The sequence below is a fragment of the Macaca thibetana genome, chromosome X, assembly GCF_024542745.1.
Source record: "Macaca thibetana thibetana isolate TM-01 chromosome X, ASM2454274v1, whole genome shotgun sequence".
NCBI lineage: Eukaryota > Metazoa > Chordata > Mammalia > Primates > Cercopithecidae > Macaca > Macaca thibetana.
This window is the reverse complement of record NC_065598.1, coordinates 49,450,276-49,736,805: the sequence shown is the minus strand read 5'-3', so window position 1 is coordinate 49,736,805 and position 286,530 is coordinate 49,450,276. Positions and strand designations below refer to the sequence as shown.

Below are 286,530 nucleotides of genomic sequence, written 5' to 3'. Positions count from 1 at the left end.
ATTGGGATTCTAACCAATAGTCTTTTATACCTACCTCTTTAGAACTGTTATGTACATCAAAAGAGGCAATTATGTTTGAAAATATACCTAAATGTGCCCACTAAAGCTTCAATGTGGTTGGGCACGGTGGCTCAGACCTGTAATCACAGCACTTTGGGAGGCCAAGACAGGTGGATCGCTTGAAATCAGGAGTTCAACACCAGCCTAGGCAACATGGTAAAACCCCATCTATATAAATGCAAAACTTAGTCAGGCACAGTGGCACTCGCCTGTAGTCCCAGCTACTTAGAAGTCTGAGGTGGGAGGATCACCTGAGCCGGGAGGTTCAGGCTGCAGTGAGCCAAGATTGCACCACTGCACTCCAGCCTGGGTGACAAGACCTTTCTCAAAAAAAAAGAGCTTCAATACAAAATAATAATAATAACAATGATAATAATGTCTAACATTTGTTGCACTTTTACTGTGGGTCAGGCATTCTTCTAAGTGCTTTTCAGTATTATATAATCCTCCCAAAAGCCCTATAAGGTAGGTATTACTGTTATCCCTTTTTGCAGATGAGATGATGGAGGCCTGGAAAGGATGAGTAACTTGCCTAAGGTCACAGAGCTAGGAAGTGTTAGAGCTGGGATTAAAAAACACAGATAGGCTCCAAAGCTTCCACTCTATACTACTTCACAGGACACCAGGACCTTGTCCATAACATCATAAGTCAGGATAAATCCTGGCACAGTTCAGGTAACACTGATAGAATGGAGTAGGAACATCTAGGAGGTGACAGGAACCTCTGGAGTAGAGTGGATGGTTGGCTGGAAGGAATCCACACTGGTGGACAGGCACAGGTTTTCAAAGGATATTGCTGCCATAGACCATGGCCCAGAAGAAGGCCGAACGGGGCATCCCTCAAAGCAAGCCGACACAGCTCCTGGGACTCACAGAGCAGGCAATATCCCCAAGGAGAAGCATACGTAATGTTGAAAATGCAGTCTCGCAGAACAAGGTATGGAGTTTGCATTTGCTCAGAGGGCTCAGGGCTGCTGCTTGTTGGGGGTTGAGGGGAAGCAGAGCAAAAGAGCAACAAAAGATAGGCTGGCTCCCTTGCACCCTGGCAGGAGAAAAGGACAGTCCCTGATGGTATCCGACCAATGCACACCAGAATGTGTGAAGTAGAAGGAAAGGAGGGGTTACAGACAGTTGGGGTGCTCAGGGCACTTGCCAATCAGTAGGAAAGGATTTCAACATTTGAATAGCTGTGGGGCTGTGCTGGTGCCTCAAGTTTGAAATGCCTCTCCCAGGGTAGAAGTTTTTTACTTTCTCTTATCTTCCTCAAGTCTCGGGCCTGGCTAAGAATTGAATTCTAGGTAACACCTTGGGCAAGCCCAGCTGAAGAAAAGGTACAAACCCACATAGTTCCAATGCCACTGGATCACACTGTCTTATAATGTCTTGTTTTCATGTCTACCTTTCCACCAGACTACAAATAGTTTGTAATAAATGAACAGATAAGGGCCTCCCACCTACTGGGCACCCAGCCAATCAACGTTTGTTGAGCAACAGCTAATTGTGTGCTGAACCAGGCCCTCCACTAGGCTCTTCTCACAGATTGTCACATCTAATCCTCAAGGTGCCTCTGTTGGTAGCCCCAATTCGCAACTGAGGAAATGAAGGTACAGAGGATCAGAAAGTTGCCCACATCTGGGATGAAGCCCAGGCAAAATGAGACTTGAGTCTGTACTCTTCACCACCACACTTGACTTGAGTGGCTGGTGGGTGCCTATCCATGTGCAAAACATCCGAGGTGAATAAAGGCATGGCTTGCTTAGGAATCCAGGAGACATAGCACAGGAGTAGAGGGTGCATGAAGGGGAAGTGAAGGATGACAAAGCTAGAAAAGTCAGCTGGCATCAGAGTGCTATGTGCATTCACTGCTAAGTTCAAGGAGAAACCATTAGAAGGGTTTGAGCCCCGCAGTTTCAGAGTAAGCTTTGTGTTCTGGAGTGCTCACTCAGTCTGCTATGGGAAGGATACATTGGAGCAAGCCATGTGCTGCTTAACTGTTCTTTACTTCCTTTGCTTATTTCTGCTTTTTTTCCTTCCTTTCATTTTTCCTTTTTTAAAATTCCAGCTTCATTGGACTTCACTAAATGTTAAAAGATTCCAGAGCTGAACCAACACACCTCTTGCGGGGCAGATGGGGAAGGTGAGGGGTGTCCTAGAAACCCCAACTGTGATGGAGACAATTGATGAAGAGGGGAGTGGTAGGTTTTCATTTTCCTTCCCTAAGGTTACACTTGACCTCCAGGCCTTTATTTGCCACTGTCACAACCATCAGATGCCAGAAACAGTAGAAGGCAGACTCCATACTCTCCCACACCTCCAAATACCAAATGCATACATTTTCAATGACCTTGACGTGGTTTAACATTGCACCTCCCAAAAGATGATAAATCACGTCCCAGAACTCAGCAAGAGAGGAAAGCAAAATAAAACACCCTGATCTGCTAACTTTCCTCTAGGGGGTTGACAGCATCTGGCTCCCAAAAACCCTGGTTTTGGAAAAGAAATTTCTCTTGTTGGAGACTTCGATGCCTTTGTCAATGAGTCCTGTGGCACAAACCATCTACTAAAGGGAAGGGAGGATTTGCCAGGAAAATCTCCTCTGGAATCAAATGGTCCACTTCTGAACTGACAGTGGAACTTAGCTCTCCCCATCCTGATGCAAATTCCAAGCAGGCACACCTAGAGTGACTTTTCATATCTCTCCATCCTCCTTTGAGGCGAATCTTGGGGTTTCCTTCTTACTTCCCTGGCCCTTTCTTCCCAGGCTCTTTCAGAGAACCCTCTTTCTCTGCCCATCTGATAACTGGTGACTTACCCAGGATCTATCTTTCTCTTGGTGCTCTTCCCACCAGCCCCACTATCTAGCTGCACCCACTTTACAGAGGGTGGGTGGACAGGCCTCGCTGGGACATTGCCAAAGAGAACTCATGCCAGAGTTTGGATCCTGGAGGACGGCAAGGACCAGAGGAGGTAGAGGAGGGGGTGAGATGAAGTTCTCTCCGTGGTGTTTCTTCGCAGGGATCCTGGCAACTTTTAAAATACAGATTCCCAGCCCATCTGTCCCACCCCAACTCCAGAGAAATTCTCAATTCCTTTGTTTGGGGTTGCAAAACAAGCATGTATATTTTACAAATCTGCAAGTGATGTCATATTACTACGTTCTATTTTTAAGAAATTAAAACTTATGGAAAAGTTGTAACACTAGCATCATGAGTACCCATATACCCTTCATCTAGCTTCATCAATTGTTCATATTTTGCCATCTTGCTTTATCTATCTGTCACACAACTAAAATTGTATGTATATATATAATTATTATATGAAATTATTATTTTGCTGAACCATTTGAAAGTCAGTGAAGACATCATGATATTCAACCCTAAATACACCAGTGTGTATCTCCTAGGAACTAGGACATTCGTCCACATACAATTCATAGTCAATTGTCCTAAAAAATCCTAATACTAGCCTCAATAGCTGTTCCCCTCTGCTCTATCCACTATCCATGCACTGTATTTAGTTATCATGTCCCTTTAGTCTCCTTTAATCTAGAAAGATTCCAGACATTTTTTCCTGGTCTTTAACGACATTGTCACTTTTTTAAGAGTCTAGGCCAGGCCTTTTGCAGAATGTCCAAGAGGTTTTGATGCACAAAGAAGAATGAGAACAGCTTAAAGAACAGCTTGGAGAAGTCATGACCAGTCAGTGAACTGAAGGCCAAATTGGAGACGGCACTATAGGTTAGGAACTACATGAAAACTGGAAAGCAGTCAGGAGTGAAGTGAGGAAGATTGGTGGCTGGGTAGGTTGCATGGCTTAAAAACATAAGGTCATAGCAGCTATTTGTCCTATGGCTCTAAATATGCAAATATACACAGCAGTGACTGGCGCAGTGATTTCTTCCATCCTCTCACCAGTTTCCTGAACCCCAGGCCCTTACATTGAACTGGCTACTGGACATATACAGACATTTCTTAAGCAAACACTATGTCTCAGGCACTGCCTAAGCACATTATGTGTATTATCTCATTTAACCTCCACCATAACAAACTCTCCAGGAGGTAGAAACTTGGATTGTCTCTGTTTGAGGGCGAGGAAACTGAAGCACAGAGGGGTGGAAACTTGTTTGGGGTCAACACAGCTAGTGAGTGGTGTCACCAGAAATTGAACACCAGAGCCTTCACACTTTTACATTTTGTCTTTTAAAGTATTATGCTGTAGAAGTGGCTTTTTACCCTTTTGGTTCACAGTTCTAGAAATTTTAACATATGTATAGATTCATGTAGCTACCACCATAATCAGGATACAGAACAGTTCCATTACACCCAATAAACTCCCTCTGCTGTCCCTTTAAGAGTCATCACCCCACCCCCAACTACAAAGAATGTTATTTCTTTTCTTCTTCTACAGTCTATATTTCCAATGTCAGTTAAGCTTTCAAAAATTTCGCAGTGCTAATCCGTTCTTTCTCGCGTGACCAACCAGTAGGTCAGTTGGTTCCGTTGGGAAGACCGCTTAGCTCAGTTCTCAGTTCTGACAGCCTTCGTTATGCTAGTTAGGATCAGAAAACGGACGCAGAGGTCAAGGATGAACCTTAAAGGTCATAACAGCTCTTTAGGGCCGCTTTCCTGAGCTCCTCACTTTCCGTTATCCTTCCAGTACTTTTCAGTTCCCTGCAGGCTCTCATTGTTGGAGGTTGCCTAGGCCACGTGGGCGGAGATGCCCTGCACGGGGCGGGACGGAGCAGGGGGGCGGGGATACAGGGCGGCGGGGAGGAGGCAATGGGTTTTGGCCCCTCCCTCTTAAAGTTGCAGCTTCATTGAACAGAAAAGTAAGGTTCTTCCTTTTCATTCACTTTTGGCTTCTGCAGTTTCCCATCCCCGGTTACTCTTTGCCTCTGCCACCACCTCAACTGTGGGACTGCCTGCTGACAGGGGTGACAGACCACAGGGGAAAAAGTAAAAACAGCACCCGTGTATTTCCTCCACTCTCTCTGAGCATTTTGGATCTCCCCTTTCCACCCCTCCAACCAGAAGTAGAGGGTTTCTACTGAATCTCTGTCTGCACCAGAGAGCTCACTTCTGAGTTTCAGGTTGTCTTGAGGTCCTGCTGGGGGATGCTGGAGGAACAAAAATAGTAAACTCACTACCAGTTTGGTGGCACTTTTAATTCTAGCCTCCTCTGGTCTGTCTGCTAATATTTACTTTCCAGAATTCTCAAATAGTTTGGCATGCATTCTGTACAGGCTTTGTACTCAAGTTCAGTAGGCAATAAAGGGAGGTGTGTGTTTATTCCATCACGTACGGAATAAAACTCAGCCCTCACTTTTAAACCCATGCCATTGCGCCTCTCCACATGAATGTCCATAGACACTATGAACTCATCATGTGCTAATTGTATTCATCATCTACTCACCTGCCTTATCTCTTCCAGTGTTCCCTATATCAACCAGTCCCACCATCCTCATTTACCCAGTTGTCCAAGCTGGAATCCTGGGCATTGTCGAGGACTCCTCTCTCTGTCTAATGTCTACATCCAATCATACATTCCCTCTCCTTATTTCCACTACTTTAAATTATTCATGCCTTCATTCTTTCTTGCCTGGATTATTGCTTGTTGTCAGTTAATTGGTGTGACTAGGTAATTGTTTTTCTTTTGTTGACTTCCTACTTCGTAAATATTGTATTGGCTATATACAGAAAACTGAACAAAGTTATAAGCTCAACACATTATCAATAAATTACCACAAACTGAGCCCACCCATGGTCAAGAAACAGAACATTTAAAGCACTCAAAAGCCCCTCTTGGTTCTGCCATTTTTTTTTTTTTTTTTTTTTTTTTTTTAGACAGAGTCTGTTGCTCAGGCTGGAAGGCCGTGGTGCAATCACAGCTCACTGCAGCCTCAACCTCCAAGGCTCATGTGAGGTGGGCTCTTTCCACCTCAGCGTCCCAAGTAACTGGAACCACAGGCATGCACCAACACACTGGGTAATTTTTGTTTTGTTTTGTAGAGATGAGGCTTCACTATGTTGGCCAGGCTGAGTTCTGCCTTTTACAACACTTCATAGCTAAATAGAATCACACTGTATGATTTTTTGTGCATTTGCTTTCCTTTGCTCAACATTATGCTTGCGAGATTCAACCGTACTGCTGTTTGTTGTTTTATTCTAATATTGTGTAATATTCCATTATATATCATCCATTGTATAGCTGATGTACATTTATTTAGGTTGTTTCCAGTTTGAGCCTATTAGGAAGAGCGCTGCTATGAATGCGCCTATGCATGACTTCTGTTAGCCACAAGCACTTATTTTATTGGATACATACCTACAAGTGATATTCCTGATATGACTGTATTCAACTTTAATAGATCGTGACAAATCCTGCCACAGTGTTTGTACAAATTTACTCTTCCATCAGTGGTATAGGAGAGTTTCTATTGCTCTATATCTGGATAATATTTTAGGAGATTAATATATTTATTTATTTTTTTTCTTCCTGTACATTCCTCCTTTTCTTTCCTTCCATCAAGTGGATAGCTGGTTCAGGTCCTCTTGGCTACCAGGAGGTTTGTAGCAGGGTAGAAAATATGGCAGAAAAGTGACTTTTCCTACAGCACTTAAAAAAAATAGAGATGAGGTTTCACCATGTCCCCCAGGCTGGTCTGGAACTCCTGGCAATCCACCTGCCTCAACCTCCCGAAGCACTGGGATTACAGGGGTAAGTCACTAGGCCTGGCACCCTACAGCACTTTCTGATTTTGGATCACAACAGTCTTGAGCCTCAGAGAGGGGAAAGTTTGCCAGTAAAGAAACAAAACAAAAACCATCTTGGAGGAGACATGAAGGGAAAAGGATTTTTTTCCACATCAAAAAAGTGATTTCCCTGATAAAAGGGGAGAAGTGAAAGTTCCAGAGCAGCAGAGCCCGGGCTGGCTTCTGGGCAGTGTGCATGGGAAGGCAGCAAGACGCCAGAGAGAAATGATGAGGTGGAATCTAGGAGGGTGGGATGTTAAGCAGAGGACTTTTGCAGAATCATCAGAGTGCTGTTGGGCCTGAAGGGTCCTGCACAGGGGCCAGTAGCTATCTCAGCATTAGCCACTGTGAGTAGACGACTTGATGACCAGAGAGGGCCATACCCCTATGTCCTGGTACATACAAAAGTCAGAACTCAGGCACAACTCTGAGTGAAGAGTCCCAAGAATAATTGAGGTTGAGTTTCCCTCCAGACTGTGGGTGCTAGGAGCTCAAAGTAGAATTCACTCTGATTTGTAAAACGATGTGCCACTTCTTACCTGAGTGGTGGACTAATATGTGTACCTGCTACATGGGCCTAGCTTTTCCCCAAGGCTAGTGCTAGCACATATAGCATCTTCGTGAAAGTTGTGTTTGTTGTTGTTGTTGTTGTTATTGTTGTTGTTGTTTTTCTGAAAGGAACTACCTCTGGGCTGACTCATCAGGAAAAGACTCACTGAGCTGGCAGTGTTGTGCCGGGGTGCTTGGCTTCATATGTAGAATTATTGGGCTGCATTGCAGCCCACATTCACGTCCATTATACCACACACGATCTGCAGAAATACACATAGCAATCTTGAGTGGCTGGCTCCTTTTCTTGCTCTGCTCCGCATTGCCTAGGTCTGCACTGACAAATACACTAGTCCCTAGTTACATGTGGCCCTTGAGTTACATGTGGCCTTTGAGCATTTGAAATGTGGCTAGTTCAGATTAAGACGTGCTGTCACGGTAAAACTACACACCAGATTTCAATGACTTTGTATTCAAAAAAGAGTGCAAAATGTCATTAATCAGTATTCATTTTGATTACATGTTATAATGATAATATATTTGATATAGTAGGTTAAATGAATTACAATATTAATGTTGATTTTACCCATTTTTTTCATGAGGCTGCTAGAATATTCAAAATTGTGTATGTGGATCACATTATGTTCTTAACGGACAATGCTGATGTAGGTGAAGTTCAAACTCCTGACTTTCACAGGAAAGCACATTGTGTGCTGGTCTTTCCTTCTTTGATAGCCTTATCTCCCCTCCAGTTTCCTCTTTTTCCCTCTCGCTCTGAAGCGTGTACATGCACACTAACTCATCTGTTCTTGCAGCCACTCAAAAATCTCTTATAATTCCCTTTCATGACGTTTGCTTTTGCACAAGCTTTTTCATTTTCCTCTAATGCACTTGTTTCCATTGGGTATTGGGTTCCTCATGTGTCAGACTAAGAGAGAGCAACAGATCTGGAACATTCTTTTCACGCCAGTGTTTTTATAATTTGGTCTTAAAGAAGTACACAGTTGCCTGGATGATCCAATGGTCATTTGCATTTGCATGTTCATTCAGTGGGAGGAAATAAGGATAGATACTCTGCACTGGTGGCCTACTGTGTGTTAGGCTCTGTTCCCATGGCTTTCCATACCACTTAATCTCATTAGCATTCCTATGGGATGGGTACTATCATTAACCCTGTCACTGGCTGAACTTCCATGTTTCTAGTCCTGTAAAAGCTCAATATAGAAGCTCGGCCTGCACTCCAGGTGGACGCTTTTGGATGCTTTCTCCCCATTCTTGTTCAGCTGTCCCAAGAATCCAAAGGGTCTGGCAAGAAGGGGAGTGTCAGTGTGCCTCAGACCCCTCTCTTCAAGTTTCAGGATTTCCCTGTGTTCTCTGGAGTTAGGTTTCTCAACAGGAAGAAATACATTCACCTGAGAATCCCACCAAGTCATAGGTAAACATGGGAGAAATATGCACATACAAGAGCAAAAGTCCATCCATGCTAACAAGGCCTCTCCTCAACACACACTCACGTGCTCTCACACACACTCATACTTTCTAAATAACATTCTAAAACCAACGTAATGGCAGCATTAAACAGGAGATGTGGAGAAAATCATCTTGGGTGATATAATAGAAAGGCTGTGGAATCCATCAAACATGGGCTCCACTCCTGGTTTTGCCACACACTAGCTCTGTGACCTTGAGCAAGATGACCGCTCTGTCTGAGCTGCTTTCTAGGGGACACATGTGGCCTTCCTCTAAACTGTGAAGCCCCCATCATCCCTTCAATCTCCCACCATGTCTCCAATCATGTAGCCCCTCCTGTTTTGGATTCTTTCCCAAACCCAGGCCTTCCTTTAGCTTTTTTTTTTTTTTTTTTTTTTTTGAGACAGTCTCACTCTGTCACCCAGTCTGGAGTGCAGTGGCATGATCTTGGCTCCCTGCAACTCTGCCTCCCGGGTTCCAGCGATTCTCCTACCTCAGGTTCCTGAGTAGCTGGCACTAGAGGCAGGTGCCACCACGCCAGGCTAATTTTTTGTATTTTTAGTACAGATGGGGTTTCACTGTGTTAGACAGGATGATCTTGATCTCCTGACCTCGTAAGCCACCCGCCTTGGCCTCCCAAAGTGCTGGGATTACATGCGTGAGCCACCATTTCCGGACTCATTCAGCTTCTTTTTTCTCCTTCAAAGAGTCTCAGGCTTCACCTTTCCCAAGACTGAATGAAGTGTGGGATCCAGGCCTGAAGGTCCCCCCTTCCTTGCTGCCCCCGAACACAAGCAGCTATGGCCTGGCACATGGGAAATTCTGACGAATCCAGTACTTTTCATCATTTTCATTCAAGGATTTGGCTGTTAGCCCCTTCAAGAAAATACAGAGGGATTCACAAAAATCAATAACACTGGAATTTGGACAAAATTTCCAGAATAATAAAAAGTCTCGACATCACATCCTACACCTTAAATATATTCAATACAAATAGACACAGATAATGGATGTTTGGATGCATAGAAAAGGGGAAAATAGACACATGTATTTTTTTAAAAGAAAGCAAGAAAGCTCCCTGAGTTTCTGTCCCTATAGTTTTGTCTGTGCTGCTCCTGCTAGATGCTACCTTGAAGCTCCAGGAGCCTTCTGTTCAATTCTATTTCTCAAAATAGAGTTCGTGAATTATCTCAGTTGTCACTGACTAGCTGCGTAATCTTGAGCAAGTCACTTATCCCATATCTCAGTGGACGTAATATCTCCTACTGCTTATTTCCATTCACGCTTTCTTCTTTTCTCGAAAACGATATTTCTCTATTTCATTGTTCCCCTCATGTGGAACAATCACCCCAACTCGTATTCCCAGTCTTTGCACTTCTAGCAACTTCATCTTTAGGTCTCAATTTAAATATCTACTCCCCAAAGAGGCCTTCTCTGCGTGCCAAGTCTAAAGTGCACCCTCTACCCTGTTACTTTCTCTCTGTGTTTTCTTCCTAGCAATTATCACAATCAAATAGCATCCAAGTTTGTTGTTGTTATTGTTGTTCTTGTTTTACGTAACTGGGCCAGGCATGGTGGCTCACGCATGGAAACCCAACACATTGCGAGGAGAAGGTTTGCGAAGGCTCAAGGTCAGCAGTTCAACACCAGCCTAGGCAAACTAGGGTGATGCTGACTCTATGAAAATTTGTTTTAAAAATTAGTTAGGCATGGTGGTACGCAGCTGTGGTCCCAGATATTCAGGAGACTGAGGTGGCAAGATCGCTTGAGCCTAGGAGGTCAAGGCTGCAGTGAGCAATGATCCTGCCACTGCACTCTAGTGTGCGAGACAGAATGAGGCCCTGACTCAAAATAATAATAATAATAGTAATAATAATTGGTGGTGGGGAGTAGAATTTCTTGAAGATGGAGAGACTGAAGGAAACGTCATACTTTCTCCTCTCTCCCTTACTGTTTCTCTCCTGAGCTATATGCTCTGGCTGCCCCAAGCTCCAAATTCTTCTCTCTCTCTCTCTCATCAGAATTGCCTGACCCCCACCTTTACCTCAGTTTTACAGCTTCTGGAGAGTCTTTTTTATCCTGTAGATAACTATGTTAAAACGAACACAGCCTCATTTGCTTCTTTCCTCTGTCGCATTTTCCCTACCCCACCAGAGGCAAATGTTTTGGGCATCCCACATGTAATATCCCATCATGTAACAAGACTGTGGGCTTCCTGAGGACAAGGACTCAACTCTTTCACCCTCCACATCCCCCACGCCAGGCACAGGGCTCAGTCAGTATTTGATGGATGATGGGAAGAGTGGACTTTCTGTTTTCCCTCGCACACTCTTTGTTGGTTCTCCTCTCACAGGGGCAGGGGAGGGTGGGCTCATTCCTGCGAGGGACACAAGAGCAGTGCCTGCCCTTGAGGTACTTAGGATTAATTGAGGAGAGAAGAGAAATGCACAAGGCAGCATATTCTAAGGGCCACATGAAGGGACCAAGTACTGTTTGAGTTCCGAGGAAAGACTGGGCTAGGCCCAGGAGGCCTCAGAGCTGAGATAGGATCTAAGTTGGGTGTTAAAGGAAGGGAAGATTTTAATTAATTATCAGGTAAGTAGGGAGAGTATTAGAGGACAAAAGCAACCCAAGCAAATATGTGGAGGAAGGAATAGAAATACTTCCTTGGACACAATGGTGTCTGGTAGTTTTCTCTCTGATATATCATCATCTACAATTAACTGCTGATCTATGCCTGGAGTTCCCAAGGGAGCCTGTTATTCAAAAGTAGCTCCTCTGATCACCACTTGGGGATTCTGCAGGCCAGCTCACAGGTCACTAGTTTCATAAGAAGCGCTAAATTGTATTCTGGATCTGTTGTATGCGTCCAGTGGATGTGTACCGAGGTATATGATGGGCTGCTGCACAGGCAGTGCCTATCCAGGAGCGTCTGTAGCAGTATGACTTGATATTTTATTTAACGAACACTTATATATTTATCTATAACATAAACATACAAACACATGGCATTTATTAGTGCTAGACATTGTTCTAAGTACTGTAATAGATTAACTCATTCAAATATCAACCTTAGCCAAGCATAGCAGATCACGCCTGTAATCTCAGCACTTTCAGAGGCTGAGGTGGGAGGATCACTTGAGACCAGGAATTTGAGACCAGCCTGGGCAATATAGTGAGACCTCTTCTCTACAGAAAATACAAAAATTAGCTGGGTGTGGTGGTACACACCTGTATGTCCAGCTACTCGGGAGGCTGAGGTGGTTGGATCACTTGAGGCCAAGAATTAGAGACCATCCTGGACAATATAGTGAGACTTCATGTCTACAAAATTTTTTAAAAAACTATCCGGGCACGGTTGCAGCTGCCTGTGGTCCCAGTTACTCAGGAGGCTGAGGTGGTTAGATCGTTAGAGCCCAGGTGTATAAGGCCACAGTGAGGTGTGATCGCTCCACTGTATTTCAGCCTGGGTGACAGAACAAGATATTGTCTCCAAAAAAAAAAAAAAAAAAAAAAAAATTAGGCTGCTCCAAGTGCAGTGGTGTTTACAACTAATTGACCACAGCCAGTCACAGATTTCTTTGTTGCTTCTTCACTCCCACCGCTTCCGTTGACTAGCCTTAAAAAAATAAACTTTGTAGTGGCCTGTAAGGTAGTTGCTATTATTGTCCTCATTTTAGAGATGAGTAAACTGAGGCACAGGGTGGTTGAGTCACTTGCTTACTCATAGTCACACAGGTAGTAAGCAGTAGAGCTGGGATTCAGTCAGTTCTTAACCGTTACACTGTAGCACCCCTCTCTACAAAAATCTTTGATGAATGGTTGAATTAAGGTCTTTTAAATCCTATTAATGGAATCTTGACACTATTCCTTTTCTTTTTCTTTCTTCTTTGTTTTTGGTCAACTTAATTACCAATATTCCTCTCTTTAACTAAACTTCTTATTTCAGAATAATTTTAGGTCTACATAGAAATTGCAAAGATACCACTGAGAATTCACGTATACCCTTCACCCAGTTTCCACTTTTCATAACCTGTTATATAACCATGATCCTTTCACCAAAATTTAGAGATCAACATTGGTGAATTACTGTTAACTAACTACGGACTTTATTTATATTTTACTTGTTTTGCTACTAATGTCCTTTTTCTGCTCCAGGATTCAATCCAGGATACCACATTTCATTTAGTCATCATGTCTTCTTACTCTCCTCTGGTCTGTTAGTTTATCAGTCTTTCCTTGGTACTCACGACCTCCACAGTTTTAAAATGTATTGGCCAGGTTTTTGTGAAATATCCCTCAATTTGGGTTTGTCTGATGTTTTCCTCATAAGTGGACCAGTGTTACGGGTTTGGGGAAGAATACCAGAGAGGTGAAATGCCCTTCTCATCGAATCATGTCACTGGGTACATAAGATCCACGTGACTTGTCACTGGTGAGTTAACCTTGATCACCTGGCCAAGGTAGTGTTTGTATGGTTTCTCCACCATAAAGTTACTCTGTTTCCATTTCTATATATATATTTCTATTTTATGGATGCATTAGTTTGAAGTGAGTTATTAAGTCCAGCCCACACTCAAGCGGGAGGGTGATAAGCTCCGCCTCCTGGAGGAAGGGATTATCTGCGTATATTATTTAGAATCATTCTATAAAGATTTGTTCTTTCTCCCCCATTTATTTATTTGCTCAATCATTTATTTATATAATCACGGGCTCATGTATTTTATACTTTAGGTTATAATCCAATACTATGTTATTTCTTCCTCTTTGTCCTTTCTGTATCTTTGAAAGGTTATTGACTTAAAATCCATAAGTCCTTATTTTGGGGTTTGTTTAAAACAGAAACTATCTGAATTACATTCTGGTAGACAGTTTGGGGAGGATGCGCATGCATGCACCCATTTTACAGAAAGGAATTGGAAATTGATAATGTTAAATGAGTCAAGCATGCTTACACAGGATGTGATGGAATCTTATACAGGAATCGTCTCTCCAAAACGCCCAATTAGATTTCCATCGTCAGCCTTCGCATTTCTGGTGACATGAAGATCATTAGCTCACAAGGCATCTCTTTTGCTATAGGGTCTGCTCGATTCCTAGTGGGACTGCGGGCATCCAGGTAGTAGGATTGGGAGAGGGAAAGGGAGATGGTGGCCTTGGGGGAGCAGACTGTGATGGAGCAGCTGGCAAGAAAAAGGATTTGACTAGAGAGGAAGCAGCAACTGAATCTAGGGTGCTACAACTGAAAACTGGTGTATTTCGCAGGATTTCAGGGATGCAGTTATCTGCCAGGCTGACAAAATGTATGCAGAGAGAGGACTTGTAGTGACCACCCCCCACCACAGCCCACGCCCATCTAGCTATCCACCGTTCTTCCTCCAAGTATATCCATTCTTAGATATAATCTACATTCATCAAGTCAAAAATTATTTCCTGAGCACCCACCATATATGCTGGGACCATGGGTGAGTGGGAAGTATGGGTGTGTGTGTGGGGGGGGGGGGCCTGTGTGCATGCACATGTATGCTTGTGCGCATGTGTGTGTGTGTGTGTGTGTAGGAGGTGTGTAGGATGGGACAAAAGACATTCTGTTGCTCATATATACTTGGAAAAAATTAAATATTTTTCCATACCTTTATACTTGATTTTTAAATAAAGAACAGCTTTATTAAGATATAGTTAAGACATAAAAAAGAAACAATTTAGCTATCATTTCTCTATCCATCCACCCCCTTCCCCAAGACCTAAGTAATCACTAATGTACTTTCTGTCTCTATACATTTCCCTGTTCGGGGCATTCATATGAATAGAATCGTATAGCATGTGGTCTTTTGTGAGAGGAGTTTTTTCTTAGTATAATGTTTTCAAGGTTCATCCATGTGAAAGCATATGTATCAGTACTTCATTCCTTTGGTAGCTGTATAATATTGCATTGCATGGATATGCCACATTTTGTTTATCCATTCTTCTGTTAATGGTGTTTGCTTTATTTCCACCTTTTCACTATTGTGACTAATGCTGCTATACATATTCATGAACAAATATCTGTGTGAGCTTATGTTTTCATTAATCTTGGTTATATACCTAGGAGTAGAATTCCTGAGTCATATGGTAACCATATATTTAATTTTGGGGGGCAACAACCAGACTGTTTTCTAAAGAATCTGGACCGTTTTGTGTTCCCATCAGAAGGTTATGAGGGCTCCCACTTCTCCACATCTTCACCAATACTTGTTATCTGCCCTGATTCTAGCCATCCTACGCGGTATGCAGTGATACCTTATTGTGACTTTGATTTGCAGCATTCTTGGTGACTCATGATGTCTGAACATCTTTTCATGTGCTTATTCACCATTCTTACATCTCATTTGGAGAATTTTTTATTCAAATTCTTTGCCTGTGTTTGAATTTGGTTATTTGTCTTTTTATTATTGGGTTGTAAGAGCTCCTTATGTATCTAGGCACAAGTCCCTTATTTTTTCCATCACTTGGCTGAGATCCATGTCTCATAGGAAACCTTACAAATCATGCCTTGTTTTCAAGACGATAGTGTAGACAGGAAACAGCCTCAAACACAGAGAGCTGGAGATGTGCAGAAGGGACTTTCAAGAAGACTGGCGGCCCATAAAGGGGTTCCCAGGTCAAGGGGAGGCTTTATCTAACTATCTGGCTAGCAGTGCTACTGTAGGTAGTTGTTAAAATCATTTCACCTTGTCCAGCTAGACTTGTCCGCCTCCTTTGGTTTCTCAGCTCCTTCTGCATTTCAGGATTGCTTTGCATATACAGTCCTTCGACAACACAGGATGTTGGTCTTTTCCTTATTGATTTTTAAATGTTCTTTTCAGCATAGTAAAACATTTAATATGGACAATGAAACATTTTCAACCTTTTACAGGTTCAAAAACTCAAGACAAGTTCTGAAACTGATTAAATGTGGAATTCTCTTCTAAGTCAGGTATGGCGTGTGCATGCACACACAAATATTTCATATAGGCTCACATTTTTGTTTTTCTGAAAGACTTCCTTACAGCCAGGTCCAGAGATCATGAGTACACTAAATTCACATAAGTGATTTACATTATTGAATAAAAATCTTTGAAACATTAAAACAAAACATGAGTTGCCACAATTGGCATTACTTATGCCATCTTCCCAAATATACTTCATATTTCATGTTAATTTGCCCCAATTAAAAAAACTTAACAGTCAATAACTGTTCATACTGCACAACCTCATTGGAGCCTCTCTTTCTATTGGCCCACAAGCTTTTTCTCCCTAATGTCCTATAGTAAAACAGAAAAACAAAACACCAACAAAAAAACAGGGCAAATTAGTTTTTTTTTTTTTTTTTTTCAAACTATCCCTATCCCACATTAACTGGCTTCCCCAAGGGCTAGGCATATGGGTGCTGGTACTAGTGCTATGTCTGTTCTATAAATGCTACCCCAAATGTAAATGGGAAACTGTCTTTGCAAAAATTATAACAGTGAGAAAAGTATGACTGTGACAGAGACTGAACTTAACTCAGTCCATCTTGCGTCTAACCTCCAAGCAGCCCTTGTTCATTCCTGAGCATAGGTTGAAGTAACTTTGGAAGAAACTTAGTTTACAGTTTAACTTCTTGGCTGGTGGTAACACTGGTTTTATAGGACTAATAAATTAGCTACAAGATTTTCAACATCTCCAATTACTCCTGCAGACAACACCACTATTGTAGAACCTAAGATTGGCCTTTTGAGATGTCTTTTCAGGTTTTTGCATTTCTGACTGCAGATGGCTCCACCCTAAACTGCCAACTGGTCCTGTGGCCACACCCAGCAATAGACTTAGTGTGAACTTGAGAACCATTTTGCACATCTTTATGCTTACATCCACAACCAATCAGCAGCACTCATTCCCAAGCTACTCTTCCCTCCCACGGACTACCCTTGAAAAACTCTAGTCTCCAAATTTTCAGAGACTGATTTGAGTAATATAATTCTGGTCTCCTGTTTAACAGGCTCTATGTAATTAAACTCTTTCTCTATTGCAATTCCCCTGTCTTAATAAATTGGCTCTATCTGGGCAGTGGGCAAAGAGAGCCCATTAGGAAGTTACAAATTCTCTGAGAGATATGATTGTTTTGCTGTAAGGGATCCATGTTTAAAGACCAGGGAGTGGCCTGTGACATTGTGATATAATTGTAAATATATAGTTGGTCTTCATCCTTGGTTGTTGGCACAGAGTTTCTAAAACCCTTGGAATTTCCTGAGTGATTGGAGTGAGAGATGTATCCTTTGTAATATCCTTTACAATAAACTGATAAATGTAAGTAAATATTCCCCTAAATTTTGTGAGATATTCTAGCAAAGTATCAAACATGAGTAGCGGCTTGTGGGAACCCCTTATTTATAGGTCAAAAGTACAGGTGACAACCTGGAACTTGTGATTGGCATGTGAAGTGAGGGCAGTCTTGTTGCACTGAGTCCTTAACCTGTGGGGTCTGAGCTAACACCGGGTAGTGTCAGAAATGAATTGTAGGATACCCAGTTGGTGTCCAGAATGTTGGAGAATTAGTTGGTGTGCGGAAAATTCCTACATATTCAGTATCACAAGTGTTGTGAGTAAAAGAAAAACGTTTTCTTTTACACGAGTGGATACGATTGGCATTATTTATATCATTTTCCAAAAATTGCTTTATATTTTATATTAATTTGCATCAATTTTAAAAACTTAACTATTCATTCTTTGTACTACACAACCTCAATGGAGCCTTCCTTTTGAGGCTTCACAGCATTTTCCCCCCTCATGTTCCATGGTAAAAAATTAAAACAAAACATAGCATGCTGCTTGTTTCAACTTCTATACCTCGAAGGCCAAAAGAATGCAGATTTTTTTTTTACCAAACTAAAATCTTGCACTAATAAGAAATTAGTGAAAGGAAGAGTTTCCCTGCCTCTGCTTTCGTAATACCAAAGTTTATTTTCTTTCCCAAATTAATATCCAACTCTGATCTGGGCACCCATTCCCAAAGGATTTATGGTCTAAACTCTTGTAGCATTGTTTCAGGAAGAGAGTGAATAGAAACAGTGACTGCACTAGAAACCAAACTGAGGCAAGCAGCGATCAACTTTGAAGTTAGATATCAGGACTTACATACTCAAATGCCTAACTGCAGTCATGTGGGTCACCTAAATAAATGAAGCTTATAGGGTGGAGCTGGCTTGTGCTGAATTACAGGGCTCAGACCCTGTCTCAACAAGGCAGGGACTTTTCACCTCCAGCCAGTTCTTCCTAGGTGGTAATATGGGCCAATGATGCCATGTCTGCCAGTTTTTTTTAAGAAAGCCAGAAATTTGAATTTGTATGTGAAATCCTCTGACATTTAGATATAGGCAGCTATTTTTTGTTTATTTGTTTTGTTTTGTTTTGTTTTATGGACTGGTTCTCCCTATATTGCCCATACTGGTCTTGAACTCCTAAGCTCATGCAATCCTCCCACCTCGGCCTCCCAAGACAGCTAATTTTTTAAAAAACGTTTTAACATACTTTCCAAGCTAAACAAAAAGTGTCTACTAGGCCTTTGTGGTACATGAACAGCCAATTTCTGAATGGTGATATAGAGCAGAGTAGCTCAGGGTATGAATTAACTACAGGAAAGACCTGAATTCAAGGCTGTATTGTTTTCTATTCTGCATAACAAATGACCACAAACTTAGCAGGTCAAAACAACACCCATTTATTATCTCACAGTTTCTGTGGTCAAGACTCCGGGTACAGGTTAACTGAGTATCTCAGTCAGATCAGGGTGCTGTAACAAATTACCATAGATTTGAGGCCTTAAACAACAGAAATTTACTGCTCACAGTTCTGGAGGCCGGGAAGCCTGACCACAGGGTGCCAGCATGGTCAGCTTCTGGGGAGGACCCCCTTCCGGGTTACAGACTTGCTGCCTTCTCAGTATATTCTCACTTGGCAGAAAGAGGGTAAGACTCTAGTTTTCTGGGGTTTCTTTTATAAGGGCACAAATCCCATTCATGGAGGCTCTACCCCCATGAGCAATTACCTTCCAACAGTCCCACCTTCTTATACCATCACATGGGGATTAGGGTTTCAACATATGAATTTGTGGGGGAACATAAACACAACATCCAGTCCATCAACCTGGGTCTCTGCTCAGGGTCTCACCAGGCTAAAGTCAAAGCATTGACTGGGGCTGTGATCTCAGCTGAGGCTTGAAATCTTCTTCCGTGCTCACCAGTTGTTGGCACAATTTACTTCCTGGCAGTTGTAGGACTGATAGCCCTGTTTTCTTACTAGCTGTCTACCGGGGACTGCCCTCAGCTCTTAGAGGCCATTCCCAACAGGGGCTCCAGTCATGTGGCTCCCTCCATAGGCCCTCTCACAAATGGTAGCTTACTTCCTCAACACGAGACTCTCTTTTCTAAGGACTCACCTGACTGGGCCAGGCCTGCCCAGGATAACCTTCCTTTTTGTTAGCCCAAAGTCAACTGATTAGAAACCTTAATTATAGTGGCAGAATACCTTCACCTTTGCCATTCAGAGTAACCTAATTATGGAAGTAATTTTCCATCATGTTCACAGGTTGTGCCTCCAGTCAAGAGGAGGAAACTGTACAAGAGGTGTATACCCGGGACAGGAATATTGGGGGCCATCTTAGGATTCTGAGAACCACAGCGACCTAGCTCTGTCATTTGATTTCATTAATTTAATGGAATTATTGCTATGGATGAGTTTACTTCTGTAGTTTTGCTATTTGTTTTTAACATACCTCATGTCTGTTTTGTTCCTCTGTTCCTTCATTACTGTCTTCTTGTGTGCAAAACACATATTTTATAGTTTTACATTTTAATTCCTTTGTTGTTGTTTTTCTTACTCTATTTTTGAAGTTGCTTTCCTGAGTTTTTCCCACAGGCATTGCAATATGCATCTTAACTTAAAATGCTCTAGTATGGATTAATTGCATATATATTTTTATATATAAATTTTATATGATATATAATTAAATGTAAATTATATGTTGTGAATATGAACATATTTATACAATTCATATATATGTAATTATATATCATATATAATTTATATATAATTAATCCATAGTAGTGTTTTAAATTATATATATAATTTCCACTTCTTTATAATTGAAATTATATATATTAGATATACAATTTCTACTTCTTTATACTTTATTTGTAAATTACATATATGTATAATTTCTACTTCTTTATTGATGTTCTCTATTTGATGAGACATTGTCATCATACTTTGTTTAAACATAGTTTCTAGTAGTTTTTAAAACATATTTAAATTAGCTGCTTTGAAATCTCTGTTGGCTAAGTCAACATCTGGATCCTCCCAAGGTAGCTTCTATTGCCTGCTTTTGCCCCTGCATATCGTTAGCGATTTCCTATTTCTTTGTAAATCTCATATTGCGTTGAAAATTGGATATTTTAGATAATATATTGTACAAACTCTGGATTCTGGATTCTGATTTCTGCCCCCAGTGGTTGTCATTTCTGTTTGTTCATTTAGTGGCTTGCTTGGACTCATTTTGTAGAGTCTATATTGTCTACAGTATGTAGCTGCTGATGTCCACTCATTTAAAAAATATATATATGCTTAAGCCTGGCTTTCTAGGGATTACCACTGAGTCAGCATAGCTTAATGGTCAGCCTATGATTAATCAGAAGTTGTGCTTAAGCATTTTTAGCGTCTAGGACTTCTACCATTGCTTTGTGCGTGGTTTGGTAAATGTGTTCAAAGTTCAGGCAGTTTACAAAACTGCCCAAGCTTTTGTTTTCTTTATGTGCAAGACCTCATGTTCAGCATGGAATCAGTAGATGCTAGAGCCCTCCCTGTCTCCCCTGAGCAAGTGTGCTACCTTGTGCAAGCACATAGATTTACAGACCACCAGGGATATGTGAAAACCCACTATGCCTGTCTTGTTCCCCAGATCTCCTTGTTAAATTTCTCAATAGTCTGTTAGTCTGTTGCTTTCCCCAGCCTGTAGAGAAACCTCAGATCAGCTGTGATGTTTGCCAGACTCCCACCGTTCAAACCAAGGCTTCATGGTTTTTCTTGAATAAGTGCTTCTCAATTTGTTGTATGCATTAAATCACATCTCTAATGTTGTATTTGATCACGTTCCCTAGTTTTATTGTTGTTTTTTGGAGGGAAAATATTTTCCAAGCTCCTCACTCAGCCATTCTGAAAATCCCCACAATTGTTTATTAATTGTTGTACAATATTCTTTCTTCATGAACACAGATACTGTAATTTTCAAGAAGCCCCAAAATACACAGGCATTGCTGTCTAAAATCTTAAGGCAATATGAGAAATCTCTGTACCTTCCATTCAATTGTTCTGTAAACCTAAAACTGCTCTCAAAAATAAAGTCTATTAAATTATAAGGTAAAGGTTGTTTCTTCATTTCTTAAAAGCACAAAAGAAAACAAAATCTGTCAAAATTTCTCTTTAATATTCAACTCGTTAAAGACAAATATTAGGAGGCTGGGGCAGTGCCCAACGCCCGTAATTGCAGCATTTTGGGAGGCCAAGGTGGACTGTCGCTTGTGCCCATGAGTTCGAGACCAGCCTGGGCAACACGGCAAAACCCCGTCTCTAGAAAAAACAAAATGCAAAAATTCACTGGGCATGGTGGTGCACGCCTGTAGTCCCAGCTACTCTAGAGGCTGAGGTGGGAGGATCTCTTGAGCCCAGGAGGCAGAGGTTGCAGTGAGCTGAGATCGTGCCACAGCACTCCAGCATGGGTGACAGAGTGAAACCCTGTCTGAAAAAAACAAATATTAGGTAATCTGATGGTTTTGGGCCGTTATGAGATACTTCTTTTTTCATGTTTTTATCTTATAGATACCTAGCTTTTTTGATGCAGTCAAAATTATTTACCTGTATCGGTATATTTTATGCCTACCCTATATCAAGGATTAAAACCCTCTCCCTTATTTACTTTTGTACTTATACAATTTCATATTTTATGTCTATCTTTAATCTATCTAAAATTTTAATCTATCTAAAATTTTAGGTAGGCCTTTAATCTATCTAAAATTTACTTTTATGAAAATTGTGAGGTGAAGATCCATCTTTCCTTTTTGAAAATGGATAACCTGTTATCCTCATACAATTTATTGAATACTTCATCCTTTTTCCTTCGTCAAAAACTAGATTCCCATGCATATTTGGATCTATTTTGGACTCCATTCTGATCCATTGATCTATTTGTCGAGTTTGTTCCATTGTCACATCATTGTAATTGCTATACTTCTATGCTAGGTTTTGGTATCTGGTAGGGTGAGTTTCCTCCCACTGTTCTTTTTTCAAAATCATTTCAACTAGTTTGAATATTTTCTCTGCCAGGTGGTTTTTAGTATTACTCTGTTGGGTTCAATTAAAATATTATTAGGATTTTTATTGGGATTAAATCTATAGATCTTCAAATTAGTTGACATTTTTACAATATTGAGTGTTACCATGCTGGATTATAACATAGCTATCACTTCATTCAGATATTCTTTTATGTACTTCAGTAAAGTTTTATATTTTTCTTCATCTAGATTTTGTACTTTCACTGTTATGTTTCTTTCCCTAAACAATTTAGAGTTCTGGAAGTTAATGTGACTGGAATTTTTATCTATTACATTTTCTAGCATATTATTGCTGATTTATAAAACCATTTCTTTGTATGTTGCTCTTGTATTTTGCTGCTTTGCTGAATTATCTTCATTGGTTCTAATAGCTTCTTGGTTAATTATCTTGAATTGTTAATGTAAATACTGATATTTTTAGCAAATAATGATGATCTTATATTTTTCTTTTCAATATTGATATCTCTGTGGACAAAGGTAAGTTATCCATTCAATTGATATTTATTGGGTAGCTGCTATGGCCCAGGCATTGTTCTACACTCTGGGGATACAAAACAGACAAGCTTTCCACCCTCTAGAGCTTACACTCTATTCAGAAGAGACTGACAGTCTAGGAAACACATAAAAAGGTCAATCACCATTGGGAAAATATTCCATAACTCAGTGGCTTAAAATAGCAACAAAAATTTATTATTGGCTGGGAACCATGGTTCACATCTATAATCCCAGCACTTTGGGAGACAGTGGCAGGGGGACTGCTTGAGCCCAGGAGTTCAAGACCAGCCTGGGTAACAAGAGAGACCTCATCTCTAGAAACAAACAAACAAACAAAAACAATAACTTACCTGATCATAAGGGTCCACATCAGCTGAGATGGAAGGATCACTTAAGCCCGGGATTTTGAGGCTACATGAAGCCGTGATCATGCCACTGCACTGCAGCCCAGGCAACAGAGTGAGACTCTGTCTCAAAAAACGTAGATATATTTATTATCATACACAGTTCAAGGTGGTCAGGAATCTGGGGATACTTAACTAGGTGATTCTGATACTTAACTAAGTGATAGCTTAACTAGGTGATGCTGGCTCCGTTTCTTATGGGATTGTAGCGACAATGTCAGAGGGGTTTGTCATCCTCTGAAGGCAGGACTGGAGCTGAAATATACATTACCAAGGTAGCGCCCTCATATGGCTGACAAATTGGTGCTGTATGTTGGCAGGAGGCCTCGGTTCCTCATAACATGAACGTCTCCACAGGGCTGCTTAAGTGTCCTCATCACATGGCAGCAGGCTTTCCACAGAAAGAGTAGTCCGAGAGGGAAAGACAGACAGAAACCATAATGTCTTTTATGACCTAGTTTTAGAAGTCACACTCCATCACTTCCACAATATACTATTGGTTACACAGGTCTACTCTATACAGTATGGAAGAGGGATACACAATAGTATGAATACCGGGAGGCAGAAATTATTGGGGGCCATCTTGGAGGCTAGCGATACAGTTTAGGATTTGTGTCCCCACCCGAATCTCATGTCGAATTGTAATCCCCAGTGTTGAAGGAGGGGACTGGTGGGAGGTGATTGGATCATGAGGGTGGATTTCCTCCTTGCTGTTTTTGTGATAGTGAGTTCTCATGAGATCTGGTTGTTTAGAAGTGTGTAGCACCTCGCGCTTCACTCTCTCTTCCCCTGTCTCATGTGCCTGCTTCTCCTTCACTTTCTATGATTGTAAGTTTCCTGAGGTCTCTCTAGCCGTGCTTCCTGAACAGCCTGCAGAACTGTGAGTCAACTAAATCTCTTTTCTTTATAAGTTACCCAGTCCAAGGTGCTTCTTTATAGCAATGTGAGAACAAACTAATACAACTGGCTACCACAGACTATCCATAAATCTTTAGGGAAACCTAAGCCATAAAATAGAGAGTGTCAGCAGTGAAATGCAGAGAAATAGAGGCCAGGATATAGCCTCATGAAGAAGAAGGGGGGATTGTAAAGGAAAGAAACTCCAAGATAGTGATACTTAAACACCATCCAAACTGTGATGGACAGTGATCCATCAAACTCAATAATGTGTTTTGAAAGTAAATATTTTGTAACACCCGTTTGTTATCCTGAAGTGAAATCTGTGGATAAATAACCTACCTATCCACATAATTTGAAAAGATGAATACTTGAGGTACAGTGAGGAGGCCAGTGTGGCCAGAGAGAACTGCACAGGAAAAGACGAGTAATGGAAAAAGTAAGGCTAACAATGGAAATCAGCAGGTGAGGGAGCAACAGAGCAGTGAGGGTCACCAGATCAGTGAGGGTCTTGGAATCCAGTGTTAGCACTTCAACTTTTCTAATAAATGAAACAGGAAACCATCAGAGGGTTGTGAGTGGAGGAGTGATGTGACTTGTCAACTTACATGACATATGCTTTAAAAGGAACACTCTGGCTGCTCTATGGAGAGACACACTAAAAGGAGTCAAGGGTAGAACAAGGAGACCAGTTGGCAGGCTCTTGCAATCATCCAGTTAAAGGTGATTCATGGAGGCTTGCAGCAGAGCAATGGCCATGGGCATGGTCAAAGTGGGTTGATTCTGGATAAATATTTCGAAGGTAGAACATTAGGACTCGCTGACAGACCAGATATAGAGTGTGAAGGAGAGAGCAAGCACTTACAAATATATGGCCTTTTCTATAAGTTCATGAAATCCCAGGTCTCTGTCCCTTTAGATGCCCTGATAGCACTATGCATGTGACATATTTTAGTGGTAGGATTAAGGCAACCATCATGCAGTAAGCCTCTGAACACTGGACTGCTTGGGAAACTTAAACCACGAGGAATCCATCTAGTAGGCTGGTTAAATTCTTGTAGTCTATGCATATACATGTGGAGTGTCTGTATTATATTTCTAACCAGTCCACATGTCTTGAACATCATCAGTTGAGCATAATTCATTTCACCAAGGAAAAAATCACTTGTGATTTTCCTTATTCTATTTCACAACCTCTGGTGTCCGTGGCAGCCCACTGAAGTATGGGCTTCTTCAAAGAAATAACACATGGAGTGTGTATTCCTAATTAAGATATTTTGGATGTTAACCAGATATCTGGTTAGTGTTAACACCCTAGAAGCCTTGGATAACAAGGCTTAGGTATAACAAGGATATAAATATAACTAGTTAGTGTATATATAATGTATATTATGTATAATATTATATGCTATTATTTATAAAATATTATAGATATCCTATATTATGTAATTAATATATTATAATATGTATGTATTATATATCATAAATAATATAATAAGCTATCATCTTATACTAGACTATATTATTAATATACTATAATATGTTATGACACTTATATATAATTTTCTATTATAATTATATATCACATATAATACATTATATCATATTATAACATTTATACATTACATTATATATTATATAATATATAATATTATCATCTTAATATATTAAATACTATATAATAATATAATCTTTATATATAATGTAAATGTATATTTATATATATATAAGACAGAAAATGTGTGGTGTATGCATCCCATTAAATTCTCTTTCTTGAAGTATTTACAAGCAAGTTTCTGTAAAATATAACTCCACTTGGCTTCACTCTATGGTTCAGAAGCTCTCCATTTCTATAGATCTTGACGCTGTCACAAGTTTGGCTCTGAGAACTTACATTCTTTTTGGGAGGATGGGCTCGTTAACTGAACAAGCTTGCAATCCCTTCCCACTTTGTGCTAGTCTAAAGTCCAAGAGTTCTCAAAAAAAACTTCCCAGTGGTGTTTTCCTGCACCACTATCCCACCTCTGCTCCATGCCCATCTCCATCAGGGCTTGTTTTTCCACTTCCTTTGCAAGAGCCAGGATGAACTCTGCAATGCATCGGAGGGGCAGCTGGCTGCCATTCCTCACTCCTCTCTGCTCACCTCCCTCTGGTGCCCTGCAGCTCCACCTCTCTGGGTGGGAGGGAATGTGAAGGGTGGGATGGATTTGCTTAGGTAAAGAGGAGGGGAAATAGCAATTTAAGCTGGGGAAGAGCACAATCAAAGGCACAGAAGTGGAACCGTGAATGGGCCGGGAGACTAAAGGATCCCACAGGATTGGAGCTGAAAGCCCCCACAAAGAAGTGGGAGATAAGGCTGAAGCAGAGGGAACGGCCATGTAATGGAGGGACCTGAAAGCTTAGCTAAGGTATATGGCCTTCCTTTCAGTAATAATAGTAGTAATCTGCTTGTTGAATGTCTCCAGTGTGCCAATCTCTGTCCTGGGCACTTTTCCTGCCCTTTCTCATGTAATGTCCATATTAAGGTAGAGATTATCTTCCCAGTTTTACATTTTGAGGAGACTCAGGTCCAGAGAAGTTAAAACCCCTTGCTCAAGGTTACCTAGCTAGTGAGCGGTTCAGGCCAGACTTGAACCTAGGCTCTCTGGTTCTTGTCACAATTTAAACAAGTCACTCTCCTGGAATAGAACCTTTGAGACTTTGGAAAGCTGAGGCCAAGACTTGAATTGAATCTGAAGATTCGATGGGATTGTAGGTTGATGATCTCCCTCATCCTTACAGCCACCTGCTTCTCTTCCTTCCCCTCCAGAAACTCTAGTCCATCCTGAGGAGCTACCCAGTCCTAGCATTATTCCTGCACAACTGGGAGCCCTGAGACCTGCTGTCTCACCTGTACAACCTCATCTCACCTACCAGGGAGAGGCATTCCTGCCCAGCCAGGGTGGCAAGTACTATCTGTATTCCTAGGTCCACTTTACTTCAGTAGCAGGGATGAGGACAAGGAGCCCTTTTTGATGAACCAGCAGCTGATACAATGCATCAATCACTGCACTGATTACCTCCATCCCATTCTACCTCTCAAGGGTATGGTCACAAAGTGTTGGTCACTCAAGATTGGCCTACATGCTGTAGTACAGTCGGACATCTTTGAGCTCAGAACTAAGAGGAGTTCTTTGTGTCTTCCTCATCTCCCTCTTTAGAGTTCCTGCACAGGACACCCAATCATTTGGGGGCTTTCCATCTGGCCATGTGATCAAGCTCATGGCCTGGAGGCAGAGAGTAGCCCGACTGGATCACACACCCTTCCTGACTGTGAGCCCCCAGCAGCAGAACTAAAAGATGTCCAGATGCTCACATGCCAGCATCCAGGCCCACCAACTGGGGCTGGCCTGTGGATCCCCTTCTCAAGACCTCTCCCTCAGGAATCCAATGTACGAGATCCTGAAAGCCCAGCATTGTCCTGTCTGCCTATGTAGAGCCTCAAGTCCAGAGGGAACAAGGCTAAGAAGAGAGTTGAGGATGAAGAGAGGCAGGAGGCCTGTCCCAGAGGAAGACAGCAGTTCTCACCTGCATCCCCACTCCTAGGGCAGCAGAGCACAGCTGGGAGCTGAGAGCTACATTCGCTGGGAGTGGCCTATAAGACTGTGACTCCACATGGCACTTCCTGTTGTCCCATGTCAAGACAAATGGACATACCCTATCCTTTTCTCCAGGATATGAAGGGCATGGGGTTGGCAAGGTGAAGGGAAAAACAGCTGTTTAATAGCAGATAGTAGCAGGTAGATTCTGTAGATCAGGTAGATGCTGTTGCTGATGGAAGAGGACAGTTAAGTTCTTCCTGGCTCTCAGCTTGAGACTTGTGCAGCCCGTTGTGTTTGTATCTGTTACTCTTGATTATTTATATGAAATCCATGTGTAAGGCTACTGAAAAGATTTTGTTGGTGGTGATTTTTTTTTTTTTTTTTTTTTTTTTAGGTAAGGTCTGGCTTTGTAACACAGACTGGAGGGCAGTGGCACGATCTCAGCTCACTACAACCTATGCCTCCCGGGCTCAAGCTGTCCTCCCATCTCAGCCTCCTGAGTAGCTGGGACTAAGGGTGCCCACCACCATGGTCAGCTAATTTTCGTATGTCTTGTGAGATGGGGCTTTCCATGTGGCCCAGGCTGCTCTTGAACTTGTGAGCTCAAGCAATCCACCGGCCTCGGCCTCCCGAAGTGCTGAGATTTAAAGCGTGAAATGCCGCACACAGCCTAAAAAGACTTTTTGTCATCCCTTACCTCTTTCTTCTTACTTCAGTCGTTCCTAGTCAAACTGACACTGGCCTCCAGTTGTAACCATTCACATTGGCTTCATTTCTTCCGCAGTTCTCACCAGACCCCAGGTATCAACTTGCTACAAAGACCTAGTCTTTTGCCTTGGTTTTTCCACTCAAGACTCCAGCAGCATGCTGGAACTGGGACCCTCTTGCAACCTTATTCCGGCCTCTGAGTTGATCCCTGATCCTCTGCCTGGCTCTCACCAAATTCTCCCCAAGTGGGAAGAATGCTGCTTCTATTTTTCCAAGGCTCTCCTGTGAGTGGGCCAATCATTAAAAACCCCAAGAATACCACCTACTTACCTTAGAAAGGAGATGGAATGAATATCAGGATAGTTGTTTAATGGAATTTCCATGTAAGAAAACCATGGTAAGCGGCATCTTAGGCAAGAAGAGTGAGAAAATGGTTGATGACTTGGGCTAAAGTCCTAAGGCCATACTCCAGTGATAGAAAGTCCCTCTGACATTCGTCATGGAGGTGAGGATTAAGTTTCCGGAGATTTTTCTTTTTTTTTTTTTTTTTTTTTTTGAGACAGAGTCTCACTCTGTTGCCTAGGCTGGAGTGCAGTGGCATGATCTTGGCTCACTGGAATCTCCGCCTCCCGGTTTCAAACAATTCTCCTGCCTCAGCTTCCCAAGTAGCTGGGACAACAGGCGCCCACCACCATGCCCATCTAATTTTTGTATTTTTAGTAGAGACGGGGTTTCACCATGTTGCCCAGGCTGGTCTCCATCTCCTGACCTCAGGTGATCCACCCGCCTCAGCCTCCCAAAGTGCTGGGATTACAGGCATGAGCCATTGCGTCTGGTCTTCCCTGAGATTTTATGTAAAGTAACTGGCAGTCCCAGGTGCCTAACAAATGCTAGTTTCTTTCCTTCTACCTGCCCTATGCCTTCAGGTCAGGCCCACTATTTCCACCATCTATCCAAGCCTCGGCCTTGCTCTACACAGTACGGCACTGTGTCTCAAAATGCCCAACCAGCCTCCAGCCTGATAACTCTAGACCCAGTCCTGCCCATTCCAAAAGCTCAGTGGTTACCATCCTCAGTCCTCTTTGGCCTAGCTAAATTCAAAGAATCTGAACCTAATTATCATTATCTTCTCCATTTCTATATGCTTTCAGTTTTGCAAAATATTTTGCCATCCAGCATTTCGTCACTTGGTCTGAGGAATCCCGTGAAATACAAGCTGAGGCTTTCCCGTGCTTCAGTGGAATCTAAGAGGCATAGTCACTGGTCTACGCTGCAGTTGTGCTGATAGGCAGTAACAGGTACATTCTTTTTGATAGTCTCAGATGTCCTAATTTAATAAGACCATTCTTGAGTTTCACATGTTTACGTGAGAGTTTAAATGTAGATTTTAAATGAGATATCTTGTGTTACATTCTGGTTGTATGAGCAGTACATGCTCCTTGTAGGACATTTGGAAAATACAGAACAGTATAAGGAAGAAAATTTTTAAATCCTCTGGCATCCACCATTTGGGCACAAGTATTGCTTCCTTCCAGACTTTTCCAGCGGAATGAATAATAGTTACTCCAATAAGTGATGATATTTAGTGAGTACTTACTATATGCAAGCACTATACTAAGGGTTTTGTATTTACTGTCTCATTGCAGTCTTCACAACTCAGTGAGGTAGGTATATAGCATTATTATACTTGCTAACACAGATTAATTAGGCCGGGTGCAGTGGCTCATGCCTGTAATCCCAGCACCTTAGGAGGCCGAGGCGAGAGGATTGCTTGGGCTCAGGAGTTCGAGACCAGGCTGGGTAACATGATGAAACTCTGTCTCTTTAAAAAAAAAAGCCTGCCGTGGCACATATTTGTAGTCCCAGCTATATGGGTATTTGGGGGTGCTGAGGTGAAAGGGTTGCTTGAGCCCAGGAAGTCGATGCTGCAGTGAACCAGGATCTTGACATTGCTTTCTAGCCTGGGTAACAAAGTGAGGCCCTGTCTCAAAACAGACAAACAAACAAACAAACCTGATGAATTGAGGCACAGAGAGTTAAAGTTACTTGTACAAAGTTACTACAACTCTACAACTATTGACACAAGAGTTGGAATGCAAGAGAGCTGCTCCTGGAGTCCTTCTGCTACCCTATGCTACGGGGCCAAGTGTGTCAGACAGATACTACCTAGATCTTCTTGCAATAAGATAGGTAGGTCATGTACAAAGAGACTTGAAAGTAGTCATTTACCCTTTCCTACACCCATTCCTTATAACCAGAGCTGCAGGGTCTCAGACATGTTCTCCTTCTAGGGAATAGGGTAGAAGTCATGAATTCCCCTGAAGCATGCAACAGGAGGAGGACAGAAGAAGGAAATTAGAGGCTGTGTGAGAAGGGCTGCAAGTGGAAGGAAACCGATAGCAGACAGAGTAAACCACAAGTAGCCCATGTCTTCCGAGAGGTCAGTCTGGAAGGGACACTTTTAGCAAGCGTTCTTCTATCTTTTTTTTTTTTTTTTTTTTTGTAAGTAGAGATGGGGTCTCACTATGTGGGCCAGGCTGGTCTTAAATTCCTGGGCTCAAATAATCCTCCCACCTGGGCCTCCCAAAGTGCTGAGATTACAGGCATAAGCCACCACACTGGCCCTATTTCCTTCTCCTATTTTCTTGCTAACAGCAGCCCAACATTGATCAAGTGTTTGACAGAGATCTCTTGATCTCAGGAGGTGAGCCAGCACTAGATGGGCCAAAATCAGTTTACAACAGTTACAGCAATGTTCTTCCCCCTCACAGTGATTGATCCCAGGTCCGGTCAGTGAAGTATAAAGGGAGGTCAGCTATGAAACTTCTGGGAAAGGATTATGTCCCCAGGTGGTGACTCAGAGGCCTCCCAAAAGATTACCCTGTATATCTCATTAGGGATATGTGGCTCAAAATCGGTAAAGAACATAAAATCCTTGCAACTGTGTAGGATCGACTGTAAACATTACTAAACCTGAGGTAAAGCCTAAAAGGGTGGGAGGAGTTCGATGGCCAGATTATGGAGAGGGAGAAGGATTCCAAAATGATTCTAAATGGAACAAGCGTAGTGAGCTTGGCCAGGGTATGAGGTACTATGATGAATCCAGCGTGGATCATGTGTCTACCACTCATAGCCCAAAGAATAAAATCTATTACCAGAAAAAAAGAACAGGTAGCAGGCAGGCAGAAAAAAATAGATGGCCATTATTGGGATCCTCCACTATTTCTTTTGTCATGCAATATTTGCAAAATATTTTGCAAAACCGAAAGCATACATTATCTGCTTTGGGGGGTCTGCCAAGCCCCTAATCCCCCTACTCTAAGAACCGGATCTCTCCCAGCCACCAGCCACAGGGGTGGGTTCCTGGCAGCTGTGTTGCAACCCTGACTCCCGGGTGAAACTGATTGAACCACACAGCATCCCTCATCTAAATTGGAACAAGCAGATTCCATCTTGAAAATTTAGAATTGGATTCAGAGATGCCAGTCAGCCACTTTTGGTCACTTAAACCCAGGACTTATAAATCCAATAGCTGTGGAGAAGCTGTATTTGGTCAAGGTCATGGAAAAGTAGAGAAATCAGGATCGTGAAGAGACTGGAGTGGATATGGATAGATAAAAGAACACACGGACTGAGAGGGTGATTAAAAGAAACAGAAGTGCCTTGATTCCTGGTGAGTTTCCAGTTCATGGCTTTAGTCCCTCCTGAAACATGGCTACACTTACTGACCTTGTGTTCCATGAAACTCCTTATATCCTATAATAAGCCTTCCTATTAACTAAGCTAGCTCAAGTAGGTTTCTGTTGCTAGCAACCAGAAGAGCCTTGATGAAGATATTACATTGTTTGGTCCTCAGATCAAATGAAATCAGAGTAGTCATCATCCTCATTTTACAGATGAAGAAACTGAGGACCCCCAGAAGTCAGCCATACAACAGAATATGGTTTCCAATGAGGTATGCCTCATGGAGGCTGTGCAACATTGGGCAACTTCCAGAACCTCATGGGACCTATGTCTGAAAATGCCTGTGAGTCATCTTTGTATTGCTTAAGCACCTGAAATTAAAGACCCATGTAAAATCCCAGGAATATGCTATTTAGGTTTTTTTTCTGATGGAAAACCTCCCATAACAAGAGTTTGACGCCATTGGATCCTTCTCTGTGTTTCCGTGGCCACGTATGCTTCTCTATTTTAGCACTTCTAACATTGTATTGAAGTTGCCTGTTTACTTGTCCATTTCATCCCCCAGATTGTGATCTCTAGAGATCATTGTGTGGCTGTTCCTAGCACACATCTGTTGCTCAAGAAATTTACGCTGAATGAATAAAGGAACAAATACCAGCTTTTGATTGGTTTCCTTCCTGACTACATCCTGTCTGAATATCGCACATGACACATTTGGACACTTGGGAAACAATGCTTGTTGGTAGAAAGAGCATCGAAGGGGCACATGGCTTCCAGGATCGGCTCTGCCACAATTGAGAGAGCTGTATGACATTAGGAAAGTCAGTCCCCATCTGAAAAACCAGTGGACTGGATTATACAGTCTCTGGAGTGGAAATTTATCATTTTGTGACATCTGTGAGCCCTCTTCCTGTTAGTTTCCTTACCTCAAAAATTGGGATGCTAATCAATAATATTTTATACCTACCTGTTTGAAAGTGTTTTATACACCAAAAGAGGCGATTATCTTTGAAAACACACCTAAAAGTGTCCATTAAAGCTTCAATATGGATGGGTGCATTGGCTCAAGCCTCTAAATCACAGCACTTTGGGAGGTCAAGGTAGGTTGATCGCTTGAGCTCAGGAGTTCAAGATCAGCCTAAGTAACATGGTAAAACCATATATATATAAAGTTTTATATACATATACATATAAATGTATATATATAAAGTTAGCTTGGCATGGTGGTGCATGCCTTGTAGTCCCAGCAACTTAGTAGGCTAATGTGAGAGGATCACCTGGGCCTGAGAGGTTGAGGCTGCAGTGAGCCAAGATTGCACCACTGCACTCCAACCTGGGTGACAAAACCCTGTCTCAAAAAAAAAAAAAAAAAAAAAAAAAAAAAAAAAAAAAAGCTTCGATACAAAATAATAGCAACAGTAATAACAATAACAATGTCTAACAATTGTTGAGCTTTTACTGTGGGCCAGGCATTCTTCTAAGTGCTTTACACTATTATATAATTAAATCCTCCCTATAAGGTACATATTATTGCATATGAGGTGACTGAGGCCTGGAAAGATCACAGAGCTAGGAAGTGGTAGAGCTGGGATTCAAAAACACAGATAGGCCTCAAAGCTTCCACTCTATACTACTTCACACATCACCAGGACCTTGTTCATAACGTCATATGTCAGGATAAATCCTGGCATAGTTCAGGTAACACTGACAGAATGGAGTAGGAACATCTAGGAGGTGACAGGAACCTCTGGAGTAGAGTGGATGGTTGGCTGGAAGGAATCCACACTGGTGGACAGGCACAGATTTTCAAAGAATATTGCTGGCAAAGACCACAGCCCAGAGGAAGGCCAATTGCTACCCTAAGGAATTGGGCATCCTGCAAAGCACGCCCACATAGCTCCTGAGACTCACAGAGCAGGCAATATCCCCAAGGAGAAGCATGGGTAATGTTCAAAATGCAGCCTCGCAGAACAAGTATGGAGTTTGCATTTGCTCAGAGGGCTCAGGGCTGCTCCTTGTTGGGGATTGGGGAGAACCAGAGCAAAAGAGCAACAAAAGACAAGCGAGCACCCTTGCACCCTGGCAAGAGACAAGGATAGTCCCTGATGGTATCCGATCAATGTGTGCCAGAATGTGTGAGGTAGAAGGAAAGGAGGGTTTACAGGCAGTTGCGGTGCTCAGGGCACTTGCCAACCAGTAGGAAAGAATTTCAACATTTGAATAGCTGTGGGGCTGTGGTGGTGCCTCAAGTCTGAAATGCCTCCGCCAGGGTAGAAGTTTTTTACTTTTCTCTTATCTGCCACAAGCCTATTATAGGGTTTCCTTCCTACTTCCCTGGCCCTTTCTTCCCAGGCTCTTTCAGAGAACCCTCTTTCTCTGCCCATCTGATAACTGGTGACCTACCCAGGATCTATCCTTCTCTTGGTGCTCTTCCCACCAGCCCCACTATCTAGCTGCACCCGCTTTACAGAGGGTCGGTGGACAGGCCTCGCTGGGACACTGCCAAAGAGAACTCGTGCTAGAGTTTGGATCCTAGAGATCGGCAAGGACCAGAGGAGGTAAAGGAGGGGGTGAGATGAAGTTCTCTCAGTGGTGTTTCTTCGCTGGGATCCTGCAACTTTTAAAATACGGATTCCCAGCCCATCTGTCCCACCCCAACATGCCAACTCCAGAGAAATCTTCGATTCCTTTGTTTGGGGTTGTAAAACAAGCATGCGTATTTTGCCGATCTCCAAGTGATGTGGTATTACTCCGTTTTATATTGAAAAAATTGAAACTTATGGAAAAGTTGTAACACTAGTATAATGAGTACCCATACACCCTTCATCTAGCTTCATCAATTGTTTATATTTTGCCATCTTGCTTTATCTATCGGGCACAGAACTAAAATTGTGTGCATATAAATAATTATTATTATTACATAAAATTATTATTATTTTGCAGAACCATTTGAAAGTCTCATGATATTCAACCCTAAATACTCCAGTGTGTATCTCCTAGGAACTAGGACATTCTCCACATACAATTCATAGTCAGTTGTCCTTAATTTGCCGACAATAGCCTCAATAGCTGTTCCCCACTGCTCTATCCAATATCCATGCACTGTATTTAGTTATCATGTCCCTTTAGTCTCCTTTAGTCTAGAAAGGTCCCAGACATTTTTTCCTGGTCTTTAATGACATTGTCACTTTTTTAAGAGTCTAGGCCAGGCCTTTTGCAGAATGTCCAAGAGGTTTTGATCCACACAGAAGAATGAGAACAGCTTAAAGAACAGCTTGGAGAGGTCATGACCAGTCAGTGAACTGAAGGCCAAATTGGAGACGGCACTATAGGTTAGGAACTACGTGAAAACTGGAAAGCAGTCAGGAGTGAAGTGAGGAAGATTGGTGGCTGGGTAGGTTGCATGGCTTAAAAACATAAGGTCATAGCAGCTATTTGTCCTATGGCTCTAAATATGCAAATATACACAGCAGTGACTGGCGCAGTGATTTCTTCCATCCTCTCACCAGTTTCCTGAACCCCAGGCCCTTACATTGAACTGGCTACTGGACATATACAGACATTTCTTAAGCAAAACACTATGTCTCAGGCACTGCCTAAGCACATTATGTGTATTATCTCATTTAACCTCCACCATAACAAACTCTCCAGGAGGTAGAAACTTGGATTGTCTCTGTTTGAGGGCGAGGAAACTGAAGCACAGAGGGGTGGAAACTTGTTTGGGGTCAACACAGCTAGTGAGTGGTGTCACCAGAAATTGAACACCAGAGCCTTCACACTTTTACATTTTATCTTTTAAAGTATTATGCTGTAGAAGTGGCTTTTTACCCTTTTGGTTCACAGTTCTAGAAATTTTAACATATGTATAGATTCATGTAGCTACCACCATAATCAGGATACAGAACAGTTCCATTACACCCAATAAACTCCCTCTGCTGTCCCTTTAAGGGTCATCACCCCACCCCCAACTACAAAGAATGTTATTTCTTTTCTTCTTCTACAGTCTATATTTCCAATGTCAGTTAAGCTTTCAAAAATTTCGCAGTGCTAATCCGTTCTTTCTCGCGTGACCAACCAGTAGGTCAGTTGGTTCCGTTGAGAAGACCGCCTAGCTCAGTTCTCAGTTCTGACAGCCTTCGTTATGCTAGTTAGGATCAGAAAACGGACGCAGAGGTCAAGGATGAACCTTAAAGGTCATAACAGCTCTTTAGGGCCGCTTTCCTGAGCTCCTCACTTTCCGTTATCCTTCCAGTACTTTTCAGTTCCCTGCAGGCTCTCATTGTTGGAGGTTGCCTAGGCCACGTGGGCGGAGATGCCTTGCACGGGGCGGGGACGGAGCAGGGGGGCGGGGATACAGGGCGGCGGGGAGGAGGCAATGGGTTTTGGCCCCTCCCTCTTAAAGTTGCAGCTTCATTGAACAGAAAAGTAAGGTTCTTCCTTTTCATTCACTTTTGGCTTCTGCAGTTTCCCATCCCCGGTTACTCTTTGCCTCTGCCACCACCTCAACTGTGGGACTGCCTGCTGACAGGGGTGACAGACCACAGGGGAAAAAGTAAAAACAGCACCCGTGTATTTCCTCCACTCTCTCTGAGCATTTTGGATCTCCCCTTTCCACCCCTCCAACCAGAAGTAGAGAGTTTCTACTGAATCTCTGTCTGCACCAGAGAGCTCACTTCTGAGTTTCAGGTTGTCTTGAGGTCCTGCTGGGGGATGCTGGAGGAACAAAAATAGTAAACTCACTACCAGTTTGGTGGCACTTTTAATTCTAGCCTCCTCTGGTCTGTCTGCTAATATTTGCTTTTCAGAATTCTCAAATAGTTTGGCATGCATTCTGTACAGGCTTTGTACTCAAGTTCAGTAGGCAATAAAGGGAGGTGTGTGTTTATTCCATCACGTACGGAATAAAACTCAGCCCTCACTTTTAAACCCATGCCATTGCGCCTCTCCACATGAATGTCCATAGACACTATGAACTCATCATGTGCTAATTGTATTCATCATCTACTCACCTGCCTTATCTCTTCCAGTGTTCCCTGTATCAACCAGTCCCACCATCCTCATTTACCCAGTTGTCCAAGCTGGAATCCTGGGCATTGTCGAGGACTCCTCTCTCTGTCTAATGTCTACATCCAATCATACATTCACTCCTGGCTTCCCTCTCCTTATTTCCACTACTTTAAATTATTCATGCCTTCATTCTTTCTTGCCTGGATTATTGCTTGTTGTCAGTTAATTGGTGTGAGTAGGAAATTGTTTTTCTTTTGTTGACTTCCTACTTTGTAAACACTGTATTGGCTATACAGAGAAAACTGAACAAAGTTATAAGTTCAACACATTATCAATAAATCACCACAAACTGAGCCCACCCATTGTCAAGAAACAGAACATTCAAAGCACTCAAAAGCCCCTCTTGGTTCTGCCTTATTTTTTTTTAGACAGAGTCTGTTGCTCAGGCTGGAAGGCCGTGGTGCAATCACAGCTCACTGCAGCCTCAACCTCCAAGGCTCATGTGAGGGAGGCTCCTTCCACCTCAGCGTCCCAAGTAACTGGAACCACAGGCATGCACCAACACACTGGGTAATTTTTGTTTTGTTTTGTAGAGATGAGGCTTCACTATGTTGGCCAGGCTGGGTTCTGCCTTTTACAACACTTCATAGCTAAATAGAATCACACTGTATGATTTTTTGTGTGTTTGGTTTTCTTTGCTCAACATTATGCTTGTGAGATTCAACTGTGTTGTTGTATGTTGTTTTATTCTCATATTGTGTAATATTCCATTATACTTATTGTATAGTTGATGGACACTTATTTAGGTTGTTTCCAGTTTGAGCTTATTAGGAAGAGCGCTGCTATGAATGCGCCTATGCATGACTTTTGTTAGCCACAAGCACTTATTTTATTGGATACACACCTACAGGTGATATTCCTGATTATGACTGTATTCAACTTTAATAGATCGTGACAAATCCTGCCACAGTGTTTGTACAAATTTACTCTTCCATCAGTGGTATAGGAGAGTTTCTATTGCTCTATATCTGGATAATATTTTAGGAGATTAATATATATTTTTTTTCTTCCTGTACATTCCTCCTTTTCTTTCCTTCCATCAAGTGGATAGCTGGCTCAGGTCCTCTTGGCTACCAGGAGGTTTGTAGCAGGGCAGAAAATATGGCAGAAAAGTGACTTTTCCTACAGCACTTTAAAAAAATAGAGAAGGGGTTTCACCATGTCCCCCAGACTGGTCTGGAACTCCTGGCAATCCACTTGCCTCAGCCTCCGGAAGCGCTGCGATTACTGGGGTAAGTCACTAGGCCTGGCACCCTACAGCACTTTCTGATTTTGGTTCACAACAGCCTTGAGCCTCAGAGGGGGAAAGTTTGCCAGTAAAGAGACAAAACAAAAACCATCTTGGAGGAGACATGAAGGGAAAAGGATTTTTTTCCACATCAAAAAAGTGATTTCCCTGATAAAAGGGGAGAAGTGAAAGATCCAGAGCAGCAGAGCCCGGGCTGGCTTCTGGGCAGTGTGCACGGGAAGGCAGCAAGACCCCAGAGAGAAATGATGAGGTGGAATCTAGGAGGGTGGGATGTTAAGCAGAGGACTTTTGCAGAATCATCAGAGTGCTGTTGGGCCTGAAGGGTCCTGCACAGGGGCCAGTAGCTATCTCAGCATTAGCCACTGTGAGTAGACGACTTGATGACCAGAGAGGGCCATACCCCTATGTCCTGGTACATACAAAAGTCAGAACTCAGGCACAACTCTGAGTGAAGAGTCCCAAGAATAATTGAGGTTGAGTTTCCCTCCAGACTGTGGGTCCTCAAAGTGGAATTCACTCTGACTTGTAAAAGGATGTGTCACTTCTTACCTGAGTGGTGGACTAATACGTGTACCTGCTACATGGGCCTAGCTTTTCCCCAAGGCTAGTGCTAGCACATATAGCATCTTCGTGAAAGTTGTGTTTGTTGTTGTTGTTATTGTTGTTTTTTCTGAAAAGAACTACCTCTGGGCTGACTCATCAGGAAAGGCTCACATTCCTCTGAGCTGGCAGTGTTGTGCCGGGGTGCTTGGCTTCATATGTAGAATTATTGGGCTGCATTGCAGCCCACATTCACGTCCATTATACCACACACGATCTGCAGAAATACACATAGCAATCTTGAGTGGCTGGATCTTTTTCTTGCTCTGCTCCGCATTGCCTAGGTCTGCACTGACAAATACACTAGTCCCTAGTTACATGTGGCCCTTGAGTTACATGTGGCCTTTGAACATTTGAAATGTGGCTAGTTCAGATTAAGATGTGCTGTCACGGTAAAACTACACACCAGATTTCAATGACTTCGTATTCAAAAAAGAGTGCAAAATGTCATTAATCAGTATTCATTTTGATTACATGTTAAAATGATAATATATTTGATATAGTAGGTTAAATGAATTACAAAATTAATGTTGATTTTACCCATTTTTTTCATGAGGTTGGTAGAATATTCAAAATTGTATATGTGGATCACATTATGTTCTTAACGGACAATGCTGATGTAGGTAAAGTTCAAACTCCTGACTTTCACAGGAAAGCGCATTGTATGCTGGTCTTTCCTTCTTTGATAGCCTTATCTCCCCTCCAGTTTCCTCTTTTTCCCTCTCGCTCTGAAGCGTGTACATGCACACTAACTCATCTGTTCTTGCAGCCACTCAAAAATCTCTTATAATTCCCTTTCATGACGTTTGCTTTTGCACAAGCTTTTTCATTTTCCTCTAATGCACTTGTTTCCATTGGGTATTGGGTTCCTCATGTGTCAGACTAAGAGAGAGCAACAGATCTGGAACATTCTTTTCACCCCAGTGGTTTTATAATTTGGTCTTACAGAAGTATACAGTTGCCTGGATGATCCAATGGTCATTTGCATTTGCATTTGCATTCAATGGGAAGAAATAAGGATAGATACTCTGCACTGGTGGCCTACTGTGTGTTAGGCTCTGTTCCCATGGCTTTCCATACCACTTAATCTCATTAGCATTCCTATGGGATGGGTACTATCATTAACGCTGTTTTACAGATGGGAAAAGCTAGAATCAGAGAGGTTCCCTGATTTGTCAAGGTTAATAGAGACTTCAGAGCTCATACTCTTATCACATATACCGTGTTTGAAAAGCTGGGAGTTGATAGCACTTTCCATTCACACCAGGCATGGGGCTCCAGCCTGTAATTCCAGCACTTTGGGAGGCCAAGACAGGAGGATCCCGTGAGCCCAGGAGTTCAGGACCAGCCTGGACAATATGGAGAAACCACATCTCTACAAAAAATACAAAAATCTGCCAGGTGCAGTGGCACATGCCTGTAATCTGAGCTTCTCTGGAGGCTGAGGTGGGAGGATCAACTGAGCAAGGGAAGTGAAGGCCACACTGAGCTGCTATCATGCTACTGCACTCCAGGCTGGGTGACAGAACGAGATCCTGTCTCAGAAAGAAAAAAAAAAGAAAAGAAAAAATTCACACAGTGAAAGGATAACTCAGGAAAAGATGGTGAGCTACCCAGACCTCTTGTTCTGTCCTTATTCTTTCAACATCCCACTATCTGGTCTCCCTTAGACACTAGCCAACAGGTGTCTCTCTGGCTGTTACTGTCTGAACTTCCTTCCATGTTTCTAGTCCTGTAAAAGCTCAATCTAGAGGCTCGGCCTGCACTCCAGGTGGACGCTTTTGGATGCTTTCTCCCCATTCTTGTTCAGCTGTCCCAAGAATCCAAAGGGTCTGGCAAGAAGGGGAGTGTCAGTTTTCCTCAGACCCCTCTCTTCAGGTTACAGGATTTCCCTGTGTTCTCTGGAGTTAGGTTTCTCAACAGGAAGAAATACATTCACCTGAGAATCCCACCAAGTCATAGGTAAACATGGGAGAAATATGCACATACAAGAGCAAAAGTCCATCCATGCTAACAAGGCCTCTCCTCAACACACACTCACGTGCTCTCACACACACTCATACTTTCTAGATAACATTCTAAAACCAACGTAATGGCAACATTAAACGGGAGTTGTGGGGAAAATCATCTTGGGTGATATAATAGAAAGGCTGTGGAATCCATCAGACATGGGCTCCACTCCTGGTTTTGCACACACTAGCTCTGTGACCTTGAGCAAGATGACCGCTCTGTCTGAGCTGTTTTCTAGGAGACACACATGGACCTCTTCTAAACTGTGAAGCCCCCATCATCCCTTCAATCCGCCACCATGTCTCCAATCATGTAGCCCCTCCTGTTTTGGATTCTTTCCCAAACCCAGGCCTTCCTTTAGCTTTTTTTTCTTTTTTTTTTTTTTTTTTTTTTTTTGAGACAGTCTCACTCTGTCACCCAGTCTGGAGTGTAGTAGCGCGATCCTGGCTCCCTGCAACTCAGCCTCCCGGGTTCCAGCGATTCTCCTACCTCAGGTTCCTGAGTAGCTGGCACTAGAGGCAGGTGCCACCACGCCAGGCTAATTTTTTGTATTTTTAGTACAGATGGGGTTTCACTGTGTTAGACAGGATGATCTTGATCTCCTGACCTCGTAAGGCACCCGCCTTGGCCTCCCAAAGTGCTGGGATTACATGCGTGAGCCACCATTTCCGGACTCATTCAGCTTCTTTTTTCTCCTTCAAAGAGTCTCAGGCTTCACCTTTCCCAAGACTGAATGAAGTGTGGGATCCAGGCCTGAAGGTCCCCCCTTCCTTGCTGCTCCCGAACATAAGCAGCTATGGCCTGGCACATGGGAAATTCTGACGAATCCAGTACTTTTCATCATTTTCATTCAAGGATTTGGCTGTTAGCTCCTTCAAGAAAACACAGAGGGATTCACAAAAATCAGTAACACTGGAATTTGGACAAAATTTCCAGAATAATAAAAAGTCTCGACATCACATCCTACACCTTAAATATATTCAATACAAATAGACACAGATAATGGATGTTTGGATGCATAGAAAAGGGGAAAATAGACACATGTATTTTTTTAAAAGAAAGCAAGAAAGCTCCCTGAGTTTCTGTCCCTATAGTTTTGTCTGTGCTGCTCCTGCTAGATGCTACCTTGAAGCTCCAGGAGCCTTCTGTTCAATTCTATTTCTCAAAATAGAGTTCGTGAATTATCTCACTTGTCACTGACTAGCTGCGTAATCTTGAGCAAGTCACTTAACCCATATCTCAGTGGACGTAATATCTCCTACTGCTTATTTCCACTCATGCTTTCTTCTTTTCTCGAAAACGATATTTCTCTATTTCATTGTTCCCCTCATGTGGAACAATCACCCCAACTCGTATTCCCAGTCTTTGCACTTCTAGCAACTTCAACTTTAGGTCTCAATTTAAATATCTACTCCCCAAAGAGGCCTTCTCTGCGTGCCAAGTCTAAAGTGCACCCTCTACCCTGTTACTTTCTCTCTGTGTTTTCTTCCTAGCAATTATCACAATCAAATAGCATCAAAGTTTGTTGTTGTTATTGTTGTTGTTGTTTTTAAGTAACTGGGCCAGGCACGGTGGCTCACGCATGTAAACCCAGCACATTGCAAGGAGAAGGTGGGCAAAGGCTCAAGGTCAGCAGTTCAACACCAGCCTGGGCAACATAGGGTGACACTGTCTCTACAAAAATTTGTTTTAAAAATTAGTCAGGCATGGTGGTACGCAGCTGTGGTCCCAGATATTCGGGAGGCTGAGGTGGGAAGATCGCTTGAGCCTAGGAGCTCAAGGCTGCAGTGAGCGATGATCCTGCCACTGCACTCTAGTGTGCGAGACAGAATGAGGCCCTGACTCAAAATAATAATAATAATAGTAATAATAATTGATGGGAGGGAGTAGAATTTCTTGAAGATGGAGAGACTGAAGGAAACGTCATACTTTCTCCTCTCTCCCTTACTGTTTCTCTCCTGAGCTATATGCTCTGGCTGCCCCAAGCTCCAAATTCTTCTCTCTCTCTCATCAGAATTGCCCCTGACCCCCACCTTTACCTCAGTTTTACAGCTTCTGGAGAGTCTTTTTTATCCTGTAGATAACTATGTTAAAACGAACACAGCCTCATTTGCTTCTTTCCTCTGTCCCATTTTCCCTACCCCCACCAGAGGCAAATATTATTATGCATGTGGGATGTAATGATTTGATTCAAGACTGTGGGCTTCCTGAGGACAAGGACTCAACTCTTTCATCCTGCACATCCCCCACCCCAGGCACAGGGCTCAGTCAGTATTTGATGGATGATGGGAAGAGTGGACTTTCTGTTTTCCCTCGCACACTCTTTGTTGGTTCTCCTCTCACAGGAGCAGGGGAAGGTGGGCTCATTCCTGCGAGGGACACAAGAGCAGTGCCTGCCCTTGAGGTACTTAGGATTAATTGAGAAGAGAAGAGAAATGCACAAGGCAGTGTATTCTAAGGGCCGCATGAAGGGACCAAGTACTGTTGGAGTTCAGAGGAAAGACTGGACTAGGCCCAGAAGGCCTCAGAGCTGAGATAGGATCTAAGTTGGGTGTTAAAGGAAGGGAAGGTTTTAATTAATTATCAGGTAAGTAGGGAGAGTATTAGAGGACAAAAGCAACCCAAGCAAATATGTGGAAGAAGGAATAGAAATACTTCCTTGGACACAATGGTGTCTGGTAGGTTTCTCTCTGATATATCATCATCTACAATTAACTGCTGATCTATGCCTGGAGTTCCCAAGGGAGCCTGTTATTCAAAAGTAGCTCCTCTGATCACCACTTGGGGATTCTGCAGGCCAGCTCACAGGTCACTAGTTTCATAAGTTGCCGTAAATTGTATTCTGGATTTATTGTATGAGTCCAGTGGATGTGTACTGAGGTATATGATGGGATACTGCACAGGAAATGCCTATCCAGGAGTGTTTATAGCAGTATGACTCGATATTTTATTTAACAAACACTTATATGTTTATCTATAATTTAAAGATACAAACACATGGCATTTACTAGTGCTAGGCATTGTTCTAAGTACTGTATTATGTTAACTCATTAACAAATATCAACCTTGGCCAAGCATAGTGCCTCACGCCTCTAAACCCAGTACTTTCAGAGGTTGAGGTGGGAGGATCACTTGAGGCCAGGAGTTTGAGATCAGCCTGGGCAACATGGTGAGGCCTCTTCTCTGCAGAAAATTTTAAAAATTAGCTAGGTGTGGTGGTGCACACCTGTAGTCCCAGCTACCCGGGAGGCTGAGGTGGTTGGATCACTTGAGGCCAAGACTTTGAGACCAGCTTGGGTAATATTGTGAGACCTCATCTCTACAACAAATAAAACAAATTAGCCCGGCATGGTGGTGGCTCCCTGTGGTCCCATTTACTCAGGAGGCTGAGATGGGAGGATTGCTTGAGCCCAGGAGTTCCAGGATACAGTGAGCTGTGGTCACGCCACTGTACTCCAGCCTGGATGACAAAGCAAGACTTTGCCTAAAAAAAAAAAAAAAAAAAAAAAAAATCAGGCAGCTCCAAGTGCAGTGGCGTTTACAACTAGTGACCACAACCAGTGATAGATTTCTTTGTTGCTTCTTTACTCCCACTGCTTCACTTGACTAGCCAAAAAAAAAAAAAAATTAACCTTGTATTGGGCCATAAAGTAGTTGCTATTGTTATCCTCGTTTTAGAGATGAGTAAACTGAGGCACGAGGGGTTAAGTTACTTACTCATGGACTCATGGTCACACAGGTAGTAAGCTCTCGTAGAGCTGAGATTCAGTCAAGTCTTAACTGTTATACCACAGTGCCTGTCTCCACAAATACCTTTGATGAATGGTTGTATTAAGGTCCTTTAAATCCCGTTAAAGGAATCTTGAGACTACTCCTTTTCTTTTTCTGTCTTCCTTCTTTTTTTTTTTTTTTTGTCAACTTACTAACCAATATTTGTTTCTTTAAACACACTTCTTATTTTGAAATAATTTTAGATTTACATAGAAGTTGCAAAGATAGTACTGAGTATTCACGTATACCCCTCACCCAGTTTCTGCTTTCTTAACCTGTTACATAACCGTGGTCCTTTCATCAAAATTTAGAGATCAACATTGGTGGATTACTGTTAACTAACTACAGACTTTATTCATATTTTACCTGTTTTGCCACTAATGTCTTTTTTCTGCTCCAGGATTCAATCCAGGATACCACATTTTGTTTAGTCACTATGTCTTTTTACTCTCCTCTGGTCTGTTTGTCAGTTTTTCCTTGGTACTAACGACCTTCACAGTTTTTAAACGTATTGGCTAGGTATTTTGGGGAACGTCCCTCAATTTGGGTTTGTCTGATGTTTTCCTCATAATTAGACCAGGGTTATGGGTTTGAGGGCAGAATACCACAGAGGTGAAATACCCTTCTCATCAAATCGTGTCATTGGGTACGTAATATCCACATGACTTATCACTAGTAAGTTATTCTTGATCACCTGGCCAAGGTAGTGTTTGTACAGTTTCTCTACCATAAAGTTACTATGTTTCCATTTCTATATATGTTTCTACTTTATGGATGCATTAGTTTGAAGTGAGTTATTAAGTCCAGCCCACACTCAAGCGGGAGGGTATCAAGCTCCACCTCCCGGAGGAAGGGATTATCTACATATATTATTTGGAATCATTCTGTAAGGAAAATTTGCCCTTTCTCCCCCATTTATTTATTTGTTCATTTATTTATATCATCATGGACTCATGTATTTCATATTTTGGGTTATAATTCAATACTATGCTATTTCTTCCTTTTTGTCCTTTCTGCACTTTTGAAAGGTTATCGACTTGCAAATCCACAATTCCTTATTTGGGGGTTTGTTTAAAGCAGAAACTATCTGAATTACATTCTGGTAGACAGTTTGGGGAGGATGCGCATGCATGTACCCACTTTACAGATAAGGAAGTTGAAATTGGTAATGTTGAATGAGTCAAGCATGCTTATACAGAATGTGATGGGATCTTATACAGGAGTCGTCTCTCCAAAATTCTCAATAAGTAGATTTCCATCGTCAGCCTTCGCATTTCTGGTGACATGAAGATCATTAGCTCACAAAGCATCTCTTTTGCTGTAGGGTCTGCTCGATTCCTAGTGGGACTGCGGGCATCCAGGTAGCAGGATTGGGAGAGGGAAAGGGAGATGGTAGCCTTGGGGGAGCAGATTGTGATGGAGCAGCTGGCAAGAAAAGGGATTTGACTAGAGAGGAAGTAGCAACTGAATCTAGGACAGTACAACTGAAAACTGGTGTGTTTCCCAGGATTTCAGGGAAGTAGTTGTCTGCCAGGCTGACAAAATGTATTTAGGGAGAAGACCTGTACTGACCACCCCCTACCACAGCCCATTCCCATCTAGCTGTCCACTGTTCCCCTCGGCAGACAACTTTCAGTTATTTTATTACTCTGTTGGCCGACCCCCTGTATATCCATTCTTAGATATAAAATATATTCACCAAGGTAACAAATATTTCTTAAGCATCCACTATATATGCCACTGCCATGGGTGAGTTGGAAGGGCAGTGTGTGTGTATGTGTGTGTTTAGGAAGTGTGTAGGTAGGTGTGTAGGAGGTGACAAAAGACTTTCTGTTGCTCATATACACTTGGAATAAATTAATTTAAGTATTTCCCCATCCTTTTATACTTGATTTTAAAATTAAGTATAGCTTTATTGAGACATAATTCACACAGCATACAATTTGCCCATTTAAAGTGTACAGTTCAGTGGTTTTGATATATTCACATATGTGCGTAACAATTGCCACAGTCAATTTTAGAACATTTTCATCACCTCAAAAAGAAACCATTTAGCTATCATTTCCCTATCCATCTACCTGCTTCCCCCATCCCTAAGTAATCACTAATCTACTCTCTGTCTCTATACGTTTCCCTATTCTAGGCTTTCATATGAATAGAATCATATAATGTGGGGTCTTTTGTGACTGGCTTTTTTCACTTAGTATGTGTTCAAGGTTCATCCATTTGAGAACATATGTATCAGTGCTTTATTCCTTCGATAGCTGGATAATATTCCATTGTATAAGTATATCACATTTTGCTTATCCATTCTTCTGTTGATGAACATTTGGTTCATTTCCACCTTTTCACTATTGTGACTAATGCTGCTATATATGTTCATGAAGAAATGTCTGTGTGGGCTTATGTTTTCAATATTCTTGGGTATATATCTAGGAGTAGAATTGCTGAGTCATATGGTAACTGTATATTTAATTTGGGGGGAACCACCAGACTTTTCTAAAGAAGCTGGACCATTTTGTGTTCCCATCAACAGGTTATGAGGGCTTCCACTTCTCCACATCTTCACCAATACTTGTTATCTGCCTTGATTCTAGCCATCCCAGGCGGTATGCAGTGGTACGTCATTGTGATTATGATTTGCAGCATCCTCGGTGACTCATGATGTCTGAGCATGTTTTCATGTGCTTATTCACCTTTCTTACATCTCATTTGGAGAATTGCCCATTCAAATTCTTTGCCTGTTTTTGAATTGGGTTATTTGTTATTTTATTATTGAGTTGTAAGAGCCCCTTGTGTATTCTAGGCACAAGTCCCTTATTCTTTGTTTCATCACTTGGCTGAGATCCTTGTCTGGTAGTAAACTTTACAAAACCTACCTTGCTTTCAAGATGATAGTGTAGAGAGGAAACAGCCTCAAACACAGAGAGCTGGAGATGTGGAGAAAGGACTTTCAAGAAGTCTGGCGGCCCATGAAGGGGTTCCCAGGCCAAGGGGAGTCTATATCTAACTAGCTGGCTAGCAATGCTACTGTACGTAGTTAAAAATCATTTGACCTGCTGGGCACGGTGGCTCACGCCTGTAATCCCAGCACTTTGGGAGGCCGAGGCAGGCAGATCACGAGGTCAGGAGATCGAGACCATCCTGACCAACATGGTGAAACCCCGTCTCTACTAAAAATACAAAAATTAGCTGGGAGTGGTGGCACGTGCCTGTAATCCCAGCTACTCAGGAGGCTGAGGCAGGAGAATTGCTTGAACCAGGCAGTCAGAGGTTGCAGTGAGCCGAGATCACGCTACTGCACTCCAGCCTGGCAACAGAGCGAGACTCCATCTAAAAAAACTAACAAATCATTTAACCATGTCCAGACTTTATTAAGTGGTGCTCTGTATGAGGTAAACCTCACTCTCGCTAGTGCTCAGTAGTCTCAGCTCCTCATCTTGGAACAATAGTGCCAATGCCCTCCCTCCCCCACCCACCAGATTTATCTTCTCCTAGACTAATTTTCCATGCCAACTTCCGTGTGGGTATAAGAGTGTGTAAGCCAAGGGAGAGGACAAACACTCTGCTAAACCAGTGTTCGATTTAAGGGTTTCAAGGAGGGCCCCGGAACTCCGTTCATTCTCTCACCCCTCATTCCTACCCCCACCCCAATCCCCAGCTCAGGCCAAGCTGTCAGTGGTATTACGGGTCCCACAGCAAAGACTTATCTGCCTGCAGGCTGGATACTGGCAAGGGCCAGGAAGAAGCAGCCAGGGAGCCTTGGCGGGGGAGGGAGAGCCAAGTCGAGCAACTCCTCAGAGTTCACCACTTCAACCAAAGCTATTTGGGTGCTGCAGGTCACCTGCACCACCTGTCTCTTTGTCTGTTTCCATGTCCGTTTCCCGCTCAGGAGAGCTGGAACCCTGGAGGATGGACCCCTGGTGCCCCAGGGAGGGTCTGGCACTGACAGGGGTTAATCTTCTCATTCTTGTGGGTCTCATTAGCCCCAGCCATAACCTCATTTCCTCCATACTTTTCTCCAGAAGGATCTGGGTTTCTGAGTTTCCCTCCTTATGGCCCAAATGCAAATTCAGGTAGGCCAGGGTCTCAAAATGGGCTTAACTGTAACCTAGTGGATGGCTTGTAGTGGGAATGGGACTAAGCCTGTTTGGCCCAGAAAGGACCAATGCAGCAAAGTGGGGCCTCTGGGCAGTCTGTATGCTTCCACCCTGCAGGTGGGGACATTACATACTGCCACATCCTGGGATTGAACTCTGCACCTATGGGCAAGAGCTGAGGATGCACTCAGCATCCCAGAGAACAAACACTTCAGCCAGACCACCTGGGTTCACATAACAACTCCATCACTTACTAGCTGTTTGACTGCAGGAAGGTTACTTCAACTCTGTGTCTCAACTTTGATTTCCAAGGAGTGAAAATCTCTCACTCCACTTCTGACTTGTTGAATAAAAATCTGGTGATTCCCAAAGCGGAAGAAATATTATTTGAGGAGGAAGAGATCAAGAGCAAAGGAAAAGTGGCCCCATCTCTATATTCCCAAACATTTCTGAGCCCTTACCACTCTCATAGGGAAGTAGGAATCTGCCTTTGACTAGTACATCAGTGGGGCCCACAAAAGCTCAGAGATAACTCAAATGGAGAATAGCGAAACTCAAGGCTACATGTATAAAAAAAACTAGCTTTTGGTTTTTCCCTCACAATTAAGACATTCCCTAGAGAGAGGAATACACATGCCTCCTGAGATGACAAGCCAGACAAATTTCAGCGTGCATTTCACCCTCCACTCTCACACCCTAAACCAAAGCTAAATTAAACCTATTTATGCCTAGTGTTCCATTATTGGAACACTAAGCATGGGGAGTTATTTATATCCTACTGCTCAATGTCATCGCCAAGGTCAGATTGCAAAAATTAAAAAAAATTGTAACCTAAGGCATAAATGGGTTAAGACTATTTGTTAATATTATAATGGGGGGTAGTTAGTGGTGGTTGTGGTGGTGGTTTGGATGACCAACTTTTTACAAAGAAAACTAGGACACAGTCACACCAGACAAAAGAAAACCGTAATGATATAATATGTAATAAATAATTATACATGTGTTATTACCTTAGCATAAAATATTAAAAATAGGTGTTTATTTAGAATTATACATTATTTATTATTTTCTTTTCTGTGTATCAATTCTGTCATTTAAATGAAATACTAGTAGGACTAGTTAACAGTGGCAATTAGTAGTAATTAATAGCAAGACTAATTAAACCAATAATATGGGGAACAAAAATATAACAATGTTTTTATAATGTTTCTGCCCAATACAGCTATTTAACTCGTTTTTTTAGCTTCTTACTAGATATTTAAATTTTGTAGGCTATAATATTCTGTATTCTTCAGGTACATAAATATAAGACTTATTAAAAAGGAAAATATAAATACAAGAGGACTAATTGAACAGATATTGCCTATATTTGATTTTTCAAAATAGTAATGACATGTTTCTTTTGGTCCATGATATAGTAGGATATATTTATTCTTTCTGGTTTTTTCTGATAATAATTCAGAACTGCCTGTGACCATTAGAGCATTAAAAAAAATTTTATTTCATATAGTAGTAAAATTTCATACAATCAAATAAAAAGTCATTTTGACCTGCAGTTCTGCGCTGATTTTTGGTGTTTGCCAGGCTGCATAGCCTTTCAACAACAACAACAACAACCACCACAAAAATGTGAGCATTGAATACTTAGAATTTTACTTACTAGCAACAGCAGGTTTTTAGATTTTTAGAAATGTCCCACCACTTTCTGTCTACAGGATTGTTTTGGTAGGTCAGCTGTTTGTCAATCAGGCCTCTTACATCTATAAATACATCATATCCATGAGGCTATCCATGTTTTAATATGCTTACCATTTTTAAATGCTCCTGTAGTGTTATGGTATATATTGGTTTGTGTCCACGGTTCCTAGCTCATAACTCCCATAACCCTTGTTCCAGTCTTTTGTTAAAATGTTGGGTGTGTTAGGCTTCAGTAACAGGCCTCTGACCTCCTGTCCTCTTTTTACTCTGATGTTCCCCCACCTTTCTGATTGTGGGTCTTAAGACCTCCCATGAGAACATCCCACCCTATACCTTGGGAGAAGGGAGAAGAAATGCTAATGTCATGAAGTTTCCATAAAAACCCAAGAGGACGGTGTTCAGTGAGCTTCCAGAGAAACGAACACACGGAGGTTCCTGGAGGGTGGCACATCCAGGGAGGGGAGGGAAGCTCCACACCCTTTCCCCCATAGCTCACCCTATACATCTCTTCATCTGTATCCTTTGCAATATCTTTTATAATAAACCGGTAAATGTGTTTCTCTAAGTTCTGTGAGCCACTCCAGCAAATTAATCAAACTGAAAGAGGAGATCATGGGAACCCCAACTTGAAACCGATAGGCCAGAAGTTCCGGAGGTCCAGACTTGCAACTGGTGTGGGGAAGGCAGTCTTGGGGATTGATCCCCCAACTTGTAGGATCTGACACTATCTTCTTGGAGAATTAGAGGATACCCAGCTGGTATCCACTGTTGGTGTGTGGGGAAACCTCCCCCTACATTTGGTCACAGAGGTTTTCTGTGTTGATGATTTTGGTGGTGGTGAGAGTCGAGGAAGAACATGGTTTGTGGAGAGTTTTTCCCTGCACAACTCCCAATAAATAGATGTTACCACAAGCTAAACTTCTCTTTCAAAGGGAGAATGGTCCCAAGGGGCAGAGGTAATTTGAACTTTTTGATTGCTTTAGGAATCCAGTTGGATTCCAAATAAGTTACAGTTTTATTAGAGAAATTGATGAAGTCTTATTTCATGTTGTTGCCTTTTCCTGGTAACTTTTTTGTTGTTGTTGTTCTGAAGCAGTCTTATGATTTCCTTATGAACGAGTCATTTTTTGCCATGTGGTTTTTTGTTGAGGTCTACTCATAAAATGTAACAGCTCAGCTGTAGTGTGTCCATTCTTTCCTAGGCTCCATATAACCTCTTCAATGATCTTCAAACAGTTTTAGAGGAACAGCTGATAAATTTCTGTTTTATTGTCATCCTTTTCTCCATTTTTATTCTCAATGTATTTCCAAGTTACAGAAGGACATTCTTCTCATACCACACTTTGAAATTATGGTTTTATGGCAGGCTGACATTTTAACATTTTTTTTTTCCTATGGCTGGCAACAATGATAGACATTGTAGGCACCTGTTAAGGAGGCTATCTCCTCCCATTTCTATAAAGTAAAAAAAAACTCACTACATACTTCTGCATATTTTGAAGAAATTAAAAAGTCATCAAAAACTTGCATTATAAAACCTTTAATTTTATAGAGAAGCAGAATGTATCTGTTTAGCAGGATCGTGTGCAAGGTGTGCATGACATTTAGCAGGTAAGGTCTTTTCATTTTTTTAAATAAAAAGTTTATAGACTGAATGGAATTTCACACAATTGACATTTATGCTATCTGCTAAATGTGCAGATAAATGAGAAAAGTCTTGTTTGTATTTTTTTCATATTTTCTGTGGTTTTATTAATATCTTCAATGAAATCGAGAAGATAATATGAAGCATCTTTTTTTTTTTTTTTTTTTTTTTTTTTTTGAGACAGGGTCTCGCCCTGTCACCCAGGCTGGGGGTGCAGTGGAGCATTCTCGGCTCACTGCAGCTTCTACCTTCCAGGCTCAATTGATCCTTCCCCTTTCGCCTCTGTAGCTGGGACTACAGGCATGCACCACCACGCCTGGTTAATTTTTCTATTTTTTGTTGAGACAGTGTCTCACTATGTTGCGTACGCTGGTCTCGAACTCGAACTCCCGGTCTCGAACTCCTGGGCTCAAGCAATTCTCCCACCTGTTGTCTGCATTCTTACAAAACATTGTAAGAATGTGTTATGTGTTATGGTTGAATTGTGTCCCCCCAAAAGTCATACACTGAAACCTTAGCCCCCAGTATCTCAGAATGTGACCGTATTTGGAAATAGGGCCTTTAAAGAGGTGATTACATTAAAATGTGGCTATTAGGGTGGGCCCTCATTTAATCTGTCCAGTGTTCTTATACGAAGAGGTAATTTCTACACACAGACACCAGGGATTCACAAGCACAAAGGAAAGACCTGTGAGGACACAGAAGGAAGGTTGCCATCTGCAAGCCAAGGAGAGAAGCCTCGGAAAAAAACAAACCTGATGACACCTTGATCTTGGACTGTCAGCTTCCAGAACTGTGAGAAAATACATTTCTGTTGTTTAAGCCACCTAGTCTGTGGTATTCTGTCATGGTAGCCTTAGCAAACTAATGTACATGGTCACAATACTCGTGATGTCAAAGGTTAAACTATCTTGATACAAATCCCAACAGTTGATCCACAGGCAAATACAAAGGCGAACTTATTAATGCTCACAATGTCAATGCACTTAAGTTGCACGCTAAAGTGGCATCAGTCACTGTGATGCAACAATGGATGATCATTGTTGTGAGCTGCAAATTATGGTTGTCAACATCAGCAGTTGGGAAAAAAAATCGTCACAGCAACTACAGAAGTCAGAGAATCTATGCCATATCCATTTCACACTAAAAACTGTGCTGTTTTCACTGCCTATTTGGGGAGGAGGGCAGGTCACCATATGGGTTTTGTACTTTTCCCCCAATCTTCTGTACTTATCACAGAAAACTGAGACTTTTCACATCCCAGGGAGGAGTTTCCTTGGGATTTGAGCCTTTCTGTGCTAAAAGTGGAACAGTCCAAGGCAAACCAAGACACCTGGCCGTCTGAGGTGGTGCTCCTGGGATGCCACAGACAGTGTTCTATTTCTTGCCTGGGTGATGGTTACATAGTGTTTACTTTATAACAACTTTTACTTGTACATTTATACTTTATGCAATTTTGTGTATGTGTATTGTTTTTCAGAATATGGATACTTTTTAAACATTTTTTTAAAATCTTTTGTAGAAATGGGGTCTCACCATGTTGCCCAGGCTGGTCTTAAACTCCTGGGCTCAAGTGATCCTCCTGCCTCAGTCTCCCAAAGGGCTGGAATTATAGGCGTGAGCCACCAAACCTGGCCAGAATACATATACTTTAGAAAAAGTTATGCCCACCACTTCCTACTCCATATGTAATTCAAAATAAAATGATACTACACCATAAAATAGATGGAACAAAATCTAACCAACTCCTTATTTTCCCTTGCTTTATATATAATATAAAGTTGATTTACATTTTTGTTTTACCCCTGCTTTGCTAATGCCCTAGGCATCTGACTATTTAGGGAACCCAGTACTGCCCTAGGTAAATGACACATCGAGTTACCAGATGCCACATTGGCAGGCCTTCTGGCGCCAGGCCCATGTGTCCTCTTCCTTTTTATGACTCTTCCAGGTAGAGTTAGTGGTTCCTTGCCACCGAACTGTGTTCCTAGTGCTGAACACAATGAATTGGAATTAGATGTTTATTGTGTGTCTCCCAACATCAGACAACTTTTTGTGAGAAAAATTGTACCTTGTTCCTTTCTGCACCATCAGCACTTTGTGGTTGGGACTTGGTAAACATTTGTTGAATGAATGATGGGCTTTTATTGGGGCTATCTATCAAAGTCATCACTCCCTCACAACCTCCTTCTTACAACTGCATTTTAAGCCTGGTTATGTTGGCTAAATCCTGAGAAAATAAATTTCTGTTGTTTAAGTCACCTAGTCTGTGGTATTCTGTTATGGTAGCCCAACAGAATGACCCAACTGACACCATTTGGGGTACAACTGACACCATTTGTTTTCTGAGCTGACCTATTATCCTAGAATGTAGAGCTGGTACAAAATTCATTTCTTTAGGATGTATTTATTGACTGTCCGTTGCATGCCCTGACCTATCCCTAGAGTACAAAGAGGCAAAATCTAAATTGAAAACATAATCAAATGCTGAATTTCTGGCAGGGAAAATTGATCTCGGTGAGTTATTTACTAAACTGTCTGCATTTGATTGTTCCTGAAAATTGTTGTTTGGCATCATCTTTTCTAGTTAAACATAGCTGAAATTTGAGAGTCTGGACAATGCCTGGGAACATTCACATTCCAGAGGCCTCTCACTGGGTCCTCTTACTGCCATAATTCTCTTTGCTGGTAATAATAATGGATGACCTTCCACAGAGAAGCCTGTTATACCATTGAGGGTAGAGGTTGAGGGATAGGTACAAGCAAAAGGAGGGTGACACTAGAACTGTACAGAGGCTATTCTTGGGTCACCAGACCAGCTTAGGACTTGTATAGACAGGACATTTTTTAAAATCCTAGTTTTAAGTGGTGAGGATAGAGATAATTGCAAATGTCTAGAAATGGGTATGCTTTTATTTAGCTCTGGTTTATTTCTGCTACATAGACTGGCTCTTGGCCAAGCACAGTGAGTCACACCTGTAATCCCAGCACACCTGTAATCCCAAGGCAGGAGGATTGCTCGAGCCCAGGAGTTCAAGACCAGCCTGGGCAACACAGTGAAACCCTATCTCTACAAAAAAATACAAAAATAGCCAGGTGTCGTGGTGCATGCCTTTAGTCCTAGCTACTTGAGAGGTTGAGGTAGGAGGATCAATTGAGCCTGGCAGGTCGAGGCTGCAGTGAGCCGTGATCCCACCACTGCACTCCATCCTGGGCAACAGAGTGAGACCCTATCTTTAAAAAGAGAAAAAATTTAGACTGGCTCCCACAGCCCTGAGTGTAGTGTCAAAGGCTCAAAGAATCCTGTGTGATCTGAGTTTATTTTCAAAGAACAGAATCTTTTCTAGGTAATGTCAGCAGAAAGTAATTTATGGTATTTAACTGGCTTACAGAACCATGGGTAGGGATGAAGGAAAAGGATCTAGGTAGAGCTTCCAGGAGTGCTTCCAAATCCATACCACAGAACTGAGCTACCTTAGGTAGCTGCTATTCCTGCTATGATCAGGAAGCTGGAAAGCCACCATCAATAGCAGCTGATTCCCAGACTGCACAATCTTTGCTATGATCTGCACTAGTAAATGTTTGGCCTTGAGTATTGTTTTTCTCCGCTTAACTCACATCCAAATTCAAGTCTTGAGCTAGTTCTGATTAGTAGAACTTAAGTCTCATCCAGAACCCCAGCTGCAAGGAATTGTGAGAAATAGAAGTTTCAGCTTTCCAGACTCTGAAATACAGGAAGGCATGCAATAAGGGGATTGGAAAGGGTATTGAGTGAGTCAGTCCATAGGATCTGTCACAGGCCCTGATAACTGAGATTGGTGAAGGATTATTGTGTTAGTCAACATACTTCCAATTGCAAGTAACAGAAAAACTCAAACTCGTTTAAAGAAAATAGGAACTTGAATGGCTCATGTGACTGACAAGACCAGAGGCGGGACTGGCTTCAGATGAGGCTTGGTAAGTCAGTGTTTCCTTAGTGTTGGCCCCATTCTCAGGCAAGTTATCCCCTCGTGGTCCTAAAATAGTTGTTAGCAGATCCCAAGTACATGTTTCCTTCTTCATGGCCAGAAGAGAGGGTCTGTGTCCCACCCAGCATTTCCAATAGAAGTGCTAAAGTTGGACCAGTTTATGTCATACGTCCACTCCTGAATCAATCACTGTGGTCAAGTGACTTTTAGTTGTTGAATGACTTAGGCCAGGGCTGAGATCTTATTCCTGAACTTATCACTGTGGCCAGAAGGGGTGTTTGGAGGAAGAGAGAAGAATGGGTTCGTTATTTTAAAAATTATTGTTCCCACATGTAATGCATAAACGCATTATTTTATTTTCTTGTGGAATTTGCTCTTTATTTTGGGACCAGGGAAGGACCACACACAACCCTGCAGCCCAGGGGGAGGGGGCACCGAGATGCGGGTGGAGGGCCCCACCCAAATCCTGATGTGGATGGCCAGGAGGGGAATCTGGGTTTCCCCAGTAGGAAGTAGATACGCAAATCAGGTGGGCGTGGTTAGCAGATCCCCAAGGAGGCCTCAGGGGTCCTCACCACATGTCTGCACCGTCCCACCACTGTCTGGTGACCACGTTGAGGTAGTGGCACAGGGAAGCATAATAGTGGCTCAGCTCCTCCAGGGACTCGTCTTCAACAGGATCCTCGGGTTTGATGGGGTAGGCATCGACCAGCGCCCCCAGGCAGACCAGCAGGGCCAGAAGTGCTGTGGCCACAGCAGGCCACGGCCTGCACACTGACACCATAGGGACAGCTAGTGAAGCAGATGAGCAGGAGGTGGAAGGCGAGGGAACTCCCAAGGGCTGGACTGCCAGAGGTCAAGCTGAGGCCTCCTCTGCTTAAATACATTCTTATAAAATTTAATAGTTCCTGCGAAGTTGCCCTTCAGAGTGGCTCAAATGTACATACTCCCCATCAGTGTATGAGAGTATACTTTACCTTCACCAATACTTGATATTAGCAAACTTATTGAAAAATCTAGTTATTTTGATTTGACTTTCACTGATTAGTACTGAGATTCAACAACTTTTCATATTCCTTGTGGTCATTTTTATTTTCTATTTTATGAATTTTCTATTCATATCTTTCATTCATTTTTCAATTAGGATGTGTAGAAGCTAAAGTAACTCCATCTTGTATGCCAATCTGCCATGCTGACTTTTGATTAGCCCCAGTTCCGGGAATGCCTCTGAGATTTCCAGTTTATCTATTGTTCCTTGTGTATGAAAGAGCACATTCTTACCAAAAATCCTGGCTTTAGACCAAATCAACTTTGATAAATTCATACTTACTGTCAATCCTGTCCTTAGATCAAACTCTAACCCATTCCCTCTGAAGCACATGTACCCTTCCCTATGGTATATAATCCCTGGGTCTGGGGAGTAATGGCACAAAGATCTACCTGTCTTCTGGCCACCCAAGACCATGCTTCTGTCACTATATTCTGCAGTAAAATCACCCTGTGATGACGAGCTGGACTTGTCCACCTCCTTTGGTTTCTCAGCTCCTTCTGCATTTGGGGATTGCTTTGCATACACAGCTCTTTCACAAAACAGGTTGTTGGTCTTTTCCTTATTGATTTTTAGATGTTCTTTTTAGCATAGTAAAACATTTAATATGGACAGTGAAACATTTTCAACCTTTTACAAACTCTAAAACTAAAGGCAAGTTCTGAAACTGAATACATACAGAATTCTATTCCAAGTCAGGTATGCCATGTGCATGCACACACAAATATTTCATATAGGCTCACATTTTTGTTTTTCTGGAAGACTTCCTTACAACCAGGTTCAGAGATCATGGGTAAACTAAATTCATACAAGTGATTTCTATTATTGCACAGAAATCTTTGAAAAATAAAAACAAAACATGAGTTGCTACAATTGACATTACTTATACCATATTCCAAAGTATGCTTTATATTTCATGCTAATTTGCCCCAATTTAAAAAACTTAACAGCCATTCACTGTCCATACTGCACAACCTCATTGGAGCCTTCCTTTTTACTGGCCCACAAGGTCTTCCTCCCTCATGTCCCCTAGGAAAAAAAGGAAAACAAAACAACAACAAAAATCAGGGCAAATTAGTTATTTCTTTCTATCTATCTATCCCTACCCCACACTAACTGGCTTCCTCAAGGGCTAGTCATACGGGTGTTCATACTAGTGCTATATCTGTTCTATAAATGCTGCCCCCAATGTAAATGTGAAACTGTCTTTGCAAAAATTATAACAATAGGAAAAGTATGACTGTGACAGAGATCGGCCTTCGACTCCATCCTGCTTCTAAAGCTGCCCTTGTTCAGTCCTGGGCATAGGCTGAACTAACTGTGGGAGAAACTTAGTTTACAGTTTAACTTTGAAACAAAGATGATAACAGTCCTTTGCTGAAACAAACCCATTCTTGCGTGGGGAAACAGACTGCTTTTATAGGACTAATAAATCAACTACAAGATTTTCAACTTCCCCAATTACTGCTGCAGATAACACCACTATTACAGAACCCAAGATTGGCCTTTTGAGATGTCTTTTCAGGTTTTTGCATTTCTGACTGCAGATGGCTCCACCCTGAACTGCCAGCTGGTCCTGTGGCCCCACCCAGCAATAGACTTAGTGTGCACTTGAGAACCATTTTGCACATCTTCATGATTACTTCCACAACCAATCAGCAGCACTCATTCCCAAGCCACTCCTCCTTCCCACAAACTACCCTTGAAAAACCCTAATCCCCAAATTTTCAGAGACTGATTTGAGTAATATATCTCTGGTCTCCTGTTTAACAAGTTCTGTATAAATTAAATTGTTTCTCTGTTGCAATTCCCCCTCTTGATAAATTGGCTCTATCTGGGCAATGGGCAAGGAGAACGTGTTAGGAGGTTACAAATTCTCTGACAGATACAGTTGTTTTCCTGCAAGGGATCCATGTTCAAAGACCAGGGGAGTGGCCTCTGACATTGTGATAAAATTGTGAATATATATTGGTTCTTTATCCTTGGTACAGAGTTTATCCTTTATTCTTGGCACAGAGTTTCTAAAACCCTTGAACTTTCCTGAGTGATTGGAGTGAGAAGAGCAATTTTTTTTTAAATTTACAATAAGCTCATTTCGGCCATACCTGAGTTTATGCTAGTGAGGTGACTCTTGGAGGATGGGGGCTGGATGCCACAGGAACCAGAATATGATTAGAGGGTGGGAAATTTCAGCTCCATCCCCAACCTCTGGGGAAGGAAGAGGGATTGGGGATTGACTTAATTGCCAGTGGCCAATGATTTAATTAATCATAACTACACGGTAATGAAGCCTCCATAAAAACTTTAAACAATGAGGTTCAGACAGCTTCTGAGTTGATGAACACATCCATGTGCCAGGAAAGTGGTGCACTCTAACTGCATGGAGACAGAAGCTTCCGCGCTAAGCATCCTTCTGGACCTTGTCCTCTATGCCTCTTCATCTGGCTATTATCTGTATCCTTTGTAATATCCTAGGATAAACTGATAAATGTAAGTAAATGCTTCCCTGAATTTTGTGAGTCATTCTAGCAAACTATAAACATGAGGAGTGGCTTGTGGGAACCCCTGATTTATAGGTCAAAAGTACAGGTGACAGATAACCTGGAACTTGTAACTGGCACGTGATGTGAGGGCAGTCTTGTGGACTGAGTCCTTAACCTGTGGAGTCTGAGCTAACAGGGGGTAATTAGTGTCAGAAACAAATTGTAGGATACCCAATTGGTGTGTGGAAAGTTGAAGAATTGCTTGGTGTGGGAAAAATTCCTGCGTATTCAGTGTCAGAAGTGTTGTGAGTAAAAGAAAAAGTTTTTCTTTTACATGAGTGGACACAATTGGCATCATTTATATCATTTTCCAAAAATTATTTTATATTTTATGTTAATTTGCATTGATTTAAAAAACTTAACCATTCATTCTTTGTACTACACAACCTCAATGGAGCCTTCCTTTTGAAGGTTCACGGCATTTTCCCCTCATGTTCCATGGTAGAAAAGAAAAAAAAAACAAAACATGCTGCTCGTTTCACCATCTGTTATTCCTCAAAGGACAAAAGAATGCAGGACTTTTGCCAAACTGAAATCCTACACTAATAAGAAATTTAGTGAAAAGATGAGTTTCCCAGACTCAACTTAATTGAATCCATGGTACCAAAGTTCTTTTTCTCTTCTCAAATTAAGATCCAACTCTGATCTGGGCACCCATTCCCAAAGGATTTATGGTCTAAACTCTTGCAGCATTGTTTCAGGAATAGAGCGAATAGAAACAGTGACTGCACTAGAAACCAAACTGAGGCAAGCAGCGATCAACTTTGAAGTTAGATATCAGGACTTACATACTCAAATGCCTAACTGCAGCCATGTGGGTCACCTAAATAAATGAAGCTTATAGGGTGGAGCTGGCTTGTGTTGAACTACAGGGCTCAGACCCTGTCTCAACAAGGCAGGGACTTTTCACCTCCAGCCAGTTCTTCCTAGGTGGTAATATGGGCCAATGATGCCATGTCTGCCAGTTTTTTTTAAGAAAGCCAGAAATTTGAATTTGTATGTGAAATCCTCTGACATTTAGATATAGGCAGCTATTTTTTGTTTAATTTTTTTTGGCTTTTTTTATGGACTGGTTCTCACTATATTGCCCATGCTGGTCTTGAACTCCTAAGCTCATGCAATCCTCCCACCTCGGCCTCCCAAGACAGCTAATTTTTAAAAAAATGCTTTAACATACTTTCCAAGCTAAACAAAAAGTGTCTACTAGGCCTTTGTGGTACATGAACAGCCAATTTCTGAATGGTGGTATAGAGCAGAGTAGCTCAGGGTATGAATTAACTACAGGAAAGACCTGAATTCAAGGCTGTATTGTTTTCTATTCTGCATAACAAATGACCACAAACTTAGCAGGTCAAAACAACACCCATTTATTATCTCACAGTTTCTGTGGTCAAGACTCCGGGTACAGGTTAACTGAGTATCTCAGTCAGATCAGGGTGCTGTAACAAATTACCATAGATTTGAGGCCTTAAACAACAGAAATTTACTGCTCACAGTTCTGGAGGCCGGGAAGCCTGACCACAGGGTGCCAGCATGGTCAGCTTCTGGGGAGGACCCCCTTCCGGGTTACAGACTTGCTGCCTTCTCAGTATATTCTCACTTGGCAGAAAGAGGGTAAGACTCTAGTTTTCTGGGGTTTCTTTTATAAGGGCACAAATCCCATTCATGGAGGCTCTACCCCCATGAGCAATTACCTTCCAACAGTCCCACCTTCTTATACCATCACATGGGGATTAGGGTTTCGACATATGAATTTGTGGGGGAACATAAACACAACATCCAGTCCATCAACCTGGGTCTCTGCTCAGGGTCTCACCAGGCTAAAGTCAAAGCATTGACTGGGGCTGTGATCTCAGCTGAGGCTTGAAATCTTCTTCCATGCTCACCAGTTGTTGGCACAATTTACTTCCTGGCAGTTGTAGGACTGATAGCCCTGTTTTCTTACTAGCTGTCTACCGGGGACTGCCCTCAGCTCTTAGAGGCCATTCCCAACAGGGGCTCCAGTCATGTGGCTCCCTCCATAGGCCCTCTCACAAATGGTATTTTACTTCCTCAACACGAGACTCTCTCTTTTTTTTTTTTTTTTTTTGAGACGGAGTCTTGCTCTGTAGCCCGGGCTGGAGTGCAGTGGCCGGATCTCAGCTCACTGCAAGCTCCGCCTCCCGGGTTTGCGCCATTCTCCTGCCTCAGCCTCCTGAGTAGCTGGGACTACAGGCGCCCGCCACCTCGCCCGGCTAGTTTTTTGTATTTTTAGTAGAGACGGGGTTTCACCGTGTTAGCCAGGATGGTCTCGATCTCCTGACCTCGTGATCCGCCCGTCTCGGCCTCCCAAAGTGCTGGGATTACAGGCTTGAGCCACCGCGCCCGGGCCGAGCCTCTCTTTTTTAAGGACTCACTTGATTGGGCCAGGCCTGCCCAGGATAACCTTCCTTCTTGTTAGCCCAAAGTCAACTGATTAGAAACCTTAATTATAGTGGCAGAATTCCTTCACTTTTGCCATTCAGAGTAACCTAACTATGGGAGTAATTTCCCATCATGTTCACAGGTTCTGTCTAAAGTTAAGAGGAGGGAACTATACAAGAGGTGTATACCAGGGACAGGAATATTGGGGGCCATCTTAGGATTCTGAGAACCACAGACCTAGCTCTGTCATTTGATGTCATCAATTTATGTAATTATTGCTATGGATGCATTTACATCTGCAGTTTTGCTATTCCTCCCAAGTAGCTGGGATTACATGCACCCACCACTGTGTCCAGCAAATTTTTATATTTTTAGTAAAGATGGGGTTTCACCATGTTGGCCAGGCTGGTCTCAAACTCCTGACCTCAGGTGATCCACCCACCTCAGCCTCCCAAAGTGCTAGGATTACAGGTGTGAGCCACCATGCCCGCCCAAGTTGCATACTCTTTAACGATCTATCTTTAAGTTCGCTGATTCTTTCTCCTGCCAGCTCAAATCTGTTGTTGAGCCCCTCTGGTGAAATTTCATTCCAAGTATTATACTTTTCAACACCAGCTGGTTATATATATAATTAAGCACAACTTCCAATTAATCGTAGGCTGACCATTAAGCTATGCTGGCTCAGTGGTAACCCCTAGAAAGCTTAGCTTTAATTTTAAAATGTTTAAATTTCTAGGGTTTAAATGTGTAAAATAGTAGAAACTATGTTTAAAGAATTAAATAAAAGTATTAAGACATATATATAGACTCTACAAAATGAGTCCAAGTAAGCCACTGTATTAGTCAGGGTTCTCTAGAGGACAGAACTAATATATATGTAATATTATACAGATTATTTTATATATATATACACAATATATTGTCTAAAATATCCAATTTTCAACCAAAAGATGAGATTTACAAAGAAATAGGAGACTGCTAAATATACACTATGTCATCATACTTTTCTTTAATTCTTTAATATTGATTTTGGGTAGGAGAATATTTTCCATGCTCCTCACTTGGCCATTCTGAAAATCCCCACAATGTTTATTAAGAAGTAGAAAATATATATATATAACATAATTATACATTATGGAGTAGAAATTTTATACATAAAATACAATTATATATATAAATTATAAAAAACTAGACATTTTATATCTATAAAATTTCTTTTTTAAATATCTTTATAATTATATGTAATTATATTTTCTTAAGAAATTATAAAGAAGGAATTTTATATCTAAATATATTGTATATTTATTTATATATTTATATATAATAATATATATAAAATTTCTATTTCCTTATAATTTCTACTTCTTTATTGATATTCTCTATTTGATGAGACATTGTCATCATACTTTAATTCTTTAAATGTAGTTTCTACTAGTTTTTAAAACACATTTTAAAAATCTGCTTTGAAATCTCTCTCCTAAGTCAACATCTGGGTCCTCTCAATTCTATTACCTGCTTTTTCCTATTTCTTTTCTTTTCCTTTTTTTTTTTTTTTTTTTTTGAGATGGAGTCTTGCTCTTGTCGCCCAGACTGGAGTGCAATGGTGCGATCTCAGCTCACTGCAACCTCTGCCTCCCAGGTTCAAGCGATTCTCCTGTCTCAGCCTCCTGAGTAGCTGCGACTACAGGCACCCACCACCACACTCAGCTAATTTTTGTATTTTTAGTAGAGATGGGGTTTCACCATGTTGGCCAGGTTGGTCTCGAACTCTCGACCCCAGGTGATCCACCTACCTCAGCCTCCCAAAGTGCTGGGATTACAGGTGTGAGCCACCGTGCCTGGCTGCACTTTCCTATTTCTTTGTAAATCTCACATTTGGTTGAAAATTGGATATTTTAGATAACATATTGTACAAACTCTGGATTCTGATTTCTGTCCCCAGTGGTTATCATTTCTGTTTGTTTATTTAGTGGCTTGCTTGGACTCATTTTGTAGAGTCTATATTGTCTACAGTATGTAGCTGCTGATGTCCGCTCATTTTTTTTAAAAAAAGAAATTGTATTCTTAAGCCTGGCTTTCTAGAGGTTACCACTGAGTCAGCATAACTTAATGGTCAGCCGATGATTAATCAGAAGTTGTGCTTAAGCATTTTTAGCCTTTAAGACTTCCACCATTTGCCAATTACTTTGTGTGTGGTTTGGTAAATGTGTTCAAAGTTCAGGCAGTCTGCGCAAAGCTTTTGTTTTCTTTATGTGCAAGACCTCATGTTCAGCATGGAATCAGTAGATGCTAGAGCCCTCCCTGTCTCCCCTGAGCAAGTGTGCTACCTTGTGCAAGCACATAGATTTACAGACCACCAGGGATACATGAAAACCCACTATGCCTGTCTTGTTCCCCAGATCTCCTTGTTAAATTTCTCAATAGTCTGTTAGTCTGTTGCTTTCTCCAGCCTGTAGAGAAACCTCAGATCAGCTGTGATGTTTGCCAGACTCCCACCGTTCAAACCAAGGCTTCATGGTTTTTCTTGAATAACTGCTTCTCACTTTGTTGTATGCATTAAATCTCATCTCTAATGTTGTATTTGATCATGTTCCCTAGTTTTACTGTTGTTTTTTGGAGAGAAAATATTTTCCAAGCTCCTTACTAAGCCATTCTGAAAATCCCCACAATTATTTATTAATTCTTGTTCAAGATTCCGTCTTCATGAACACAGGTATTGTAATTTTCAAGTAGCCCCAAAAAACAGAGTCATTGCTGTCTAAAATCATAAGGCAAGATGAGAAATCTCTGTACCTTCCACTCAATTTTGCTGTGAACCTAAAACTGCTCTAAAAATTAAAGTCTGCTAAAAAAAATGTAAAGTTTGTTTCTTCATTTCTTAAAAGCACAAAACAAAAAAAAACTGTTAAAATCATTCTTTAATATTCAACTCATAAAAGACAAATATTAGGAGGCCAGGCGCTGTGGCTCACGCCTGTAATTGCAGCACTTTGGGAGGCCAAGGTAGGCCGTTGCTTGTGCACAGGAGTTCAACACCAGCCTGGGCAACATGGCAAAACCCCATCTCTACAAAAAAATGCAAAAATTCACTGACTGTGGTGGCGCGTGCCTGTAGTCCCAGCTACCTGGGAGGCTGAGGTGGGAGGATCTCTTGAGCACAGGAGGCAGAGGTTGCAGTGAGCCAAGATTGTGCCACTGCACTCCAGCCAGGTCAACAGAGTGAAACCCTGTCTCAAAAATCAAAAGCAAAAGTAAAAACAAAAACAAGTATTAGGTAATCCGGTGGTTCTTGGCCACTGTGCGATATCTTTGTTTTCATGTTTTTGTATTATAGATGACTTTTGTTGTTGTTGTTTGTTTTTTTGGTTTTTTGAGATGGAGTTTTTCCTCTGTTGCCCAGGCTGGAGTCCAATGGCATGATCTCAGCTCATTGCAACCTCTGCCTCCAGGGTTCAAGTGATTCCCCTACCTCAGCCTCCCGAGTAGCTGGGATTACATGTGCTCGCCACCACACCCGGCTAATTTTTTGTATTTTTAGTAGAGACAAGGTTTCACCATGTTGACCAGGAGGGGCTCGAACTCTTGACCTCAGTTGATCCACCTGCCTTGGCCTCCCAAAGTGCTAGGATTATAGGCGTGAGCCACCGTGTCCAGCCGTCTTGATTTTTTGATGCAGTCAAAATTATTTAGCACTCCACCCTGGACAACAGAGTGAAACCCTGTCTCAAAAAGCAAAAACAAACATTAGGTAATTTGAAGGTTCTTAGCCACCATGAGATACTTTTGTTTTCATGTTTTCGTCTTATAGATGCCTTGTATTTTTGATGCAGTCAATATTATTTACCTGTATCTGTATGTTTTATGCTTAGCCTACCTCACAGCTTACAACCCTCTCCTGTATTTTTTTTTTTTTTTACTTATACAATTTCATATTATATGTTCAGGCCTTTAATCTATCTAAAATTTACTTTTATGAAAATTGTGAGGTGAAGATCTAACTTTACTTTTCCTAAATGGATAACCAGTTTTCCTAATACCATTTATTGAATACTTCATCTTTTTTCGTTTGTCAAAAACTGGATTCCTGTACATATTTGGATCTATTTTGGACTCTATTCTGATCCATTGATTTATTTGTAAAGCTTGTTCCATTATCACATCATTTTAGTTACACTTTTTTTTTTTTTTTTTTTTTTTTTTTGAGATGGCGTTTCAATCTTGTTGCCCAAGCTGGAGTGCAATGGCACGATCTCAGCTCACTGCAACCTCCACCTCCTGGGTTCAAGCGATTCTCTTGCCTCTGCCTCCCGAGTAGCTGGGATTATGGGCGCATGCCACAACACCTGGCTAATTTTTTTTTTTTGGATTTTTAGTAGAGACGGGATTTCACCGTGTTGGTCAGGCTGGTCTCAAATCCCTGACCTCAGCCTCCCAAAGTGCTGGGATTACAGGTGTGAGCCACCACGCTCGGCCTCATTCTAATTACTACTCTTCTATTCCAGGTTTTGAAATCTGATATGGTGAGTTTCCTCCCAATATTCTTTTCTCAAAATCATCTCAGCTATTTTTTAATATTTTCTCTTCCAGGTGGTTTGTAGAATCACTCTGTTGGGTTCTATTTAAAAAATCATTAGAATTTTTACTGGGATTAAATTTACAGATTTTAAGGTAGTTGACATTTTTACAAAAGTGAGTGTTACCGTGTTGAATTATAACATAGCTGTCACTTCATTCAGATATTATTTTTATGACCTTCAGTAAAGTTTTATATTTTTCTTCATCTAGATTTTGTACATTTACTACTAGGTTCTTTCCCTAAGCATTTTAGAGTTCTGGAAGTTATTGTGACTGAGATTTTCATCTATTACACTTTCTGGTATATTATTGCTGATGTATAAAAACATTTCTTTGTATGTTGCTCTTCTATTTTGCCACTTCACTGAATTATATTTATTGGTTCTAATGGCTTCTATGTTAATTGCCTTGACTTTTTAATGTAAATAATGATATTTTTAACAAATAATGATGATTTTATATTTTTCTTTTTAATATTGGTATCTCTTTGGCCAAAGATAATTTACTCATTCATTTGATATTTATTGGGTAGCTGCTATGTGCCAGGCATTGTTCCACACTCTGGTGATACAAAACAGACAAGGTTTCCACTCTCTAGAGCTTATATTCTATTCAGGAGAAACTAACAATCTAGGAAAGGCATAAAAAGGTCAGTCACCACTGGCAAAATATTCCAAAACTTAGTGGCTTAAAATAACAACAAATATTTATTAATGGCCAGCACCATGGCTCACGTCTATAATCCCAATACTTTGGGAGGCGGAGGCAGGAGGATTGCTTGAGACCAGGAGTTCAAGAGCAACCTGGGCAACAAAGCAAGATCTTATCTCTACATAACAAACAAACAAACAAACAAACAAAAACACGAAACTAACCAGTGCGTGGTGGCGCACACCAGCTGAGGTGGGAGGATCACTTAAGCCCGGGAGTTTGAGACTGCAAGAAGCTGTGATCATGCCACTGTACTCCAGCCCAGGCAACAGAGTGAGAACCTGTCACAAAGAAAAACATACATTTATTATCATACACAGTTTATGCTGGTCAGAAATTTGGGGAAAGCTTAACTAGGTGATTCTGGCTCCGTTTCTTATGAGATTGTAGTCAAGATGTCAATGGCACTTGCCACCCTCTGAAGGCATGACTGGAGCTGAAGGATTCATTACCAAGATAGCTCCCTCATATGGCTGGCAAATTGGTGCTGTATGTTGGCAGGAGGCCTCGGTTCCTCATAACATGGACCTCTCCACAGGGTTGCTTAAGTGTCCCCATCACATGGCAGCAGGCTTTCCACAGAAAGAGTAGTCCGAGAGGGAAAGACAGACAGAAGCCATAATGTATTTTATGGTCTAGTCTTACAAGTCACGCTCCATCACTTCCACAATATACTATTGGTTACACAGGCCAACCCTATACACTGTGGAATGGGGTTACACAATAGCATGAATACTGGGAGTCAGGAATTATTGGGGGCCATCCTGGAGGCTAGTGACATAGTTTGGATTTGTGTCCCCACGCGAATCTCATGTAATCCCCAGTGTTGAAGGAGGGGCCTGGTGGGAGGTGATTGGATCATGAGGGTGGATTTCCTCCTTGCTGTTCTTGTGATAGTGAGTTCTCATGAGATCTGGTTGTTTCGAAGTGTGTAGCACCTCCCGCTTCACTCTCTCTTCCCCCGTCTCATGTAAGATGTGCCTGCTTCTCCTTCACTTTCTATGATTGTAAGTTTCCTGAGGCCTCCCTAGCCGTGCTTCCTGAACTCTTGCAGAACTGTGAGCCAACTAAATCTATTTTCTTTATTAGTTACCCGGTCTGAGGTGCTTCTTTATAGCAATGTGAGAACGAACTAATACAGGTGGCTACCACAGACTATCCACAAATTTTTAGGGAAATGTAAGCTATAAAATAGAGTGTCAGCAGTGAAATGCAGAGAAGTAGAGGCCAGGACATAGCCGCATGAAGAAGAAGGGAGGATTGTAAAGGAAAGAAAATCTAAGATAGTGATTCCTAACCACTATCCAACTTTTGATGGATAGTGATCCACCAAACTCAATGTGTTTTTATAGTAAATAGTTTGTAAAACCCTTTCGTTATCCTGAAGTGAAATCTGTGGATAAATAACCTACCTATCCACATAATTTGAAAAGATGAATACTTGAGGGACAGTGAGGAGGCCAGTGTGGCCAGAGAGAAGTGAATGAGGGAAAGAACAGTAATGGAAAAAGCAAGGCTAACAATGGGGATCAGCAGGTGGGGAAGCACCAGATCAGTGAGGGTCACCAGATCAGTGAGGGTCACCAGATCAGTGAGGGTCTTGGAATCCAGTGTTAGCACTTCAACTTTTCTAATAAATGAAACAGGAAACCATCAGAGGGTTGTGAGTGGAGGAGTGATGTGACTTGTCAACTTACATGATATATACTTTAAAAGGAACACTCTGGCTGCTCTATGGAGAGACACACTAAAAGGAGTCAAGGGTGGAACAAGGAGTCCAGTTGGCAGGCTCTTGCAATCATCCAGTTAAAGGTGATTCATGGAGGCTTGCAGCAGAGCAATGGCATGGGCATGGTCAAAGTGGGTTGATTCTGGATAAATATTTCGAAGACAGAACATTAGGACTCGCTGACAGACCAGATATAGAGTGTGAAGGAGAGAGCATGCACTTACAAATACATGGCCTTTTCTATAAGTTCATGAAATCCCAGGTCTCTGTCCCTTTAGATGCCCTGATAGCACTATGCATGTGACATATTTTAGTGGTAGGATTAAGGCAACCATCATGCAGTAAGCCTCTGAACACTGGACTGCTTGGGAATCTTAAACCAAGAGGAATCCGTCCACTAGGCTGGTTAAATTCTTGTAGTCTATGCATATACATGTGGAGTGTCTGTATTATATTTCTAACCAGTCCACATGTCTTGAACATCATCAGTTGAGCATAATTCATTTCACCAAGGAAAAGTCACTTGTGATTTTCCTTATTCTATTTCACAGCCTCTGGTGTTGGTGGCAGCCCACTGAAGTATGGGCTTCTTCAAAGAAATAACATATGGAGTGTGTATTCCTAATTAAGATATTTTGGATGTTAACCAGATATCTGGTTAGTGTTAACACCCTAGAGGCCTTGGATAACAAGGCTTAGGTATAACAAGGATATAAATATAACTGGTTAGTGTATATATAATATATATTATGTATAATATTATATCCTATTATATATATTATAGATATCCTATATTAAGTAAATAATATTATATAGTTAATGTATTATAATATGTATATATTATAAATAATATAATAAGCTATCATACTATACTGGACTACATTATTAATATAATATAATATGTTATAATATTTATATATAATATAATTTTCTATTATAATTATATATCACATATAATACATTATATCATATTATAATATTTATACATTACATTATATATTATCTAATATATAATATTACCATCTTAATATATTAACATATAACAATATAATCTTGATATATATATAAATGTGTGTATATATATATATAAAAGACAGAAAATGTGTGTGTGTGCGCATCCCATTAAATTCTCTTTCTTGAAGTATTTACAAGCAAGTTTCTGTAAAATATAACTCCACTTGGCCTCACCTCCATGGTTCAGAAGCTCTCCATTTCTATAGATCTTGATGCTGTCACAAGTTTGGCTCTGAGAACCTACATTCTTGTTGGGAGGATGGGCTCATTAACTGAACAAGCTTGCAATCCCTTCCCACTTTGTGTTAGTCTAAAGTCCAAGTGTTCTCAGAAAAAACTTCCCAGTGGTGTTTTCCTGCACCACTATCCCACCTCTGCTCCATGCCCATCTCCATCAGGGCTTGTTTTTCCACTTCCTTTGCAAGAGCCAGGATGAACTCTGCAATGCATCGGAGGGGCAGCTGGCTGCCATTCCTCACTCCTCTCTGCTCACCTCCCTCTGGTGCCCTGCAGCTCCACCTGTCTGGGTCGGAGGGAATGTGAAGGATGGGATGGATTTGCTTAGGTAAAGAGGAGGGGAAACAGCAATTTAAGCTGGGGAAGAGCACAATCAAAGGCACAGAAGTGGAACCGTGAATGGGCCGGGAGACTAAAGGATCCCACAGGATTGGAGCCGAAAGCCCCCACAAAGAAGTGGGAGATAAGGCTGAAGCAGAGGGAACGGCCATGTAATGGAGGGACCTGAAAGCTTAGCTAAGGTATATGGCCTTCCTTTCAGTAATAATAGTAGTAATCTGCTTGTTGAATGTCTCCAGTGTGCCAATCTCTGTCCTGAGCACTTTTCCTGCCCTTTCTCATGTAATCTCCATATTAAGGTAGAGATTATCTTCCCAGTTTTACATTTTGAGGAGACTGAGGTCCAGAGAAGTTAAAACCCCTTGCTCAAGGTTACCTAGCTAGTGAGCGGTACAGACCAGACTCGAACCTAGGCTCTCTGGTTCTTGTCACAATTTAAACAAGTCACTCTCCTGGATTAGAACCTTTGAGACTTTGGAAAGCTGAGGCCAAGACTTGAATTGAATCTGAAGATTCGATGGGATTGTAGGTTGATGATCTCCCTCATCCTTAACAGCCACCTGCTTCTCTTCCATCCCCTCCAGAAACTCTGGTCCATCCTGAGGAACTACCCCAGTCCTAGCATTATTCCTGCACAACTGGGAGCCCTGAGACCTGCTGTCTCACCTGCACAACCTCATCTCACCTACCAGGGAGAGGCATTCCTGCCCAGCCAGGGTGGCAAGTACTATCTGTATTCCTAGGTCCACTTTACTTCAGTAGCAGGGATGAGGACAAGGAGCCCTTCCTGATGGACCAGCAGCTGATATAATGCATCAATCACTGCACTGATTACCTCCATCCCATTCTACCTCTCAAGGGTATGGTCACAAAGTGTTGGTCACTCAAGATTGGCCTACATGCTGTAGTACAGTCGGACATCTTTGAGCTCAGGACTAAGAGGAGTTCCTTGTGTCTTTCTCATCTCCCTCTTTAGAGTTCCCACACAGGACACCCAATCATTTGGGGGCTTTCCATCTGGCCATGTGATCAAGCTCATGGCCTAGAGGCAGAGAGTAGCCCGACTGGATCACACACCCTTCCTGCACTGTGAGCCCCCAGCAGCAGAACTAAAAGATGTCCAGATGCTCACATGCCAGCATCCAGGCCCACCAACTGGGGCTGGCTTCTGGATCCCCTTCTCAAGACCTCTCCCTCAGGAATCCAATCTATGAGGTCCTGAAAGCCCAGCGTTGTCTTGTCTGCCTATGTAGAGCCTCAAGTCCAGAGGGAACAAGGCTGAGGAGAGAGATGAGGATGAAGAGAGGCAGGAGGCCTGTCCCAGAGGAAGACAGCAGTTCTCACCTGCATCCCCACTCCTAGGGCAGCAGAGCACAGCTGGGAGCTAAGAGCTACATTCGCTGGGAGTGGCCTATAAGACTGATCCCGCTGGGTACCTCCTGTTGGCCCATGTCGTGACAACCTACATACCCTGTCCTTTTCTCCAGGGTACGAAGGGCATGGAATAGGCAAAGTGAAGGGCAAAACAGTTGTTTCACAGCAGGCAGTAGCACGTAGATTCTGTAGAACAGGTAGATGCTGTTGCTGAGGGAAGAGGACAAGTAGGTTCTTGCTGGCTCTCAGCTTGAGACTTGTGCAGCCCCTTTTGTTTATATCCTCTACTATTGATTATGTATATTAAATCAATATGTAAGGCTACAGAAAAGACTTTTGTTGGTGGTGGTCTTTTTTGTTTGTTTGTTTTTTTAAGACAAGGTCTGGCTCTGTTGCCCAGACTGGAGTGCAGTGGCAGGATCTCAGCTCACTGCAACCTATGCCTCTTGGGCTCAAGCCATCCTTCTGCCTCAGCCTCTCAAGTAGCTGGGATTACAGGTGCACACCACCATGTCCGGCTAATTTTTGTATTTTTTGTAGAGACGGGGTTTTCCATGTTGCCCAGGTTGGTCTCGAACTTGTGAGCTCAAACGATCTGCCCGCCTCGGCCTCCAAAGTACTGGGATTACAGGCGTGAGCCACTGCACCCTGCCTAAAAAGACTGTGGTTCCTTGACTCCTCCTTGTTACTTCAGTCTTTCCTAGTAAAACTGACACTGGCCTCCAGATTGTAAGCATTCCCATTGCCTTCATTTCTTCTGTAATTCTCTTTAGACCCCAGGTATCAACTTACTACAAAGGCCTAGTCTTTTGCCTTGGTTTTTCCACTCAATACTCCAGCAACATGCTGGAACTGGGACGCTCTTGCAACTTTACTCCAGTCCCTGAGTTGATCCCTGATCCTCTGCCTGGCTCTCACCAAATTTTCCCCAAGTGGGAAGAATCCTGCTGCCATTTTTCCAGGGCTCTCCTGTGAGTTGGCCAATCATTAAAAACCCCAAGTCTAGCACCTTCTTACCTTAGAAAGAAGATGGAATGAGGCCGGGCGCGGTGGCTCACGCCTGTAATCCCAGCACTTTGGGAGGCCGAAGCGTGTGGATCACAAGGTCAGGAGATCGAGACCATCCTGGCCAACATGGTGAAACTCTGTCTCTACTAGAAATACAAAAATTAGCTGGGCGTGGTGACGCGTGCCTGTAATCCCAGCTACTCAGAGGCTGAAGCAGGACAATCGCTTGAACCAGGGAGTTGGAGGTTGCAGTGAGCCAAAGTCATGCCACAGCACTCCATCCTGGTGACAGAGCGAGACTCTGTTTCAGAAAAAAAAGAAAGGAGATGGAATGAATATCAGGTTAGTTGTTTAATAGGATTTCCATGCAAGAAAACCACGATAAGAAGCATCTGAGAGAAGAGTGAAAAGATGGTTCATGACTCGGGCACAAAGTCTTAAGGCCATACTCCAGTGATAGAAAGTCCCTCTGACATTTGTCGTGGAGGTGAGGAATAAGTTCCTTGAGATTTTATGTAAAGTAACTGACAGTCGCAGGTTCCTAACAAATGCTAGCTTCCTTCCTCCTATCTTCCCTATGCCTTCAGGTCAGGTCCACTATTTTCACCATCTACCCTAGCTTCAGCCTTACTCTGCACAGTAGGACACTACTGTGTCCTAGAAGTGTCCTAGAAGCCTAATAACTTCTAGCCTAATAACTGTTTTGTTTTGTTTTGTTTTGTTTTGTTTTTTGAGAGGGAGTCTTGCTCTGTAGTACAGGCTAGCGGCTAGAGTGCAGTGGTGCAATCTCAGCTCACTGCAACCTCCACCTCCCGGGTTCAAGCAATTCTCCTGCCTCAGCCTCCAGAGTAGCTGGGACTACCGGCATGCCACCACACCCAGCTAATTTTTGTGTTTTCAGTAGGGACAGGGTTTAGCCATGTTGGCCAGGCTGATCTCAAACTCCTGACCTCAAGTGATCTGCCTGCCTTGACCTCCAAAAGTTGTGGGATTACAGGTATGAGCCACCTCGCCCAGCCTGCAGTCTGGTAACTCTTGACCCAGTCCTACCCATTCAAAAAGTTCAGTGGTTAGCATCCTCAGCCTTCTTTGGCTTAGCTAAATTCAAATAATCTGAACTTAATTATCATTATATTCTCTATCCCTATATGCTTTCAGTTTTGCAAAATATTTTCCCATCCATCGTTTCATCATTTTGTCCTAGGAATGCTGTGAAATACCAGCTGAGACATTCCCCTGCTTGAGTGTCGTCTAAGAGGTATAGTGACTAGTCTACACTTTAGTTGTGTTGACAGGCAGTAGCAGGTAGATTCTTCTTGATAGTTTCAAATGTCTCAACTTAAGACCTTTCTTGAGCTTCATGTTTATGTCAGGGTTTGAATACTCATTTTTAATGAGATATCTTGTGTTACATTCCCATTGTTTCAAGCAGTACATGCTCATTGTAGGACATTTGCATACAGAACAGTATAAGGAAGAAAATTTTTTAAATCCCCTGGCATCCACCATTTGGACACAAGTATTGTTTCCTTCCAGACTTTTTGAGTAGCATGAAAAATTGTTACTGTAATAAGTCGTGATATTTAGTGAGTACTTACTATATGCAAGCACTATACTAAGGGTTTTGTATTTATTATCTCATTTCAATCTTCACAAAAACCCTATGAGGTACATACATAGTATTATTATCCTTGCTAAAACTGATGAATTAGGCCAGGCGCGGTGGCTCACACCTGTAATCCCAGCACTTTGGGAGGCCAAGGCGGGAGGATTGCTTGAGCTCAGGAGTTCGAGACCAGCCTGGATAATATGGTAAAACCCTGTCTCTACGAAAACAAACAAACAAACAAAAAAAAATCAGCATGCCTTGGTGGCACACACTTGTAGTCCCAGCTATTTGGGGGTGCTGAGGTGAAAGGGTTGCTTGAGCCCAGGAAGTCGATGCTACAGTGAACCAGGATCTTGACACTGCATTCTAACCTGGGTGACAAAGTGAGAACCTGTCTCAAAATAAATAAATAAATAAATAAACTGATGAATTGAGGCACAGAGAGTTTAAGTTACTTGACCTAAGTTACCACAACTATTGACACTAGAGTCAGAATGCAGGAGATCTGTCCCTGGAGCCCTGCTCCTACCCTATGCTATGCAGCCATGCATGTCAGACAGATACTACCTAGTTCTTCTTGCAATAAGGTAGGAAGGTCATGCAAAAAGCGACTTGAAAGTATTCATTTACCCTTCTTTGCCACACCCATTCCTTTTCACCAGAGCTACAGGGTCTCAGACATGTTACCCTTCTAGGGAATAGGCTAGAAGTCATGAATTGCCCCAAAGCAAGCAACAGAAGGAGGACAGAGGAAGGAAATTAGAGGCTGCGTGAGAAGGCCTGCAAGTTGAAGGAAACCGATAGCAGACAGAGTAAACCACAAGAAGTCCATGTCTTCCTAGAGGTCACAGTCTGGAACAGACACTTTTAGCAAGCATTCTCTCTCTCTCTCTTTTTTTTTTTCTTTTTTTTTGAGACAGAGTCTCGCTGTGTCACCCAGGCTGGAGTGTAGTGCCACAATCTTGGTTCACTGCAGCCTTTGCCTCCTGGGTTCAAACGAGCACATCTGGCTAATCTTTGTATTTTTAGTAGAGACTAGGTTTCACCATGTTGGCGAGGCTGGTTTCAAACTCCTAACCTCAAGTGATCTGCCCACCTCAGCCTCCCAAAGTGCTGGGATTACAGGCGTGAGCCACCATGACTGGCCAATTTTATTCTTCCATCTTCTTGTTAATAGTAGCCCAACATTGATCAAGTGTTTGACAGAGATCTCTTGATCTCAGGAGGTGAGTCAGCACTAGATGGGCCAAAATCAGTTTACAACAGTTACAGCAATGTTCTTCCCCCTCACAGTGATTGATTCCAATTCCAGCCAGTGAAGTATAAAGGGAGGTCAGCTATGAAACTTCCAGGAAAGGATTATGTCCCCAGGTTGTGATCCAGAGGCCTCCCAAAAGATTTCCCTGTATATCTCATTAGGGATATGTGGCTCAAAGTCAGTAAAGAACATAAAATCCTTCCAACTGTGTAGGACTGACTATAAACATTACTGAACCTGAGGTAAAGCCTAAAAGGGTGGGAGGCCAGATTATGGAGAGGGAGAAGGATTCCAAAATGATGCTAAATGGAACGAGCATAGTGAGCTTGGCCAGGGTATGAGGTGCTATATCAATCCAACTTGGATCATGTGTCCATCACTCATAGCCCAAAAAAATAAAAACTATTAGCAGAAAAAAGGAACAAGTACAGGCAGGCAGAAAAAAATAGATGGCCATTATTGGGATCCTCCACTATTCCTTTTGTCATGCCTTCTCATATATTATCTGCTTTGGGGGTCTGCCAAGCCCCTAATCCCCCTTCTCTAAGAACTGGATCTCTCCCAGCCACCAGCCACAGGGGTGGGTTCCTGGCAGCTGTGTCGCAACCCTGACTCCCGGGTGAAACTGACTGAACCACACAGCATTGATCTAAACTGGGACAAGCAGATTCCATCCTGAAAATTTAGAATTGGATTCAGAGATGCCAGTCAGCCACTTTTGGTCACTTAAACCCGGGACTTATAAATCCAATAGCTGTGGAGAAGCTATATTTAGTCAAGGTCATGGAAAAGCAGAGAAATCAGGATCGTGAAGAGACTGGAGTGGATATGGATAGACAAAAGAACACACGGACTGAGAGGGTGATTAAAAGAAACAGAAGTGCCTTGATTCCTGGTGAGTTTCCAGTTCATGGCTTTAGTCCCTCCTGAAACATGGCTACACTTACTGACCTTGTGTTCCATGAAATTCCTTATATCCTATAATAAGCCTTCCTATTAACTAAGCTAGCTCAAGTAGGTTTCTGTTGCTAGCAACCAGAAGAGCCTTGATGAAGATATTACATTGTTTGGTCCTCAGATCAAATGAAATCAGGGTAGTCATCATCCTCATTTTACAGATGAAGAAACTGAGGACCCCCAGAAGTCAGCCATACAACAGAATATGGTTTCCAATGAGGTATGCCTCATGGAGGCTGTGCAACATTGGGCAACTTCCAGAACCTCATGGGACCTATGTCTGAAAATGCCTGTGAGTCATCTTTGTATTGCTTAAGCACCTGAAATTAAAGACCCATGTAAAATCCCAGGAATATGCTATTTAGGGTTTTTCTGATGGAAAACCTCCCATAACAAGAGTTTGACACCATTGGATCCTTCTCTCTATTCCCAGGGCTACCTATGCTTCTCTATTTTAGCACTTCTAACATTGTATTGAAGTTGCCTGTTTACTTGTCCATTTCATCCCCCAGGCTGTGATCTCTGGAGATCATTGTGTAGCTGTTCCTAGCACACATCTGTTGCTCAAGAAATTTATGTTGAATGAATAAAACAACAAATACCAACTTTTGTTTAGTTTCCTTCCTGAGTACATCCTGTCTGAATATTGCATATGACACAGTTGGACACTTGAGAAACAATGCTTGTTGGTAGAAAGAGCATCGAAGGGGCACATGGCTTCCGGGGTCGGCTCTGTCACGAATGAGAGAGCTGTATGACATTAGGAAGGTCAGTCCCCATCTGAAAACCTAGGGGGTTGGATTTTATGGTCTCTGGAGTGGAAATTTATCATTTTGTGACATCTTGGAGCCTTCTTCCTTTGTCTGAGCCCTCCGCTACTTTATAAGCCCACATTTTCCCAAAGCAGGAACCAGACATCTGCATTCCTGCTTCCCTTGCCAATAGGTTACAAGCTTATGACTTCGAGCCTACTGAACCCAATAGCGATTTGGAAGAGAATTCAATTTGGAAGTGCATGCCATGAAAGAGGCCCTGCTCAGAGTCCACTGTGGAGGATGTGGAGGACAGACAGCCAGCTTTCACAGGCAGTGGTGCTAAATTGCCTTGCAGTGATGCATCAGGCCTGCATTGGTGTTGAAGCTACACTAAGCCTACCTACAGAGAGCAATAGTGCCTCTCTCAGAGAAGCTCAATTGGGCTATTGTTTTTGGAGACAAAATTTCTTTGGTTCAGTGGATAACTCAAATTTTCTGAGTTACTTAATATACTTAAATTCTTATTTTTCTACTAAAACTAGCTAGAGTGAGTTTGCTTGTTTGTCACCAAGAACCCTGACCAATAGAGTCTTTGAGACTCCTACTAGCGCTAAGATTTTTTCCTAGGCCCTCTCTCTTCAGAAATGACCCCACAAGGCCGAGCATGGTGGCTCATATCTATAATCCCAGCACTTTGGGAGGCTGAGGCAAGAGGATTGCTTGAGCCCAGGAGGTTGAGACCAGCCTAGCAACATAGCAAGACCCCATCTCTACATACATACATAACCCTACAAGTCCCCAGTGTTTGTCCCAAGAGGCAGAGACAGTTGTACTAGTTAGGGAAACTGTAAGCAGTTCTGTATAACTAGACTGGAAACTTCTAGGGGGCGGTGGTCAGGCCAATGAGTAGGCAGGCATCAGATCAGAAAAATCTTGGTAAGCCTTGGTGCTTAAGGATTTTGGACTTTACTTTTCAGAATAGCAGTTTTCAAACATTTCGGCTTTAGGACCCCTTCACAGTAAATGCCTAAAAATTATTGAGGACTCCCAGAAGCTTTTGTTTATATGGGCTGTATCTATTGATTTTTACTACATTAGAAATTAAACTGAAAAACATTTTAAGTATTTACTTACTCATTTTAAAATAGCAAGAATGGGCTGGGTATGGTGGCTCACACCTGTAATCCCAGCACTTTGGGAGGCCGAGGCAGGCAGATCACTTGAGGTTAGGAGTTCGAGACTCCTAACCAGTTCGAGACGCCTAACCAGCCTGGTCAACATGGCCAAATCCCATCTCTACTAAAAATACAAAAATTAGCTGGGTGTGGTGGCGTGCCCCTGTAATCCCAGATACTTGGGAGGCTGAGACAAGAGAATTGCTTGAACCCAGGAGGCGGAGGTTGCAGTGAGCCTAGATTGTGCCACTGCACTCCAGCCTGGGCAACAGAGTGAGACACTATCTCAAAAATAAAATAACAACAATAAACTATATATTAGCTATATTTTAGCATGAATAGCATTTTGTGAAAAATAACAATATTTTCTGTTTTCCAAAACTGAAAAGTGAGAAAAGTGGTATTGTTTACATATTTCCAAATCTCTTTAATAGAAGACAATTGGATTCCTATACCTGCTTCTAAATTCAGGCCAGGTGTGGTGGCTTATGCCTGTAATCTCAGCACTTTGGGAGACTGAGATGGGTGGATCACTTGAGTCCAGGAGTTCAACACCAGCCTGGCCAACATGGCGAAACCCTGTCTTTACTAAAAATACAAAAATTAGCTGGGCGTGGTGGCACACGCCTGTAATCCAAGGTACTCAGCTACTCGGGAAACTGAAGCAGGAAAATCACTTAAACCTGGGAGGCGGAGGTTGCAGTGAGCCAAGATCGTGCCACTGAACTCCAGCCTAGGAGATAGAGCAAGACTACATCTAAAAAAAAAAAAAAAAAAAAAAAAAAAAAAAAAAAAAAGAAAGGAAGAAAAATAAATAAGTAAATTCAATCTGTTGCATTATGTTGTTTTGGTTAAAGTATATGAAAAATAATCTGGCTTCACACAGATAGGTGGTTAGAAAAAGGAGGACCTTGTGGACCTGCTTAATGAATCTCAAGGACGCTCAAGGATCCTTGGATCCTATTTTGGGAACTTTTGGTTCAGAGTTAATAGGAATTCAATAAAAGCTTCTAAAAGGGAGTGGCAAGAGTGGATTTGTTTTAGGAAAGTGATTCTGGCCGCAGGGTTCCTGGGACAGCACACATTGTATTCTATGTGAATGGCACCCCCTAGTAAGACCATAGCCTTGGCCTAAGAGAATTAGAGGGAAATCAAGAAGAACAATTAAGAGATCATTGTGTTAGTCCATGAAGGAGATGCTCTTGCCTTGTTTGGCTGTAGATATGGAGAGTAGGGGACAGAAGTTGAATTCAGATCCTTCTGACTTCAATACCCATGCTCTTCTCTCAATACCAGTGACCTCCAAACACAATCAGTTAAAAAATATTGAGAAACGAATTGAGAATATCTCAATTTGAAATTCTAAAATAAGATAAAAATGAAATAAATATTATTTTTAGGTATCTTAACTATCATGATAGCTTCTTACTATCAGTAACTGATAATCTCAAGTTACAAAATCCAAGCACTTAGGGCAAGATTTCTTTTTAATGATCATGAGTGTATATCCAGATTTCAAAACATCTTAGAAGTGCTGAATGTATGCCAAGATTTCATAATGACAAAAAAAAAAGTGCTGAATGTTGGGGTCAGTGTCTTGTCAGATCTCATTAGATTATCAATGCCCTTAACTTGTAGTATGACTGATAAAGTTCTCTTACCAGAAGTATAAGTGCCAGCTCTTTGCCATGATTGGTTGTTATGGGTTTTCTTTGTTTTCTTTTGTCTTGCATGAGTTTACATCATTATTATTATTATTATTATTATTATTATTATTTTGAGACAGAGTTTCACTGCTGTTGCCCAGACTGGAGTGCAATGGCGCGCTCTCGGCTCACCGAAACTTCCACCTCCCGGGTTCAAGCGATTCTCCTGCCTCAGCCTCCCAAGTAGCTGGAATTATGGGCATGCGCCATCATGCCTGGTTAGTTTTTGTATTTTTAGTAGAGATGGGGTTTCTCCATGTTGGTCAGGCTGGTCACGAACTCCCGACCTCAGGTGATTCGCCTGCCTTGACCTCCCAAAGTGCTGGGATTACAGGCATGAGTCACCGCACCCAGTCACATTATTTTATCTTTAATCCGTAGTTTCTTTGCAGGTCTCTTTTGAAGCAATTTGTCCATTTTGTGAGCATTAGTTTTAAAAAACCAAAGTAAATAAATAAATCCATAATTCCATTTACCTGAGCTCGTGTGAATAGAAAAAAGTTGCCATAACATCAGAGAGAGTGTGGCACTCTTAATCCCTATCCCAGTTGGAACTCCCACTCTTTTCTGAAGATACCTCACCTATAGTATGTAACAGGTGGCCATCCTGCATAAGGGCTGAGTGAAAATGCTACTATCAATCAATCCTTATTTTAAATATTAATAATGTATAGTTTCTTATACTTTATTATTTATTTCTTATACTTTATAGTTTCAAGTTAAAACTGAGTATTAAACAAATTCTAATATTTACTCACTACAATTCGATGAATTGCCTTGAACTCCTCAATTTGGAACCCTCTGTTATGTGCTATTGTAAACTAAAAGTAACATCCTAAGCCCCTCAACTGACTGAACAGACCTCCTCTTGGCCAAGGGAACCCCAGAAAAAAACAAAAACTGAGTTCCTGGCCATGATAAGACGGGAGGTCAGACTTAACTCGTTACACCCCCTCTCTTTTATGGTTTAGACACAACAACTGACCAGCATTAATGTTAAAATAGAGATCGTAAGACTGACAGGATAGGCTTTTTGTGACAATAAGATACAAAATTATAAACAGGACCTAAGGCCATGCCAGGCAAGGGTGAAGTCATGCACTCCTCACACTTAAAGAATCAACTCTGTTCTCACTGCCACAAGGTTTTTCTTTTTCTCTAGCAACTAAACAAGCACTGGCCTCAAAATAAGCAATATTAAAACAATTGCAGCTAATCCACCACCAGACACTGACTGACCCCTTCTTCCACAAACCATAACTACAGCTTATTGAACAAGAGACTGATTTCAGTAACTTTCTCCTGATAAGAGACCATTAGCCATAGACTGGTTCTGGCTGGTTTACAGAGGCTGCACACTTGAGCACCTCCATGTCCCTGGTTCAACTTTTCAAGTATGGGGCCTAATTATAATACATTTAAATGTTAAGTCTCCACTACAAAGTGACCATGGATTGTATGTTATATACATGGTTTGTTCAATACACATGCATCAGGACCACCTTCATGAATATTCATAGCTCTTCATGTAACCTGTTAAATATGTATACTTGGCCAACTTGTTCACCTTAAATTCCTGTACAAACCCTTCTCTTTTGAAGTGCCTGCCTCTGGTCTTTGCCACGGGCTATGTTTCCCAGCCCTGTAATGCCCACTTTGCAGGCTGTAATCCCTTATAAAAAATGGTCTCCTTTTTTGGCCAGGCGCCGTGGCTCACATCCCAGTACTTTGGGACGCCTAGGCGGGTAGATCATTTGAGGCCAGGAGTTCAAGACCAGCCTGGGCAAAATAGCGAAACTCCATCTACAAAAAATACACATATACAAAAAGTAGTCAGGTGTGGTGGCACGTACCTGTAGCCCCAGCCCCTTGGGAGGCTGAGGCACAAGAATCACTTGAGCCCAGGTGGTGGGGCAGTTGCAGTGAGCTGAGATCACACCATTGCACTCCAGCCTGGGCAACAGAGGGAAACTGTTGAAAGGGAAGAAAGAAAAGAAGAGAAAAGAAAAAAAAAAGAAAGAGAGAGAAATAAAGAAAGAGAAAGAGAAAAAAAGAGAAAGAAAGAAAAGAAAGAGAAGGAAGGAAGGAAAGGAGGGAGGGAAAGAAAGAAGAAAGAAAGAAAGAAAAGAAAGAAAAAGAAAGAAAGAGAAAGAAAAAAAGAAAGAAGAGGAAAGAAAGAAAGAAAGAAAGAAAGAAAGAAAGAAAGAAAGAAAGAAAGAAAGAAAGAAAGAAAGATCTATCATGCTTAGAATTAGCATTAGCTCTGATGCTTATTTATTCTACTACAAGTGCCTCTCTCACCAGAGATTTTGTTTTTCAGACCTACAGGTATTCTCCCCCACTGACACTGATACTGAATTCAGAAATAAACTAACAGCCTTTTCAGAGGTACCTGCTTATCTTTGAGAACCAAAAGCAGCAAAAGTCAATGTGGGTTTCCGAATAAAACAGGTATGTCCTTGTTCTGTGCCTATCGTTTGCTCTAGGCACTTTCACACATATTAGCTTTAATCACACACCTTTAATCTTTGCAACAGGTCTGTGCAGTAGATGTTCATAGTACATAGGGAGTACAACACAGCTCTCCTAGCACAATGCTGGCACAGGTGAGTGCTCAACAAATATTTGTTGACTTAATCTTTCATTCAAACGTAAAGTTACCCTGCATGAGTAACAATTGGAAGAATTAAACAAAATGCATGAGATCAGCAATCTGCAGAAATAAACCCTTTCTCAGAAAGTGGTATGATGTTAGTAGCTTCTACAATGGAAAGATCCAAAATAATAGTGGCTTCAATAAGATGGGAGTTTATTTTTCCCACACATAAAGGTCTAAGCCATTATAGTGGCTCTACTCTTTAAAATTGTCAGGATCCAACCTGCTTCTGTCTTCTTGCTCCATCCACTCTCTGGCGTTACTCTCATCTTCATGGTCAGATTGGCTCACCACTTACCTTCATTCTAGTCAATGAGAAGGGTGAAAGCTGACATGTATACATTGTGGGGAAAAACACCCTTAGAGTGGAGATGGCTGCATCAGGATAGTAGAACTTGATAATAATCTCAGATCTTGTTACACAGCTCCCTTTGTTTACTACTGTGGAACAGAAGCAGCATTTGTGATTTCTGAAGTAATCTTTCTTTTTGAGGAGAGAATACACTGAGCAGTGAATCCGTATATTCCACTGACTTCGCAGGTATGTTCCCCAACATTGCACCTTGCTCTGTTTGGCAGTCTGTTGGGATTTTACCCAGTGCAAGTCAGGCTCCCAGATCTCTTTTCTCATTCATTCATCCATTCATTCAACCAATATTTAATAAGCATCTCCTATGGGCCAGGTGTTGTTGCAGTCACTGGACCACTCTGGGATTGAATAAGAGCATTGAATTCTTAACCCACCTAGCTGAAGATGGAGCTTGGCTTTTAATGATCACTGAAAGCATGGAATTTTGGGGGATTTGGTACAGAAAGAAAGATCCATCAAGCTGGTGGCATTGACTAATTGTCACATCCACAAAGCACAGCACTTAATCCACTTCTAGTGGAATCCTTGTGAAGGGTTCTAAGCATCACCTTCTTCATACCTCCCAAAATCTGAAAGGTTTTAATACCTTCCTCATGTTATGTTTAAATAAATACATCTGTGGCTCATCCTGTAGTCCCAGCACTTTGGGAGGCTGAATGGCCAGGATCACTTTAGCCTAGGAGTTCAAGGCGGCAGTGAGCCATGATGGAAGCACAGCACTCCAGCCTGGGTGACAGAGTAAGGCCCTGTCTCAAATAAATAAATAAATTTGTGAAACCCATTTTAAAATTATACACAGTTGCATCCCAGAGAACTTAACGTGGCACTTTATAGTATCGATTTGAGGAGATTTATTTGATGCATTTAATACAACTGGTAACTGCAAAATCTATTTTGTTTGTGTAAGTGAAAAATACAAGCAGTTATCTGGTTAATTCTATGAAACTCTATGCACATATTTAGTGTATAATCTATCTCCATTACATCTGGCAAGATATTCTGCCTTAGCACTCAATTATAATACTCTTTTCCTCTCCTTTTCTATTTGCTATGCTTTAATTCTAAGGACCATATGAGAGTGGAATATATTACCTTTTTGAAATGACAAAAATCTGTGTAGGCAAATTATTTCCTTAAATTGAGCACCAAATTTTTTTTTATATCATTTATAATCTTGTCACAGTCCACTTAGCAAAGTTTGGTTGGATTTTAGTAAGGATTATCTTCCAGAGTAGACCTACGTTTCCTCTCACCCTTGGATAGGTGAGGAGTAACTATATTGGTACAGAATTTCATGCACATGAGATGTGCCAAACAGTGAGATAATTTAAGATTTTGTAAACAAATGCACATACTCCTGGTTAGATCAAGACAGCCTCTAGGATCCAGTTTCTTTTACTAATTCACTGATTAGTAAATTTTACCAATCTTCTGTTACATGGGATGAAGTCCTGACTTCACCACTTATTAAGAACAAAAATTGCCTACTTACCATAGGCAAGTAACTTAACTATACTTTGCCTCAATTTCCTTATCTGTAAAATGGGGATAATAGTAGTGTCTCCTGTTAAAAATAAAAAAGATAATGCATGTAAAGTGCTTTGCATAGTACATGATAATGAGTAAGTACTTAATAGATATTAGTTATTATTATTATTGAGTTTTCAGCAAAGGAAATCTAGTTGATCGCTAGATTCAAAACAGTGTGGAGCTGTTGGTCATATATAATAGGACGAGGCAGACTATCCCTATAGATCACTGGGAACAACAACTAAATTAACAAATGATTTTAGCACTCTAAGGAAAGGATGTGTCAACAGAAGATGAGGGGCCAGCATAGAAAAATTAGGGTTCCAAAAGATAAAATTAGATTGGGTGTTTATCCAGTACTATCCTAGGGAAAAGAGATGCTGGATATAGGAGATGAATGTTTTAATCAGTGTTCTTGTTTCTCAAGATCCTATGTGACAGAGCCTCTCCAAATGACTCCTTTTCTCTTGTTTTGACTCCACATTCACCAAGCAAACTTCTGAGTTTACTTCCCAAGTACCTTGATTCTAATTTGGGGAATGGCCCTGGCTAGGGCCACAAACACTGTGGTAACTACAAGGGGATCTTCACAAATGTGGAGTAATAAGTGGGTATTCAGGTTTAAATCACCTGTCTAGTGTTAGTGGAAGCCATCACCAAAAGGATAAGAATCTGTGGATGTACTGAAAATGTATTTGGGGGTGGAGGAGTGATGAGAGATAAAAAACAAGACCCTTGGTTGATAACAAAATTGGGGTGCTGCCCTTGGGTGTCCCAGATTAAGTGGCCATCCTCCCCCTTGAAAAACAATAACATGATCTGTACTAGGAAATGCCTGCCTCTTAAGCACCTGAATAATGAGGGCTACCTACGAACAACACTGTATTCTGATTCATTTCAGGTCAACAAATATTTTCTGAGTGCCTGCTCTATGCCAGGCTGGATACTTGAACACTACGAATACAAAATTCTTGAAGGATGACCAGGAATTTCCCAGGCAATAAAGGGCTGTAAAGGTGTTCCAGGCAAAGGAACAACATAGGCAAAAGCATGAAAGTATGAAACATCATGCAGGGTGCTAGGGAATTACAAGCATTCTAGTACCTGCACTTATAGGGTCCGTTCAGTTATTCACACATTGGGAGCCAGTGTGGTGGAGCAAAAGGAGTATAGAATGCACCTGCATCAGTGAATGACGTTGGCAAGAACCTGCCCCCTGGCCGGGCGCGGTGGCTCAAGCCTGTAATCCCAGCACTTTGGGAGGCTGAGACGGGTGGATCACGAGGTCAGGAGATCGAGACCATCCTGACTAACACGGTGAAACCCCGTCTCTACTAAAAAATACAAAAAGCTAGCCGGGTGAGGTGGCGGGCACCTGTAGTCCCAGCTACTCGGGAGGCTGAGGCAGGAGAATGGCATAAACCCAGGAGGCGGAGCTTGCAGTGAGCTGAGATCCAGCCACTGCACTCCAGCCTGGGCGACAGAACGAGACTCCGTCTCAAAAAAAAAAAAAAAAGAACCTGACCCCTTTGTGAGCCCAAGTTTTCCTTGTAAGTGAAATGAAGGTGAAAATCCCTCCCTTAAAGGATTGCTGTGGGTGTGCACTAGAGGTAATGTATGCCCAACACATGCCACATAGTGGGCACTCAATAAATATCAATGATACTGGTTTTTTAAACTTGTCCTGACTTTTTTACATTTGAGCTTTACTTTTTATTGTAAATAAAGAACAAATCTACTTTACAAGCACTTAAAGGGCAGTCTTGGCCACTCTATTAATCATTATTATTATTTTTTATTATTAGAGACAAGGTCTCCCTATGTTGCCCAAGCTGGTCTCAAACTCCTGGGCTCAAGCGATCTGCCCACCTCAGCCTCCCAAAGTGTTGGGATTACACCACGCCAGGTCAGCCACTCTAAATTAAATACAAAGGCACTGATGAAATGAAGGATATCTTTGAGTTATAATGGGAGAGTTCTGAAAGTGGTTGCTCAGTTCTGAAGAGGTCTCTTAGGTACAGAGAGTCCCACTATAATGGGACATATACAGTCCTCAAAATCACAATGCTATGCAGATTTGTGCAATACAAACCACAGGGCTTATGGGGAAAATAGGGTTAAGGGTACAGCGTTCAAAGCCTTCATTCATGATACACACGAAAAGATAAGAACCTTGGCCGGGCGCGGTGGCTCAAGCCTGTAATCCCAGCACTTTGGGAGGCCGAGACGGGCGGATCACGAGGTCAGGAGATCGAGACTATCCTGGCTAACACGGTGAAACCCCATCTCTACTAAAAAATACAAAAAACTAGCCGGGCGAAGTGGCGGGCGCCTGTGGTCCCAGCTACTCGGGAGGCTGAGGCAGGAGAATGGCGTGAACCCGGGAGGCGGAGCTTGCAGTGAGCTGAGATCCGGCCACTGCACTCCAGCCTGGGCGACAGAGCCAGACTCAGTCTCAAAAAAAAAAAAAAAAAAAAAGAACCTAATAAAAATGGTAGCCCAGTTTCACATAGGTTAAATACTTGAGAAATAAGGAAATATTGCAAGTAGCCTCGAAAGCTTGCTTGTGGAAGCAGATGTTGAAGGGATGTAGTTTGTGAGTTGTGAAATGAAAGAAAAAAAAAAAACAGGTCATCTGAAATCAGAAGGAAAGTTGTAATACCAGGTGTAGATGGTATCTTCCCCCCACCGTCCCCTAGACAGTATTTTTGTACAGTTTTTGGTTTTGAACTGTTTTGTTTTTGTTTGTTTTAACTTATTGCTCTAGGGATCACAGTATATACATAACTTGTTACATCCTCCTCATATTGATATTTTACCTCTTCGAGTGAAATATACGTCCATTTAGGTTCTTTTCTGCTCCTACTTTATCATTTACTTATCCTAAATATTTCCTCTACCTACATTGTGAACCACATCAGACAACCTAATTTTGCTTTCAATAATCTAACATAATCTTTAAAGCTCAAGAGGAGATGGCTAGTCTATGGTATTTACATGTATCTTTGCCCATTCTGTTGATCTTTCTTCATTCTCAATGTTTCAAGCTTTCTTTCATTGTCATATCCTTTCTATATGAAGGACTTGTTTTGGTCATTCTTTTAAGGCAGTTCTGCTGGTGAAAAATTTTGCTGATTTTCCTTTATCTGAGAATGTCTTTATTTCACTTTCATTCTTGAAGAAAACTTTTGATAGATAAAGAATTTTAGGCAGCTGGAGGCCATCATCCTAAACAAATCAACGCAGGAACAGAAAACCAAATACTGCAGGTTCTCACTTAAAAGTGGGAGCTAAACACTGGGTACTCATGGATGTAAAGATGGGAACAATAGACACTAGGGACTACCAGACACGGGCAAGTGTTGAAAAACGACCTATTGGGTACTATGCTCACTACCTGGGTGACAGGATCATTCATATTCCAAACCTCAGCATCATGCAATATACCCTTGTTACAAATCTGCATGTTTTACTCCCTGAACCTAAAATAAAAGTTGAAATTTTTTTACAAAAAAATTATTGGTTGACAGTTCTTTGCTTACAGCACTTGAAAAGTTTTGCGCCACATCCTTCTGGTTTCCATGGTTTCTGATAAGAACTCCACTGTCATTTGAATCTGTGTTCTTGTGTAGGACTGTTTTTTAAGATTTCTTTTGTCTTTACTTTTTAGAAGATTTAGTATGATGTGTCTGGAATTGATTTCTTTGAGTTTATCCTGCTTGACTTTCTCTTGGCTTCTTGAATCTTCTCTTCTTCTTGAATCTTCTTTACAATTTTGCCAAAATTGTAAAAATTTCAGCCATCATTCTTTGAATATTTTTCAGCCCCATTTTTAGCTTTTCCTTTGGGACTCCGATGATGTGGATGTTAAATCTTTTATTATTGTTCCACAGTTCTCTAGGCTCTGCTCATTTTTTTAAAAATCTGTCTTCTGTCTGTTAGTTTAACTGGATAATTTCAATTGATCTAAGATATTGACTCTTTCCTTTATTGTCACCATTCTGCTATTCAGTCATTACAGTGAGTTTTAAATATTTTGGTTATCATATTATTCAGTTCCAATATTTCCATTTTGTTCCTTACATCTCGTGTTTCTTTGCTTGAGACTTTCTATTTTGTCATTTGTTTTAAGACTATTTGTTGGCTGGACATGGTGGCTCATGCCTGTTGTCCTGGCACTTTGGGAGACTGAGGCGGGTGGATTGCTTGGGGTCAGGAGTTCCAGACCAGCCTGGGCAGCATGGTGAAACCCCGTCTTTACAAAAAATACAAAAATTAGCCAGGTGTGGTGGTGTGTCCCTCAAGTCCCAGCTACTTGGGAGGCTGAGATGGGAGGATCGCTCAAGCCCAGGAAGCAGAGGTTGCAGTGAGCCCTGATGGTACCACTGCACTCCAGCCTGGGTGACAGAACAAGACCCTGTGTCACAAAAAAAGATACTATTTTCTGTCTACAAAAAAAAAAAAAACCATTCCAAATATAATCATAGGAGTAGGTTAAAAATAAATGTATGGAAAAATATTCACCAATCAAAAGAAAGCTGGCATTGCTATACTAAATGTCAGATAACATAGACTTCATAATGGACAAGTCTCTTGAAAAACACAAACTACCAAAACTCACCTGAGACAAAACAGATAATCTTAATAGTTCTATAACTATTAAAGAAATTGAATCAGTAGTTTTTAAATCTTCAGAAAAAGAAAGATTCAGGCCCAGATGGTTTTTCCAGAGACTCCAACCAATCATTTACAGAAGAAGTGCATTAATTCTCTACATTCTCTCCAAGGGAAGAGTTCTTATTCATGACATCAAAAGCACAATCCATAAAGAAAAAATGAACCAACTAAATATTTTTAAAATTAAAAACTTTTGCTCTGTGAAGAATCTTAAATGGATGACAAGACAAACTATCGACTAGGAGAAAATATTTTCAAATCCCAGATCTGACAAAGAATTCATATTACAGAATATATAAATAACTTTTTAAATTCAACAATAAGAAAACAAAGGATGCAATTAGAAGATTGGCAGAAGGCTTGAGCAGACATTTCACCAAACAAGATGATAAGGTTCGAAAAACACATGAAAAAGATGTTCAGCATTACTAGTCATTAGTGAAATGCAAATTAAAACCACAATGAGATATAACTACATACTTATTAGAATAGCTAATACAAAATGTACTGACAATACTAAGTGCTGACCAGGATATGGAGTAACTGGAATTCTCATACATTTCCACTGGAAATGAAAAATGAGAGCACTACTATAGAAAACAGTCTGGTGATTTCTTACCATATGACCCAGCAATTATGCTCCTAGAAAAATTTATCCTACAGAAATGCAAACTTATATTCATACACAAAAAAACCTGTACACAAATATTCATAGCAGCTTTATGTGTAATAGCCAAAAAACTAGAAACAATGTAATGTCCTTCAGTGGGCGGATGGTTAAACAAACTGTACATCCATACAATGAATTACAACGCGGCAATAAGAAGGACCAAATTGTTGATGCAGGCAACAACTTGGGTGAATCTCCAGAGAATTATGCTGAGTGAAAGAAAGATAATCTGGAAAGATTGCATACTTTGTGATTCATTCATATAACATTCTCAAAATGACAAAATTAAAGAGATGGAGAACATCTAAAAATAGAGAAGGAGCGGGAGTATGTGTATAAACAGCACAGGGAGTTCCTTTGTGGTGACAAAACACTTCTGTGTCTTGATTGTGATGGGAGCTAGAGCCATCTGTACATGTCATAAAATGTAATGCAGTTATACACAAAGACATATAAAAATGAATACATGCAAAAAATGTAAAATCTGAGTAAGGGCTGTGGTACATAATTCTATTGAGTCACTTCATTTCCTAGTTTTGAAATGCACTTTAATTACCTAAGGTATCACCCTTGGGGCCAGGTGTGGTGACTCACGCTTATAATCCCAGCACTTTGGGAGGCCAACGAAGGGAGATCTTTTGAGTCCAGGAGTTCAAGATCCACCTAGGCATCATGGCAAAACCCTGTCCCTATAAAAAAAATTTTTTAAAAATTATCTAGGTATGGTGGCACATGCCTCTGGTCTCAGCTACTAGGGAGGCTGAGGTGGGAGGATCGCTTGAGCCTGGGAGGTTGAGATTGCAGTGAGCTGTGATTGTGCCACTGCACTCCAGCCTGGATGACAGAGCAAGACCCTGTCTCAAAAAGTATATATATCCCCATTGGGGAAACTGAGTAAGGGGACACGGCTCTATGCTAATTCTGCAATTTCTTGTGAATCTATATTAAGAAATAAAAAGTTATCTCATTGTGGTTTTTGATTTACATTTTTTCTGACGATTAGTGATGCTGAACATCTTTTCATATACCTATTGGCCATTTGTATTTCATCTTTGGGAAAATGTCCATTCAGATCCTTTGCCCAGTTTTTGTTTGTTTGCTTGCTTTGTATTTGCTATTGAGTTGTTTGAGTTCCTTATATATTTTGGATATTAACCTCTTATTGGACATATGGTTTACAAATATTTTCTCTTGTACTGTAGGTTGTCTTTTATTTTGTTGAATTTTTCTTCGCCATGCAGAAGCTTTTTAGTTTGATGTAGTCCCACTTGTTTATTTTTGCTTTTGTTGCCTGTGCTTTTGGTGTCAAATCCAAAAAGTCATTGCCAAGACCAATGTTAAGGAGCTTTTTCCATAGGTTTTCTTCTAAGAGTTTTACAGTTTCAGGTCTTATATTTAAGTATCTAACCCATTTTGAGTTGATTTTTGTGTATGGTGTAAGAGGAAGATTCCATTTCATTTTTATTGCATGTGGATATCCAGTTTTCCCAACATCATTTATTGAAGAGACTATCCTTTCCCCATTGTGTATTCTTGGTGCCTTTGTCTAAAATTAGCTAACTATATATATGTGGGTTTATTTCTGGGCTTGTTCTATTCCCTTGGTCTATGTGTCTGTTTTTATGCCAGTACCATGTTGTTTTGATTACTGTAGCATTGTAATATAGTTTGAAATCAACAAGTGTGATGCTTCCAGCTTTGTTCTTGCTCAAGACTGCTTTAGCTATTCAGGATCTTTATGGTTTCATACAAATTTTAGAATTGTTTTTCCTATTTCTGTGAAAAATGCCACTAAATTTTTGATAGGGATTGCAATGAGATATCACCTGACACCTGTTCAAATGGCTATTATATAAAAAAAAAAAGGTAAGTGTTAGCAATGATAGAGTATAGAGAACCTTTGTACACTGCTAGTGGGAATGTAAATTAGTACAATCTTTATGGAAAACAGTATGGAAGTTCCTCAAAAAATTAAAAATAGAATTACTGTGTGATCCAGCAACCCCACTTCTGGGTATATATCCAAAGGAAGTGAAATCAGTATGTCAAAGAGGTATCTGCACTACATGCAGCATTATCCACAACAGCCAACATATGGAAACAACCTGTGTCCATTAACAGATGAGTGGATAAAGATAATGTGGTGTGTATATACACAGGAGTATTATTCAGCCTTAAAAAAGAAGGAAATCCTGCTTTGAGACAACATAGATGAACTTTGAGGACATTATGCTAAGTGAAATAAGCCAGACACAGAAAGACAAATACTGTTATGATCTCATTCATATGTGGAATCTAAAAAAAAGTCAAACTCATAGTAACAGAGAGTAAAATGATAATTACCAGGGATTTGAAAGTGGGTGAAGGTGGAGAGATTGGTCAAAGGGTGCAAGATTAATATGTACTAGAGACTTAATGTACAGCATGTTGACTATCGTTAATAATAATGTACTGTATACTTGAAAGTTACAAAGATAGTAGATCTCAAGTGTTCTCACCACACAAACAGAAAAGGTAACTCTGTGAGGTGATGGATCTATCAATTAGCTTGATTGTAGTAATCATTTCACAATGTATACATATATCAAAACGTCATGTTTTACACTCTAAAGATATACAATTTTTATTTGTCATTCATGCCTCAGTAAAACAGGAAGAAAAATGTTAAAAAAGAGAGAAGAAATCTACAGTTGGCTAGTTAAAGCTATCTCCTAGTGTTCTAATAGTCACTTGGCCCTTGTTTCCCAAAGAGTATTAGTGCAAGGGTGGCGTACAAGGGCATTAACCTTCCACCAGTGTCTCAGTGTCCGGAGAGAGCCTTTAATCTTGAGGCATTACCAGACTGAAGAAATTGAACATTGAATATTTGGGAAGGTTCTTTCCCCTAAGATAAGGGTTCTTAACATTTAGTCCATAAACCAGGCTTTTCAAGTCTGTCAATGACCCATTTGATGTTTTAGAATGGTGTTTTGGTGTTTATTTAAAAGTTATTCAGGCACATGATAAAATATTTGCAAAGTACTAAAAGTTAAAATTTAAAATTAAAAGCTCCCTTGTCCCAGAACTCTAATCCTTCTACTCAAATATAATTTTACTTTTGACAGTTTTTGTGTATTCTTCCAGGAAAAAAAAAAAGACACCAATGGTAGTATGTTATATTCAGAGTTTCTTGCAGTTCTACTTAACAGTGCATCATTGAGATCGTTCTACTTCAGCACTACACTCTGCCTTTTGCTTTTAAATAGTCCTTAATATTCTTAATATTACTGGATGAACTGTGTTTTATTTAACCAAACGTTTTTATTTTTTTGAGACAGGGTGTTGCTCTGTTACCCAGGCTGGAGTGTAGTGGAACAATCATGGTTCACTGCAGCCTCGACCTCTCAGGCTCAAGTGATTCTCCTACCTCAGCCTCTCAAGTAGCTAGGACTACAGGCATGCACCATGATGCTGGACTGATTTTTTAAAATATTTCGTAAAGACAGGGTCCCACCATGTTGGCCAGGCTGGTCTCAGACTCCTGGGCTCAAGCGATCCTCCCACCTCAGCCTCCCAAAGTGCTGGGATTACAGGCATGAGCCACCGAGCCTGGTTTAACCAAACTTTAATGATGGACATTTAGTTTTTGTCATTACGAAAAAATTCTGCAGTAAACATTCTCACATGCTTACATCACGGCATGCTTTTGAGCATATATCCACACAGTAAATTCCTAGTAGTAGTATTGTTGAGTCAAAGATAAATACATGGTAAGTTCTGATGCACACTGCAAAATTGTCCCCAAAGAACCTATACCAAGATGAACTTCTTGCAACAGTAGAGGTTCTTGCAACAATAGAGTAGCATCTATTCCTCCTCAGGCTTTGTCAAACATGAGCATTATCCAACTTTTTTGTTTTTTTACCATTCTGGTAGGTAACAAACGGCATCTCCTTGCTTATTGCTGGAGAAAACTAGCTTTGCATGATTATGATTCTTCTGTAGCTCCTCTCTAATCTTTCCTATTTGTTGTCTTTTATTTTAAAATAAATAATTGTATTGCTTTTTCTTACACAAGTAATAAATAACATTCATTGTAAAAAGAAAAGTGATATAGAAGTATAAAGAGTCGAAAAGGGAAAGCCCTTTCTCTCCCCAACCCTACAGTCTCACTTCCCTCCTTAGAGCTGCAGAGACACTGCTGTGTGCCCAAGTGTCACTCTGCTAGAAACACAAGAACCAGGCACTCATTCTGCTTCCTCTGAGCCATGATTGGATGCTGTGACAGGGGCATGGCTAAGGTTCAGTTTTTACAATATCCAGGAAGGAAGGGTTTGCCGAGCAAATCAGCAGTAATAAAGACTGCAGAGAACTATTTACAATGGCAAAGACATGGAATCAACCTAGGTGCCCATCAACAGTGGAAAGGATATAAGGAAATCTGGTACCTACACACCATGGAATACTATGCAGCCATAAAAAAATGAAGTCATGTCCTTTGCAGCAACATGGATGCAGCTGGAGGCCATAATCCTAAGCAAATTAATGCAGGAACAGGAAACCAAATATTGCATGTTCTCACTTATAAGTGAGAGCTAAACATTGGGTACACGTGGACATAAAGATGGCAATAATAGACACTGAAGACTGTTAGAGGTAGGAGAGAGGGAGGGGGTAAGGGTTGAAACTATCTGTTGGGTACTATGTTCACTACCTGGGTGATGGGATCATTTGTGACCCAAACCTCAGCATCATGCAATATACCCATGTAACAAACCTGCACATGTAACCTTTAAATCTCAAATAAGAACTGAAGAGAAAGACTGCAAAGAAAATGACTAAACAATTTATATGGACAAAATGGCTTTAAAGTCCTTCAAAAGCTTTAAAGGTACCATTTCCCTACGATCAACATGCAAACTATAAATAACGTGTTTATGAAGTCAGAATCCAGAAACACTTCAAAGAATCAAAGTTTAGTTAATGTATTTCCCATATGCTTTGAAAGTAGTAAGATGGTATTTAAATAGGGAGAAGGAGAAGGAATCAGTAATAAAAGACAAGGGCAGAGTCCACATATCTAGAAACAGACTGGGATAAATTATTTGAGCCTCAGTTTCCTCACATCAATGGGAATAATTATAAGATATCTAGCTCATAGGGCATTGTAATAAATAATTATCCATGCAAGTGCTTCACAGAGCTAGGCATAGAATAAGTACTCAATAAATAGTAGTTACTCTTAGCTATTGTTAAAACTCTTTCCTGGATGAGAGAAGGTCCTGTGGGTGGGAAGCTCAGAATGAATCAAAGTGTCAATTCTGGATTGTAACGGCCCAATGAGTTTATTTTGCCTGCTGCCCAGATACAGTCGATTTATCAAGACAGGAGAATTGCAATAGAGAAAGAGTTTAATTCACACAGAGCTGACTGAATGGGAGACTAGAGTTTTATTATTGCTCAAATAAAAAATTTGGAGACTAGGGTTTTTCAAGGACAAAGGCAGGGGACTAGGGAGTAGGGAGTGCTGCTTGGTCAGGTCAAAGATGAAATCATAGGGAGTTGAAGTTGTCCTCTTGCACTGAGTTGTTTCCTGAGTGGGGTCACAGGACCAGTTGGCAAATCCAGGTGGAGCCATCAGCTGTCAGAAATGCAAAAACCTGAAAAGACATCTCAAAAGGCCAATCTTAGATTCTACAATAGTGATGTAATCTGCAGGAGTCATTGGGGAAGTTGCAAATACTGTGGCTAATTTGTTAGTCCTAAAGGCAGTCTGGTCCCCAGGCAAGAAAGGGGTTTGTTTCAGGGAGAGGTTGTTATTGTCTTTGTTTCAAAGTTAAACTATAAATTAGGCAAGGCACAGTGGCTCATGCCTGTAATACCAGCACTTTGGGAGGCTGGCAGGTGGATCACTTGAGGTCAAGAGTTCCAGACCAGCCTAGTCAAGATGGTGAAACTAATAATGTAGCAGGAGTAGTAATGGTCTCCTTCCTTATGTCCCCTCTTTGAGAATTTTCACTAATTAGTGGGAGTTCTCACTTTTATTTTTACTTTCTGAGTCTCTTTGTGAAACAGAGCGATAGTGTTTTATGTAATACACTTGTGCTGAAGTTTTCTGATGAACCATCGTAGTTACAAAACCTTTTATCACTTGAAGGAGGAAGTGTAATACACAGGAGAGCAGCAAGCAAGTTTCTATTACTAGTAATACACTTACAGTGAGGGTTTTACATTTTCTTATAGCTGGAAACTATTTTCTAAATGAAGACCTAGGATCAAACCTGTGTTAAACCTGTACAGGCACATGTATCAACTTTGTCATGTCCTAAGCAGGTTAGTTTTTTTTTTTTTACTGGGCCTTAAAACCTTTTTCTTAGCAAGTAACACAGTATTTTTTTAATAACAGAAGTTTTTAAGAGTCATAGGCTTGAACTTGGGGCGTCTGTTTGGGGAAAGAGTTAAAGTAAAGTTATCTTGAGGCATTAACTCTTTTGCTTCTCAAGGCCACTGGTCTCTTATGTTAGCCTTTTTATAAACATAACCTGAAGAAACATCCAGGCTGCCAGCAATGTTTTCAGCCACTGTGTTGATCCTCCGCGGGGGCCTGCTGTGCACTGCTCTGACGAGGCATTCCAGCAGGGCAAACGCCTACCCGGGAGCGCTCTCAGGATCCGCATCGCTCAAGCTGGCCGGAGTCCCCCACAGGGATGCTCTACAGGGCAGGTATAAGCTGCCTAAGGGGCTGCCTCGACCATCTGTTAATCACCTCGCTTCCCGGTCAGGGAACCAAGAAATGTAGCAGGAGTAGTAGTGGTCTCTTTCCTTAATAATAAATAAATCTCTACCAATAATAAATAAATCTCTATAATAAATAAATCTCTACTAAAAATACAAAACTTAGCCAGGCATGGTGGCACACACCTGTAACCCCAGCTACTTGGGAGGCTGGGGCATGAGAATTGCTTAAACCCCAGAGGCAGAGGTTGCAGTGAGCCAAGATTACACCGCTAAACTCCAGCCCGGGCAAGATGGAGTCAGTTAGGTCAGATCTCTGTCACTGTCATCATTTTCTCACTTACAATTTCTGCAAGGGTAGCTTCAGAATGAGGATGGTGTACTTAGAAGGACAACAGTGAGATAAGACTAGAAGTGGAAGATTCATTCATGCAGTAAATGCGGAATGGAATGATTGTGGAAAGATACTAAAGCAGTACGGGAAATGGAGATGTTTTAGGCAAAAATTAATGTGAACAGTGGGCAGAACAGTTTAGGGTGTGGAAATTGGTGGGTGGGGGGCAGTAGGAGGCTGCTGCAGTACAGGAGAGAGCTAGAGGCTATACTAACAAAGGAGGAACCAGATCACCAAAATGTTATGAATTAACAGTCCCAGGCCTTGCTGCCTGTCTGTATGAAGTAGGAGAACGGAAGGAAGTAGAAAACCCTATATTTGTTTGTTGAATGGATAGAGTTAGTTGGAGGGGCTGGTTTTACTCTAGGTGGAGATCTGAGACTGTGTCACCCGTGGAGGGTGTCCAGGTTCTTGGCGTTTTGAACAAAGAATTGGACAAAATGCACAAACAAAGCAAGGAAAGAATGAAGCAACAAAAGCAGAGATTTACTGAAAACAAAAGTACACTACACAGGGTGGGAACGGCCCGAGCATAAGGGCTCAAGAGCCCCATTACAGAATTTTCTGGGGTTTAAATACTCTCTAGAGGTTTCCCATTGGTTACTTGATATACACCCTATGTAAATGAAGTAGTGGCCCAGGATCAGTCTGATTGGTTGTGGAAAGCAACTATCTGAGGCTGAAGTAAAGTTACAAAGTTATACTCCTATGCAAACGTCTGTTCTGCAACCAATCAGAGATATTTTCAATTTTCCATCTGCCAGGCAGAATACTCGGAGAGGGGGATGGGGTGGGGCAGTACGTGGAGTAGGGGGAGGTTGCAAAAGGAGTAGCCTCCTATCCTTTTGTTACTTAGGTGTGGAAAGTTGGGGTTTTCCTTTTGATTTAGTTCTAAGAAGTCAGCGTTAATTGGCCTTAGGTTCCCTGCTTCCAGGCCCTACTCTCCTGCCTCAACTGGAAGTCTGTCCCCTACATATTGAGTATGTGTGGGGTGACTGCAGAAGACTCCAATTAGTAAGGTTTGACTAGAGGTAAACCAACAAGGCCAAGGTCTCTGAATCTCCTTTCCAGAACTCCTGGAATCAAAACAGTTCCAATTCAGAATGACTGACATGGCTGTACATGAGACGTCCCATTAAACTCTCTTTTGTTATGAAGTAATCGCAGATGCTAATTTGGGAACACTCACTACCTCCCAGTAAACCACAAATAAAATTCTAAGGCCCCCCAGCCAGGGCGCTCTTATAAACTTTAACCTGAGAGACTGGTTCAGGCCATGACAGAAAGTGGGGGGGTGGGAGGGTTGGACATGCCTTGATGTCTTGTTATACCTCTCCAGCGTTAACATCAACACAGACCTCTAAGTCTGATAAGAAGCATTTACAATCTATTCTCTCTGAAGCCGGCCACCTGGAGACTTCATTTACATGATTGAACTTTGGTCTCCACAACCTCTTAACTTTCCTTTCTATTGATCCCAGGTCTTTAGATAAACTCAGCCAATTGTCAACCAGAAAATTTTTAAATCTACCTGGAAGCCTACCTCCCCCACCCCCGCTTTGAGTTGTCCCGCCTTTCTGGACCAAACCAGTGTATTTCTTAAATGTATTTGATTAAAGTCTCATGCCTTCCTAAAATGTATAAAACCAAGCTGCACCCCAAACACCTTGGGCACATGTTCTCCAGATCTCCTGAGGTCTGTGTCACCGGCCATGGACACTCCTATTTGTCTCAGAATAAATCTTTTCAAATATTTTACAGAGTTTGACTCTTTTCATCAACTTTTTTTTTTTTTTTTTTTTTTTTACCTAAAGAGCCAGACAATTTTTTTTTTTTTTTTTAACCTACAGATTCAGCACTGTTTTAAACCCTCAGTCACATGCCTATTGGAACGGGAGCTTGTTACATCAAGAAGGCTGCTTCAAGGGCCTGACTCCAATATGGTTACTATTCCAACCTATGGCCTCTGGCCTCAGACCAGTTACAGTTCAGAGAGCTAGACCCTTGCTGCCCAGAGTATGATCCAAGAACCAGCAGCACTGGCATTACCTGAGAGCTCATTAGAACCCGCAGAATCTTAGGCTCCACCCTAGACCCACTGAATCAGAATCTGCATTTTAACAAATCCCCACATTAAAGTCTAGAAATACCAACCTAGAGCATGGTTTTGAATTAGTTTTTAAATTTTTTTTTTTTTTTAGTGAAGAAGAAAAACAACTTAAAATGTAAATGTAAAATGATGGTATGATGAATCCCAGTTTCAGAAATTAGAAAAATAGTAAATCATAGAATTGAGGAAACCTGGTAGTTATATATTCAATAAATCAATTCAATAAATGTATTACTTTTAGGCTGGGCATGGTGGCTCACACGTGTAATCACAGCACTTTGGGAGGCCATGGCAGGAGGATCACTTGTGTCCATAAGTTTGAGACCACCCTGTCTCTACAAAAAATAAAATAATTAGCCAGGTGTGGTGGTACATGCCCGTGGTCCCAGCTACTTGGGAGGCTGTGATGGGAGGATCACTTGAGCCTGGGCGGTCGAGGCCGCCGCGAGCCATGATCACACTACCGCACTCCAGCCTGGGTGACACGACACCCTGTCTCAAAAAAAAAAAAAAAAAAAAAAAAAAAACTATTACTTTTGTAACACGGGTAGTGATGATGATGATAGTTAACATTAACATTGATTGAGCACTTAACATTGTCTCAGGTACTATACTAATTGTTTTCCAGATATTATTTCATGCAACCTTCAGAAATATCTATAGCCTCACAACAAGCCTATAAAGCAGGTACTATTATCATCCCCATTTAATAGATGAGGAAAATGAGGCATGGATGCTTAATTGACTAGCCCAAGTTCACAAAGCTATTAAGTATTGGAGTCATGTTTTCAATGCAGTATATCTGACTTCAGAGGCCACAGGTTATAATCGCTATACTGTATTGCCAGCTGAGATCTCACTGATCTTCAGAGAGTTTGGTAAAATCAGATCAAACACCCTCTTTACATGCCCTTACAATTCCTGCCCCACTCCCCTGCCGTTGGTGTTTTAAAGTGCCCTCACCCTCAAGTCCCTTCCTGTAGCTCAGGCTTAAAATACACCCTCCACCACTTGAAGCTCCAATTGCATTATTTCTTTGAGATGTTCTGTATTATTTATTTTCTGTCATTCTTAATGTGAAAAGCAGGCTGCCTTTTAAAAGTTATTCTGTTTTTTAAAAAGTCATTCTTTCAAAGACTATTTAATGAGATGGAAAACACAATGGAATGTTAATGCAACCATTCCTCAAGAAGTTCAGAGCACTACAGTCCCACTTTTGTGTAACCCATGCATATTTTTGCTGAAGTTGAAATCACAGCTAGGGTGTTATTTGGTGCCTCACTTTTGGCCTTTCTCATTGGATCATTATTAATCTCAGACTTTTGTCATCATCCCAGAGTCGATTTGCATTCCCTTTCTCCCTCCACGCAAATCATACAGCCTATGGTTTGGGTTCTACTGCTGTGCTTTAGTAAAGGAGAACTTGACTCTGTGATTTGTGGGCGTCACAGGTTCTAGTTCACTTCTTCTACCTGCTCCCCACAGCCATCATTTCCTCTCACCCCCCTGAGGGAGTTTGCAGGTGAAAACAGAGTTGCTGAGAAAGTCACATGGCCTGGGGAAAGTCTACAAGGGCAAAGCTCCTTTGGGCTTAGAGCCAGGCCCTGAAACAGGCTGGAGCTGACTCAAAATAGGCTAGAGATGAGGAAGTCAAAAGCCCAGGGGAGAAATCATTCTGAAGGAAAAGACATCTGTGGAAAGCAATTCGCTCCAAGAAATGTTAAATGAGAGGAAAAAAGAATATAAGGCACTATGGTTCAGCATTATTCCAATTCTATTTGTGTGTGTGTATACACTGTCATATATAGAAAAATAATAAAAATAAATTTACCCAAATATTAACCATGGTATCTCTGAGTGAAGGAACTGCAGGTAATTTTACTTTCTTCATTATGATTTTGAAATCTTTTAGAACTTTTCTTCAAAAATTTCTAATTTTTTCTTACAATGAACCTACTTTTCCTCTTTATTTTTTTTTTTTGAGATGGGGTCTCACTTTGTTGCCCAGGCTGGAGTGCTGTGGCATGATTATGGCTCCCTGCAGCTTTGACCTCCCAGGCTCAAGTGATCCTCCTGCCTCAGCCTCCTGAGTAGCTGGGACTACCACTGTGCGCCACCACACCCGGCTAATTTTTTTATTTTTAGTAGAAACAAGGTCTCACTGTGTTACCCAGGCTGGTCTCAAACTCCTGAACTCAAGAAGTCCTTCCACCTTGGTCTCCCAAAGAGAGGCAGGAGAACAGGGCCTGGAGGCAAGGAACCTATGGACTTCCTAGAACTAAATCAAATGGAAACACTTTTCCAAATGAACAGGAAATATCCTGTTCATTTACACAGGGCATACACCAAGTCACCAATGGAAACCTCTAAAGGGTATCTAAACCCCAGAAAATTCTGTACCTCTATGCTCAGACCCGCTCCCACCCTATGGAATGTACTTTCATTTTCAATAAATGTCTGCTTTTATTGCTTCATTCTTTCCTTGCTTTGTTTGTGCATTTTTTCCAATTCTTTGTTCAAGACACCAAGAACATGGACACCCTCCACCTGTAACAAAAGTGCTGGGATTACAGGCATGAGCCACCATGCCTGGCCCAATATGTTTATTTTATAATCAGAGAAAAATGACCACAATTGTTTTTAAATGCAGGTTGTTTCCAGGTGTCCCGATGCCATCTGTTGAGCAGCTGCAAACTGAGAAGAGTGGGTTTTGATCTGTAGATTATAATGGCTTCACCCAACGATGGTGTCTTAGTCTGTTCATGCTGCCAAAACCAAATATCACAGGCTAGGTGACCTAAATAACTGGAATTTATTTTCTTAGAGTCCTGGAGGCTTGAAGTCTGAGACCAAGGCGCTAGCAAAGTTTATTTCTGATGAGGGCTCTCTCCTTGGCTTACAGATGGCTATCTTCTCACTACAGAAACCGCCTTTGCAAAAATTATAACAGTAAGAAAATTATGACAGTGAAAGAGATTCGATCTAACCAACTCCATCTGGCCTCTAACCTCCAAACTGCCCTCGGTTATTCCTAGGCATGGGCCAATCTAACTTTGGGAGAAATTTATAGTTTAAATGACAACAGCCCTTCCCAAAAACTGAACCACTTTTGTAAAACAAATGAAAGGCAACCAGATTTCTGGTGGTCACAAGATTTGCAACTTCCTCAATTACTCCTGTAACTAACATTACTATTGTAGAACCTAAAATTGGCTTTTTAAAATGTCCCTTCAGGCTTTTGCTTTTCTGATAACTGGATGGCCCCACACTGACCCTCAGCCAGTCCTGTGGCCCTCACCCAGAAGCAGACTCTGCACACAAGGACCATTTTTCACACCCCTGCCCTCCAAACTGTCTTTGAAAAACCCTAGCCTCCAAATTTTGAGGAGGCGTATTTGAGTAATAATAAAACTCTGGTCTTCCATTTAGCTGGCTCTACTTGTATTAAATGCTTTCTCTATTGTAATTCCCCCGTCTTGATAAATTGACTCTATCTGAGTAGCAGGGAAGAAGAACCTACTGGGCAGTTGCACTACGTCCTCATGTGGCCTTTCTCAGTGCCTCCCTGGGGGTGAGGGGGAGAGAGAGAGAACATAAGAGTGAGGAGTAAGCATATACTCTGATGTCTCTTCTTATAGGAACACTAATCCTATTATATCAAGGGCCCCATCCTATGATCCCACTTAACCTTAATTCCTTCTTTGTTCCAAATACAGCCACAATGGAGGTTAGGGCTTTGCCATATAAATTTTGGTGAGGCACAAACATTCAGCTCACGACAGAAGGAAAGGGAAGGGATATGCATGCTGTAAACCAAAAAGTTTACACCTGAGACAAGTCTCAATCAACTTAGAAGTTTGTTTTGCCAAGGTTAAGGACATATCCGTGACACACCCTCAGGAGATCCTGACAACATGTGCTCAAGGTGGTAGGGCTACAACTTGGTTCTATATATTTATGGAGACATAAGACATCCATCAATACATGTAAGATGTACATTGGTTCAGTCCAGAAAGGTAGGACAACTGGAAGCAGGGGCTTCCAGGTCACAGGTGAATTCAAAGATTTTCTGATTGGCAATTGATTATTATCTAAAGACCTGGAATCAATAGAAAGGAATGTCTAGGTTATGACAGGGGGTTGAAGAGATCAAGGTTTTGTCTTGCAGATGAAACTTCCAGGTAGCAGGCTTCCGAGAGAATAGATTGTAAATGTTTCTATCAGACTTAAAGAGTCTGTTCTATCAGACTTAAGGTCTCTGTGTTGATGTTAGTGCTGGTCAGCTGTGCCTGAATTCCAAAGGAAGGAAGGAATAATAAGGTATATCCAAATTCCCCTTCCCATCATGGCCTGAACTAGTTTTTCAGGTTAATTTTGGAATGCCTTTGGCTGAGAGGAGGGGTCCATTCAAACGGTTGGGGGGCTTAGAATTTTATTTTTGGTTTACAGTACCTACTATATGTCAGGCAGCTTCACACATAATCTCATGAAATTCTCACAACCATTTCATAAGATAGGTGTTACTGTTTCCCATTGTGTATGTTGTAATAGCAATAGTAAAATTTATTAAGCATGTACCATGTGGCAGGCACAGGGCTATGGGGGCTCCTTGTTAAGTAGTGGAAAAACGCTTACTGAAACTGTTGCCTGCGATTATGTGGAAAGTAGAGTGTAGGTGATGAATGTGGTTATTTAGTTAACAAGATTTCCAAGCGAAGTGTTGAAGCTGTGGGCTGGTTTTTTCTTGATGCTTATAGTCAAATGTGAGAGGAGAGACATAAATTGAGGGAAGCACTTTTAAACCAAAAAGAAATCAGTACTTGATTCTCAGCCTCTCCAGATGGCAAAATATGCTAAAATTAAGAAATGGCTTCCAAGCACTGTTAAGAAAGCATGGCATAGAGAAAAAAGCCAACAGCAACTGGACAAGCTTCTGTTAAAATCTCAGAAAGATCAAAGGATCAGAGTAGTATTCAGTCACACAAAGGGCCCTTTCGAGAGTTTAAAGGTGTGACTCCAAGAACCTCTCAAACAATAAGGCCTCTCAGGATGCATAAGAGTTGTGTACCTAAGCCATGCAGAAGGAGTCCAAAGTAAAGAAGGGCCTATCTCGAACAGATCTGTGGGTATGTCTTTTTCTAAGGGAGCAAACTGCAGTTAAATCCACTGAAGATTCAAAGTTTTAGAGGAAGTTATTTAAGCAGAAACACTGTTAGCTTGGATGGAGACAGCATACAAAATTAAAGCTAGCTGCTGGACCCCCAAAATTCTACTGGCAGGGAGCAGTCTGATAAACTACTTAGCTGCAAACATGGGCTACATTTCATGGAAAAGGAAGGACAATTCAGAAGGCAGAACTAAGAGACCAAACAGGACTTAAGAACTAACGAAGGAACACCCAACATTTGCCCAGCTGGATTTCAGAATTGTCATGGACAAGTGACTCTTGCATGCCTCCCATTTTCCCCCTCCTTTTCAAATGGAAATGTCTATAGCAGTTATCTTAAGCCTTCCCATCATTTTATGTTGGTTTTATGGGAGGTAGATTACATGTCTCTTTCATTTTACAGATCAACAAATTGAGAAGAATTTTGCCTAAAAGACTGCATCTATAGCTGGAACTGATTTAGATCATGAGATCCTAGACTTTAAGCAGATGCTACAATGGGATGAGATTTTGAGGAATATTGAGAAAGACATAAATGTATTTTGTGTGTGGGAGAGACATGAATCATTGGAAGTCAAGGAGTAGACTGTGACAGAAGGACTCTAACATGGCCTGTGTGATCTCTGCTTCCTGGAATTCATGCTCTTGTGTAATCCTCCTCCCCTTGAGTGTGGGCAAGATGTCACTTCTGTGATTATGTTCCATAATCTTGCAAGGTGTCTCTTGTTAGGAGACTCACTTCCTTGCTGACTTTGATGAAGCAAGTGGTCATGTTGGGGAGGTCCACTGTGACAAGTATGATGGTTAATTTTTTTTTTTTTTTTTTTTTAGTTTTCCACATTACACTAATGTAATGATGGTTAATTTTATGTGTCAATTTGGCTATGTTATGGTATCCAGATATTTGATCAAAGTTTATTCTGGATGTTTCTGTGAGGGTGGTTTTAGATGAGACTAACATTTAAATCAATGTGCTTTGAGTAAAGCAGATTTCTTAATGAGGGTGGGCCTCATCCAATCAGTTGAAAGCCTGAATACAGCAAAATCCTGACCTCCCCAGAGCAAGAATGAATTCTGCCAGCGCATGGCCTTTGAACTTGAACTGCAACACCAGCTCTTCCCTGGGTCTTCAGCCTGCCAGACCACCATGAAGATTTTGAACTTGCCAACTTCCATAATCACATGAGTCAATTCCTTAAATCTCTCGATATACACATGCATATGCGCACACACACACACACACACACACACACACATCCTAGGGGTTCTTTTTCTCTGGAAAACCCTGACTAATACAGCAAGAAACTGAGAGTGGCAACTGGTCAACAGCAAGCTAGGAACTGAGGCCTTTGGTCTGGTAGCCCACAAGGAATTTAATGCTACCAATAATCATATGAGCTTAGAAGTGGATTCTTACCCAGTTGAGCCTCAGATGAGAGACCAGCCTGACCAACACCTTGACTGCAGCCTTATGGAGGACCCAGCTAAGCCATGCCAAGACTCCTGACCCACAGAAACTGTGAAGTAATAATTGTGTGTTGTTTAAAGCTGCTAAGTTTGTGGTAAGAATGTTACACAGTAACAGATAACTAATACAAGAAGATACGGAAACTTGAGGATTCCCATCTATAAACTGAGTGTGATTGGCCTTTACTTTTTCTTTCAAGGGCTCTCCTAGGTTCCAGCAAGGCAGCCCTGTGTAATGCTTCCTTTGCAGAAATATCCTGTGGAAATATCTGAAACATTGTGGTATTGTAGAAAACGACTCAGGAGTCATACAGCTCTGGACTTGAATGTCATCTCACCACTTACTATCTGTGTGACCCAGAGCAAGTCACTTCACCTACCCACTGGCATACCCTTCCTTTATCTGACATAAACGGGTTTCATAACAGTATCTACTTCTCAAGGTTGTTGTGGGGGATTAAGCAAAACCATGGATGTGAAGCAAGAAGTCTAGTGCTTGAAACAGAGCACTCAATATGTAGAACTTTTAAGAATAAATTGCAGAGAGTTCCTAAGCCTGTAAAACTCCAAGGACAAACATTTTCTCTCCGCCTGCGCCAGATCCAGGGCCACTTGGTCATCTGGGGCAATGGCTGGTAGTGGTATGATAAAAGTCTTGTTGCCATAGTCACCATTTTCTCAAGCCAGAGAAAGCCTAGAACTGCCAGGCGCAATAAATATTTACTGGAGGCATACAGGGAAAACAAATCAACAAAAACTTCACTAGACTGCAAGTACTGTGAAGACGAGGCCCGTGTCTGTGTTGTTATTTGCTGCTATATTCCTAGCACTCAGCACCGTGCCTAGAACAGAATATACATTCAATAAATAGCTGCTGAATAAATGAATGAACAAATGAATGAATGAATGGCTACCTCATATATGGAGCATGAAGAGAAATACGCTGGGTGTTTATTTCCAACATGGGGCACCTCCACCTGAATGGCTCCTCAGGGATCCCTGATAAGAGCACTGGAGTAAGCCGGGGGCTCCCCTCAGGCCAAATTATTTCTACTGCTGTCCTGGAGAACTGCTAATTTCCTCCACAGAGGCAGACAGCTGTGAGAAGAGGAGCTTTGGTTATCTCACTAGAGGGAAGTAGAAAGGGAAATTCCCTTTTTTGAGAACCTACTGGGTATCAACCAGGCACTGCTAAGCTTTTCACACACATTACATATCTCAGTTATTTCTTACCACAGTTCTCTGGGTTAAGTATTAGTATCTCCATTTGGCAGAAGAGATAATTGAGAGACAGAGAGGTTAGGTGCCTTGCCCAGACCACACAGCTAGTAAGTGGCAGAGCTAGGATATGAACTTAGGCCTGTCAGACTCCGAAGCCCATGCTCTTTCTACTACACCAGTATTGGAACCTGGCAGGAGCCACAGCCTTTTAGGAAGTCAAAGGGCAGGAGCCCTATCTTATTAGACTTTGTATGTCAATTTCTATCATAGTAGCTGTCAAATAGCAGAGACTCAATAAATGTTTAATGAATGAGCCTGTCAGTGAAGAATTCTTCCCATTCACTCAATACATATTTATAATGTTTATAGTGTGTCTGGTAAGTCTAAGTAGAATCTGGGGATACAAGGGTGAAAAAAAACCTATGGAACTAGCAGGGTGTGGTGGCTCACTCCCACAGTCCAGTCCCAGCTACTTGGAAGTTGAGGTGGGAGGATTGCTTGAGCCCAGGAGTTGGAGGCTGCAGTGAGCTATGACTCCACTGCACTCCAGCTTGGTGACAGAGTAAGACCCCATTTCTGAAACAAACAAACAAAAAGCCTATGGAACTTACATGGTAATTGGGGAAGATATACTATAAACAAACAAGAAAATACCAGATAATGATGACTTCTCCAAAGAAAAACATGAGCATGATGCAATTAAAAATGGCTGGGGGTGGGGGGGGCGGTCGGGGAAGCCCTCTGTAAGAAAAGACATTTAAATTGATTGACAAGAAGGAGCCAGTCATGTGAAGGTCTGGGGGAAGTACATTTAAGAAAACTAAAACATACAGTGCAAAGATCCTGGGGTGGAATAAACTTGGTGTGTGTGTGTAACTGGAAAAAAAAAAAAAGATACTGTGCTGAGGGCAAGTGAGAGAAGAGGGTAAGTGGTAAGAGGAGGCACGTTAGTTTGCTGGGGCTGCTATAACAAAGTACCATAAACTGGGGGCTTCAACAAGAGAAATGTACTGTCTCACAGTTCTGGAGGCTACGAGTCCAAGATCAAGGTGTCAGCAGAGTCGGTTCCTTCTGGGGGCTAGGAGGGAGAATCTGTCTCACGCCTCTCCCCCAGCATCTGGTGGATTTTTGGTGATCTCTGCAGTTCTTTGGCTTGTAGAAGCATCACCCCATCTGTGCCTTCATCTTCACATGACGTTCTCCATGCATCCAAATTTCCCCTTCTTATCAGGACAACAGTCATATTGAATTAGGGGCCCACCCTACGTCAGTATGACCTCATTCTAACTTAATTACATCTGCAACAACACTGTTTCCAAATAAGGTCACATTTTGAGATAATGAGGACTTCAACATGAATTTTTGGAGGACACACTTCAACACATCAGGTTAGCAAGCCATACCACATGAAGGACATGGAAAACCTCAGAGAGCAGGGGAAGGGGTTGGATTTGCCTTGGATATAATGGGAAGTCACCAAGAGGTTTCAAATCCGGCAAGTGACATGATCTGATTAATGTTTTAAAAGGATAATTCTGGCTGCTGTGTTAGATTATGAGAGAAAACAGCCCCTGATGCCTGCATGAGTCATATGGCCCCCCTGCTAGGGATGGAAATTCTCGTCATAACATCCACTTACTGGACCTGAGGCTTTAGTTTTCATTGTTCATCATTAGTTCATAGGAAAAACAAATTTAGCTTCCAATTGATGAGATGAACACATCCTTACAATCACATACAAAAATATTATTTTCTTTCCTGCATCTTTACTTCTAAAAAATAAGAAAAGTAATACAAGCTCTTGGTAAAACTCCAAGTAATACTAAGGGAGACAAATTAATACAGGACTCCAGACACTGCTCCTCATCCCCTACCCATTCCTGCTTCTCAATTTCTTCACATTCACATTTTAAAAGAAATCTCTTTGGAGATCCCCTTCCTAGAATTGTTTCTAATCATCTATATGTCTCTATGCAGATTCTTACCCACAGCAAATTTCTAACACTAGGCCAACTGCCCAACTTCACCAGGCAAGCTTCTGTTACCTTCTTCCCATAAATTGGCCTGAAAATGTTCAGGATGAACAGAAGCACTGAGCCACAAAATTAGTAGTAGATAATTGGGCTTGGGGTCAAAGACATCGAGTTCCAGTTTCTGTTACATCACTTCCTGCCTCTGAGTTACTGAGCAAATCACAACCAAGTCTTGGTTTCTTCATATTTTGCCTATATTGCAGGATTGTAGTAAAGTTCAAGGATGTGTAATAAAGCACTTCCGGTATATTATTGCTAATGAAGACAACCCTCATTTCTACATACACACAGCCATATTTGTTTACCACTTATAGACAAGGGAGTTTTTATTTTGTAACTAGAACTAGCAAGAGGCATCATGCTTGAGGACAAGGTGAGGGCAGATGGGGTGCAAGTGACTTTGTCAGGCTGGGTGATCTCTGGGGCAAGGGTTTTCTGTCTTTGCAGGCTCAGATGTGGCCAAATGGGAGTTGGAGCAGGGGGGAATAAAGTGAGTGTGTCCCTCTTGAAAACCATAAATGACAAGACTGGTTCGAGTGTACCTGGCATGCCCTGATTTAGAGACATGTTCAGAGTCTCAGAGGGAAAAATAGTCGGGAAACGTTTTGGTGGGAGAGAGATGCCCTCCAACACCCACACAGGGTTGTACTTCAGTGGTGATGATCAGGTCGTGACTTGTAATATAAGAATCAGAATCCCCTGTGGCTGGGTAACTGTGGTGTGCCCAGAAGGTGGTATATGACCAGGTAAGAGACATATCTCCAGGCAGGAAACAGGAACTAAGCAGTCCTGCTTTGCACCGCCAGCCAGCGTTCAGCAAGCACCGTATTCTCTGAGGTCCTGCTCTGTGCTAGGCACTACACTTGATGCTTGGGATACAATAGTGAACAAGTAGGACAATGAGTTCTCTCAGGTGGTGGCAGGTGTTAAGATGGTGCCCATACACAGGAGGCTGATAAGACTTTAGGGTGAGATGAAGCCTGGAATGCTCTTCCAGGGTTTTCCAAATACTAGGTCAAGGTCTGAAGCCAAACTGTCCAGGAATCTCGTTTTTAATACCCAGATGATTCTGATGCACAGCTAGGTTTGGGAGCCACCAATATGGGTGAGCTGGGCTGATTTCACGGCACATCACGATGGCTCTGTCTCATTTTTCCCAGACTTTTAGATGAAAAGTTCTACTTTCAGTTCAGCTGGGCTCTGGAAGCACACTTGAGCCAGAATATTAAAAAGGGGGTGATCTCCACCACACCCCTAGGCCAATGAGGTAACTAGGAAAACTGCCTCCAAGGCAAGGAGATTCTTGTGGAACACAAAGCCATACTGTGAGATGCAGAAGCCCCTTTTCAAGAGGAGACTACTTATCCAAGGCCAAACGTAGAGATCCTGAGTTTTGTTTCATCAAGGAGGGTAGCTGGTCAGTGGTTCATGCCTGTAATCCCAGCACTTTGGGAGGCTAAGGCGGGAGGATCGCTTGAGCCCAGGACTTTGTAGACCAACCTGGGCAACATAGTGAGACTCTGTCTCAGCACACCAACATGGCACATGTATACATATGTAACAAACCTGCACGTTGTATACATGTACCCTAGAACTTAAGTATAATAAAAAAAAAAAAAAAAAAAAAAAGAAAGAAAGGTAGCCAATTCCTCAAGGTAGTAAACTTTGAGTCCAGGTCCTCTGGTATCAAATCCTATGCTTTTTCCATCTTCTCTACCTTCTCTTCCACCTGCAACCTCTGGGGTGAAGATGCTCAAATGGTCGATTTAGAGACACTAGCAGTGGGCAACATATAGGTATGGAAAATCCTCAACCTGGCAGCTTGAGGAGGCCCCAGTGAACCTGAATGTTACTCTCTGCTCTCTGCTCAGAGCTCTATTTTTGTTTTTGAGATATGAATTTTTTACTTGAGGTTATTTGAGCATTTCTCTTATCCCAGATCCCAGTAGCAGTTGAGAGTGCTTATTATGAGGGAGGAAAGAGAGTCCAGGGGAGGGGCCTTGGGAGCTCAAGGGGAGGGCAGAGTCTGAGATGCTAGGAAAGGAGCTTGGAAGGCCTGGAGTTAGATTCCAAAGGACAGGAGCTGAAGATCCCTGAGGAACAGAACCACTGTACTTCTTGGTTGCCCTGGGAGAGTCCTAGTTTATGCCTGTGGTCCCTCCCACTATCAAAAGTGCCCCAGTCATAAAGCAAATTATATGGCCACCCCTACTGAGGGAGGAATTAGAGCCCTTCTTTCCTCATTGTTTTCACCTGGAACATTGCTTTGAAAAAGAAAATACAACTTTCAGATACCAGGACAGTAAGCTCCTCACAGGCAGGGACTGCCTTGTGATTGATTTCTTTAAAAACAATAAGAAAAGCATAAAGTGTATTATGTACATTAAGAGAACATCTGATAAAGGAAGAAATACTCATGTGATTGAATTTTGCATTCCCAGCACCTAGCTACATGTATGAACTAACGCTTTCTGCCCTGCCTACCCCTCAGACACAGTTCCCCTCCGGCCGGACCTCAGCCACATCAGTATTTTAATGATTGCACTGACATCTGGTGGCTATTTCCAGCTTTTTCTCTGGGCTGCACCTGTAAGAGATGACGGATAGGTCTGTACCTCACATTTCATCAAAGCAACTTTTATCTGAGCTCTATAGTGACTAGACATGACACTCTGATTCATAGCAAGTTGTTGATAGCTGGTAACAGATGTATTGCTATTTCTTAAAAGGTATAGAGATTAGAGGCAGGAATGACGGTAGTGTGGAAGGGGTACAGTAAAATGATAAATAACATCAATAACTGAAATTTCATGGGATTTTAGGCTTATGAGGGAGTCATTTTCTTTTTTTTTATTTATTTATTATTATTATACTTTAAGTTGTAGGGTACATGTGCATAACGTGCAGGTTTGTTACATATGTATACTTGTGCCATGTTGGTGTGCTGCACCCATCAACTCGTCATTTACATCAGGTATAACTCCCAATGCAATCCCTCCCCCCTCCCCCCTCCCCATGATAGGCCCCGGTGTGTGATGTTCCCCTTCCTGAGTCCAAGTGATCTCATTGTTCAGTTCCCACCTATGAGTGAGAACATGCGGTGTTTGGTTTTCTGTTCTTGTGATAGTTTGCTGAGAATGATGGTTTCCAACTGCATCCATGTCCCTACGAGGGAGTCATTTTCACATAGAGGTGTCCTTCCTGAAATGATACCAACTAGGCCAAAGTCATTAAAGTTCTCAGTAGCAACAAGAAATCAAGTCAACACCAGTGCAAGTGTGATCAAATGTCAACTAGGGAAATTCTTAAAGTAAAACTTGGATACATGGTACACTGTCTTCCTAGTACCGTCTGGCTAACAAAGAGCAGGAGGGAGTGGGGGAGTCAGACACAGGAAAAATAGAGTGAGAAAGTAGGAAAGCTGTACTTCAAAGTGTAGGTTTCCGTGTTCCAGCAAGGCATGAAAATGTCTGCAGATACAACAACCTCCCCATAGCTCACCCCACTTTAATCTACAGGGTAACTTCAGAGGATTTCACACAGAAGACATTTTAATCCCAATATACCATAAAGAGGGTACTAAGAATCCTAGTACTCATGGGAGGACCGTTTTGGTCACCCATCCTCTGCCTTGTACAAAGAAGCTGTAGGCAAGAGGCCTGTCAAAGCCCGCGACCTTACATCATTAAGAGCTCAAAGAGAGAGAAAAATACAACTCCCAGTCAATTCTCACATCATCAGGAAAGTATCACCAATGTATGAGACAGGAACATTTAAGTAGCCATAATGAATGAGGTATCTGGGTATCTGGAACATCTCCAAAAACGCAAGCTGCCTCTCATTTGCCTCCTTACGGTAAAGAGTATTACTGAGTCTGTAAATGTGAAAATAAGTATTTAATAAATCTTTTTAAGCAGTGGGCCTGCCAGTAGGGGTTTGCAGTTGTGTTTTATGCTACCCTCCCCTGAGCCTTCTACTCTGCCCCTGTGGTTTTCTGATCAGAAATCAATAGCTACCAAGTTTAGGGTCTTTAAAAACACACCAGACACCAGGGTGGATAAGGCTGTGCTTTATTACATGCATAATTACAAATCTGTGCTAAGTGGAAATGTATAAAGCAATGGCGACCTGGGTTTAAGCCACACAGAGAAAGGGCTGGACAATCCATTAACCCTTCTGCCAATGTCCATTCCATTGCCTTTAACATGATTGTTTCCATTTCTTACAATTTGCATAGCACTTACTTGTCAACGTACTTTGAATTCATTGTCTCAGTTTATCCTCACAACAACCCTGTGAGGTAGGTAGGGCAATTAACACTATCCCCATTTTGCAGATGGGAACACTGAGGCACAGAGCGGTTAAGATCTCGAGGCTAGTTAGTAGAAGCATAGGGAATAGAAATCAGGTCTCCTAACTCCCCAGTCCACATCTTCCTTTTTAGACTATGTTGTTCCACATGACTAGGGAGTAGACTAAAGCGAGCAGTGAGCCATAGCTCTGGTTCAGGCTATGCCTAAGAACAGGCGAGAACAAAGCCAAGAAAGCATGGCTAAGGGATAGCAACACTCAGATAAACAACTGCTCTAGGACAGCTCAGCACCAAACCTCCTGCAGAAACTTGGGCTCTATTAGCTTTGGTTGAAGCTACTTTCTGGATGCCTACTTACTGCTGATGTCTAGACATTAGCTTCAGCTGAACTTTCACCAACTCTCAGGCATTAAAATGTCGAGTCAGACAGGTTTTCTTTGGCTACTGCAGTTGGAGCCAGCCCTACAAAGCGCTTACTACAGAGAAATTCAAATAGTGGCCCATGGGCTGTAACCCAGCCCCTCTGATCTTCCTGGCCTCATTGGCTCACCCAACAGGTGGTAGTTTTCCCATAGCCAGAAATGAATGGGCAGAGGTAAGAGCAGGAGGCTGGCCTTGGTCAAATGAGGAAGAGTCACCCACATGACATCACTGTCCCCCTTAGCTGATGTGACCAAGGTACTGACAGGGCCACCTCCTTTCTGGCCTATACCTGGTTAGCAGCATAGCTTCAAAAGACAGTTTAAGAGAACAAAATATTAAACACATCATTTTAAAATCTTGAATGGAATAAATTCTTAATCATCACATAGTCCTAAAGGACCAAATACATAATAAAAAGTAAATACATACTTATATAAAAAGCTGAGTGCTAAAAAGGCAGGACAATGGGAGAGAAAGGAAGAAGAGGGGACAAAGTGAAATGGAGGGAGGAAAAGGAACAAGCTGGAAGGACCATGTATTTTGAGGTACCCTTAATGTGATACTGAGGCTGAACATTCCCCTCTCAGGCCACACCCTCTTCTCAATTTTGCCAGATGGCATTTCACTCACCAAATCTTAGACTGCCCCTGAATTCCAACAGATTTGAACTAGTAGGTAATACAATTTAGCAGTAAATACTTCATATGTCTGCCTTGAGATGCTAAAGCCCTCATCACCCCCGACAAGTATCAATGGCTTTGGCCCTCACAGAGGAGCAAAGCCCTGTTGGTCCCATCAACTCAGAAGTATCTTCCAGTTTCTGTTCTCAGAACAATCATCTCCCTCCCACAAAGTCCACATTCAAAACAACATGCCTGTAATAAAACAAAGAGAAATTTGAATTCAGGGCATGGTGTGGGGAGAGAAAGAGAACAAGACAAATGGCAAGGTGGATGAGGCAGAGAGGAGAGGCAGAGATCTTTTTTAACTCTCATTTTTATATTATTACATACTGTTTTTCTTCAAAAGGCCAAATTTTAGGCAAAGCATTCATTCAATGAGTGTGCACACAGAGGCTGAAGGCCCTTTGGCAGGAACTAAGAGGTAGGAATTTATGACTGCAAGACTGGGCTGGGTGATCTGATAGGTCCCATCCAAGAAATGCAAACTCCACACGTCATATACTTTCTTTCTTGGGTGATGTGGCAAAATTAGACTACACCATGGAAAAACCAATTTTGTTCCCTACATCTATTCAAACCTTTACCCAGATCCAGATGTTTAGAAATGAGAATATGGCCAGCAAACGTTTGGGGAGTAACTTAAAGTTGCTAACAGCCATTGTTCTCAGAACTTCTCTCCTTGGAGCAAGCAACTGAAATATGAAACAGAGCAGAGTCAGCGATCACCTCAGAACAACTACACCGATTGAACTTCAAATTGACACAGCTCCTGAGCTCTGATCTGAGGAACTCTCACTTTTCTTTTCTATATATAATAAGGACATACGAGGAGGCAAAAATATATATTTTTAAAAAATTGCTATCAAAATTCAAGACAGTCTATCTAAACCTTATAGTTAAGGAAATGGCAACAGATACCACATTTCTTCATGAGCAGATGTCTTAGGTCGGCCCTATCCATAAAACTAGACTGCCCTTGAGCCAAACACTGCTTTGAACCACTCATTTTCGTAGAAAGCCTGGCCTTTGGAGGATTACTTGACTTTTTTTCCCCTTGGGGCACACAATCAAGCAGTTTATAAATGCCAGAACATGTTATAGGGGTGTGGGATGGCTTTCCTTCCACCATCTTACACCTTTCAAACATTTTCTTACCAGGGCTTTTTCCATGGCCATAACTCTTAGTTTCTTCTCCAAAGGGAACCCAGGTAATCCCAGAGGTGGCTAAAAAAATCAAGGTTTGGCTGGGTGCAGCGGCTCACGCCTGTAATCTCAGCACTTTGAAAGGCCAAGATGGGCAGATCACGAGGTCAAGAGATCGAGACCATCCTGGCCAACATGGTGAAACCCCGTCTCTACTAAAAATACAAAAATTAGCCGGGCATGGTGGTATGCGCCTGTAGTCCCACCTCCTTGGGAGGCTGAGGCAGGGGAATTGCTTGGACCCGGGAGGCAGAGATTGCAGAGAGCTGAGATTGCACCACTGCACTCTAGCCTGGCAACAGAGCAAGACTCCTTCTCAAAAAAAAAAAAAAAAAAAATCAAAGTTTTAGGACACTTAAGTTCAGACCACATATTTAGACATCTATTTTTTTTTTTTTTTAAAAGGACTCAATATTCTACCTCCCACTTACTTTCTAAATTCCTAATTTTTCTCAGGGTTTTTAAGAGCTCAACGTTCTATGAACCACCCAAAAGATGTTCTCCTGCTTCCTCTGAACTGATGGGTGGCTTGCATTTGGCTCTGATCCAGTGTAGGGGACCCAATTCCTCACAAAACAGTGTGGTCAGTCATCAGTAAGTACTTTGGCAATATAAAATATGCTAGCTGTTTCAAGTTCTCACCATTGTCTTCGCTATCATTATTAAAAACTCAACTTCAAAGATTGCACTGTTCATTATTTAAAAAAACAAAACAAAACAAAACAAGAGATAGTGTGGGATAACAAGTACATCTTCCTACTCATCACTTAGCAAAATAAACGAAAATCAAGACCAAACCGCAACAGGTGATTGAACTACTTAAAACATACAGCAGTGGTTAATTTCTATAATGGACTCTATTGCACACGAAGTTTTTGAAAACATATTTGCCCCCTCACACCTTAATGCATTCATAAGATCTTGGTTGTGAATTACTTCATGGCCTTAGATCTCACTAAGCCCTGGTTACTTCATCATGTTCAAACAGAATTGAAGATTTGCTAAGAAATGTATACTATGCTCTGCTCTTCCTGTAAAGGGTTTAGATTCAGCCTTTGGTGCCAAAATAATTCAACTGCTTTTCAGTTCAATCACAAATTAATCGTTTGCTTCACCAGCTGGCAAATTCAAAGTATCATCAATGTCAGCTTATCTACCAGAGGATATCTGTTCTGTGGATCTTACCACCTCTACTCCACAGCTGGGCTGAGCCAGGATGCTGTGGCCAGAGAAAGAGGAGAGCATTGGAATATGTTTCTAACCAAACATCCAAGTAGAAATGATCTTTAAAGTTGCCATTATTTTGTATTATCAGTCCCCTGTTTTTTCCCTTCAATATAACGAATCACGCATTAACTGTTTCAGGTTCTTTAAATTCTTTAAATTGAAGATTTGAAGATACAAAATATAGTAGTTTCACTTTTACAAATCTATAGACTCTCATTCATTTTATCCCTGGATGGCTACCAGCTACTCTTCCTTGGAAAATCCTAACTCCGTTGAAACACTAATTGGCATTCTTTTGTAAACCCTTCCCTTGTGTCAGGCAATTTTCTCATTTAATACCAAAATAGTCTCATCTCGACTCATTAATTTTTAAATCACAAACCATCTAGTCTTCTGCCATTGAGGTATGTGGCCATTTGATGCTACTGACAGTCCTCTCCGTACTGGCTGTATTTGTTGCTTAAGCATGTCCAACTGTTAAAGTGGCAATGGCAGAAAGAACATTTTCCTTTTCCACAAGACAAGAAACAGAGTGTCAAGGTGCTGAGCTAGCAGTTGAGAGCTCTAGCCGCAATTAGCCAAACTTTGAGCCAAACCATAGGATTGGATGTATAGTGGATACCATATACTATAGCTACTTCTAGCATATAAGCTACAAGGATTCCTGAGAAGCTGAAGTTAATGAATGAGATTGATCAGGAGTGAGGTATCAAAGGGATATTGTCATTCTCTGGAGGGCCAATCAGTGCTTAGCATCCACAAAGTATACCTTGGCACAGTGTTATCTGATTTCTCAAATGTATTTTCTGAAGTAGCACCTTAACACTGGCTCATCTGTCTAAAATCAAGAACAAAGCCCAGAAGAAACACAAAGGCAAACTTAAGACACCCTCCTTATCGCTACTGCACTATGAAATATGACCAAACCTTTCATTGTCATTAAATACCAGACATAGTAACATTTTCTGTTTTGCAAACTTTAGTGGGGAAGGACAACTAATAAGACAGGTATTGGACCAGAAAGGTACAGATAAGGACTTTGATTTCTACACAATATACAGGGTAGTCAGTCAAATAGTCTCATATGAAGGAATCAGTGGCATGGAAAGGACAAAATACATAGTTACTGAGCCATGACTATGATATAACATATCCCAGAGAGATTTTTTCTTTTTCATTAAAGTGCTAGAGTGATCTATTCACAAGGAGAAACTCTAGCGACCGCCTTGATTATTTTAAAGATAAAAATAAAATAACCCTTGGCTACCCAGTTCTGAGCCAAAAAAGGAATTTCAGATTTTGGAAAGATAAGAACTAGGGGTAAAAATGTCCTAGAATCAGGGATCAGTAACTCTTAAAATGAGGTACACTGAAGTGTTTGGGGGTAGAGGGTTGGTGGGAATATGCAGAATGACCACCGATTCTGGGCTGGAAGGATGGTGGGAAGTGCTCGGAACAGAGCTATAAAATGATCCAGGCTGAACTCTTACCCCGGCAGTGAAATCTCACTGCCGTAGGCATCCAGTGTGGAAATGGAGGCATGGCAGCAGCAACGGGGCCACATGGCAAAGAAAATGGTTGTGTGTCACCTCTGGTCCACGTGTTGGGAGACTGCTGAGCCTTGGTTTACAATTTAACTAGGCCTGGGAGTTATTTTTTTGTAGTAGGAATGATTAACCAGGAGCAGTGCTCAGCCCCAAACAGAGGATTTGGTACTAGGATAAGAAGTGGAACAGAATGGAGGGGGAGTAATTGCACATAGGTAAAATTACAGAAAATGAAATAGTGGTTAGAATGATGATGGTGGCTCTGTAATTCCACCAAGTGTCCCCAGAGTGTGATTTTTTTTTTTTTTTAACTGCAATAAAGGTGGTATGAAATTGAGACAGGCACCTTTTCAATTGGATACAAGCACCTTTGGTGTCACCAGGCCTTGTCCATACTCCTGGGTCTTAGGATGGCTCTGCATTTTATTTAGAATTCTAAGGACTCTTGAAGGAGTCACAGCTGCCTATCCTGTTCCAACACCTTGAATATATTTGGAAGTATCCCAAGCCTAATTCATGCTCATGGGGACAATACACTGGCCTGCTACACGTACTTATCGCTGGGAGGTGCAATGAGGTGTCCAGTTATTTTAGTACTGATGGTCTTTACAAAGGAATGCATGAGGATGCAGATGCAGTTCTGAATCTTCCCTGGTTTACCAGTATGCAGTCTAGACTTGGTTCCCTTTGGTGTTCTTACATATTCCAGAAGCCTAAAGCACCATCATTCATGGAGGTGGCATCTGGGTAAGAGAATTAGTTAGGACCTCACAAAAATGTGAAACTCCTACTCATTGACTTTGCTTAGAAGTTTACTAATTATTCATTTCAAGGAAGCTAGAAGAAATAATTCCTTGCTACTAACAAATTCATGGCAAAGTCCTTGTGTACCAGCTAACAAATGCCACCTGGAAAATTACCCTTTTTGCAGACAAGGAGAAAGCTCTATAACTTATCTTTGTGCACTTCAAAAGAGTACCAGGAACAAGCAAGCTATAAAAGTCAATCTCTCTAAATTCATTTAGAAGAGATTAACCAAAGCAGCATTGTCTTATAATCAAAATTAAAATTAACATGAACATACATACATAACAAACTAATAATGCTAAATATTGTAACAGGAACAAGGATAACATTTGAACTGAATCTTCACAGTCTAGAAAATACCATTACTCTTTTCCTTCTGGCTTTCCTTTCTCTGGTTTGAAAAAGCAAAGCCCCTTAGTTTACACTTTGTCTTCCAGTAACAACAGTTAGATCCCAAAAGAGTGACGTTTTCATCGGTTTCCTACAGGTTATAGGTCAGGACGGCTGGAATTTTTCTTGCATAGTTTTCAGTGATTGCATATTGGCTAACTACTTTTTAAGTTAAAAAATTCTTTAAAAAAACCAAATATAATTAAACCACAGCAATCTTATTTATTCTTTCATGAGATCTTCCTAATGTAACATCACGGAAGCCTAACTGTAATTTCTCCTAAAGAGAAAATTAATTTCCAGAGATTATGTAGTGCAACTGGTTAACTTGTAGGAAAGAGACAAGACACTAATGTGACTTCACCATCCAAATATGGAAAATATGTTTTGGGTACCCAGTTAATAAAACATATCCATGGTCTGTAATGTCCTTCCTGCTTTATATCCAGAACTCTATGATTCTAGTTGAAGAGAATGGAATCAGGATCTTGGTTCGCCATCTGTGCTATATGCTTTAACACATCCTTTTTGGTAATGATTCCAAGCAATCGCCTAAAAGACAAACACAACACAACAAAACAAAAATAAATCTGTACTTAAAATAGCATTCCCAAAGATGATACTTGTCCTCCTTTTCAACTTTGTCTTTGATCACTAGCTGCCCTTCCAGTATGGGATCACAGGAGTAGGACATGTGCTCCAGGCAAATAGGATGATGTGTGGGTTCCTCAACGTATGCAAGTGTTTCTACCTCTAGGTCTCAGACCCTGTGATTTCCTCTGGTTTAAATACTCTTCACTACATATCTGAATCTTATCTACTGCAGCCCAATTCAAACGCCCCTATTCCAGAGCACCTTCCCTGATTCTATGAGCCAGCAGGAACTCTGCCCTCCTCACAGCAACAGCATACACATTCTTTGCAGGCCTCCTCAGTGGCACTTGTCTTCTTTGCTATTGTACTATAACCACTGCTAGGTTCTTGCCTTCCCTAAAACACTGCATGCTCCTTGAGGGCACAGAAGAGTCTTATTCATTTTTGTGTCTCCCTGGAATCTAGTGGAATACCTTCTTACATGGAGCAGGGATTCAGTAGATGTTAAATGAACCAGTTAGGGAAGTCCCCTTATTGATTTAAATCCTGCAAGGCATCTGTCACATCATTTAGAAATTTCAGAGGTGAAATTCTTATATAATTGCTGGATTAACATAACATGTTTGGGAAAAAAATCCACCCCTCTCCTCAACCTCCCTTCTTTTCCAATAAAAATAGAAGGGTTCCCTTTACTGGATAAGAACTATCCCAGGAAGGAAAGAGCCTTGGGTTTGGCAGTCAGAGACTTGTGTTTAAAGCCTTTTTCTACTATTTGTTAGCTAGGGAACCTTGTATAAATCTCACCTCACTGAAACTTGGTTTTCTCATCCTCACGTAATAATAACAAGGAGATTGCAGGGAACAAACACCCAGCAAATATACTACTACCTGATGCTATTGTAATTTTAGTGCTGCCTATGCACAAAACACAGCTGTTTCCTTTGTCAGGGAGGAACTGAGTTATTTATAAGATGCAACCAGCAGTTCATATCTCTCAAACACATGTTCTTTCCCAGACTCCTTTTACACTAATTATGATTTTGAAAACCTACCCACTTTCATCTCAGAGCTTCAAAAAGTCCTAAAAGTGCTACTAATGTTCATTTAAACTGGATTCTACTTCTTTCTCTCTCTGCATTCTCTTTTCTCCCACAATCCAATTTGCCTTCACTCAAGACTTCTTACCCGTTGTGTGTAACCAGGCACTGCCGCAGTCCCAGCTTTCGGAAAATATCCACTACGATCTCCATGGGTGTAAGGTCAGTCACAGTGAAGGGGCTGAGATCCAGGATGTTCCGAAGCTTTAGAGTGGGTGGAGTGTATGGTGGCAATGGAGGAGAATGCTCCGTAAAATAAATGATGGAAGTGCTAACAACCCCGTCCTGTTTCTTTCGAGCATTTTCTATTCAAACAGAAAGAAAAAGTAAATTGAAGATGGACGTGCTAGTTCTATCCTTCTGGCTCCTAACCAGTCCCCTCTTCCCTGTCTTCCCCCATTTCATGCATACTTATTGAGTTCCACAGTGGATTCCACTATCCCCTTTCTGAAATCCTTACCAATTGAAATAATGAGATCTCTTCGGAGGACAAAGCCCACAAGTCTTTGGGACTCCCGGGATACCACCACTGGGAAGCCACTGTAAGTGGTTTCACTGATTATGGTCTCTACATCCTCCACAGTCATACTGTCCTGAGTAAGGACAGTCAACAAAGGATCATTTCTCCGGGGTTTCATCACATCCATTGCCAGGGTCTTATGAGCAAACTCTTCTTTGGCTTCAAGAAAGGGGTATCCATTGAGACGGATGTGGGCATCATAGATGCCCTCCCGCCCAAGAGCATCTGCCACCCACTTGCTTGTCATGGCTGCAGCCATCAGAGGCACGATGTATTCTAAGCCACCAGTCAGTTCAAACATTATGACAACAAGAGACACAGTCATTCGAGTCACCCCACCTGCAAAGAAATAGACACAGTCTACTCAGGCAGGCAAAATACAGGATTCTTACAATTATGGGCCTTTCCAGGAAAAGCTGACCTACCAGAAATAACGAGGTCTCACCTACAACTGTGCAGACTCCAGAGATCGCAAGAAAGCAAGGTTACAATGGACACGATTCAGAGTTCTCAAAATAACATCTACAAGAAGCCTTCTGTTTTTCCTTTTTCTTTTTTCTTTTTTCCTCTTTCTTTTTTCGAGACAGGTTTTGTGCTCTGTCACCCAGGCTAGAGTGCACCGGCGTTATCACTATTAATTGCAACCTCCATCTCCCAGGCTTAAGTGATCCTCCCACCTCAACCTCCTGAGTAGCTGAGACTACAGACACATGCCACCACACCTAATTAACTTTTTATTTTTTGTAGAGTTGGGGTTTCACTATGTTGCCCAGGCTGGTCTCAATCTCCTAACCTCAAGCGATCCTTCCACCTCTGCTTCCTAAGTAGCTAGGATTACATGTGTGAGCTACTATGTCCAGTCCAAGATGCCTTCTTGTTTCTTTGTTCTTTCATTTTTCTGTTGCTTCTTTTCCCTAATTAGAAAATACATGCCCACTGTGGAAAATCCAGAAAATATAAAAGAAAGTCACTATCTTATTAGCTCACTGCTGATAAATAAGCAGAGTAAAAATTTTGAATGACTTTTTCACGTTTTTTTCTATGCAAAAAACATACGTTTTTAAATAAGTGAGCTCACATTATATGTTTAATTTTCTGCCATGTTTCCCCCTCTACTTTATGTTGGGAACATTTTGCATATTATTACAAATTTATATATCATCATATTTTAAGATGTTAAACATATTTACATTATATTTTAAGATGTTAAACATATTAACATCATATTTAAAGGCTGCATTGTATAACATCATATGGATGTACCATAATTCATTTAACCAGTCCTTCATGTGCAAATTTAGGTTGATTGTAATTTTTTGCTCTTATACTATGATACATATTCTTGTGCAGATATCTTTGTCCAAATTTCTGATTATTTCCCCAGTATGAGAGAGTAGAATTCCCTTTTTTTATTATGATTATGATTTTTATTTTTTATTTTTTTTAGTTTCCTCATCTGTATATCAGATGCTTTCTTAATGTGCTTGGAAAATGGCAAACTTAACTGGAAAGTGATGGGCATTTAAATTTTCCTACAGTCAATTGTGTTTAATAAACTCTTCTGTTGTATGTCACCTGGGTAGCAACTTCTTTGAAATTAATGCAAACACTACTCACCTAAGCAGGCTGCAGCCCCAACCATTGCATAAAGGCCGGGGGTGATGCAATCAGCTCCCTGACTACACCAGCTATTGAAGATGGTCCATTCCTGGTGGTAATAGGCCAGTTGTTCCATTCCTACTCCTAGAAGTCGACCTGCTATAGCACCAACAGCCATGCTAGGGATAAAGAGGCCAGAAGGGATCTGCGAAGAGAAAGCAATAGATGGTTAGTGAGAAATGATGATTGCTTGGCACATGGCAAGGGCTGGAGGACTGACCCTCTGCAAAGCAAACAGGCCATTGACAATTTAACTATGCACTATGCTAGCAAGTGGCTGTAAAGATTTGTGTAACACTACAGGGACTAGAGGTTCTCTGGGACGTGCAGGCAAGGACGACTGCAAAGAAGCTTACCCTGATTCGGGGTCCATCAGGCAAGAGCCTGAAGTCTCCAGACCAACACAGAACTGGAGGCAGAAATTAGGCCTTTCCCAAAGAAAAAGGAAAATAGATGGAGTTTCTCATATATGCAGACATTTCCACCAATTTTGAATTCTTATCAACAATGACTACCGTTTATTGAGTACCTACCATGTTCTATGCTGGATGCTCTACATGCAAGATTCATGGGTTCTTTATAACCCCAGGAGGCAGGTATTATTATTCCCAAATGCCAAAGAATCTAAGGTTCAGAGAGGTTAAGTAGCCCACCCAAGGTCAAGATTTAGTGAAGACTGGTGCTGGGATTTAAATGGAATGCTCATAACCATGCTCATATATTGAATCTTAGCCCATTGCTCACACAAAAAGGATATAGCACATGAAGTTTCAGTCTATTTTGTAACAATATCAAGAAAGATTAAACAATCAAAAAGTTTTAATGAGATCATGACTATGGCTACATGATTAACCAAAAAAGGAAAGCTCATCTATCTCCCTACTGTTTTTCTTGACTCCTATACTATAGTATACTATAGTAAATTCTTAATATTCTGTACTGAGAGAGGGAAATGATGATAAGGACAACCAAAACAGCAGATTCTTTTTAAACAGCCTGTGTTTGATTTTTGAATGCATTTGAATCTGGTGTTCTGATGGCTTACAAATTCCCTTTAAGTGAAAGAATGCAGGCATGAGGTGAAAATTAACTGAAGAAGCACTGCAAAACTTCCCAGGGTCTCCATCCCTTCCCCGTATTGAGGGGATGGATGGCGTCATCTTAGAGATTACAGTAATGCCTAAACTGAGTTGCTATCTCTTCTGGCTTGAATCTCCATTTCTCTAGAGAATAGAGGAAAGTAACTTGGTAGTTAGGGTGCTAAAGAAAAGAAACAAACAAACAAAAACCTAGAAAGGAGGAGGAAAATACTTCAACAAATTTTCTTTTCTGGCTTCTTCTGAAACATGGAAATAGTAACAGGTACTGAAAGTAAAACATGCCAGCCTGATGTCCACTTTTGATAGCTTAAATATTAACTAAGGATAACTTGTGAAGTGGATCCCACTTCTTGACAATTGAACATTGATACCAACTGTAAAAACTATATTTAGCTATATATTGGGTTGAACCACAGGAAATTGCCATTTTAGCAGTCAAAATGGTCGAATCCCAGCAACTTCTCTGCTTCAAGCCACCCTATAAGGAGTAACACTGTGCTGGCCAGATATCATTTTAATATAAAATGTACTGGAATAAATACCTCACCATCGTTTTTGAGTGGCAAAATATGTTTTCCACAGAAAAGGAGAAAATATTCTTCCTAAAATTTCATCACTGAGGCTGGCATTTGGATAGCTTAAGGCTTAGACAATTTGAGAGAGAGGTACAACTGTATAGCAAATTATGAGAACATGTGGGGTAAAAGAGGCTTTAGGGGTGGGGGAATAATGTGAGGGGGATTTGAAAGCACCATATGAGCTATCAGGATTGTATGATACCTGAGCTCTGCCCTCCAAAACCCACAGCCACGCATGCAGCCACTGAGTCCCAAAAGAATTCCTCACCTTCATGCCAAAGGTGAATATAGTAATGACAATTTTCAGTATGAGTGTTAAAGCCAGCTGCCACATTGCACTGTAGACTCCCACGCCAGCTGGTCTGTCAGGCAGTTCACCCCCCTTGCTTGTGTTGAAACGGTTCTCATAATCACAGAGCTTGGAGGAGTCCAGAAGGCCACAGTCATTAAACAGCTCAGAAATGAGCTCACTTGTGCTCATCCGAGTGTATTCATTGGGGAAAGCCAGGATGGCAGTGATGGCTGTCACAACGAGTACTTCTATGACAGGATACTTGCCCAACTGGGTGGTCTTTCGTTTCCGACACCAGGCAATGTTTGTGCGGATAAACAGCGCTCCCCACAGACCACCAAATATGCCCAGCAGAATGAATGGTACGAGCTCAAAGAGATGCCATGGGGTGTGAAACTCCACATAAAATAGTACCAGGCGGCTATTCCCAAATGGATTGATGGAGCGTAGAGTGAATGCTGCCACCAAGGCAGCAAAGAATGAACGCCACAATGTTTTGAGGGGAAAATAGTAGCTGACCTAGAAGAAAGAAGGTGAGAAAGCAAACTCAAGTCAATACATAGAAACTGTTTCAGGTGAAAAGCTGTGCTGCAGACATTAGAGTCAACTCATGGATGAAAACTGCCCATTGGATTTCTAGTCACATGGTAAAGCACCAAGCTGGGGAGAGTACTCAGGGACTGGGATATACACAGATATTGTACATTATGTACAAAATTATTGCGCTGCAGTGTACAAAGTTCCTGACACAAAAACATGCACATGCTGTACAATGAAAAGTTGTTACCTCTTCAAGGCTGAATAATACTCCACCTATAGGTGCTCCAAAGGCTACAGATACACCAGCTGCTGCTGCAGCCGACAAGACCTACAATCCAAAACTCAAAATTAGTGATAGAATAATGCTGCTTTCCTCCACTCAATCACATTTTTAGAAGAAATGTTAGTAGTTACTGAACTTTTAAAAATACCTTCATATGCTCCATATCATCAAAAACAAAATTCAAACACTGTATGCTGAATTTTGAATACACATGCATAGTTCACATGCTTGACCAGGTAAGAGGACCTTTCCTTTGTAATTCATTTAGCCATGTGCTTTATGCTAAACTATGCCCCCCATCTTCCATACTCCCAATTCAGTAACTGCATTTGAGTTTCTAGACCTATTTGTTCACCATCTAAATGATGTACTTACAGTGATGTATTTATATAGCACTTTGTAAAGGAATGCTTTTTAAATGAGATGTTCAAGAAGGCGCTAATGACATAAAACTGAAGTCACAATTGGTTCACAGTTATTCAGCAGCTGCAAGAATTCATGCAATAGGTATTTAGAGTCTCCCATACCCTGTGTCCTACTCCATGCCTAATAACCTGTGGACACAGAAATAGGGAGGTGACTAGGTTTTTAAGAGAAGACTTAAGATATGGCAAGGAAAGGGACTAGGAGAGAGTGGGAGAGGAAGAAGGAGCCAAAGGGAAAAAGTGATAAAGAAAGAGAATAGTGATACTTAGAGACCTCCACCTCTGTGTAGGTGTGTGTGTACATGTAAAATGTACATGACAAACACTAGTAATGGCAAACAAACCAAAATTAACAGATGGACCAAGTCCTTTCATTGGATTCTGGTTGCTATGGAGAAAGATGATTTGAAGAAGAAATATTTTAAAGAAAGTTGAACAAAATTATGAGTTTTGAAGAATGAAAAGGTCCTTGGCAAAATAAGCATACTGGATTATCTGGGAGAGTAGGATGGCTCAGGAAAATGATGGGAAGGAAAGAGTGAAGTCTCTGGTGCTAGCTGTAAGGGCTTTGAAATTCCTAGCTACAATGGCTTTCATTTAAGATGAGGACAGCCAACATGCAACTCGAGAAGGGGGAGTTCGGTGACTACATTTAGGATGAATTAAGAGAAAGAAAAAATAGGGGTGGCTAGTTTGCTTTAATTTTATATTGCAGAGTAGAGTCTGTCTACACCCTTCTTTCTCAAGTCTGTTTTACTCTCAACCATCTGCCCACTTTGACAAGGCCATAAGACAAAAAAGGTTGCCACTGCTGATGAAAGCAACAGGAAAAAATAACTGGAAAGTCTAAATAAGTACTAGAAAGTAAATTTAAGATTCAAATACTAGCCGGTTGTGGTGGCTCATGCCTGTAATCCCGGCACTTTAGGAAGCTGAGGCACGAGGATCACTTGAGCCCAGGAATTCAACACTAGCCTGGGCAACGTGGCAAAACCCAGTCTCTACAAAAAAATTCTAAAACTTAGCTGGGTATAATGGTATGTGCCTGTAGTCTTAGCTACTTGAGAGGCTGAGATGGGAGAATTGCTCAAGCCCAGGTGATGGAGGTTGCAGTGAACTGAGATCACACTACTGCATTCCAGCCTGGCCAACAGACTGAGACCTTGTCTCAAAAAAAAAAAAAAAAAAAAAAAAAAAGATTCAAATACTGTCATGCACCACATAACAATGTTTCAGTCAATGATGGACCACATACAACACGGTGGCCCCATAAAATTATATTTTTACTGCACTTTTTCTATGTTTAGATGCACAAATATTTACCATTGTGTTACAATTGCTCACAGTATTCAGTATAGTCACATACTGTACATGTTTGTAGCCTAAGAGCCATAGGCTATAAAAGCCTAGGTGTGTAGTAGGCTAGACCATCTAAGTTTCTGTAAGTCCAATTTATAATGCTTGCATAGTGAGGAAATCTCCTAACAATGCATTTCTCATAACGTATCCCTGTCATTGAGACATGACTATATTCATATGAGCCTAGCTGGAGAAATATATGGCGTCTGTGTAGAGAAACAGCCAAATCAAATTCCCCTCTTATTTTATTAGAAACCATTTGAACAAAAATGTCAATTTTTAGAATGAAAGTCCCCAGCAATCTGTAGTTTCAAACTCACCTTCATCCATGCAAAACCAGCAACAATCACCACTTCACTGTTAACCATTATAATATTTTCTTTAAAAATTTCAAACACAGAAAAGGTGATAGAACAGCACAAAGAATTCCTACATATCTTCATGTAGATTCTGTAATTGCTACTATTACTGCATTTGTTTTATGATTCTCTATTTTTTTCTGAAGAATTGGAATTTCACTCAGAAAAGTCAGTTGCACATATAAGGCTCATGTACCTTGAAATGTTTCAGTGCATTTAGGATATAAATGCTTTTTTGTCCTAAAAGCAAAGACAGTCTCCTCCATAATCACAGTTCAATGATCAAAATAGGAAATTTACACTAATAACTGTTATATGATCTATAAATCTCATTCAAATTTCATAACTGTTCTAATAAAACCTTTCTAAAAAAAAAATGTTTTTTCAACTCTTCCCTTCTGTTGAACATCATTCCCATTTAACAATCTCACCAATTTAACACTGCCTTTAAGTCCCTCTACTGCATGACAGTTAGTTAAACAATCTATTTATATTTCCCCATCTTCTCTTCTGCTAGCTTTCCTCTCTTTTCTAATTGTGCCAGGACCTTTCTCCCTTGAACTGAACCATCAAAATTTATTCTGTATTTGAAATCTCAGTATCTTTGAGTTTCCTTCTGGGTCTTGTGGTTAATTTTTTTTTTTTTTTGGTTTTCATAAGAAATCATTAGGTTCCTGTTTTGTGAAAAATCCTTTTAAATGAAATGACCTTGATCTTGACCCATTCCATATATGACTTCTTTGTAATTCAAAGAAAATAAAGCAAGAGCCATTATTTTCTTAGGCCCTTAATTATAGCAAGAAAAAAGTAAACCAATGACTTGGAACATTTTTTTAAAAAAAGTCCTTCCTCCTCAAAACAGCATACATTAACAACTGAATAAACATGACAACCACTACAGAGTTGCCGTGGTGGGACTAATTTAGCTGGGCTGAAACAAAAGGTAGAGAGAGGTCCAATACAGAGAGAAACTAATTCAAGTATAATGTTAGCTAGAAATAGAAAGTGAAAAATCCGACATCTGAAACATACACTGCACTTATATGTACTATTCCATAGCAATAAACAACTTCTTTTAAAATCTATTCTTTCTGTTACTTATTTTGTAAGAGAAGCAATATATACTTGAATACAATTATATACAATAAAAAGTTAAAATTCTTACTTCTCCTTCATTACCCCTCACTCTCCCACTCACCATAGATAAACATTTTTAACAGTTTGGCATAGGCCAGGCATGGTGTCTCATGCCTGTAATCCCAGCACTTTGGGAGACTGAGGCAGGAGGATTGCTTAAGCGCAGGAGTTCGAGACCAGCCTGGGCAACATAGTGAAACCCCGTCTCTACAAAAAATACAAAAATTAGCTGGGTATGGTGGTGTGTGCCTGTAGTTTCAGCTACTTGGGAGGCTGAGGTGGGAGGATCATCTGAGCCCAGGGAGGTCGAGGCTGCAGTGAGCCATGATCATGCCACTGCACTGCAGTCTGGGTGACAGAGTGAGACCCTGTCTCAAAAAAAAAAAAAAAAAAAAAAAAAAAAGTAAAACCAGTTTGGGGTAAAGCCACTTTCCAGACATTTTCTATCAATAAGTGCATGTACACTTTAAAAAAATATGAATTATATTATATACATTATTCAGAAACTGGCTTTTAAAATCTAATGGTGTTTCATAGCCAGAATTCCAAGTCTATATATATAAGGTTGTCTCATTTAATGGTTGCAAAGTATTCTACAGTATGAACAGAATAGTATTTATTAGATCAGTTCCCTGTTGACGGACATTTTTGTTGCTTCAGTTTTTTACTATGTTGACAGATGCTGCACTATCCTTATACACCTTTGTGCACACACACGCTAGGATGTCTGTAGGATAAATTCCTACAAGTGGAATTGCTGGGTCAAAGGGTGTTTGCATTAACATTGGTAGAACCCTCAAATTCTCACCCCCTAAGACTGTATCATTTATGGTCACAACCAAAAAGAGACTATTAAGGCCATTCATTATTACCTCTCTGCGCTTGGCTTCATTCTTCCTGTATTTGTTGAAGCAGTGGCACAGGATGTTCCCACAGCAGCAAGCCACGTGCACTAGAGGGCCCTCTTTGCCCAGGCTCAAGCCAGACGACACTGCCAGCACCAAGGTGATGGTTTTGATAACCAGAGTCCACTTACCCAAATAGCCCCTAATAATGAAACCACTCAAGATAGTTTTTATCTGCAGGTCAAAGAAAGAAAGATTGAATATAGACTAAGGAAGTCAACAAGGTTAAGAAGCAAAAATCTGGACTTCATTATAGAAACTGCACCTTTGGAACAAGTGACATATAAATGCTTGACCTACAGTGATCCCTGTTTGGAAGGGAGCCCAGGAGCCAAAGAAAGCAAGAACTCTTCTTTAAGCTTTCATGTTCTCCCTATTTTTAGGGGGAGGGGAGTGATAGTTGGACAAGGATGTATTGTAAGTATGAGAGTGTGCATATATGAAGGAGGAGCTGGTGAGGGAGGGATAGGTGTTTGCCTCATGTTACAACGTGGTAGCCCAAGAGGCATGTTTTGAGAAGATAAGGCTAATGTCCCTGAAACAACCTTAAAGGTTAGGTATAGTCTTGATTCCCTGGCTTTAAAAAAAAAAAAAAAAAAAAAAGTGACTTATTACCTGGTCAGGAAACGGGGAAGGGCAAAGTCATCCTGGTAATCTAAGTCTCAGTGTCTTCAGTCACTGTCAAGCAATCTAAGCCAAAAGTAGTTAGAAACAGGGTTTTAACCACCCCATGTAGCCTAAATCATACTGTGGGAAAGGTACCAAATGATTTTCTTTCTTTTGCTCTGAAAAAGCTGACAATAACACTGTTTTTTCAGAATCTTGGGATATACTCTGGAAGCTTTTTGGATAGTGAACAGGGGAGGTTTTCCAGCGCCTGGCTCAACAGGAACCCTCAGGAGGCTAAGAATCAACTCCCTTTAATTTCCAGGTAGCCCAGGCTGAGAGGGACTTGTGGAAAGACCTAGGCCTTAAATGGCCTCAGGATCCGATCCTGTTTAACATTCATCAAATTGTGGTATGTGCTGGAATACATATTAAGAGATTTTAACCAAAAAGTATTCATATTGTAACCATTTATAAACCATTTTAACAGACTCACCTCAGGGATTCCAGAGCCACAGGCATAAGGCGCAAACACCTTGACAAGAGATACGGCAAGGAAGGCAAATAGGAGAGCCCAGAGGACGTACATGAAATAATTGACTATGTAGGCAAAGGCTCCCTGGAACAGGGGGAAAAAGAAGCTTGTTTTAGCCTAGACGGCTTCAGTGAGACATGCAGCTCTTCTGAGTAATGTTTTTTTCAGGAAAAAAAGTCCAAAAAAAAAAAAAAAAAAAAAAAAAACACCACCAAGATTAAATCGTTCAAGACGTTTCTTTCTGAATTGTCAACTACTGAAACACTGTCAGGCCACTTAGTACTGAAAATGAGATGCTTTGCTATACCCAAAGGAAATTTACCATGGATTCTAAGGATGAACAAGGAAAAGAGCAAACTGAAAACCTTGAAACAAAATTCTCTTTCTATATGAGTGCTTTGATGGGTTTTGTAGTCAAATATATATGATTCCATGTCATTTTACCAAGAGTCTTAAGAGCACCCCCTCCCCCTTTTTTGGAATGGCTGAACCTTGGCTTCACATTTCAAGTGAAGAGCAGATCTAAAGTTCCACTAAATTCACCTTTGGCTACGTACCTTGGTGTCAAATTCTCATAGTTTATAGTAACAAAATTTTGAGTGTTTGGTTTTTCTTTACTTTTTTACATTTTTTATTGTATGTATTTAAGGTGTACAACATGATGTTTTATATACATACATAGTGAAATTGTTACTACATTGAAATAAACTTACATGCATATCACCTTCCATAGTTACCTTTCTTTGTATGTGCAGTAAAAGCATCTAAAATCTACTATACAGCATTATTAATTCTACTGTACATTAGCTCTCTAGACTTATTCACCCTACCTTACTGCAAATTTGTACCCTTTGGCTCACTTCTCCCCATTTCCTCCTCCTCCATACCCCACGTAACCACCATTCTGCTCTCTGGTTCTGTTTACTCAACTTTCTTTTATACAGTCCACATATAACTACATCTTCAAGAAGATTTTAGTACCACAGACTCAGCAACAACCATATAAGTAGAAAGTTTTGGACCCTGGCAATACCAGATACAAATAAATAAAATGGAAACAACTATTTTTAAAATGGAAAGAATATACTTTTTGAGACTATTCCCCTGTGATAAACAAAGCATGCCACAAAAGAAATCTAGCTCTGACCAGCAGGAAAGATTCATCCATATTAAAGGGCCTGCAAATAGTCATGTCTTACAAAAAAAGCAATTTTGATTAGGAAGTTATGCTTACTGGTAGAAATATTAGGAATTGCAACTCACTCAACTTAACATAAAATACAAAACTCAATGGACTTTTGACTTTTCAAAACACTATTAAAGTAACTCACTGACCTAGACAAAGAGAACCAGAATGCTCAGGATTTTTCTGAGTTGTAAATTTGACACAGGTTTTCCATTATCTTAGGCCCTCAGAGGAACACATGATTGCTATTTCTTTGCCTTTCCAATGTCGCTAAGGAGGAAGAAGACTGCAGAGGTAGGAAACATAGAGGGTAAAGGAGTGAAAGGAAAAGTAACTCAAACTGGCCAGAGGCAGAGACCAGGAGACCAATTTCCCGCCATTTGGAGAAGGCTTCTTAAAACCTAGAGGAGGCCGAGGCAGGTGGATCACGAGGTCAGGAGATCAAGACCATCCTGGCTAACACGGTGAAACCCCGTCTCTACTAAAAATACAACAAAATTAGCCAGGCGTGGTGGCGGGCACCTGTAATCCCAGCTACTCGGGAGGCTGAGGCAGGAGAATGGCGTGAATCCGGGAGACGGAGCTTGCAGTGAGCCAAGATTGCGCCACTGCACTCTAGAGCCTGGGCGACAGAGCGAGACTCCGTCTCAAAAAACAAAATAAAACAAAAAACAAAACCTAGAGGACTCTTTCCCCAGGGAAGGATTTCATTCATAAAAAGAAGAGCTGGAGAAATTTGTCACCAGAGCAAATCTCAAGCTCCAATTTTAAAGTAACTGTTGGAACACTTACACACATATAAAGGGGCAGCATGAGGGAGCCCTGCAGTGATAGAACAGTTCTAAATCTTGACTGTGGTGGTGGTTAAACAAATGTCCACATGGGATAAAATTGCAATGAACTACATGTGTGCGTGCATACACACACACAAAAATACATACATAAATCAATGTGTGTACAACTGGTGAAATAAAGCCTGTGGATTGTACCTATGTCAATTTCCTGGTTTTGCTGTGGTACTACAGTTATGCAAGCTGTTGCCACTGAGGGAGGGAAGGCTCGGGGGAAGGGTACTGAGGATCTCCTTGTACACTGTTTTGCAACTTCCTATGAATCTGTAATTACTTTTGTGTGTGTGTGTGTGTGTGTGTGTGTGTATGTGTGTGTGTGTGACAGGATCTCATTCCATTGCCCAGGCTGGAGTGCAGTGGCACTATCATTGCTCATTACAGCCTGGATCTCCTGAGTTCAGGGAATCCTCCCACCTCACCTTCCGAGTAGCTGGGACTATAGGTGGTTGCTACCATGCCCAGTTTTTTAATTTTTAGACACAGGGGTCTCGCTATATTGCCCAGGCTGGCCTCAAACTCCTGGCCCCAAGGGATCCTCCCTCCTCAGCCTCCCAAAGTGCTGGGATTCCAGGCATGAGGCACACCTCACTCAGTCCTTGGAGGAGAGGGTTTTTTTTTTTTTTTTGAGTTGGAGTCTCACTCTGTCACCCAGGTTGGAGTGCAGTGGCGCAATCACAGCTCATTGCAACCTCTGCCTCCCAGGTTCAAGTGATTCTCCTTCCTCAGCCTCCCAAGTAGCTGGGATTACAGGTGCTCACCACCACACCTGGCATCTATATATATATATACACACACACACACACACACATACACACATACACACACACTTTTTTTTTTTTTTTTTTTTTTGTAGAGACAGGGTTTCACCATGTTGGTAGGCTGGTCTCAAACTCTTGACCTCAGGTGATCCACCCACCTCGGCCTCCCAAAGTGCTGGGATTACAGACCACCATGCCTGGCCAATTATGTTTAAAATAAAAGAATCCCCCCAAAAGCAAGGGAAATACTCTCTCTCTCTCTCTCTCTCTCTCTCTCACCCTAAGTCACAGGACTTCTCAAACTTTTCTACCTAAGTTCTCCTAATCTAGGAGAGAGTAAACAAAGGCATCAGAGTATGGGACAGGGTACCCGGGAGCAGAGCTGAAAGATTTTTTTTTTTTTCTTAACAAGTATGACATTTTGCATTCCATTTTAAATGATTATCTACACATAATTTTTGAAAAAAATGCCAAATATTCAGGAAAAAGTAATGCTCTAGGAAGGCAAATAACGTTTGTCCTATGGTTTCACCTACCCTCTGGCATGCTGACCTTACCCTAGTTTGAGAAGCATAGACCTAAACCCTCTCAAACATACAGCATGTATCTATCCCTTTTATTGAACCCTTTACCTAAGCCAATATGCATAGTCATATATGTATATAAACACTCCTATTTCTATCTTTATTCTTTTCTTATCTTCCTTTTCCCTGGACTGTTTGTATTTCTGTATGTGTGTGCACATGCCACCTCAAATTGTTTGTAGACCAAGGTGGGTAATATAAATGTTTAAAAGTACAAATATACATCCTAGTCTTGTTTCCCTGACTAACAAAATAGATGAGTAGTGAACTAAGATGGTACCTGTCTTTGTTGGCAGAAGTCAGGGTGGAATTGGGAGCTGAGAGTTTTTTTGCTTTGTGTGCTTTTGTTTTCAGTGGGAGAGATCAAACATATAACTGAGTGGTGTAAGAAAGGTAAGGAACTGAAAAATAAGCAAAGTTACCTTAGCATCAAAAAATGTATGCTAGGCCAAGCACAGTGTCTCATGCCTGTAATCTCAGCATTCTGGAAGGCCAAGGCAGGAGGGTCACTTGAGCCAAAGAGTTAAGAGACCAGCCTAGGCAACACAGTAAGACTCCATTTTTACAAAATAAATAAATAAATAAGTAAGTAAATAATCTAGGTGTGTTGGTGCACGCCTTTAGTCCCAGCTACTCCTGAGGAGGATTGGTGGGAGCATTGCTTGAGGCTAGGAGGTCGAGGCTATAGCAGTGAGCTATGGTCGTGTCACTGTACTCCAGCCTGGGTGACAGGGAAAGACCCCGTCTCAAGAAAAAAAAAAAAAAGTGCTAGAAGACAAGGACAAATTAAAATATTGATTTGATCACAAAATGGGATGATAGGCAATTTTATTCCTGGGTTTCTGTTATTTTGACATGGAATGCATTGTACTTTTTTCAATGTTCTAATGTAATGCTCAGGGAAAATCACTTTTTGTATCTACATGCATAAACACATTTTTAACCCACTCCATCCTTCATTAGAAATTATAGCTCACCCGTTGGCTGCCTCTGACACTTCTTTTGAAATAATTAGAAAAAAAGAGAAATTCAGTCACACTATGTACTAGTACCAAAGAAGAAACACCAGGCTTATTAAAGCTAACAAAAAACCATTTTAAACATAAGCGTCAAATGACTCCACACATCAGCAGAGATGGAAATAGAGCTGCACTTAAACCACAGAGAAAGGCAGCTGGTACTGGTTCCCCTTTCTGTGGAAAGGAAAATAAAGGAAGATTCCGCAATTGCTGTGAGCACAGTATAAGAAACAAAATAAATGTAAGAATAAAAGTCAATGGCTCATAAAACATCACTACACGTTACCTCATCTGTGCTGATGATAAGCTGGGACCAACTATTCCACTCTGGACATTTGTCTCTCTCTTCAAAGGTGACATGATCAGAGTTCCAGCAACAATGTTCATGGTTAAACCAGAATCCCCCTGTGCATATACCTTCTTTTAAGTCTGTCATCCAATGAGCAGAGATGTCTATCAAACCAGCTAATGAACCTGATTTGTGGGGAGGGAGGGAAAGGCCAAAGTTAAACTGAATCTCAGAAACTGTTCTTTGGTCCTCAGAATAAGCTTTGTCAGAGAAAATGAGGGGAAAGGAATCAAAGCAAGAGATGAGCACATACTTCCCCATTCCACCTGTAACCTCTTTCTCATTGTGTGTTTGCTTGATTTTCACTTATTATCTCTGCACTAAACATTGCCATCTGTAGAATTTCTATATAGAAGGGACTTAGGGAAAGCAAAATGGGTGAGTGGGAGCAAGGGGCTAGTGGGCCTGTCTTTAAGCGGAACTAAGAAGACAAAAACACTATTTTGACTTCAACTTTATGAATACTGATCCATAAAGAGTCAAGTTTATTAAAGATTCTTTTATTCTCACCTATATATATATATACAAGATTCAGAAAATGTGAATTGCCCAACATTGAGGAATATTCTATGATGTTTATTTGAGATTGCTTAGAGAGGAGAGCTGACGAAGATTATGGGGAGAAGGGCTAAGCCCTGATAGCAGGATTGTGCTCCATGGACAAGGGAATTTGAGCAATGGCAGGAAGGCATTCTAGGCTAAAGGAGCTTAATTTATCAAAGCACAAACTCTGATGTGCATGGAAGGTGAGATGAAGCTATAGACATGTTGAAGCCTCCTGAACCTAAGACATGAACATCCTGAAGTTTTCTTACTGAGAAAGAGCAAACAGTATTATACACAGAACATTCACCAAAGAAAATGATGAGGAAACGGAATCGTGAACTGGGGTCTTATGCACTGTGGCTAATAGACTGATAGGGTTAAGACAGTTATAGTACTTTAGATTCTGGCCTTCTCATCATTTCTGTCATCCAGATGAAGAAACTCTAGCATAAAGAAATTAAATGGCCCAGAATCATGCTTTAGGGAAACAGTAAAGCCATCATAAAATTCACAGTCTCTGAATTCCCAGACTGTTCCAGCATTCAGACACACTGCTTCTATTGTTGCTCTCCAATGCTTAAAAACAAAATACCCTGTGTGTACAAGGGAAAGAAAAATATTCACTGACCACCTAGTGACAAGAAATACATTAAAAGTTTGAGGATATTATGCCTACATTCCAACAGGCGGGAGGCCATGTCATGTGTATGTTTTGGTAGGTGCTAAAAGTATTAACACAGGTTATTTACATATTTGAAGAATCTAGTCAAATCTAACACATTGTTTGACACCTACTCTTGGCCACTCCGGTCCACAATCTTCTCTGCCTTCTAACTCTTACTGCCTGGATTCAGAAAATTACCATGATGTTATACAGTTTGGCTTATTCTCTGGTTGTTTCATGTGTGCATGTCTTATTTCACCTAACACTGGTACTCTCAATCCTGTCTTCTCCTTCTACCTCTCCTCCTCCCCAGAGTCAGTTCTTTCTTCTCTGGTTACAAATTTTATTAGGTTTCCCCTACCCTGAAGAATAAAATGCTGTCCCTTGTCCTTGTTGTCATTTCAAGCCTTTACCTTTCCTCTCTCTCCTATGACTACCAAAACTTCTACAGTGGTTGCCTTCCCTTGAAATCTATTAGGTTGGTGCAAAAGCAATTGCGGTTTTTGCCATTAAAAGTAATGCAATTACTTTTGCACCAACCGAATAGATTTAGCTCCTAATATTTTTCTGAGATGGCTTTTCAAGGCAACTGCTGTGTTCCTAACTGCTAGGTCATATAATCTTTTCTCAGCCATCTTCCTTCTCCTCGGCCTCTCTGCAATACTTAGCATTACAGACCACCCAGTCTATTATTAGGCAGCTCCAAACAGCCAGACCATGTTCTCTCTCCTGTAAGAGCCAGAAGGGGCAGAGTTAACACCCCAGGCCATGGGTTGGCAAACTATAGCCCAAGTGCCAAATCCTGCCTATCTCCTATTTTTGCAAATAAAGTTTTTCTGGTCACAGCTAGGCTTGTTTGTTTACCTATGGTCTATGGCTGCTTTCATGCCACATCAGCAGAATGGAGTGGGTGCTACAGAGAACACTTGATTCACAAATCCTAAAATATTTACTATCTGGCTTCTTTACAGCATAAGTTTGCCAATCCCTGCCCTACACAATTTTTGAAAACCCAGCTATAGATAAGCCATTCCTCATTTGCTACAGTCACGTTCTACTTCATGGCTCATGAATTATTCTCTCTTGGTAACGGCAGCGGCAGCAACACTAACAACTGGCTGCTGTGCTTAATAAGTGCTATTATGTGCTATATCTCATTTAATCCTCACAGCAAACTTCTAACATAGGGACTTTATCACCATTTTACAGAGCAGTAAACTAAGGCTTCCAGGGGTTAAGAAACTTGCTCAAAGCCACAAAACTATCAAGTGGTGGGGCTTGGATTCAAATCCAGGCGCCTAAAACTAGAGCATCTACTTGCTGTTAACTACCACTGTATACCTTCCACCTCCAGGTTTCCACCTAACTTCTCTTTCAGCTCAAGATTACAGATTTGCCTAGGCCCTATCCTTTAATGCCATAAGGACACACCTCTTACCATCTCTACCTAGTGTTCTTGGCCCTCTGCTTCCTCCACTGGGTGAGAAACCTTCTTGGGAACTTGGTTGAAAGCTGTATTTGTACAGCAACTATACCATTTTTAGTGAGACTGTATATTATTTGGAGTGGCGGGGGAGATTGATGGAGTTTATAGGGCAAGGTGGCACCATTCCACCCCCAGCCACTATGAAAGAATGAGATCATAAGCTTCTTGGGAGTATGAGCCATATCTTACATGCTTTTCTGCATCACCAAATGAGAGAGTAGATGTTTAAGAAACACCCACAAAATGTCTCAGGAAGTCCTCTTCCACATCTTATCTCCTAAAACCCATGCAGTATATATTTAAGAAAAAAAAAAAAAAACTGTCTCCAACAGAAGGGCTCTTCCTCAAAACAAGCACCAAAGGGCTAACATCACCTTAAAATGGATACAGTATTTTATAGTGTACAAAATACATTTAAATGCATTTCCTCATTTATTTAAGGTAAGAATTGCAGGTATTAGTACCCTTTACAGATGGGGACATTGAGCTTCTACAAGGTTCACCAGCAATTCATTTAAGGTAGAAAAATAGGAAAACACAGTACCTGAACTCAGCTCAGGACTTACGGGAGAGACATACCACAATTTTAGGAGATTTGTTTTGAAAACTAACAGTTTACCATACCTGATAAAAGCCCAATAAGGAGCATCAACAACCAGCCGGAAAAAGCATCACTCACACTGTGAATTAAGGCCCATGTTGACTCTTTGCTTTTATTGGTAATCTAGGGGAAAATGAGAAAACATTGGTACACTCTACACACACCCTTTTTTCGCTTAAAAACTGTTCAACAAAGAAACACAAAGACAAATCACTGGAGAATAGAGACCAATTTAGAGCTACTTTTCACATAATCTTTAGCTCAACCAGTTTCACTAACAACTTTTGAGGTTTACTGAAACCCCACCTTCATCTACAGTATTGTAATGCCCGCAAAACCCTTATTCAGAGCTTCCGCCCAAGCTGCTCATTTCTTACAGCATCAACTTGTTTTGCTTATTGCAGTGGTATCTTTCTGTCCTGGACATCAGATATTCCAAGGACAATCTCTTGACTCACAGCAAATAGTTTCAATGTTTTTCAAATAATAAACAAGCACAGGCTTATTTGAGTGATAAAAGTACAAATTGAGGCTTAATACCTGGGGGCTGTGGTTCAGGTCAGGCAAATTCCCAGACTTAATCCCACAAACCTCTAATTGTACAGTGGTCACAGATACTAAGTGATAGCAACAATGTATCAAAAACCTGCTGGTAACATCAAGGCTATCAGGAGGTGCAGAAAGTTTTATCTTTTAAGTCCTAGACTTAACAATTTAACCCTTCAGGGCCTACATTTTAAAAATCAACATTCTGACAGTTTTGTCACTGGTACCTCCCCTTTCTCTGTACCTCTATTTCTTATCTTTGAAATGGCAACTTAGTTACCCCACCTCATCTACAGTAATGTCACAAACAATCAATTACTCTGAAAATTTCAAAAGCATTTTTTAAAATAGTTTTGACCTGTGACTCTAAGTTTCCCAATTTCAGTACTGGAAAGGAACAGTTACATTTTTCCCTGTGACACTGTTTCCCTTCTGATAATGAACAGTTAATGCAAAAAAAAAAAAAAAAAAAAAAAAAAAAAAAAAAAAAAAAAAGCTCCCTTGGGCTATTTGATAAACACAATTTAACTGGTTTTGGATTACTAATTGGCATAATTTGCCTCAGATGCAACCATTAATATAAAAGGAAGTGTGCACTTGTCATATCACAGGTGACTCTCATAATCTGGATAATATGTTGAATATGCAACTGATGACAAACTGGTAAATTACAGATGGCAGAAATTCTAAAGCCTGCCTGATGAATTGATACATAACGATAAAAAGAATATGTGTATGTGTTCCCAAATGGCAGAAATCTTATGAAAAACATGAAATGCTTTATAGTGATCAACTTTTCGAGTTGTGGCAAGAAAACTCAGTGGAATCACCAAATATCCAAGGATTAAGAAGGAATTTCTCAAAACCTATACTTGGGACAACCAGACTCCTGGGTTCAGGTGGTCGTGAGAAAACCAGTCAGGAGCTGGAAAGGCTTAAGAATGAAAGGCAATCTCCATCTGACTACTCAAGACATTTGCTTGGTTCTAAGAGGAGGAAATCATGAACTTGGGAGAGAATGGGGCAGCTTAAAAAATCACATTTCAAATCTGGAGTCCAAGCAGAAATAGTAAGAAAGAAAAAATAATAATAATATCTATTGTGGGTTGAAGAAGTGACTCACCAGAGAACCACCTACTGAGAATCTCTGGGGTTGGACACCTATTTTTTTTAATAAGCTCTCCGTGTGGCCCTTCTACAAACCAGAAATTGTGATTCCCTAATTTAAATGATACACAGCAACAAGTTAAAGGCAAATGACCTTGGCAGGTCTCTCTGAGAAGTTTTCACAGTACTTCAAAAAGAGAGAAGTGGGGAAATCCTCTTGCTAAATTCAAAAGAACCTGTGCCATAGCAGGTACTTATGTACCATAGCAGACCATCTATTACCTATCACATTAAGTTAATGTCCCCAATTTGAATTTAACTGGTCTTGTGGTTTTGTTGGAGTTGAAAGCATAAGTTTACTTTGGTTTTATGGTTGCACAAGAGCAATAATCACAAGGAGTTTACTTTGTAAACTCAGTAAACACTAGGGCTCTGAGATTTTTTTTCTTTTATTCCTTTAACAGAAAATCATTTACTTTTCTTTGTTATGAATATCCTGCATTAAGGAAAAAACCATAAAAGAGAGATGAGATGGGAAAGGAAGATCTTTGACATTTATTTTGCCACCTTCCTCCAAGTTTGTTTTCACCTCTCTTCAGAGGCATCTATATCCCTTTTTGCTGTAAGGATCCTTTTCAACTATTTACTATAGGAAGATAAATCATTAAATACAATTTTTAAAATTTAGGATAAAAATTATGTGCAAGCACCAACATGGCACATGTATACATATGTAACAAACCTGCACGTTGTGCACATGTACCCTAGAACTTAAAGTGTAATTAAAAATATTATGTGCAAGTTGTCTTTAAAAACAAATTTAAAAATGAAACCCTATATTGCCAACAGAAACCAGATTCAGTCACACCCAGGGCTGAAGAAAGGAAAGAATAGAAAGAATATGTGTCTTCAATTTCTTCCCCTGTATTTCCTAACACTTACCCAAGTGTCATCTTTTGTCTTACCTCTCGGTGCCTATCCCGGTCTCGAGACTTCTCTCTCACCCAGTCAATTGTATTGAAATCATCATAGGTCCCTACACCAGGGATTGGCTCCTCCAAGAAGTCCATGATCCTATTTGAATAACCTATTCCTCCACCATTGTACGACTTGTCCTCTGTATTGAACAAGAAACAGACATTAGTACTTCAGAAACTCTTAACATTTTTAACACGTTCTTTTTGGTTCCAAAAGGCAGGCCCTTAAACTATCAGATGACTACAGTTGGGGTTGATAAAGAAATACAGTCACCTGGTAGGAACATCCATTACATTCAGAGATTTCTGTGGTGTAGGCACAAAATGATGAGTGGCTAAAGGCAGTGTGAATGGAAAGCGACAGATGAGAGTGACAGTACAAAGAGAGAAACAACAGGAGTTGATGCGCAATGGGAAAGGATTTATGAAACAAAAGACAAAAAGGAGGTTGGAGCAGCTTAGGTATTTCAGTTTATGGAAGGAAGCGAAAAGGGTCAAAGGCACTTGCAGCCATATCACATCAAGAACCATTTTACATTTATAAGGCAATAATTCAATCCTATGAAGTGGTTTTTGCCTGACTGGGGACTCCAAATAAAGCATGTGGGCCTCTTCACAAGTTAAGTTCGCTGGAATGTACAAATTTCCCTTCAATAGGTATAAGACTTGATCTCTGACGTAACAGGCTTGTAGGAACTCTAAGTATGTCAGCACAGTCTAAGATTTACAAGCAGAGATTTAAAGAACAGTGCATGATTCAGTGATTAAATGTCCCTCTCTGATCCTTCAACTGGAAGAAACATATCCACCTGCCCACCCACCATAGTCCCTTATCTACTTTGCTTTGGGTACTTTTATTACAATTACTTCTGTGCATGCTTTATCTTCCTTTCTAGACTAGAAGCTCTTTGCTGGTAGCCCGATATCTGATTCATCGTTCCCTTCTCTACGGTGTCTAGCACATATTCAAGAATCAGTAAATATCAGCTGAACCAAAATTTGTTTGATGAACGGTGGGAATGGGGGAGAAAGTTTTAAACTCACAAGCTATACTCACACAAGGCTTAAACTTGACAAAATATTTCAGCAACATCATCTGATGGAATAAGATTTTGCTATTAAACACAAAATACAAAACAGTACTGAGGAATCTATGCAAATGCACACTGGGGAAAAGTGCAGAGTAATGTCATCATTTAATTCACCCAGCCAAAGCTCACATTTGCAGCACCAACCTTGGCAGGGACAAGGCTTCCTCCAGACTGTTTGGTAATGAATCCCTCTGCAGAGGAGGCCCAAGTGGGCCTGAACTGACTCCCTCTTCTCCCATCTGTATCCCCATCTTCACTGTAAACTCCAAACAGACAACTTTAGCATTCTTATGGGGAAAGTTTGAAGGAACACCCCAAGCTGTACTTACAATTGTTTGACCAATTGTAAGTCTTCTGAATACTTAAGTCAGCACGCCTTTCACAGGCAAGGTGCATACTTGAAAGAAAAAACTCTGCAGAGTCCAAATCATCTGTAGGGTGGGGGTGGGGTGGGCGTGGAATGGAAAAGGTGAGCAAGTTAATCTTAAAACCCCAAACCAAAGTCCTTTCCATATCTTCATTCGTACCTGACTGTAAAATGGATGGCTGCTGAATCACCAGCCCAGCATTTCCTATCATGTCAGTGTCATACCGATAAAGATGAAAGCTGGTGTGTTTCTTGAGAGCTTAGAGGGAAAAAGCCAGCTAGAAAATGAGCGCAGAAAGAGGATAAAGTATGTATGTGTGGAGGTGGGGGGAGGGCAAGCTGTTTCAATTCTCAAGTCCCATGCTGACATGAACACAGGACACCAAACAACCAGATATTTACTTTTTAAGGCAGGTTAATGCTCCAGTTGAATTTGCTCTGGTTTAAGAGTTTTCCTTTCAGAAGGGGAAAAACAGGATTTTGTGAAACTGATTTTAAAAATCATCTGATAGCTGTCTAATGTTACACTATCTATCAAATGAGGCCCCCACCTTTAAGAATATTAAGGCAAAATGAAGATCTGCAACAGCTTCTAGCAGGAAAGAAAGAATCCTATTACATCACTAGGTAACATGAGCACCGCATCCTCCTCCTTTGTAGTCCGGTTTCCTTAGAAACGCAATTGTCAGGCCCCTCTCAAAGAGCAGGCAGTGATTAGAATCCTACAACAGACTGTGTGCGATTCTCCAGACCCCCTGCTCCCGGGGGGCATGCTTCAGTCCTTGGTCGGGCTCAAGTCTGCTTACCTTCAATCACAGTTTTCTTTTTTTCTGCCTCAAGGAAGAAATAACCTTGGCAGCCCGCATTTGGTCATTTAGGTTGGGGAGCTGTTACAAAAGAAGCCCCAGTCTGAAGTGCTTTAGAAGGGCACTTGCTGCATTCTCTGCCTTTCACAGCAACAAACGCCACCTAAAGAACTACCAGTGTTCCCTGGCGGTCAGAATGTGATGTCACTGCTGGAGTCACGTGACCAGACCTTTGGACCAGCCTGGGAGAAAGGAAGATTTTTAACCAGGCACAGAAGCCTTAAAGATGTAGTCTCATCTAAACAAATGCCATCAAACTGGTGGCAGTCGGGTCAGCTCAGGAAACCTGGGTCCAGACAAGTCTTAATCTTCATTTAGCAGAAAGTCCAAGAAGGCAAAGTAGAAATACCCAAAAGAATTTAGAGTTACAGGGGTCCTAAGTATAAAAGGGAGAAAAGCAAATATAAAAAAGGCTTTTTAAAAAATACACTGGATAGCAACAATGTGGGTAAAGTCTCACAAACCTAATGCTGAGTGAAAGATACCAGACACAAAAATGCACATAACATTCATTACGATTCTATGCCTCTAAGTTCAAAAACAGACAAGCAAGTTATATCATTTTAGAATACAAACGTAAGTGATTACATTTCAAACAGAAGCAAGGAAATGGCAAAAGTAAAGACAGAAGCTATCCAGAGTAGAGGACTGCCGTGTGGGAGGGGCACATGGCAAGGGCAGGGCTTCTGGAATGCTGGTCATTTTTCTTGATCTGGGAGGTGGTTTATCTGAGCGTTCACTTAATAATTATTCTTTAAGCTGTACACATGTTTTATGCTTCATGTACAAGTCATAATTAAAGAAAAATGTGAAAAACTGAACTGCATGTGAACTTACTATACAAGGTCGGTTCTTTAACAGCACCTCATCACTTTGAAAACCCAGAGTATAGTCAAGAAAATGAGTTGTTTCTGAGTAGTAATGCTCTACCCAGAAAGCAACGACAACTCTGATACTCATTAATCCAACCTGGATGAAAGTAGCTATTTTAGCCTGACAATAAATTCACTATGATGTTTCCATGGTTTTAAAGGGTTGTGAAGGCTATTTTAAAGCAGGTCTTAATTAATTGCACAATAAGGCCAGTTCGGTAAAGAAGAATAAAACTGCTATCTCCCAACTCCCTAAACTGGGAGGATTCCCTAAGGGAACGTGAAGGACAGCCACTGTTAAATATTAACCCAGTCACAGTGTGCTGTAATAATTGGACCCTATGTGTAGAGCTTTGAAATGGTATTACTCGCATCAATTCTTAAGGTTCGATATGCCCTGAAATGTTAATACAACAAAACTTTATGAAATGTGAGGCATTGCATGAGACCTGTATGCTTTCAGTTCATCATTGTTACATTATCTCACCCACTTGATGAACTAATCTAGCATTAATTAAGGAGAAGGATTGAAAATGAAGTGGCAACTGACTGTATTAAGTGGCCATGAGCTACATTGCTTCTTAAAGCAAAAACCATTTGTGGCCCAACTGTGACTGTCTTATTTGATTAAACTTTTAGAAAAGTATGTCTATCTCACTCAAAGAGGGTAATGTGCCCAACCTCTAAAGCCTCCTTCCAAGTTGCTCATTTGTAAACACAATTTTACCTGTAACAGTATCTGAAGACCACTACAGAATTCACTTGTATTATCTAGTATGATTTACATTATCTGTTAGATTATTTTACACTTTAGCAGCTATAGTATTTAGCAGTCAATTCAGCAAAGATACTATCTTTTTTGATACATAAAAATGTATAGTTCTATGGATTGCATGGCTGGTGCCATGTTATTAACTTTTAATGAAAGTTCATGTGTTTCTCAAATGCTTTATCAGCACTTCCAAGGGAGGCACTTTTTTTTTTATTCCATGTACAGTTACTTCCTTTGAGCACTAGAGGGCTGGTGGTTATGATTCAGTCCTCATACTAAATAAGATTTAATTACAATTTAGATTAAGAAATAAGGCACCAGTATCAGAGTTTGACATGCTTTATTTCTTTTATTCTTTTCTACCCTCCATGCTTTCTCTGGCAAATTTGCCATCTTTAGTGTGTGTTCATTATACAGACTGCTCAGTGGAGGTCAATTGATATTACTGTGAAAATCAGATAAAGAAATTCTTACCAATTTTTAATGCATCCTATGATAAAAATGCAATAATAGAATATTTTGAGATAAGCAGAATACTTTCTGAAACACTGATCTGACCAGACTATTTCCCAATTTTTACAATGCCAGTGGCCCCTGCGCAATATTTTGAAAACTTTTAGCACATGAAGACCTCTAAATGGTTAACTGACACAAGTGCAGACTGTGAATTTAAAAATATTCATCCTACTTTTTAGAATAGGAAAAACAATATATTTTAAAATGTATAATAATGATGATGATGACAGCCATTGCTACTATTTTAGGTTTCATCAATGAAAAGGTTTAACTTGTTCACACACTTTCATCAAGATATCTATAGCTGACTTGATGACAAACAGCTTAAGTCGTTGGTCATATTCCACATCTAGCTGGTTTCTTTTCTTAGCATTTTTAAAACTTAGTAGAAAAAAATAGGCCGGGCGCGGTGGCTCAAGCCTGTAATCCCAGCACTTTGGGAGGCCGAGATGGGCGGATCACGAGGTCAGGAGATCGAGACCATCCTGGCTAAAACGGTGAAACCCCGTCTCTACTAAAAAATACAAAAAAACTAGCTGGGCGTGGTGGCGGGCGTCTGTAGTCCCAGCTACTCGGGAGGCTGAGGCAGGAGAATGGCGTGAACCCGGGAGGCGGAGCTTGCAGCGAGCTGAGATCCGGCCACTGCACTCCAGCCTGGGTGACAGAGCGAGACTCCGTCTCAAAAAAAAAAAAAAAAGAAAAAAAGAAATTTTTAAAATTTAACTGTCAAGAATGGCAGCAGAAATGATCTACCCATCAACTAATGATGCGCAAAGTAACGAAATGCAAAAGGTTTTTCAAAACACAATGCATTAAGAGCTAAGTTTCTGGCGTGTAAATATGCTGCCAAGGAAGGCAGAGTAAAATTAAACAATGAGCCCACGTGTCAGGTTGGGGTACTTAGGTGAGTTTAGATTTCTGACTCTATAAGAAAAAAAAAAATAAAACTTATTTCAAATTTTGAAGGCATAGTAAATGTTATATATAAAATAACTTAATGTTCTAACAGAAAAATTATTCAAGTTAAAGTACAATTAGATCTCAACTTGAATGACAGAACAAAAAGCCCCCAAAAGGCTAATTTGCATTGCCTGAGTCCAGGAAAAACGTACAGTAAACCAGTCAGAGAAAAAAGTCAACATTGAAACAGCTTTCCCGTAGGGTTATACTCAGGTCTAAGACTTAACAACAGGTCTTTAGAAACACACTGCTTGAATGAGCAGGCATATAAATGAATGTATTTAACTCAGTTCCCATTATGGAAACCACTTTCTAATTTTTTTTCTAAAAATCACATGATGCTTTAAACTGGAAAACCCCTTAAAACAAGAAAAAAAAATCTGTTGAGAATAATGTTTATTTAAATCCCTAACCAATATGCCATTAGAAATTTACCTAGGGGGCTGAACAGTAACTGATTAAGTGAACTAGTTAAACACTAACAAAAACACAAGGGGAAAAAGGATAGGAAGAAATCTCACGCACAGACCTTGAAGTACTGCTTTAGTAATATTACAGCTGCATGAGGGCTCACTAATTGGCAACAGCCTAAGGAAATAAATAAGCACTCAAAGAAATGGGGCAGGGCTATTGGTATATATCACAGGACTTGAAAATAGTCCCGTTAAAAAATGTATTTCAGTTTTACAGGGATATATTGTATTTTTGCAAGGCTGGAACCACATGTATAAAAAATTCAACATCATGCCTAGCACACATCAGCAGATATTCATCCTGTGGTCATTTAAACTTTACTTGCATTCAACAGCAAATACTAAGAGCCTATTATATGCCACTTCTTACTTCCATACCTACACCCTGCTTCCCTTCTTGTACTGGTTCATCCATTCTAGATCTTCCAGTAAGTCACATAAACTCTTTCACATCCCATTTCACCTATTTGTCTGATAGTACATTATAGCAGAAGCCCTGATAATTAATCAACATTTGTAGGAACTTTCTATCTAGCAACTTGTGCCTTCATTTTGCTTCTATTTTGTTTTCCCACTTAACTAAGTCCAGGGTCAAAAAGCAAATGTTGTTGGAGTAGCCCTCCTATCTAAGTCCTGGATAGTATCTATCCAAGACCACATTATGCTTTAGTATACTCTTAGTCGACCCCTGGGACACTTATTCAGGGCAGCTATACTGTTGGTATGCATCTATATGCCATACCAGTTTGCTAAATACTGAAATACTTCAGTAGCTACAGATAAATAACCACTTTTTTCCTGAGGAATCTCCTCCCCCACCTCACCCTACCCTAGAAACTCCTGAACTTACCCATGATCCAGCAAATGGAATACCAGGAGGCTCCAGGACACTGCCCCAGTGCTATGTCTGACAGCCAATCTGATTGGGCAGTGCCTGCGTTGTTTTGAATCTCATCCCTGCACTCATTTCATTTAGTGATCCACTGCTTTGGTTCCTGTTTATAGCAAGTTAAAACTTGGAAGGTGTCTAACACGCAGGAAGGACAACAAAGAAGAGACTCTATCCCGACTCTGCTGAGAACTAGGCAATAAAAGGCGTGGTGAAGGCTGTGGGAAATGGAACTGCAAGAACCCCAACAAATCTATTATATCGAAATGAAGTTTGAGAGTTATGAGAAAAATACAGGAAGGTTGGGCACGGCAGAAAGGCATAGGGAAAGCTGTGGAGACAAGCATGAATTCAGATTCTAACACCTCCTTCTGACTCTTTATTCCCAGTGGATACAGCTCCATCTTCACTGGGTTGTAGATACTTGCTTGGGGTGTATCTCTTGTAGCCCTCTTATTCCCAGCATCTGCTCAAATCTGGAAGTTCCTGACTCAACTCACTTTCATGGCCAGTGGAACCAGGGTGCTAATTGACAGAGTTATCAAAGTAACCAAAACAGCATGAGGACTTTGGCTTGGTATCTGCAGGCTCCCACTGGACTAAGATGCCACAGAAAGCAATGTAGCAATGAAGTAAAGGGGCTAGATTTGACAAAATTGCTGAGAGGGCTCTCCACAAAAAGTAAACAGTGCCCTACTCCCTTACTTATTCTTCATTCCTTCCTTCTCAATTGTACACAATTATGGGACTGTCAAGAGAATGGGGAATGTCATGGGTAGGGAGACACTGCCCTAAAATGCCTATTACATACCACAGTGTTGGGAAATCCTTTGGGTAGCATGATCCTGCCTAATAACTTCTAATTATTGTTTAGAACTGGAATTCTCCAGTTCTGTCCTAAGTCTACGTTAGTTTCTATCAATTTCCAAAAGGAAACTGGGCACAAGAGACTAGCAATTATTCTTTAGTGGCGGGGGAGGGGGGGTGGAATTTCAAGAGAGAAAAATACCAATCGTGAAATTCTCCTTGGATTCATAGGAATTGTGTGATGTCATGGACAGAAAAATAAGTTTCAAAAAAGCATATATATATATCTCATGTGGGAATTACCCTTAAAGACACAGTTGCACCCGTGCACACCAGTGTATGTGTGTTATTCATTGCAGCACTGTTTGTAGTAGCAAAAACCCAGAAACAATAGAATTATCTACTAATAGGGAAATAGTGCAAGGAAAGAAGTAGACTGGTGTGTAGTGAAATAGAAATGTATTCCAGACATATTATGTGAAAAAAGCAAGTCACGAAATAAGAAGAATATGTCTTTTTTTATTTTTTTATTTTTTTAATGTGTGTCTGTATATGTGACTGGATAGAGAAAGAACTGGAAGGATCATACTGAATTCTTTTTGGTGGTTGTCTCTGGAGTGGGAAGAACAGGGGAGACTTTCACATTTTAAAAACCTGTGTATTGTTTGAATCTTTTATAGTGAGACATATTTATGAGTTATATAAGTGATTTTGAAAAGAAAAAATACTAGCAATGCAACTGGAAGAGTAGAGACAGGACACTGCAAGGAGCAGACCTATGTTCTGGAAGGCAGATTACTGGGATACTTGTGGACAAAGCAGGTGATAGTTTCTGGTGAACACCAAGAGGGAAAGCCCTGAGAGGAAGGCGGCTTATTCAGTTTTTAAACAAGAACAAAGTGTGATCAGACCTATTATCCTGCAGTGAGAAGATGTGGATTCCAATCCTAGCTCCATAACTCACTAGTTGTGTCACCTCGGGCAACTGCCTTACTCTCTGTGAGTTTACAGGTTTGCCATCTGTAACATGAAGGGATATTAGCAAGTATAATGTTGAGGTCCCTTCCAAATTCATACTCTATCATTTAAGAGTTGATTTTTTGTTTGGTCACTCATATATTGGATTGAATGACTTCTGAGAGGCCCTTATCTTTAAGGAATTCCAAATGATATTTTGATTGCATAGCTAACTGAGAATGCTCTACTGGCAAGATCATAAAATGGTGCTACCAATCATTAGAAAAGAAAGGTAAGACTCAGCTCATCAGCGAGGTACAGGACTATCTAGTATCTCACTGAGACCCAACATTTCTGGCATATGGTTAACTACACAGAGCTATACCCATATGGCTACAGTATCTCTGGATTACCTGGTAGCCTCAGATCTTAGAAACATATGGTGCATACCCCCTGAGGCATTACAGCAACCCCTTCCTCTACCATGTGTCATAAATTGGAACAAAGTGGAGCCAAAAAATATATTTCCTTCAAGAAGGGACCAAAGTGGTTTTATCAAATGAAAATGGGGAACCTCTGGATTCAGCTCCTGCAAGCAAAGAGCTTAGAAGTTATTACTCTCATCCTTACAACAACAAAAGGTTGGATAAACCAAAAAAAAAAAAAATCAATGATCTTCCTTGGACCCATTGGAGAACTGAGGATGCAGAGGAAACTGCCACCCCAAAATCTGAAGAGACAAGCTTATTCAAAGAGACACAGCTGAGATCTGCTTACCTGGAGTAGAAATGGCTGGAGCTGGTAGAAACACAAATGGCAACTTGAACAAGCTGCTGAAGGCTGAGTGTGGACTAGTGTGAGTACAAAAAACTCCTGGGGACCACAGTCTTAGCGGAGCTCCTACACCAAAGCTCTACCTCCAGGAATCCCACCAAGTTTTCACAGTGAAGATCTAAGAATCCCTCCTGGCTCTGACAAGGGGAGGGAAAGAGATATCATTGTGAAATTTGCCAGAGATTTCTCCGTAACAAAGGCCTCAGGGGAAAATACTTTGCCTGAGCCTTATCCTGGTTGGGAGAAGGACATTCCTTCCACTCCCACCCCCTCTAGCCTTCTTATCTCACCTAAAGCAGGGGAATATACTCAACAGGGTGCAGGGCTTCAAGTAAACACATTGGGAATGTTGCAGTCAAAGAAGAGAGTAGAGGGCAGGGAGGACAAAAAGCTATACTACTGGAGAAAAATGTATGAAGGTCATAGCCACAAAACACAGTTCCATCAAACAGTGATGTTTAATCAGAGCATTATAAAATTACCACCTCCCCCATACTTCACCACCACTTCAACAGGGCTCAAGTATACTAACAGTGGATCACAGTTGAAAGAGCTGCAAGACACAGACTCTCTAGAGGAATTGTCCTCAGGGAAACTCACAATCAAGAGGAGAGACAAAAACAAGGACACTAGAGGAATTTGAAGCCTCTGGTGCCTAGTTACACCAAACATGAAATATAGCCCAAGTCCTAGCCAGTTTGCTGTAAATCCCAACACAATGGAATTGAACTATTAATAGGAGCGAAAAACAGAAAAATAGCTGGAAAATCCTCAAATACCTGAAAATTAAACAACACATTTCCAAATAACCTGTAAGTCAAAAAATTCTCAAGACAAATTTTAAAATATTTTGAAATAAATGAAAATATAACATATGTGAGACGTAACATTGAGGGATGCAGCAAAAGCAGTGCTTAGAGGGAAATTCATAGGATTAAATGTATATATTAGAAAAGAAGATCTAAAATCAATAAACTAAGCTTCCATCTTAGGGAACTAGGAGAAGAAGAGAACAATATAAGCCTAAAGCAAACCAAAGACAATAAGAAATTTAGAACAGAAATCAATAAAGTTGAAAAAAATAGAGAAAAATCAACAAAAGCAGGTTCTTTGGAAGGATCAACAATTGATAGACTACTATCCAAGCTAACCAAGAAAAAAAAAGAGTGGAGACACAAATTACCATATCAGAAATGAAGAAGAGGTCATGACTCCTGATCTCTCAGACATTAAAAGGATAATAAAGAAATACTATGAACACAAATTTACTAACAAGTGAAATGGACCAACTACTTGAAAGACACAAACTGCCACAACTTACACAGGAGAAACAGAACATCTGAATAGCCCCATATCTATTATTATCATCTTTTTCACGGATTAACTGAATATAATTGACATTTATCAACTTCTTCATCCAACAACAGCAGAATACACAGTCTTCTCAAGTGTACACATATTTTCTAAGATAGATCACATCCTGGCCCACAAAACACACTTAAAAAAAATTAAAAGATTAGAAATCATACAAAGTTTGCTCTCTTACCAAACTGGAATTAAACTGGAGATAAATAACAAAGAGAGCTAGAAATCCCAAAATACACAAAGCTTAAACAACCCACTTCTATTTTTTTCTTCACCTCTATGAAGGTATAACTGACAAACAGAAACTGTATACATAGTTAAGGTGTACATGTTTTTATATATGTATACATTGTAATTATTAAATCAAACTAAATAACACATTCGTTATCTCACATGCTTATTTTTTGTGGTGAGAACATTTAAAATACATTCGCTTAGCAATTTTCAGGCATACAATACCTTATTATTAACTATCATCATTGTGCTGTAAAATAAACCTGCAGAACTTAAATGTATTCACTATTATTATTTTTGAATCAAAAATTAATAACCTTATCAAAAAGAAAGCACCAGGCCCACATGGTTTCACTGGTAAGTTCTACCAAACATTTAAGGATAAAATGATACCAATTTTCCCCAATGTCTTCTAGAAAATAGTAGGAGAGAGAACACTTCATAAGTTACTCTATGAGGCCAACATTAAACTATATGAAAACCAAATAGAAACATTACAAGAAAGGAAAACTACAGATTAATACCTTTCATGAACATAGATGTAAAAATCCTTTTAAAATATTAGAAAATTGAATTCAACATTGCATAATATCAATTAACTCCAACCAAGTGGAATCCCAACCAAGTGGAATTTATTCCAGGTATGCAAAGCTGGAGCAACATTTCAAAAATCAATGTAATCTACCATAACAATAGGTTAAAGAAGAAAAGTCATATATCAATCGACAACAAAAAAGCATTTGACATAATTCATAATTCAACATCCATTCATGATTAACTCTCAGCAGAGTAGGAATAAAGTATAATTTCCTCAACTTAATAAAGAACATCTACCAAAAAAAGCCGTACAGCTAATATAACACTTAATAGTGAGAAACTAGACTCTTTTCCCCTAAAAGCAGGAAGAAGGCAAGGATGTCTTCTCTTACCATTCATTTATTCAACACCTTAGCTAGTAAAGTAAGACAACAAAAGGTAATAAAAATTATACAGGTTAGAAACAGAGAAATAAAACTGTCTTTATTTGCAGATGACATAACTGTCTATGCAGAAAATCCCAAAGAATCCTAAAGAAATCCTGAAGGGGAAAAAACCCAACTTATTAGAACTAATAAAGACAACATAGTTACTTGGGAGGCTGAGGCAGGAGAATGGCATGAACCCGGGAGGTGGAGCTTGTAGTGAGCTGAGATCGCGCCACTGCACTACAGACTGGGCACAGAGTGAGACTCCGTCTCAAAAAAAAAAAAAAAAAAAAGACAACATAGTAAGACTGCAGGATATAAACTCAATATAGAAAAGTCAATTGCTCTCCTTATACCAGTAATGAACTAGAATTGCACATTTTAAAAAGCAATACTATTTACTGTAGCCCCCCCCCTCCAAATTAAATACTTAGAGGTCAAAATCTAAGAAAATATACACAAGATCTATATGCAGAAAACTACAAAATACTGATTAAAGAAATTAAAGATCTGAATAAATAGTCTATGTTCATGGGGTGTAAAACTCAGTATTATCGAGATTTCAATTCTTCCCAGTTTGATCTATATATTCAACACAATCCCAACAGAAACCCAAGCAAGTCATTTTGCAGCTACAATAAACTGATTCTAAAGCTTCTGTGGAAAAGCAAAACATCTAGAATATCCAACACAATACTGAAGCTGAACAGTTGGAAGACTCACACTACCTCATTTCAAGATTTACCATAAAGCCATAGTAATCAGGACAGCATGGTATTGCCAAAAGATGCACAGATGAAGAGAACAGAATAGAGAGCCCCAAAATAGACCCACACAAATACAGTCAACTGATCTTTAAAGAAGGTGCAAAGGCAAATCAGTGGAGAAAGGACAGTGTTTTTAACAACCACTGCTGCAATGACTAGGCATATAAGTATGTTAAAAAGATAATCTAAACAAAGACTTTCCTCCTTTTATAAAAATTAACACAAAATGTACCATTGACCTAAATGTAAAATGCAAGACTATAAAACTTCTGGAAGACAACACAGGAGAAAATCTACATGATTTTGGATTCAGTGATGACTTTTTATATACAATACAAATAGCATGATCCAGGAAAGAAAAAAATTAATGTTAGACTTCATTAAAATTAAAAATTTCGGTTTGCAAAAGTTACTGTAAAGAGAATAAAAAGACAAGCCACGGCCAGGCACAGTGGCTCACACCTGTAATCTCAGCACTTTGGGAGGTTGAGGCGGGCAGGTCACGAGGTCAGGAGATGGAGACCATCCTGGCTAACATGGTGAAACCCCGTCTCTACTAAAATACAAAAAATTAACCAGGCATGGTGGCAGGCGCCTGTAGTTCCAGCTACTCGGGAGGCTGAGGCAGGAGAATGGCGTGAACCCAGGAAGCAGAGCTCGCAGTGAGCCGAGCGAGATCGCGCCACTGCACTCCCGCCTGGGCGACAGAGCGAGGCTCCATCTTAAAAAAAAAAAAAGCCAAGAAGACAAGCCACAGACTAGGATAAGACATTTACAAAACATCTATCTGATAAAGGACTGGTATCCAAAATACAAATAACTCAAATTCTAAAAAAAAAATCCCAAATTAAAAATGGGCAAAAAACCCAAACCTCACCAAAGAAAGATGTACATATGGCAAACAGCATGTGAAAAGATGCTCAACATCATTTGTCATTAGAGAAACGCAAATTAAAGCAATGAGATACTACTACATACCTATTAGAATGGCTAAAATCCAAAACACTGACAATACCAAGGATTCAAACTAACAGGAACTCTCATTCGTAGCTGGTAGGAATGCAAAACGGTATAGCCACTTTGGCACTTTGGCAGACAGTTTGGTGGCACTTTTTTTTATGAAACAAAACAAAACAAAACATAGTCTTACCATATGATCCAACAATCGCACCCCTAAATACTTACTTACTTGATTTGAAAATTTATATCCACATAAAAACCTGCACACAGATGTTTGCAGCAACTTCATTCATAATTGCCCCCAACAGTAAGCAACCAAGATGTCCTTCAGTAGGTGAATGGATAAACAAACAGTAGTATATACAGACAATGGAATACTATTCAGCAATAAGAAGGAATGAGCAATAAATCCACACAAAGACATGGATGAATCTTAAATGCATATTGGTAAGTGAAAGAAGCTAGTCTAAAAAGGTTATATTCTGTATGATTCATTTTACATGATATTATGGGAAAGGCAAATTTATGGAGACAATAAACAGGTCAGTGGTTGCCACGGACTCGGGGGACTTGTTCAGGCAGTGAAACTATTCTACATGATACTGTAATAGTGGATACACTATATATTTATCGAAACTTATAGAACTTCACAGTAGAAAGAATGAACCTAATGTATGCAAATAAAAAAAAATCATTTAGAAGATGGAAGATCCCAGGATAGAATGCAGCATGTGAGAAAAGAATTTAATTGCATCACAAATTTATAAAACAGCCTCAATGAAAGGGATAAAGGGGAAAAATGTAGACCCAGGTAACTGTGAAAATGAATAAAATTTGTAACACTAAAGCAAAAGGAATGATGCATAAACACTGAACTCTTGATAAAGTTGTTTCTTATGGAGGGTATGGGTTAACAATTCTGAAACCACTATACATGTACAGTCATGCATTACTTAATGATGGGGATACATTCTGAGAAATGTGTTGTTAGGTAATTTCATCATCGTGCAAACATCATAGAGTGTACTTACATAAACCTAGATGGTCTAGCCTACTACACACCTAGACTGTATGGTATAGCCTATTGCTCCTAGGCTACAAACCTGTATAGCATGTTACTGTACTGAATACTGTAGTCAACTGTAACATAATGGTAAGTATATGTCTAAACATAGAAAAAGTACATAAAAATTTGGTACTATTTATACCACAAACTATTAAAATGTGGTATCATATATGCAGACTGTAGTTGACTAAAATGTCATTATGCAGCATATGACTATATACCAGAAGTAAACAGTTAAGTAACAGATGGTGAGTGGTAGGAACCAGGTTTCTCACTGTTCGGAGATTATAGACAAGCAAAGGGAGGAGGCTAGAGTGATCCATGTGGTAATAGATTAGAATTAGAGACATGAGTATGATCTCATGTTTGGTTTACTGTAGATACAGGTGGTTACATATATATATATTCATAGATATGTGTGTATGTGTGTATATATGTATGGGTCAGTATACACATATTTCCTTACTGCATTGGCTAACAGGGCCTAGAAGCAACAAATGCCATCAGCAGAAAGGAGCATACCTAGTATCCATATCATGGTTTCTAACACCATTCTCCAATAAAAGGAACCAGGGTTCCTTGGAGAAATGGCTGATTCTAGCACTGGGGGAGGAAATATATAATATGAGCCTAGAGCATGCTGTAATGCCAAAAAATAAGGATATGCTCAAAAAAGACCCCACAATGATAGGAGTTTGTCACAATGATAGGAGTTTGTCAAAGGGAAATGTAGCCAATTGAAAGAGTTCCCCATAACCAAAGTTGGAACAATTTAAGCAACAAAACTTAGTAATGGATTATAACTCAAAGTACAAGATAAATAAGTCCATACTGATATAAATGATTTAATAGATAAATAAATGGGAGAGAAAAGACAAATCTCCCATGTAAAACAATTCCAAATAATTTCTGTAGATATTTCACCCTCATGGAGGTGAAACCTAACTTCCTAGTCCTATGTGTGATCTAAACCAGGGGGTCCCCAACCCCGGGGCCATGGACTGATACCAGTCTGTGGCCTCTAAGGAACCAGTCCGTGTAGCAGGAGGTGAGCAGAGGGTGAGCAAGCATTACTGCCTGAGCTCCACCTCCTGTCAGATCAGTGGCGGCATTACATTCTCAGAGGAGCACGAACCCTATTTGTGAACTGTGCATGCGAGGGATCTAGGTTGCGCACTCCTTATGAGAATCTAACTAATGCCTGATGATCTGAGGTGGAACAGTTTCATCTCAAAATCATCCTCACCCCCCACCACCGGTTTCGTTGAGAATGAAGTTGTCTTCCATGAAACTGGTCCCTGTCCCTGGTGACAAAAATGTTGGGGACCGCTGGTCTACACAGTGACTTCCTTCCAAAGAGTACAGTATGGAAAGAGGAAAAAATAGCTTTACAGTGGATAAACCTGGCAAACATTACACCTCAGCCAGGTGATCAAGGTCAACATCAACAGTGATAAGTCATATTGATGGTATGTGCTCCTTAATAAGACATAATGAGAAAGACACTTCACCTCTGCGGTCTTCCTCTCCAAAATTCTATTGTAATCATGAGAAAAACATCAGATAAATCCCAGTTGAGAGACATTCTACAAAATACCTGACCAGTACTCTTCAAAACTGTTAAGGTCATCAAAAACAAGGAAAGTGAGAAACTGTCACAGCCAAGAGGAACCCTTAGCTCCTTAGAGACATGATGAATATGTAATATAGTATCCTGGATGAGACATTTAGGTAAAAACTAAGTAAATCTGAAGAAATTATGTACTTTAGCTAATAAAAAAAAAAGTAAGTGGGGGAAAAATTAGAGGATATCAATTCTAAAATTTGGCCGTTTTCCTAATTAAGTAACCTAAATGAACCCTTTAAAGCCTGTGGACATCATCATAGGTTTCATTTTAAAGATTCAGCATATTAAACTGATGTGGTTTATAGCCCTGCAGAGCTTTCCATATGGGTCACTTTTTTTTTTAAGTTCAAAAGGCAGCATTAATGTTTGCCACTCTTCCAGGCTAAGTGTTTAGGGAAGTTCAAGTGTTATTAAGAATGATAAATTTCAAAATACCTTTTCTTTTCGTTCCCACACAATCCACACAGTTGCTCTAGTCAGATAGCTTGAGGGAAGCCTAACTGAAGTGATGATAGTAGATTTCTCCATGAGTTGGAACCCAAGATATTTTACTTTGTTTTCAGTTTCTCTCTGGAGGAAAACTATGACATATTTTTGTAGTGTGGCAAAACAGATAGAAATGTTTCGCAATTTACTTCGTAAATTTCGGGTTTTTTATTCTATCATATTTCAGTATTAAGATTTCTTTTCCTCTCCTGGATTTTGGTAGGTTATGTTGAAATTCAGCAGGCGGTATGGGGAACCCAATAATATGCTTAGGCTTTGAAGTCATCCCTGAGTCTTTTCTATTTTATTTCCCATATCTAATTGGTCCTATCAGTTCCCCCTCTGAAATTTGTCCAGAACTTATTTCTTCCTCTACATTCCTGCTGTCTTCATTCAGGCCTTTTGATCTTTTGCCTAGATTATAAAAAAACAAGTTTCACTCACTGGTCTTCCCGTCTCCAACCTACACTACTCAAGCCACCCTCCACACTGCCAAAAATTCTCTAAAACTCAAATGTGATCATATCATTCCTCTGCTTTTAAGTCATTTGATGGTGCTTTGGTTACAAATGAGGTCAAAAAGTGTACACAATCTGGACCCCACCTAGATTTCTAACTAGATCTCCTCCTACCCTAGCCCCTGCAGTCTTCCTTCTTGCTCCAACTGCCACCATCCTTCCCACCCCAGGGGCCTTAGACCTCAAACATGCAGACTCTGTTTCTTGAATATAAAAGGCTCTCTCATGCTGCTGGACCTTTACCTGTGTTACTCTCCTTGCCAGGAATGTCTCCTCATTCAACAGTTAGGGAGTAGCAAGGCACACTAGGTAGAAAGACAGGGAGGTGAGGAAAAAAAGGGAATCGAAGAGCATTATTAAAACAGCACAGTGCTAGGCTCATATCTGGGTGTTCCATAAGTATCAAATGAAGAAGTGAATGAATGAATGAATGCACTGCTGACCACAGGTGCAGGCTGCAGAGGCAGGGAAGTGAGAACAGATGGACTATGAGAACAGTCCTCCGTGTTTTTCTGTTACTCAAACTCTTTTTCTATTCCCTCCACCTTCTTTCAGATCTCCATGTTTATGTTTCTTCTAATTTACAGACTACTATAACACTACCTCAGATGCATTTAACCATGCTATGCATAATTTATTTATTCATTCCTCATAAATCAAGCCCTCTAGCCATCTGGAAAACAAGAACCACTTTTATTGCCTTTCAAGCCCCTTCTCGCTAATCTTTTTAGTGCGTGCTATTGTGCCTGGTACAAAATGTAGTATTTTATGCAGTTTCACCTCTGAATATCAAGGACATTGTGACCTTTTTGTTGTTGTTTTCTTTATTAGGAAATCCCATGTGAAAACATTAAATAAAGTAAGAGCAATTAGAAAGCAAAGCAAGAAAGTTATATCACTACAGAGTGGGCTATAAGTGGGCTGCTTTTCATGTGTGTTTCATGAAAAGCAGCCTCATTATTTTACGGTTAGACCTTGTAAACTAGAAGCAGTAGTTCTCCTGTAAAGGCTAATGAAAAGCGATGAAGGACTATTCACGTGAAAACACATTCTATAGTCATAGGTAATGTCAAAATCTCATTCTGCTTCAGTTTTCTAGTCTATGAAATGAGAATAATACATAGTCACTTGCCCCAATCATCTACTGAGAGCAACATGAACACACAAAGTACTTTGCAGTTATAGATGATGGATACCATTTTCTATTAGAAGTAACAATGATTAGCCACTCTGGTTTAACCAGAAGGCTTTAAGTAGAGGTAGCCAATGTAAGTTCATGAATCCCCCTAACTGACCACTTCACTAAAGTCGGTGATTGGTATAACTGACTCAGGATGGTTATGACTACACCTAAGCGGAAGCAATATGCTAACACAGTTCTCTTTTGTAGAAGTAGGCAGATGACTACCAAATACTATACCATCAGTACCTTTCCTTTATGAACTTTAAATTCAGGGGCCCTCTCCTACTGTCACTTTCCTGACATATCTTCCCCAAGGCAAATTCCTTGTTATTCTTTTTAACCTGTGGCTTTTATACTGGTATGTTCACCCCAAATTAGTCACCTCCTCAGAGAAACCTTCCCTGACCTTCCTAACTCAAGTGTCATTCCCCAGTTATAGTCTATTGTTATTCAGTTTATTTCCATCCTAGTACTCATCATGATGGGTAATTAACTAAGTAACCTTTTTACTCGTTTACTGCCCTCCCCACTTAGATCTAAGTTCTAGGTCAATATTTGTCTTAATCCCACCACTGTATCCCCAGTGCCTAGAATAGTGCCTGGTTCACAGCAGGTGCTCTAAAACTATTTGTTGAATGAATTGACGAAGGAGTTTCATCCTTACAGTGACAATAAGGTTAATTCAAACTTATTAGCATGACATTCAAGGCCCTGACTGTAAGATTCTCTGAGCTGGCCGCACCATGGTCAAGCCATTGTGACATTCCCCCACCCTTGTGATAACATACTTTGTGATATTCCCCATCCTTGTGAATGTACTTTGTAACATCCTCCCCACCCTTGAGAATGTACTTTGTAACATCCATCCCCTGCCCGCAAAAAAATTGCTCCTGACTCCACTGCCTATCCAAAACCTGTAAGGACCAATGATAATCCCACCACCCTTCGCTGACTCCTTTCTCAGACTCAGTCCACTTGCACCCAAGTGAATAAACAGCCTTGTTGCTCACACTAAGCTTGCTCAAGTGGTCTCTTATACAGATGCACGTAACACCAACTAAGCTATCCGGACTTATATTCTGCCTTTTTATACCTCCATAGATTCTGCCTGTTGATATCTCTGTAAAAACATACTTTCTGCCTGAAGCATTCTTCCTACCAAATAACTAATCTTTCAAGACCTCACTCCAAAACACCTTCTCTATGAAATCTCCAGTCCTTCGCAGACACATCCACACATGAAATGCTTATTCTGCTAAATTCCTATAAGAGCTATAGAACTTATAATACAGGGTTTTAGCAATAATAATAAAATAATGATACTGAACATGTTATTGAGTACTTAACTCTATGCCAGGTATAGTTATAAGCACTATATATGTATTGTCTCATTTAATCCTGAAAATAACTCTAAGGGGTAGGAACTATCATAAGTATTTATGTGGCTATTTAGCTAGCTATAATCAACTTCATGAAGGCAGGGATGGTATCTTCAAGCCTTGCTAATTCCCAGAGCTCAGCAAAGTGTCTACAATGTCATATGTACTTAATATGAGTTTGCTAAATAATGAATTTGACAGCAGTTCCTTGTCCTCTGTCTACTTTGACAATGGCAACCCCAGTTAAAGAACCAGACAGAGTTTTAAAGTAACTATACAAATGTAATCTTAAAGTGATACTGTCCTTTCTAAGTACAATAAGGAATTCAGAAGTCATAAAGGAAAGGGGCAATATACATGGCTATATAAACATTTTAAATATCTGTAAATTTAAAAAAACAAAGTTAAAAGAGACAAACTAGAAGTGGATAAAATACATTAAACTGACATCAGACAAAAGAGTAATAATAGTATATGAAGGACTCTGATAAATAAATAAGAATAATCAGCCCATTAGAAAAATAGGAACATCACATGAACAGGAAACTTCCAGAGAAAGAAATCGAAATGGTGTGTAAACATATAAAAATATGCTCAACCTCATTAAGTAAAAAAATGAAAATTAAAATGCTGAGATCTATTTATCCTATCATATTGTAAAGATAAAAAAGAATGGTAATGTCAGCACTGGTAACTTTGTGGGGAAATAGGCACTTTCATACACTCATGTGACAAAAATGCTCTCATATGCTTAGAAGAGATGGATACAAGGTTGTTCGTTGCAGCATTGTTTGTAACAGCAAAAGATCAGAAACAACTGAAATGTGCATCAACAGAAGCTTGGTTAAATAAACCATGGCACAAACATACCATGAAACTGTATGCAGCCATTGAAAAGAATATGTAACTAGGTAACCAGATAACCAAGGAGGGGGATTTTAATTTTACAAATGTATTCCAGTTAATAAAAAATCCAGTTATAGAAAGAGGAAAGGATTTCAACATACACTTCATCAGACAGTAGATAAGGTGGGCAGATATGCACATGAAATGCTATTCAACATCATTAGCCATTAAGGAAATTAAATTGAGACAATGATGAGATAACACTACCTACGTATTATAATAGGATGGCCAAAATACCAAGTGCTGTTAAGGGTGCAGAGCAAGTAGGACTCTCATACATAGCTAGTTCAGATGCAAAATGGTACAGGCACTCTGGAAAATGGTTTGTCAGTTTCTTATAAAGTTAAACATATTTACTATATGACTAAGTGATCCTACTCCTGGGTATACTACTGAGCAAGAAAAAGAAATGAACAACTTAGATAAATCTCCAAGGCACTAATCTGAGTGAAAGCAGTCTCAAGAAGTGACATACTATGTGATTCCATGTATATGACATCATTGAAAAGAAAAAAAACTATAAGGACAGAGAAAAGATCACTGGTACGGGGGTTAGGGAGGAAGGAGGTCTGACTGCAAAGGAGTGGCAAGAGGGAATTCTCTAGGGAGCTGAATTGTTCTGTATCCTGTCAGTGGTGGTAGTTACAATAATCTAGCCATGTGTTAAAAACTCACAGGACTATGTGCCAGAAAATAAATGAATTTTATTGTACGTAAAGTAAAAAAAATTAAGATAAATTATCATCACCAATAATGATACCTCCTACTTCTCGGTCTAAGGGAGGAACATCATCTCTCATGGAGAAATCCATAGCGGTTGCTGGAATGTCCATCAGGTCTTCATCACTGGAGCTGTTCTGGAAGCTACTAAAACTCCCCTGCTGAAAGCCTCTGTTATCCATGGCACCTGTGCAGAAAGAAAAATAGGAGGCTTATAACAATTATCTTCAAGTTCCTTACATGTAATGTTTGCCATCTGAACCATTTTGAAGTATACAATTCAGTAGTATTGAGTACACTTACAATGTGCAACCATCACCACTATCCATTTCCGGAACTATTTCATCATCCCAAACAGAAACTCTGTACCCAACAAACAGTAACTCCCCATCCCCCAGGCCCTGGTAACCTCTATTATACTTTTTGTCTCTATAGATTTGCTAATTCTGGATATTTCATATAAATGAAATCACACAATATGTGACACTTTGTGTCGGGTTTCTTTCACTTAGCATAATATTTTCAATATCCATCCATGTTACAGCATGTATCAGCACTTCATTAATTTTTATGGCTGAGTATTATTTCACTGTATGGATAGACCACATTTTATCTATTCATCAGTTGATAGACATCTGGGTAATCTTCACCTTTTGGGTTGGGACTTAGTCTTATGTCTTCTTTCATGCTATATAAACTAAATATATTCAGTTATCCTCTAGATATAATGTACCTCTAGCATTACCATGTAGTTGATGGCAATATTTGAGAATCATTCAAATGAGTATAAAACCAAATGAGGGCACATGTACAAATGTAACGGTAGTTCACAAGTAATCAACTGAAATAAAAACTAGACATCAGTATTGAGAAACGTGCTGGCCATTTGGGAATGAGAAAAAAAAAACATTATCTTATTCTTCTGACTCTCCCAGATGTCTTAATACAGTGTACATGCACAGAAATACTAGATGACTGACATGGGGAAAAGAAACATAGTGTGCCATTCAATGCTGTTCTTAAGAATTCAATATTAAAGATGAAAAATGTTCTTCATCCCAAGTGTAATTTTTTCAGATTATAAATTTTACTTAAAAATATTAGTATACTGATTTATTTAGTTTTTAAAAGCATTATGGCCAACTTTACGTAGGTCCACCCTCCCTATTTTTTAAAGGAAATCTTAGTCAAAAATCATAGCCAGCAAAGTTCTATTACACAAATATTATTTGTTTTAAACTTTCCAACTCTTTTAAGAAACTTCTTGTCCTAGGTTGTCAGAACTAAGTGTGATAAATGTGGTAAAAAATCAAATAGGATAAATTAAGTAAGAGGCCTAAAAAGTAGGCCTTAAATATTCAGCAAAAAGGAGAAAGAACCAACATTTACCAGGTACTTGTCAATTTCTAGGCACTGGGCTATGTGGTTAAAATGAATTATTTCCTTTAATGTTTCCTACATTCCTATGCTATGGCATTATCACTCCTAGTGCAGATAAGGAAACTGAAAGCTGCAAAAGGCTAACTTGCCCAGTTAGTGTTGTTGTTTTTTTAAAGTTAAGGTCCAAATCATGTGTTCAATTTCACAATACCTCATTTGTGATAAAGAGACCAGCTTGACTGAAGTGTGAGTGACATTTATGAACACCTACTATGTATGAATCATCGTGGGATAGTGGGTCAGATACAAAAATGATGCTGGATAGGCCAGATGAGATGAAGACTGAGAGGCAAAGACTTGGGAGTTAACAACATCAAGGTGATGATTAAAACCAAGAAAACAGATACCCCAAGGGAAATTTCCTGTATAAATGTTTGAGGTGATAGATATGCTAATTACTTTGATTTGATCATTACACAAAGTATACATGTATTGAAACATCACACTGTACCCCATAAATATGTACAATTATATATCAATTTAAAATAAAATTTAAAAAGAAATGCAATCTCAATGTTCTTCTTTAGCATGCACAAGTAACTTGAAATCTGTGCAAATGTGAACTAAATAATAGGTTATACTGGAACACTACCATGCATACATGATGATATATGGTCAGGTAGGGAAGGATACAAAGTTACCCCAAGGTACTAATAATGTACAAAATTATTGACCATAAAACCATTTCCTCAGCTACAAAAGCTAACCTTGATGTGTGGATCAAATGGGTGCTGGGATACTAAGAAGCCATGTTTTATAGTCTCAGCCAAGCTCCCTTGCGGCTCACCAATCCAAACTTGCTGGACTTTTCTGCCCTTCATTATCCTGCTTTCTTCAATCCCTTTCTCCTGAGAGGACTCTCTCAGTAAAGGACTCACACCAAATCCTGTCTCTGCTTCTGCTTCTAGGGAACCAGGCCTAATACAGGATTGTTAGCAGGTTTTTCCTATTACCAACAACACACGAGAAATTGATTCCGTCTGTCTTCTCGCCTGTCATTCAGGAAGAAGTGCCTTTACTTTTTATTTAAGAAAAAAAAATCAGCCGGATGCTCACACCTGTAATCCCAGCACTTTGGGAGGCCGAGGTGGGCGGATCACCTGAGGTCAGGAGTTCGAGACCAGCTTGACTAACATGGTGAAACTCTGCCTCTACTAAAAATACAAAAATTAGCCAGGCATGGTGGTGTGTGCCTGTAATCCCAGCTACTCACGAGGCTGAGGCAGGAGAATCACTTGAAGCCAGGAGGCGGAGGCTGCAGTGAGCCGAGACTGTGCCACTGCACTGCAGCCTGGGTGACAGAGTGAGATTCCGTCTCAAAAAAGAAAAAGAAAAAAGGCCGGGTGCGGTGGCTCACGCCTGTAATCCCAACACTTTGGGAGGCCAAGGCGGGTGGATCACGAGGTCAGGAGATCGGGACCATCCTGGCTAACACAGTGAAACCCCATCTCTACTAAAAATACAAAAAATTAGCTGGGCGTGGTGGCGGGCGCCTGTAGTCCCAGCTACCCAGGAGGCTGAGGCAGGAGAATGGTGTGAACCCGGGACGTGGAGCTTGCAGTGAGCTGAGATCACGCCACTGCACTCCAGCCTGGGCGACAGAGCGAGACTCTATCAGAAAAGAAAAAGAAAAAGAAAAGAAAGAAAAGAAAAGGAAGAGAAAAGAGAAGAAAAGAAAAGAAGAGAAAATTTCATTCTGTGTTGATGTTGGTCAGATGAAGAGTGCATCCAAAGCATCTTTACTTGGGCCTTTGGGCACATGTTGGCTCATATAAGTTTATTTTCTTTTTTAATGATGAAACTATTTTGTCTGCCTTACAAATAACTGTACCTTATAGTGAATATTGCAACACCCAACATGTATAAGATCAGCAAACATTGTTGGGTAATATTTAAACAACATTTGGATCTCCTAAGCAAGGTTAAACAACACCACACAGAATCACATAACAAAACTGCCAATATAAGGGCCTGTTTCACTTCTGAAGCTTGTTATTTCTTGGAACACCACTCATAGGATCTATATAAAGTATACTATGCATATAAACATATTACTATTTATCTTTTTTTTTTTTTTTTTGGTTTGTTTTTGAGACAGGATCTTGCTCTGTCACCCAGGCTGGAGTGTGGTGGTGCCACTACTGCTCACTGCAGCTTTGGCCTCCCAGGCTCAAGCAATCCTGCCACCTCAGCGTCCCAAGTAGCTAGGACTACAGGTGTGTGTCACTGTGCCCAATTAATTTTTTGTTTTGTTTTGTTTTGTTTGTTTTTGCAGAGATAGGGTCTCACTATTTTGGCCAGGCTGGTCTTGAACTCCTGGACTCAAGCAATCCTCCCACCTCAGCCTCCCAAAGTGTAGGGATTACAGGCATAAGCCACTGCACCCTACCTACTATTTATCTCATTGAAAGAATGACTCACTGTTAGCAGCAGACAGGACCATGGACATAAACATACAACATGTAACAGCTATAACTAAGGGTAACTAATTAAATCATGACTTTCTTTTTTATAAGCCCCTGGACCTCTTCCTGGAAATGTTGACCTCAACCTTTGACTCTATGCATCAATGTTTTCTGTTCTTGCTTTGAACGTAACATCAGCAGCTTCCTTCAAACCAGTAACATTTCTATGTTGATTGCTAATTTGCTCCCACTTTCCCAATTTCTCAACTGATTTTTGGGGAGAATCAAAATTTGGAAAAACATAAACTTCCTGAAAAGTGCTGGAAGGAATACCCATATGTAATTGCTACTTGGAACAGATCCTGTTCCATGATTATGAGGTCCATGATCCTGACACTCTTGAAGATTACAGGCCAATTGTTTTGCAGACAATATCTCAATTTTGGTTTGTTTGATGTTTCCTCATGAACAGACTCAGGTTATATACATCTTTGGCAATATATCAGAGAAGTGACATTGTGTTCTTCTGTTTGCATCCTGTTAGAGGGCACATACTTTTTATTTGCCCCACTAATGATGATACTTACTTGATCACTTGATAAAAGTGATATCTTCCAGGTCTTTACATTGTTAATATATTATTTGTCTCTTTGTAATAGTGATTATTTTATGATGAGGTACTTTGACACTAAGTGTTTACATTTCTTATAAAACATTTTCATTCGATCATTTATTTATATATACATAAATCCTAATTTTTTCAATGGGTTATAATCTATTGCTATTGTTTTCATACTCAAATTTTCCAAACTTGTCCAGTGGGAACCTTTTCAAACTGGCTTCTATGTTCTTTTGACATATCCCCATCATGCTTTGAGAATTTCCTTAATTTGTCACAAAAGACATTCCAGACTCATCTTGTATTTTCACGCTCCATCTCCAAAATCAGCCATTTCTTCCAGATACTCTGAGTCCTTTTAGTTGGGGGTGGTATTTAAAAGACATGATCTGGGTGCTCATTGTTATTCAGGGTTGCTGCCCCCCACTGGACACAGGTAGGGAACACACACACACTTTCACATATATTTTCACATCCACCTATATATATTGACAACATATGTTTTACATATATGAATATTTACACATATGAAAAATGTAAGTTTTCACTTATATCTCTGATTCCAATCCAACATAACAAGGCTCAATCTAGTCTTTTCCTGTATCTGTACCTTCCCCTTCATTAACAATGAGAAATCTTTTAATTTTTTTACTTTCTTGAACAACTCCCCTGTATATAACCAGTCTCCTATCTTTTCCTCAACTCTTCTCTGCACAGATGCTGTCCTCATACCTGTCAGGTTGACTCACACAACTGAACTACTACTGCATGTAGATTCCTTCTTTACCCTGCTTAGCCTCTGACACCCACAGCAAGCCGCATATCCATGTGGAAATCCAGATGTCATCTTCAATGTGTTTAAGTTCTAGTATTCAAGTCAACCATCTGAGTGGGTGCCCTTCTCATATCACTTAGGCTCTGACTCCCTAAGCAAGGCCACCTACATGCACAGATGTCCTCTTTAAACAAACAAAATAAATACAAAGAAAAAAGAAAACAAATAGCCCCTCCACTTTGTTCTGGATCTTAGCTCCTACGTAACTCAAATAACAGATATTTCCCAGATTCAATCCGATTTATTAAGGAAACTTACTATTTCTAGCTCTCATTTCTCCCTCAAGCTACAGTCCTGAATTACCAAGAACTCCATTAGACACTTTCATTGCTACTTTAAACTTAAGAGCAGGACAAGGGAAAAAACAGTGAAAATAATATTAACCTAAACACAAATAATAAAATCCAAACAAGACAAATCAACGTTCCTTTATAAATGTAGGCAGCATCAGAGTCAATATTTACGGTTAATGTTTGTCTAACTCTGAGATTTACATTTGACAAACCTACAAAAAGCACTCAACCTCACAAGTAGGCGGATCTTAGCTAAAAACAAGAACCATTTTAGCTGATGAGAAGAACTGAGGCTAAGAGAGTAGCACAACTCAATAAGTTTTCTTTTAGTGTAAATTTATTAAATGCCCATGAGTCCCATATGGTGACTAGCACAGAAAGAAAAAGCAAGAAAATTTGCAAAGTAATGCAGAATTCCCTTCCCTCTCTCCCCGGGCTGGTTATGTTTCACTCAGGAAGTGATTTAAAATACATGGTTCCAGCAACTCTACATTAGCCAAACAAATCATAGGAAGTAAAGGTACAGGGAGTCCAAAAATAACTTATCTCTGGCTTTGGAATGTGTCCTGTAGCCATAGTTTCAGATGGGCGTACCTATTGTTCTGGGAATTCATTGAAACAAAATAATGACACTATAAGATGAAGACCCAACAAAGGAGAAGCTGGAAAACTTTTTAGTTTCCTCATAGGCACCTTACGAACTTCTTCCTGTAACCCACTGACAGAACAATCCAGCTAAATTGAGCTGCCTCATTTCAAACATTTCCTGCAGCAGCAATCTGGTTCACTGTTTGGGTTATAAAGTGTCCCTTTAATAAATGTATAGAAAGAAAGGGTCAACAAAAGAAAATTAGAAGAAGCAAGTAAATCAAACAAAACATATGTTATGAACACAATCAGTAAAAGTGAAAGTGGTATTTGCCCACAGTGCAAGTGATATTGCCCATTTTGACACAGTCTTTAGAATGTTCAAGAGAAAAAATTAAAGCTGCAGAGTAATGAGAAACCAATTCAATGTTCCTTAGAGTTGAGATTTGAATCCACATCTAGTTGAACTCCAAGCCCAGTGCTCTTTCCATAACACATTGGGGCTGCACTATGACATGTCAGTCCAGAGAATGGCACATCTGGAAGAAATTAAACTTCTAGATGGCCACAAGCCTGAGGTCAGCCAGAATTTGGGGTAGGCCAGGAACAAATGTAATGGGATTTGATTTATTATCCCAACTAGAGGATTACAGATAGGATTTGTCATGCAATTGAGAGCGAAGGAGGAGAGTAAACAGGAGAAACTGTTGTTTGGCTGATATTTGTGTTACAAAGCTTGCACACCCTTTGTCAGTTTCTTGCTTAAAATTATAAGCTGGTTCCCCATGCCTATAGAGTTAAGTTTAAACTTCTTTGCATGGCATTCAGGGCCCTATCAAATCTGGATCCCATCTACACCAACAGACTTATCTCCTGCCACAAATTTGTTATATCCTACCTAGGCCATGTACTTTCAGGCCTCCATGCCTGTGCTCAGGCAAGCTGCCCTATGTGGAATCCCACCCACCCCCACCTCCATTCTTTTTCAGCATGGTGAAACCCCATTCAACATACCTAGGGCCAGCTCAAATAGGCTTTCCTCTTAACATTCCCTTTGTTCACATATCTACGTTGACTGCATAATCTCTTCTACTTGAGTCTTGTGACTACACCATGTCCTTCTCACTTCCATTGTTCTAGCAACTCCAGTGTTGTCTCAGAGTAGGTGTTCAATAAATGCTTACTGAGGAGTATTCCAGTTGGGGAGGAAGGGTTAACAGGTAATCAACATATTTATATGGCTGACACCCAATAAATCTTTACCTTGCCCTATGAGGGAAGGGAATTAGGGATATAAAAAGAGTTTATTACTTCATCATTACTCTCAAGGAATTTATGATCTAGTTGGGAAGAAAACCTTCACACCATGCAATTACACAGCAGCTAGGTGTTAAATTGTTACAACTGGCATTCAGAAAATGGAATGGGAGATTGTAAGCTAGAGACTTCGGGGAGAAAAGAGGGTATTCCAGGCCCAGGAAACAAAATGGTCAAAGACTTGAAGATGAGAATGAAGGTGGCATTCATGCTTGGCTAGAAGACAAGGAAGGTGTCTATGAACAAATGGATAGAGACAGGTCATGAAGGACCTGGGAAGTCAATGGAGTCACTGAGGTTTTTGAGGAGTAACATGACAAAAACATCATTTTAGGAGGTAAGTGTGACAGCAGTAGTCTGGAAGAGAAGAGGAGGAGAGGGCTGGTAAGGCAGTTTGTCATTTCCAATTTCAACGTAGGTGATTTAGGTTGGAGGAGAAAGAAGGAAAAGGGAAGGAAGAGTACACATTCCCAATAATTGTACTAAGATCAAGGCAAGAGCCCTTGGTGGGGATGGACGGGATTATGCTAGCTTGTGGTATGGCTTACTGGCATCCTGTTTTACTAGTGACATTGACATGTGTTGGTTCAAATAAATTAATACCATCTCAACTAACCCATTTGGCAAAAACAAATGTATAAAACAGCAGGTGGGCTGACACACATGACCCCACAAGTGAAAATATAAAGCATGGCACATATTTCAATGCTAGCGAGCACAGAGAAGCAATAAACTTTTCTATTTCTTTCTTATTTTTGCTCCACGAAAGTATCTGTTGACCTATACATGGCATTCTGGGTAAGTAATATATGCCAGATACTGCAAACACAGAAAAGGGAGAATGCAAGAGGAAGAAGGGGATTACAGATGCATTATACAATTAACGAAGATACAAGTATTGTCATATCATTTAAAATAAAACATTAAGACAATCCAAAGTAAAGCAGTGAAAGCAATAGGTGCTGGCACACACATAAAATCCCCTTCTACCTACCCACTATACTTTGAGCTACTCAAGGACAGAGTTACTTAAATCTGTGTTCCCAAGTGCCTGACACAAAGAGAGGGCTCAGAAAATAATCTAGTTTATACTCCATTTCCAGTTTTAGTTACTTTATTTTGAGAAATGGAAATGAAATGCAAATTTATCTCTGAGTGCCATAGAACGTGATTATTTCAGAGGCTTGGACTAATTCTTAACCCACAGTACTTTCTCCACCTGTTAGAAGTTCAGATATTTCAGGCTAGAATTCCAGAAGGAAATAATAGTGCTTCTTCTTACAGAGTAGTCTTCATCTGGGAGTCATCCTTACAGATGAATAGGGGTTATGAGAAAAAGATGAGAACTCTGAACAGGCAATACCAGAGCAGCAGTTCTCAAACTTTTTGCTCTCAGGATCCCTTTAGTCCTAAAAATTACTAAGGACCCTTAAAGAGCTTTTATTTATATGGATGACATCTATAGATATATATTGCATTTGAAATTAAAATGGAAAAATGTTTAAAATATATAATGATTTATTGAAATGTCACAATACTCAACTGTCTGGGTTAATAGAGGATTACTGGATTCTGCTTAACATATTCTACTAGTTCTCAGAGCAACGTCATCTTCAACCATACTACAGTCTCTAGAAAATCCCACTGTATATTCACGAGGAAATGAGTAAAAAAGGCAAATAATATCTTAATATGAAAATAGTTTTGACCTTAAAGACTCCCTAAAAGGGTCTCAATAACTCACAGACTATACTGCGAGAATGTCTGAAGTAAAGAAAGAACTCAGCATGGACAAACTGTACTTGGGCAACACCTACAGTTGATGAGAAAGAGGAAGAGGACAAATTAGTCAGAAGAGACATGTGGACAGCTGGGAAAGTGAAGCAAATGACAAACTAATATTTTCCGTAAATTCTCCCAAAGGAGTAACAGCCTATAGAGAGAGATTGTTTAAATCATTAAAATTGGATTCTAGTAGATGAATAGGCAAAAGACATAGGTAGATAATTTGTTTTTTAATGGCTTTAAAAATTCAGGTAAATTAAAATTAAAACAATAATATGCTATCTTCCCTTAGCTAATCAGCTTTTCTTTGGTGTTATCTCAGAGATTCTTCAGATATGATAACAAATATCCTGTTATACAGGCTTTCAAGAGTACGATAAATGGGAAGTGTAGAGAAGCACCCTGGAGGATCAAGCACAAGGGTCTACCAGGCCTGACGAAGACAACACCAGGAGCTGGTTTTTTGAAAAGATCAACAAAACCGATAGACCACTAGCAAGACTAATAAAGAAAAAAAGAGAGAAGAATCAAATAGATGCAATAAAAAATGATAAAGGGGATATTACCACCGACCCCACAGAAATACAAACTACCATCAGAGAATACTACAAACACCTCTATGCAAATAAACTAGAAAACCTAGAAGAAATGGATAAATTCCTGGACACATACACTCTCCCAAGACTAAACCAGAAGAAGTTGAATCCCTGAATAGACCAATAACAGGCTCTGAAATTGAGGCAATTATTAATAACCTACCAACCAAAAAAGGTCCAGGACCAGACAGATTCACAGCCAAATTCTACCAGAGGTACAAGGAGGAGCTGGTACCATTCCTTCTGAAACTATTCCAATCAATAGAAAAAGATAGAATCCTCCCTAACTCATTTTATAAAGTCAGCAACATCCTGATACCAAAGCCTGGCAGAGACACAACAAAAAAAGAGAATTTTAGACCAATATCCCTGATGAACATCGATGCAAAAATCCTCCATAAAATACTGGCAAACTGAATCCAGCAGCACAGCAAAAAGCTTATCTACCATGATCAAGTGGGCTTCATCCCTGGGATGCAAGGCTGGTTCAACATATGCAAATCAATAAACGTAATCCAGCATACAAACAGAACCAAAGACAAAAACCACATTATTATCTCAATAGATGCAGAAAAGGCCTTTGACAAAATTCAACAGACCTTCATGCTAAAAACTCGCAATAAATTCGGTATTGATGGAACGTATCTCAAAATAATAAGAGCTATTTATGACAAACCCACAGCCAAAATCATACTGAATGAGCAACAACTGGAAGCATTCCCCGTGAAAACTGGTACAAGACAGGGATGCCCTCTCTCATCACTCCTATTCAACATAGTGTTGGAAGTTCTGGCCAGGGCAATCAGGCAATAGAAAGAAATAAAGGGTATTCAATTAGGAAAAGGGGAAGTCAAATTGTCCCTGTTTGCAGATGACATGATTATACAGGCATTCTTATATACCAATAACAGACAAACAGAGAGCCAAATCATGAGGGAACTCCGATTCACAACTGCTTCAAAGAGAATAAAATACCTAGGAATCCAACTTACAAGGGATGTCAAGGGCCTCTTCAAGGAGAACTACAAACCACTGCTCAACGAAATAAAAGAGGACACAAACAAATGGAAGAACATTCCATGCTCATGGATAGGAAGAATCAATATCGTGAAAATGGCCATACTGCCCAAGGTAATTTATAGATTCAATGCCATCCCCATTAAGCTACCAATGACTTTCTTCACAGAATTGGAAAAAACTGCTTTAAAGTTCATATGGAACCAAAAAAGAGCCCGCATTGCCAAGACAATCCTAAGTCAAAAGAACAAAGCTGGAGGCATCATGCTACCTGACTTCAAACTATACTACAAGGCTACAGTAACCAAAACAGCATGGTACTGGTACCAAAACAGAGATCTAGACCAATGGAACAGAACAGAGCCCTCAGAAATAATACCACACATCTACAACCATCTGATCTTTGACAAACCTGACAAAAACAAGCAATGGGGAAAAGATTCCCTATCTAATAAATGGTGCTGGGAAAACTGGCTAGCCATAAGTAGAAAGCTGAAAGTCCCTTCCTTACACCTTATACAAAAATTAATTCAAGATGGATTAGAGACTTAAATGTTAGACCTAAAACCATAAAAACCCTAGAAGAAAACCTAGGTATTACCATTCAGGACACAGGCATGGGCAAGGACTTCATGTCTAAAACACCAAAAGCAATGGCAACAAAAGCCAAAATTGACAAATGGGATCTAATTAAACTAAAGAGCTTCTGCAAAGCAAAAGAAACTACCATCAGAGTGAATAGGCAACCTACAGAATGGGAGAAAATGTTTACAATCTACTCATCTGACAAAGGGCTAATATCCAAAACCTACAAAGAACTCAAACAAATCTACAAGAAAAAAACAAACAACCCCAACAAAAAGTGGGCAAAGGATATGAACAGACACTTCTCAAAAGAAGACATTTACGCAGTCAACAGACACATGAAAAAATGCTCATCATCACTGGCCATCAGAGAAATGCAAATCAAAACCACAATGAGATACCATCTCACACCAGTTAGAATGGCGATCACTAAAAAGTCAGGAAACAACAGGTGCTGGAGAGGATGTGGAGAAATAGGAACACTTTTACACTGTTGGTGGGACTGCAAACTAGTTCAACCATTGTGGAAGACAGTGTGGTGATTCCTCAAGGATCTAGAACTAGAAATACCATTTGACCCAGCCATCCCATTACTGGGTATATACCCAAAGGATTATAAATCATGCTGCTATAAAGACACATACACACGGATGTTTAATGCAGCAATATTCACAATAGCAAAGACCTGGAACCAATCCAAATGTCCATCAGTGACAGACTGGATTAAGAAAATGTGGCACATATACACCATGGAATACTATGCAGCCATAAAAAAGGATGAGTTTGTGTCCTTTGTAGGAACATGGATGCAGCTGGAAACCATCATTCTCAGCAAACTATTGCAAGAACAGAAAATCAAACACCACATGTTTGCACTCAAAGGTGGGAACTGAACAATGAGAACACTTGGACACAGGAAGGGGAACATCACACACAGGGGCCTGTTGTGGGGTGGGGGGCTGAGGGAGGGATAGCATTAGGAGATATACCTAATGTAAATGACGAGTTAATGGGTGCAGCACACCAACATGGCACATGTATACATATGTAACAAACCTGCATGTTGTACACATGTACCCTAGAACGTAAAGTATAATAATAATAATAAGAAGAAGAAATGTAAAGATCACTTTCACTTTGGAATATACACATCAAACTCCTAAAAAAAAAACTTTAACAAACTAAATATAGCATCACCTTGAAAGATTTGCCTGCTATATATAAGAAGGAATTATTCCAAGAATGCAAGACCGGTATCACATGGGAAACTACCAACATAAGTTATCAGATTAACAGATAAAAATTTAAAATCCATAATTATCTCAACAGATGTCAAGAATTGATTTTTAAATTTACAGTCATTCTGTATTTAAAAGTTTACAATGTTCCATGTAGAGGATTTCTTTCTTGACATGATGTAGAATATCCAAATTAAAAAACCAAGAAGCAAAATACTATTCCCCTTAATACAGGAAGGCAATGATACCTCTTGTTGCCAATTATATTTAACACGGTACAAGAAAAGTTTTAAAAGGACAAAAATGAGGAATGCATATAGAAAAGGAAGATATATGGTATTCCAGTTTGGATTACATGAATGCATACCTATACAACTCCAAAAATACTAACTAAAAATAGCCAAAAGTAAATATGAACTCAGAAATTAGAAGGTAAATCTACAAAAAACTGCATTCCTACATATAACCATAGAACTAGAAAATATGATAATAAAAGAATTCATATATGATAGAGACATAATAGAGACATAAACCTGAAACACAATATTACTTTAAAATTTATAAAAAGCCAAATAGGAATGAAAAAAGGAAGATATAAATCAACAGAGATGTATTATGCTCTTGATTGGAAAGTCTAAATATAGCAAGAATGAAATAGACTCTAATTTGAATTATGTTACATCTATATATTAATCTAAAGTCCCCATGGCATCCTTTATATAACTTGACAGACTGGTAGTGATATTCATCTAGAAGAATAAGTAGACACAGATACTAGCATATGTATTTCCTTACATGTAAATATGGCAAATTTATCTGTAGATTTTGTTCTTCTACAAAGAAGCAATCATGAAAACCTTATGGCACAGGGTTAAGAATAGAAAGTTTAGCAATGGATCCAAACTATTTGAACTTAATAGTTGATAAATCAGAAGCAACACAAATATAAGGAAAGAATCACTTTTTAGTAAATAGTTGAGGAACCGCTCGGTATCAAAATGGAGAATATAGAATTACAACATGTACCACAGTGCAAAGGTTCCAGATGGGTTTTTTAAAAGTTGATTTTTAAAAAAACATAGAATAGTATATTTGTCCCAGATGTGAACAGACAAAATTAGTTCTGATCTAGAAAGATATAAAATTGATTAATTCATATATACTAAAATAAAGAAATAACTTCTTGCATCAGGGAATGTATGCAATAAAATGAAGTGAAAGGAACAGAAAAAGGACATATCTGCATCATCATTGATAAAGGCTAAAGAAAAGGTGGATGCAAATATCCAAGTAAAAATCAAAGGATGACTTCCAGTTTCTAGCTCAGTATATAAGGAGCTTGGAAGTCATCATTCCCATCCCCACAATACAAACTGGAAATCAACAACTCTTCTCAACAACTCTTCTCTGGGCTCCATCAGAGAACTGAGATCACAGGGCAAACTGCTGCCCCCAAAATTAGAGAAACAGACAGACAGATACAGAGAATCATAGCTTACATGAACAGAAACCTTCATAGGAATACGAACAGAAACTTACAGTTTAGGTTCTCTGGGGTAGGAAAACTTAAACTATAACTGAAGAACAGTTGGAGGCTGCGTGTGGATAAGTTCAAGAGTTTAAAAACTCCAGGGAGCCCAGTCTTAGGGGGACCTCACACTTTCAAGAGTTTTACCTCCAGGAGTCCTAAAACATTCTTGTTCTTTCGGTGAAGATCAGAGAAAAATCTCTTTCTGCTTCCAGCAGAGGGAGGGGAAACAGTCATTTTACAATTACAACCAGAGCATTTGGTTTTTCTTATAAGGCATATCTTCATGAAAAACTATTTTACCAGGGCCTAACCAACTTGGGAGAAAGTCAATATCTAATTCTATCTCCCACCAGTCTTTCTATCTCACCTAAGTGGGGAAAAAAACAAAACAAAATGGAGAAGCACTTGTCAAAGTCATAACTGAGGGCACAGGCTCACTAAAAAACTGAAACCTAATCATATGACTACAGAATGCTTCCAATCTCTCAATATTTTATCACTACTTCTATAGAGATCCTGTAGAATAACAGAGGAATATGACTGAAAGAATTGTACATTTTAAACCTTAGTTAAGAAGTCTCTAGGGAAACGGAAACCTAAATACACAACAGTCAAAAACAGACACTACTGGAAATCTTAGCCTTTGACACATGAAATTACAGCAAACGTAAACACAGCTTAACTCCTATCCAGATAAACAAAAACCTTATACTAAAGGTCTATTTACCTCAATCACTTTTACCCGGTATATCATGTCTAGCTTTCAACAAAAAAAATACAAGGCATACTAAAGGACAAAAAAGAAAAAAAAACACTGCATGAAGATAAAGAGTCAGATATGGAAGGAATGTTGGAATTATTATAACAGCAACTTAAAATATGTTTAATATGCTAAAGGCCCTAATGGAAAAAGTGGACAACATGCAAGAGCAGCTGAGTAATGTAAGAGAGAGATGGAAATCCTAAGAAAGAATCAAAAGGAAATGCTAGAAATCAAAAACACCATAACAGAAATAAAGAATGCCTTTGATAGACTCATCAATAAATTGGACACAGCAGAGAAAGAATGAGGAAGCCGGAAGAAATAGCAACAGAAACTTCCAAAACTGAGATTCAAAGAGAAAAAAAAAGAAAAAGGAACAGAATGTCCAAGGTCTGTGGAACAATTACAAAAGGCATATAACGGGAATACCAGAAGGATAAGAAAGAAATACAAGAGGCCAGGCGTGGTGGCTCACCTCTGTAATCCCAGCACTTTAGGAGGCCTAGGTGGGTGGATCACAAGGTCAGGGGTTCAAGACCAGCCTGGCCAACATGGTGAAACCCCGTCTCTACTAAAGATACAAAAAATTAGCCAGGCTTGGTGGTGCGCACCTGTACTCCCAGCTACTCAGGAGGCTGAGGCAGGAGAATCGCTTGAACCCGGGAGGCAGAGGTTGCAGTGAGTCGAGATTAAGTCATTGTACTCCAGCCTGAGCAACAGGCCGAGACGTCGTCTCAAAAGAAAAAAAAAAAAAAGAAATAGAAGAAATACATAAAGTAATAATGACTAAGAATTTCTCCAAATTAATGATACATACCAAACCACAGGTCCAGGCAGGAAGCTCAGAGAACACTAAGGAGGATGAATACAAAAAAAATCTATACCTAGGCATATCATATCCAAACTGCAGAAAATCAAAGGCAAAAAATCTTGAAAGTTGCCGGGGTAAAACAAATACCTTACCTTTTACCTATGGAGGAGCAAGGACACAATTACAGCAGACATCTTCAGAAATCTTCTCTTCAAGGATACGGAGAAAGATATAACATGCTACTACTAGTCAAAACAAATGTGGAGTAGGTATATTAATTTCGTACAGAGCAGACTTCACAGCAAGGAAAATTATCAGCGATAAAGAGGGGTACTGCATAATGATAAAGGGGTCAATACTCTAAAAACACATAATAATCTCTAATAAATATGCACCTAATAACAGTGTCAACATATGAGGCAAAAACTGATAGGGATACAAGGAGAAATAGATGAATGTACTATTATAGTTGGAGACTTCACCACCCCTCTATTAGTAATTGACAGATACAGCAGACAGAAGATCAGTGAAGACATAGTTAAACTGAACAGCACCATCAATCAACCAGATCAAGTTGATGTCTATAAAACACTTCATTTAACAACAGCAGAATACATATTCTTCTCAAGCTCACACAGAACATTCACTAAGACAGAAAACATTTGGGCTATAAAACATACTTTAACAAATTTAAAAGAACAGAAATCATGCAAAGTATGCTCTCAGAGGACAATGGAATTAGACTAGAAATCAGTAAGACAAATCTGGAAAAGTCAAATACTTGGAGATTAAACACACTTCTAAATATCACATGGGTTAAATAAGTCTAAAGAAAAATTTAAAAACATTTTGAACTCAATGAAAATGAAGAAACCACTTATCAAAATTTGTGGGATGCAGTGAAACCAGTGCTTAGAGGGATATTTATGGTATTGAATGCATATATTAATAAAGAAGAAAGATCTATAATCAATAATCTAAGCCTCCACCTTAGGTAACTAAAAAAATTAAAAGAATTGAATCCAAAGTAAGCAGAAGAGAAGAAGTAATAAAACTTAGAGCAGAGAGCAGAATTTAATGAAACTGAAAACAGGACATCAATAGAGAAAGTCAACAAAACCAAAAGCTGGTTCTTTGAAAAGATCAATAAAATTGATAAACCTCTAGCCAGGTTAACTAAGCAGGAAAGAGAGAAGGCACAAATTACTTTTTGTATTTTGGTATTAAAAAATAATACCCTGATCTCTTTGCTATACATTGTATGTATTAAAATGTCACTGTGTATCCCACAAATATGTATAATGATATGCCAATTTAAAAATAATTAAGGAAAAAAAAATAGAAACCATCACTATCGATCACATGGATATTAAAAATATAATAAAGGAATATTAACAATTTGATGCCTACAAATTTGATAATTCAGATGAAATGGATCAATTCTCCTTGAAATACACAATCTACCAAAACTCATGCAAGGAGAAACAGATAATGTGAAAAGGCGTGTATCTATTAAAGAAACTAAACTACCAAAAAATAAACTTCCAAGACAGAAAGCCCTAGACCCAGATGGATCCACTAGTGTATTCTACCAAACATTTAAAGAAGAAATTGTACCAGTTCTCTACAATCTCTTTCAGAAGACAGAAGCAAAGGGAACACTTCTTAATTCATTACCCTAATACCAAAACTGAATGGAAAGATTGCAAGAAAGCTAAACTACAGACCAATATCTCCCATGAACATAGATGCAAAATCCTGAACATATTAGCAAATTGAGCACAACAATATGTAAAAAGAATTATATGTACATCATGACCAAGTGGGATTTATCCCAGTTAGGGAAGGCTAGTTCAACATTCAAAAATAAATAAGCGTAATCTAGCATATTAACAGACTTAAGAAAAAAAATCACATGATCACATAAATCGACACAGAAAATATATTTGACAATACCCAACACCCACTCATGATAAAAACTCTAATTAAACTAGGAATAGAGGGGAACCTCTTCAACTTGATAAAGAACATCTACAAAAACCTACAGCTAACATTTAATTGTACAAGACTCAAGGCTTTTCCAGCAACATTAGGAAAAAAAAGCAAGGATATCCCTTCTCACCAACTCATTTCAACATCATACTGAAAGACCTAGCTAATGCAAAAAGACAAGGTAGGGAAGTAAAAGATATACAGAGTGGGAAGAAAGAAATAAAACTTTTTGTTCGTTGATGACATGATCGTCTATGTAGAAAATCCAAAGAGTCAACAAAAAACTCCTGAAACAAATGAGTAACTATAGCAAGGTTGCAGAATATAAGGTTAATATACAAAAATCAACTGCTTTCTCATACACTAGCAATGACAAACTGGAATTTGAAAAATCAGAACACGGCCGGGCGCGGTGGCTCAAGCCTGTAATCCCAGCACTTTGGGAGGCCGAGGCGGGCGGATCACAAGGTCAGGAGATCGAGACCACAGTGAAACCCCGTCTCTACTAAAAATACAAAAAAAAAAAAATTAGCCGGGCGCGGTGGCGGGCGCCTGTAGTCCCAGCTACTCAGGAGGCTGAGGCAGGAGAATGGCGTGAACCGAGGAGGCGGAGCTTGCAGTGAGCCGAGATCGCGCCACTGCACTCCAGCCTGGGCAACAGCGTGAGGCTCCGTCTCAAAAAAAAAAAAAAAAAAAAAAAAAAAAAAAAGAAAAATCAGAACACAATGCTATTTACATTAGTCCTAAAAATTAATTAAGTATAAAACTAACCAAAATACGTACAAGACCTACATGAGGAAAACTACAAAACTCAGATGAAGCAAATCTAAATAAATAGATATTCCATGAACATGGGTAGGAAGACTCAATATTGTCAAGAAGTTTTTCCCAACTTGATCTACAGGTTCAGTGCAGTTCCAATCAAAATTGCAGTAAGTTATTTTGTGGGTATCAACAAACTGATACTAAAGTTTATCCGGAAAGACAAATGACCCAGAATAGCCAACACAATTTTGAAAGAGAAGAACAAAGCTGGAAGACTGACACTATCCAACTTCAAGGCTTACTATAAAGCTACAATAATCAAGACAGGATGATAATGGCATAAGAATATAGATCAATAGAACAGAACAAATACAGAAATGTGGCCACAAAAATATAGTCAATGGATCTTTGGTAAATGAGCAAAGGCAATATAATGACACAAATATATTCTTTTCAATAAATGGTACTGAAACAACTGGACATGCACATGCAAAAACAACGAATCTAGAGATAGGTCTTCAACTTTCACAAAAATTAACTCAAAATAGATCACAGACATAAATGTAAAACACAGAACTATAAAACTCCTAGAAAATGAAAATAACGCAGGCTAAAATCTAAGTGATCTTAGGTTTGGTGGTGACTTTTTAGATACAACACCAAAAGCATGATCCATGAAAGAAAAAATTGATAGACTGGACTTCATTATAATTAAAAACTTCTGCTCTGCAAAAGCCACTGTTAACTGAATGAAAAAGCAAATCACACATGGGAAAAATATTCGCAAAAGACATATCTGAGAAAGAGATTGTATCTAAAATAAGTAAGAAACTCTTTAAGCTCAAGAATAAGAAAACATACCTATTAGAATGCCGAAAATCCAAAACACTAACAAACCCAAATGCTGATGAGGATATGGAATAACAGGAACTCTCATTCACTGCTGATGGAAATGTAAAATGGTACAGCCACTTTGGAGGACAGTTTAGTGGTTTCTTACAAAACTAAACATAGTCTTACCATATGATCCAGCAACACTTCCTGGTATTTTACTCAAGTGAGTGGAGAACTTATGTCCATACAAGATCCTACACACAAACGTTTATAGCAGCTTTATTCATAATTGCCAAAATGTAGAAGCAACCAAGCTGACCTTCAGTGGGCGAAAGGATAAATAAACTTTGGTGTCTCCAGACAATGGAATACTATGCAGTAATAAAAAGAAATAAGCTGGTTACTATATGGGATAAATGGGAAAAAAAATGAAAGAAATGAGTTATCAAGTCATGAAAAGATATGAGGAGCCTTAAATGCATAGTGCTAAGTAAAATAAGCCATTCTGAAAAGGCTGCATAATGTATGATTCTAACTATATGACATTCTGGAAAAGGCAACACTATGGAGACAGTAAAATGATCAGTGGTTGCCAGGGGTTTAGGGTGGGGGAGAAGGGATAAATAGGCAGAACTCAGAGGAGTTTTAGGGCAGTGAAACTATTCTGTATGATACTATAATGGTCATGCATGTCATTATATACTTGTCAAAACCCATAGAGTATATAACACAAAGAGGAAACTCTAATGTAAACTATGGACTTTATTTAATAATAATGTCTCAACATTGGCCCATCAATTTTAGCAAGTGTACAACACTCAGGCAAGATGTTAATAGTGGAAACTGGGGTGTCTCGAGAATATATGACAACTCTATACTTCCCATTAAGTCTTTATGTAAACCTAAAACTGCTCAAAAAAGTCTATTAATTTTTAAAATATGAAAAGAAACTAAAAGAGCAGTTTACACATAAGGAAATTTTGATGCAAAAATCATCCTGCGTAACGCAGAAATCTCCCTAGTAATGACAGAATAGACATTTTAAGTCATTTAAACCAATAGTTCTCAAACTTTAGTGTGCATCAGAATCACCTGGAGGGCTTGTTAAAACACAGATTGCTGGGCCCCACCCCTGACTTTCTGATTACCTAGGTCTGAGGTGAGGCATGAGAGTTTATTTCTAACAAGTTCCTGGAGGATGCTGATGTTGTTAGTCTTGGGCATCAAGAGAGATGTAAAGTCTGATAAAATAAGACTAAGGCTGAGCAGTAACCAAAATGAGATTTTAGAATATACGAAAGATAAGGAGCATGTATTAAATAACCTGAATCTTTACTGCAGATGAGATTGGGAGAATCTGGGAGAGAAGAAGGACCAAGGATCAGAATCTGTAAGTCCCAACTGTTTAAGAACTTGAGAAGGACTGAAACGGAGTGTCTGTCTCTTTCTGGCTCTGTTACCACTATTTATAATATTGCTACGCTGACCTGACCATCACAAATTTGCAATGGGCAATGGGCAAAAATGATAAGAAGGGTAGGAATGAATAGATCAGCTTAGCTAAGTAAACAGTAACAATTGAAGAACACTGACGAGGTCACAGTAGAAAGCCCTCAGGCTCAGGCGCTAAGGATGGGAGGAGGGGAGTGAATCAGATCATGGGCACCTGTACTCCCTAGGTGATAGAGACAGAGAGACTGACAGAGAGAGGGACAGACTGAAACAGAGACATATATAGTCCATCTCTATTTGACTAAAGTAAGATAAATATAAAGATATAAGCTGTTCTCATTTCCATATTGTGTGGCGTGCATACAAGATCAGCAATAAGAAGGGCCCCTTGCTCTTCATCGGCTCTAATTCAAGAAGAGTCTGTAGCAGACATCTAAAGGCAGCTCATAGTTCTGCTCGGGATGCCCTGGAAGATAAAGGGCAGCTTACAAACTCAAACTCCTATACATTCTGTAAGTGCAAAGCTTCATGAACGTGTGCATCTCCCTGTCCTCAGAGGGGACAGAGTGGGGGGAATAGGAAGACTCTCTCTTTGGCTCCCATCATTTGTGCCCACCTGTCTGAAGTTCATTCTTCTAAAGCTGCCCATCAGAGAGTACATCCAGTGATTCTGACTCTTGTTTTTCGCTGCATCCTTAACACTAAAAAGAGTACTTGTCACACTCTAGAAACTCAAGACATACTCAGGAAGGCAAGAAAAGAGACATATATGCACTCAGTCCATATATATACATATAGGTAGGCAAGGCTCCATCTCATTGAATCCTTGACTTAATACTTGAAACAGCACTCACATCTAGGTTGGAAGGAAGTGAGCGAGCAAATCAGAAGGCTCTGGTTCCTGCCCACCACTCTGTGTGTGGACAGCAGGTGGGGAACACAGAGAAAGCTCACTCTCACTCTGGATACCTGCACACATGGACATTATTTAATAAGGCCATTTATTCTAACACACAGACAAGCCCACCAGAGCACCTGAAATCCCTAACTGTTCTGTTCTGTGCTTCCCCAACACACACCCATCACTCAAAAACTATTACGGGGAGGGTGGGAGGGATGATGTCTAGGCTCTCTGTCCTTCTTGGTACAGTTGAGCTCCCCCTCTCTGAATCCTTGCCCAGGTGCATTGCATTGAGACAGCACTAGCACCCAGATAGCAAGGATTAGAGAGGGAGAACAGGGCAGAAGGCTTGGGCACCTGCTGTGCTCGAAGCAGAGAAGGTTCTCTGTTGCACAGGTCTGTGTGAGAACAGGAGTGTCTTGCATTGTGTATATGTTGGGAGAGGGTGTCAATAAGAAGTCCCATTTTGTGGCCCACACAAACTCAGCACATGCAGGAATATTAGGTAACAAAAAGTCAATTCTACACATATTCTTTGAGGCAAGAACCAAGTCCATCTTGTGTGGTACCATATGCCCATTGCCCTGGCAGCACAGTGTTAGCATGTACTAAGTACTCAATACTTATGAAAGGGAGGTAGAGGGGAAGGAGAGGAGGAGGTGTGACTCACAGGCACTTTGTCTATGGGCAGAAAAGGGCCCCTCTGAGAGTCCTGGGATAGGTGTTGCACTGAGACAGCATGCACATTTAGGCGGCAATGATACAAGGGGAAGCAGAGCAGCAGGCTCAGGATGTGCACACCACATGCATCTGCACAGGTACCCATGTCTGTGTGAGGGAATAAAGAGAAGCCTGATTTCTGGCACCCTGAGCCCATGTAACCACAGGGAGCTGGATGACATGAGAATGTTTATTCTCCATGAGCCTGCTAAATAGTAAGGTCGGCATCTCTGTCAGGTTAGTTTACTGTGGCATTCTCTAACAGCAGGAACTCAGCAAATTTGTTAAAGGAATGAATAAATGAATGGACCAAAAACATGCACACACAAATGACTGACTGAAAGAATGAGCAAAGGAAAGAGAAGGGATGGACAGGCTCTGTCCTACACATAGGCAAGGCTCACGAGCTGGTATCCTTGCACAAGCCCATGGCACTGCTAAGACAGCACTTGTGCCTAGGCTGCAAGACTAGGAGAGGGCAAGCAAAAGTCAAAGTCCAGGTACCTTCACACCAGGCATGCATCTGAGTGTGTATGGCAAGGAAGTTCACATTCTTGCAGGCAAGTTTAGATAATAAGAAGGCTCCTTCCATTCAGCTTTGTAGAGAAATGTTTCTACACTTACACATGTATGTGCACATGCATGCACAGTGCGAGCATATATATTCATAAGAGAATGAGACGGCTCAATTCCTGACACACCTGTGTGTCTGTTGTCTAGGCCTGGGGAAGTTTAGGCACCTAACATCTCCACTAGTTAGGAAGTCCCGGAGAGAGACACTGTCTATTATTTAGCAGGGTACTCCCAGCACAACTCATGGCACATCAGAAGTGCTCAATAAACACAGGCTGCTTGAATTGTTCAGCAGAAGATTCACGATGACAAGGCTCACCCTCCTGTAATCCATGCACACAGGAGGTGTTTTGAGAATTTACAACTCCGATATGCAATGGGTATGGGAGAAGGAGCAGTTCATTCTTCTGCACATGGGAGGGGGTTGGGGGGAGGGGGGGGGAAGAGAGATGAGAGAGAGAGAGAGAGAGAGAGAGAGAGAGAGAGAGATTAGAAGCAGTGCCAGTGCTATTCCCTAATAAAGTACTTATTGTGGGTTCACTTAGCCTCATGTGCTCACCGAATGTGTGGTTATGGAGGAGATGGAGAGAGTAATGAAATGATGGCTTCCCTGCCACAGTCTGCATGGAGAACGTACATGAGCAATGCAGGAGCTCATTCTCTTCCACCCTTCACCTGACGAGCTTATCATTGTCCCTAGCTAGCACTTACACTAAATCAGTGATTCTCAAACTTAAGTGAGAATCAGAATCAGCTGGGAGCCTTGGTAAAGTACAGATTTCCATGGTTTATCATGAGCCCAAGAATTGGCATTCTGAACAAGTTCCTAGGCGATACAGATGCTGCTGGTCCAGGGACCACACTGAGAACCACTGCTCTACACATAACTTAAAGAAATGAAAGAATGGGATATAGGGGTGTGACATAAAGACTCTACACTTTTAAACATGGATGAGATTCCCTCTCTGAATTTTTGTACAAGGCAATGGACTGGAATAGCATTTGTACCCAACTACCAAGAATGAGAGGGACAATAGAATAGAAGGCTGAATAGAAGGTTCAAACATCTTCAAATCTGTTGTGTTTGTGTGTGTGTACAAAAGAAACAGCACTCTCTGGCTCACAGGTGATTTTCCTATGACCATACAAAGGTGAAGTGTCTTTGCTTCATATGCATGTGTGAGATGAGTGACAAGTAGGACCACCTTCCTTCAAGCTCTGGGGCGTAAGGAGCAAGTAGAAAGCCTACTGCCTTGCACACCAGACATGAGTGAGAAGAAGCTGCTAATGACACTCATTATCCTATGCACACCATGGCTGCAGCTCTGTGTACGGGGGGATACACCTTTTGTGGTTCTCTAGCTGAGCACTGTTTGGGGGTTGGGGAGGGGATGATGGGAAGACTCACTCTCTGCCACATACGTACACATGAACAATGTGGGCAACAGAAGTTCCTTCTCTTAAACATACTCACTAGGCATGTGAGTATGGGTTCTGTGTCTTTCTTGACCACCCTGTCTCTCCATGTCTGGTGCATGACAGGAGCTCCACCTCTGCTTGTTAAAGGCATGAATGAATGAAGGATGGGGATTATAAACAGGTGTTCTTCACTCTATGCAGAAAAGGCTCAGCCTTGGAATGCTTGCCTGGGTGCACCTCATTGACACAGCACTTGCATCCAGGTACCAGGATTCAAGAGGGGGAGGCAGGACTGAAGGCCCAAGCAGCCACACAGAGTGTGTGTGTGCAGGTGTGCATGTGTGTGCATGTGCTCACATGGGTTTACAGGGAAGGCTCACCGCATATAGTGTGCTCATCTGTGACTGTACAGAAAAGTAAAGAAAAGGATCTCTCCCATACAGAGCAGCAAGAAGGAAAGTAGCAGTAAGACTTCCCTCATTTAATCCCTATCTATAAGGGAGTTAAGAAAGCTCACTGGTTTGCATGCTGAGAATGGGAGAGAGGAGAGCACAACAGGCTCCATCTCCTACCCTTTCAGTAGGTGGGGTTCTCTGCATGCAGGGCCATGTCTCTGAGTGTGTCTGGGTGTACAAGGATGGGGGACATTTGAGAATTTCACTCGAGCAGAACCTGCAAATTGTCATGCATGCAGACTGGGTGGCAAGGAACATATAGATCTACTTCATTATTTTGAACAGTGGCCTATCCATCCACAACATTCATGTATAGTGTGTTTATGAGTCCCAACCAGAATGTAGGGTAGCCACCTGTCCATTTTGATCCCTGCTATATCCTTGGTGATGAACATAATACCTGCTGTCTAATAAAGACACTTGAATATCTGTGGAAGGAAGAGGAGGGAGAGTTGATGTGCAAAAGCTCTGTCCTTTTAAATATAGACAAGGCTTCTTCCCTTGGAGTTCTTGAAAAGGGACAGTGAGTCAAGGCAGTACTGGCACACAGGCTGAAAGAATGTGAGTGATGCACCAGGTCAGAGGGACCACTCTGTGAGGACGTGTCTCTGTGTACGTAACCATATCGGCCCTTTCTCTTGCACACAGCGTATTTATGTGTGATTGTACTGAGGTTTAGTAGATTCTCCAGCACGTATCTGTGTGACTCCACGAAGAGTGATAGTGTGTGTGTGTGTGTGTGTGTGTGTGTTGGGGGGTGCTCATCAAGTCCCAGTCTGTACCCCACCCACCCTCAGGACATGCAGGTATAATGAATGAGAAGGAGTCCATTCTCCTCCCTGAACTGTACACTCCATGAAGGTAGGGAATCAGATGTGGCTCATTCTCTTGTGGGCCAACTGCCCAGGACAGCACCTGCAATAGGGTAGGCAGGTACTCAACAAATAGTCATAGAAAGGATGGAAGGAGGAGGTAGAAGTGCTCTGTCCTATGCGAAGATGTCACTCCCCCTTGCAGAATCCTTGCCTGGGTGCACTGCATTCAGAAAGCACTCTCACCCAGGTAGCAAGGATTAGACAGGGGGAGCCAGGACAGAAGATTCCAGCACCCATACACCTCACATGTGCATCTAACAAGAAGGCTTGCTCTTCTTGCCTAGTGCATTTGCCTTGAATTGAACTAAAGTAGAGAAAAGTTGCTTTGACAAGTATCAGGCTGGGTGCAGTGGCTCACACCTATAATCCCAACACTTTGGGAGGCTGAGGCTGGTGGATTGCTTGAGCCTAGGAGTTTGAGACCAGTTTGGGCAACATAGTGAGACCCCATCTCTACAAAAAACAAACAAAAATTAGCCAGGCATGGTGGCACAAGCCTGTGGTCCCAGCTACTTGAGAGGCTGAGGTGGGAGGATCGCTTGAGCCCAGGTGGTTGAGGCTGCAGTGAGCTGTGATGGTGCCACTGCACTCCAGCCTGAGCAACGGAGGGAGGGAGTGAGGGAGTGAAGGAGTGAAGGAAGGAAGGAAGGAAGGAAGGAAGGAAGGAAGGAAGGAAGGAAGGAAGGAAGGAAGGAAGGAGGGGAGGGAGGGAGGGAGGGAGGGAGGGAGGGAGGGAGGGAACGAAGGAAGGAAAGAAGGAAGGGAGGGAGGGAGGGAGGGAGGGAAAGAAAGAGAGAAAGAAAAAGAAAGAGAAAGAAAGAGAAAAGAAAGGAAAGGAAAGAAAGGAAGGAAAGGAAAGAAAGGAAGGAAGGAAGGGAAGGAAGGAAGGAGTATCAATGTGAGAGCAGGAATGTGAAGGCTCACACTTATGTGTGGGTTAAGGTGGGAAGAAGGTAGATAAGAAGTTCCTGACTTCAAACTATACTACAAGGCTACAGTAACCAAAACAGCATGGTACTGGTACCAAAACAGAGATCTAGACCAATGGAACAGAACAGAGCCCTCAGAAATAATACCACACATCTACAGCCATCTGATCTTTGACAAACCTGACAAAAACAAGAAATGGGGAAAGGATTCCCTATTTAATAAATGGTGCTGGGAAAATTGGCTAGCCATAAGTAGAAAGCTGAAACTGGATCCTTTCCTTACTCCTTATATGAAAATTAATCCAAAATGGATTAGAGACTTAAATGTTAGACCTAAAACCATAAAAACCCTAGAAGAAAACCTAGGTAATACCATTCAGGACATAGGCATGGGCAAGGACTTCATGTCTAAAACACCAAAAGTAATGGCAACAAAAGCCAAAATTGACAAATGAGATCTAATTAAACTAAAGAGCTTCTGCACAGCAAAAGAAACTACCATCAGAGTGAACAGGTAACCTACAGAATGGGAGAACATTTTTGCAATCTACTCATCTGACAAAGGGCTAATATCCAGAACCTACAAAGAACTCAAACAAATTTACAAGAAAAAAACAACCCCATCAAAAAGTGGGCAAAGGATATGAACAGACATTTCTCAAACGAAGACATTCATATAGCCAAAAGACACATGAACAAATGCTCATCATCACTGGCCATCAGAGAAATGCAAATCAAAACCACAATGAGATACCATCTCACACCAGTTAGAATGGCGATCATTAAAAAGTCAGGAAACAACAGGTGCTGGAGAAGATGTGGAGAAATAGGAACACTTTTACACTGTTGGTGGGACTGCAAACTAGTTCAACCATTGTGGAAGACAGTGTGGCGATTCCTCAAGGATCTAGAACTAGAAATACCATTTGACCCAGCCATCCCATTACCGGGTATATACCTAAAGGTTTATAAATCATGCTGCTATAAATACACATGAACACATATGTTTATTGTGGCACTATTCACAATAGCAAAGACTTGGAATCAACCCAAATGTCCATCAGTGACAGATTGGATTAAGAAAACGTGGCACATATATACCATGGAATACTATGCAGCCATAAAAAAGGATGAGTTCGTGTCCTTTGTAGGGACATGGATGCAGCTGGAAACCATCATTCTCAGCAAACTATTGCAAGAACAGAAAACCAAACACCTCATGTTCTCACTCAGAGGTGGGAATTGAACAATGAGATCACTTGGACACAGGAAGGGGAACATCACACACTGGGTCCTATTGTGGGGTGGGGGGGGGGGGGGGGAGGGATAGCATTGGGAGATATACCTAATGTAAATGACGAGTTAATGGGTGCAGCACACCAACATGACACACGTATACATGTGTAACAAACCTGCACATTGTGCACATGTACCCTAGAACTTAAAGTATAAAAAAATAATAATAAAGAAGAAGTTCCCTATGTGGTCCACTCACCCTCAGTACATGCAGGGGCAATGAGTGGTGACAAAGTCCATTCTCCTCTCAGGCTATAATATCCAGGAAGGCAGGGGCCAAGTCTGCCTTGTTCATTTCTGCGTCCAATGCCCAACACGGTGCCCAATACATATTATTTGTGGAAGGAAAGAATGAATGAGGGTCAGAGAGCAGGCATGCAAGTAGCAAGCAGCTGAGAGGTGGCATACAGATCTTCTGTTCTCCACGCAGAGGAGGCTCACCCTCTCAGAATCCTTGCCTGGGTGCATTGCATTCAGAAAGCACTCTCACCCAGGGACAAAGGATTAGAGAGGAAGAGCAGAGCAGAAGGCTCAGGCACCTGCACCCTGCATGTATATCTCCATGTATATTTGACTTTCACAGCCCCATCCCTGCAAAGTATCTCTGTGTGCATTTGCTAAGACAGATGCCTCTCCCCAGGGATAGTATATGTATTCATCCCCATGCACAAGGTCACATGGACATGCCCTCTCAGACAAAACCTCAGACTAGAATAAAAGATGTGAGTGGCATCTTTTTCAGCTCACACTTGAGGGTCTGCATGTGCTGGATGTATTTGGGGCCTAGCAAGGAGGTTGGGACAAACCGTGTATGTGGGCACACATGTACACGCACATGTTGGAAGATGGTACAGAAAATTGGGATACTTTATTCCCTTCTGTTCCTCTGGTAAACTATAAGCTCACTGAGAGCAAAGACTGGCTGTGCAAGTCTCATCACCCAATGTGTGTTTCCCCATTACAGTATCTGACACATAGTAAGCTTGGAGTAAACAGAAAGCTCATGCTCTCAAAGAGGTGTAAACTTGTCCAGGGCAATGATGAAATTCATTCTCCCACAGGTGCCCTCTACAGAGCCCAGGGACCTTAGCTGTCTTATTTACCATTGTATCTCCACCACCCACTGCAGGATCTGGCACCGCACAGGAAACACAAACATGTGAAAGAAGGTGACAGGTTGTTGGTCCTTCTACATGCAGACAAGGCTCAGCCTCTTTGAATCCTTGAATAGGTGTGTTGCACTGAAATAGCACTCACACCTAGGTTCCAAGGATTCGAGAGGGGGAGCAGACAAGAAGGCTCTGGTACCTGCCCTTTGTGTGTTTGTATGTGTGCATGTGTAGCTATAACCAAGTCTCACTCTCATATATACAGAGTGTCATTTACTAGGGACTTTACAGAAAGGCAGAGAATCTTTTCTCCTGCAGAGTTCCATGTGAGATCAGAGAAGATTCATGCTTTTGTGTATGTCTGTGGGTGACAGTGGTAATGAGAAGTCCACTCTGTGGCCCACCCATTCTCAGGGCATGTAGGTGTAATGGTTGATGAGGAATTTCATTCTTCTTCCTCAACTGTAGCTCCATGAGGGTAGGGGCCAGGCATGTCTTGTTAGCAACTGTATGCTCATTACCCAACTTAGTATCATATACAGAAAAGGTGGTCAATAAATACTTGTGGAATGGATGATAGGGGGATAGAAAGACGCTCTGTCCTACATGAAGATGAAGCTCTCGCTCTCAGAATCCTTGCCCAGGTGCATTGCATTCAGATAGCACTCTCACCCAGGTAGCAAGGATTAGAGAGGGGGAGCAGAGCACAAAGCCCTGCGAGGGTTCAGCAAGAGGGCTCATTCTTCTTCATACAAGGTACTTACTTGTGATGATACAGAAGTAAAGAGAACAGTTCTTGAGCTTTGCATTAAAGATGTCTAGTTGAACACATATTTTGTCTGTTCTCTCAGATAACAACAACAAAAATATATAAACCTACAAAGACATAGAGACTGGGAGGAGAGAGGAGTGTGAAAGGGAGGAAAGAGAATGAATATAACACAAAAGCTCATGATCCCGCAAATGCTTTGTGTGGCTATGCAACAAGAAGGCAGCACAGTTTAGCACAGTTGTTCTCTAACATGCACCAGAATCACCTGAAGACCTGGGTAATATACAGGGTGCAGAGGTTTCTGACTTGGTGGGTCTGGGGTGAGACCCAAGAATTTGCATTTCTAACAAGTTCTCAGGTGATGCTGATGCTACTGGTCCAGGGACTACACTGGGTGAATCACTAATATAGTGGAAAAACCATGCACTTTGGTATCTACGAACCTTGGTTCAAACGCACACTCTACCACATATTAGCTTAGAGAATCGACCTGATTTTCCCAAGATCAAGTTAAACACTTTTGAAGAATGAGGACAATTTAAAGCCTACCTCTTAAATGGTGTCAAGAAAATGAAATAAAGTATAGTACCTGGCACACAGCCATCAATATTTTTACCTCTTACTCTCCATTTTTATGTATATATGTGTTTGAAAGAATGTGCATTTTTACGGGGGATGGTGAAACCCCTGCATGCAAGAGACATGTGGGAGAGAAGAGGTCTGAATATCTGTGAGTGTGAGTGCCTGCACAAGGGGGATACACAGATTCATCCTCTTAAATTCCTCATGCGTGAGTTGATGAGGTTCTCCTTCAATCTCCCTAGGTCAACAAAGTTCACACCCCTTCACATAAGGGATATGAAGGAAAACATCAGAAGTTTCACTCTGTGTGTGTGTGTGTGTGCGTGTGTGTGTGTGTGCGCGCGCGAGAGAGAGAGAGAGAGAGAGAGAGAAAATGAGTAAAGATGGGAAGATGGGGGCATCTGGCCCTGTGAGTATAAATCAAAAAGGCTCCTGTCTCTCCTGTCCCTGTATGCTCACATGTCTGCATATGCTGGGCATCCAGCCACATGTGGGCCTCCCTTGCATGCTAATTCTCCTGTCTGCCTTGCTTGTGCACATGTGCACATACGAATATTTGTGTATCTGTAATTGTGAGAGAGAACATTAACAAGCAAGTGCATCTTCATTCAATAGCTACCTAAGGGAAGAATGCCGAGACAGCTCACTGCCCTTTCTGGGAGGACAAAGAGAGTAGAGTTAGGGTAGGAAGGATCCACCCACAGCTTACCTGATCAGTGGGACTCTGTGTACATGGGTCTACATCCCTAGATGCCTGACCATCCTGGGGGACAAGGTGGGGCGCTTGGGGAGTGGGAACTAAAGTAAATTCATTCTCCAGTATCCCCAGCATGTGTGCACACCTGCACAGTGAGTACAAATGAGCTTTATCCTCCTATATGTGCAGCCAGGCAGTACACTCAGGGGACTGTGGCTGTCCTGTTCTCTTCTGGCTCCCTACAGGAAGTAAATAATACTGGCAGGCAGCAGGAGAGGGAGGTGATGTACAAGGGCTCTGTCCTTCCATCTGCAGCTAAGGCTCACCCCATCCGAATCCTTGCCAAGGTGCATTACATGTGGAGAGCACTAGCACCAGTATCAAGGATTAAAGAGAAGGAGCAGATGAGAAGGCTCAGGTACCTGCACCCCAAGGATAACATGGGAGGAAGGAAAGAAAAAGCTCCCCTTTTCCGGCCCCTTGAACACATGAAGGCAGGCTGAATGGGAATGATGAACTGTGTTCTCTGGCACAAGCTCACCCCACAGTAAACCCAGCATCCCTGATGCTCTTCCCACTATCGGATCCCCAAATCCAAGAGGCATTCAAAAAGCTCTCTGAAAGGAACTAGGAGAGGTGACAGGCACTCTCTGCTCTGTGCGTAACATACTATCTGTGAGTCCTAGCCCAGGTGTACTGCACCGGGACAGCACTTGCATGCAGACGCTACAGATTAAAGAGGCAGGGTCAGCATATGTACCCAACTCATATGGGACAAAGAGGGAAGACAGGGCTCAGTCTTCCACTCCTCTTTCTCTCACACTTCACATGCAATGTATCAATAAACTCAACTGGCTGTAACTTTAAAATATATCCATATTTAACTACTTTCTACTACCTTCAGCACGATCACTCTGATGCAGGCCTCCATCCATCTCTCAATTGAATTATTTCAATGGCCTCCTAATTGATCTCCCAGTTTCTGCAGTTTCTCCTCCTATTTGCCATACAACAGTCAGAACCACACTTGTGAAGCAGAGACACAGAAAACTGTAATCCTGATTTTGAATTGGAAGTATAATGGAATCACGATATATTTATCTAGAAACAAGAAAACACAAAAACAAAACACTGTTCTGTTCTAATCACTGGAGAAGCCTAAATACAATGACCAATCCAGAGGCAAATATGGTCTTTAAATATCATGTCTGACTAAAAGAAACCAGGGCTTCTTGAAGACATGGCAGATTCCAGGCCTGGGGAACGTATCTGCGATGAGCTTTGTACATTTTTTCATCTCTGAAAGCAGAGAAGCTACCAGATAACTATGGAGGCCATGTCAAAGGACTGAAGAACCAATTTGAAGAAGCTCCTACTGGCTAAAGATGGGGCATTGGAGTTTCACTAAAGGAAAGAACTGCAATGGATTAAAAGTTCAAATATATTTAAATCTATGAGTTTATTATAATAGATTTTTTTAAAATCCTCTTTAGAGTAAGCTAGTGAACCAACTCATTATTCTGAGTACTGATAAATAAAGAGAATCAAACATTTATCCTATCTTTCCTATAAAGACTGTAACACTGGGTGATCAAATAGCAGATGAAGGGAAGTTTTTCTTTACAGAAGTATTCCAGCTAATAAATCAAGAGAGAATAATGGGATTAGAATATCATCATTTTGCAACCCCTAATGAAATAATGGCTCTATGAATTGAGCATCTGTGGCAACTAACATCACAGAGAGATGACCATCAGTCATTTTGTGCCTCTTAATGGAAGTAGTTCTGCTCCCCCTTCCTCAAAATTAAGCCTGAATTTGATCAGGCTTCCAGATGCAACTATCAATTTACAGGAAATACAAACAAGGAAAAGGAACATGTAAACTACATCATAGGGATGTGATCACAAAAATCCAGACTATGGAGAACTGTATAGGATGAATGGCCCACTTTCTTCCAACAAATAAATTATAAGGAAAGAAAAAATATAGATGGAAGGGAACGATACAATTCAAAGCGACTTAAGATACGTATCAACCAAATGCAATGCACGGACCTTATCTTGATCCTAATTTATGATATTTCTGAGACAAGTGGAAATGAGAACAGCAGATATGTGATGATATTAAGAAATTGTTGGTATTTTTTTTTTCTTTTTGAGACAAAGCCTCGCTCTTGTCGCCCAGGCTGGAGTGCAGTGGCACGATCTCGGCTCACTGCAACCTCCGCCTCCGACGTTCAAGAGATTCTCCTGCCTCAGCCTCCCGAGTAGCTGGGATTACAGGCACCTGCCACCAGGCCCGACTAATTTTTGTAGTTTTAGTAGAGACGAAGTTTCACCATGTTGGCCAGGCTAGTCTTGAATTCCTAACCTCAGGCGATCTGCCTACCTTAGCCTCCCAAAGTGCTGAAATTACAGGCATGAGTCCCTGGGCCTGGCTGGTAATTATTTTTAAGTGTGATAATGGTATGATTTTTTAAAAAAGAGGCCTTACATTTTAGAGATACATAGTAATTATCAGCTTTCCCCTTTTTCCATTGTATCTTACTACTTCCCAGCCGTATGCTTCCGCCACAGTGGCTCTTTGTTGCTCCTAGAACACAGTAGGCCTTTCCTGGCTACGCTATTTGATATCGAAACTTCTCTACCACCATCTCTGCTGTAACTGCCCCCACCCACTCCTTGTCCCCTTTTCCTGCCTTATTATTCTCCAGAGCACTTATCACCAATTGGCACACTATGTATTTTACTTATTTTGTTCATTACCTGCCTCCCCTCACTAGGGCAAGGATTCTTGTCTTTTGATCACTGGTGTATCCCTGGTGCATAGGGGAGTACCCAACACACAGTAGATGCTCAATAAATATTTGCTGAATGAATGAATGGCTCACCAAATGAATCAGCTGCAAATCCTGGATCTGGGGAGATAACAGAGAAAACTCACACTCTGACTCATATCTACATGAGTATTTAAGAAGACAGATCTTCACACACCCTCTTGTGCAAACGAGTATGCATATGGAAAGGCAGGCATAGTGAGTGGATTCTACTTCCTGAACCAAAAATGTGTGTGCATATTGCATCCCTGCATATGGTTATGATATAGACACAATTTTCCTCACAAACTGGGTTTGTGAGAATTAGCTAGAAGGCTCCCTTTTCATCATGCCCCATGTATAGGAGTCCTGAGAAGGTTCTCTCTCCTCCTCTGGGTGCTGGCAAGACAGAACCAGGTCAAAAGACCCCCCTTCCTTCTAGACTGTGCCTACCCCTGAGTATGAGGGGCTGCACCATGTACAAGAGAAAGCTAAGAGAAGTCTCCCTCTCCTGCAGGATCCGTGTAAGACTGAGATGGGAGAAATGACATGGCTGAGAGTCATTCTCCTACCCACCACCTGGGTGTGTGTTTCTCTTTTGGTGAAGGGGTGCATATGTGTATGTGCACATGCACAAGAGAGCAAGGAAAGCTGAGGCTCACCATCCTGCAAACCCTGCATGTGGGAGGGGTTTTCATAAAGCTCACCCTCCACCATGCAAGGGATGTGAGAGAGGGAGCAGGGAAGGGCTCGCTCTCTTGGCATGACGTATGGGTATGTTCTAGGAAGCAAGGGGCACTGGCCTGGGGGGTGCAAGTGGGCAGCAAGATAGCCACTGGAGGAGTGCTGATGGGTAAACTAGGAGGGGTGGCCATGGAAACAGGACAGTCATCCAGATGGGATGGCTGGTAACAATGTACCCCACACACAGAGCACGTAAGAGAAGGTCTACATCCCTTTGGTGTACCTGTCCATGTGCTCATGCCTATGCACTGGAGAGGGAAGAGAAGGCTTGCTCTTCTGCAAGCCTTGGGTGTGGGAGGGTAATTAAGATGCCAACGGTCCTACACTCAAGGCATGGAGGAGAGAAAGCAAGTCGGGAGGTCTGCTCTCCTGTATACTGTGTGCATGTGTGTCCCAGATGCCTTGGACTTCTATGACTATGCCCCAGACATGCTGTAATGACAAGGTGTGTTTGTGTAAATTTACATATGTACCTTCAGAAATGTTCACTATCTACAACATAGTTGTTTTCCTTCCTTCTTTTCCTTTATTTTTTATTCCTAACACCAGTATAGTATTTACATTTGCTGAGCACTGTTCTAAGTGTTTTTCACACATAGCTCATTTATTCTCATAAAATATCCATGAGGTGATTATTATCCCTATTTTACAGAAGAAATAACACCAGACCACACATACAAGAACAGATGGTAAGAAAGCTTAGAATCTGGCATGCAAGTCATTAGAAAGAGGACTCAAAAAAGAAAGCTCAAGCCCTCAGCCACCAACCACTTTGTGTTCACACACCACACACCACACACACACACACACACACACACACAGAGAGAGAGAGAGAGAGAGACAGACAGACAGACAGACAGACAGACGCAAGAGAACTTAACTTGTCAGCCCAGGGAAAAGCTGGATTAGTGTGGAAATGATAGAGGACGTGAGAAGTATGAGAAGTGGCTGTGTGGTCAGATTAGAAATGTATTTTGAAAGTAGAGCCAACAAGATTTGATAGCGGTTTGTATTTGGAGAATGGAGGGAAAAAAGTGTCAAAGATGAATCCAAAACCTTTAGCCTATTAAAATTCTCCATATTCTTGGCCTATGCAATTGGGAAATGCTGTTTGCTGAGTTGGAGAACACGGAGGGAGGAGTAGGGCTTTTTGAGAGAGGGGGAGGAAAACCAGGACCTCAGCTTCGGATGTGTTAAAGTTTTGAGATACTTATTAGACATCCAGGGGCAGATGTCCAGCACATAGTTGGACATAGGCATCTGGAATTCAGGAGAGAAGTCCAGGCTGGAAATACAAACACAGAAATCATCCACATAAAATGGTACTTAGAGTTGCAAGACAAGATGAGAATAGCTGAGGACTAATGAGAAGAAAAAAAAAGTCTGAAGACTAAGCCCTATATCTCTTTAATACTTAGAATTCAGGAAGAGGAGGAGAAACCATCAAGCGACTGAGAAAGAGAGGTTTGTGAGGTAAGAAAACAACCTCATGAGTGTAGAATCCTGGAAAGTAGGTAGAGTCTCAAGGCAGAGGGAGTGATCAACTGTGTGTTGATCTGTCAAGTAAGATGACAACATTGCCCAGTAAACTGGGAGATGTGAAGGACACTGGGGACTTTGACCAGGGTCATTTAAGTGGTGCAGGTTACAGTTTTACATGGAGGGTGTTCAAGAGTAAATGGGACTAACATTTAAGTCTTTAATCCATCTTGAATTAATTTTTGTATAAGGTGTAAGGAAGGGATCCAAAGACAGAAAACCAAACACCGCATGTTCTCACTCAGGTGGGAATTGAACAATGAGAACACTTGGACACAAGGTGGGGAACATCACACACCGGGGCGTATCATAGGGTGGGGGGAAGGAAGGAAGGATAGCATTAGGAGATAGACGTAATGTGAAAGACGAGTTAACGGGTACAGACACCAACATGGCACATGTATACATATGTAACAAACCTGCACGCTGTGCACATGTACCCTAGAAATTAAAGTTTTAAAAAAAAAAAGAGTAAATGGGAGAATAGAAGTAGAGATGGAGTACAATCAGCTCCTTCAAAAAAAAATTTTTTTTTTTTTTTTGTAAAGAGGAACAGAGAAATTAGTAGAAACTGGAGGAGCTTTTTGGGTAGAGAAGGTAGTGCTTTTTAATTTTTAAAATTATTTTTAGACGGGGTATGTGACAGCACATTTAAATATTGGTACAAACACTCCAGTATACAGAGAACAGCTGATGATGCAGTAAGTAGAGGGGGATCAGTTGCAGGAGCAGTGTCACTGAATAGGTCACAGGGGTTGAAATCTAGTATACAAGTGGAGGAACTGGTCCTGGCTACATGTGCCAGTATTTCATCTACAATAATGGGGAGGAGCTCACACTTAGGGACATGCACAGGTAATGGAGGAGAGGTCAGGGGAACTTCGGAGGGTCCCTTCTGATGGCTTCCATTTTCTCAGGGAAGAAGAAAGCAAAGTCAGCAGCTGAGAGTGAGGAGGAAGGAAGGGAGATGACACTGCAGATTTGAGGACAGGAAAGGATTATGAAACAGTCATCCAAGGCAGTACTTCCCAAACATTTTCAAATAATGGGGCCAAGCAGCCTAGGTGTGAGTTTTCTTCGAAGAATCAGTTGCTCCAGGCAAAGCATGTGGGTTAAGGAATTTTATTACATGTTCATCTCAATACATGCATTGCCTCCTTCAGTGCCTATTACAAACCTATATGGTTGGCACAATTAGTTATTCCATTTACATACTGTGGAAATTGAGATACAAGATAAGTCACTTGTCTAGGATCACAAAGCTTATTACAGATCAAGTCAGGATTCCACCACAGGTAATCTGACTGTCGAGACAGTGGGCCTAACCACTGAAGTCTACAGCTGTGTGTACTCACATGTGTATGAGAACTGAAAATGATAAGGACCCACTTTCTGGCACATCCTGGGCACACGCATGTGGGATGAGGGAGGAAAAGGAAGACAGAAAGAGCAAGGATGGAGAATAAGGAGGCTCAAGCTCCTATCATAAATGTGTGTGGGGGCATGCACAGAAAAGCAGTAATAAGGCGGCTGACACAGTGGCTCACACTCCACTGTGGCCCAGCCAGTGTGTGCATTGGGAGGTTGTAATAACCTCCCACTCGGGAGGTCAGTTTTATTTTAGGTTAAGCCATGCGTGGGGTAGGAGAGTGGCAGCAATAGACAGCTCACAGTCCTGCAATGCTGGATGCAATGGAGCAACTCAGGTGTCTCCCTTACGTGCATAACATGAGTGTGTGTGCATGAGAGAAAGAAAGAGAAAAGCAGGATTAGAAAGGGAGGCTGCAGCAGGAGGGGGATGGGGAAACCCACAGTCCAACAGGTTTGGAGCAGCATATTTAAAATAAAAAGCTCACTGTATTCCTGTGTGGTCAAGGTGGGATGGGATAGCTCGCGAGGCTTGCATGGGGCAGGAGAGCTGGGGGAGTGGAGAGCAGAGGCAGAGACGGGACAGATATAGGAAGAATGTTCACTGATGAATCCTAGCAAACTTTTTAAATATCATAAATTTCATACCATTTTTACAATGTAAATAATTCTCATTCAAACAATGCTCCACAACCTTTAAAACAACTTAAAAAAACAAGCAGCTTTTAATGTACAGACTAAGAAAGCAAACGTATTCCTTGTAGCACAATTTTCATATTCTATTCCTCATGTACCAGCTGCTTGACAACACTAACTATAGTGAAAAGAGCCAAATATGTGTTCACCTTGACACTTTTTCTTTAGTCTTTAAACTTGCTGGCCAACAGAGTGTAGCTTAGAAACTGCCCACCATCCTTAATGGATCAACTGCCATTTCTGAACTTATTTTTCCCCTAAGCTACAAGGGGCACATTACTTTTTAAATTCCTCAACACATCTACCATACAAAGCAAACACTAACAGGCCAAAGGATTCATCTCCCTCGTGGTGTACGTGTGTGTACACATGTGAAGGCACATGTGCCAGTGGTCAGAGCCAGTTTTTTTAGGCCCACTATCCTTCAAATCCTTCAACTCAGCAAGTTAAAAAAAAAAAAAAAAAAAAGAAAAAGAAAAAAAAAGCAAAGTCCACTCTCCAATAATGCATGCTTGTGGGAAAAGCACTAAGAAGGCATGCTGGGTTTAAGAGGCAGGGCACAGCTCAGAAAGCTTGCACATCTGGAAACCTCGCACATCTGGAAACCTCATGTGTGGGAGGGAACTGAGACAGCTCACACCCCAATGTGAGAGGCATGTGAGACAAACAGGTAAGGAGTCACCTCTTCTCTCCCTCACAGACAGAGGATGTACACAGACGTAGGTCTAAGGAGGCGTGGGGTGATCAGGAGCCTCATCCTTTTGTACTCCTGTGTGCATCATCTGTGTCGGGGGTGGGGAGGGTGTCACCATAGTAAAGCTCACTCTTGCCAACAAGGCCTGTAAGAAAGGCACTAAACAATCTTGGCCCTGGATGCTAGGTGAAAAACAACAAGGGGGCACATAGCCTATGGGGGGGGGGCGGGCGGGTGGCACTAGAAAGTTAACTCTCCTGTAAGCTGTGTATATGAGAGTGGAATTAAAAAACACACACTACCATTCAAGGCAAATGGGAGGGTGAACAAATCAAATGTCTCAGACTGTGTGTGTTTGTGTGTGTAAAAGACTCAAGCCAGCAAACCCTTTGCAGTGTCATGCATGTGTGAAGGAGAGAAACAACAAGAAGGCAAGACGACTTGCTCTCCTGCAGACCCCACAGGTAGGAGTGGGATCCAGAAAGCTCTCTCTCCTACAGTCAAAACATAGACGGGGGGTAGTGTCAGCAGGTTCTTCTTTCTGGCAGAGTGTGAGAGGGAAGGAGGGAGGGAAGGAAGTAGAGAAGGCACATTAAGGTTCATTTGCCTGTAAACTTAAAATGTGGGAGGGGGATTGTGAAAATCCACACTCTGACACTTTGGGCCCAAGAGGTACCAAGCAGGTCAGAAAGCAGGCGTGCTATAGGCCTGAGGTAGAAGGCTTGTGTATCTGCACATTTTGTGTGGATCTGCTCAAAGGCAGGTTCACTCTGCAGCACTACGTCTATGTGGGTGCCCAGGAAATGGCAGGAGCAGAGGGGGTGGTGAAAGAGTGAGAAGGGTCCAGTGACCATACCCCATAAGTATATATTCCTGTGCATGTATGAGCAGGAATGTGCAAACAGGAAATGGGGCTCAGGCTCCCATACACCTCCTAAACCTGTGTCGTTTGAGCAGTACAGTGTAGTTTCAGCTTTGGAATGCCTGGTTCTGCCATTAACAGCTGTGCCTAATCTCCCTATGCCTGCATTTCATCATCTGTAAAATGGGGAGGGTGGGAGCCCCTGATTCTTAGGGTTGTTGCAAGGATTAACAAGGACACTATGACCAGTGCTGAGCTCAGTGTCTGGACACTGTGAGTGCCAAATGTTAACTATCATTGTTAGCATCAGCAACAGCAAAATATCACTAGGGAAATATCACTCAAAGATCCCCATGAATGCCCCTGACCCCAACTGTTTAGCTTCTCTCTTGTCTGGGGCCAGAAAGGAACTGCTAAAGAGTAGTGAGTTCTAGACTTTATGTTCAACAACTTGGGGCTAAGGATAAAAGAAAGACAGAACTAGGGAGACAGACACGGATGGGATCTTCAACAACAAAAAAAGTTTATTATTGGCCAGGCATGGTGGCTCGTGCCTGTGATCCCAGCATCACACTTTGGGAGGCTGAGGCAAGATGATCACTTGAGCCAGGAGTTTGAGCCCAGTCTGGGTAAGACAGTGAGACCCCATCTCTACAAAAAAAAAAAAAAAATAGCTGAGCATGGTAGCACACATCTGTAGTGTCAGCTACTCAGGAGGCTGAGGCAGGAGGATTGCTTGGGCCCAGGGGTTCAAGACTGCAGTAAGCTATGACTGTACCACTGCACTCCAGCCTGGGCAACGGAGTGAGATCCTGTCTCAAAAAAAAAAAAACAAGAGTTTATTATTATTATTATTATTATTATTTGGAAGTAAAGGAGAAGGTAACAAAATGGATTGAAAACTGGGAAGGCTGAATGTATGTCAGGAGGTGAGGAGGTACTGAGGGAAGGTGTGAAGGGTGGAAACTTACAACAGGGACAAGCTGGGGGCAAGATAATAAAGGTATGACTTTGGCATTTCTGGTGGAAAAACTGTTGATCAGCAGAATGAGCTAGATAAAATAACTCCTGAAAAATCCTGAAATAATGGTATAGTCAATGACTTCTGGAGTCAGAAAAACCCTAAAAGAGAGACACACATTTGGGGCTTGATAGGAATAATGTGATTGCTGTCCTCAAGGAGCTTCAAGGGTCTATATCCAGTAAGAGTCCTATGAAAAGTTCTCTGAGATACATCTTAACTCTGACACTGTATGATACAATGAGGATAGAACTAGGCCAGATAAAATGAAAATGCTGAACTACTGATACAAGGCAGTAGATGCAAAATGCCAGAATTTAGAGAGGTGGAGGCACTGCTATAGATAAGATGGGTTGGAGTGAAGAGTGACCAAAGGGGATGGGAAAGACAAACACAGATCAGGAGGAGAAGGAGGAAGAGGAGGTAGAGAAAGGTATTTCAGAAGCTAAGGAGGAGAATATGTAAAGTTACTACCTAAGGAGGCCACAAAGAAACCAGTTTGGCTGGAGTGGAGAGTTCTGACAGAGAGAAGAGGGTGAATAATGTCAAGGCCATGCTGTGGTCCTTAAATGCTGCAATAATAATAACGAGGTGGACTATCAGTGTGGTGAGCAACCTCTTAGGAGAGGGAATTTTAGGTGGCTCACCAATGTTGTTCCTCTTACTTAATGCGTCCATTTGACTGTGAAGAGGAATAAATTAAAACTAACCCTGACTCATGTTTACATGGAGTTTATTGCTTGCAGTGAGGCTACATGTTTTAATATACATGTTTTAATATTTAAAATGAGCTGATTTAAAAGAAGATAACAAGTCCAGATGGACATAAGACTGTGAAGACACTATGCAAATCATGGGGTTCGATGCTGCAAAACAGAGCTACAGACAATGGGCAGTTACCAAAGTTTTATAAGTTGAAGAGTAAAATGCTTCTTCAGGAAGTTTAGTCTAGCAGCAAGTGGAAATATGGATTTGCACCAGGGAAATCAATTTAAAAGCTCAGCTCTCACAACTAACAGATGAGAGAGTTCAGGAGGGCCTGAACTAGGCTGAGCAGAGGTGAGAACAGAAAGGAAGGGATGGGGAGCGATTCAATAGATTTCAAGAGCGGAAACTGGCAATTCATCCTATGTGGTGTTTTATGAAGATGAATCTTACACAGTCTTCAGCACAAGGGTTGAATGAGTATGACAGCTGAGCCGATAGATGAGATAAGCACAAGGGACACTTTGAACAATCTACAGAACTTGGGTAATCAAGCTTGGGCATGATTATGTCAGAAAATGCCAAGGATTCCAGCATTAACACAGAGACAGATAATGGCTTAGGCCAAGAATTAAGTATCTGGAGTCTTAGCACCCTTCACTGAAATGGCCACACTGTATTGCAAAGCACTAAACAACAGAATGCCATATGCCACGTGGATAACAAGGCATTTATTTTGCTACTCTTCATCCTATCCTGTGCTGGTGCTTCTAATATGAAACACTCATATTTCCCTCATTTCCCAACCCCTGCAGCTCTAAAGCCAGTACATAACACATGATAAAACTGGCAGTTGAGTGAATTTTACTTTATTGCTCAAGGGAAATTTAAACAAAAATGACAACTTGGAAGGACTTTACTCATGAGCTCAAGTCCCCTGTAAAAATAGACACAGTTACACTATTCATTTGGTAAATAAACTTATTACATCTTACCATTTGGTAGATTGGCAAAATGAATAGGTTCATTATCTCTTCATTGATGCTTTTCTTAGGAGCTGTCAAGCCTTTACACTCTACATTTCCTCCAAGAGCCCACTCTAAGAATGTCTCTGCTATGACTCGCTCACATAGTACTTAGACACATCCTGCCTTGCATTCCAGTTACTTGCACTGTGCTTTATCTCTCCCTGAGGGAAGGGACTGACTTTACCCTTGCTGGGAAGCTTCAGCTACAAGGTAGAAACTCCGTAACTATTTTCGAAAGAATTCTGTTTGCTTAGTTTAGTACAGCTACTCCCATTCTGTTTGAAGTATCGCCATTTCACAGGGCCCAAAAATGTCTTATCAGCAGCTATCCAAATTACTTCCCCTTCACCATTATTGTGCAAGAATATATGGATAAAGTGACTTACTAATTCAGGAAGATTTCAGGGCGTGTTGGGTTTAGGGACACACACTCCATCCTTCAGTCACTGTTCTGCCCAGCCACCCACCCAAGGCGTGGTGACTACTAGAATGACAAATGCCGCCTACACCTTACTCTGTAATTCTAAAATGTAAGCTTAGGAATAAGTCTTGATCTGAATTTAGGTCCAGGAGACCAGATATATTGAGCTGAAGGTTAATCTTTATTTTCTCAATGGGTTAGAGAAGAAAAAAACAAATTAGACAATCTGGAGAACTGGATTATAGTTCCAACCCCATTTGACTGACCTAAGTTGAGCCTCAAGAGCGAGAGGCGAATGCTTCTGCATCTTAGTTTCATCATACCAAAGTTGATATGAACAAATATTTGTTTGGAGGGGTAAAAAGCCTGCTAAAACTTGGTGGAAGAATTCACCCAATCATGTTTAACTGCTGTGGCCTGCTGTATATCTTTTAAGAGAATATGTATAAACTTCTATCTTACGCAGTCCCTAAGGGTTTATGCAGCAGAAGAGTCATGGATAAGATGTTTCCAGGAATATCTATCCTCTTGGAATAGAGCACAAAACTAAATAGTAGTGTATCAAATTCTGTACTGTTGCAGGTTGTGTTATAATGAGATTCTAACTTTGCATGGCAAAGGGGCTTAATATACACTAGACTCTAACACAGCTAAAAGGATTTTTAACTTTCTACTCTCCTCAATTTCTTCTTTTGGCATCTGACACAAGATGACTCCCTAATTCCTGAAATACCCTCATTTTAGCTTATATTATATGTTACAGTATTCTGGTTCTCCTACTACCTCTCTGATCCTTCCTTCTTTTCAATATTTGTTGCCACTTCTTCCTTCCTCAAGGTTCCTACTGTGTCTAGCACCCCACCACTACTCCACCTTGCCCCACCATACATCTATCCAATTACCTTTCTCTGAATTCTATTATGGGTTACAGACATTATTCTCAAATAACTTCCAAATTCTAAAAATCTATTCCTGCTCTCCCTTTCAAGCCACAGCATATTTTAAATAATTGCCACCAAATAAAAAGTTTGACACTTGAAAAACATCCCTAAAGCTAAACTCATTACTGCTCCCCAAAGCAGATTTCTTTCTCCCCAAATTCTCTGCAATCACAATTACTATTTTGATATCACCTATCTAGAATGTTGATTCTCTTTTGCTCCCTCCTCTTTTAACCCCTATATTTAATTTGGTACCAAGTCCAAACTTTCCTGTTTGCAGTATTTTGTATTTATTCCTTTACTTTCTATCCCTATTTTTCTCACTGATGTCCTGGCCTTTTCCTTAGGTTATTACTCTCCAAGGTCATTCCCTGTTGTTGGCCACATTCCATCTCTAACTCCCCTGCCCTGCTTCCCAGCTGCCGCACAGATCTCTTCTCAAGTCAAGCCAATTTCCTCATGGTCAGCCTCCGCACCCACCTCTAACCAGACTTGTGTTACTGGGACAGACTGGCCCAAATATTAACTGTCTTTAAAGGCTAGCTCAAGTCTCACTTCTTTCATATTTTCCCTTTTCTAAACTCCCCTAGGACAATGCCACTCACTACTTTATTGTATTCTCATTGAATAATAAGCACAAGGGAACCAGGATTCAGGCAAATTTACTCAGACCCTCCTTCACAGTGCTAGACACACAATAGTTGCTCAAGAAATGCTTTTGGATTATATGACGATTACTATTCAAACTATATTATTTATTTTAAAACCTCTGCTCTTATTTCTCTCCCTAGTGATTACATATTGAATCTGGAAGAGCTGATGAGAGGACACTCTGGACCCCCTCCCGACTCCCATCCTGCGTTTGGAATTTAGCACATGAAAAACACATATCACAGGATACTAAAAGTCCACAATTTTAGAACTTTAGTAACAAAGGACCACAAAATCCAGCTAGATACTTCCCTTATATGTGGAAAAACTGCTTTTTCCCCCTTGAATTCAGGTTTAAACAAACCCCTTAAATTAAAAAGCAAGGACAACCGGAAACCCTTCCTCTCCAGGTCTCTTAGGAGATGCTGCTCTGAGGCTGACCTTGGTGGTGGAGAAGGTGGGTGTGGGGAGGAAACCTTAAAACGCCTAGAATCCACAGCTCAAGCCAAGGAAGGAAGAGACCCAAATCCACTGGGGCCAGCACATCTCTCTCTAATGCCAGAAGTTCACAGAAGTCTCACTTCCTAACTTGTCTGGCTAGATTCTTAAATCTGTTTAAACTATTGTATTGCTTAACCCATCACCCAGCCACCAAATAACAAGTTCTCCCTAGTTAGCTCAAGGAAACGACAGCATACCAGTTACACACCCTACTGTGCTCTGCCTAACAGTAACTGCAACAGTTAGATTTTTGTGGGTCAGCAGAACTTTATAAACTACTTTATAAACCAAGGAAAAATTACAGCTCTACATATATGCAAACCTTTATAATTGAAATATATCCCTTAATTAATCATATGGGTAAGTAAATTACTTGCATTAAAAGCATCCTAAAAAAGTTCTTGGCTTGCCTCAAGGTTAATGGAACATTGAGTTAAGAAATTATTGCTAGGGGGAAAAATAAAGAAAACAACATGCAGAACACTCAGCATATTGTCCTAGCGAAGTGTTAGTTAAGCTGCAATAGACTTTAGCAGTGTAAGCATTTTTCTCCTCGACACAAACTGTAAGTACAATATTTAAGTGTTTCTTCTCTTCTTCCTTTGTTATTGCTAAACTTTGGTTTGGAGATTCTGCCAGTGATGCACCTGGACAGTCACTGGGAATTTTAAGGGGAGTAATGATTAAAATGTCAACCCTACAAACCACATAGGGCTTTTAAGGAGAAAACAGGCAGGTTTTCTACCCACAGGTACTTTATGAGAATAGTGCATAATCCTAGGGTAGGACATGAAACTGCATGTCAGAATTCATCCCTTGAAAGCTCAAAGAAAGCAGTAATGGTGGGAAAATGGGGAGCTGGGAACATTTTTGTTATTTTTCCAAGCTGAAATTTGGAAGGCAAAAAAAAAAAAAAGAAAAAAAGAGAGAGAGAGAGACCCCAAGAGAGAGACCCCGGGACCCTTTTGCAGATTCTATGGCACAAGTCAAGAAGACGTAGCCAGCCAGCTCATAAATTTACCACTAACCACAACTAAATATAATTCAAAACACCTGGAAAGCTTTTAAAAAAAAAATAAATGAACTGAAAGACCCTATAGATTTGGGCAGTTGTCAGAATTTGTGCTGCCAGACAGATGGCGTCAATGCTCTCAGGACAATGAGACAAGTCAAAGGCTTAATTCATTCAACTGAGCAGCACCTCTGCACATGGATTACTATTTGCACTTCATAACATACACTCCCACTAACGCCATATGTTTAAGAAGCCATCATTGGGGCTGTGAAAGAAAGGAAAGAAAGTTCCCAGTGAAATTCTCACCACCCTTGGTTTACATGGGTGTCTTCACTTTGTGGTAAATCATGGGGCTGTAACTCTGGATTTGCACACTGTTTTGTAGATGTGTTATATGTTAATAAGAAAGTTTTAAACCCCCCTGACATCCTTTGGCTAAACTTGTAGCATTACTGAACACCTTGCCAGAAAAACTCTTCTAGACATTGGCTTAGGCAAAGAGTTCATGACCAAGAACCCAAAAGCAAATGCAACAAGAACAAAGATAAATAGACAGGACTTAATTAAACTAAAAAGCTTCTGCACAGCAAAAGAAATAATCAGTAGAGTAAACAGACAACCCACAGAGTGGGAGAAAATTTTCACGAACTATACATCTGACAAAGGACTAATATACAAAATCTGCATGGAACTCAAACAAATCAAGAAAAAATAATAATCCCCTCAAAAAGTGGGCTAAGGACATGAATAGACAATTCTCAAAAGAAGATATACAAATGGCTAACAAACATATGAAAAATGCTCACCACTAATTATCAGGAAAATGCAAATCAAAACCACAATGTGATGATACATCTTATTCCACCAAGAATGGCCATAATTAAAAAATTAAAAAATAACAGATGTTGGCATGGATATGGTGACAAGGGAACACTTCTACACTGCTGGTGGGAATGTAGACTAGTACAACCACTATGGAAAACAGTATGGAGATTCCTTAAAGAACTGAAAGTAGATCTACCATTTGATCCAGCAATCCCACTACTGAGTATCTACCCAGAGGAAAAGAAGTCACTATATGAAAAAGACACTTGCACACGCATGTTTGTAGCAGTACAATCTGCAATTGCAAAAATATGGAACCAGCCCAAATGCCCATCAATCAACAAGTGGATAAAGAAAATGTGGTATATATATACCATGTAATACTACTCAGCCATAAAAAGGAATGAAATAATGGCATTTGCAGCAACCTGGATGGAGCTGGAGACCATTATTCTAAGTAAAGTTACTCAGGAATGGAAACCAAACATCATATAGTCTGACTTATAAATGGGAGCTAAGCAATGAGGATGCAAAGGTATAAGAATGATACAACGGCTGGGTGCGGTGGCTCATGCCTGGAATTCCAGCACTTTGGGAGGCCGAGGCAGGCAGATCACTTGAGGTTCAGGAGTTGGAGACCAGCCTGGCCAAAATGGTGAAACCTCATGTCTACTAAAAATACAAAAATTAGTTGTGTGTGGTGGCAGGTGCCTGTAAGCCCAGCTACTTGGGAGGCTAAGCCAGGAGAATTGCTTGAACCCAGGAGGCGGTGGTTGCAGTGAGCCAAGAATGCATCACTGCACTCTGGCCTGCGCGACAGAGCCAAGACTCCATCTCAAATAATAATAATAAAAAGAATGACACAATGGACTTTGGTGACTTGGGAGGAAGGGTGGGAGGGGAGTAAGGGATAAAAGACTACACATTGGGTACAGTGTACACTGCCCAGGTGATGGGTATACCAAACTCTCAGAAATCACCATTAAAGAACTTACCAAGCCCAGCTACCTGGGAGGCTAAGCCAGGAGAATTGCTTGGACCCGGGAGGCGGAGGTTGCAGTGAGCCCAGGTTGCACCACTGCACTCCAGCCTGGGCAACAGAGCAAGACTCCGATTAAAAAAAAAAAAATTACCCATGTTACCAAACACCACCTGTTCCCACAAAACTACTGAAAAACAATTATAAATAAATAACTAAGTGAAAGAGGAAAATACCCACCTTGCCATACAAATGCTTATTCCAGGAATTTGGAATAAACTCACTGGTTGAGATGGAAATGCCACTGCTTATTGACTACCAACCCTGAAACTACATAATGGAGAAATGATTCATTGATCAAGGAGTGTGCAGACTGGACAACTTAACCTGAAACAGGTTAATTCAGCAATTTCCAAATTTTGGGCAACTGTAATACTCTCTTAAAGGTTCCTCTAACCTCTAAAGAGAAAAAAAACATTGCATCGCATGTGGATATGAATGTTAATAGAAATTGGGTAAACAGAAAACAATGTTTAAAGTTTCACAACATTCTCAACATGTGACACTCCATGGAATCATAAAATCAGATCCGGCAATAACTGATCTGAATCAGCAGAAAAATGACTATGAAAGGCACTAAACGAAAACCTGTGCCATAGTCAGCACTATAGAGTAGCCAAAAGGTTATGTCACAGGGCAATGTTGGAAAGTAGGTGCTCTGTATGTTCCCAAAATAACCAACCAACTTAATATACTTTTTAAATAAATATTTTAATGAAGTGCCTCCTATGTATTATAGAAGACACATCTTTTGGAGGAGAGAAAAATATTTTTATTTGGATAGAAGATTTGTTTATTCATTTAACCAATATGTATCAAGGGACTTATAAGGCTAGGTGCTAGGATATAATATGTTTTTTTGGGGAAGGACACACACCTTATACCCTTTAGTATCTCCGGCTACTTGCAAAGGCATTAAGTGGGTGGGACTAACAGAGATGGAACAATTACAGAAAAATAAAAATATGAGCCTGGGCAACATAGGGAGGCCCTATCCCTACGAACATTTTTTAAAAAATTAGCCAGATGTGGTGGTGCACGCCTGTGGTCCCACCTTCTCAGGAGGCCAAGGCAGGAGAACTGCTTGAGCCCAGAAGTTCTAGGCTGCAGTGAGCCATGATCATGCCACTACACTCCAGCCTGGGTGACAGAGCGAGGACCTGTCTCAAAAATATGGTGTAAAATCAGGCACTAAGAGGTATGATATTAAGTATAAGTAGAGCAGCAGGAGTTCAAGGAAGGGGTCTATTAAGTATAGCTTTGTATAGTTGCAGGGTGAACCCACCTGGGGCTCTCTAGCATGGGCAGGTGAGGTTGCTGAAAAAGACAGGGCATTCCAAGCTAGGACAGGGAGAGTCCAAGCAAAAGGCAAGGCAGTGTAAAGGAACAGGAGGCAAAGCAGTGCTAATCCTAGTATGGCACAAGGACAGGTGCCAGCCCCCACACTCTTATTATCAGTGTTTATAGAGATAAGAACAGAAATTAATAAGCATTTAGGGACTTTTATACCAATTTGACAGAGTAATTTTATGTTCATTAATCTAATAAAAATGAAGCTTATATTTTATATGGCTTTATAATTTTCTTCTTCTAATGATTTTTATTGTATTTTGCAAAAGTATCTGTCTATGATGGTTTACAAGTTAAAAAAAAATTAAAAGAGCAGGTCTTTCAGCACAGCTGCCTTGAGAAGCAGTGGTGGTACTATCTGTCATTCGAGGGGCTAGGGTGTGTATAGAGAGCCGGGGGAGGTAAGGATGGATAAACGAGGTGAGGCAAGATTACCAAGGACTTGAAATCCAAGCACACAGAAGAATTTATACTGGAGCCAATAAGCACTGGAAAGTCACCCTAGGTTCATAAATAAGGAAGTGACATAAAGAATGCAGTTATTTTATAAGGCAGAGTCTGGCAGCAGTTTCTTGGGTTTGATTGGAAGGAAGAACAATAGCTCAGGAACTAAAGGGATTAGAGTAACTTGGAAATAGCGGTGAGGAGGCTGAACCTGAATCACCCCTGGCCTGGGTGATGGACAATATAGCACTGGAGAACAAGGGGCAAAGCTTAGATACGCTGACTTTCTGGGGATAAAAAAGAAAAAACAGGACTCCAAGGTTTCTTGCTGGAGGCCAGACATAAAAAGGCCTCGCTTCTCTAAAAGAAAAACTTAAGCCTTGACAGAGAATGACAAGTAAAGACAGACTAATGAGGAATGCAGGGGACTCAAAACACTGAAGTACCTGGAGGATGGAGGAGTTTTTCTGCAGTGGCAGGGGGCCTAGGGGTATAGCCATAGAAAGCAGGAAAGGGTGTAAAAGTATCACTTTAAATGGCGAAACTCAAGTCTATATAATCTGCAAATGAATCTATCACATTTCTACCCTGAGATTCCTTTGCACAGTAGTGAGTATATTAAAATGGCTGATTGCACACGACCATGATTGAGGGAGGGCCATTCTGTAAAGGTCTAAATAGCAATGCTTCCCTGGACTTCCCTTTCACAGGCACAGGCAACAGAAACATTACCCAAGATTTAATAGAGCCTAATTAAGACGCCCCCTCTGTTTAGGAGACTTCCAGGAAGAATGTTTTATTATACCTTGAAAACACCATCATATAAAGTTTACAATTACAACACCAGTGGTCTGTGAACATTCAGTTTGTGGCACATAAGTACTTCCAAGGGTATCTTATAGGAAGGAATATGGTTTTTCCTCCTTGCCATACTTGTACCTGTCAGAGGTTGATTCTTAGGGATTTAATAAGCAGTATTTAATAAACTTTTTATACAAGTGTGTTGCTGTTCGTAATTTTCTAAAAGAACATACAGATAATCTGATTGAGAGATGGTCTTACTGGATAAGATACCATCCACCTTGTATGAGAAATGTACTGTTTACTCTCCAAAGGGGTTATCTTGACCTAAAGGTGGGGGGACTACCAACAACTTTGGACAAGTTTAGAAGATAGCAAAAAACTATGTGGCTGCAATCTCCTACAGAGAGAGAGGTCATACTTCTAGAAATTTCAATAAACAAGGGATATCAATGGACTTTGGCCAATGAAATATTTTAGGAATATAAGGTGGGATGGGAGTACCTATGAGAATAATAATATGTCATTTCAAAAAATGTGTTGGGCAATATAAGCTAATTCTCTCATCAGCATTCTGATGCTTTGGGCTTTAGGCTTAATCTACACCTGTGTTAACTGTTCCTGAACATGCCATGCATTTTTCCTTATTACATAATCTTCTGTTTTTGAAGATTATCAAGTTCAGCAGCCTCTTCTAAATAAAAGCAAGTATATATACCTTACACCAGCATTTTCTAAACTGTGAATTACGTAACACTTGGTTCTATCATTAAAAAATGAAATATGATTGTCCCACGGTCACGAAAAAATTGGGGAAACATACAAATGGATTAAAAGCCATGAGAAATCCCACAGTAAAGAAACATTACATTTTTCATTTAACTCATCATTTTGGAAATAATCTGCTAGTGGAAAGAGGAAGGTAGATTCCTAAGCATTTTCTTCAATAACTGACTTTTTTTGTAAATTAAAAATGAGAAAGGATGGAAAATTAAACCATACATACAAAGGAAACTCTTAATCATCTGAAAGTTTTACAACATACAAATGTGCTAAATATTATATCTGCTAACATAAAGATTAAAAGACCCAAAAGATTTTAGAAACTTAGACAAAAAATCTTTATATATGTTTAGCTAAGGAAAAACAATTTATTTTCATGTCACTGAAAGAAAATTTCATGTAGGTGTTTTTAAAACATGTTAATTGTTAATAAAGAAAATGACTAAATAAACAAGCCAGACATCTGGGCAGATGGCAAACCAACAGTGCCTTTGAAATTAAATACACCATTTTTTAAAATCTGGAAGAATAACAAGGATTATTAATAAAAAATAATCAAGGCCGGGCGCGGTGGCTCAAGCCTGTAATCCCAGCACTTTGGGAGGCCGAGACGGGTGGATCACGAGGTCAGGAGATCGAGACCATCCTGGCTAACCCGGTGAAACCTCGTCTCTACTTAAAAAAATACAAAAACCTAGCCGGGCGAGGTGGCGGGCGCCTGTAGTCCCAGCTACTCGGGAGGCTGAGGCAGGAGAATGGCGTGAATCCGGGAGGCGGAGCTTGCAGTGAGCTGAGATCCGGCCATTGCACTCCAGCCTGGGCGACAGAGCGAGACTCCGTCTCAAAAAAAAAAAAAAAATAATAATAATCAAGATAGGACTCAATTACTATAATTGTTTAAGAAGTAAGCCAGGTCCAATTTTAAAAGCTTTACAATACTAGAAGTAGATAAGCAAAGTCACCATGATAGGGTGAAGAGAGCATCAATTAAGATAACATAGGAAAGACCACAAGAAAAACAAACAGAGTAAGATGGACGGCCTAACAAGTACCTAAGAAAGACTACAGTTCTATGGCAAATAACCAATACATTATTACAAATAAAAGAAAGCGTTGTACATAGCAAAAAAAGGAATCAAAGCCACAAGATAAATTAAGAAATTAAGGCTATCTTTTCATATCATTAAATCATCCCTCAAATTTACTAGAGTATGAATTTAAAAAGAAAAGTTCACTGCTAAGTTAAAAATGTAAGATAATTATAATGCTAAATTTTATGCATTAAATGTTAAAATAATTAGAAATAAGATTAATAAAATCTGACTCTAGTTATAAAAATACATGTTTAAAATGGTTACTCTCTCCTTGAGCTCTAGGTATTTGAAAAGTAAATAATAAATTAATTAATTAAATGGTTACTCCCTTTAAGTTTGCTAATGCAAATAAAAAGAGCAAGACATTAGTCACAGAATCGGAAAAAAGTACATCTTAAACCAAAACACAAGGACACTATAAAATGATAAACAAATGAAACAGGAAATGATTTTTTAAATACCCAGTAAATATTTTAAAAATCTAATGATTTTTTATAAAACAAAACCCTGATCAATTCAATACGACAGAGACAAACACACTCCTAGTTACAGAATTATTCCATTAGCTGAATGTGGAATCAAATTAGCAACAAAAACAACAATGAAAGAATTCAGTATATCTAAACAAGACAATACAATATAATCATCAGGTTTATATGATTTGTTTCATGTAAAAATATTTGGGAAAGGCCGGGCGCGGTGGCTCAAGCCTGTAATCCCAGCACTTTGGGAGGCCGAGACGGGTGGATCACAAGGTCAGGAGATCGAGACCATCCTGGCTAACACGGCGAAACCCCGTCTCTACTAAAAACACAAAAAATTAGCCGGGCGAGGTGGCGGCGCCTGTAGTCCCAGCTACTCGGGAGGCTGAGGCAGGAGAATGGCGGGAACCCGGGAGGCGGAGCTTGCAGTGAGCTGAGATCTGGCCACTGCACTCCAGCCTGGGCGACAGAGCGAGACTCCGTCTCAAAAAAAAAAAAAAAAATATTTGGGAAAATGTTATTTTTCACAATAATTTGTCATATACTCAAACACAGACATTCTCAATATGAAACAGCAGGATTTCTACACAGCACAAGGCAGTAAGATAGGAAATGGGATATAAGAACACAATCCAACCACATAGAAATCATAAAAATATCTTTCTTAAATGGCAACTGAATAAAGAACTAATTAAAATACAAACAAGGAATCAAAATGTATCCATAGCTCTACAAGCCTATCTTAAGAAGTTTGAAAAAACTAATAAAATTGATAAACTGCTAGTACAATTAAACAAAGGAGAAAAGCAGATAAATGATTCACTTTAAAGATATATTTTAGTTATACTTAATAAAAAACTATTTAAATCATTAGGGAATTCCATATGTAAATATGCTACAAATCACAAAAAGGAGTAAGTTTCTCAAACAAAAAAAAACAGCCCAAGTACCCAAAATGAGAGAAAGAATCTAAATATACCAAAGAAATAAGCAATATTGCCAGGCACAGTGGCTCACACCTGTAATCCCAGCACTTTGGGAAGCCAAGGTGTGAGGATATTTGAGCCCAGGAGTTCGAAACCAGCCTGGGCAACATTGTGAGATCCTGTCTCTACAAAAAAAAACTTTTTTTAATAGTTGCGTGTGGTGGTGCATGCCTATTGTCCTAGCTACTCAGGAGGCTGAGGTGGGAGGATCACTTGAGCCCCAACATTTGAGACTACATCGAGTTATGATTATGTCACTGCCTACTGCACTCCAGTCTGGGCAACAGAGTGAGACCCTGTAGAAATAAAAGAAAAAAACGAAAGAGAAGAGAAAGAAAGAAAAAGAAATAAGCAATATTATCAACAAACTTCAAAAGAAACAAAAAAGACACAAGCAGTTCAAATATTAAATCAATAATAATCTTATAATACAAATGGTTCCTAAAAGTGCTCTATCAAACTTATTTTCATGAGACTAAGGTCAGCTTGATTACTAAACCTGATCTATGGCTAAAATCTCACAAGGAAAATTATAGATTTTTCCTATTTCTGGACACTGATGCAAAATTCTAAATACAATATTAGCAAGCTATACATCAATACTTTAAAAGAATTGTTTGTCATGATCAGTTGGATTTTAGTCTGAGGTTGCATGGCTGATTTTAAATAAAGACAACAATTCAGAAGAAGAATAGTAAAAATATAATTAAGTGAATAAATAGGGTAAAAAATCTAAAAATTCAACATTTATTTCTAATTTTAAAAGTAGAAGGATTTTCTTTTATTATCACAAATACGATATGTCTGAAAGAAGTCAACATTATTCTTAAGGGAGACATGTTAGAAGCAGTCATCTAAAATAAAGAAGAAAACCCCCCCACAAAGATACCCAATCATCATTCCTAATTAACTATGTTAGAAAATGTTGACCATTGTAATCAAGTAGGAAAAATAAATGAGTAATGTAAGAAGATAAAATAAAAACAACACCATTTGCACAATATATAATTAATTACATAACCTAAAAGGCCAAGATGTTTGATAAACAAAGTTAAAAATAATGAGTTCAACAAAGGTGCAAATTATAAGATAAAACCACAAAAATCTATTGCATTCCCACTCCAATAATAAATATCTACTGAATACAATTAGAAGGGCAGAAATCCCTTTCACCACAGCAACAACCACCAAGTTTTACATTTTTAATATGTATTATATAACATATATTAACAGAATATACATTATACATATTAATATATTTATTATATTAGTTGTATTTTATTGTATTAGTTGTATATTATGTATTAGTTTATAATACATTATGTATATTGATATATTTTAATATATCTCATATATATTTTACCCTGCATACATATACACTGTGGGGACTAAGTATGGCAAAGAGGACAACAGGTTAGGCCTTCCTTTCCACCTGGACACTTGCCGAATCCTGTCAATGTTACCTCTGTAATATGACAATATGACACACAAAAAGTTTCCCATCTAAATATAAAGTTAATGCCAGTTCCTCAGAATAAGAGGTTAGAAGCAGATGGTTTGTATAAAAGGAATGAATAAAATGAAGCACAAGTAAATGAGTATGAAGTACCATATTCACCCATTGTTAGTAAAAAAATAAAGAGAAAACAAATAACTGTGGGGCTATGTGGATAATGAAGACACTCAAACTGTTTATACTACAGCATATACCAACTGCATTGTTCTGAGCCAATACTCCCAGTTCAGACAGCAGTTGTCCCCCCAAATAGACCTCTCATCTTCCATCTTGTACAAAATATGTTCCTCACAGCTGTATTCATGATTTATTTTTAAAATCCCAGAGATGTGATTGAACCAACTCTGATATAGCATTTATTCTCCTCGCTCATTGATCATTCGTTTTGAGTGATATGCACGTGAACAAAGCATGCAGTCTCTGCACCAAATTGTAATGTTAATTACGTGCAGTTTTTTTCTGTATACCAGTTATACCACAATAAAGCTGGGGGAAAAACATACAGTCTCTGATCTCAAGAAATCTATGTGATATTACTTAATTTAGCTATTAAATATTTGTAGCACACTAATATATGTAAATGAATGTACAAAATAACATTAGTTGGAAAAGTCTATAACAATAACAAAAATCTATATACCCAGTGATAAAAGCAATGTGAAAAGATTTTCTCTCTCTACACACACAAACAGAAACAAAGGAGAAAGACAAGAATTTGTAAGAGATGGACAATAATATATATAGTTGCCATTTTAAAAGTGTAAAATAGTTTTCTATACATGCACACAAGCTTGCACTGCATCTTTTAGAATGCTTTCAATAGCAACGTTTGGCATTATTTAGCAGCTTCTATTCTAGAGCTGTACCTCTTAGAGGGGGCCAGTCTTTATGTGTATGTAACTCAGTATACTCCTCTTTTTCTCTCTCCTGTGTTTCTCTTTTAATTGCCAATAACATAAAACTGAAGTACTTCTTGTAAATTACTTGTTGCATTTACTGAAAAAGGGGGTTTATGTTCTCTTTTCCTAATTTTAAAACCAGATGAATTGAACAAATTCTATTTCTTTACTTTGTAACAGTTGCTTTTTTCCCCCTCACCACCCTTAATTGAATTTTTTCAGTGGGTCAGTGGCCCTTGATTGAATTTTTTAAGAAAGTTCTTCAGTCTGGTTTTATATGATGCTATTTGCTGGAATATAAAAAGAAATCCTGAAAGCAGACATTACAAGTCTCCCATCAGGGGCAGAAGGCTCCTCTACATTTATGCTACCCTGGGCCCTTCAAGTCATTCAAAGGGATTTTATAATGTTTATTCTTAAAATTTCCAACTGTTTTGTTTTGTTTTTTCCCTAAATGTCACCTGCATTAAAAGCAATGTTTTGTCTCTGTTGCTGCTTTGCAAAACAGCACAAAATTAGCAGGGCAAAACAGAGAACGAAATGAGCAGGGTTGATAATGGCAGTAAAAGGGAAAAGAGTAACTGCCACTAAAGCCAGGATAATCGCCCCCAGATCCCCTCCAACACAGGCTGACTGGCTCTAGTTAGAAGCATTACAAAGTCCTAAGACTCAGAGGCAAAAGTACACTGGGTGCGAAGACTTAAACTGATTTCCTTAATGATGTCACTAAGTGTTTGATGAATTGAATCTTGAGTACCTTTATTGTATTGGTTTCAGCTTCATATTTAGCTTATACACAATTAATTGTAGTCCAAATACATTATTTTCTGAGTTCTTTTCCTTTTCTCTCTCTCAAAAAAAAAAAAAAAAAAAAAAAAAAAAAAAGTTCAGTGGCTGCTGCTCTCTGGCTGCTGGTAATAAAAAGGAATAAATTTAGTAATATTTAGATTTAAAGGCTGAATCTTGAAAGACTTGACTTTTGTACTTTAAAACTTCACTTAAAAATAAGTAAATAAATATAATTAAACTGCTAAGACTGAGACGCTGAAGCTGAGGCATGGAAAAATGAAAGAAAATATCCATAGTATTTTCTGATGCAATTTCAACATGTAGTTTTGTTTGTTTGTTTGATCACCATTTTGTGGTTGGGGTGTAGTATAAGAGTTGGGTTTCCAGATTAAAAAGTAAAGAAAGACATGTGTAAGGCTCAGAGACAGGGGAATGCATTAACCATGAAATCAGAAATTAGAATAAGATTCAAGCAACTTCAGCTGTGTAGGAGAATGGACTCTGGAAAAAGAATTCACAGAACATTTTTGGATTACAGTGTAGAGAAATGATGGCTCATTGGGGAAAAAAACTTTTAATAAATGTTATTGGGGAAACAATTAAAATTCATTCCAGATGAGTCAAGGATTCAAGCTTTTTTAAATTATGAAAAACTATAAGAAAATGCAATGGTGCATTTACATTCGATGTGTGAGAGAATTTCATTAATACCAAAGCAAAAAATGAAACGGTCACCTATGCGTGATGCATATGACTACATAAAGTACATTTTGCAATTATAGAGGCAGTAAAGAATCATAGATATATTTATATCTTTAACCCTAAATACATTAGACAGTACTAGGCTTTTAATATGACTAGTTAGTATTTATAAAAGTAAAGTTGCTTCAATATGCAAGAATTATAGAAAAAATAAAGTAGAGAAAGCAGAGCTTAAAGAGGTAAAGCCAGCAAGGCAGCAGAATTTTTTTTAAAAATCCTGTTGGTCAAAGGATACAAAATTTCATTTAGATAGGGGAAATAGGTTCAAAAATCTATCGTACAACAGTGGTGACTACAGTTAATAACAATGTAGTCTGTATTCTTGAAAATAGCTAAGAGACTACATTTTAAATGTTCTCATCACAAAAAAAGTGTAAGTGAAGTCATACATATGTTAGCTTGATTTAGCCATTCCATAATGTACACGTTTAAAAGCATCACGTAGTACATGATAAATATATACAATTTTTATTTCTCAATTAAAATGAATCACCTGAAAGTTTACCTAATATTGGAGGAAAATTTAAATTCCAGGGAGATATTGACAAATTGAGTTGGCTGTCAGAAAATGAATTATATTTTGTTAAGTAGGAAGAATGAACAGAAATTATTCAAAGCAGGTAAAAAGCTTCAGAACTACCCTGTGATACACAGAAATGAGCAATATATCAGACTTATAGACAAGTTCATTATTTCAAACAAATCATCTTCTTTTCAAATGTTTTCTAATTGATCAGTGATTAAATAACCTCTGGTATATTTGTGAAGGACTAAACTCTAGCCATCAAAAGTGAAAAATGATCAATGTGTGGCGTATGGTGGGGAATGTGGGAGAGGTGGGCTGCAAGCAAGACTTTACTAAAATAAAGGGAGAAAAGAAACATCTTTTTTGGTAAAAACAACAAGGATACAAAGAGATTCCAGAGTTGTATAAATAGTAGGTACTTTGTAGGGAAGGTATTGCCTTCTTTCTTTTAAGGTATTTCAGCATACAATTAAAAAATCATGGTATCTTCAAGCTATTTTTGCTTGTTTCAGAGGATGACATTCCCCTTATCCTCTCCAAAGTTGGCCCCCTGTCCTGTGTTTTGATTATCTTCTTCCTCACCTTTGTGGAGGTTGTGCTTCAACTGTCCCCACCAGACCTCTACATCTCCAGTAATGTATTTAAAGCAAGACCACAACACCCCTTTAATCATGCTATCCCCTCTGGCAATCCCCCACCCTTCCACACATACTTTGTTCCTACCTTTATCTTACACATTGGTTTTTAAAAGTCCACCCTCTTGGGAAAGTCTATAGGCCAAGCCCACCCCTCTCTCAACATTACATTCACTAAATAAAAGGCACACTTAAAATAGGTTAAATAGAGGTTAAAATCATTCTGTAAGAATTTTCAAAAAGAGATTTTAAGACTAGTAGGCAGCAGCTACAAGGAGAAACAATTAACATGGACATGTTTTTTTAAAAAATCGAAACTGTAAAGAAAGGAAATGAAATCTTAGACATGCTCTAATATAACACTTTTATTTTATAGATGAAGACACTGATGCCCAGGGCTGTGTTAATGCTGGCTACTGAGCCCGTGCTCTGTGCCAAGCAAGTGCTTTACATGTAGGTAGAGCTGGGGCTGAAACCTACTTCCCTCAGATCTCAGAGTCCTTACCTGTACTCACTATTCTGCCTCCTGGGGAATTTAAGGGATCCTCTTACCCAAGGTCATACCGTTAGTTTGCAACAGAGATAAAATCTGAACTCAGGCAGCTTGACTCCAGTTTGCCTGTGGCCACAAAAGACCCTTTTGCGCCCTGTCTCTCTCCCAGGTGATTGAGATCAGCTAGTTACGGGCAGCTGGGGAGGAGCAGCTGTCACCGTCACAGCTGAATCGGCTTGCTGCTGCTGGCTGGCCCAGCCCTGCCCACCACCTGCTCTACAACTCTAAAATCAGCCTGTGTACAGCCTGGGCTTCTAGGGGGGGAAAGAAAAGACACTAGGAGATGAGAGGGCGAGTGTTCTTTTAATTTTTTTTTTTCTCACTCCAGAGGTCCTCTATGGCGGGAGTCTGGACACAGATAATTCGAAAAAGTCCCCTTATGGTCCTCATATACAACCTTGGGTAATGACTACATATTAGTCTGATGAGAGAAATGAAGGAGTCTCAGATACCTCTAAGAATGTGACAACATATGGCAACTGTGTCACTGTGGAAATTACACTAGATTTGGAGGGAAACATACCAGGGTTTAGAATTCCCACCCAGACACTTATTTGATGTCACACTTTGGCCACATTGTTTCACTTCTTTGAGCCTCGATTCTCTCATTTATAAATTGCATATACACCATTGATTTCCCCGGGTTGTGAAGTGTGCACTACATTCACTGCACTGTGCTTGACACGTATATATTCATAAAGTTTTTAAAAGACTGAGAAAAAGTCCCCTATGCACAATAACTTTTTTAAAGGGTATATTCAACGTTAGGGAGCATTGCCCTAATATATTCATTTTATAAGGGAAACAAATCCCTAACCTCAGCGCCTTGTTTCAATTCCCCCTCCCTCAAAATAGCTATCCTCTAAAATCTCTCCCTGCTCTTCAACTCCACTCAATAAACAGTTTCTTTAGCAAATAATCCAATCCAAAGGAACAATCCAGATAAAATCTAGGAAACCACAGGGTGGCTCTGAGACACCATTTTGGATATCTGCTATTTATGATGCAAGCTTATTCCGCTAAAAGAGACCTTTTCTTCCACTTTGTCTTATCTGTGTCCTTGCTTCCTTAATGAGGCTTAAGAAACATTTCTGTACCAGAGGGGTTTTTATTGTTTCCTTCTCAAGTAACCAAAATTAGCCTAAGTGCATCTGCCTTGCTTTTCCTAGAAATTCCACCAAACAACCCTCCCCTCAAGCAGAACAAACTGACAATGGGATCAAGTTTATCTTTGCTGCCATATCAAAATGCTGTCTCCTGCTGTCCTAACCTTTGAAAATGCCTTGGTATTTATTGTGACAGCAGAACACTCCACTGTAAAAATAGTTATGTATATAGACAAAGCCTGGAAGAAAACACAAAAATAATGAGAGCTGCTGTTTTAAAGGGATGATAGTCCTGGCATGCTATTCCCACATGCCTGACATTAAACAGAAATTTTAAAAGCAGTTCTTTTACATAGATGACTACAAATTAAAAGTTTTCAGCACCCTCTCCTTGCACAAACCCATGACTTTGTAACAATATCATCCTTACCTCCTTCCATTTCAGGAGTCTTAACTATTAGTGGCAGTCTCCCCTCTCTTTGCCTGTTCTCATACCTAGCAATATTTGATACCAATGATCACTTCACCCTGGAAACCATCACCTCCCGTGGGTTTTTCTGACATTATCCCTCAACCACTCTGTGCTGGCTCCTCTCAGAGTTCTGGTGCTGGCCTTGTTACCAACCAGATTTTTCACTTTAGGAGCGGTTCTCAAACTTCAGCCTGCATCACAATCCCCTGGAGGGTTTGTTAAAATAAAGTGTTGGGCCCCATTCCCAGAATTTCTCCTTCAGGGATTTGGGGGTAGGACCCTAGAATTTTCCTAACAATTCCCAGGTAATGCTACCACGGCTGGGAGCCACACTGTGAGAATAACTGCTTTAGGTAAGAGAGAGCTAAACAAGATTAGGCCAGGATTTCTAGGACCTTGACACTACTAACTTTGTTGCGGGGGGCTGTCCTGTGCACTGTAGGATGGTTACTGTCATCCTTGGGCCTCCACCCACTAGATGCCAGTAAATACCCCCAGCCAATTTTGACACTGAAAAACATCTCCAGACATTCTCAAGTGTTCTCTGGAAAAGCAAAATCACCCCTAGTTAAGAACCACCAAGTTAGACTAATAACCAAGTTCTCTTTCCATGAAGCGACGAAGCCTCTTCTACCTGTTCAAAGGACGCAGGTCTTTCTCATTATTTGGTCCTTTTTGTTTAATCATTCATGCATCCATCTCACTATGTGTCAGGCACTGTGGGGATACTTGGATTGATGAACATGTCCCAACTCTTAGAATACTCACAATTAATAGATGAGACAGTGTGATCAAGTAGGCCCAAGAGACTGTGGGGACATGGAACAGGGGGTCATGGTAAGCTTTCTGAAACATGATAATAAAGATAGGAAGGAGTTGGCTAGACAAAAGGGATGGGAGATGAGAACTCCAGAAAGAGGGCAGGGCATACGCAAAGATGATGAGCAGAGGATGAGAGTCAGAAAACCGCCAGCTGTTCCATGTGGCTGCAGGCAATCCTATTTTCTTCCCTTATAGGAAGAGGGTAAATGGAGGAAAATAATATTATCAACTCTTTACTTTCTTTCCTATGAATGACTTTTAAATCTTTTTATCGCCTATATCCATCTCTGGTAATTCTATGTCCCCATTTATACTGTAAGCTATGGCTACTTTGATTTTCTTTCTAGTAGCCTCAGACCCTTAAGAAACACTTTCATCAGATGCTTCAATTAACCCACTTATGCCTAGTGTTCCATTATTGGAACACTAAGGATATAGGAGTTATTTATATCCTACTGCTCAAGGTCATTGCCAAGGTCTGATTTTTCACCCATGCAAAAATTCAAAAAATTGCAAACTCTGGTAATGGGTTAAATCCTCCTCCTCTCCTATCATGGCACCCATTACACTTGATTACCATTGTTTTTGTCTCTCTGCCTTAATAAGACCACAAGTTTCATTAGGGCAGTGACCATGGCTATCTTGTTCTTCAGTGTATCTCCAGCATCCTGTACTGTGCCTTGCATAAAGAAGCCAATGAAATACCAGCTGAATGAGTTATGTCCTCAAATTCCATTTGTCCAAAACTGAACACTCACCAACTCCTTCCTTCCCCAAACCAGGTTCTACCTTTGTATTTAATATCTCAGTTATGGTACCTACCATCCTTCCACCTCTTGCACAACCCATTCCCACAGGCTCATCAAAATCTTATCATCTTTCACTTCGTTTTCTCCCTTCACACATCCATCTTTGATGTCTCAAATGAAAGGCAAGATATGTCCTCTGAACTTCAATAAGCACTTCATCTGGGAGACAGCCTATGGAAAGAGCTTTGGAATCAGGTAGAGATGGGCTTATCTCACTTCTGCCTCTTAAGGGCTGGGTGACTTTGAATAAGTTAATTACACTCTCAGAGCCTTATTTTCCTCATCTTTAAATGGGTTTCATAGCACCAACCTCATAAGGTTGTTACAGAGCTAAATGTGCGCTTCAGTGTTAGTCAATAAATGTTTCTTTTCCCCAGAGCATCCCTGGCAGGAGTAAGAAGTGGACAGGAAAACAGGCAAAAAAGACAAGTAAAGAGTTAAATAGGAAGGTCAATAAAATGGAGCAGAGTGAGAGGAATAACACGTAAGGTGAAGAATTTCATCTCCTCCAAGAGCCACACTTACTTTTCTATTGTTTTTCTCTCAAAATTTAACACATGGCATTTATACTAATCTAGGAACATAGTTCTACCCAAGAGAAATGAAAGCATATGTCCACCAAAAGACTCATACACAAATGTTCATACCAAATAATAGCAAAAAAGTGGAAACAACACAAATGTCCATCAACTGATGAATGGATAAACAAAATGCTGTCTATCCATACAATGGAATATTATTAGGCAATAAAAAGGAATGAAGTACTGATACATGCTATGACATAAATGAACCTTGAAGATGCTATGCTCAGTGAAAGAAGTGAGACACAAAAGAACACATAGTTTATGATTCCATTTATATGAAATATCCAAAATAGTCAAATCCATAGAAACAGAAAGTAAACTGATGGTTGGCAGGGCTGGAGGGTGACTACTGATGGGAAAGGAGTTTATTTTTGGTAAGACACAAATGTTCTGAAATTAGTGCGAATCAGATGCTCCTTAACTTACGATGGGGTTACGTCCCAACAAACCCATAGAAAGCTGACAATATCGTAAGTTAAAAATGCATGGCTGACTAGGAGCTGCGCCTGGCTGCCACCAGCCAGCACTGCAAGAAGAGTACTGTTTCTACTGATTGCTATTGCTTTCACGCCATCATAAAGTCAAAAAAACAGTAAGTTGAGCCATCATAGGTCAGGGACCATCTGTATACTTAAGATCATTGAATTGTACACTTTAAATAGGTGAGGTGTATAATACGTTAATTGTATCTCAATAAAGCTGTTAAGAAAGATACAGAGAATAAAAAACAGAGAAATGGCAAAAAAATACTAATTATTTTCTTCCTATATTCCATTATCTTGTATATTCCACCCTGAAGACTGCTGATTTCAACCACAGAGAAATCATCTGGCTATAAAGTCTCTCTGACACTAGCCATGACAAGAATTCATGAGCATTGCCAGAGAGATGGGTGAGGGGACAATGAGAGCCAGGTTTGTGCAGAAGTGAAGCGTAAGTGCTCTAGAGGAGTGCTTCTCCAACTTTAGTGCATATTCATTACCTTGTGATCTTGTTTTCACCAGGTTATTGTGGCTCTAAAATGAAAGAATGAATTACAATGCACTGTAATCAGTAAAGCACCATATAAAGGTTGCTAAGCAGACAAGTCAAACATTTCTGAGGATGTATGGGGGGTATGATTTTGAGTGAAGGAAGAGGAATGACAGTAAGGTTTCCTTTTTCCTACATTGCTTAAGGGAGGGTTTAAGAATGATGACCACTTAACCTCACTGAACTACGATGTCTTCAATTCTGTATGTTGGAAGCATCTGGCACAATTTTTAGAATTATATGATCTTAAATTGCCTTAAAACTCTTAAAGTAGAAAAGTCACATGTAGACAGCTGAGAGCTTACTCAGCAAGGTAATTTGGCAGGGAAAGAGTACAGACTCTGGGGTCAAAAATCGTGGGGTTGAGGCCCATATCTAACACTTGTTAATAAAAGCTTTATATCTTTAGTAAATTCCTTAGTGTTTCTTCATATGTGATATGAGTAGGGAAAATAAATTTTGCCTGTGTCATGAGGTGACAGTAGGATCAACTGAGCTGATACAGTGAAAGCATTTTGTCAACCTCTGGATTGGTTGCTTCATAATTTTTTTATCGTACATGTCTGTCAGCAGAAAAACATTTCAACATTTACTCCCATGTATGTACCATTGTACTAATATTATGTACAACATAAAACTTATACAAAAACAGAGGGAGGAAGGATGATAAAAATAATTTGAAGATTAGAATTTCTATGGTAGAGGAGAGAAATAATCCATGTTAAATTTACTGAAATTGACAACTGTACTATAGTTGTGTAAGAGAATGTCTCTATTCCTAATAAATACATACTCAATTATTTGGGGATAAAGGGCCATGAGGTATGAACCTTTATCCCCAAGTGTCTCAGAAATATGTACACACACACACACACACACACACACACACACACATCAGAGAATGCATATGATAAAGCAAAGAGGGTAAAATGCTAACAACAGGTAAATCTGAAATCTGAGTAAAGGGTGTAAGGGTGTTTTTTGTACTTTTTTGGACAAATTTTTTATAAGTTTGAAATTATTTCCAAATATATTTTTAAAAATTAGTCCTAATAATTGACTGAGAGTTCCAGAATGGAAGAGTAAGGAACTTGGCAGATTCTCTCCCTGGTAAAGCAACAATTTAACTGGCAAAAAATACTTGTTAAAGCAATCATTTAAAGTTTCTGGAAATTATCCTAAGGACATACAGCAAACATACATTCAACAAAATCTACTAAATCTTAGCACGAACAGTAGAGCAGGGGGTATCTGAGCATTGAACTACTTCCTTACCACTTCCCCCAGCTCTGGGTTACAGAGGCTTCTCCCTGGCTAGCCAAGAAAATGGCAGCTCCTCCCCCCAATCTCCACTCCAGGCACAGCAGGCCAAGGACACTGGGTCCTGATCACCCTCATCCCAGTTCACTCCCAGGGCAGAGGCTGCAATATCCTTTCATGATAAAAATCATTCAATAAAGTAGGAATAGAAGAGAACTTCTTCAAACTGATTAACAACCATTTCTGAAAAACCCAGAGCTAACATAATAATTATTGGTGAAAAACTGAATGCTTTCCACCTAAAATCAGGAACAAGACAAAATGTACAATCTCACACCTTCTATTCAATATTGTTCTAGGCAGGAAAAAGAAAGAAAAGGCATCCAGATTGGAAAGTAAGTAAAACTATTTCTAAATACATATAACATGATTTTATATATATATATATATATATACACACACACACACACACACATATATTCCTAAGGTATTCACCAAAGAACCACTAGAACTAATAAATAAGTTCAGCAAGGTTGGAGGATACAAGGTCAGTATACCAAAAAATCCATGCATTTTTATATACTAGCAATGAATAATCTAAAATGATGTTAAGAAAACAATTGCATTTATAAATAATGGCACTAAAATAATGTCATATGTAGGAATAAATTTAACAGAAGTATAAAATTTGTACTGCAAAAACTCCAGAACACTGTTAAAATAAATTAAAGACCTAAATAAATGGAAAGATATCTCATGACAGACAATAACAAGTGTTGGCAAGGACACAGAGAAACTGGAACCGGAACCCTCATGCATTGCTGGTGGAAATGTAAAATGCTGCAGCTGCTTTAGAAAGCAGTTTGGCAGTTCCTCAAAATATTAAACACAGAGTTATCATAAGACCCAAAAATTCCAGTCCGAGGTATATAGCCAAGAGAAATGAAAATATATGTCCACCCAAAAACATATGTGTGAATGTTCATAGTAGCATTATTTGTAATAGCCAAAAAGTGGAAACAACCCAGATATCCATCAACTGATGAATGGATTCTTTTAAATGTAGCATATATCCACATAGAGGAATATTATTCCGCTATAAAATAAATGAAGTAATGAAGTACTGTTTGCTACCTGCTGCAACATAGATGAACTTAGAAAAAAATTATGTGGAGACCACACACTGTATGATTTCATTTATAAGAAATTTCCAGAACAGGCAAATCCACAGAGATAAGAAGTAAATTAGAGGCGATAGAGTGTGCTCAGGTGCGGGTAGGGGGAGTAGGGATTGACTACTAATGGGTATAGTGTTTCAAGGTGATAGAAATGTTTCAAAATTAGATTATGGTGATAGTTGCACAACTTTAAATATAATAAAAACCATTACATTGTACACTTTAAATGGGTGAATTAGATGGTATGCAAATTATATCTAAATAAAGCTGTTTTGAAGTATAAATGGTGTAAATGAACCAATTAATGGCAGAAATCTGTAAACTAGATTTAGAAAGCAAGAACCTACTAACTACATGTTGCCTACAAAACACCTGATTTAAATATAATGACATAAATAGGTTAAAAGTAAAAAGCTAGGAAAGGATACATCACACTAACACTAACCAAAAGAAAGCTGAAATGTCTTTATAACATCAGAGAAAGAAGATTTTAGACCAAAGACTGTTACCATGAATAAAAAAGGTCATTTCATGATACAAGAAGGAGCAATTCATCAAGAGTACACAGTAATCCTAAACATGCATGCACCTAACAACCAAGCTTCAAATATATAAAGCAAAAACAGAACTCAAGCAGAAATAGATAAATCCATAATCACAGACAGATTTCAACACCACTCTCTCAATAATTGATAGAAGAAAATCAGGATATAGAAGACTTAAAAAAATACTGGCAAACAATTTGACCCTACTGACATTTCTAGAACACACCACCCAACAACAGCAGAAGCCACATCACTTTCAAGTGCACATGGAACAATTTACTAAGATATACCATATTCTGGGCCATAAAACAAGTATGAACGAATTTAAAAGAACCCAAACTATACAGAGTCTGTTCTCAGGTGACAATGAAATTAAATAAACCAATAACAGAAAGATAGCTGCAAAAGCCACTAAATGTTTGGAAACCATTAACGTGCTTCTTAATAACCCATGAATCAAAGAAGTAATCAAAATGAAAATTAGAAACTATTTTGCACTGAAAGAAAATGAAAACATACCATATCAAAAATAGGGATGCTGCTTAAGCAGGAAGCATTCCCTTTGAAAACTGGCACAAGATAGGGATGCCATCTCTCACCACTCCTATTCAACATAGTGTTGGAAGTTCTGGCTAGGGCAATCAGGAAAGAGAAAGAAATCAAGGGTATTCAGTTAGGAAAAGAAGTCAAATTGTCCCTCTTTGCAGATGACATGATTGTATATTTAGAAAACCCCATCATCTCAGCCCAAAATCTCCTTAAGCTGATAAGCAACTTCAGCAAAGTCTCAGGATACAAAATTAATGTGCAAAAATCACAAGCATTCTTTTTTTTTTTTTTTTTTTTTTTTTGAGACGGAGTCTCGCTCTGTCACCCAGGCTGGAGTGCAGTGGCGCTATCTCGGCTCACTGCAAGCTCCGCCTCCCGGGTTTACGCCATTCTCCTGCCTCAGCCTCCCGAGTAGCATTCTCATACACCAGTAACAGACAAACAGAGAGCCAAATCATGAATGAATTTCCATTCACAATTGCTTCAAAGAGAATAAAATACCTAGGAATCCAACTTACAAGGGATGTAAAGGACCTCTTCAGGGAGAACTACAAACCACTGCTCAGTGAAATAAAAAAGGACACAAACAAATGGAAGAACATACCATGCTCATGGATAGGAAGAATCAATATCGTGAAAATGGCCATACTGCCCAAGGTAATTTATAGATTCAATGCCATCCCCATCAAGCTACCAATGAGTTTCTTCACAGAATTGGAAAAAAAAACTGCTTTAAAGTTCATATGGAACCAAAAAAGAGCCCGCATTGCCAAGACAATCCTAAGTCAAAAGAACAAAGCTGGAGGCATCACGCTACCTGACTTCAAACTATACTACAAGGCTACAGTAACCAAAACAGCATGGTACTGGTACCAAAACAGAGATCTAGACCAATGGAACAGAACAGAGCCCTCAGAAATAATACCACACATCTACAGCCATCTGATCTTTGACAAACCTGACAAAAACAAGAAATGGGGAAAGGATTCCCTATTTAATAAATGGTGCTGGGAAAATTGGCTAACCATAAGTAGAAAGCTGAAACTGGATCCTTTTCTTACTCCTTATACGGAAATTAATTCAAGATGGATTAGAGACTTAAATGTTAGACCTAATACCATAAAAACCCTAGAAGAAAACCTAGGTAATACCATTCAGAACATAGGCATGGGCAAGGACTTCATGTCTAAAACACCAAAAGCAATGGCAACAAAAGCCAAAATTGATAAATGGGATCTCATTAAACTAAAGAGCTTCTGCACAGCAAAAGAAACTACCATCAAAGTGAACAGGCAACCTACAGAATGGGAGAAAATTTTTGCAATCTACTCATCTGACAAAGGGCTAATATCCAGAACCTACAAAGAACTCAAACAAATTTACAAGAAAAAAACAAACAACCCCATCAAAAAGTGGGCAAAGGATATGAACAGACATTTCTCAAAAGAAGACATTCATACAGCCAACAGACACATGAAAAAATGCTCATCATCACTGGCCATCAGAGAAATGCAAATCAAAACCACAATGAGATACCATCTCACGCCAGTTAGAATGGCAATCATTAAAAAGTCAGGAAACAACAGGTGCTAGAGAGGATGTGGAGAAATAGGAACACTTTTACACTGTTGGTGGGATTGTAAACTAGTTCAACCATTATGGAAAACAGTATGGCGATTCCTCAAGGATCTAGAACTAGATGTACCATATGACCCAGCCATCCCATTACTGGGTATATACCCAAAGGATTATAAATCATGCTGCTATAAAGACACATGCACACGGATGTTCATTGCGGCACTATTCACAATAGCAAAGACTTGGAATCAACCCAAATGTCCATCAGTGACAGACTGGATTAAGAAAATGTGGCACATATACACCATGGAATACTATGCAGCCATCAAAAAGGATGAGTTTGTGTCCTTTGTAGGGACATGGATGCAGCTGGAAACCATCATTCTCAGCAAACTATCAGAAGAACAGAAAACCAAACACCGCATGTTCTCACTCATAGGTGGGAACTGAACAATGAGATCACTTGGACTCGGGAAGGGGAACATCACACATCGGGGCCTATTATGGGGAGGGGGAAGAGGGGAGGGACTGCATTGGGAGTTATACCTGATGTAAATGACGAGCTGATGGGTGCTGACGAGTTGATGGGTGCAGCACACCAACATGGCACAAGTATACATATGTAACAAACCTGCACATTATGCACATGTACCCTAGAACTTAAAGTATAATTAAAAAAAAAAAAATCTCGCAAACAGAAAAAATTGAAGTTCCTGTATCTAAAAAAGGGAGTCTATATTTGAACAAACTAGCTACTAACAAAACAACTATTAAAAATATTACCTAATGGTGAATGAGGATTATATTGGGAGAAAGAAATAAATTTTACCACAGTCAAAAAAAAAAAAAAAGAAAAGAAAAGAAATGAAGAAAGGTCTCAGGCCAGGTGCAGGAGCTCATGCCTGTAATCCTAGCACTTCAGGAGGCTGAGGCAGGCAGATCACCTGAGGTCAGGAGTTTGAGCCAGCCTGGCCAACATGGCAAAACCCTGTCTCTACTAAAAGTACAAAAATTAGTTGGACGTGGTGGCATGCGCCTGTAATCCCAGCCACTCCGGAGGCTGAAGCACGAGAATTGCTTGAACCCGGGAGGCGGAGGTTGCAGTAAGCTGAGATCATGCCACTGCACTCCAACCTGGGCAACAGAGCAAGACTCTGTCTCAAAAAAACAAAGAAAGAATGAAAAAAGAAATAAAGGTTTCAAATCAATGCCTCAGCTTGCACCTGAAGAAACTTAAGAGACGAAAAGCAAAAGAAACCCAAAGTAAGAAAAGATATAAAATATTAAAGATCAGAGATATTAAAATCAGTGAGAGAGAAAATATTTAAAAAGGAAACATAAAAATAAGAGAAAAATCAAGGAAATACTTAGCTAGTTCTTTGAGAAGATCCATAAAATTTATCAACCCCTAACCAGACAGAACAGACTAAAAAGAGAGACAACACAAGTTATCACTATCAGGAATGAGAGGGGACATCTCTACAGATTCTACAAATTTTAAACATGTAAGAAAATACTGTGAAGAATTTTATCACAAATTTTAAAACGTAGACGAAATGGACAAATTATGTGAAACACACAACTACCAAAGTAGACTGAAGAAAAGAAGTAGATATCTTGAATATACAACACCTATTAAAAAATTGAATTTGTAGTTAAAAACATTCCCCTAAATAAAACTCCAAGTCCAGATGGCTTCACTAGAATTCTACCAAACATTGAAGGAAGAAATAATACTAGTTCTAGGGATAGAGTTGTTCTCCACCCATTCTATGAGACCAATATTACTTGGATACCAAAACCAAGCAAAGATGTCTTGAGAAAAGATAACTGAAGTCCAATATCACTAATAAACATACATGTAAACATTCCTAACAGAGTTTTAGCAAATCCAACAATATATAAAGCCAATAATCAAGACCCAATGGGGTTCATCTCAGGAAGGCAAGATTGATTTAACATTTGAAAACCAATGTAATTTGCCATATTAAAAGACTATTAAACCATATGATCACCATAACAGATACAGAAAAAACATTTGAGAAAATCTAACATTTGTTTCTAATTTTAAAATACCTCTCAGTAAACTAGGAATTGAAGGGAACTTCCTCCAGCGGATAAAGGGCAACTACAAAAAGAACACCTTCAGCAAATATCATTCATGAAGATGAAAGACTGGATGCTTTCCCTCTAAATCAGGAACAAGGCAAGGTTCTCACCACTTCTTTTCAACATTGTATCAGAGGTTCTAGCCAGTGCAATTAGGCAAGACAAAGAAATAAAAGCATCCAGATTGGAAAGGAGCACCTAAAACCCATATTAAGAGGAGACATGATCATCCATGTATTGAACCTACAAAAACCATTACTAAAATTGATAAGTGAGTTTAGCATGCTGCAAAATATAACGTTAATGTAAAAAATAAATTCTATTTCTATATACTAGCAACAATCAAAAATTGAAATAAAGAACACCATTTTAAATAGCATCAGAACCATGAAATACTTAGGAATAAATCTCAGAAGATATGCAAGACCTGTATGTACATTGAAAACTACAAAATATTGCTGAGATAAATGGAGTACAACCTACATAAAGATATCTTGTTATACTGTATATCATTATATCTCAATAAAGCTGATAAAAATTGATAAAAATCACATGTTCTCAAGGTGGAACAGAATCTCACAAATCATCAGACCCACCTTTGGCCCCTTTGTTACTCTGATGCTCCTGATTTTAAGCTGAAGAGGAGTAAGCTGAAGTGACCCCATCTGTTCACCTTCCAAATGGAATGAGCTACACAAAACTGCTGACTGACTTATTTCAATCCTGCTGAGTGCCCTAGAGAGTACATATATTTTGTTGTACATGACACAATTTTGAATCATTGTACATATTGATATAGTTCAAGAAAGGTTTTCCCCTGAACTTTGGAGACTTGGTCACTAACAAATTGAGGCAGAATAAAGGTATCCTATGTGCGGTCTGTGGGAGTCTGCTGCTGAAGGAGGAATGGAAAAGAGAGGGCTTGTGGAACTGAACAGTGTGATGGCAGAAAGAATGAGCCTCGGAGACAAGTGCCTGGTACACAGTAAGTGCTCTGAAAACTTAGCTTAAAATAATATTTTGTTTAAAAGTTAAAAATAAATACAATTCAGAATTTGCCATAATCTTGATTAGATCTGGGTAGAAAAAGATCTTTATATCGGGATGAGTTTGATAAACAGATTAATAGCATAAACAAGACTTCAGGGGACATGATAAATCCACTTAATTAACCTTATGGGCCACTCAGTAAGAACCTATTTGCAGCTTAGTATAGATCGCACAGACTGTGGAAATAGACTGCATTCAAATCCTAACATCACAAGTTAATAGCCATATAACCCTGGGCAAGACACTAAATCTCTGTGTGACTCAGTTTCTTCATCTATACAATGGAGTGAAAACAGTATCCGCCTCATAAGGTGGTTGTGAGGATTTATGAGTTAATATTTGTAAGCTGCTTAGAATAAAGCCTGGCACACAGTTCATCCTATTTAAGTAAAATATAAATAATTAAATTGCTACTTGTTCATTACAGCTGTAACTGAAAAAATCTATTTCAAGCTACACTTTTCACTAACATGCAGTGACTTTACTTACAATTGGATACAATTAATGAAGTTTCTTTACAAAAAGTAATCTCTTACCTACTCCTCCTGTGATAACTATTTCTGAAGAACATATCTTAGAAGTAGTTTACTGCTTCGATTTGAACGAAAGCAGCTCTATTTTTCTCAACATTGTTTGACATTTTCTGGCACATTGCTGGTGCTCAATAAATGGTTGCTGGACAAACATCCTTCCAGGCCAAAGCAACTGTACCATACTTTATATAGTTATTTATATAGTCAGAGTTAAAAATGCAACATGCATTACCTCCAAATAGGGAATAAAGAGGACAGTTACCACCTAACTGGTTAACAAGTTTCAGTGAATTTGCCCAAGATAAGAAAGGTGCTAGTTTACTTCAAAAGCAGCAGAATTAAAGTTTTGGTTTCTGTCGAAATGATGATGCAATGCAGGCATTCCTTAGCTCTTCTTAGTGATAACAAGAAAAAAAAGACAGACTTAAACCTGGTCCACAAACAGGAAGAACATATACTTACTATATCCTAAACGGCCTCAGTAGAAAACAGCACAGGTCTTCGGAATAACTCTGACATGGAATTCACTGGTCGTCCCTCTTTTGCAGGGAATACTGATTTGTAATATTTGTCCTGAGATGGCCTTCTAAGGATGGAAATCAAATTCCCTTTTTTCAAATATAAGGCCAGAATTAAGAAACAGGAAATATCTTCTTGCTCTGAGTGGTCAAGGTGAGAAGTTAAAAACATCTTCTCTCCAGATAACAAGTAAAGTACCTTCAAAAGAAGCTGTCTGGTTTATGTACACATATGTACACATATATGGATTGGGGCTTTTCAGCACAGAGCATGCTATCAGTTACATATGGTTACCACTCTGTCCCACATACTGCTCGATATATCTGTTCCTCCTCTTTTCTAGACTAGTTTTCCATTACTATGACAGCCACCTGTTTTAACAGTATCTTCTGAAATCCTAATCAGCTTCTCATTGGCCCTTAAACCACATACTTCCCAAAAAAGAGAGATGAATAAATGTAAAATGTCTTGCTCTTCGCCTCTCCAGTCTCAAAGGAAGGGCTGTTTTAACATGACTTGTTCGTTCTTGCACCTATCCTTTTACACAAGTCATCCTAATCTGCCCAGAGTCACTTGTTCTTACCTCTCTACCCTACCTCAATTCAAACACTTCCTTAAAAATATGTTTCAGGTCAATTTATGTCTCTCACTTCTTTCACCTCTCAGCTCCTTCTGGAGTCACTGGCTGCTCATTAAGTCTGTACCCCTTTTACCACCATGTATAGGACTGACCCAGGTATGTCAATTCCCTATTATCATTCTAATATTGGATTGTTAGCTCATGCTACAGCCCCTAGGCTTAAGATGGCACCAGATCAGTCTGTTATTAGCACTATACCTGGACTGGGCCAAGAAGAGGGTGGGGGCTTTCATTGTCATGGCAGAAAATACGGGACTGGGCCAGACTTGAAATTAAATAGGTCAAATTTTCATTTGGGGGAAGCTCAAGGTGAGAATGACATTTAAAGCCTAATCAACTAAAGACCACCAAGGACAAGCCCGTAGTCTGACAGAGTCTGATCTGTTCACTCTTTCATAAGGACAATACTCCAGAGGAATCATGGAATGTGCTCAACAAGAGGGAGGAAAAAGCTTCTTATAGGTTCCTGGTGAAAGATTCTGAGGAAGGCCTAAGAAAAGCAGGGATCAGTTCTGGACTGGTTATGATTTATGAGGCAGGAACAGGAGAAGCAGGAATAAAGTAGGGATTCGCTGCTGTTATGGGCAATTGCAGCTCAGCAATTGGGAATCTCCAGTAATACATGGGAAGAGCCAAGTGGGTCTTGAAGCATCATTGATAAGAAAGCAGTAGCCATTGAAAGAGGGTGTCTTCATGGCATTTTCCAGCTGCTGCGTGACATTGGGAGAAATGGTGTTTCCTGTTAACCTTGCAATTGTCTCAGCCCCATTAACAGCAGAAGCTGCCTTTTTATTTTTCAGTCCCAGTTGGATCCTTATGTCATGTACCTTTTTGACTCTTTCAATAAAATAGACATGGATGTTATGCATCTTTTACTTTATTTTTATTCATGCAAATGTTTAGATCTAGGAAAAGTTATATAACCAAGAAGGACCTGTACTGTATCTCTACTGACTTTGAAAGCTTAGGTAGAAAACTGAAGACTTAAAGGACACACGGAAGCTTTTCACTGCTTCTTCCTGTTGAAGGTCATGACTTTTCACTAGGAGAGAAGATATGGGAAATGAATATCTTGCTACTTAGATGATGTCAAAGAATAGGATGTAGTTTTTCTGGAGAATCACTTAAGATCTTAGAATAATGGACTTCTGGCCATTATTCTGGCCAGACTAAATGGAGGAAATTTCACAAAGAGCAGGAAGAAATGATTTCGCTGTAGATTCACTAACATGATAAATATGGACTGAAAGGGAAATGTTAAGAGAAGGAAAAAATACCACCAACTGTGACAAAGAAAAACTATACTGGAAAGGATATTCACTGCTTCTCAAGAGAAAACAAGGCAAAAAAGCCAGAAATCATACCTAGGGCTAGAGAAGTCTACATACTGATTTAATAGGACTGGTAACAAAGTTATTAGGATGCTTGAAACAGCAAAAAGCAAAAATAATCTCACAGTTATGATCATCAAGAGCTGGTGAGATGGCATCTGGCACTCGATTATAGAAGGCAATAGTGTAATGGTTAAGGGAGGTGCTTTCAAGCCAGGCCGACCAGGGTTCAACTCTCTGTGTTGCCTCTTGTCATGTGATCTTGGTCAAGATATTTGCCCTCTCTGAACCTTAAGTGACCCATGGATCAATTGGGTATTAGAATACTTACTTCACTAAGCTGTTAATGAAGATTGAAGTTTAGAATGCATTTAAATATCTATCATAGCGTATGTCACACAGTAGGTGGCCATTATCATCATCATCATCATCATCTGTAATAAAAAGGTAGCACTTCCTTATGGAATTTAACAAACCAGAAGGTAAAAACATTTGTCAATAATAAAAGCGAAGAGAAAGAAGTAGTGTGTTACTGGATCACACTACGAACTACCCTGGAATAGAAGAAAGATGTAGTATCGAATTCTGTTCCTCCTGCTTCATACTTCTTTTCTCATCTAAACAGGCATGGGCAACCTGGTGTGCGTGGACACACATGTTTTCCCTCCTCTGTTTTGTGTGTCTTGGGACACATAATCCCACCTAATCTGAATTTGGAAGTCATGCTGACCTGTGAGAGGTCAGGTTTTAGTAGAGGGAAGGGTACAGAAGCCAGATTTCATGAGCTGAAGACTGAAAGATAAGGAAGTATAGATGGCTCTTTTAACATACTTTGAAATAAAGTATGAGAAAAAGATATCCCATTAGCCTATGGGGACTGTAGGATTAAAAAGAAGATTTTGGGGGAGGAAATGAAAGAGGGATTCTTGGACATGTCTGCAGGCAGAAGTAAAAGCTCTTTGAGAAAAACACTAAAGATACGAGACAGAGAACGGAGATGATTAATGGAACAGAATATCTTAAAAGATGCATCAGGGGATAGGTAAAAAGGAAAATGAGGTTAGCTTTGGAAAAGATGATATTAAAAGAATAAAGGTGAAAGTACCCATGGAAATAAATGTTTGGATGAGAAAGAGAAAGTTTATGACCAATGGGCTCTCCCTTTTCTCCAGTTTCCCTCAGCAGGTAATCTATATAACTAGATTACCTGCTGAGAGGAAGCTGGGGATAGAGAGGACTAAGTTAGGAGGCCTGAGGGGTGTGGTAAGAAAATGGAACAGTTGCTGTGGGAAATTGGAAAATAAAACAACCAGGAATGTGTAAAAAAGGATTAGTGAACAGCCGTTGAGGATCCAGCTGTGGTTAGAAATCACAGTTTGGTCATGGATATAATCAGCATGGTGAGGCAATTTTCCCTAGTACTTACTCAGCGGCCTGGGAACAGAACAGAAAAAAACAGATGCTGAAGTCTATCTAGGTTTGGAGATTGGCAGGGCAGGTGCAGTGGAACAAGAAGGACATGAGGGAATTGAGGATACTGTGGGAATTAATATCAAATGGTTGGCAGGGTCAAGTGGGGGTGGGAAATGCTTGCTGGGTGGGAAAGAACATACAAGCAGGAGAAGGCTGGAAGACTTCCTGGGAGAAAGGGGAAGGAACTAGAAGCACTGATGATGTCAAAGAGGTTCTGTGAGAGTCAGGGAATAGGCGATGTGAAAGGCTAGAGGTTTTAGTCAAAAACCTGAATTTCAGAGTTTAAGTATCAGAAGTAGAACAGTTCCAGATGGTGACATGATTAATAAGTGTGCCCATATGAAGAGGTTGCTGAAGCAGAGTGAAAATGGAGGTCATATTATCATAGGTCAAGGAAATATCATGCTGGGACATCTGATGATGCATCAAGGAGGCCACTGGCATGGTCTGGGATGATACAAGGAGTCAGAGGAGCATAGAAGACTAAGCTAGGTTCCAGAGGCCTCATAGAATGAGAGCAAGTAACCTAAAGATAGGTCTGTGCCAATGAAAAGAATAGGCATAATAACTGATAGCATGCATGTCAAAGAATAAGGGAAAAGGAAAGTCGTTGAACAACATTCTGGCACAGAAGCTAGCTTAAGATTGAGGAATTATCAGCAAATGAACAGGCTCCACTTAAGATGGTTGTGGAGAAAACAGTGTCATCAAGGGAAAGAGTTCTGGAAAAAAAATGGCTGCAAATATACAGACATGCTTGACCAAGGAACAAGAGTTCTGGGAGGGCGCAGGAGATCTGAGAAGGGAATGTCAGCCAGGAAATACCATGCTTATGAAAGGGGAAGGTCTGTGTTGCATTTATAAAAGGAAAATTCCATCCTTTCAGATGCTGAGGAAGCAATGAGAGGAACTACAAACTTTGTAACTAAGTTTGACCAAGAAAGAAGAACTGATTGGTAAAAGTAGAAGTGAAAGAAACTTTAGGAAATATGGCCATGTCATTTTAAGTATTGTTGGGTAATGACCACAAACAAACAAACAAAAACAATAGGGAATGAAGGTATTCCCCAGATACTGAGAATGAGAATTTCTACAAGAGACCGCAGTGACCCTTAAGTGGACTAATGTGTAAGAGGAATAAAATATTTGGGAGGATAGGTCTCATAATAGTATCAATTCCCCATGATCTTGAAGGAAAAAAAAGGAGAAGTGACTAAAGAACACAACATAAGCTACCCAGAAAACATGCTTTTACGCTACAGGAACTAATGTAGCTATAGCAGGTGCAGATTTTTCAAACTAAGATCATCTACCCTAAGTAGAAGATATATGTGAACAGGTGACGACAGAGAGAGCAAGTGAGCAAGCAAGTAGAATGACTCAGTTCCTATTTCTATTTCATCTTAAATGATAAGAATAATTTTTCAAACTGGAAACAATAGCACGAATGTGAATAAGAGTTCATCACAGCCCACCTGATGAAGAGATAATGAGAGTAGCAAGCAGTTTCAAATGAACTTGGACCTGTGGGCCCAGATAAAGTATATCTTATAGTACTGAGATAACCTACTTTCCTGATTGAGAGGCCACTGCTGGTAATCTCTGAAAAAAATCATAGCAGACTAGAAAAATTGGGCTGTAACTTGTAAAACTAAAAAGCTGGGGCATTTCTGAAATGGCTCAGAAAACAAAGACTGCTCATCTTGATGGGAAAAAAATCAGTTTATAATGAACTAGTAAACAGATGGTTATGAACAATGATCAGGTCATGAGAATCATAGATTGAGGTAATGGAACGAAGTGTTTTTGAGTTTCAGTAAGTCACTGAAGACATTTTTTCCCTATAGAATATGTTCATATGAGACAGGTATGTCCTGTCCTGAACAAGGAGGATGATTTATGATTGATCAAATAACCTTACTCAACAAGAATGCCACCAGAACAAACTATTGCTAAATGCAACAACTGGGATAAATCTCAAATAAATTATGCTGAGAGAAAAAAACTAATCTCAAAAGGATATATACTGCACAATTCCATTTATGTGACATTTGTGAAATAATATAATTGTAGAGATGGAAAACAGATTAGTGTTTGCCAGGGATTAGGGATGAGGAGGAGGAAGGCATGTGGCTATATAAAGGGATAGCAAAAGGAAATCTTGTAGTGATAGTAAAGTCTCTTGATCATAGTGGGGATGGTTACACATAGCTACATGTGATAAAGTTGCATGGAGCCTCTCTCATTTCTTTCTCTCTCCCTCCCTCCCCCTATTCGCTTTCTCTCTCCCTCTCCACCTCTCTATCAATAAGCCCAGCCCCGTGGATTGTATCAATGTCAGTTTCTTGGTTTCAATATCGTACTATAGTTTGTAACATGCTATCACTGGAGGAATCTGGAGGAAGGGTGCATGAGACTTCCCTGTACATTTGTTTGCAGTAACCCTAATTATCTGAATCAATTACTGTGTTTAAATAAAAAGCGTTTTTAAAGAATACCAATTAATGGATCAATGTCAACCTCACAAAAGATCAACTTGCATGCTTCAGGGCTCTATACTTGGCATTACTGAAATACCGCCAAGTTAGAAAAGACAGTGGAAGCATGATCATAAAATTCATGAATGATATAAAACATGGAGACACAGCTAATCTGTTTCAAATAGAACTAGAATCCAAAAATACCAACAGGCAAGGCTAGGAACTGAAAGGTAATGGAGATAAAGGTAGAACTCACCATCATACCCGCAGCATGCAACACAGTGCCTGGCACAAAGAAAACTCAAAAATTATGTAGTGAAAAAATCAGTGGATGCAAGTTTTAAAATGGTTAAAAGGGTTTAATGGGACTTCATCTAAAAAGCTCTTCAGTCAACAGAATGATAATATTCCCTCAAACTGGCGGAATATTCCACTTTATTAACAAGGTATGTATTTTTTTTCTTTTATAGAGATAGAGTCTCACTTTGTCACCCAGGCTGGAGTGCAGTGGTGTGATCTTGGCTCACTGCAGCCTCCACCTCCAGGGTTCAAGTAATTCTCATACCTCAGCCTCCTGAGTAGCTGGGATTACAGGCGCATGCCACCATGCCCAGCTAATTTTTTGTATTTTTAGTAGAGACAGGGTTTTGCCATGTTAGCCAGGCTAGTCTCGAACTCCTGACCTCAAGTGATTCACCCGTCTCAGCCTCCCAAAGTGCTGGGATTACAGGCATGAGCCACTGCGCCTGGCCACAAGGTATGTATTTTTTAAGAGAGAGGAGAGGTAAACATTATACTATTGTTGTGCTCTGTACTAGCTCAATTGCCTATACAGGACCAAGTCAATTCCTGAGGGCCACATTTTAATGAAGACATGAATGAACTTGAGTGTATCCCAAATAAGGCAACTAAGATGGTTAAATATCTGGAAATCGTGTCATATAAAGAACACTAGAAGGAATGGAAGGTATGCAGTTTAAAAAAGATAAGACGTGGCAGATAGAAAGGACAATTTAGATAATAATTATAATGTAGGCTACAATATAATGATAATATTAAATACCTTGTTGTACGTAACATATCACTTTACCGCTTACAATGTTCTTTCATACATATGTCCTTACCTGTCCCGTATCTGAAAGGCTAGCAAGTGGGGAAAGGGTTATACCTTCTTCTGTGCAGTCACAGTGGTTAGAGATAAGAGACAGGTTTCAGCTCAATATAAGGAAGGATTTTCAAGCATTTTGATCTCCATGACAACGGAATAACAACAGCAAAACCAACAATAGGCTAGTAGACATTAGTACTATACATTTATTAGCTGATTTAATCATCCCAACAGTCCTGTGAGGCAGATACTATTGTCCCCATTTTACAGATGAGAAAACTAAAGCACAGAGGAGTAAAATGTGGCTATAACCACAGCTGGTCAAGTGTCAGAGCTAGAATTCAAATCCAAGCAGACCCACTCCAGAGTCACTACTTGTGGGGTAGCTGGAACAATCACCTGCCAAGGCCACTGCAGGGTGAGTGGCATGCCAGCCTTAGTCAGAGGCTGCACTAGATCAAAGGTAAGACAATAGGATTTTAGGAATCTTGGAAGATTCGGCCTGTATGGATTCAAAACCCAGTGTTGAACCCTTCTGGAAGTGGCATGGCTCCAGTCTAAGGCTGATATTAGCTCTAATGTCCTAAAGCAGATTGGTCCTAAAGCAGAGTGAAGGCAAGAGCATCAGGCTCAAAGAATTAAGACAGACCTTTGGAATAGTGGTACAGTTCTATACACATTGGGATTGGTTTTTGGCTTTCCCAGAATTTATCAATTTGAAGATCCATTACAAGATCAGTCTCATCATAACCAAATCACAAAAGTATCTGTGTACTATTTACTATTCCAACCCCTGCCCCCATCAACTGATGCAACATATATTAAAATAGCAAAATTCACTACAGTTTGACAGTTTTAATTAACAAGTTCTCCCAGTTCAAACAACATAAATTGAGATTTCTACCTCTGGGGAAATAGAGCAGTAGGGTTTTCCTTCATTAAATATTGAAAAAAGAAAGAAACCTGCCATGTTGAAAGTCAATTTAATAGTTGTTAGGTTGAACTGTCTTTGGAGTATACAGTAAGTACATCATTAAAAGTAAAGACAGAATGTAAGATACTGAGTCAAATCTAGATGAATGTTTGAACAATAAATTGAACAGTGGAAAACACATTAAAGTCATTATAATAAACAATGAGTATTCAAAAGCAGTCAAATTATCTCAGACTTTTAACAGTGGCTATGCTTATGGTACCTCATGGGGGAGTCAAGGGCTGAGGGGTGACTATCTAAACAGCTAATCGGAAGCTGTAAAAAAAAAAAAATGCCAACTCTGTAAAACACAAATACTTTGTTGGGTGTCTACAAATATGTGTATTCCCATCCTCAGGGTTCTGGTTGGAGCTTAAGGGGTACAGGTTTCAACTAAGGGCCATAGAGCTTTGACTGTTTTAGAAACAGAGGCAACAGTCAGTCCACAAGATGAGATACAAGGCTGAGGTCGACACTGCCTACAAGGGGCATAACCTGGAAAATGCAGCTAGTTGGGTGGAATGGTGGTAGCACAGGGATGGGTGGTGGGTAGGATTCTCTTATTTACTTAATTAGAGACTCTGAGAGGTTAAGTGACCTGTCCTGCGTAACACATGAAAGGCAAGTTAGTAACAGATCCCAGAGTTAAACCCAGGTCTATTTTCCTTTAAAAAAAATGAGCACTAGTCTATCAGTCATAAGAAACAGCTCTGCCACTAACCAGCCCAGTAACTCTGGACCAATTACAGCCTAAGGCTCAGTTTCCCCATCTACAAAAGAAGAGGGGTGGCATTTGGGGGAAAAGTTAGTTTTTTGATCTCATCTTATCCCAAAGGAAATGCCACAAAGATCCAATCTTTAACTGTAACTAAAATTATAACTGTTGCTATGAGAAATAGGTCCATCCCTAATATTTACAAGGCCGGGGCAAAAATACAAATATAGGCTCTTAATTCTCCTTCCTTCTCTCCACTACCCCACTCCTTCCTACACAGCTAGGAGCCTTGGCCGCCTGCGTGTAGACCACTCAGTCCACATAGCCAAGCTCCATCCATACATTTCTCCCACCACACAAGCACCCCCTTAGACCTAGAAGAGCTCACACATATGGCACAGTCTCTCCTTGAGAGGACAGATCCAGGGCAGAGGCCCTCACAAGCCCTGGAAGCACATTGAACAGAGATTCCACAGCTTCCAAGTACCTAGAATATGGTCTAGAAGAGGGGTGTCCAATCTTTTGGCTTCCCTCAGCCACAAGAATTGCCTTGGGCCAGACATAAAATACACTAGTGATAGCTGATGAGCAAAAAAAAAAAAAAAAAAAAAAAAAAGTTAAAATCTCATAATGTTTCAAGAAAGTTAATGAATTTGTGTCGGGCCACATTCAAAGCTGTACTGGGCTGCATGTGGCCCACAGGCTGCGGGTTGCACAAGCTTGGTCTAGAAGAAACAGGCAGGAGTTCTGGGTAGGTGCATCTCCTTGGCCCTTAGAATTCCTTGCTCTGTGTTGAGATATGTGTAAAGTACAAACCACAGAGGAAAAGGCTGATACATTTCACTACATAAAAGTGGAACACTCATGGACATTAAAAATAAATCAATTAAAAAACAAATATCAAAACTGAGAAGAAACCTGTGCAACATTATGAGAGTCACTATCCTTAAAAATAACTTATAAATAAATTAAAAAGTGACTGCCAATAAAGAACTGTCAATAATATAAGTATATGAAGAAAGTCCAACATCGTCATAAAGGAATACACTACAACAAAAAGCCCTTTTTGACTTACCAAATTGACAAGCATTTTCCAAACGAGAATACACAGGATTGGCAAGAGTTCAGTTGACTACTGGGGATAGTATACATTGATCAATCTTTACCCTCCTACCTATCCAATTCTACATTTTTAGAATTTATACTAAAGGAACATTAAGTATATACAGAAAGATTTAAGTATGAGGACATTCACTGTAGCACAGGTAATGATAGGGAACTATGAAAACAACTTAAATATCCAATAACAGTGGATTAAATAACTCGTGGTACATCAATAAAATGGAGTAGTCAAGTGTTATTGTAGGCTGGGCGCGGTGGCTCACACCTATAACGCTGATGCTTTGAGAGGCCGAGGCGGGAAGATGGCTTAAGTTCAGGAGTTCAAGACCAACCTGGGCAACATAGTGAGAAACCATATCTACAAATAATTAAAAAATTAGCTGACCACCGGTGGCCTGCACCTATGGTCTCAGCTACTTGGGAGTCTGAGGTAGGAGGATGGCCTAAGCCCAGGTGGTCAAGACTGCAATGAGCTGTGATCGCACCACTACACTCCAGCCTGGGCGACAGAGTGAGACCTTGTCTCAAACAAAACAAAACAAAACAAAAACACAAAAAAGTTATTGTAGATGAAGAGGTGACAATATAGAAACATATCTACAATGCAAAGATGAAAAAGATACTTTACAAAATGATGTGATCCATTTTTTATTAAAGTGACACACACACGGCCGAGCACGGTGGTTCACGCCTGCAATCCCAGCACTTTGGGAGGCCGAGGCAGGCTGATCACCTGAGGTGATCTGGGAGTTCAAGACCGGCCTGACCAACATGGAGAAACCCTGTCTCTACTAAAAATGCAAAATTAGCTGGGCGTGGTGGTGCATGCCTGTAATCCCAGCTACTCGGGAGGCTGAGGCAGGAGAATCACTTGAACCCAGGAGGTGGAGGTTGTGGTGAGCCGAGATTGTGCCATTGCACTCCAGCCTGGGCAAGAGCGAAACTCCGTCTCAAAAAAAAAAAAAAAAAAAAAAGTTGCACACACACATCTAGAAGTCTATATACATGGGTGTTAACAATGGTTCTCTCTCTTTTTAAATCTGGGATGTTAAAATTTTTTGTTTCTTATTTATATTTTCTAATTTTTAAAACTGGTTAAATACATATTACAATAACATATTACATTTATTTTTAATTTTTTAAAGAGAAGAACTACATTACCATTTTTTAACTAAGGGACTCAGCTACTGCAACATTCTATAAGAGTATCCATTTGTAGCTTTAACATTTTAGAATTCTATAAAAGGAAAAGCCAATTAACTGTGCGGGTGTCCTCTGGAGAGCAGGAAGGAGTCACTGAAGCATATTCTATGTTAATGGGGCAAAACTCTATTAGCATAAAACAAACAACTGAAAAAAAAACCCACCTGGAAGACAAAGTCAGCCCATCTGCAAATATAGACTGGAGAGTTCTTCCTACTTAAGGGTATAGGTTCTTTTCTTTCCAGGTTTTATCTTGAAAAAATAGTCTTTTATTTCCCAATTTTTTTGTAATGCCAAATGACCTCCAAACAAAACCAAACCAATCCAGCTACAATCGGTAGCTGGAAGGGAAGGCCAGACTTGAACATAGTGGTATTGGTGGAGTGAGGAGAGTATTTTTTTTCCCACTTTTCCCACTTTAAGGTAGAGATACTTCTGTTAGAGTAACATTCCCAGCCTCTTTCTGCCCCTTTCTTTATTCTTCCCCATGGTAGGAGCTACAATTATTTGCCCAAGAGATTCGACAACAGAAATTCAAGTTATATCTAAATTTCAAGATGGGGCCATTTCCACTACAGTTTAAAAACAATTTATCTGCCTGCCCATTCAACTATGCATAACTAGAAACATATGCACAGGCATGAGCCATGTGTTTCATCACTTGCTGCCTGGCTGATCCAGGATGTCAGAAACCAAAAGACTTAGATAAGCAGTGTATTCTATGATTGGAAGTTTCTATGTATATGCAAGACAGAGGTCTGATGAGAACGGCATATCAACACAAATGGGCCCTTAAAAAACCTACATGTCAAGGTCTCTGACCTCTCTCCATGTTGTGCTGTACAGAGCTTCCGTTTTGTGAAGAGAAAAGCATGTCAGTTCAGTGACCTGTCACCCAGTTCTGCATGTTCCTTTGAGTATAGAGGGGACCTCTACTGAAATCCTATCCATCTTTCTCCAACCAGCTCAAATGTCACCTCCTTCCTAAACCTTCCACCCTCATGCTAGCTGCAAATAACCTCTTGTTCTCTTAAGATTCTAAGCCCTTTGTTTCTACCACTCCATTATATATGATTTTATGAACAGTCGCGTGTATACTGATGGCAAAGTCTAAGTCACTGATTTTTATATCAGCCACAGTATCAACACAATGCCTTACACAGTTATTCAATAGATGTTTATGGGACTAAAACCCTACAATGTACCTAAGTTTAACAGCTTCCTTGTTCCTTACCCCTTAATAATGCAAACATTAGAGAATAGGCCTAATGTCACCTTAGAGACTTAATGGCTACAACAGCAAACTTTAATCCAATGTATCTAATTTTTTGGCTTCTTCAGCTTTTAGTCTCATGTACATGATATAAGGATGAGATTATCACCCACCTCCAGGAGCTAGATGAAACTCTCTAGAGCAGTGCTGTCTAACAGAAATATGAAAATGTGAGCCACATACGTAATCTGAAATTTTCTGGATGCCACCTTAAGAAAAGCACAAAGAAACGGGTGAAATTAACTTTAACACTCTAATTTATTTGACCCAATATATCCAAAATATTACTTCAATGGACATAGAGAGTAAAAGGGTGGTTACCAGAGAATGGGAAGGGTAGTGGGAGACTATGGGGAAGGTAGGGATGGTTAATGGGTACCAAAAATAGCTAGAATGAATAAGACCTACTATTGGATAGCACAACAGGGTGACTATAGTCAATAATAATTTAACTATACATTTTTAAAGAACTAAAAGAGTATAATTGGATTGTTTTTGTAACACAAACAATGCTTGAAGGGATAGATACCCCATTCTCCATGATGTGATTACTATGTATTACATGCCTGTATCAAAACATTTCATGTACCCCATAAATATATACACTTACTATGTATCCACAAAAACTAAGAATTTTTTAAAAAGCAAAATATTATCATTTTAACATGTAATCAATACAGAACATTGTTGAGATATTTTACATTTTTTTATCACACTGTCTTTGAAATCTAGTGTGTATTTTACACTTACAGTATATCTCAATTCATACCAAGAACTACTTATTAGCTGTGAAAGCTAGTTACTTAATTTCTCTTTGCCTCAGTTCCTCAACTTTAAAAGAGGGGTAATAATGGTATTTACCTTATAGAACTATATTGAGGTTTAATAATATAATATGTGGAAGGGCTTAGTACCTGATAAATTGTAAGGATTCAATAAATATTAACTACCATAATCCTCTACCATATCATCTACTTATGAAAAAACTTGAGCTAAAAAACCAAGTATATTTCCCAATTTCATAAAGCAAAGCAAATGCTGGTTCTATTCCCTGTCTTTTACATAGTTGTCTATTAAACCATGCAGGGCAGCTGGGAGCAATGGAAAATCATATTTTTTACCCATTTAAAATTCCAAAGTGCTAGCCAGATGGAGTTTGGGAGTCAGTCCAAAGAGCAACATTCTTCAAAATGGTAGCTTAGAGAAATGCCATCCAGCTGTGTTACACTAATGGTCCTTTCACCCTACCACTTCCTTTAAGCTCTGTCCCCATTTGCTGTAATATTTCATCCATGTTACTAAGTGAAAAAGTAACATAACTTCTTGTGTTTTACTCAGCATTATTTTGGGTTATTTTGTTGCTTTTTTAAGATGACTGGTAATATTGAATATTCTTGTATAAATGTGCAAAACGTCCAGCACCTAAGATGATTCAATCTTCGACATACTTGATTGTGCTCTTCAGGAAACTCAAAGCAGAAAAGATGTTATACAGAAGCAATAGCCAAATCAAAGGAATAATGGCCTGGGAATCAAGGAATCTGATTTCTGGCCTCGGGTCTATGAATAAATCACTACATTACCTTAGCCAACCCATTTACACTCCTGAGCTATATCTCAGTTTAAGATACATTTGCATACAGTATTTAGGACTAAGTATTAATATGCAATAACTCAACATAAAATTTTATCAAGTCTCAGCATTTTTGTCTGTTGCTCTTTAAACGTTCTGGCGGTAAGTTCTCCTTGAAAAAAAATCAGCATTGACAAAGTCTGGGGATAAGTTACTTTAATAGTCAAATAACCAAAACACCTAGAAAAGAAAATAAATGGGTCCATCTATCTGATATGTATACTGTTACTAAAAGCCAAACAATTGTCATAACCTCTAGCTTTCAACTAGGTAGCAAGGTTAAGAATTACAGGACATCAGCATTAATACAAAGGGGCATCAATGGTCACCTCCATGGGTCTCCTGCCCTACCCAAAATTCCCTTCATGAAGATTCCTCAACTTCAGCATTACTGACATCTTGGGTCAGATAATTCTTCGTGGTAGGGAGTTGGCCTGTGCATTGTAGGATGTTTATCAGCTTACCTGGCTTGTTCCCACTAGATGCCAGTAACGCCTCCCCACAATTGTGACAAAAATGTCTCCAGACATTGCTAAATTTCCCCAGGGGGTAAAATTGCCCCCAGCTGAGAACCACTACTATGGATCCTGTCCATGATTACCCTAAATTTCTTTGGAATTAAGCTTTTACAGAGACTGGCAATTTTCAGTGTGTAACTGCTTATGCGATACAGCCTCATTAATACAACATGCAATGATACACTCTCATTGGCAATCTTTCCAATTAATTTGCATTTAATACACATACAGTAGAACATACTTTTGCAAAATGACCCATTACACTGCAGAGATTATCCATGTATCTTTTTCAGAGCCAAAATAATGTTTTCATATGAACAGTGATTTTGGTAGCTAATATTTTAGATTAAGATATTTATATTTTACAACCCATGATATATTTATTTAATGTTAGCACCCTGGCTTTAATTTACTGTCCAAAGTTTTCAATATACTACCCATCTACCACCCCATTCTCCTCCATCAAGCCCCCATACTTACTGTTACCATTGAACTGCTCATGTGTTCTGGTTCCCAGTGATTAAGCCCTATACTCAGCCACCCACCTCTTCACCTAAAGTACTAACAGAGGGTTATTCTATTTCCTTGGGTCTATGCATATAAGCAAATCGGGAAGGAGTACTAATGAGCCGCAAAATAACAGAATCAACCAAACATGTAAGGAATGTCTACTGTTTAATGCTATGAAGATACAAAAAGAAATAAATACAAGACATGAAAGAACCACAGAATTAAAAAAAAAAAAAAAAAACCACCATATGAACCACATGCCCAAAGTCATTCAGCTAGCTGATTTTATATGCTGATAGTGGAGCATCCAAATAAAAGCATCCTGATTACAGCTATTGATGAAAACTAGAGTTTAGAGCTACCTTTATAGATTTGGGACTCAACACCTGGAGAAAGAACACCAATCAGATAATGGTGGTTACGTCTAAGGATGAAGTTGAAGGGGCATTTTCACTTTTTACTCTAGATGCATCTATATTATTTTTTAATAGGAACATGTAATTGTGTGTTACTTCTATAATTTAAAAAAAAAAAAAGGTAAAGCCAGGAGTGTAGATGAAATCTCTGACGCAGTGAGTATAAAGAGAGAAAAGGCAAAGAACTTGACACCCCTGAATATGGACATAATTAGGAGGCAGGAGGAAACAAAAGTAATGGAGAAGCAGTGACAGAGGCAGGCAGAAAGGGAACTAGAGGAGTACAACTCTGTGGCCCAGGGAGGGAAGTTTCAAAAAGGAACTGAACAGTCAACACAACCCAAAATGGGGAAAGGTAGAGAAATAAGATGGCAGAACAAAATTTAGGTCAGAAAGAGGCCTCTTAAAAATCATAACCTCCTCCCTACATCACGTCCCTCAATCTCTGAGGAAATTGAGGCCCAGAAACATTAAGTGGCTGACTAGATAGGTATTGGTAGCCAGAAGATACAGCAAAGGGAGACCAGAACATGTTTATGGACGATAGCGAATGGGTCCAGTGGAAAGGAAGAGCAGAAGAAACCAGAAGAAAAGAGGTATAATTAAGTAAATAGTATCTATAATAAACAGACAGAGAAGGGACTGAAGCAGAAGTAGACAAAATAATACAACTTTTCCTCTGAGACTGGATAACTTGTTTCCTTTTTGTTTGGGTTGTTATATAAGGAGGTGAGAGAAGTCCCTCAAACTGAGTACCTGGATTTCCCCCAGAATTCTACCTTTGGCACCTTTTCCCTCTCAAAGTATACTCAAATCCTAGGCTTCATATATCATCTATACATGAAGAGTCCCCAAATCTCTACTAGAGACCAGACCCTCTCTATACCCCAGGTCACGGGATATATGTGGATATCTGATAGGCATCCAAATTCAAATCATCTCAACTTTGCTCCCTCTCCAGCACTCTGTCTCAGTGGAAGGCCTCACACAATGAATGACTTCAGGCAAATTACTGACATCATCTCTCATTTTATCTTTGTAAGTAGATGAAAAAAAATTTGGTGGATGACAGTAAAGTTAGAGTCACAGCTGTTAGAAAAGCCTTACCCAGTGAGTGTTTGTTGATGGATAACAGTAAGTTTAAAAGTCTTGGCTGGGCGCGGTGGCTCATGCCTCTAATCCCAGTACTTTGGGAGGCTGAGGCGGGCAGATCACCTGAGGTCGGGAGTTCAAAACCAGCCTGACCAACATGGAGAAACCCCATCTCTACTAAAAATACAAAATTAGCCGGGCGTGGTGGCACATGCCTGTAATCCCAGCTACTCGGGAGACTGAGGCAGGAGAATCGCCTGAACCCAGGAGGTGGAGGTTGTGGTGAGCCGAGATCATGCCACTGTACTCTAGCCTGGGCAACAACAGGGAAACTCCATCTCAAAAAATAAAAATAAAAAAAAGAAAAAGAAAGTATTCAATTAGCCTGATTCAGAGCTATGCCAAATACAGCAGACAGACCATAAGGTGACCCCCAATGATGCCCACCTCCTGATATTCATGTCCTTGTTTAATCCCCTTTCCCTGAGTATGGGTAGGACATGTGAGTAGGTTCTAACCAATGGAATATGGCAAGGGTAATTGGAAGTCACTCCCATGACTAGATATATATGTGTATATTATTGATTCCTTCTTGCCATTGTGAGAGACAAACTGAGACTTTATCCCTCGCAAGCCTTGAAAAACAAGGTGCTGTTATATGAACTGCCTATGGAAAGACCATGTGACAGGGAATTACAGGCAGCCCCTAGGATCTGAGGGCCTCAATCCCACAACCACAAAGAACTAAATTCTGCCAACAATCACATGAGCTTGGAAGAGAACCCTGAGCCTGAGATGAGACCACCGGTTCTGCCAACACCTTGATTGCAGCCTGTGAGACCCTGAGCAGAGGACCAAGTTGAGCCATGACCATCTCCTGACCCATGGAAACTGCAAGATAATACATGTTTGTTGTTCTGAGCAATTAAGTTTGTGGTAATCCATTATGCAGCAACAGAAAACAAATATAGCAAATGATGTTTTATTAACTCCTTGAATAAAGGTATTTATGAAATATATGTGATAATAAAGCTAAAACTAACAAGAAGAACAATAAATAAAAATTTAATTACATTAATATTTAAGTAAAGGCATAGAAAGGTTCTTGTTTAAAAAATTAGGATGGGCGTGGTGGCTCATGCCTTTAATCCTAGCACTTTGGGAGGCCGGAGTGGGTGGATTGCCTGAGCTCAGGAGTTCAAGACCAGTCTGGGCAACACAGTGAAACCCCGTCTCTACTAAAATACAAAAAATTAGCTGGGTGTGGCAGCATGTGCACGTAGTCCCAGCTATTCAGGAGGCTGAGGCAGGAGAATTGCCTGAACCCAGGGAGCGGAGGTTGCAGTAAGTGGAGATCGTGCCACCGCACTCCAGCCTGGGAGACAGAGCAAGATTCTGTCTCCAAACAAAAAAAATCGAAAGAGTAGCCAGGCACGGTGGCTCAAGCCTGTAATCCCAGCACTTTGGGAGGCCAACACAGGTGGATCATGAGGTCAGGAGATCGAGACCATCCTGGCCAACATGGTAAAACCCTGTCTCTATTAAAAATACAAAAGAAAAAATTAGCTGGGCGTGGTGGCTCACGCCTATAAATGCAGCTACTCGGGAGGCTGAGGCAGGAGAATCGCTGAGGCAGGAGAATCGCTTGAACCAGGGAGTCGGAGGTTGCAGTGAACTTAGATCACGCCACTGCACTCCAGCCTGGCAACAGAGTGAGACTCCATCTTAAAAAAAAAAAAAAAAAAAAAAAAAAAAAATTGAAAGGGCGCTTATTTCAGCAGCACATATACTAAAATTAGAATGATACAGAGAAGATTAGCGTGGTCCCTGCACAGGGATGACATGCACATTTTTGAAAAAATTAGAAGAGAAAGGGACAGACAGAAACTTGGAGGGAAAAGCGGGTTCTGGGATCATTATGAGTTCAGAGTAAGAAATAATTATCCAAAATCCAATACTATTTGAGACCATATTAACAGGGTATAATGTACAAAACAAAAAGTCTCATTGTGCCACATGAACTGGTTGAATCAGATCAATAAATACTTCCTGGGTGACTCTACCTAAGGAATTAGGAGGAATGGAGGGATGTATAAACTATGTTCCCATCCCTAAAGTATCATCCACCCTATTGGGGAGCTAAGATAAACATATAAGAAAGTTAAACCATAATAAAGAAGTTAAATAACAGCTGAAGACAATGGCAGAAAAGATGTTATAAAGCTGGCATTACAATTTATCTGGCAACTAGTTAAAGGTAATAACAGAAGCAGGAGTTCAGAAGGGGATGATAACATATCACATGATAAATATTATTACTGTTTTGCAATATGATATAAAAGTGGTTGTATTTAACACTAGGATGCAATTTCACATTATTGAGCATAAGCACTCAAATTTTGAAAATGTGGAGATAAAGAAGCATTCAATCTGTGCTAGTTCATGGGGCTTTTGTAGTGGGAGACAACATTATGTTTTAAAGATGAGTAAATCTGGGCAAGAAAGGGTTAAATAATTTGCTCATGATTACAAGTCAGTAAGTCAACTACACTGAGAAGCAGATTTTCTCTTAGTTTAGTACACTAGTGAAAACACACGTTATCTTTCTAAGTTACCTTAGTGGCTACTTTTGGTTAACAAAATGTTTTCATTAAAATAATTTGAAATCCTACATTACCTTTTACTCTTCTTCTCCATTCAAAGTTGCCCAGTAGTCTAACTTTGTCATTTATTCCTTTGTGCTTTGTGATATCTCTTACATTTATCACTTCCTTTAAATTCCAAAGTTAACATCTTATATACAGGTCCTTAGAATGTTCTACACGAATCTTATTCAGCAATCTCTTAACTCATCACCCCAATTCCAGTCCTTCCTTTCCATCCGTCCTGCATAGTTCTGACTATGACAGTTCTCTGCTCAAAGCCCTTCAATTGCACCCCACTGTATATGGAATGAAGTATGAATCTTTTAGTTTTGAAGCCAGGATTGGATTCAAATCCTAGCTCCACCAATTCCTAGCTATGTGATCTGTGGCCTCATTTTCTAACGTGTTAAATGGGAATAATAACAACTGCCTCATAGGTCCTGGTGTTCCTGAGCCCCTGTTTATTCCTATCCATCTGATTAGTACTCCACTCTCAAAAGTGTCCTCGTTTTGACAATTAAATCATTTGGTCAATAAAGCATTGTTACAAAGAGTTAATGAGACAATGTATATAAATATAACAGGTCTGGCATGACACTTTCAAGTTCCCTCAAATGTACCTGGTACTTTGCTGGCTGAAATCATATCTCTGACATCTCTAGCTATAGAAGAACCTACCCATACTGCATGGTCTTCCCCACATGCCACCTCCTCACCTTTGTCTAACTTCTGTGGTAGTCCATGACTCTCTAACCATGTCTCTAACATAAGCTTGGGTTATGGTTATTAGTGCACATGTTTTAACTTCCTCAGAGACTAGCTTTTGGAAGGACAGTATCTGCTTCTGAATCTTCTTAGTCCCACACATAATACCTAATAGTGTCTTCCACACAGAAGATACAAAATCACTTATTTAAATTTAGAAAGAAAACAGAATTTTGGCTACAGAATTGTACTTCACTTACCCACAGGCTTTATTCAAGCCTCTGCTTTCTTACTCCCTTGAAATCATTTCACTTGCTCATTAGGGCCACAGCAATAGTACTCTAATAGGAAATTTCCTTCTTTCACAGCTGGCCATTACCTTGATTGATTGGGGGTGGCAGTGAAGAAGGGATTCTGGGAGCTACGGTCCTAGAAATACAGAATAACTAAAAGCACAGGTTCTAGAGGCAGACTGCCTCAGACTCAGGCTCTACCAGTTACAATTTCAGAATATGACCCAACCACTTTATGCCTCAGTTCCTATCTGCTACACCGTTACTGGAAAGATTAAATGAGATAATCCATGTAAAGCACTTTTAAAAGCACAATAGGCTGGGCATGGTGGCTCATGCCTGCAATCCCAGCACTTTGGGAGGCCAAGGTGGGCGATCACTTGAGGCCAGTTTGAGACCAGCCTGGCCAACATGGTGAAACTCTGTCTCTACTAAAAATACAAAAACTAGCCAGGCATGGTGGTGCATGCCTGTAGTCCCAGCTACTTGGGAAGCTGACGCATGAGAATTACTTGAACCCAGGAGGCAGAAGTTGCAGTGAGCCCAGATCATGCCACTGCATTCCAGCCTAGGTGACAGAACAAGACTCTGTCTCAAAAAAAAAAAAAAAGCACATGGTAAGTACTCATAAATGGTAGCTATTATTATTGGTTCTTTTCTCTTTCTTGACCTCAGTCAACTCAGAATACTTTATTATGGAGTAAGAAATGTAAGCAACATCCTCCATGCAGGGCAGTCAAGTACAGGCTTTGAGCACATACAAAGTCCAGCCCACTCAGAGCTCAGCATCTTCTCTGTCTTTCTAGGATGTCTGGTTTCTTCTCCCAATTCCTCCCTCCTTCATGCCTGGTCCAAGCTGGGGCCAGTTCTAACAGCTTCTGTGATCACCAACAAAGATAAGAATCTTTATGCCTCGTTCTCTAGGCATAACCTCCAGGTCCAGGTTCAACTGCAAACCAAATTCCAGGCAGCTCCTCATATTCTGGTTCCCACAACCAGAAAAAATATTGCAAAAGTTGCATTCTTTATGATTCCAGTCTTTCTACCCCTGATTCCAGTCTTTCTACAGCCTGAAATTACATAGCCTTTTCTTTTCTCACAATTGTTCCCATTACTCCAGTCTCTACCACCTGCCCGATTATATATCTTTCTCAATCAACATCCTAGAGTAAAACCTGTCTTGTGTTCTACCACCTATCTCCTGGATAAAACCCCAAATGTTAGAGAAGGAGGGTCACTTAACACAGGATAGTGACTCTTGTCTCTGAACATCCACAACTGGGTGAAGGAACTCTTCATTATGCCAAACCAAGAGGACACTCTGACAGACAACCCTTTGACTTCTTGTGTCTCAGACAAAAGCCCTTTTTGGGGGGAGACTGAGCTAGAAGGGGCCTTAAGAATTTGAAGATTTAACTTAATCCAAACATTATAAGGTAAATATCAGGTAATTTATATCTTCTCTACTTCAAGCATAAGATTATACTTGCATTTTTCCTCAGGTCCTTAAGTAAAAAGCTCAAGAAACTGTAGCTTAGCATTCACTTGCAACATTTAAACAAATTGAACAAGAAAAACAGCTATCATTCTACATGTTGAAACATTTAATGTTTAAATTGTAGTCTGGAATACAATTACTATGCTGTTTAGGTATTAATATATCCAGAGATCAAAACTAATGACATGATTACAACTGTTTCATCAAAAAACTAATAAAGTAATTTTTACCCAATTTAATCTTACTTGTTTTCTTAGCATTATGCTTTAACAAAGCAACATCTCTCCTAAGTCCTCTGGCCACAGAGGTAGCTTTTAGAGGCCCTTGGTTTTATCAGAGTCAGCCTCCTTTGCTTCAGACCTGATCTCTCACCTCAACCACTAATATTCCTTTTATTTCTTAGTATAAATTGTTGAGGAAAGAATCTAGTGAGGTACAGTTTTTATTTAAATTTTAGTATTTAAAGGTTTTACAGGTTGTTGTAAACAAGTCAAGCAGTACAGAAAGGTGTCAAGTGAAAACTAAAATCCCTAGCCTCGCCACCTCTAATCTCCAAGGTAACTGACAACTATTTCTTGTGCGTCATCCTAGAAATTTTCTAAGCATATGAAAGAACACATATACACGAATTCTTATACAATACCTCCCTTCTTTGTGTTGAACAAGTGGGATCCTATAATATATACCATTCTGCACCCCTTTTTTCACTTAAAAATTTATCTTGGACACCATTCCCTGTCACTATATGTATACCTACTTTACTGTTTCATTTTCTTATTTGAGACAGGGTCTCACTTTATCACCCTGGCTGGAGTGCAGCGGCACATTCCCTGCAGCCTCAAACTCCTGATCCCAAGTGATCTTTCCACCTGAGCCTCCTAAATTGCTGGGATTACAGGCGTGAACCACCACATCCAAGCTACTTTACTCTTTTAAATGAAATGAACAGCATACCATAGTATGTAAATACCATAATTAGCATAACCGGTCTCTCATGCTGTACATTAATAAGACTGTTGATAGTAAAAAAGATGGCAACAAGAAGGCAACCAACATCCTTGTAACAACTAACCTTTGTGCAGTTCGAGAATAGATTTATTGGGACAAAAGGTGTACAAGTTACATTTTGAGAAAGTCTTTCAAAGTGCCCTCTAATGGATTCTATCAACCTATATCCTACCAACAGTACACAGAGCTGGGCTTTTCAGTCAGTCCTCTGAAGTTCCTGCAGTTTAAATAGGGAACAGATATTTAACACAAAAATAGCAAAACACTGATCATTTTGTTACGTCTTTTAACAGTCTAGAAAACCAAGTGCCATAATTGGTAGCAACCACATCCTGATATGATTAGCCTTGCCCTTATCCAAATGCAAATTCAGAGGGTGCTATTCCTCAGTATTAATCTAGCTCCTAAATAATGAATTATATAGGTTGAGAGATTTAGAAGTAGATTTAGCACAGAAGAGAAAGCTATACTGCTCCTGGCACCACTACCCATAATTATCTCTAACACCAGGAGTGTCACATAATGGTGTGATATAAGGTAGTTTCCACTCACCCATAATTAGTTAAAGGCATTGATAAAAGAGACACATTGAATATGTAAGAACACAGTACATCAGCATATTCATGGCATGGGATGAACTAATTGAAAGATTTTGCTAGTTTAACAGAATATGGAGTTGGGGGGATGTGGTTCCTAGCGACAGTGAATATCTGTAAGCATCACTACATAGAATCTAGTGAATTATTTTGCAAAGCATCTTAGCATACCTTATCTCATTTCATCTCCATGGCAATCCTGATAGGAACACAAGGCAGTTATTACTCATTAAACAAAGATTCAATGAGCACTATATGCTGGGCACTCTCTGCCAGGTATTCGGTATAAGATGAATGAGATACTCCTCACTCATTCACTGGTCACTCTGCCATATCCAATCTATCTCCAAGGCCTTCATGTTACCAAGTTAGGGTACTTGGTAACATGGCCTACAAAACCCTGTATGACCTGTCCCCTGCCCATCTTTCCAATTTTATCACATGTCCCTTTATGCCTCATTCACTATGGTCCAGCTGCAATGGACCATGCTGGGAAAGGACCCAGGGATTCTTCCCACCTCAGGGATTTCCACCTTGTCTCCTCTGCCTGGGATGCTGTTCCCCCAACTTTTTGCCTGGATAACTCCTCCTCATCTTTCAGGTCTCAGATGAACTTGTCACTTCCTCCCATTCCCTTCTTCTCTCTATAAATTCAGTCTCTACTATTCTTTTTCATAGGACTTGACTTTTCTAGCACTCACAACACTTTATAAGAAAATAGCTGTGTATTTATTTGCACTCCAACTCCCCCATGAGACTGCAAGGCTTAAGAGGGCAGGGATCATGACTTTTGTGTTCACTGCTATAACCCCAGCATCTACCCAACACAATGCCTGCCTGGCACAAAGCAGACGTGAGAACAAAAATATTGAACAAGTGCAGTCACTGCCCTCAAGGACCATACAATAGAGCCAGAGGCTAATTTTACCAGAGGATGGGGGAGGCTTCAGGAAAGCTCATGGCTGAAAGGTAAGCAGGTGCTTGCTAGGAATGCTACCTACTGAAATGATCTAGGCCAGCAGGGTCGGACTGCAGCTAAGGGGGAGCAAGAAATGTATGGTGTCTCTTAGAATTTGGGCTTTGACATCTGGGTCCACAGTGGTATAATTATTCAATACAGAGAAATGTAAGATAAGGAAACTCTATTATTATTACGTATTACTGGGGTACAGGACCCAAGGAAAAGAACAGCTTGACAGAGTTGAGAATTTGGATGGCAAGAACTCTCTTGCCTACCTGTCTCTCACCATTCTCAAAGCTAAATAGGAAAGATCATTATTTCAACCTGGGAATATTCAGTGCTGAGTCACAGGTGGCCACAAGTAAGGCCAGACCAAAGGGAGGGCAGTGGAAGGACCAGAAGATTTAGCATAGACAGAGCCAGGGTTTTCTTCTGCATCTGAACACGTTTTTGGCCAGATGTCAACAATGTAACTTATTGTGTTTATCTTTTGGAGGGAGGGACACAGAAGAAAAGAAAGAGAAAACTTCATTGTCTAATATCTCACATGCCTAGTAATATCGATTTCATTTCCACTGGATGGTCCCTGTCCTGCATTTATTTCTAATTGCTCTATGTTTTAATTTCTGGGTTGTTCTATGTTCCTCCTGGATGTAGTCAGGGCAGAAATCCTAAATAAATATAATAAAATGCCACCTAATGCCAGAATGGTATTGGGTTGAAAATCATCAAAATATAACATTATTAAGGGAGATACTTCATACTATTAACTCCTCAACAGCTTCTTTGACCTGACCATGGGTCTATAAATACTGGGTAGTTAACAGAAGGTAGGAAGGAGAAGAAGAAGAATCTGGCATTTGTAGCCACCAATAGTGAAACTTTCTAGTCCCGCCTCCCCCAACCCTTGACACACAGAACAGCATTACATGAAACAGGAAGCTGAATCATAATTCTGGTTAAATAATAAGAACTTACAGTTTATTTCATAAGCTAACATAGTGAAAAGGGGAAAAAAAAACATCCTGGAAGCCTCAATGAAAAACCTATTTTTGAGGGGAGAAAAAAAAACTACACTTTTCATGGTAGCAATAAAGCATAGTAGGAAAAAACTAAGATTCAACAGAAAACTGTAAGATACCCAAGCCTGGGGAAGGCAGTGCAATGCAGTAAGACCAAATAGGTAGACAGACTGACAGAGAAAGAGCGGGCTGGGCAGCATTGATTATCAGGAGCCCCAGGGTCTAATCCTGGCTTTGGGTACGATGTGACAGCTATGTGGCCTAAAATAAGTCTCACTGGGCCTCAGTTTCTTCCTTTGCAAGATTATACATCTGAAACAGATCACCTCTGAAGACTCCTTCCAGTTTAAAAACATCTCTTTCATAATATACCTAATTTTATTTTTCATGCCAAAACTTATAATCCAATCAGAACAGCTATAATGGACCAGGCATTTTGATGACTGACTCTCATCTAGAAGCATGTGCAGTAAATATTATCATAACCTTTCACATATTATAATAGTAAAGGCCAGCATTTGCAAGTGCTTTGCTGCATTTGTATTCACTCACTATATCCTCCCAATAATCCTGAGTAGGTATTAGTATTAACCCCATTTTACAGATGAAGAGGGTAAGACACAGAGATTAAATAACCTGCCCAAAGTCACATGGCTAGTAGTGACAGTCAGGATACAAATCCAGCGAGTCTGTCTCCAGACATGACACTTGACCCCGGATGTGACAATTGAGGCTTTTGGAGTTTAAATAACTTTGGCTACCAAATGGCAGACCTGAGTTCAGATTCAGGTTATCGCACTCCAAGACCTGTGCTCCCTCCACAACTGCGTGCTTGGGAAAGAATAACTGACTCTTAGAGAATAATTTTTTGAAAGGTTGTTTTCGTTTGCCCTCTATGCAATGCCTTCCATCAGAATCCATTCCCCACCAATTTCTCCCCCTTGGAGAGTTATGGAAAGGCAAAAGGCGAAGAGAGACAAAGAACTCGTTTCTTTTTAAAAATTATTTATTTATTTATTATTTTAATTGACAAAGAACTTGTTTCTTGAGTACCTGCTATAGGTGAGGCACTGTGTCAGATAGAGGAAAAGGGGATGGGGGTGTGGGCTGCCTGCTTCTTTATTCCTGCTCTAACAAGCTGACTTTCTTTCAAGAGTTACCTACTTTTGTTTCGGTCAACAGGCAGGACCAGATGGCTTCTCTTAGGTGATAGTGGTCCAATTAGCAAGCCACATGGCCACCCAGATTTCACACTGAAGCTTTCGTCAATTCACTGACTGCTTTGTGAGGCTCCCTCTTGCTCCCCACCCCCCATGTGTTAGCTAAATCACCAGAGTGTTTACAAATACACTGCAATGTGCCAAAAAAAATCTGCACAGTCAAAACATATACTTCCTTTCAATTTGAAGAACAGTTTCTCGTTGCAACTATTTTATTATGATTTTCCTCTGCCTTATTTTCACACTTAGCCTGATGTATATTTTGCCACCTCACCTTATTCTGCAACCTCTACATTAGATGCAGTGTAATTTCCCATCTTTTGCACATCTTCCAAAAGAGTTTTTTGTAGTCAATGGGAGAGACAGTGAAAAATTACAAGAGTACTTGAGGAAGTATTAATAGCAAAAATCCTGTTCTAACCAAACCCTCAGGGGCCTGGTTTCTTCTCTTTTGCTCTTCTGTTGGAAGGCACAAGGGCACAGAGTGACTGAAGCAGTTGTCCAGGGGGCCACACATGCTGTGCTCCTTGCTGCCAGGTACTTGTTGAGAGTCTACTGACTCTTATATCTCATTTTCAAATCACTTGTTTTCTGGTTATAAAAGTTATACACATTCATTGTATAAAATTTGAAAGTAAATAAAAGTATAATAAAAGGAAGATAAAAGTAACTGTATCCTATCACCTGGAGACAGCCAGTGCAACAACTTTGGATCATTTCCTTTCTTTCTGTATTTATCTTCACTTAATAGGTGTATATGCAACATGTAAACACATAGAGATACATAAACCCACACTTGAGTTAAAAAGAGAGAGATGGGTCCAGGCATGATGGCTCACGCCTGTAATCCCTGCACTTTGGGAGGCCAAGACAGGTGGATCGCTTGAGCTTAGGAGTTCGAGACCAGCCTGGGCAACAAGGCAAAACCCTGTCTCTACAAACACTACAAAAATTAGCCAAGTATAGTGGTGTGTGCCTGTAGACCCAGCTACTCAGGAGGCTGAGGTGGGAGGATTGCTTGAGCCTGGGAGTTTGAGGTTGCAGTGAGCCAAGATCCTACCACTGCACTCCAGGTTGGGTGACAGAGGGAGTCCCCACAGCATCAGTCTTGTTTTTTATTTTTTTGTTTTGTTTTGTTTCTTTTTTTTTTTTTTTTTTTTTTTGAGACAGGGTCTCACTCTGTTGCCCAGGCTGGGGTGCAGTGGCAAGATCATAGCTCACTATAGCCTCAATCTCCTGGGATCCAGTGATCCCATGTCGGCCGTCCGAGTAGCTGGGATGACAGGCGTGCACCACCATGCCTGGCTAGTTAGCGAAACTCTGTCTCAAAAAAAAAAAAAAAAAAAAAAAGTTTTATTTTAGTAGAGACAGAGTCTATGTTGCCCAGGCTAGTCTTGAACTCCTGAACTCAAGCAATCCTCCTGCCTTGGCCTCCAAAAGTCCTGGGATTACAGGTATAAGCCACCACACTCAGCTAGTCTTTATTTTTAATGGCCAGATATTATACTGTTCAGAACTATCATAATATACTTACATTCCCCTAGTATGAAAACTATGTCTTCAGTTTTTTCACTATAAATACCTTAGTATATAAAGCTGGGTACATATATCTGATATTTCCTTCAGAAATTATACTTTTTAAAATTAACAATCCATGTTATTTACAGAAAAATGGAAAGATACATGTAAGCAAAAATAAAGTCAACTATAATTTCTTTTTTAAAATACTTTTGTATATATCCTCTCAGACTTTTTTTTATATTATCCATACATGGACACAAACACATAAATTAAAATAGGATCACACTATTAATAATTTTTAAAAAGCAACAATAATAATAGTTACTATGTATTGAGTACTTACCACATGACAGGCACTGTGATTTTCTCATTTAATCCCTTCAACAATCCCCTCAACAACTGCTTGGCTTTCTCAAACTTGTTTGCACATTAGAATCACCTGGGGAACTTCAACAATACTGTTCTCTTTCCCATCCCCAGAGATTCAGATTTAATTGGGCTGAGTGAGGCCTGGGCTTGGGAAGTTTGGAAAGATCACCAGGTGATCTTTGGGCACATTAGATAGGAACTGGTAGGTTAGCTACTATTTTATCCCTATTTTACTGATGGGGAAATCAAGGAACACTAAGACAAGTAATACACCCAATAGTACGCAGCTGATAAAGGTGTAGCTGGGATTTGAATTCAGATTTAAGCCCAGAGTCCATACTTTTAATGACAGTTGACCCTTGAACAATACGGGTTTGAACTGCACAGGTTCACTTACACGCAGATGTTTTTCAACCAAATGCACAGATGGAAAATGCCGTAATCTCAGAATATGAAACCCACGAATATGGAAGGCCAAATTTTCCTATATGCAGGTTCTGTAAGGCCAACTGCAGGACTTGAGTATGCTAGGATTTTAGTATATTTGGGGTCTTCAAATCCCCCGAGTACATGGAGGGATGACTGTATCGACAGTTGGAATCTGCTTTACCCTGCTCCCCCACTCCCTGACCCCTGGGTTTAACGTTATGTCATGAACCTATTTCTATGTTACTAAATAGAACTCTACATTATTATTTTTGGAAATTACCATATTCTGTTGTATAGATGCATCAAAATGCAAGTGTTTTCAATTTTTCCCATTATAGAAAATGCTACAATTAATATCCTTATTGATACATCTTTGTGCACACCCTTAATTACTTCCTTAGGATAAATTCCAAGAAAATGAATTGCTGGGTCAGAAGGTAAACATATTTTTTAAAGCTTTTAATAAATATTGCCAAACTGACATTCCCACCACGAGTGTATGAGAACATCTGCTTCCTTGCGTCTTTGCCAACAGTGAGTTCTGTCATTCCTTTTTAATCTCTGCAAATTATACTGGAGAAAATGGTATGCCATTCTAATTCCCCTTTATTTGACTACTGCTGAGATACATGTTTACTGGCCATTTGCATTTCTTCTTTGATATATTTCCCTTTGCACATTTTTCCTCGACCTTTGTACATTTTTCTAGTAGAATATTTGTTTTTTCTTATTGCCCTGTTAAGTCTTTGTGTTACAGATAATGAATCTTGCTGCAATTGTTTTTGTTTTCTCATTAACTTTATTTATGGTTTGTGCAGAAATTTTAAATTTTCATATAATTGATTACATTAATCTTTTTCATTATTCTACCTTTGATATTATGCACACAAATATCTTCCCTATCCCCAAGATTATATACATAGTCTTCCATATTTTTTTAGTTCCTTTATCATTGCCCTCTCTCAAAAAAAAAGAAAAAACTATCTATTGCTGTAGTTCTAAAACAGGATTGCAATGCTCAGGTCTTAAGACTGAATCACAATTTGGGGGAATGGGGACCTGAGTAGGAATATTTTTTAAAGCACTACAGGTAATTCTGATGCCCCCTCCTCTATTAAGAAACATTATATTAACCCTTCTAAATTTATGCTGTCATTTTTTCCAAATTACTTCAGCACACATGTTAAATAAATCATTTCATTAATTTGAAGTGCTACCTTTATCATGGTTGATAAGTTCCATGATAGTAGAGACCATACCTGTTTCCACTGACCATTGCGTTTCTAGGGCCCAGCAGAGTGCCTGCTGTACAACTAGTGTTCAATAAATGTTAATGGAATAAATAAATAACACCTGACAACACAAGTCTCCAACTTCAAACTGGCTGGAGGTTATTAATGATAACCCTGAGTTATCAAAAATATTAAATTATGCTCAGTACACTGTTTAAAGTGGCCAGAAAAATATATTAGAGGGCTCCATTAAGTGAAGTCAAAATAACATTGGCCCCATTTAAGAGGTATGGGAATTCAGATCAAATTCTCCACGGAGGAACCAGACAGCAATGAGCCAAGAACCTAAGGAGATTTGGGTTCCTGTAGTCCTTAAGGTTCCTCAACAAGCTCTAGAGACTGACTCAGAAGCTTCCTCGAGCTGAGAACAGACTCACGCATTCCCTCTTCCATGAGCCCACAGAAAGAATACTGGAATAGGGAATTAGGTGACCTGGATCTTTTTTTTTTTTTTTTTGAGACAGAGTCTCGCTCTGTCACCCAGGCTAGAGTGCAGTGGCGTGTGCCAGCTCTGCCTCCTGGGTTCACGCCATTCTCCCGCCTCAGCCTCCCGAGCAGCTGGGACTACAGGCGCCCGCCACCACGCCCGGCTAATTTTTTGTATTTTTAGTAGAGACAGGGTTTCACCGTGTTAGCCAGGATGGTCTCGATCTGCTGACCTCGTGATCCAGCCCCCCGCCCCGGCAAAGTGCTGGGATTACAGGTGTGAGCCACCGCGCCCAGGCGCTAGATGTTTTCTAAGGATCTTTTCAAGTCTAAACTTCTATTTAAAGACCCAAACAGACAACCACAGGACAGGGCTTCCGAGGACAACCTGAAATTACCTCCACAGAACAAGGTCCCTGTCACACCCCAGGTTATAGGAAAATAATAGTGACAGTAGTAATAACAGCTATTGCTAAATTTTACTGAGCACTTACTATATGCTAAATAATATTCTAAATGTCTTACTAATAATGGCACACACTTATATGGCATTTACTATGTTCCAGTAAATGTGATCTGCATATATTAGCTTAATTTGTCATCACACCAAGTCTATCAGGTGTTCTGCTTTTCCCCCTTTTCAAAAATTGATATATAATAGCTGTACATATTTTGGGGGTATATGTGATATTTTGATACATGTATACAATGTGTAATGATCAAATCAGAGGAATTGGGATATCTATCACCTCTAACATTTACCTTTTCTTTGTGTTAGAAACATTCCAATTTTTTTCTTCAAGACATTTTGAAATATATAATAAATTATTGTTAACTGTAGTCTCCCTACTGTACTATTGAACACTAGAACTTTTTCCTTCTCTCTAGCTGTATGTTTATATCCATTAACCCACTTCTCTTCCTTCCCCAACCTCCTTCCCTTCCCAGCCTCTGGAAACCACCATTTGACTTTCTACCTTCATGAGATCCACATTTTTTAGCTCCCACATATGAGTGAGAATATGCAGTATTTATCTTTCCATGCCTGGCTTATTTCACTTAACATAATGACTTCCAGTTCCATCCACGTTGCTGCAAATGACAGGATTTCATTCTTTTTATGGCTGAATAATATTTTGTTGAATATATGTAACACATGTTTTTTATCCATTCATCCAGTGATGGACACTTAGGTTGATTTCCTATCTTGGCTATTGTGAGTAGTGCTGCAATAAACATAGAAGTGCAGCTGTCCCTTCAATACTGATTTCCTTTCTTTTGGCTATATACTCAGCAATGGGATGAGTTATATTGCTATCTCCATTTTGTAAAGGAGAAAACTTGCACACAGAGGGATTAAGTGACTTGCCCAAGGCCTCGTAGCTACCAAGTGACGGAACCAATGGTGGAACTCAGACCCACACATATAACTATCATACCACACTGCTTCCAAACTATCATCGTATTTTGCTGGTTACTTCAGAGGTTACCCAAAACAAGGGATAAGCTGCAGTTACCCAAATAGCTTACTTATACGGAACACTCCCCTCTTCACTAATGCTGGAAAAATTAGGTTTCACTTCAATGTAATTTTAAGCACATCTGATTTCAGGACCTGGGCTTGCAAAATACATTATTTACTATGAAAATATGACATTATGATTAAGAGTTGTTAAACATTAAAATGTGTTTATTATAAAATAAATCATTAACTAGTAATGACATTTCCATTAACTACAGAGAAAAAAAATACAAGCTCTTTATGCACCATTAGGGACAAAACTTTAGATCCCCATCTGTGCCAACCTCAGTTCTGTACTTTCAAAACTGTCTTTGAAACATCAACCTGACAGCCCACAGGTGTCTCAACCCAAACAGGTCATCCAAATTCAGTGTACCATCCCCATGCCCATCAGCTGCCTCTCATGCTCCCCATGCCAGAGAATGGCACCAGTGGCCCCCAGGCACCCAAGCTGGTAGTTAATCCAGGCCCATTTCTTGCCACATCCACTCACAGAATATTCTAGAATCCCATTCTCTCTAACCTTTCTGCCCCTGCTTCTGTTCAGACCCTTACCATCTCTCCCCTAAACTATTCCAGAAACCTCCTGACTGACTCCTAGTTTTCACCATTTCCAGCTCAGCACTGCTGCCAAAGTAATCTTTCTAAAACAAAATCTGATTATGTTACTTCCCTGTTTAGAATCTTTGTCTTCAGGATAAAGTGTAAAATCCTTCCTAGAACATACAAGGCTCTTTATTATCTGGCCTCCAACTACCTTCCCTGCTTCGTCTGAGGTCGTGCCCCTACACATCTCACATGAGGCGAACAGAGCAACTTGGAACTTCCCAAACAGTGCTGCTCTGTCTGCCCAGAATGCAATTCTCTCATTTGCCCATCTGGCAAACTCCTACTCATTTTTTTAGACCAGCTCAAAACTCAGACTTCATCAAGCTTTTCTCGGGGCTTCCCTTGCTTTTTGTACCTCTCTATTCTAACTTATTCAACGTGGCGAAATTATTTGTTTATGTGTCTGTCTTTAGATGACAAGGAATCTTCTAGCATCCTGCAACTTATTCATCTCTGTATTTCGCTTGTTGAATGAAAGAATGTCTCAGGATTTAAGCAAGAATATCCAAACTGCTCTTGATAAATGCCCATTGTGTGAGTCAAAGCAAGCATACAGGCCAAATCCCGTTTCCATAAATGTCTTCAAATTGATAATCTTTATACATGGAAACTACTTGTTACATTTGTGTGCCTACATAAAGTCACAACCAACACAATGAAACATTTTTAAAAGATACATCAGACCACCAACTAACCAACCTGCTGAATATTTCTAGATATTCAAGCTATTTCATTCTACTCCATTTAAGTGGTCTTTAACTTTTTATGGGTCACAGGCCAATTTTGGTAGTGTTTGTCATCATTTCTTAAACCCACACTCACTTTTGATAACCATAAAAATCCCACATAACCCTGGAGATTCCTAAACCCTCCAAAGGGCACAAGCCTCAACCCCACTAAAAATAAAACATAATTTTGTATGTGGTAGGAATTCACAAGTTCATGAGCGATGTAATACATCAGCTAAGATACTACTGAGCTTTGCTCTCAGGTAGTTCATATTATTAAAATAGGCATTTTCCTTCTCAATGTTTATATTGTATCAAATATAAACACTGTAACATTAAATATGCTCTTTCAAACTGCATACATCACAAAGTTTTTATTGGGAAGATGAAGCTGGAGAGGCACTGACATCTGTCTCCCCAATCTTATGGTGGGGAATCTTATGATAGAAATTTGCCAGAAACAAATGAAAAACACAAATGGGAAAAAATATCCTGTCTCCTGGCATATAACCCTCCAACGATCACTTGTTTAAATGAAGGGAGTTCTTTTAAATGTTGCTGGCATGCCATTTTCCTACTTCTCCTCCAACCCCACTTTTAAATAATTTAAACTTATAGCTAGCAGCAGCTTCTTTTTAAACTAATGTGTTTTGTCCTTGCAAAGACAAAGGGTTAAATTAAAGAACAGCTGGCTGCCTGCCATTGGCTGGGTGGGGAATGGCTGGGTGAGGGTAGAGAATAGAGTAGGAGGAAAAACCAGTTAGAAGAATAAGTGCTAATTTCTTACCCTGCCACATGGCCATCTTGATCCTATCTTCACCCACTCTGGGGTCGCAGGCTGAGTTTCCCAGAGCCACTCAGTTTTATAGGGAGACTTGATAAGAAAGGCAGCTCTGTGGCTGTTTTCTGCAAGGTGCTAAAGCCCCAAACCTGAAAATGTAAACAGAAAAATGAATACCTAAAAGAAACTATACACTTCAAATGCTTGAAAATTATCTCCTGCCCCTCTCCGAACCTCTCTAAGATATGCAGGCATGGGTAGTGTCAAGTTTCCCTCTAAGCAGCAAGGTATCTCTGAAGAGAGAGAACACCAGAGATCTGGAGCGAGTTAATGCTGCCACTCAGTGCTATACAATGCTGCATGAATCACTGGAGCCTCAGTAAATAAGTTCTGAGTCTCAGTTGGTGAGATGCTGCATGAAATCACCGTTAAGCACCTTTCCTACCTTGAAGTTTCATGCTTTGGAGACTGAAGAGCAACATTAATATCCAGTGCCCTAACCAACCCCCAAAATACCCAAAATACCCAACTTTACATTTAAAAATCAGTAGAAGGAGAGGAAAGTTTATGAATACTTAAAGTTTGGAAACAGATCTTGTATGGGGGGAAAAAAAGAAGCGGAATAAAAAGTGAAGAGTGATGATACCCTTTGAGTAGTAGTTCTTTCTCTTTGTGTCATTATACTTTCCCACCCTTTGCAAATTTCCTATAGTGAGCATATATTGCTTTTATAATCGGGGGAAAATGAACCAAAGAAGAAGAAAAATGTAAAAATGGAATACCAGTTCAAAGAAAACCAAATTAATTCAGCTAATTCCGGTTGTTAAAACTTCAAATCCAGTCAAAGGACAATACTATTTACAAAGATATTAAAGGAGTTAGGGGCCGCGTGTGGTGTAATCCCAGCACTTTGGGAGGCCGAAGCAGGCAGATCACCTGAGGTCAGGAGTTCGAGACCAGCCTGGCCAACATGGTGAAACCCCCGTCTCTACTAAAAATATAAAAATTAGCTGGGCATGGCGGTGCACTATAATTACAGGTGTTGCCTGTAATCCCAGCTACTCGGGAGGCTGAGGCAGGAGAATCGCTTGAACCCGGGACGGAGGCGGAGGTTGCAGTGAGCCGAGATTGTGCCACTGCACTCCAGCCTGGGTGACAGAACGATATCTGTCTCAAAAAAAAAAAAATAGGAGCTAGGAATGGGAGAAAAAATGAGAGGTCTGACAACTTAGTTTGACTTAGAGGCTTAACACTCTGCTTGTCCATTTAAACAAGATCTCAGTTAATAAATTGGTCTTCCCTACTTAGCATACAAGCCAATCTGTTTTTTCTAAAAGTCTTCACCTTTTTGACCTGGTGAACATTAAAGTAGATTGCTATTTCCATATCTTTTATACAACCAACGCCTCCGCCTCCTAAGTGAAAGCGCTAAAGCACAAACACTGAAGGCTAATACTAACGTGAGAATCGTGTTGGCCTTCTTTAATGACAAAAGGGTTAATGTGTACACCAGTCCCAAAACACTAACAGAGAAAAGACAGTGCTTTGGACAAGGAGAAGTTCGCGAAGTCCAAGAAAACTAGGAACTCACAAACTCCTAGGGTGAATTCACCAGGAAAAAGCGCTCCGATGACTTATCTGAGACCTGAGACAGTCTGTTTTGATTTGCCTTTTTTTCTTCTCCTGTTTCGCGTGCAGTTAAGAAGTAATGATCGTCGTCCCGTGGGACTAGGCGAAATTCAACATCTCTGAAATTAAACCCGAGCAGTTGCTAATAAACGTATGAAGTTTAAGTAAAGTGGATTCGTGCTGGTTTTTTATGCTCCAAACTTCTAGATTTCCCGCACTTACTCGGGGCAGCTTCCACTGACGTTATCGCACGGGCACAGGTACAACTTCGCTGGGAACTCCGGGCAACTGATTTGCTCTGAAATGTTAATCAAAGGAAATGTGCGTCAATGTAAAGGTAAAGCTTTTCCCGTATGGGTCAAGGGGCTCAAGAGCAAGGCTCGAAAGTCTGGAGAGAACCAGCTACGCTCGTTAAGTGGCAAAAGGAAAACAGCGCAGCGACTACTTTTCCGAGAGTTTCTCCACTTCGCTAAGACCCATACAAAACCAGCGGCAAGTCCAGAGCCGGAGGGAGAAGAGCCGGGCCTCGGCTGAGCTTTGCCAACCTCAGCTACCCTACCCCAGTCCGGGAAAGGGGACGCAGGCGGCTAAACACTCCGATTCAAAAGCGGGGCAGGCTTGGCGCCGCTCCGCAAGGAAACTTCACTCGGGCAGCCCAGGGACCTTACTCGGAGAATAGGGCTGGGCTCCCGGGAAGACGCCGCTCCGCACTGGCTGGAACTAGCCTGTCTAGCTCTTCCAAGCGCCGGGCTGCCGCCGCCGGGCGCGAGAAAGCCCCATCTCCGGGGGTCCAAGCCAGCGGAGTTGCGCTTCCCCTGTGTCGCTGCGCTTAGTGGGTGCTCCGGCGGTGGGCCGGGGGCCAGCGGCCCACCAAGGACCTGTTGGGGAAGGGACAGCCCGTTTGCCTTTACCTATCGCCGAGGTCAGGAGCGGCGGAGTCCGTATCCGCCGCCGGTGGGCAGCGCGCTCGGTCGGCTCTGGCGTCCAGGACACCAAGTTGAGTGAGCGCCCCACGTAGCCGGCAGAGCTTCATTCACACAGCCCAGCCCGGGAGGAGGGGGAGCGAAGCGGGCGCGCGGCTCATGTGACAGGGCGCCTCGCGAGTATCGGCTCAGCCCAGCCAGCGTCTGCGCGTGCGCGCCACGGCGGGCTCACACCCGGCACCTCTGCCCAGCGGAGGTGAGGGGAGGCCCACCGGGGAGGAGCTGACAGGAGGAGTTTCAACTTGCGCAGCCGCAGTACGTCGCCCCCGCTCGCTGCCATATTTAATGAGTACTGGGTGGGCGGGTCCTATCCCAGTGCTGGGCGTGTCAGTTGCCTTTGAAAACGCAATGCCCCATTGTGTTTCACTATTTCCAGTTTTCAGCGCCTTTTTTTGTTGGGGAGAAGGGTTGTCCTTAGAATAAAACTGTCTATCCTGCGCTTTCGGCCCACAGAGTAATTAGTAGTACAAATCTAATACTAATAACATTAGATCACATAATTTAAGCTTCTTCTTATGTGTCAGGCACGCTCCTAAGCCCTTTACTTTTTTCGTCTCATTTGGTGTTCACAATAACCCCGAGGGGTATTTCTCCATTTTTACTCATAAAAATACACAGGTACAGAAAGGTTAAGTAACTTGCCTAAGCTCATATAATAGTAGGAATAGGAACAGTGATGGAATGTAGTGATACTTTTAATAGCCAACTTGATGCTCTCATCAACGCTGCAAAAACTATACTGCAGTTGTTAGTACTGCATTATCTAAGAGGCTCAGAAAAGAAAAAGTCACAGGACTAGTAAGTGGTAGAACTGGGAATCCAACCTAGGTCTAACTGACTCCAAAGCCCTTACCCTAGGTTTGAAAGAAAGAGCACCCCGTTTTGCAGAAGAGAAAACTTAGGCCAAATGGGGTGCACTGACTCACTTAAGATGATCCAGCTAATTAGTTCTTGGCAGACCTGAGACTGGAATCCATATAATCAATCCAAGTAATCTAACTAGAACCCAGGTACTCTACTGCAGTGAACAATTTGGAATGCCTACTTTGGACAAGCTAAGTGGTCAGGGATTTAAAAACCCCTATCCTAGCCCAATCAGCATAAGGCTACCAGGGACAAATCTGTAATCCAACATAGTCAGGCTTTGACCCATTGCAATATGAGAGACTGCACACCAGAGAAACCATGAGCATTTCATCAAACAGAAAAACATAGAGTCATTTATAGGATTGGAGAGAAGAGTGGAGTTTAGGTGAATTTTAAACAAAGCAGTGTTTTTGGTAAGCTCAAAGCAAAGCAGTACTGTCATTTGGGGTCACCATCAGGTCTGAAGTGCAAAGTGAACCCAGAGTTGTGTTTCCTTGGGAACCACAAAATAAAGATAGATGTGGAATGTTGTGTCCAGATATCCCTTATCTGAAGCTCCGCACCTGGGTTGGAAATTGAGGCTGCTTCTCTGTGTCAAAGAAACTTATGTCCTCCAGATGCATGTGGGATGTTTCATTCTTACTGATATGAGTTCAAGCAGAAGAGTTTCTGATAATCTACGATTTTAGGGAACAAAGTCTCTCAGTGAATAAAAAAGTGGTGGTCACTGAAATAAAAACATCTTTACCACTTTACAGCTGCAATATGTCCGCCAAAGAAATATTGTTCTCTGTTAAATTTGCATCTGGTTTTATCTGTGTGTTATTCCAGCCTGATGAATGGCTGGATTTTTGTTTTCTCAGTCCAAAATAATTCTTGCTTTCTGAACTGGTAGCATTCAGTTCCTTCCTTCAGGCACTCATGGTGTATGGGATAGCCACAAATGACTAGAAAATATTAGTATCAGAAAATATCAGTACAGGCCTCTAACAAAGGTAAATCCAAGTGGAGGTAACACCAACGGCAAAGATGAGCAGGCAGGAAGTTTTATGAGGACCCATGAGTAGTCCTTTGTGGTTGAAGTTTAGGGTAGGGAAGTACAGGGGAATTGTGGAAGATAATACCCAGAAGGTAAATTGGGGCCCAATTTTGGAGGTCCTGAATATTGGACTAAGACTTATACTTAATTCAGAAAGTGACTGACAAAGAATTGAGGTTTCTGAGCAAGGCAATCCCCTTTTGGAATTCATCTTTAAAAAGGTGAATCTAGAGTAATTGTTCAAAGAGAGGTCTGATTGTTTGCTTGATTTTTTTTTTCTCTCATTGAAGTAGAAGAAACTGGAGCTTATATGTAGGTCGAGCAGAAAAACTACTGGTGAAATCAATACTAAAGAGGCAAGAGGCCGGGTGCGGTGGCTCACGCCTGTAATCCCAAAACTTTGGGAGGCCAAGGCGGGTGGATCACCTGAGGTCGGGAGTTTGAGACCAGCCTGGCCAACGTGATGAAACTCCATCTCTACTAAAAATACATGACTAGGCATGGTGGCCAGCGCCTGTAATCCCAGCTACTCAGGAGGCTGAGGCAGGAGAATCACTTGAACCCAGGAGGCAGAGGTTGCAGTGAGCCGAGATTGCGCCATTGCACTCCAGCCTGGGAAACAAGAGCAAAACTCTGTCTCACATACACACAAAAAAGAGGCAAGAAAAGGAGGGGAGAACTAATGGAGTAAAATAATTGAGAGGAGAGAAATGAGATTCAAAACACAAACTAACCTCAGACACCTCTTCCTCTGATACAGGAAAAAACGGGTTGAAGGATGGCAGTCTGGTTGGAAGGAGACATGTCACGAAACTGCCTCTGCAAAGCAAACGTATTGGCTTTACTTAAAAGTACATACAGGTTTATTTGGGAGAGCTGGGGAGCGAGTGGGAGGGGGTGGGAGGGAGCAAGGAATTGGGGGGGAATTGGGAGTTATAAGAGGGCTGCAGTACATCCATGTTACCACTTGGTGTCGCCACTCACCGATGACAGCTTGGAGGGCTCCAGTTGGGGACCAAATCTCCCCCTCCCCCCAAAAAATGTGCGTTTCAAAAAAAGAACATTTTATCTTTTGCGAATTGCAAAACAAAACAGAGAGTGAACTCCAGAACCAGACTGCCTGGGCTCAAAGCCAACCATACTCAGACGCTTACTAGCTGTGTCACCTTGTTCAAGTTATCTAACTTCACTGTTTCAGGTTTCTTACCTATAAAATGGGATAATAGGAGTAAATGTATTAACAGATGTAGAACAGTTAGAACAGATTAAGCACTCAATAAATGCTAGCTTGTATTACTATTGATAATGATAATGATGATAATGAATATTATCCTTCAGCCTTTGCATCCCCAAGTTTTTCAGAAGCTATTTGTGTGGTGAGTATAAATGCCTATACAATACCTTCCCAAGCGACGTGGTGAGAGTTTGGTGCTAATGTGGCAATATTAACAGTTCAATCAAGAGGTACAGATTCTGACTGTTAACTTGTTTTCTTTCCCATGGCTCAGACCACTCTCTACAGAAATCCAGCCAGGTGTCCCATGTGTTTGTGCCCATGGTCATGAGTGGGTTTGGCCAAGAGAGTGAAGATAGATCAGCATAATGAGTCCTCTGCTCTCCTCCCCCTACCCTGGAAAAAACTGAAAAGATGTTCCCACCCCACCTCCCATGACGGTCAACAAACTGTTAACAGGTCAAGAGCCATTTCAGGTCTTATAGAGCAAAGAGTAAATACATTGTGATCTTAAAGCTTATTTTAAAAATAAAAAAAAAAACAGGGAATTTCTCTGTATAACAAAAGGTAACACTTTAGACTTAATATTGCAAAAGAAAAAACCTTTAGAACAATAGATCACAGTGACACCTAAACTATCATGTCTAAATGCAGCTTTAACTTTCATTTTAAAATTGGCATTGCAAATAGAGACAGATAGTTAGATGAATACGTAGCCATGTAGAGTAGTGAGTGTTTCTTGTATGGTTCTTATTTATTTGTTTCAGATTTTTTGAGCCCTTACTATTATGCTAGTCATTGTGCTAGCCGCTAGAAATACTGATTTTAAAGTAAAATTTCCCGAGTGCCTAAGAAATGCCTGGGATAGTTCTAGAAAAAAAAAAAAATGGGGCAGAATAAAAGAAAATGAACAAAGTTCTCTAGCTCAGGGGATCTGTCAAAACAGTAGGTTAGGAAATCTTGATAACAAAGTGATCCGAAGTCATTTGTAGTTGCCCTGTGCCTGGAGAGCAGGGTATCAAAATTAGCAGGTGGCTTCTATACCAAAATGGATAGCCAACCTCATAACTGGAGAAATGCTACTGAAAGCTACCATGAGATACCATTGGCAAAGTTTTAAATATTTATAATAGTTTGTGTTGGCTGGGCACAGTGGCTCATGCCTGTAATCCCAACACTTTGGGAGGCCAAGGTAGGCAGATCACTTGAGGCCAGGAGTTCGAAGCCAGCCTGGCCAACATGAAGAAACCCCATCTCTACTGAAAATACAAAAATTAGGTAGGTGTGGTGGTGCATGCCTGTAATCCTAGCTACTCGGGTGGCTGAGGCAGAAGAATCGCCTGAACCCGAGAGGCAGAGGTTGCAGTGAGCCAAGATCGCACCACTGCACTGCAGCCTGGGCAACAGAATGAGACTGCTTCAAATAATAATAATAATAATAGTAATAATAATACACTGTGTTGACAAAGCAGGGGTGGGAGGGTAAGTCCTCTCATAAATTGTTGGAGTGCAATTAGTCAATTGAGGGCAGTTTTGTAATAACTATAAAAACTATGAATATATGGGACTTTGATCCCAAAATTTCATTTGCAGAAATTTCTTCTTCAGTTATGTTTGCATGGGTGTAAAATGTTATATGAACAAAGTTATTCACTGTAGCATTGTTTGTAATAATAAAAACTGGGAAGCAACCAGATGTCCCTCAATAGGGGACTGATCAAATAAATAATGGTGCATCTCTCCAGTGGAAAAAAAAAGAATGAGAAGCCGGGTGCGGTGGCTCACACCAATAGTCACAGCACTTTGGGAGGCCAAGGTGGGAGGATCGCTTGAGCCCAGAGGATCAAGACCAGCCTGGGCAACATAGTGAGAACCTGTCTCTAGAAATAATACAAAAATCAGCCAGGTGTGGCATCACACCTGTGGTCCCAGTTACTCAGGAAGCTGAGGTGGGAGGATCGCTTGAATCTGGGAGTTCAAAGCTGCAGTGAGCCTTGATTGCACCACTGCACTCCTTCCTGAGCAACAAAGTGAGACCCCATCTCAAAAAAAAAAAAAAAGAATGAGAAAGCTTTTTATGTACTTATATGCAAAATTCTCTACAATACAGTATGTGGATGTAGAGCTCTGCACCTTCTCAATTTTGTGCCATGGATGTGTATTAACCATTCAATTATATATCTTTAAAAGTAATATAGAAAAACAAGAATAGTGTTTGATTGAAGAATAATTTTTGACAACTGGCTTTCATGAGAAATTTTACTTTTTAAAAATTCCACGTCAGGCCAGGTGCGATGGCTCATGCCTATAATCCCAGCATTTTGGGAGGCTGAGGCAGGTGGATCATTTGAAGTCAGGAGTTTGAGACCAGCCAGGCCAACATGGTGAAACCCCCATCTCTACTAAAAATACAAAACATTAGCCAGGCGTGGTGGTGTACGCCTGTACTCCCAGCTACTTGAGAGGCTGAGGCAGAAGAACCACTTGAACCCGGGAGTCAGAGGTTGCAGTGAGCCGAGATCACACCACTGCACTCCAGCCTGGGCAATAGCGTGAGACTCCATCTCACAACAAGCAAACAAACAAAAAATCCCATGTCAGGCTGCCCTCCACGTGAGAGAAGTCCAAGTCTAGTTAGAGTTGCTACTATTATATGGCAGCAGATATGAGGGTTTGTTTAGGGAATATTTTTGAGGATTTGAAGATCTTTCACTTATAAGTTCATCAGCTCTGTATAGACTTCTGTTCCACAGAGGAGTTAAAGCACAGTGGAATAGTGGTAGTGGTGTCTCTGAACCACTCTGCTACCTGTTCACCAACTAGCCTGCAAGCTCCTTGACGGCAGGCCCATGTCCTATATTTTACTTTATATTCCTTACAGCAGTGCTTTTCAAACTATTTGTAGGAAAAACTCATTTTCCCCAAAATATATCATGTATAAATACTTCTATAAAACACAATACAAATAAATTACTAGAAAACTGAAATAAAAACACAAAATACAAGTGCAACTCTTGCATGATTATATTCAACACACATAAAATTACTCTGTCAAATTGTTAAGGTTTTGAAACATTTTCTCTCCATTTTATTCCATTTGATTCAAACCAATAACAAACAGTTTGTGGACCAGCAGTGGGCCATGGTCCACACTTTGAATAATACTACCTGACAGGACTACCGCAGCACCCAGCTCATTGTAGGAATTCGATAAATCTTGGGTTTAATATGGCATTCCTATAGAATGTTTTCTACTTTGTGTTTTCACATCTATTTCCCTCTGCTATACTCACACCACTTTCAGAGTTAAGTGGAGCTGATTTTGTCATTTCCATTTGACAGAAGAGGAAGTTGAGGCACGCAGATTAAACGATTTCCCTGATCTGAAACAGCTACTTTGTGTCAGAACCCCAAATTCGTCTCTGACTCTCACTGCATCTTGTGGCAGTGGCACTAAGAAAGCTTTCCAGTCGAAGAGTCCCACCAATTAGAGTAAAACCTGACTTAGGTTTTCCAAATAATAGCAAGTTGCCTGCCTGGTACCATAGAAAGAGTAGAGACTCAAATCCGGGCTTGGGCCAGTTTTACCTGTGATACTGTCTCCCAAAGTTGCACTAAGAACTATATGGTGAATTAAATAGCCAGGCACGTAGTTCAGAAAGAATAATTGTTATTAATATTAGGCTCGGTTTAGAAGCCCTGCCTTGAAGAGTTTGCTCCTTAATCCTCATCACATGGAATGCGCGCCATCTGCTGGTAGAGTAGGGAACATGGCTCTAGGAAGAGGCTTTGCTCTCCGTAGGAACCATGCCCTTTATTTCTTTTTTTGCATTGGCTGCTAGAAAGCTTGGAACCAGATATTTGGTATCCCCCACCCCCGGCAAGTGAACAGGACTTTACAGATTGCATTTTATGTTAAACTTACCTCTAGTTGCATTATATTTTTCCTATCTGAAACTCTCCCGTGGCTCCCAAGCCATGGCTCAAGTAGGAGCAAAAGTCAAAGTCCTTACACTAGGACTTCCATGTACACAGCTGCGCATGATCGGGTGCCCTGTTAGTTCTCTGACCTCATCACCAGCTACTCTCTTCATTGCTCATACTGTTTCATTTTATTTTTGCATTTTATTTTTTTCTTGATCGGATTATCTCATTTTTAAGTCTATTTTGTAGTACCTTTGAATACCCTTTAGAATATATAGAATAGTGATTTACTAAACTAGATAAAGTTTGACAAGAATATATTCTATTTTTTGTTATTGTTGGTCTGTTATCCTGGCAATCTCTGTAATCTAACAATAGATACAAGAGTAGATAAGTTAACTCTAAAATACAATACAGGTAAAATAATTACAATTTAAAATAAATCTTTATGACTCCAAGCCTATGTAGATTTAAGTGGCCACTGCCAATAGTACTGGGACACCACAACCTGAAAAAAGTGATATATGCATTTATTTATATGCTGAACACTTACTATGTGCCATTCACTGTTCCAGGTACAGAAAATTCATCAGTACCAGCCTGGCCAAAAGGTGAAACCTCATCTCTAATAAAAATACAAAAATTAGCCAGGCATGGTGGTGCATGCCTGTAATCCCAGCTGCTCTGGAGGCTGAGGCAGGAGGTGGAGGTTGCAGTGAGCCAAGATTGCAGCACTGTACTCCAGCCTGGGTGACGGAATGAGACTCCATCACAGAAAGAAAAGAAAGAAAGAAAGAAAGAAAGAAAGAAAGAAAGAAAGAAAGAAAGAAAGAAAGAAAGAGAGAGAAGGAAGGAAGGAAAGAACAGGAAAGGAAGAAGAAAGGAAGGAAGGAAGGAAGGAAGGAAGGAAGGAAGGAAGGAAGGAAGGAAGGAAGGAAGGAAGAGAAAATTCATCAGTAAGCAAAAAGACAAAAGTTCAGGCCCTCACCAAGCTTACACTGGGGAAGGGTGGAAGTACAGAGAGATGAGAAATAAGATAAATAAGAATATTATATGGTATATGTAGGAGGTACATGCTATGAAAAAAAATAAGCTGTGAAGATGTATATAAGGAGATCTGGAGAGTTACAAATTAAAATAGTGTAATCAGAGAAGGCCTTGAGGGAAAGTGACACTTGAAAACAAGGTGACCCATGAGAAAGCACTTGTGGGAAGTGAAAGTTCCTGAAGTTACCTGGAGGAAGAGGATTCCAGGTCAAGGGAAAGCAAGCGGGAGAGCTCTTGGATGGAAGCATGCTGGCGTGACTGGAAACAGCTGGTGTGGTGGAAACAGTATAAGCAAGGAAGCGAGCAGTTGATGATGAAGTCAGAGAAGTAACAGGGGCCCAATCATGTACAGCCAGTGGAAGGACTTTGACTTTTGCTCCTGCTTGAGCCATGGCTTGAGAGCCGTGGGAGGGTTTCATATAAAGGGTGGTAGAATCTGACTTCTCTTGTAAAAGGTTTGCCCAGGTTACTACGTTAAGTAGGAAGGCAAAGATGGAAGGAGAAGCAGCAGTTAGGAGGTGATTTCAGCAATGCAGGCAGATGACAGCATGGTAGCTTGGACCAAGGACACAAGACAGTGATCAGGAGTCAGATTGTGCATTTATTTTCAAGGTAGCACATCAGGATTTGCTGATGGATTGGAAAAAGTTGTTAGAAAAGTCAAGAATGACCTCTCTTGTGGCCTTAGGAACTGGGAATAATGAAGGACAAGAGAGTCTGGGGAGGGTAGAGATCAGAAGTGTCATTTTTAACATATTAAAATTTGAAATATGTACTAGGTATACAAGTGTAGAGATATTAAATAGGCAACTAGATGTACAAATTGTAATTTAGAGAAGAGGTTTGGCCAGAGATATAAATTTGAGAGTTGACGGCAGATGGTGTTTAAAGCCATGAGATCAGATGAAATGACCAAGGGAGAGAGGAGAGATGAAGACAAGACTGATTTCCTTGAGCACTCCCACCTTAGGAGATCAGGAATGTACCGAGGAACTGAAAAGAAAACTAAGAAAGTAGCCATGAGATAGGGGAAAATCCAGAACAGTGTCCTGGAAGCAAGTGAAGAAAAACGTTTCAAGAAGAAGAGCAAGATCAACTGAGTTAAATTCTACTGATGGGTTAAATAATATGAGAACAACATTACATTTGGCAATGTGGAAGTCACTGGTGACTTTGACGAGATCCATTTTGGTAGAGTCATGGAAGATGAAAGCTTGATACGAGTGCATTTAAGACAAAATGGAAAAGAGGGAACTTCGGACTGTGTACAAGATGGAATGAATGCACTCATCCCTATTCCTCTTGCTAAGAAAATCCCTGGAAATTATATGTAAAACAAACAAGATGATTCTGAACGATGAAGAGAAGGCAGACCGACCAGGGACCTTGGAACCTGAGGAATGACACAGAGTGCTATCAGTGGAGACCTAATGGAGAGTCTGGATTTTCACCCTTTCCCAATAGGAATGAGGTGCCTCTCCTGTCCCATGGTGAATACATGGTCTTCCATCTCCAACTGGAAATAACATGGTGGTCCTCTTCCTGGCAGGGTGTCTGAGAAGGCCAGTTAAAACAGAAGATTTAAATAAGATCTGGAGTCTCATTGCATAACACCTAATATGTCCAGGATACAAACAAAAATCACTTGTCATAACAAGAACCAGAAGAATCTCAAATTTTAAAAAAATCAACAGACATCAAAACCTATGTAACACAGATGTTGGGATTATATTACAAGGGTTTTAAAGCATCCAACATAAAAACGCTTCAAAGAGCAATTATGACCAGACTTGAATGAGTGAAAAAATAGAAAATTTCAGCAAAGAACTGACATAAAGGAGAACCAATCGGAAAGTTTATAACCAAAAAAATATAATAACTAACACATGAAAACTCACTGGATGGGCTCAACAGCAGAATGGAGAATATGGAGGGAACAATGATAGAACTAGATGATAAGACAATAGAAATAACCTAGTTTGAGCAACAGACAGAAATAGACTGGGAAAAAAAGATGAACAGAGCCTGTGGAACTATAACAACAGATATAACATTCATGTTACAGGAGACCGAGAAGGAGAGAAGAAAAAAAAAAGTGGAGCTGAAAATGTATTTGAAGAAATAATGGCACAAATTTTCCAAAATATGAGAAAAGACAACTTACAGATTCAATAACTGACCAAACCCCAAGCAGAATAAACCCCAAGAAACCCAGGCCAAGATACAGCAAACTTTTGCTAACTGAAGATAAAGGAAAAAATATTGAAAGCAGCAAATGAGAAATGACACCTTACCTAGGGGGAAAAGCTATTTGAATGAAGGCGTATTTCTCACTGGAAATCATGGAGGCCAGAAGGAATAGGCACAATGTTTTTCAAGTGCTGAAAGAATAGAATGTATAAAGAATACTCAAAATTGAACAGTCAAAGAAAACAAAAATCCAGTGGGAACATGAGCAAAAGACACAAAAAGGCACTCCATTGAAGAGAATATATGGTTGGCAAATAAACACATAAAAAGATATTTAACATCACTAGCCATTAGGGAAACGCCAATGAAAACTATGATGAGATATCACTACACACCTGCTAAAACAGCAAAGCTAAAACACAATGATAATATTAAGTGCTGGCAAGGATGCAGAGAAACTGGATTTTTCATACATTTCTGGTGAGAATTGTAAAATGATATAACTGTTATGGAAAGTAGTGTTGCAGTTTCTTAATAAACTAAACAAATACTTACTATATGGTCAGGAACAAGTTCCAGATCTTGTATGGGAAGAAATTGAAGGGGCCCATGACTGTCCTGTGTCCTGCAATGGCCACCTGGTGTCAGTCATCAGCCAGAAGAGCTTCCTGTGGATCCTGAGGGCCAGTGAGCTGACAGGCATGGCCTTGGTGGACACCAGCTTTACATTCACCTGATGAGTAGCATGAAGAACTTCATCTGGCTGCAGATGTCACTACCAAGAGGACAGCAAGATACCGAGCCACATGTCCCAGGACACCAAGTTCCTCGAGGTGTACAGCATGGACTTCACGGCAGGCAATGCCCAGCCAGTATCCTGGTGTCCGGCAGACACCACAACCTTATGGTGTACATGTACCCATCAGAAACTGCTAAGCTGGGCAGGCTTCCATGTAGCCACCCGCGTGTACACATTCTGGAAGACCCTATGCTAGGTAGTCCCCCAGAGACCCAGCAAACCGTTGGTGCAGGGGTGAGGAGAACACACTGGTTGGTGGTATTGGGCGTCTGCTGCTGGTGAAGAAAACCTCCCAGGGGCTGCTGATGCTACAGAACGCTCCAAACACCATGCTGCCCCACCTTGCCGCCTTGCCGGCCTCAACCTCCTATGCCTTCCAGGTGCTGCACATGGACCGTTGCATCCTAGAGAACACCAAGTAGAGTGTCCTCAACCAAGAACTGCTCAACCTTTGCCTTTGCCTCAGCACCAAGGGGTGTGTGTGGTTAGCTGACGGAAAAAAT

At 40.4% G+C, this 286,530-nt stretch overlaps 1 protein-coding gene and 1 non-coding gene across 5 annotated transcripts; one reads left to right on the top strand and one right to left on the bottom strand.

Moving 5' to 3' along the window:
• Positions 1–113,594: 113,594 nt before the first annotated feature.
• Positions 113,595–282,047, bottom strand: CLCN5 (chloride voltage-gated channel 5). Of its 4 annotated transcripts, XM_050776878.1 has the most exons (16): positions 281,993–282,047; positions 277,568–277,652; positions 274,167–274,242; positions 272,322–272,464; positions 164,416–164,562; positions 142,784–142,935; positions 140,189–140,288; positions 136,806–136,993; positions 132,083–132,205; positions 130,948–131,154; positions 126,760–126,840; positions 125,949–126,491; positions 123,961–124,147; positions 122,284–122,682; positions 121,912–122,128; positions 113,595–120,684 (listed from the first exon to the last, which is right to left on the bottom strand). In XM_050776878.1, exons 4-16 carry the CDS (start codon positions 272,335–272,337, stop codon positions 120,594–120,596), a joined length of 2,451 nt encoding a protein of 816 aa, XP_050632835.1. In that variant the 5' UTR covers positions 272,338–272,464; positions 274,167–274,242; positions 277,568–277,652; positions 281,993–282,047; the 3' UTR covers positions 113,595–120,593. The 4 variants fall into 4 exon arrangements, with proteins under 4 accessions (XP_050632835.1, XP_050632834.1, XP_050632833.1 ...); XM_050776877.1 differs by lacking the exons at positions 277,568–277,652; positions 281,993–282,047 and adding an exon at positions 274,856–275,052 and having other exon boundaries at positions 273,907–274,242; XM_050776876.1 differs by lacking the exons at positions 277,568–277,652; positions 281,993–282,047 and adding an exon at positions 274,856–275,052.
• Positions 256,456–256,562, top strand: LOC126946980 (U6 spliceosomal RNA). Its single transcript, XR_007722841.1, has one exon. It is a non-coding gene; the product is annotated as a U6 spliceosomal RNA (small nuclear RNA).
• Positions 282,048–286,530: the final 4,483 nt, after the last annotated feature.

What these genes read in the sequence shown, in the direction of transcription:
- CLCN5 (XM_050776878.1), bottom strand. An exon ending in GTGGCTCTGGAATCCCTGAG is followed by an intron (nt 131,155 to 132,082) that starts GTGAGTCTGTTA and finishes TTTGACCTGCAG; the next exon opens with ATAAAAACTATCTTGAGTGG. An exon ending in TATTCACCTTTGGCATGAAG is followed by an intron (nt 124,148 to 125,948) that starts GTGAGGAATTCT and finishes TTCTCTTCGCAG; the next exon opens with ATCCCTTCTGGCCTCTTTAT.